Source organism: Phaethon aethereus (assembly GCF_964289735.1).
Source record: "Phaethon aethereus genome assembly, chromosome: 2".
Taxonomy (NCBI): Eukaryota; Metazoa; Chordata; class Aves; order Phaethontiformes; family Phaethontidae; genus Phaethon; species Phaethon aethereus.
Genome location: NC_138582.1, coordinates 37383250 through 37671607, shown reverse-complemented (window position 1 = coordinate 37671607; position 288358 = coordinate 37383250). Strand labels below are relative to the sequence as shown.

General features: G+C 40.5%; 1 protein-coding gene across 7 annotated transcripts; it reads right to left on the bottom strand.

The window, feature by feature from the left end:
* Positions 1–111870: 111870 nt before the first annotated feature.
* Positions 111871–265431, bottom strand: EYA1 (EYA transcriptional coactivator and phosphatase 1; the record flags this gene model as incomplete). Of its 7 annotated transcripts, XM_082015645.1 has the most annotated exons (19): positions 111871–112444; positions 120603–120703; positions 122702–122823; positions 123085–123199; positions 123408–123568; positions 123757–123815; positions 148489–148578; positions 154633–154716; positions 155865–156004; positions 166568–166754; positions 167178–167256; positions 173785–173926; positions 178199–178344; positions 178730–178799; positions 180648–180728; positions 191521–191583; positions 193432–193559; positions 194973–195022; positions 265399–265431. In XM_082015645.1, 19 exons carry the CDS (start codon positions 265429–265431, stop codon positions 112364–112366), a joined length of 1932 nt encoding a protein of 643 aa, XP_081871771.1. In that variant the 3' UTR covers positions 111871–112363. The 7 variants fall into 7 exon arrangements, with proteins under 7 accessions (XP_081871771.1, XP_081871772.1, XP_081871773.1 ...); XM_082015646.1 differs by lacking the exon at positions 191521–191583 and having other exon boundaries at positions 155865–156007; XM_082015647.1 differs by lacking the exon at positions 191521–191583.
* Between the last annotated feature and the right edge of the window lie 22927 nt (positions 265432–288358).

The following is a 288358-nucleotide window of genomic DNA, read 5'->3' as shown; positions in this document are numbered from 1 at the left end:
GTGTTATTAAAATCTTATTCCTTTTTTTTAGATTAGAAATCACCATGAATTAGAAAGAGGTACCTTAAGGAACAAAAAAACCCCATTTTACTTGTGCTGTAAGCTGTCTCTGGACTGGAAAGGCATAGTTCTGATGTCATATGTAGACTCCAAGTGCAGAAGTCTGCACATGCCATCTTGTGAAATCAACTACTATGTCTGAGTGAGCAAGAGTTTAGGGTTTTTTACAAGACTTTCTGGCATGTGTAAAAATCATGAAACGGACCAGTTTAGCGCTTTTATTTTCCTTTTAAGGCAAATAATTTTAATAGCTTTAAAATAAAAAATAACAATAATCATAACCATAATAATAATCATAACCATAATAATAATAATAATAATTATAGTCATCATCATCATCATCATCATCAGCAGCAGCAGCAGCAGCATTTCCAATGATTTTGTTACTGTTTTTATTTCTGTTTAACCTATAAGATGCTGGCCAGAGCCAGGGTTGTCTGAAAGACAACTGTTTTGCAATGGAGGTGGCCAAGAAAGTCAACCATGTGTTCAGAGTTTTGGGCTGTTTGTTTGAGGCACACATGGTTTAGAGAAATCAAGGATGCCACATGGAAAACTGAAGAATGTTCTCAATAAAAACATCAGAATTACAGTAATTAGAAAACAGCAAACTAGTATGGGAGTCTTTTTGTATTCCTGTATTTTATAATAAAATCAAATAATTTTTAATGTCTTTTTTCCTGATCTACTTTTTTTTGTGTGTATTTAAACAAAGCCCATATTTTAAAGGACATTACAAAGGATGTCATTTAAAGATCTCTCAAACCCCAAACAAATTCCTTTAGCATATACAGTATCACAACATCTAGCCCTTGGCCCTTAGGAATAAAATAGGCCAATAGGAAACTTCTATAGGGTTTTCTTTTTTTTAAAAAAATAATCATTTATATGCAACTGCCGCTGATCGTTACCTAAAGTAATTATTTTACCAACATTAGTAAAGTAAGTGGGTCACAGAAATGGGACAGACATTAACTGAAGTACATGCTCAGATTACATAGATAAAGTGACATGTAAGAAGGCCTCAGTCTATTGGGCCATAGTTCTAGGAAATATTTTTTTACAATTTAGAAAGATGAACCCACTATTAGTGTATAAAGAATTCCCTTTATGCCATGCCACAGGTAAAACAGAAACAAAATGCACTATCCAAGTTGAAGTACGTTTATTTGTACGTTAAGTGTTGGACCAGAATCTGGGCCACTAGCTTTCATACAGGTAAAATTAGTGGTTGAGTCAATGACTTTAAAGAGGTTTAAAAGAATAAAAGCTTGCATGGCAGTCTAGCTAGCTGTCCAAAATTAAAACTGTATATATAATTTTTGTGTATATGTATTTTTATTGCATATATATATATATATAAAAGATAGTGGAAAGTGGATGACCCTTCCTCACAGAGAAATGCATGTACAGTGTCAGAGAAAGGAAAACATTAATAGTCTCCCTTACAAATGTGTCCTACAGAACATTTTCTTACAGTGATAGGGGAAGGGAATAATGCAGATCTGACAAGAACAAAATTTTTTTAAAGAGCTGATGTGGACAGTTTAGCAGATCAAAGTATTTGCAGTGCAAAAAGCATTTATTGGTCCTTTATATTCAGAAATTATATGTAATTCACTACATTATTATTAATAATTAGCAGAATCAAGATCTTGTCCATTAATTTACTTTTTGAGGCAAAACAGGAGGTACCACACCACGTTGGCAAACTGGTATGGCTCATCCGTGCAGCTAATAGCTAAAGCATAATCTAACAGGATCGCATAAAACCTAGCAGAAAGGGAAAAGAAAATCACGAAACACAAATATTTTGTGAGATCTGTGCAAGAGACCCTGGGGTTCAAGGGCTCACACAAATCCTGGGTAAGTTCTTACCTTTCATTACACGGGGTAGGAGGGAGTCCCGAAGTTTAGCTATGTGTTGTGCATGACTCCAATATACCTTTTGTCTGCTTTAAACCTGCCACCTCCTAATTTCATGTGATGCCTCTTAGACTGTGGTTAAGAAGAGACGAGCGGTTGATCCATATCTTGTTGTGCCACTCCTCGTTTTGCAGACCTGTATCACAGCCTCCCTCAGATGTCTTTTCCAGGCTGAAAAGTCCTTGTCGTTTCCTGCCTGAGCACTTTCCTGTCCCTTTGATCATCCCTGTTGCTTTTCTCTGCATCTTTTTCCGTTCCACTCTATCTGTTGTGAGAAGGGGGATCTGAGCTTCACGACGTCGAAGACGTGGGCGGACTCTCCATGCAGCTGTATGATGGCGAGCAGACTTCGCTGCCGCTCGTCTATGAGTACACCGACTGACACCTGCCTCTCTACAGAGCCCTGGGAACTCCCCTGGTGACCTTCTTTGCTGTGAAAGTGACTTTTTAGTCCTAAATTCTGCTTCTATTACTCACGCTTGCGTATGCGAATGTTTGGTCAACTCATTCGAAATACTGTAATGGTTTTCTCAGCCATGACTTCCCTTTACGCAAGCTGTGCTCACTCTTCTCTGCTACCTCTCATCCCAGGGTTTTCTGATGCTGACTGAGCACAGAAAGCGGTAGGTCACACCACCCAGGAACGTGCCGAAAAGCATCCTGGCACAGATGCAGAATATTGGCGTCTTAAACAGGCAAAGCTGGAGATGGGTTTTAGCTCTCCACAGAAGGTAAGACTTGCAAGATGTGTAAAAAGACAAATTTTCCAGAAATGGCTGTTGCCAAATTTACTGTATAAAGACATTTAGTTCCTATAAATTACACTTTGGATATATAGCGGTTGTAACACTCACAAACATTTGTTTAAATATGCGCACTATCTAAAGAATATTTGAAAAAAAAGTCAAGCAGGTCTAGAAAACACCTGTGTTACAAGTAGTTGTGGAAGTGTAGCTGAAACCACGGCCCTGCAAAATCTGTACTTTCCTTTTGAACACCCAAACCCTTGGACTTTGTATTTGTTTCCATTCATTTTCTGTAAGTTTTCTAAAACGAGATCTGGACTACATGAAGGAAGTTTCCCTTGCTATACCTGGGTGTCTCTTCCATACATGGGGAACTGAGGCGGAAAAAGAGCAAACGAATTACTGAAGGTCGCACAGGCCATGCAGAGCAGGAGGCGTGGAAGAGGGTTCACATTTTCAGGCTCAGGTTAATGCTAAGCGCAGGACCATGCCACTTCCCCAAGATAGGGCTAATTTCATCTACAGTATCGGTAACAAAGGGGACAAAGACATGTCAAAAGGGTGGTTATTTCTCTCCAGTCCTATTCAAACTAGCTTTGTGAGTACAATCTCGTGATTGTGAACATTCACAGTGCTTCACTGCTTCTGAGGAAAAAATTGTTGGTTGCCTCAGGGCTATTTGAGCATAAAGAGAAATGTCTCACACTGGTAGGAAACGGTCTATCTTAGTCAAATGAATCACTCATATATGGCCATAAGCACTACAGATGTGTTGTAATCAGTGCTTAACAATTGCTTTCAGATCAAATAATGTTCAAGAGATTACCACATCTGTAAGATGCTCTAAATAAAAGTACAGGACATTTTGTACAGACTGATTTAGAAAAGCAGGCTGTTATTTATAGGGACAGCAACTTTGTGTTATATTATTGATGCACAGCGAGGCAGAATCTACATTTTAAGCACAAGAGATATATAAATCATCTCAGTGCTCTCATGATTGTGATCTTATTAGCTAAGCCTTCCTTCGACATGGTCTTTGATTTAGAAAGCACCTGTAAAGCTGTTTGTGCCTTTTGTGGATCCTCCCCACTTCCTCATGGATGTTGTTTGTCATTCTACACGTGTGCTGTGAGCATCAGTTGAATTATTTCCCCTGATTGTCTGAAAGCATCTCATCGTAGTCCAGAACCAAATTAAGCATACTGCATATGCTCATTTCTAGGAGACTCATGTTGAGTTTGAGGACTAACCACCTACAAAAGCATCCACACAATAACCAGAGGATCGGCAGGTTTCATCTCTGTGGCCATTAGATTAGATTAGGTTAGGTTATCACAGAATCACAGAATCACTAGGTTGGAAAGGACCTTTAAGATCATCAAGTCCAACCATTAATCCAGCGCCACCATGTCCCCTAAACCATGTCCTGAAGCACCACATCCACACGTTTTTTGAACACTTCCAGAGATGGCGACTCCACCACCTCCCTGGGCAGCCTCTTCCAATGCCTGACCACCCTCTCAGTGAAGAAATTTTTCCTAATATCCAATCTAAACCTCCCCTGGCGCAACTTGAGGCCATAAGTTAGGTTAGGTTAGGTTTGGTTTTCTTCCCCTCTCTCCCCCTGCTCTCTAGAAACAGGTGGTATTTATCTAAGCACCCTGCACTGGGCAGCTGGCTGATGGGTCTCTCCAGCTGGACATCTCTACATTTGGTTCAACCACACCTGCTTCAGATAGCAAACAAGAAGTGTTTTTATCTTCTATATCTGGAGGAAAAGGGGGGGCTATGTGAAATGAGATGGAGGGTTGGGGGAGGAAGAGGAGTATGAAAACTCCTGGACCAATCACGCCTCTTTCAGCTGTAATATTTCGTGATGTTTGCAGAGCCCATCTGGTCTTGTACCACAGAAAAAAAGAGTGAAGTTCAAGGGCTTTTCCTTTTGCTCTGTTACACTACTCTCTTTAACACAGTTACTTCATTATCTCTTGCTATCATTTGATCAGATTTATCTTCCATTAAAACTTCCTTTCCCTTGAAGTAGACAGTGACATGAGAATGCATGCCTTTCCAAGCTTTTATTGTTCTGAATTAAGAAATGGTAGAATAGTCTCATGAAAGATTAATGACTTCCCGTAAGCATCTTTGTACCTGAGGACAAGCAATTACAAAAATATGTCCAAAAGAAAACAAGAAAGAATATTAGACTGTATTGGCCAGGTATTTCTTGGCAGACAGCAAGCTTAACTTGTTACACTGCCAGCATATTTAGAGCTAAGGCAACTTCTGTCTTGACCACATGTATCGTATTTTATTTTGTACATTGGTAGCAATGTTGTCCTTGCAAGAAAAACTGACACTCTACAGGTATTTTCCTTGATGCTTCATTGTAGTTAAGTTCCCGTTTATGGATGAGTACCTGTTTCTGAGAGGTAGCTGTCTGCTCAAAACTAACACTTAAGGACTGAGAGCAAAATATATATATTTTCAGAAGCTTTCATGCTTAGCTGTTCTTGTTTTCTTTCCTATCTTTTTCTATTTTTTTTTTCTTGTGCGGGGATTTTTCATAAAGTTTGCTTTGGGCAAACTAGTACAGTCTGTTTTGATATCAAACCAGTTTTAGTCGTGAGTAGACCAGATGTGAAAGGGTTGTTACTGACCAGAGAATAAAGGTGTGTTGACGATCACTTTTGTAATATCAGCATAACAAACCGAGATGACCAAAAGCAGTACAAGTGAAAGTGCATTATTCATTTTTATTCAACTAGAGTTCCTTAAGTAAAAACATAACCTGCACTTAATGTACTCTGGAGGAACAAGCAACATTGGTAGTAAAACTATCTTTTGTTTCAACGGATGAGTTTTTTGTTTCAGCCAATTGTCCTGCAGTTGCACTGCTAAATCTGAGACTGAAGGGTACATATCTCTGAAAATACAGCAGGCGCATGGGGATACACCAGCTTCTTAAATCCAAAGGAAGTAATAGCTGCTCTGCTATGGTCACAAGAGGATACTTACACTTCTTCAAGAATTTCTCATGGGATTTTCTCCTGACCTGTGAAGGCTACAGTGGACGGGCTCACTGCATGTTAGAAAAGAAAGAGAGAAAGAAAGAGAGAAGGAAAGAAAGAGAGAAAGAAAGAGAGAAAGAGAGAAAGAAAGAAAGAGAGAAAGAAAGAGAGAAAGAGAGAAAGAAAGAGAAAGAGAAAGAGAGAAAGAGAGAAAGAGAGAAAGGAAGGAAGAAAGAGAGAAAGGAAGGAAGGAAGGAAGGAAGGAAGGAAGGAAGGAAGGAAGGAAGGAAGGAAGGAAGGAAGGAAGGAAAGAAAGAAAAGAAAGAAAGAAAGAAAGAAAGAAAAAGAGAGAGAAAGAAAGAGAGAAAGAGAGAAAGAAAGAGAGAAAGAGAGAAAGAGAGAAAGAGAAAGAAAGAAAGAAAGAAAGAAAGGAAGAAAGAAAGGAAGGAAGAAAGAAAGGAAGGAAGAAAGGAAGGAAGGAAGAAAGAAAGGAAGAAAGGAAGGAAGAAAGGAAAGAAGAAAGAAAGTAAGAAAGAAAGAAAGAAAAAGAAAGAAAGAAAAAGAAAGAAAGAAAAAGAAAGAAAGGAAGGAAGGAAGGAAGAAGCATAAATCTATTTTTACAAGTAAGTGGAACCTTAACTTGCACTATTAAACCAGCCTAAAGCAGAACAACTGGGTTAACCAGAGGGGCTATTGTACACTGCTGAAAGTGACGGACCTAAACGAGGCAAAAAGAATAAATGATAATGAAATTAAAATAATGTGGAAAGGGTGAAAAAAGTTCTTATAAATGTTGAAATATGTGAAAATTAAACTACCATTTTGGCTCTAGTTATGGACCAATTATTTTGACCAATAATAATTCATACATAGGATGGCCTTATAAAAAACCTGCCATTGTTCCTATCTGGGTTGGTTAGCCATTTTTCAGGAAAACTGCCAATTTTTCGCAAGGAAATTATGTGACTAGGAACTTTTTTTCTTTAGAATGAGATCACGCAGTCATCACCCACACGAGTCAGCACAGTAAGGCAGACATGCAGGAGACTACAAAATTTAGACTGATGAGCAGAAGATGGCATAGTCAAGGCAGAAGCAACCCATGCAGTCAAACGTTTGGGTGGGAGAGAAATTGCAGGATATGAGACCTTGACTAGCTTGGAGAATACACCCTTACACAACAGTATCTTGACTTCAGCTGGATTTGCAGTTGGTGGTCTCTAGCCTTATCTTGGTGGTCTGTGAAATATGCTGAGAGCTCATGGAGTGTCAGCTGCCTCAAAAGAGTGGGAGTGCTGCTGAAAGAAATTCCTGCTTTAACTTTGTATTGTGTCTTTGTAAAATACGCATGGACTTGGTTCCCACTAATCCCAATTTTTGAAGCAAAAAGGCAAACATTACTAAATGTTACTGTAGGTGAAGATCCCAGTTTTCAGGACTCTGAAGAAACTTACAGATAATCTGTTCTTATATAGTGCTTTTCTTTTTATGTGATCTTATTGCCTTCTGTATTATTCTTAACTCCAGATAACTTGCTTACCATATTTTGTTTGGCAGTGTCAAATCTGTTTTTTTACTGCTACCTGTTCCTTGTTGAAGTTATAATTTTCACAACTGTTTTTTTGGGGTGTGTTTTTTTTTTTTTTTAGTATCTGTTACTGGCAGGAAAAACTGTAAGCCAAATCAATTCTCTTCCTCCTGAGTTCAAATCCCATTTCCTGAAGAACTATAATGATACTGGATAGGATAACTTTCCATACAGCTTTTGGTATATCAAAAATCTTCTGTGAAAGTGAATGCAGAAGTGAACTGCAGTATACACAGCAAACACAAGGAACTGCTCGTCTTTATATGAGATCAACCCAAGAAAGCTGGGACAAGCCTGAACCAGTTATTATCTATCTTATCCATTTTGATGTCAGGTGAAAGGAAGATTAGCATGAACATAAATACATTAAAAATGTGAATGTTTAAAGTTACTGTTTGCAGAGAACACATGAAAGTGTGTTCAGCTTCTAATTTCTACATGCATCGTTCCTGCTGTGGAAGCGTGGCACAATCCAGCCAGTAGCCCTGATTGACTGAAATACTCATATTGAGCCTTGACTGACTTCATGTAGGTCTTTCAACAATGGGATTTAACATTCTGACCTAGCATTTAATGTATTAATCCTAATTTTATGCTGATACTAAGACTCTCCGCTGTATTAAATCAACCTAGGTTAATTCCGAATTACGTCTCTCCCACCCACTATCAATAGGTCCACTGTTTGGTTCCCCAGAACTGACCACCCACTTTTATGAGAATCTGCAGCGAATTAGAAAATCTGTCATTGCTGGAGGAGCCGGACAGCTAGGATATGGCCTGTCATTCCTTCCATACAATACACACTCTTTGTCTGCTATCTCTTAAACTAACCTGACATAACTTAGCCTCACGGTCAATGGTATCTTTATTCTCTCCCAAGGAATGCTTCGTTCACCAACGTTATTAAGAAATTTCTGGACAATGTTTAGTGGCTGCGCAATCATCCAAGGTTCTATTAAAAAGCCATCTGGGTAATTAATAGCACATTTGTTCTCAGCCTCCTCCCAATTTGTCCATTAGTGGAATAAAAGCACAGGACAAAGGGTAATGTGGTTCAGTTATATTTTACAAGAATTCTTTGGGAAGTTGAAAACACATGATAGTTTTCCAAAGATACATATGTTTATAGGCACTCTACGAGAGTAGCAAAGCTGCACAAGCCAAGGGCTCTTAATCAGACTTCTCCCCTGTCGATAGAGGATTGACTATTGACTGTGTGCTGTCTTGTGTTGATGCTCTCCAGCCCGAGATGGGGAGGGTGTGTGAATGGTCTCCTTCATCTCAATTCAATTACAGCTGATAAAACCGATTCCAAGATCCACGTCAGGACACCACATCAAAAACAGCATGAATGACTTTTATACTCTTTCACCTGATATTTGAAGGCTTTTCTGAGGTTTCTTTTTAATGTCTCCTCTTGAAAGCAGGATTACTGCCTCAGGCTGCACTCTCTGAGGTTGTTTTATTCTTTCCCTTTCATTTGCTCTTTCTTCTCCTTCTCCCTTGAAAGCACCTGAAGAAGAAACACTTTAAGATTTCAGAAGTTTGTTGTTAAATTTAAGAAATACTTCACTTCTGAGCTTGGATTTTTAGCCCTTTTATTCTTTTTTTAACTCCTGTAAGGAAAATAGTTACTATTATTTTGTGCCTGTTGGCATAGAGAAAAGCCCAGTCTGCATCTTTCAAACTACTGTGAAATGAACTATTGCTAAATAGCTACCCTTCATCAGCAGGGATCTCTCTTGTACCACAGACAATTAAAACTAATGTTTGTGTGTACTCGGTTATAATTGGGTGTAGGGCCAGAGCTGGTGTAAACGCAGTGATGAGCTCAATAGGACTGTGATGATTTACGCCATGAGTGGATCTGGCCTCTCGAGAAAATGAGCATGAAATTCATCAGCCAGTCAGATTTTTCATATAAAGTAGGTTGATGAAAAGTTGGATTGTGGATGAAATGTAATTTTTCATTAAAAAAACATCTGCTTTCTGCAGAAATTTTTGTTTCTTGGGGTTGAAAAATGAAATTTCTGAAAACCAAGACTTATTTATTTGCCTATATTGCCTCATAGACTCATGGGGATTATGTTTCTGTTGTTTTATTTGTCTTAGTGGGCTGTGCACTGCAGGGAAAAATGCAACTCCCCAATGAATCATGATATGACATTGTCATGGGTCACCATCTCATGGAGATTGCAGCGCAGATTCAGAGAGCCTGTCTAGACAGCATCTTTTGTTCATGCTTTACACATGCAGTCCGGCGTACAGAGCACTGTGACAATGTTTCAGAAACCACAAGCCTCCACTTTTCTTGATTTTATTTTAATTTTCTTGAGGTGAGGATTCTGGTTTGGGTTTTTGGGGGTTTTATTTTGGCAGATTCCCTGGTAGGTACAGCCACTTAGTGTCATTTGAGCTTTCTTGGATCATGTTTTCCTTTCTTACTGGTTCTTTGTTTTCCACACTGACATCAACTCTCCTTTGTCTTGTATTTTAGTGGATAATTATGGATCAATAACAAGCAGTGTGTGAAATTACCATTTTCACCATAGCTGGTGAATTGTTACAGCTAATGAGATTTCCACCCAGGTGACAAGGAGTCATTCTTTACAATCCTTTTCTCCAAACAGCAAATGGAGCTTTTTATTAATATGATTTTGCATTATTAACTGTTTGCAAAACAGTTTTCCATTGAAAAATTGAAAAAATTTCCTGTTTTCTATTCAGCTGTAGTCTAGGAGATAAAGGACTAATTCCCATAGGCAGCTTTTTCCCACCTTCATGGAGAGTGTTGGGATTTCAGCCAAAGCAAAGAGAGCGTCGATCACAGAAGCAACACAACACACACAGAGTGGGTTTTTAATTTACTTTGCACTCCGAAGCTTCCCCCCACACTTGTGTGAAGGAGCTCTTTCCACAGCAGTATAAATATTTGTTGACACTTCACAGCCTCAAGTGCCTGTAAGAACATTGTGTTTATAAAGTAAGTGCTCTGTAAATACTTGAAGGACGTAAGGTCGGTGTTTCTAGCTGTGCAGCACCCATATTTAAATGTTGTTTTCATGCTGTAGACCTACCAAATTAAGTAGTGCTCTCAGTAAAGGTTGCCAAAGCCCTTCAAGTTTAACCTTCATTCCAAGAGTAATCTCATTAAAATTAACAATGCGCTTGTAATTCCGCAGATTCCGATGAACTTGCAGCTGCCTTGCTATTGCCACACCAGCCAGCAGGCTTGCCAATCTTTTTTGGCATGGCACGGCTTCTCTTACACAAAATGTTCCTTAGTGTGTCAGTTCTGTACATCACACTGATGATTTGTTAGTGCCATGCCGGGTAACAGTGCCTCTCTGGGTAATACTTCTCTTGCCTGTGCTCTAGAAAGCTGAACAACTCACCCCATACTGGGGGTTGTTGAACAACTATGAGTTGTTCCCAGGGGTGGCCCTGGGAACCTGAGCATATTTTCTGACTTCCTTGCATGACAGCACAGAAATTGGGGAGCACACACATGCTTCTTCATGCCTCCAAAATGAAAAGGGGCAGGAAGGAAGGACAACGGTACCAATGAATTGGGTTAAAAGTCTAAAATCACTGAGGTGGAAGGCACGTGTGGTAGAAAAACAGTTCAGAAAAATTTCCACCACAGTCCCCCGGCTCACAGCTTCCACAGATCGCAGCCATCATGTTCACAGCCTCAGGAGCCTTCTGGGCAGTCCCTCCAGAGTTGCCAATGGCACTCAACCATCAATTACACATGCCCCTCTTTATGTCTAAGTTAGCCTGTACAGGAGAACACCACCACCTTAGAACAGTATTTAGGTCTAGGTTCATGTATGCTGTTGGTGTAAAAATCCCCTGAATTTCTGAATCTGTACCTCTTGCTGGTTGTACCTGGTGCTTACACAAAACGATTGAATCTTTTTGGCTAAAGTTTTTACATGTTATTATTTTTGTTCACACTTGCCCTTTGGGTTTTGCTTCTTCACTGGTTTTCATATGAAGGCCTCCCTCCAAGGAATTTACAGAAAAGTTTTGTCATAGGGCTCAAATGAGCTGCAAAAAATAATTTTAAGACTTGTTTTAGACCCTTGTTCAAAGTGTACTGGTGTTTCAGCGTTAGGTAACTTCTCTGGCTTGCTCTACAAGCTCAGACGGAAGACTTTTTAGAAAAGCTGGAATTCCTCTGGGTCAGAAGCGAGGTACGCTGTGTTTCAGTGAGGAGAGTGGGGCATTTCTTGTATGTCTTGGCTGAGCTGCCTTGAAGAAATTGGATGACTTGCACCTGAGGTTTTTAACTTAGGAACTTCTGATTGCATAAGTGCATTAGGTACAAGACAAAAATGACTGATTTTGCAGGTCACGTAGCAGGAAGATTTCATTCTGTGCCTGCTGTGTTTTAGTCGTACCATCCTTTTTCACAATAATACAGAATTCTGTGTTTGCTTTTGCTGGTGAGACTATCTGTGTGCTGGAAGAAAACTGGCTGACCCTAAGCTACTTACATAGGATATTTTTGTCCCATTGACTTTCTGACAAATGAAGGGTGCCTTCTATAAAACTTAAAAGCCATGCAAGCTGAACTGTTTCTGACCTGTACATGACCTATTCAGCTTCATCTGCTCCTGACAGGCTTTTCAACAGTGAGCTCACAAAACTCTCTTTTTTTGCATTACTCTCGGATAAGCCGTTAGGCTATTTTTTTTCCTCCACTCTTTTAGTTTCATTGAGCTTTGTGTTTCAGTATTTCTGCTCACTCTTTCCTCCCCAGGTTCAACTCATAAGAAAAGCACAGAGAACATTTTATTTACTACTGGTAGCAGAGTGCATTTCCAAATGGTGCGAGTGTGCTGAGAACTTTCTGCACATGGAAGAGGACGATTTAGGAAAAAGCCTCCCAGTCTCTTCATGGAAACATACATTCTAGCTGAATATATGCACAGAAATCTGCATATGGTGAGCTTAAAATGCTTCCTGGGGTTCTCAGACATGTGTTAGAGGTGGTTGAACTGAGAAGGAAAAATATCCCACAGTTTCCTCTCTTATGCTTTTCTCTTCATGTCTCTCAAAACAAAGTGTTTCATAGTCAACGTAATTTCATTTTAAGTAGTTCCATTTTTAGTATTTTGAGTCCAGTTTTCTGACATATTAAGTATACCCTGTGAGGTGCTGAATATGTACTGAAAGCAGTAGGAGTAGGAGTTGAACACTAAGCATTTCCTGGAAAGCTTTTCAGTGACAGAAGTATAAGCAAAGTTAAAGCCTTCTTTTTCTTCACTGTCCTTTTCACCAAAAAAGAACCATGTTAGATGAGATGATTGAGCTTTGGTTTACTTTCCATTGATTTTCAGTTCATGGGGTGGATAATAATTAATTTTTCTCGAGAAGATATGTCTTTTGTGTAGAAAAATATGAATGGAAATTTATCTCTTTTCTGCTTTATACAGCTAATTAGAAATTAGGCCAAATAGATTATATGAAGTCACTGAAGGAAATGCTGTACACTTCAGAAGACTTTTACTTGCACAATAAGATAGCAGCAAAAATCTCCATGCTGTACCAGACCACTGTAATAACTTATTCCAATGATTAAAGACAAAAATCTGCTATATAGAAATCAACATGGTTTGCCCCTATTAAGGTAAGCTCATTAGAAAGCCCAGAATAGAAACATATGGACTACATTCAAACAAACAGATTATGGACTAAATTAACTTTAGAGATCTACATAGCCTTGTTCTATACTCATGAACTTTCAATGTTTGAATGTGATACACAAAGAAATCAAGAGGTCTATGCATCTACTGCTTCGAGGAATTTCACCTATTTTGATGAAGTCCATTGCCCTGTAGTTCCTGCTTGTGCTTTATATGCTTTTCCTACCCTCTGTGGAAGAGATGGTCTCATCATAGGCACTGAAATGACATCAGACTAACGTTTCTAAATAATTCCATGCAAATGAGAGAGGAAAAAGGAAGGCTGATGCCTGCCTTGCTCTTCTTTTGTGCTGCCCGAGACAATAAAATATGCACTAGTGGGTCATGAAGTCTCTGTCCAGAGAAAGACTGTGAATCCATTCTAGGCACAAAGCCATTTTTTCCCTTTAGGATAAATGGTAAATTTGATAATATATTTTTCTAATCCATCCTCAGTAGGTTTCCTGTAGATACAATATTTCCCTTACACAGTGATTCTAGAGCCACTAGTGCAATGAATATTATACTGAAACACAGCATAAGCACAGTCATCATCAAGCTGCTCTCAGTAGGCACAATGTGGGATTTTCAGTTGTGTGTGGAAACAAAAGATATTATGTTTATGTCCTGTTCACTGACCAAAGCTTTCAATTTTTTTCCCTATGTTTCATAGATTGTTGGCAGAAGAGGAAGGAGTACAGGGAGACCTGGATTTCTGGATTCTGAGATGATAACTGACTTAGATTTGTAAATAGCAAACAGATGATGATGAAGAAATTTTTCTTGACTGATAATGAAAGCCAACTGAAAAGTGCAAAGATTAAATAATAATGTGTCCGGAAGTCATACATCGTAATTAATCTTCTTGTCCTCTTCATTCAGACTCTTTCTACTGAAGGGCTTTTGCCAGAGCGTAGTAATCAAGAAGGGGACATAGCTAATTCCCCATATCCCTACAGGTTGATTTCCTGATTAAAAGTTTACATTTTCAACATGACCTCTTCTTCAGCCAGGTCATTAAAAACACATTACAGCACTAGTTAATTCTGGTTTACAACGCACTAAAGTTTATAATGTTACTGGTTCAACTGTTAAAAAAATCAAGTATGTTGTATCCAAATGAGTTACATGAAAAGCATTAAAAATATTCAGTTTTTTCTGTTTTTGAGCTTCTCTTTATGGTCTTATCTTTGTTTTTGTTTTTCTAGGTCTGAAAAATTCAGATGTTAGTGCATATATCAAAATATGCGCCTCCAATTTGGCTGTTGCACACTTCATTTTCCTACCCTAGCACTCTGGGATGAGATATGTTGCTCCCATGCCCTATCAATTTGCCTTTTTCTTAGAATCATAGAATCATAGAATCTTTGGGTTGGAAGGGACCTTTAAAGGTCATCTAGTCCAACCCCCCCTGCAGTGAGCAGGGACATCTTCAACTAGATCAGGTTGCTCAGAGCCCCATCCAACCTGACCTGGAATGTTTCCAGGGATGGGGCATCTGCCACCTCTCCGGGCAACCTTTGTTTCACCACTCTCATTGTGAAAAATTACTTCCTTATACCTAATCTAAATCTTCCCTCTTTTAGTTTAAAGCCATTAACCCTTGTCCTATCACTACAGGCCCTGCTAAAAAGTGTGTCTCCATCTTTCTTATAAGCCCCCTTTAAGTACTGGAAGGTTGCAATTAGGTCCCCCTGGAGCTTTCTCTTCTCCAGGATGAACAAGCCCAGCTCTCAAAAGCCTGTCCTCATAGGAGTGGTGTTCCAGTCCTTGGATCATTTTTGTGTTCCTCCTCTGGACCCACTCCAACAGGTCCCTGTCTTTACTGTGCTGAGGGCTCCAGAGCTGGATGCAGGACTCCAGGTGGGGTCTCACCAGAGCAGAGTAGAGGGGCAGAATCACCTCCCTGAGGTGACCTGCTGGCCACGCTGCTTTGGATAGCCCAGGATACAGTTGTCCCTCTGGGCTGCGAGTGCACATTGCCGGGTCATGTCCAGCTTTTCATCCACCAGTAACCCCAAATCCTTCTTGTCAGGGCTGCCCTCAATCCCTTCATGCCCCAGTGTGTATTGATACTGGTGGTTGCCTTGACTCAGGTGCAGGACCCTGCACTGCGCCTTGTTGAACCTCGTAAAGTTCACACAGGCCCATTCCTCGAGCTTGTCCACATCCCTCTGGATGGCATCCCGTATCTCAGGTGTGTCAACCGCACCACTCAGCTTGGTGTCATCTGCAAACTTGCTGAGAGTGCACTCAATCCTACTGTCTATGTCATTGATGAAGATATTAAAGAGTGGACCCCTGAGGGGCACCGCTCATCACTGATCTCCATCTGGACATTGAGCCATTGACCACTACCCTCTGGATGCAACCATCCAACCTCATCCACTGCATAGTCCACCCATCAAATCCATATCTCTCCAATTTAGAGAGAAGGACGTTGTAAGAGACTCTGTCAAAGACCTTACAGAAGTCCAGATAAACAACATGTGGGGTCACTCGGTTGGTCAGGCAGGACTTGCCCTTGGTGAGGCCATGCTGGCTGTCTTGAATTACCTCCCCGCCCTCCATGTGTCTTAGCATAGGTTCTAGGAGGATCTTTTCCATGATTTTCGCAGGCACAGTGGTGAGGCTGACAGGTAGGTAGTTCCCAGGGTCCTCCTTGTTACCTTTTTTAAAATGGGTGCAAAGTTTCCCTTTTTCCAGACTTCACCTGAATGCCATGACTTTTCAAATATCATGGAGAGTGGCTTGGCAACTACATCAGCCAATGCCCTGAGGACTCTGGGATGCATCTCACCACGTCCCAAAGACTTGTGCGTGTTCAGGTTCAGGTTCCTCAGGTGGTCTTAAACCTGATCTTCTCTTACAGTGGGAGAGACTTTGCTTCTCCAGCTCCAGTCCCCATCTTGCAGTCCATACCCTCAAGAGGTATGGGAAGAGAAGTGAAAACTGCCAGTGAAGACTGAGGCAAAGAAGCCATAGAGTACCTCAGCCTTCTCCTCATCCGTTGTTACCAGTTTGCCAGTCTTGCTCATCAGTGGGGGTACGCTTTCTTTGACCTTCCTTTTCTGGCTGACATACACCTGTAGAAGCCCTACTTATTATTCTTTGCATCCCTTGCCAAGTTCAGATCCAACCATGCCTTGGCCCTCCTGACCCCATCCCTACACAACCGGGCAGTGTTCCTGTACTCATCCCAGGATACCTGTCCCTGCTTCCACTGCCTTTGCATTTCCTTCTTGCCCTTTAGTTTGCCCACCAGGTCTCCACTGAGCCACTCCAGTCTCTTGCCTTCCTTTCCTGATTTCCTACACCTGGGGATCAAGCACTCTTGCACTCTATCGGAAACATCCTTAAAGAACTGCCAGCTCTGTTCTGCTCCCTTGTCCCTGAGGGCAGTTTCCCAGGGGGTCCTATTGAGTAACTCCCTGAAGAGCTGGAATTTTTCTTTCCTGAAATTCGGTGTCCTGATGTTACTCTTTGCCTGCCCCATATCCCTCAGGACTGCGAACTCCACCAGTGCATGGTCACTGCAGCCCAGGCCTCCAATCTTGATGTCACTGATTAGCTCATATGCATTGGTGACCAACAGGTCCGGTATGGCATCCCCTCTGGTAGGACTGTCTATTACCTGGCACGGGAAGTTATCCTGCATACACTCCTCAAGTCTCCTGGATTGCCTACAGCTCACTGTGCTGCTTTTCCAGCAGACGTCGGGTGGTTGAAGTCTCTTCCTCTGCTTCTCTTCACATCCTTCCTTGCTATCACCCCTGCCTCCTGCTCCCACCTGATCTCTGTTTGACCCAGCCCTCACATTTCCTTGCACCACCTCCTAGCCTCTCTCGCTCTCACGGTTTGCCTCCTCAGTGTCCCTGGGATTTCCCCTGGTTGTATGCTTACATCCCCTTCAGCAATTTTCTCACTCTAGGCAGTTTTGTACCTCATACAAATGTTTTTATATTAAGAAATTCAATATACTTGAAGGTAAAAAAAATCCCTTTCCTATTGCTGTAAATACAAGGTTACAGGTCTAGGTGTGATTTTAATGATTTTCAATTTATCTTTTGTCTCTCAGGATTCTTATTAGCTCAAAGGTATAACATGGGTTATACATGGCTTCTGTATGAGTGACATTCACGCCTTCTGCCACAGTTTCTAAGTATTTCAGACGAATTGTCATAGGAGAAACTATTTACACATCCAGAAAAAACCAAGAATCAGAAATTTGTTCCTATGCATATAACTACTGTGGAAAAGGTTGCCTGATGGGGAAGTCTGCAGTCCACCTCAGGTGTGCAGTTCATTGAAGCAACTCCAATGTTCCATATGTCTTGCTGGAAAAAGGTAAATTCTTGCTTACATTTGGTTTATTAGGTTGGGGCTCTCATGCAGCCATTTCTTCACATACTTTACATACTCCTCCTTTTCTTTATCCTGAAGTATCCTGGAGGTTGAATTGCTATTTTCCTCGTTCTTTTTTTAACTCATGATGTGCTGGAGTATACATAGCTTTTCTGGCAATGTAGGTGGAAGATTTAGCGGTGGTGTGAATGAGGAACCTCTGGAAGAACTGTGCTTTCTGATCTACCATAAAATCCTTCCTGATTGCCTTGAGAGGACTAAACAAAAAAGGACTAGGTAATCTGAAAGATACGTTTTCCATTGGCTTCCTCATAATCTACTTTCATACAATTCCTTCAAGATTATCTGTTTCCACAGATTTATTTGGAAAGGCAGAGGGAGGGGATGGGTAAGGTTAAATGCTAGGATATTTCAAGAAGTGTGATTATGGTTTTGGATGCTAGTATTGTGTGTAAGTTTTCCCTTAATAGTAAGAAAAAGTAAGTTGGATTTTGGGAACTGAAATGCAGAAGCTAGACACAGCTCTGTGTATGTGCAATTTAACAGCAGTTTCAAAGAAAAGAGCATGACTGCAGCCAGAAAAGTAAAAGGATATTTTGCATAGCTGAGCAAGTTTATCTTCTGTAGCTAAAGGCCTTCAGAAAACCTGTTATAGCTGGGACATGGAATTGAGTAGTCTCAAAATGAAAGAGGTTATAAATCTTGGGGTAGAAATCTCCATTTTCTTGTGTGTCCTGAAAAGTATACCTGTTTGAAGCATCAGCATGGATTACCATCATATATTGGACTGCTTTTAACATAACTCACTAATGTAGCATAAATCACAGAAGTAATGTCTCTGGTTGTGCATATCATTGTCATTCAGCCAGAAAGATTTCACTGGACTAAATGGACGCTTTATGTATGACATTCCGGAGAATTATGAATCAGTCAAGCTTAACCTTAGGGCCCCAGGAAGATACAGAAACACTCTCTTACACAAAACAAAATTGTAAGCAATAAAATAATGAGAAACATTAATAAAAAATAATAAATAATAAAACGATGAGAAGCAGTCAGAACAGATTGCCAAAAGCGGATTGAGCCAAAGCTAGCTCCAAATCTAATTTTCTTCCTTGCTGAATAAGAAGTGTGATGGATAGGCAGGAAACAATAATAGTGACATATTTTGCCTCTAGGAAAGTTTTAAAAAATATAGTCTCCAAGTGCCATATTCATAAAGAATAGGAAAATAGTATTTTGACTATACTAGGTCAAAGCTAGGTCAAGATCAGAAGATGCAGAGTTGCTTGAAAAGTGTACCCAAACAGTAGTTATTTCTGATTTTCTGTTATGCATATAAGTAGGGTTCTGCAAGCATGTCTTCAGCCAGTGTCATTCAACACTTTCAGTATAGACTTGGCTGGTTACAAAATATGCAAATAACAAAAGTCTGTGAAGGGTTACTAACAGACTAGCAGAAAGGATCAGCATTTAAAATGTCTTTGAAAAGTTGAGAAAGTTAGAAACAAATTGACTGAACTTATTAATTCCATAGAGAAAAATGCAAAGAAAATAAAAAATAAGACCTTTTCAAGGTGTGGAATAATTGGTTGAGGTAGTAATAAAGAGAGCCAAAGGGAAATGTGCTTCTGGTTTTTAGTGTCAAAAACATTCTACCTAAAACTCAAGAAAAAAATTTTATTTGGCTTTTGTTAGACTTTCTCTGGACCAATATTTCCATATTGGCATACCTCCTTTCAAAAAAAGGTGCAGATCAATTAGAGACAGTCTGAAATGGCAATAGCAAAAGAACTTTACAAAACATAACCCACAGGAGACATTAAGTTAATTAGTAAAGATGCATCAGGGAGATATGAAAAGATTAATTACGTCTACAGAAGCCAAGTGTTACCTGCTGGGATGGACTAGATGTAAACTTGAACCTGCCTCAGAGTAGTAGTTGGCCTAGACGATATTTGGGGGCCCTCCATTTCTCTGTTACGCTGTTATGGAGGTGGACTCAGTTCAATTTAAAGCAGCATTTCTCACATTTTCCTTCTTCATGCTCTCCGAGCTGGCGATTCAGGAACCTGGGGCAGGTCTAGGCGTGCATTAGAGTTAATGGATGTTTACACAAAGAGCAATGTCTTTGCACTTGAGGTATTTGAAAACAGATGAAATCAGAAAAAGGGCCTCGGTGGTGCTAAGGGAATTTGGATGCATGTCTGTGTCCTGTAAAAGCAGCCGGATCTTCCTTAATAAGCCAAAGCCATAAGCTAGGGCTGCTATTTAGCCATATACTGGTCCATTAAGTGCCGAAAGTGTTACCTTGCCCACATTGCTGCAGGTTTTGGCACACTTTCAGAACACAAGAACATCGTTCTCAGTGAATGGCCAGATCCGCGGAGAGTCTAGCAGTGGGTCAAGTTGTTGCAAGTGTCATCTTTGCCTCTGTGGAGGAGAGATGGACTGAGATCTCTGCTTACGGTTCCTATAGGTGCCAGAAACACGGCTGCTGTTTAGATGTGCAGACACTGCGGTATGGGCTGCCGGACAGGTGGATAAGTCATGGGCCACATAAAATTAGTTCGGTCAGAATTGCCCGAAGGGCGAGTTGAGAGGAAGCGCAGAAGCATGCGAAGCGCAGCGTTTCCCGCCTGCGCTCGTGCATATGGACCTCTAGTACAATGAACGTGATTTTTTTCGAGGATGAAGGAAGGTAGTTGTTGGATACTGGGTCTGACATTTGGCTTGGAGTCCTCAGGGCAGTCTTGGGAGAGACTTTTCTGAATTATGGGTTATGTGATGAAGACCATGTGACTTCTTAATAAGTCATTTGTGATGGTGGAGAGCACAGGGTAACTAACACAAAAGGAACACAGGACTGTGACCTGATTCTTAAACTGATCTTCGTGCCTGTTGTCACTGCATATCTTGATGGATGAACAAAAGCAGCTTTGTCCAGTTTGGTCCTCATAAAGGAAATACACAATACAGCATCTGTGTGGCTGCAGGAAAACTGGGCTTTGATTTCTAATTTTAGTTAGTTTGATACCTTTTTTTTTAATTAAAAGAACTGGGGGCAACAACCAAAAAGATAAGCATGTGGCATTTTCTTCTAGTGGTGCTAAAGTTTTTTTCAGTGAAGTTAGTCATTTCACTAATGATGAAAGTACTCACCAGTTCTCGTTAGATCAGTATTCAGATGAAAGTATTAATTGAATAATTGATTGCCAGAGAATGCACATTCATTTTCAAGCAAAACATTATGCCTCTCCTCTACCTTATTCAGAGTGTAAAGTAATAAAATGTATGGACAAAAAGTTTGTTTGTGGTGGTTACTTGTCACTCAAGTAATTTTGATTCAAAAATGAAAATTGCAATGTCACTTCATTAATTTACAGTTTGTGCTGGGATAACCTAATGCAACTACCTGTGTGATCTTGTATTCATGTGTCACTGAAGAGTACAAATAGGACAGACCAGGTCTTTTGCAGTGTCTTAAAGGGTTTATATCCCTTCAACTCTATTCCTTTCTTTTTTTCATGCTGAAGTCCAGGTGTCCTTGTCCCAGGCACCCAGAAATAGCTGTTCTGTGCAGGCATATCTGGCTCACACTCTCCCTGCTGTCTACATGTCTCTGCCACAACCCCTTCTCCTCCCACACACCGTCCCTCCACACTCTACAGTGAATGCAAAACCTCTAGTACAAAAAATCTCAAAGCTTTAAAAACTACCATGCACCCTTGAAAGAGATCAGGAGCCACGGGGATTTTTGTCAACACACCAGGCTGTTCTTACTGGAAAGGAATTTGTTCAATGAAGTTATCTGTGAAGATCATTTCCTAGGAAAATTCCTCAGAGCTGCCCCTGTTCCCAGCAAAATACAAACTCCCTTTCCCCCTGCAGGATCCTCAGGAGCCTCTGCCAATTTTATTTGGGCAAAAAGTCTTTAAAATTTAGTCACAGGGCCTAACTTGGTCCCTTTCCCAAAGATTTTGTGTTCAGGTACCAAGTAGTGTCTCTGCTATTAGTGATTAATTTTATCAACATAATACTGGCACAGTTGTATCTTCAAGTCTTGTGTCACTCCACATACCTGATTAAGCATTTAACCATATGTGGTAATTGCTCACATTAAGGCACTAGGTAGAATCCTTAATGAAGTGTTAAATAGATTCCCATGACACATTACACTTTACTGTCATAAAAAAGATAAAGTAATAAAGATTTGTGAACAAAATAATGAGTAATTTGGGGGAGAGAAGATACTACGGTGTACAGAGGCCTGATTTATAAATCATCTTTGGATATCTGAGAGTAATCTTGGCTTTCAGTATTTCAAGATTTACCTTGAGTTTTTTGATTTAACTTAGAGTTTTTCAACTTTTACTGTTTACTTACAATTTCTGAAGTTTTATCTTTTACTTACAATTTCCAGATGGGTCCCTACAGTCATTCCAAATCTTCAAAATCATGCTTCTTATGTCCTCCACATCCCAACCCCTTTAAAATGGTAAGCGTGTTTTTGCATAAAACAGATGCTTCCCTTTAAAAAAAAGTTTGTTACAAGAGAATAGACTTCAGGATCAAGGGAATTAGGTAAGCTGTGCAATTACCAGAAAATACATGCTCCAGTGCAACTGGAAAGCACCATCTGGGACATTTCAGACTGTAACAGTTCTGTAAAAATCCACTTGTTGAAAGAAACAGACACTGCAAGGGCATTTAATCATCTCACTTTCTTATATAAAAGGAAATCCCTGAACTGCTTTAGAATATCAGCTTTGGGTATAATTAGCCTGGTGATGATAACGTGCTTCACAAAGAGTCGTGGTTTTTTTGAAAGATTTCAAGTATCTGAGACATTTATCAGCTGATGTTATCTCTTGCCACCATCACCCAGTGATTTCAGCAAAATGGACTTGCAGAGACAGTTTCACCTTAGCTACCCTGAAAGCTATCAACAGAAAAGCACAAGACTGATCAGAGTGTCTTTAAGATGCATCAGAAAGTTTAGTTGGAGCCACATTTTTGATTTTTGACTCTGATGCCTACCTGCAGAGTCCTCCTGATCACCTAGCATAGCCATGTAATGTTCCGTGCTAGCACATGGAACAAACTTTAGCAGAGATATTTTCAGCAGCTAGTGGACACAGGAAAAGATACACTTGTATCTTCACAGTGAAAATGGCATCTCATCACACACTGATCAGGTGTCAGCCCAGTTCCTCCCTGCATTGTTTTAAAGGAAAATTCATTATCTTATGAATACTTTTTTTAGTTGAAAAACCAGTCAATCAGTTTGCATCACAAGCTACTGGTGCTGGGCTTTACTTAGCTGGGTGTATCTGTGTCCAACTTGGCTTTTCTTCTGGTGCAAACGGAAGGAACCAGTAAAATCTCTGAGTTTGATACTGTGTCAGGGACTTAATATATTTGTTTTCACAGAATCACAGAATCACAGAATGATTAAGGTTGGAAAAGACATTTAAGATCATCAAGTCCAACCATCAACACATCACCACCATGCCCACTAAACCATGTCCCAAAGTGCCACATCTACACATTTTTTGAACACTTCCAGGGATGGTGACTCCACCACCTCCCTGGGCAACCTGTTCCAATGCTTGACCACTCTCTCCATAAAGAAGGTTTTCCTAATATGCAATCTAAACCTCCCCTGGCGCAACTTGAGGCCGTTTCCTCTCGTCCTATCACTAGTTACTTGGGAGAAGAGACCAACACCCACCTCACCACAACCCCCTTTCAGGTGGTTGTAGAGAGCGATAAGGTCTCCTCTCAGCCTCCTCTTCTCCAGACTAAACAACCCCAGTTCCCTCAGCCGGTCCTCGTAAGATTTGTTCTCCAGACCGTTTTAGCCTTAGCATTTCTTTCTCACTTAGGTAGAAAACAGTGGGTCTTGAACTTATTTACCAGTGAGGTCTGCTTCTCCATATTGCTACTAGAAGACCCTCTTTCACACGGGCCAGTTGTTCCTAAGCCCTGGAGCCCCACCAGAGCCTTAAATGCTATGACGGTGCCATTTACTTTAATTGCCATGTAGTGCATAACGGGCTGAGTATACACAGATGTTTGAGAGTCTGGCTATAGCACTGGGGCTATACTGAAACCAGTGAAGCTGATATAACATATGTCCTTACATTGTACTGAAGGCAGACATGATCTAATGCTGATTCAAAAGTTATATGACTGTTGGGCTCTCCTAGTATGTCCCACACACAGCTGATTATGGCACTGTACTAACATGCCCCTGTGGAAAGCTTTTTTTGCCCACTGTACCCTGTAGACATCTATATTTCTATGGTGGCAAAGCTCCTGAGCGCAGACGCATTAGCCAACCTAATTTTTTATTCACAGGTTATCAATATCCTTCCAGAAAAGTTTCCACAGATGTCAAAAAGAGTTCATGGAATAAGTTGTGATCCTTCCACCCACATGTCTTTCTTTTGGACATCCAGATGCTGTGCAGGTTGGCCTTGTTTGAAGTTGTGTTTGTTCTAAGAGCCTTCAAAACTTGAACTGTGGTGGTACAAGTTAACCAACGACAAAACTAACCTAACTGATCCACAACTAGTGCCAGAGGAAGCCCCTACTGCAGGCACAAGCTTGCTGACAAGAATATTGTCTTGCTTCTCAGAGCAAGCTTCTAGACCAGTCTTTGAAGACATGAGATCCTATTTGAAATGTGTGGAGGGTATCTATATATACCCCGTGCTCTCTGACATCTCTGCTTTAACACCTCCTTTGGTACAAAATTTGCTCTAACGTGACTGCGGTCATTTGCGACGCAGTTACCAGCACAATTACATCCACATTAAGAATGGCTTAAATACCAGCAAAGAAATCCCAGTGTACTCATTGCCTAAATCTCACTCACCCCATATAAACTGAAGTCTAAAATTTCTATTGCGTTATTGCGTTGTAAGGACAGTAGCTGGCAATATCTTTTAGTGGTTGAACATAAAAGGGAATTTACACAACCAGTTCAGGCAGCCTGGGTCCCCCTTTTCAGGTGTGAAATGCGAATCTAAAGCATATGAGCAGTTACAGCAAAGGCAGCTTGTTACACAATGTCTGTCTTTGTTACAAGCGCCAGCCAGTCTTTCTGGAACCTGAAATTTTGCCATCTATATGACTTTAATCAAACCAACAGATGTTAATCAGCTGGCATTGCTTTGTTCACGTGGAGTGTTATGTGCTGCTTCTGTGGAAAAGGACTTAAAAGAGAAAGCAAAGCACAGATGTCCTAAACTCTAAGCCCTGGGACCAGATGATGAACTACACTGGAGCTACTTGTATGCATGTCCCTTACAAAATGTTCAGAAATTAATGTGTCTCCCTTCTGCTTATCGTACAAGCCATGCTGTTGTATGTTTACTCTCACAGCACCATCCCACCGAAACTCAAGTCCTAGCTGAAAATGTATTCTTCTGTTTCTAAGCAGGGCTTGTTTTACTGGTGTGTGTAAAACTGCACAGTTCCTTGGAAGCCAATAAATGTTGAGTATTTTAAGTAAAAGGAGTAATGTTGCCTGGCCTCTCTTATTCATTAGGATTCTCTTCCTGCAATGGGACTTTTGAAAAACAGAACTTTAGCTACTCAACATCACTGAAACAGAAAGAAATTTTCATGAATATTTTTGGAAAAAAAGGAACCTGTGTGTCAGAGTAGTAGGTTACAGAAGAGTCCTTCTTTCTGGCAATAGTGATAATTTTCTTTGGCAAAATAGTATTTTGTTTTTCTGCTACTTCTTTGTTTCTGGTTTTGAATTTTGTATACCACTAGTTATTGCTATATAAGAGACAGAAGAGTGAAGTTTGACATGATCAAAGCGTCCTGACTCAGCACAGCGCATGCAAGCCATTTCAGTTCAAGTGTTCAATCATTAATTATCACAAGACTAGACTAGTCCATTACTTGCTCGCAAACAAGAGAAAAAATAGGAGGAATCATGGATAAAAAGGAGACATAGATTAAAAATGTACTTACAGCACAACTGAAAGGGAGATCACTCATTTGACAGTTCACATGGGAGAAGGGGAATGGTTGAGGGTATAGATTGAGATCATCAGTTAGGGCAAGGTTTCCTTGGCTTTTTCCTGTTTCAGCTGTAGTGATGATATCTGACAGATTCGACATTAACAGTTCTGTTGTCTTAGCATCCAGCCTTAAAGTGCTCCTTCTTAGTGAAATCTGGAATTGATTCTCACCAGGAAACACTGCATGATCTCCAGAGAAAAGGATCTTGTCTTGGGGTATTCCAGGCTCCTTTGCACAAGGAGGGTAAGTGAGAAGCAAATATCCACAAAACAGGATACAGTGAGCAAAAATAAGTTTGCTGTGCATGTGACGGAACCCACAGGGCCATGCTATCACAGTGCCAAAATCAATCTAAAAGGCTGTATGAAGATGAGAGAAATATTGGGAGAGTCCAATAGTAACTGGAATCAACATTAGGTCATGTCTACCTTCCGTGTATTGTAAGGACCTATTCTGTATCAGCTTCAGTATTTGATCCACTAAAAATAGACAAGGTATGTTTGTTCTCTTTAGCAAGGATGATCAGAAGGTAGTTTAGTGCTAGCGATGTCTAATGTTTCAGATTTAACGTAAGAGCTCAGAGTTTGCAGGAATTCAGGTGAACCTGCGGTGGAAGGTGTCTTGCCAGAAGGACAAGTCTCAAACAGAAGTTTCATGGAGGTGGCTATGAGACACTCCCAAGATGCTGCCCCCAGTCTGTGCTGATCATTGCGCCATATACTGATTTTGGCTAGAATAGAGTTAATTTTTTTCAGAGTAGCTAGTATGGGGCTATGTTTTGGATTTGTTCTACATGGAGATGTTTTATCTATGGCTGAGCAGCCAAGGCCTTTTCTGCTCCTCACACTGCCTCACCAGCGAATAGGCTGCGGGTGGGCAAGAAGTTGGGAGGCGACACAACCAGAAGAGCTGACCCCAACTGACCAAAGGGATATTCCATACCATATGATGTTGTGCTCAGCAATAAAAGATAGGGAAAAATGAGGAAAGGGGGAAGTTCAGAGTTATGGTCCTCTCAAGTAACCGTTAGATGTGATGGAGCCCTGCTTTCTTGGAAACGACTAAACACCTGCTTGCTGATGGGAATTAGTGAATTCGTTATTTTGCTTTGCTTGCATGCACTGCTTTTGCTTTACGTATTAAACTGTCTTTATCTCAACTCATGAATTTTTGCACTTTTACCCTTTCAATTCTCTCCCCCAACCCAGTGGGGCAGGATGAATGAGCGGCTGGGTGGGCTGAGCTGCCCACCTGCCTTAGCCCACATCACCCCATGGGCTTCAGCACATTATATTCAAACATGAATCAGCCTGGTTGGGTGGATTCAGGTATACTGACTCTTGAAGTTTCCTGATCAATAATCAAAATAGCTGATACAATTGATCAGCAAACCCTGTATATCATCTTTGCTTAGGAGCATTGGACCAGATGTGACTAAAACCCTATAGCTGTTGTCATCTGTGTAACTAGAAAATTTCACAAAAGCACCCCATTTCTAGCATTCTAGATGAAGTGTCTTTACAAGGCTGATTGGGTTGTCCGGAGGTAACATCCTACACACTGATAGGAAAGCCCAACACAAGAAAAGGGAACTTGAAAGTAGTCTGTGTGGACAGAGTGTCAATCCTTACTTATGTCCAGGAGTATTTTACCTCTGTCTAAATTGAAGTACTTAACTAGTAAATCTAAATTAGGATCCTGTTTGCCTAACCCTTGCTATATAACCACTGGGGAAAGATTTCCAGCATCTACCCTCCATTCACCCTATGGGCAACCTAATACTTTAGATGCCTGATGTCAGGTAGCTTAAACCTCCCCTTTTATATCCCAGTAGTATCTGGTACTTGTTTAATTGTTCTTTTCTTAGGAGCAGAGAAAGCAGAAGTATGGACAAATATTATTGTCAAACTCTGAACACAATCATCTTGAATATCATGAATGGTGATTCTGGAACAGAGCTAGTCTAGCAAAAGGGAGTCTTACAAAACGTGCCAAAGTGGGAGTTTCTGAGCTTTGCGTGGTTTTTGCAGAAAACAAAATGGTAGCCCACCTGTCAGGCCAGGTTTGCCTCTCTGGGTGCAATATCCTGCGCGTTGCTGCGAAGCACCACTGGTTAACAAACACGCTCGGCGTTGCTGGCATGTCTGATGCCGACATTCCACCACGTGATTCCTAATTAGACCAGCAGAATTAAAGGATGGCATGTTGCCGGGGGGGGAGGGCGGCGGGCATTCTTTAGATCCAGGTTTGAGACAATAAAGTTTTGGCTATGCAGGCACAGTTTGTGGCTATACAGGCACAGTTATTTTTGGAAGTTGCCATTCTTAGTAAATTATCCAACAACCACAAAAGCACATGAATCAAGTTCTTTTGTTTGCGTATTTACGGTTTAATATCATTTATGGTATCAAAGTATTTGACTTGTCAAACTAACTTAATGGAAAATTAACAGGGGTTCCAGCCCTTGCTGTGGCTCTGCCTGTACAATATGAACAACTTGGTGCAAACCACAGCAAACAACCACTAGTCACTTCTTATTATAGAGAGCAGACATTTAAGTTTCAGAAATCCTACATCTTGTGGTGCTGTCTGGAAAGCGGAGACCATGATTTGTGGGACAATCCTGACAAAAACTGAAGATTGTGGGATCTACAACTGTGCATATTATTTGAGAGTTAGTTCAGGAGAAGAATGAAAAACTGAGAAGATTACAACCCTCCAACCCCTAAGTCTGGCTCTTCTTCTCTGTCACATATCTCAAAAGAAAAAAAACCCAAGAAAAAAGAGAATATGAGGAAACAGCTTCCTAGGCAGTCCCATCTTGGATTCTGCCATGTTGTATTTTGAATTTTATATTGGGTTCTGTGCTAGGAGACCGTGTCTGTTATTTGTATTCTAATTAATATTTTTGTTCCTTCCTGAGCATATGTTTTAATATTCTCATTTCCCTCCCATTTATATGCGTTCATTTTATCAGTTTAAAAATAAAACCCCAATTATTAAAAATATAATAAACTTCTGAAATGAAATATAATGTATAGATAGATACAGATTGATTTCTTTCTGTCACCTTTGTGATATGCAGAGGAGGCCTGAAGATTTTGCCAGAAATACTTTTTCCTCCATTATTTTTTACATCAGTAGCTTAGATCTAGTCCTATTTTTCCTGAAAGTCTGCAAGAAACCTGACAGTCATTTTGACATTTTTAAACAGACCTGGACAATGGAATTAACTGAAAGCATAGTGTATTTTTATTAAGTTGACACAAACAAAATTCTGAATTTTTAATTAATAATTTGAATCAGAGTAAAAAAAGCACACTTGCAAGAAAAAATCCTCTTTTAAAAAAATCCTTACTCCTTCAGTTTAGGACTGAAATGGTTAACTAGAATAGTAATAAGCACATTTCAGTGAATTAGAAATTAGTTTTGATTCATGGTACTTGAATGTCTTTTTCTACTCACTTTTCATATTCACTCTTGTAACCATTCTAGTTCACACTAAAGTCCACAGAAAATTAATTTTTAATCCCTGCCAAAATTAGTGAAGTAAATCAAGCACAACAATCTCTGGAGCAGTGAATTTTTGTCCAAATGTCTCATTAGTGTTAAGATGCCTATCAACTGATTCTGGCAATTGAAGGCATTACCAAGATAGTGTAGGTCACTTGCTTGAATTGCCTTCAGTCCAGATGTATTTTTTTAATAGATCTTGTCCCTGGTTTTTAATAGATTTTTTTTTTTAATAGGTCTTCTTTTCTCTTCATTATGTGGACTGGTGCCTAGAGACTCAGCGTGAAAGATCCTACAGAGGTCTGACCCTGCTTTCGCACAAAGACCATGCACATTCATATATACTACAGTAGCAATTTCTCTTTCACAATGAATCCTGCTGAAGGACAAATGAACACAAAAAGAAAAATTTAAACTAAAATCCCATATAGTAACCACAAGAATGAATCACCAGGGGCATTAGATGCCGACATATCTCGCAGAATCAACCTAGATATTGGAAATCTGAAAAAGCGACTGCAATATTCACATGCAGAGTAGGGAAGGCTCCAGTGCAGCCAGGCTTTAAGAAGGTTGCAGGGGTGTAATCCAGAGCTGTTCCTATGGAAATATTGAATATGCAACAAATCTTTGCAGCCAGTTGCACTGTGAATCAACAGCTGGTGATGGATTAATGGAGTATTTTCTCAATGGTTATTTCAAGCCATTTATCTTCTTCCTGTGTAGATTGAAAACTGAAACATTCAGATAGCCCATATACTGAACTCCTTCACACACAGACATAATACTGGCTTTTCCTCCTATGGTGAAAAAAGCACCCTACATCCTATGCATTAGGCAAAACCACTAGCAAAAAGTGCTGGCAATTTTATAGCCTGCCTCCAAATGGCAATGTAAGTGCATGTAGGGTGACGGTAAACCTACCTTTGAAGGGAATGTAGTTCCTCAGTAATTTCCTCACTTACTTACTACTCAGCTTACTATTTTGAAACCTGACATATCATGGATCTAGAAGTAGAGCTTTATTTCTCTGTATCGAGACTCGCTGTTATTTTAGAGCTATCCTGGAGGCAACCTGCTTCATGCTGGAGTAGCTTTCTTAACCAGTATTAGGAACTGTCTCAATTTTCCACCATGAAGGTGGAATATCTCAGCCCTGAGATGATTAATTGTCTCCTTTTTGAGGAAAGTGGGACTTGGGAGACAAGAGGAGATGCTGGGTAGCCTTCTTCCTTTACATCTACCTAGTGCCGAACGTGTGTGTCAGTTCTAGATGTACAGTGGTGGGTATGTGGGCTGGGAAAGATGAGGGGGGAAGTGTTTTTTCTAACCACATCTAAGCCAGCTGTGCCAAAATTAAATTGAGAAGGAAAAAAGCATCTGGAAAATTGCAGCAATTTAAAGCACAGTATTTTAGTGCAAGTCCAGGGGGATAGCAGGAGTGTAGTGACATTTACCAATAGCTACAACATAGAGTTCCAACAAAAAGAAAAGGAACAATCTGCTCTCTGCCCTTGGCATGATAATTTGCCTTTTACCTTCTGCATTTTCATATATTAGTTTGAAAAGCAGAGAACCAAAACAATCAGCAACAGATGTTCCATACAATCAGCATGGTACATGAATTCAGTTAGCATGCAAATTGTCATCCCTGGGCTATTCATGTGGACTGCGGGGAAAACAGGCAGCCTGCTTTGCAAAAATAGATAGAAGGGGTATGATTAAAATGTCTGGATTCAATCACATGTTTAATCACCATCCCCTTTTTTATCCGAGCTACAATGACTGGTAGCTATTATGACAAAAATTTGAAAATGTGCATGACACACAGTGGCACCCAGGAGCCTGATAGGTGGTCTGTGCTTGATCAGAGTGATCAAAGCTTTGTCCCGTGTTTCCCTCTGTTCCACCTCACTACAACAACTTTACATGCACAAAATATGATTTATAGGAGGGAGTGCTATACTTTCATTCTTAAGCTAGAGTGTTACAAACTGAATCTAATTTTTTTGGTGAGGCCAATAAATTATGTTTCTCTCCCCTTAGAAGTAACAACAGATGACTCTGTTGTCTACTCAGAAATGGGTTCTCAAGGGTAATACAGGGGAATGGAGACTTCTAACCTGCCTACACATAAATGGTGAGCGAATCCTAAGAAAAATTTTGTTTTGCCCCCAAGAGATCTTATTCAAACTATTCTGAAATTTAAGGTTCAGATAACAGTCATCCTTGCCCTATTTTGGCACTTTCTCTGTAGTTGTGGATGGGTGCCAGAAGGGCAGGGAGAAGTGGTAGAAAAAATTATAATCTCGATTTATTTTTTTTTAAAAAAACTAAGAAGTGGGTTAGTTAGAAATTTTGGCAAGGATATATATTGTTTATTCAATGAATGAGATGCCAAAAAAAAGAGGAGCCTCTGTGGGATAGACTGTGGAAATTTTACTCACTCTGGTAAGTGCTTGCTCATGTGAAGAGTTCTGCTGATCTCAAAGAGACTATTTTGGTGAGTTGCATAATATAGCTGAAAATTAACTCAAATTGGCTTGAAAAGGAAAATTGTCAAATGGACTGAAGGCTGTTTACATGACACTGTAAGTTAGGGATCACCCTAAATGGCAAAATATCAAGTAAGGGGAAATTCTCTAATGGGTTAATCTGAGGCTCAGATACAGTACAGTACTGTAATGATGAAGAAATAAAAGCAAGACTCACTTTAAAGGAAACTCCAGGACGCTAACAAACTTAGAAGATTTAAAAATATGGGCAAGATAAGCAGAATTTCTCTAAGTCTAGAGAAATTAGCTACTTGACCCAAAAGGGTAAAACAGGATCTGATTTGGGAATATGCATGCTATGAAAGCAGAGGAGAGAATAATCTGAAATACACAATTAGCAGGAGAAACTTGGGCAGCAGAAATGCCAAGCAACAGAACTGAAGTGAGAGGACGCGGCTTTACATCTGCTGAAGCCTGCACAAGTGAACATGAGGTCATGACACTGGTTATGCTCAGACCATGTTTAGAAATTTGCACAAATGGGAAGATGCGCAATGATCCATAGTTTTGAGAAACAAATGGTGTCTGATGATGATCTTTCACTGGGGTTGTATGCTGGCCTTAATCAATTGCCTATAACCTTCGCTGAAAGTCTCTTTCATATGTGAAGGGGCAGGAGACTACAGTGAATTTAACTTTCAGAAGATGAAGCTGGGTTGATGATTTTGGAGAATTAAGCCTTTCAGCCCAAGACAAATAGAACATCCAATAATTCCTGTGTCCTTTCAATGTGCCTCAAGCTACGACAACCCAGCCTCTCCCTGGAGTACAAAAACAATACCCAGGCGTCTTTCATTACAGAACATAAATGACAGAAAATTTCAAATACAGGGTAAAGAAGAGAGATGACAAGTAAATAAAGAAAGAATCATGATACTGGCCGCTAGATGTGCTATTACACAGCTGATGTGCTATAAAGACAACATTCGCTCTGGTCTTTAACAGCTCTGTTGGCAATGGAAAGCTCAGGTTGTTACTTAGAAATGAAAGTCTGTAGCTGACCCATTTAGATGAAGAAGAAAGACTGAGTGCCATAACAAGAAAGGCAGCATATGTCAGTGGGTCAGATGTAATTTCTATATTTTAAGATTGAAACATTCTGTCCTGATTAAAGATTAATTGGCCAAAACACTGACTCCGCAGACTTCTTGGCTACAATGAACTCAAATATTTAAAATGCACAGTTTTTGATTAAAACAATGACTGTGCACCATGGCTAACAGCCCTAATATTTAAGCAAAAAGTAAAGGAATGAAAATGTAAGATGTTCCCAAGTTACCCAAATAGATCTGCAGTGGTAATGATTCTAAGGTTGGTCACTTTAAGTTATAAAATGATTTTTTTTCCTTTATTAAAACAATGAGAAATTAAGCATTCATTCTTTTTGGCCTCAAATTGGTTGGTCAGCTGGCCTTGTTGCTTTTGAAAACTACCTCTAAACTTATTTTTCATCCTTTGTATTTGTCAGGCAATTTCTGTAACTGCCTGTGTCCTCCAATATTAGAGGATACTTTGCTGGAGAATAAAACTGAAGACAGAAATCTCAGTTAGCTGCTGGCAAAATGGTCTGGAGGAGAAGTTTCAATAAATGGCTTTTACTTCCTCTAAACATAGCTTTAAAAGCCTTTTATTGTTCATTTACTCACATGAGCAACCTTTTACTAGTCCTGCCTTTGGACAGAGCATTTTGGACAGCACGGTGGAAGATGGAGACAGGAGGCTAACAGAGAAGCCAACAGCTGTTACTCACAAAAGCTGATGCATTTTTCGTCTTTCCATCCATTTCCCTCAAGGAGTGTGTTAGCAGCCTTTTCCCCCCCAAGTCTCGTGGCGGGACTTAGCAGTTCCTCCCACAGGCACAGAAAATGATGCAATCTACATTCTAATTTCAGGCTTACTCACAAGACTGAATGGTGGTACTAATTTCAGACGATGTGTGAAATTTCCCATCCTCCTGTTTCCAGAATTGCTCACTTTGCAGGAGCACGTCTCATGTTCTGGCAGGTCCCTGAAGTAGAGATGTGTATGGCAGTTGACCTGAAGTGTTGAAGCCACTGGACTAGCTCTCTTAGCACTAGAATAGAAAGCGAGCCTGCCTAGTCACATATCTAACAGGTGAAAACCAAAAGTTTTTGCCTAGATATTTCATGAAAAAGACCTAGTAGCGGGGAAGCATTGCAGCCTACCGAGCATTGCAGCATGCCGAGTCAAAGGCATTAGGTCTTCGTTACAGTTATTAATCCTTTGATTTTGTTACATCTGAATTGCAGGTAGAACCCAAGCCACATAAAAGAGCAATCAAGCTGCAGGAATAGAAAATTATTCCTCTCACTGCTGGGTCAAGAAATCTTGCTGGACAGTCATATATTATTGTAAGTAGTGTTTTCTAGTTTGGGTAGAAGAAAAGAAGAAAGTAAATACTCATTTATACAAATAGAAGATTGGAAAGTAGGAAAAAACCTACACAGACCAGGAATTTGCAAATGAGTTTCAAAATGCGTTAAAAAAAAGAAATAAAATCTTCCTCCAAAGCCTAATTCTGCCATTTTCATTGTTCAGAAGAATTTAAAATAAAAGATGTTAACACACACTCCATTGTTACATAAAAATGGCAACAACCCATTTTCAAAGCAGTAAGTTTCTAACGGGACCCCATGGCTTGTAAAGCTTCTTGAGCAACCATTTCATTTACAAAAATAGAACCCCCCAAAACCAAACCTTTGTAGACAGGAACTTTCTGTAAAAGTCATATTTGACAACTACTGAACAAAAATGCTTTGCCATGAGACACTACCATCTGTTTACTGTATTAAATGTACAGTTCTTTGTGGTTTTATTAGATTTTTCCTTTAACAGGGCAGATGGAGGAGCTTACATATACAGCAAACCCTTTTACTGCAAAAAAGTGTACAAGATGCAGTGTAGAAATAGCATGATATTTTATGATATGATTTTATGATATCTCTCTGTGTGCTGCTCAGAGACAAGCAATACAGTTATATTTGATTCACTCTTGTGGCAGTGGATATAAAACTCACTTGTCAGAGAGGACAAGAGATTTTCATGTCAGGTCTGATACTTTAATTCTGCTAGCAGAGCCTTCCAGTTTGAGAAATTAAAAAGAAAGTCCGTAGCTAGAGATTATTTCTAACGTACATAAATATCTCTGTGTGAAATCTCCTAGAGGTGTTGATGCCTGTGCTATGGAAAATCCTTCCTTATGGGCCTGACCAGCTGATGGACCACAGCTGGACTGGAAGTGAACTTCTGGACCATCTTGCTTACTCAGTCATGCATTTCAACACATCCTTAAACAAGTGGCATTTTAATGAACGTCTGATATCAGAGATTTGTAAACTGCAACCAAATCCAATTACTAATAACCCCAACTCTTCTTCTTGAACAATATTCTTTAAAGTTATATTATGCAAATAGTATATTTCAGCCACAGAAACTTTAAATTATTTATATCGATAATTTCCCTTAGTAACAGTACATGCTATAACAATAATATAATAAAATGTCTTTTCCAAAGACATTTTTTGAAAATGCAATGTATTGTGTAGGAAGTTTCTTATTATTTATATGATTTCTTGTGGATTTTTGAATGTTGTAATACATCTATGAAACCTGTACCAAGAAGAAAAAGTCTGGAATTTTGGAAAAGAAAAGGAAATGAAAAGAAGGAAGAAGGAAGAAGGAAGAAGGAAGGAGGAAGGAGGAAGGAGGAAGGAGGAAGAAGGAAGGAGGAAGGAGGAAGGAGGAAGAAGGAAGAAGGGGGAAGGGAAGGGAAGGGAAGGGAAGGGAAGGGAAGGGAAGGGAAGGGAAGGGAAGGGAAGGGAAAGGAAATTGCTACACATCATTAGTCTGCTAAGGATAATTTTGGACTGACTGGTAACAGAGTATATTGAATGTGGATTTAAGGTCAAATTCTGTGTTGAAGGAAATGGACAAAACTTCACTGATGCCACTAGAGTGGCACTTCAGTCAGCAGAGGGAATAGGCCTTTATCTGATGTCATTCTTTTAACAGTTCACATGTGACATGGATTGTTAAAAGGAATTAAAACTTTAAAGACAGCAGCCATTTTAATTCGTGTCCTCCTAACATTTAAGAATGTGTAAAAGTTGTCCTATAGAGAAATAGGACTATCACGATGTCCCTATTTAATATTGTTTGCTAAGAGATGTTCAAGGAGGATGTGTGATTTATATACTAGAAGGCATATATTTCCACTATGACTTTTGCAAAGACCCTCTTGCCAATGAATCTGTACACTGTTCAGAGGTTCTTAACATGTTGTGTTACTTTTCAGAGCCATTTCACATCCTCTTCTCTTTTCTTGCTTTAGGCCACCAAATCCCAAGTAGTGAGGTGTGTTTTACTGGAGAAGCATAATAACGTTAGGGATGAGGCATGGCAGTCAGCCCGAGCTAATATGCTTTGCTGTGTTTATTAGTATGGCTCTGCTGAGGTGGGTGGAGTGGGAGGAATGCGGAAGGAGAATGGAAACAAATTGGTGTTGGTTATGGTGTGGGAATGGGGCAAGAAGAGAGATGTATGGGTCCAGGGGAGACCAAACAGATGAGAAGATCAGCTTCAATGACATGGTGGGGTCAACATTATGGCCCTGAATAATGGGACAGAGGAGGATGGAGTGTTACTGTGCAAATCAGAGGATATTGTTCCTATATGAGCAATTGTGAAGCAACTCTGGAAACAAAGATGCTCTTCCCCTTACAAAGTAGACAGTTATCTATAGTCATTTTGGCATCTGAATTAAAGAGGCAAGAAAATGAAACAATGCAATACCACTTTGAAATTTCTCCCAGTAGATGATCATTTACATTTTAAAATTAGAGCAGATTACTGTTCTTTGGCAAAAACCTGTATCACGACCACTGATAATTATAACAGATCTGAATTGCTCTACTTCTGTCCTTGAAGTCATGTCAGGTGAAAAATACAGAGTACCTAACATATCTGTTAAATAACACACCATTTCTGGATATGAGATAGAAAATCGTAAACATAAAAAACTAACTAATAAAGTAACAGACATGCTGAAGAAACATATCTGGAAGAGAGAGGGGAGGCCAAAGCAAAAGGCTGGCTTATGTCACTAGAAGTGGCAAAGAGTTAGTTATGGTCATGGAAGTGATGTGGATCCTAATTGCAGAGGCCCGTGGTGCCAGTAGAAGGGTCTTGCTCCTAGGGGTTGGCTGTGCTTGCTTCCAGTAAGTTCTTACACTTCTGGCATGGCATGAGACCATCTGTCCAGCTACAACAGATCACCTAGCAGCCCAGAGCCAGCAGAGTAGATGTCTGGAGGCTGTACAGGGCTTTTCCTCCACAGCGCTAGTTCCCTTTGTGCTGTCAGTAGGTGGTAGAAACTACAGCAGATCAGGTTCTGTGCTGGGGAAAAAGGCTGGCACACAGTAATAGAGAGAATACGAAAGGTATTACTGAAACCTCCTTGAAGCCTTCTTAAAGTGCAATTTTCAGCTGCAGATGCTGGCTTGGGCCTTGACTTTTATTGGTGCCTATTCTGCAGCTACTCTTGTATCCAATAGCTGGAGCAGCCATAAGCAAACACACAGCATAGGGTCAGAGCTCATGGCAGCTGACGAAAACCATTGCTGGGAATCAGTTCAGCTGACAGCATCATAGAATCATAGGATCACAGGACCATCAGCCCTGCTCTTCTCAGCAGTTGCCCCATCACTACTTGCAGGAGCAAGTCTGCCATATCCTCAAAGACCCAGCTACACACTGGCTCTTTACTCTCCACCACAATGTGCAAGGACCCCTTGACATTCTCATCGGCTCAGTACAGACCACATTATTTTAATTCTTTGCTTAGTAGTAGAAGGGGAACAGAAAATTCACATTTCCCTTTCCTTGTGCTGTCCAGCAGAATCATTAGAGAATCACTGCACTTAATAAGTTAAAGGTAAGAGGCTTTTACTTTCACCTGCTGTCACGGTATCAAACGTTATCTTTATATTTGCACAAGTCTGATTTACTCTTTGAAGCCTCTCTCAAATATGTCTCGTTACTATCATGTCTGCTGCATTGCTCTTGTAGTGCATCATGTGTATGTCATATTTCTCTTTTGCTTCCGACATGTGTTGGAGACACTTGGGAGGGCTTCTTTCAGCACAGGTAATATGTTAACACCACAGAAACGCTGTTTGGAAACAGAGCTCCCCGTCAAGCTGTCTATTATACCAAATCCAGAAACATCAAGTTTCTTCCCGGTCTCTCTCATCCTCCTGGCTGGACTCTCCTATAAGTTATACCTGGAACAAACCCCACCTTCTATCATCAGCTTTAAATCCTACTAGTATATAAGATCTTTGACCAATATATTTCTCAGGTAACATGAAGCCCTCTGAACCCAGCACAAGTTTCTTCAGCATCCACTGCACAATGTTATCATTACCCAAACATTACCTATACCAGTGGCTGGTATTCTAGACTGGCTATCTCTGTTTTAGAAGTACTTGTAAGAAAGTTATCAACTCCAAAATGTTGGAAAATCCTGGCTTCCTTCAGAGTCAAATGGATTTCAAGGCAAAAGTTCACAATTTATGATGCAAAACCCCAAGACATTTATAAATAAATAACTTAAGATTCTTTCTTCTGTTTGTTCCTGATACTTTGGGGATATGCTTGGAGTACATCTCCGAGGCAGTCTTCAAAACCAGAAAGTTTAAAAGTCACTGTTTCTTTTAAATGAAATTTGGGAGTCTCAATCATCTGACCTAGGAGCAGGGCACTGTAAAAAGGAAAAAGTTGTCAAGAAGGTTAAAAAAAGAAAAAAAATTGACAACTGAATAGTGAATTAAAACATTAGCTTAATTACTTTTGAATGGGGAAGAAGTTGATTAATCTGATTATCAGTTTTCACTCATTAGGAATTGATTATTTATGCACTTAGACTATCCTTAGTGTAAGTAACGGTAGTTTAAATAATGATAAATGCTATTCATTTAATTGGAAACTGTGACTAAATGTTTCTTCCAGTACACAAAGCCTGTGTTTTCTGATTTTTTTAATATTAGGGAGCTCTTTCCTCTTTTGTCATACACTGAAACAAATGCTGAAAGCTTGTATCATCCATTTTTAATTTTCTGCAAAATAAGATCTTTCAACTACAGGTCCTCAAAAACTGCAAAGAAAAAATCATTTACTGGTGTTGACTTTCTGTATCTCAAGTAAGTAGTAAAACACTGTTCAAGGGAACAATGTGATACCATTTCCTCTGGTTGCTTGTGGCATTTCTGTAGCTGGCCATCTCTTTCTTCACATTGTACCTCCTTGATCCCTTATCTTTTTTGTGGTGCAGTCAGAACTACACTGCTGCTTTTTGAATGTTTTAAAATGTGTGATGGTATGCTCCAAACAAGGTTTTAGGTGGAAAACATTCACTAATTGACCTGTCACAAGCTTCCTCCTCAGCTCCCCTTAGTCTGGAGACTGAAGGACAGAGATGCACTTTCATGATGTGCTAAATCGGCGTTTGGGAAATGGGGTTCTTACTCTGTACCTGCAGCATGGAAAGATCCCAGTACAGCACTGGTGCTGATTTACATCACAACTGTATGGACAGCAACAACTTCTTACCACAAAGCAGGAATGTGATCTCTGCTTGATATTCCAAAATCTGTCTCACCTGGATGTCCATGGGATGTCAGTCTCCCTTTTGCTTGTCCTTCTGAACCTTTATTTGCACAGTTTGTGAATGTAGCAGAAGGATAATTTACAGTAAACTCGATCTGCTAGTAGGACTAGGCCAATGAGCAAATAGATATAGAAATACAGATTCGCACAGCTACACGCTTCTCAGCAGATCCTTTCAGTTCGTCATGACTTGTCAGAGGCACCCAGAGAGACCTGTGGGGAAATGGCTAAGCATACACGTGCACTTCTCCAGCAAAGCAACAAATTCACTGAGCAACGACCAGAAAACAGCAGTTGTACAATCACACAGTATGTTAGAAATGGAAACAGACCCATGTGGGCCTGTGCAGGGCTCAGGTAACTGTAGCTGATGCACCATTTGTGAAGTGCAGTGATATTTGCTTAGTGATGGACCCACTTTGGTTATTAGGCTGGAAAACCAGCTACTTCCAACATCCCAGTCCTTTTGTTTCAGGTTTTAATAAGGCCTCTTGCATGGAAGGCAGGCTGGCCACCAGCTTCCCCAGTAGCGTGTTCTCAGCACCAGCGCGTATGACCGCGGCTTGGACAGAAGAGAAGATGGTGGCATACCAGCAGCTTTCAGCATCTTGGGTGTTTTCTCTGCTAGGAATGTCTTGCTGATATCCATACTGGTATAACCTTTGAGTGTGGACATGATTGTGCTGGGATAAATGCAAGTGTACAGGTATAACCCTGCTACCTGGAGAAGATATCACGGGACCAGATCAAACTCCTAATCAAATGGCCAGCAAAAATTTGGTGTGCAGGGAACCTAATCATTGTGCTACTTTAAAAATAATCTTCTACAAAAGGCTGCACTCTCACTTATAATTGTGCCAAAATAAAAGTTTCTGTGTAGCTTCTTACACGAGATTAACAATATCTTTTTAAAAAAATAACTTAAGCTCAGCTGGTGGAAGATCTAAGTTTTAGCTGTTACAAGTGCTGGGACATAGAAGATACCTCCTCAGAACTCAAAAAGTTGGGGATTTTTTATTTCCTACTTCACATCATGGTTACTTGCTTTGCATAGACTCCCCTTCTATCAACTTTTTTTGAGCAAATAATTTTCATTCTGTTCATATTTAGGTAAGTTTATTCAGAGCACAAGAAAAATTTCTGCCTAGATCCAAGCTTTCTAAATTTGAGGATGCTCAGATCTAGGGATTTGACTTTGTGCCCACTTCAAGGTATAAGGTGGTATTTATCCCCAAAAGACTTTTTGCAAAACTTCTTTCTAGTATTTTATCCATAAAGCCAAATTTCTATAATTTAAAAATAATATTTTCCATTTTTTTTTCATCTGGGAGGCATAAAAGATTGTGACCAAATAAGAAGTGTCACAACAAGGTATATAACAGAGGAAACTGCTTTCTTTAGAGAAAGAACTGTTGTATACAAGGCTGCTCTGAGAGTCAAAAATTATAATCTCCTACATACAATACATAGAGGTTCCCCCTTTCTTACCTTATGTTCTGTCATTCCCACTGTTGTCTCTACAATGCTACTGGAAAGACCTCTCTGAGCTCTGTGACTGTTACACAATGGCCTCCTCTTCCTACAATACATCCCAGAACACTCTGAAGTGCATCATGCAATCAAAAATAGATGTACTAACTCTGTGCTTGCAGATTTTTCCATTTAAAAGGAAAAATGTTGCTGTACGTATGCATGCTCAAAGTCAGAGACCAAAAAGCCTGGCTCATGTTTTGAAAACCCTTAAGGTAAATAGTTGTTATTTTTAAACAGACCTGGCCTTCATCGAGACTGCTGAATTCCAAAAGAAAACTCATTAAAACCTCTGCCAAAGCTTTTCAGTGACCTCTAGCTGCTTCTTGAATCACCTCAGACTCTGCTAACACACAGGGTATTATCTGCCTCTCCAGCAGATTTGTAAAAAGTGTCACTCGTTTGCTTATTCATTGCTGATCACAAGATTGAGTACCAAAAATGAGAGACTACTCCAACAGTCATCAGCTCTGCGTGCTGATGTCTAAACACTTAAAAAGTGAATTTGACTTTCACATAGCTGGAAACCTTAGAAATCTCTGAGTTAAGCCATTTAAAAATACTGTGAGCTTGGCTAGCCAGAATTCACTAGCCACACATAAAAACCATAACTAGTAAAATTCCTCTTTTTTCTCTCCACACATACTGCCCTCTCCATCCCATAGATCCACATTTCCAGTGGACCACCATAGAAGTCTTTGGTCAAGTTGGTAGTATGGACTTAAGAAAAAACATCAAAACTTGTATTAATAGTATTACTTGTGTCAGCTCTTTTCCTTTGAGGTCGGAAGTTAGTAACAGGTCCAAGGAGCTGGCTTAGACATCCTTTAAAGGTTTAAAGGTTCCCCAAATTTCTTTAATTGGGTCAACTTCAGTCTGTTTTCAGTCAGGAAAAAAACAAACAAAACCCAAAGACCAGAACACTGGGATGACTAGAGACTAATGTAAGGACAATTGGCTGAGGATGACAGAAGCACGAATTTCAAAATAGAGATGGTGAAAGACTTAACTCTTTTTTTTCCTTTTTTTTTTCTTTTTTTTCCTTTCTTTTTTCTTTTTTTTTTCCCCCCAGAAAAAACTAAAAGCAGCTACCGGAATAACAAAAGAGTGAGGTAAGTTGCTGGTCAGTTTTTAGGTTCAAATTTTCTCCTTATATGGCTAAAGCTTATTAAACCACACATCTGTCTTTGGGTAATGGGGGACATCAAGTGTACACTGAATGCTGACAAAGCCAAGTTAGTTTATTTTCACAAAATATTATTTGAGACTGCTCTTGTTTATATGGAAATGTCAGTGAGCACCCTCCCTGCAAGTTTTACCCTTTCTTCATTTTCTCCTTAAAATGAAAGCACTTTAAGGGTCTGCCTTGCAAATTCTTTAATATTATCACATCAAAAAAACATGCCAAGAAATTTATATTTTCCACTATCCTGAATAGATTATGGTAACATTTATCAGTCTGATATATTTGCTATTCTGTCCATCTGCTCTTGCATGTATAAACTAACCATAAAAATCAAGTAAATTCTCTAAGGTGATTGAAAGATTTTAAAGCCTGCTTACTCTCATACACACTTTAAAAATTTATTTACTTCCAAAGTTCCAAATATGAAAATCCTACTTAAAATATAGTTTCCAAAAACACAACTGGCAAGGTGGCAATGACAAGCAGAACGGGGTGGGAATAAAAGTTACAATGAGATTAAATATTGCACAAGAAAAAGGCAGGAGAAAAGTATTTGTAAGTGCCAAAATACCTGCCAAATAGCAGAGTATCCTTCAGCTGTGTTGAATTTGAACAATTTCCCATTGTATCACATCATCCATTTCTAGGCCACCTATAATTTTTGAGTTGGCTTGTTAAGTAAAGCACACAACAACAACTCAGTAAAATTGAGTAATTCCCTGGAAACATTTTCGGTTCCTTCCCTCTTTCCCCTCGCTGCTCTCCTTTAGAAAATGGGGAAACAAAATAAATTGAGAGCCATGATTTCCAGGAGAACGGTTAGCAATGGATATCGGGTTTTAAATACCTGTCACCTGCATTTCTTTTTCTAGGGTCACAGAATTATATTTACTGCAGTAGTTGCAATAGTTGCCATTAGAACCCCCCAAAATCACGGTAGAATCAGATTGCAGAGTATTAAACACATAGGCTTTTAAAGGTGGTCTGCATAGAGAGCTGAATGCTGAAATATTTATTAGCAGGAAGACTTCATCTCTACTAAACTATTTTTGTTTGATGATTGAAATAACATTCATGGAGGACAAAAGGATTATTTCTATGGATTGTTCCTGCTATTCCTTTCACCTTTGTTTGGGTCTTTATGTATTACCGTAGTAATGACACTGGAGGGTGAACTACTTCCAATGGCGGTGGGCTGCAGGTAGTCCACTGAAAGCACTGGAAGATGTTAAATGCTGAGAACCACGCAAGTGGGCAAAGAAAGAAAAAAAAAACCAAACCCTTTGGGAGCTTGTGATTAGCTCTCCTTTAATAGATGCTCACCTGACTGTTACTCTATACTGATGCAGTGCTTTCCGAGAGGTTTGGCACCGCTGTGCTGGAAGCTACAGGGGAGCATCGTTCTTTAGCTTGGTGTGGCGAGGCGTCAGCCTGGAAAGCAGCGAGTATACCGGGGTGGCGAGGTGAGCGAGGGCAGGGGAAGCCTTGGGGGCAGCGGGCTCTTACACTAACACCATGGCGCAGGGCTTTCCAGCTCCCGAGGGCTGGTCGTGCTCTTTTCTGGAAGGACGTCTCTGTGGCAGAGGCTCAGCTCGGAGCCATAAAAGCCTTCGCGTGCGTTTGGGGTATGCGTTGAAGAGGGAACTGATGCGCAGGGCTGCTGCTGTGATCTGCTAGCTGGACGGCCCCGATGCACGCCGTGCCTAGACAGCGCTCAGCCTGCCGGGCTATTATCCGCCTATAATTTAATACAGGCGCTGCTGAGACATGAGTTTTCAGGAGGGACTTGAGGGAGGGGAAAGGTTACAGGCGTAAGGTCTGGCACCAGCCCTCTGGTCCATTGCTCTTCGTACCAGCGGCACATACGCACACAGCCTGGGAAAAAAGAGGAGGAGAGCTTTTTTGTCGGATAAAGCAAAGATGTAGGTCAGCGAATTGCAGTGGCTGTCTTTTTGACAGCAGCTCCTGGCTGCTCTTCCACCAAGCGCTGTACTGAAATTGCTTACAGCCTCTGCACCTCCGCACCGGGTGGCATTTCTCGAGTACGACAGCAGCTCAATGGATCTACCCTTCCAACATGCAGGTACCAGCAGAATGGTACGTAAGGGAAAAATAAGTAGCATCAGGCAAAGAGGGACAATTGTCCACTCTAGGAAAGACTTACCTTTGGGACTGCCGATCATTGCAAGGTGTTGCAAACCCAGCGGCACATCTCAGCTTTACTACTGCGATCTCAACTGGGCCAGTGCCTTCAGGGGAAAAACCCCCAAACACTCCCAATCTTTTGTAACTTTTTCCAGCTGAATAATTGCTATTTGTTTGGACCAAGAGCAATCATTATTCATAATGGAGCAACTGGCTGGTTACTATTAGTTTTCCCCCCTTTTTTTTTTTTTGACTAGAAAAGTACACACTGCATGGCAAGTGGCATGTGTTAAAGTAGAGGATACCAACCAGAGGGAGTAAAGAAAAGGTGTACCTATGCAATTCTTCACAGCACTGAAGTGGAAATATCTAAGCACAGCTTTTTTTGTTAAAGGTATAACTGTCATACAGCTTCATAGGTGTAACCAGTCTGAATGAAGGACCTAAGTCTTCTACTGCTTGCTCTGCCACCACCATTTATATGGTTTCTCTTAAATAACCCCAACTTCTTTCTTCCCCCAACATTTGGTGCAGCTTATAAACACATTCAAAGCCTGGAAGAGCAGAAAAACACCACGCAAAGCATAATTGTCCCATTAGCAGAAGCAATGTAGTAAGGATGCCACATGTTTTGGAAAGGGTGAATTTGACATCCTATGCTCTTATTTTCCTGCTTCAGAAAAGAATCTCTAAAGATTACACCCAAATCTTTGGCAGTTCACTGGGTTTTTGTATGTGCATTAACATCAAAAAAAAAAAGGTAAATAAATACTTGAATTCTGTATTTGCTCCACTTCTTGGTTCATTGATGAGATGTTTACAGTCTCAAATGATACTTGTCTTCTGGAGTGTTGTATTCTGTTGCCCTTTGTTAACTGACTATTTTTGGAAAAAAATATCCTACTCAAAAAGAGAAAGCTTCAAGCTGTTGAAAAAAAGTTTTTTTTTTTTTAAATTATCAGAAGATATTTTGCTGTACTCTTTCTCATTTCACAGAAGTGTAATGTACTAATGACAGAATTTTGTCAATTATTTTTCTTAAATACAGTAATTTTATGAATAATATGCAATTATTTTGGAAAAAAAGAAACAAAACGTAAGTTTTTTACTAAAAACATGAAACATAATCTAGTTCCTCTATTTCATTTAAAGTTACTGTGTAAATTGAAACATTTTGGGAAATGCTTATTAATAATTCTTTAAATGCCTACTAATGACCTTTCTACACAACACTAGGGTGGAGGCCAGGTAGTTTCAATATTCTTCACATTTGAATACTGCTACTGCTGTGAAGGGTGAGCTCTTAATACATGGATCTTTATGGAGAAAGGCAATTTTCCAAAATATGAATAAAAATGCCATTATAACAACTGGTGACTGAGCAATTCAGGCTGTGTTAGTAATATGCAAAACACAGCAATCTGAGGAAAAATTTATTAGACTTTAAATTGCCAATTCTTGTCAAGGCAGTGTAAGCTTTATACTAAAACAAAAATAGCACTCTTGCATTTTAGGTAGTGAATATCAATTTATTTACTTTTACTTGGATGCATCTTTCAAACGTACTATCACTTGCACTGGTTCAGGATAAGATTAGTATCCATGCAGCTATTTGATTTCAAAACTTTACTATAAGCATATATCTATTTAATATTAAATTAAATGGGATTATTTTGGGAATATGAATTATTGCATGTGGTGTCAGGAGCAAGGCAATCTGAATCTGAACTCTGCTTCTGGAGTTAAAAGTCAGGAAGAAAATGGAATCGGGAGTTTTAATACAAAGCACTAATGCCTCAATAGTTTTTAAAATGGCAAATGCAATTTTTAATTCTTGGATGGACTTTGCATGTTATGTTAAAGCAATTTACCCCCACGCACCATGCTCTATATTGTCACTTGATGCATCCTTATTACTTCTCCAGGTATTAAAGGGGTACGATATATTTTCATTTCATTAATCTTCTCTCAGGGGGCAGTGATGAGTTCATCCAACTCTCTACTCTCAAGACTGAAAATTCTTTTCAATTAAAAAATCATCTCCACAGATGGTACTGGCATTAGCAGGAGCCCATTCTGTCTACAACAACAAATATTGAGATATTTCAGGAATTACCCTATAAATCACTGGACATGGAATGATCTGCAGGATTGAAAAAGAAAAAGGGCTACCAGAAGTTAAGATGATGAGAATCTGGCCCATATGGTTTATCGTCTCTTCGATGTATCAGTTTCATCACTGTGTCTGGACAGTTTAATTGCATGTTAAGGTGAAATATAGTGAAAAATTTAACAAAGCCATTAACTGCAAATATGTTATCCAAAACATTAGGATCACAAAGGTGATAATAGAAACAGTTTAAACTCAGGGAAAATTCTCTGTTAAAGGGGATTAAAGAGACCATTTATTGAATAGGATGGATTTCTTCCAACCCCCTATGTGCAGAAAGCATGCAATGCGTGAATAATTCATCCAGAAATTCTATCGTGAAGTTGTATCAGTTTCCACAGTAAAACCTGGCTGTGGAGGAGGAAAATACATCAACATCTGTGACAGACCCTATGAAGAGACAGTTGCAAAGCCTTTCAGGCACCAGGAGCAAACCAAAATATAATAAATTCACCAAGTGTCAAATTTGTGTCGGCTGAATAATGACACCATATGTCTGGGTTGCCGTGTCACTGCAGGCTGCCCCGCAAAAGCAGCCTCCCGTTCTCACCAGCCCCCTCCCCAACCTCCCCCCCCATGGCTTTATAGAGCGTGCGTCGGCCGGGGAAGTGCTTCAGCTACTGTTTTCCACCCAGAAGATGGATAGAGATCTACTCGATAAATACGACTCTTGGCCGTTCTTTCAAATCATTCAAATCTTTCACATCTTTTTATCCCCGTCTCAAGCTAGGTGAAATGGTCACTTCCAGTCCAACACAAGCCTCTAATTTATTGTCCGATGAAACAGAGGCATCCGGCCCCAAAAGGTTGGTTAGCATTCCAGAAGAGGCAGGCTTTTCTCAGCCCGAGGGGCATGAAACGGAGCTTAAAACTGCAGTCCGAGCTGGCTGACTGGGCTGGTGGCAAACCATCGCTGCCCCGCAGGAAAGGCTCTTTCTTGGATGTAGTGCTCTTCCCTGCAGCGAATAAAGCCAATAAATTCTGGTCCGGTGCTTGTGCCCCAGAAAAAGGTGCTGACTGCACTGTTCCTACTGTCTGATCCCTGCTGGCAACTGCTAGACAAATAAAACAGGGGAAAGGAAAGGGGCAGGGGGTGGACGGAACAGCAAGTTTTATTCTGTTCAATCGGGTTTGCTCTTCATTGAAAAACAGGGACAAAGAGAGAGGACTCAGCATTTCCCTGAACTGTCCATGCTGACAGGTGAAATCACTCCAGATGACATACTTGACTCAAATCCTTGGAAAAGCACCTGAACTTCTCTCCAAGTTCTGCTTCAAACCTCAGTTCTTCTACAAACTGCCTCATAAGCTGCCAACTTGCATTTTGTTTTAGAAAGCGCTAGTTTTTCACCAAGAGCTTCCCCACTCTAACGCTGTGATTGCTTTCCTCTTCCCACAACCAGCTTGCCCTTGCTGGTAGCTTTTAGAAGTTTGTGTTTCATAAAACTCAATTTAAAAACTGGAAGTAAAAGATTTTTCAAGCGTTGTGAAGATGATCCAGAGAAAATAAATAGATAACTAGTTATTATGGACCAGCTAGCATATTACATCGGCTGGTGACGGAGGTGGTTATGAGGTCTTAAGAGGATATCAACAAGCTATTAGCCTTACAAAACAGGAGAATATTAAACAAACAAAAATGTGAGATCAGTTAGTATCAAACTATTTAATTTCAGCAAACTCAAACAAGTGTAAAACTATGCAGAAGGGAAGAAAAAGCTAATAGGAAATTTTGCTGCCTAGCAAAATACTATGTTTTTGACATCTGGTCAGTGAAAATAATCCATAAATCCCTGAATACACTTGCTCTGGAAAAAAGAAAACAAAGTAAGTAGAAAAAAAAGCAAAAAAGAAACACTTAGTACAACAAAAGAACTCCACTGTGGGTTGTTCAGTTACAGACATCTATCTGTCATCATTGCTTTTATGAACATCAGAATCAATGACAAGTCTGTCAATAAAAGGAGGGGAAAATGAAACCACGTCTTTAAAATAGAGGGGAAATATATCGTATATGTATATCTGCAATTGTATATGTATATCTGCAGGCTGTCAAGCTAACATACACATGGAAAATGAAAACCAGAATGCCCTCTAAGGAGGTCATTGAAAGAGGGAGGACAAAGTCAAACTAAAATTGTCCTTGTTTGTGCTTTTTGCTCAAGTAATAAAGAACTATCGATGTCAGAAAAAACCTTCTGTTCCAAAAAAACCCAAAAGTAGTTTGATATTTGATTCAATATGAACTTGTAATTTGCAATAAATAACATTTTGGATAGGAGTAGACTCTTGCTGGTCATTGAAGGCCTGGCTGATTGTTTCTTACTTTTGTTGACTGATTTTTTTTGTGACTAATCAGAGAGTAATAAACTATCTTACTAACAAACTATTGGACTGATTTTTTAGAATTAAATAAATGGAGTTCTTGTCAAGATCTTCTGGAATGTCCAGTGGAAAAGGTGCTAAGCTTAGGAGTCGGGACACAGAGAGGTATGGTTACTGAATTTTAGCAAGTTAAAAACCCTTCTGCTCTGTACCAAGTGACTCATTCCAAGGACATACCTCTTAGAAATGTAAGTAAATGTCAGACTGAATAGTGAAAGAGTAAAAAGACGTCTTTTATAATCTCGTTTTCACAGAGCAGTTGTGCGAGTGTGGGTATTTAAAAAAGGGAGGTCAGATTTTGTCATACTGATTTGAATTATTCCAGGTGAAGCATCAGGGATCTCTATACACTTGAAACGTTGATGAATTTGATCTATGCAAACTTTATTATAGGCAGGGCTTACAGCGTGATTTCTCTAAGTTCTTGGGTCCCTGAGACTTGACTGTGAAAATGGACATAGTAGCAGCTTTGAATACAAATAATTATTTTTTCAGCTTGAACTCATTTAACACTTGATAATTTTAGGCTTGACAGCAGAAGTCGTAATTCCTTCTCAGACTCTTCATCTGCAAGCCTCACTCAGATCTACCTGGTCCTTTCCTGCCCCCTTGATCTGCTGCTTTCTTGTCCTTAGCTCCCACCTCAGTTTCTACAAAAACTTTCTCATTTTCTCTCCCAGTGCTTCTGCTCACGCTGAGATGATAGAGGTTAGCTAGCTGCTCCCAGACCACCTCAGTCTCTTCTCTCTCCTCCTTGGCTTGGCCTCCAGGCAAGGTAAAACCTCAACTGCAAAGACAGCATCATGGTTCCTTTGGTGCCTATAGCACAGGGTCCTGAACACAGCAGCAGCCTTTAGAGTAGCAGAGATAAGTAGCAGATGCCGAAGAAAAAGCAATACTATCATCCATCTATAAAAACTCTCAAAAGAGCCAAACGGAGTGAGCGTCTCTTCTAAACTTTGAACAAAGTCATGAAAGTGGAGCTGGGATGAGGGAGCCCACTGCTCTCTGGAAGAGTAGAAACAGTTGGAGATATATGGGGAAACGTATCTGTGAAAATGACCTTTACCCCTGGAGCAGAGTGCTCTTTGATGCATAAATCTTAAGGAGAGAGGAGCAGAAGGGTCTTTAGCTGCTGATTAAACTCTCTTTTTCAGCAACTGTGGGATCAGGCAGTAAAAAAAGCCTGAGAGATGGTTACTTAAGGGGTACTAAAAAGTCCTTTGAAGGACAGTCCCCCAAAAAGGCTGCAAAAATCTCAGGTTAATGACTGACAGGCTCACTATGCTATATTTAGCTGAGGAAAATGGCTAACAGATCCACTACAGTTGTATATTTATTTATTTTTTTAGAACAGATGTAGCCTAAACTCCCCCCATTTCAACAGCAGGCTGATCTGTATCCTTCTCAACTGTTTCAGGGTTTCATACCGTCACAGAGTATTCAGAGAAACCATGGGAATTTTACAGTGTTGAGATAAAGCTGTGTGAAAGTGCCTATACATCTCCACAAATATTTCAAAACGCAGAATCTCAGGAGACTCGTTTTGCACTTAAAACCGACACATGAAATTTTGTGTGCATGAGACTTTGAGCAAAAGCGATCCATTTTCTTCAGTGGGCTACATAGAAAGAAAAGCCACTGCACACATCCTAGTGGCTCTGCTAGCTGATTATCCAATTTAGGAAGGCTCTTAACTACTGCATCCCCAAACCTTGTGTAACAAATCAGATGCAGCAACAGCTTTCTGGGAACTATATCATTCCCTTTACTCCCTGTCAAATTCCCCCCAGACTTTCAAAGCTGATGCCATCAGTCTTACGCATTTGGGCTGCATTGAGACTTTATTTTTGTGCATGCAAATGTGTTTGCAAGTACAGAGTTAATGGTAGGACTAGAAACCATGACATTATCTTCAGTTCACTGCTGTCTTGCCTGGATGTCTGTTGTGAGGTAGAGACATAAACACTCAAGAAAACAAATGAAAACACCAGTAAGCTGAATGCCAGCATTTTTCTTTGCTTGGCACTAAATAAAATGCACATGGAAATATGATTGTAATGGAAGGTATTATGCAGTCATCTCAAGTAAAATACAAGAGTTCCCTGGCTATATAAGCCAAAGGAATTAAAGAAGTTAGCCTGGAGCAAAGAAGAGCTTATTTCAGCCAGAGAGGTTTTAGACCCTTGATGCCACAGATGATTTTCTGGATTCTATCTTCCACCTTAAAAATTTATGTAAATGTAATGTGAAAATATTGTAGAATGCAATAAAATTTAAATCTCTAAAATAATTATAAGTACCCAGACCAAATTTGTCTTTTTAGAACACTTATATCCCCCTTCTAATAACACGAGGCAAAAGGACAAATGAAATTCATAATGTCACTCAGACAACCAAGATGCCCAGACTGGGCATTGCAACACATGACATCAGCTGTATCATGGGCTGAAATATTTCCAGTAAAAAGAGACTGAAACTTTCCCGGTATTCAGATATGACATACTGAAGCCACTAGTGTTTCTCTTTGACTGCAATTCCAAATCTGAAGAACATTTTCTAGAGGGGTAATATGTTTTTGTGGAAACTGTGCACTTGGAGAAACAGGAAAGGGAAAAGGAAAGAGGAATGCAAAAGAAAAGAAAAAGGGGAAGGGAAAGAGGAAACATTTTCTATTAACAGAGTTTTTTCTACTATCTTGAGCTGTTACTTTGATGAATGCACTGATTATTTGTTATGACTGCTGCCCCATCTCCAAAAGTCTTCTTAGTACAAGGTCTATCACTTTCACAGTTGTGTTACAAACCAGATTTCCATTCCCTAAGCAGAGACAGAGATGCAAAACAGAAAGTTCAAATTCCTATGTAGTCATCCAGTCTATTTTGCCAGAGTGCATTGGATTTTTATTATATTTAAACAACTTCAATTTCACACTCAGTGTAACAAAAATGAAAAGAAGAAAGGCTATAGGTTATATATAGCAGCACTGCTGCTTACAGCAGTTCTGATGGCTTGGTAGGCTACTACGGTGAGAAGTGCAATGGACCGATTTGAACAGACTGCTCCTGCCAATTTTCAGTAAATCAAATGTTGAGCTCTGAATGAATAAACTGCCGTGTATACCCTTGCCTATTCAGAAGTTCTCCCTGATATTTTGTTAGAATATTTCCTGGTTGTGTTTCTGTACATTTTTCTGAGGGTTGTGTTTCTCACTTTGCCATAAATTGCAATTCTCTTCCTGTTTATTCCCTTTTCAGTCTAGATTGTTAAATGTCACCCTCTTGTCCCCAGATTAATGGATTACTCATAGGAAGTGTCAATGAACAATTACAGACTTTATAATTGGTCATTCAGGATAAACAATACAAAATCAGTTTTTTAAATCTATTCTCATAGATCTTACCAGCTCCAAGATTATGTTTACTAGAATATATAACAGTATTATAACAAAATAAACAAACAGAGTATATGCATATTGAACTTACAGCTGCCGTGTTAGGGAATCTAAAACATTTAAAATAAATATCCAAAGCACTAGTAAGCTGAACACCTCCCCCACTGTATTTCTTACCTATAAGTTATTGTTTGCACTGTCAAAGAAATCTAAATATCTTTCAAGGATATTCTAAAAATTAGACTTTACTTTTTGGTTTTAAATAGATGTTTTAAGTCTTTGATGCAGAGTTGCCCTCTGTTTTACCTGTAGCAAGAGCAGAAGACTTGTGTGGACCAGAAATCACCTCTAGGCATCAAACCTGCAGCCTCAAAAACCACTAAATGAGTTTCTTTTTCTTTCACACATCCCCTCTACACAGCAAAATATTTAAAGTGATGCCAGAAGCATAAAGAAGATGAGCTACCTCGTAAACTCTTGGCTACCAGTGCTCACCCTGGAGTCACAAGACCATTGTTTACCTTTTCTTTTGAAGCCTGGGAAAAAAATATATCAAAGTATTTCAGGCTGCCAGATCTTTGCACACACAGACACTGGCATTGTGACAGGAAACCCAGATGAGAAAAGATGTCTAGGCTTAAATATCACACTCTCCCTTGAGCTTTTCTTGGGAACTTGAAAGCCAGCCTGCTTCAAGGTAATGATAATAAAATCTTGCACAGAAATGGAAGCACTGTACAACTGACCTACTCTTCCTTCCGTGAACCTGCTGGGCATGACATCACCTGGAATTTCTTCACCCAGTGCAGTGGGAAAAGACCTGAAATTGGCCATTTTTTTTTCCTGCCCATGTCTGATTGTTCCATATGGTTTGCCATTGTCCAGTGGAGGAGGGAGTGCCACTTTGCAGCATGTACTTTGCTGTATAGCAGACGAAGTGAGTAATTTTCTAGGGTCACACATTGATTAACCAAATGGCCGTAGATCCATTCTTTATCGAAAGGTGTGGCACAACTCATCATAAACTGCATGGTTCTATTAGCAGTAATCCTAGCTATAAAAACATCATTTTTTCAGGAATATCTTCTCTTTTCCTCTGACCTTCCAAGTACTGCTTTTTGCTCTCTACACAATTTTCACCTATTTCTTGCCTGTCCCCAGGTAAATATTCCACTTTACCAGGGGAAACCCTCTGCTTCAAATCAGTACTTCTGACCACATTGAACTAGTGTCTTTCAGATACTACATGCAGTGCCTTCAGGTAGCCATGAGTATAATAGTCCTATACTCCAGCCATTCTGCAGCATTAGAAAAGCTAGTTATGCAAAAGCTAGTGAGGCAACTCCTCTTTCTCAGTAAATAATGGCCGAAGAAACCAAGCTCCCTGAAACAAAGACACTATATTTCCTATACCAGTTCTGTGTATGAGAAGTTTTGCCCTAGATCACAACCCTGAGATGTCTGAAACTAAAACTAATAGCATGATCTTAATCCTTCCTGTGTTCCAAGTATATGTGGTATGCATCAGGCTGAATGGAGCAACAGTTCTGGTTTATTAAAAAAAATTATTCTACCACAACTTAGAAATACCCTTATACCGAAGGAGAAGGAAAAAGGCATCCTACCAACACACATATTTCTCTCTTCCAAAATACAGGTCCCTCTCAGCAGGTTCCTTCACAAACACAAAAATTGGGAAATGGCTCTAGCTTCCTCAGGTCAGCTTCCGCGCATATTCTATTCATTCATCCCCAACCCTACCATAATATTCCTTCAGGAGACCACCCTGTAACACCATATAATAAGGTGATATTTTCCCCATCATTCCATGGGATTTCTCTTTACTTAAACAACGTAACATCTTTGTATTCCAGATGTTCCCACTAAAAATAATTTCAATAGTATATTGAAGATTAAACTGTTCCAAGATGTTGGCAACTATCAACTGAAATTCCAGTAACATAATTTTAACATCAAGATCCTCTGTTTGAGCAATCTCTTTGCTCTGGGCTATATTCCAGCAACACCCTTCTCCATTGTCCTAGCAGCAGAAATAGGAACTGTGAACATGTAAAAAACTTTGGGGACCAAATCCCTCTGAGCAACCAGTTCCCTGTTCTATGAGGGGACAGTGTTTGCAGATGTTGTTCCTATGAGGCACCTGTACAAATCCTATGTCTGCCCAAGAATGCAGGTCTGCCTGTGAAGGTGTAGCCCCACCACAAATAAGGGTTTAATTTATTATGAAGAACCCTTGTAAAATAGTATGTTACCCTTTAACTAGAATTTTGTTTGATACACGTAAATTAAAAATAAGTCTAGTAGTTCAGTATTTTTTTTTTGTCAGGGACTGAGTCATCCCACTCTTCACTATTCTCATTTCCAGCATCCCTTCACCTCTGCACAGAATATGGACAGTTTCAAAATGCAGCTCAAGAGACTGTAAGGCCACTTGAGAACCATTTTTACTTTTACAGGTTCCCAACAGTTAGGAAGTCCTGTTTTCCTCTTCTATCCCAAACCACGTAATAGTTTTGGTACCATGGAAATAGACCTCTGTACTACTAGTGTAACCCTGTGAAACTTTTAACTCTGAGTATGACTGGGGAGTTAGTTACCCAGATCTATACTGCTCACATTTTCTCTTGTCACTGGAAAGTCCCTCCATGTTAAGCACGCACCTGAGGTAGATGACCTCTTTCTGAAAGAGCTCATGTTTCTTTGGATCCTATTTCCAACTGACTTGCTTAATCTTATGACAACTATCTGTGAGTTCATCAGCTCATTATGGAAATAGTTGGTGTGTACCAAATTCTCAGCCAGACACAGCAGGAGGCACATCAATAAATAACTTCTCCAGTAATGCTGTAGAGGTCCTAGGAGAATCACACAAGCTAAACCCTGATATATGTAGATGAAGCTGCTGGCTTTCAGCCCAACTTGCCTAGGTGACAAAAGGTAGGAACTTTAAGATACACTGAATTATTTAAAAGCCAATGGATCTGGTCTTGATTTGGCATTTTTTCTTTGAATTACTGTAACTGTGGGTGTGTGGTGGGTTGACTTACGCTAAATGCCAGGTGCCCACCAAAGCTGCTCTATCACTCCACTTCCTCAGCTGGACAGGGGAGACAAAACTATAATGAGAAGCTTGTGAGTTGAGATAAGGGCAGGAAGAAATCATTCATCAGTTATCGTCATGGGCAAAACAGACTTGACTTGGGGAAATCAGTTTAATTTATTGCCAATCAAAATCAGAGTAGGGTAATGAGAACTAAAACCGAATCTTAAAACACCTTCCCCCCACCCCTCCCTTCTTCCTGAGCTCAGCTTTGCTCCTGATCTCTCTACCACCTCCCTGCTGAGCGGCACAGCGGGAATGGGGGTTGTGATTCATCAGTTCATCTCACATTGTCTCTGCTGCTCCTTCCTCCTCAGGGGGAGGACTCCTCAAACCCTTCCCTTGCTCCAGCCTCCTTCCCATGGCAGTCAATTCTCCATGAACTTCTCCACCGTGAGTCCTTCCCACAGGCTGCCGTTCTTCACGAGCTGCTCCAGCCTGGGTCCCTCCACGGGTGCCATCCTTCAGGAACAGGCTGCTCCAACGTGGTCTCCACGGGGCCACAGGTCCTGCTAGGACCCTGCTCCAGCACAGACCTCCCAGGGGGTCACAGCCTCCTTTGGGCACCCCCCTGCTCCGGTGTGGGGTCCTCCCCGGGTGCAGGTGGAGATCTGCTCCCCTGTGGAGCTCCATGGCTGCAGGGGCACAGCCGGCCTCACCATGGGCTTCCCCAGGGGCTGCCGGGGAACCTCTGCTCCGGCACCTGGAGCACCTCCTGCCCCTCCTGTTGCTCTGACCTGGGGGTCTGCAGGGCTGTTCCTCTCACATATTCTCACTCCTCTCTCCGGCTGCAATTGCTGTTGCCATTTTTTTCCCCTTCTTAACTCTGTTATCCCAGAGGCGCTGCCACCATCGCTGATGGGCTCAGCCTTGGCCAGCGGTGGGTCCGTCTTGGAGCCAGCTGGCATTGGCTCTATGGGACACAGGGGAAGCTTCTGGCAGCTTCTCACGGAAGCCACCCCTGTGACCCGCCTGCTACCAAAACCTGGCCATGCAAACCCAATACAGAGTGAGATCCCACAACTGATTGAAAGCATAGTTATGCTTGTTTAATACCATAAAAATCTTCTTCAAAATGGTAACCACAAAGATGTCTGTATGATTGTACCTGAACTTGCTTTACCCCAGTACATAAAACCCACATCTCTGTTGTGTTTAGAGAACAGTTTCCTTTTCCTCATGCTTTCAAATATTTTTATTGCACTCCATTTAAATGTACAGCAATGCCTGAAACTGCTCCAATAAAAACTCAAGAGTCTACAATCTCTCCTTATCCTTTAACATTTTCCTGGAGCCAACAATTACTGGAATTACACATCTTGCCACCGTGGAGCCCTTCTTTATCTGTTGCTGTTTTTTAAGAAATCTTTAGTCACTAAGCACAAACTAGATCCTACTACAAGCCCATAGCAATGCTAGCTGCTAGAAATTCTGTCTACATTTGTTTTTCTCAAGCCGTTACTCTGCTGCGGTGGTAAGGATGACATTCAACATAGATCAGACAAGCTCCTGTCTGCAATTCAGCTTCAGCAAAGTGGTAGTTCCAACCAAACCGCATGGTTTTTGGGTTCTCATAATGCTTTTATCAGCAAATACTACAAAATTACATGTGTGATGTTTAAGAGAGTTTTGTAATGCATTTAAGATTTAAATTACCAATATGCCTAAGCCCTGACTGAATTTTAATATATGGTTTTGTAATAGCATTGCCAAAATCAACATTTTATTATTTGCATATTTACCTATTCTAGTTATTATTAGGAAAAACATGTTCCAATTTATCCCAAGCCACTACAACTTTCTTTCTTCACTTGTTCCCACTTTATCTTGGTATATCTTTTAACTAACTTTTTCCATCATGGAAACAATATAGACAAAGTTGAAACTATATTACCAGACTTATTGTTAGATTTAGACACTTATTTTTTTCAATCCAGAAGTATTTAGCAAAACCAACGAAAGAATCTCTGGACAAAAATGGCTAAAGGTCCCTTTCTGGGCTCAGGAATTTGTTTGAGCTTGCTAAGTTAATGGTTCTCAATGACTGAGCTATAAGAAAACCACTTCATCCCTGAGACAACAGAAATTGTGAGATAAACTCTGGAAACAAATCAAGGATTTTTGTGGGGGAACTCATGTGGTCCTGTGGAGCAAGAAGACTTGTAAGAAATGTCTTTGAAATCAAAGTTTATGAATCACTAGTGTCTATAAAAATTGCATGCAGATGTTATAAAGTGCCCTTTCTGTTTTGATTGCCAAGAAGGTAAACTGGAAACACAGTAGCTGTAAAATGAAGTCATGAAAGGCTGATCAGTGTTATATGTGTAGAGGAGAAAAACCTCTTATTTTTATTATTTGCATCACCTGTTGATGTAACTTTTGCAGCGGATAACAAAATACAGCTGATACCAAAATAACAAGTTGCCTCTTGATTCAGGTTAGCCCTTCTGCATATGTACTATGCTCTACCTTTTGCTCGTATATACAATTTAAAAGAGTTCCCATCAGAATCTCTGATCCTCCTGAAAACTGCAGTCTACTTTTTTAGAACAGCATTCAAACCTCCTCTCAGATCTTTGCACTGCTTCATGACTTTCTCTGATTGTTGGGGGGTTTTTGTCTCCTTAGTTTTATTTACTTCCCTATGTTTGGGAAAGACTGTGCCACATCCTTTTAGCCTTCTTTTCCTGGAAACAATAGCCAAGTGGTAAAAATTTCAAAAAGGTATTACAGAAGCCAGGGATCATGCCTGTTTTCCAGCCATGCTCCTACCACTTAAACAGAGATTCAAACACTCTGGAAAAGTCCTTATCTAGATGTAGTAATACTTTAAAACCCTGAGTTAGCTGGCAACACTAGCCTTGGAAGTGCAGAAGCAGTGCAAAGCGTCTGTAATGCGGCACCAGGATTTCCCTCTGTTGCCATTTGTTAGCCTAGATGGCTGTTACTGAGTGTCAGGTACGCAGATACTGTCCACAAAAGTTAGAAAATGTCTTCCCATAAAGCCTAATTTTGCAGAGCTAGTCTAGCATCCCTGCCTGATCCTTTTCAGCAAGCCTAAAGATATTTCTTCAGTTGGCTATAACGTCTTCATTTTTCTCAGTTTTCTGGGTCACATATTTAGGAGACAGGAATCATCCTGAGATCTCAACTTTTAATTTGTGTTAAAGAAACTTCATGGGAATATATTTAATGACAACAGCACCTAGAACAAGGGTATTTTGGTTTAATAGTTATGAAACTATTTTTTTCTGTGGCAGAAAGGAGGAAGGGAAAGAGACACGTTTCCTTTGCTTTGTCCCTCACACGGATGGTTGGGTACATCTGAAAATAAAATCTGGCTGGGAAATAATTCACCGAGTTTAAGTAAGTGATGAAACAGCATGATGTATAGACTTAAACAAATTGTTCAGGCATGTGCACATAATGCTTCAGATATGTAACAGGACATTAAGAAATCTGGACTTCTTACCAAATAAAAAATATGGTATGTATTACTAAACCACTCCCCTGAGCATCTCTGTCAAAGATATTGCTTTAAGACTCTCGTTTTCACTTATGCCACTGAAGGTTGTGCTGTACAGAGGGGAAGAAGTTAAGCTCAGCATTTCCTGTCCTTGGTTATTTTTAGAAAATTGAGGTACTGTATATATCTGTGAAACTGCTGCATCTATACAAAGCACTTTGTGCCAGGCTGCTGCAATATTGTGCTCAGAGGGGAGGTGAAGGCAAGGGTCAAAGCAGGTGATGATCTCAGAGAGACCTCCATCTGGCTTTAAGCGTGAGTGAAGAGGCACAGGGTGATGGCCGAGATGGCGGTCATGCAGAGCCCAGGAGCACAGACCCTTTTTCATTTTTTTCTTTTCTTTGTTGACCTCCATTTCCACTGACTGAAAAGGCAGAGTTTGGAACAGCCTGGGCTGTTTTCCAAGGTGGTTTTAGTGATGTGTTTGAAACAATAACAGTTTCAGATTTTCTTCGCTTGCACTCTCTACTTCAGCTTCCCAATGTTGAAACATCATGCTCAGCTTGAATATGAGATGCAGGCCATAAGAAGAAGTACTACAGCATGAGTCAAATTAGAACAAATTGCCTCAGCTTTAAAAAAAGGACACCTTCTATCTGAAGTTGATTATTATTTTAGGACGAAATAATTTACAGAGCTGCGAGACAAAGGTTTCTGAGCCTTGATGTCTAAAGAAGGAGATGCCTCTCACAGTGAGGGACAGCAGCTCCTCTACAGCTCTTTTTAGTGCCCTAAAATATACAGGCTGAAATACCCATGGGTTTAGTTCTCATCTCACTGAGTATGTTTCCACCCGTGTTCTCCAAGATCACTGTCCAAAACTCCACATGACTCAGAGAGCTTTTCCATCCCTGTGACCCTTTATGGCTGAGTTTGTGAGGCTTCTGATTCCTTTCACCTGCACCCCATCACCAAGTTGTCATAAACTACCTAAAATGAAGTTATCCCAGTCAGCTCTCATCCATACCCTCAGGCATGATGCTTTTCCCACTCCCAGACAGTCAGATTTTCCGCTTGTGATGGAAGACAATGACTGCTAACACAACCAACCTAACGATCCCTACACTAAACACCTACTTAAACGACTCGTGTTTTACTCTTCAGTTTACAATGGTTCACCATTTCTTTCCAAAGGGTCTGTCAAAATAGTCCTGTACTCCTATTCATTTTGCATAGCAGAGCTTTTAATTTCCTTGTTTCACTCAATATGGTTGCTTCTGCTTGTTCAAATCTCCCTGCTATGGTCCAAACACTACCTGTACATTCTTAACATGTCCCCCTTTTTTTTCTGAATCCTGATTACATGAGTGTGTGTTGAAAATTAGCCCTTCTGAACACTTATATCTTTCTGCTAATTCTTTTGATTTCTTCATGTTGTGGCCAAATTGCAAGAATTAAGTTCTGCTATTATCAGGTGTCACCTTCAGCTACAGTTTGAATCCAATGAAAGGCTCTACAAAATGTATTGCAAAGTGATTTTCCTTCCACAGAGGAAAAAGGTAAGCCATTCCTATACTCCAACCATGGCTAAATTGTCTGATGTTGGCAGTGGTTCAGAGACAATCTACAAACAAAATTATAATCACTACCCATTCAGTTTCCATAGGCCTGGCCAGAAAGGATTTTTCTCCCAGACCTTATCCCATCTAATCTTGTTTCCTTTGCCTTCATCCTTTCACTCTCTTCTTCATACTTAATTTCTCACGCTCCGCTCAGTCACTTTCTCACTCTCCACTTTGGTTTCCCATTCCAATTATCATCCATCTGTTAATAACACTAGGTGCAAGAAAATTCTAAATTAATCAGATTTGACTCAGGTTTTAGGATTTTTTTTCTCTTCTAAATAAAATTTAAATAGGAATTGGAGTCTGAAGGACAGATACTAAAACCTGAGTGAATGAATTTTGGCTCCTACATCTGTATTTTATCATCTAAATAAAAGTGGTTATTCAGTTATTTTGAATATCTGCAGCTGAGATGTTAGGTGTTGCATTTAGACATTCACTTATAAGATGTATTCAACTGCAAAATTTAATAATTTATGGTGGCTACAATCTTCTGTAAGTGAACCACTAATCTTGTCTAGAAATAAATGCTTCATACCAGTAAAATTTAAAGTGCCTCATTCCAGTTCTGGGAAGGCTTTTATTCCACTCCTTGAGTGGATTACAGGAGCAAAGAAGAGACACAGTACATTTTCAATTATTTATATTCTAGTCTGATCTTTTTTTCCTTTATGCCAACGTAATAAAGAATTTTGGAAATAATTCCACTGATTTTTAGAAATTCCAATGCAGGTATCTGAGGTTAAAATGGGGCTGTATCTTCAGCAAAGAATCAGATACTCTTTGAAGAAACCCCTGTGACAGTCTGAATCATAGACTGCCAACATAGACATACTCCAGAGCAAGGCTACAGCAGCCTCCTAGGGTGTCGGACCCATCCCTGCCCGGTCATGGTATGGGACCAAAGGCCTGAGAAAGCTGATCCAAATCAGGGTGCAGAGAAAGGTGACCAAACTCCAAATATGTTTGAGAGTTTGGCTCTCTTCCATACAGCTTTACCTCTCTCTATCCTTTATTAATTTTTGTTTGCTTTGTTTAAGAATGGAGGAAGGAGAAGTGAAGACCATGGCCACTTACCAGAGGCCAGAGGCACTGCACAGGTTGACACCGTGAGTTACTAGCAGATTAACACAGATCGAGACCTACTGTGCCCAGGATGAGAGGAATTTAAGCAGAAACAATGGAATTCTAATGATTTAGGGGAAAGGTTACAATAAGTGTTCATTTATTTGGCATTTTTAACGTTTCTTAAGGACTTCAGCGTAGGTACACATGTGAAGCCGTAGCCTGAGAAATAATCTCAATAATGCCACGTTTCTCATATTATGTTTAAGTAAGGTGTTTCTTAGCCAAGATAATGACAAAAGTCTTCAAAAGGAGCTGCAAGATCCTAGTTAATAATAATCCCCATTCCAAATAGTGTACAGAAATTTGGGAAATTAATATGAAGATAACTATCGGTCTTTCTAATCCATCCTTTTTCTTTGGACTGCTATTCATTAAGCATGCCACAAAGTGCTCTCCACTCACTGCTGTTCAACTCCATGCTGTTTGAGTCTTCATCTTTTGTTAGACTTTTCAATATCCTAATTATGTTTTTAAGTGAAAAATCTCTCACTAAACCCCAACCTAAACCTCCTTCTCATTTCTCATTTCAAGTCACAGTGGAAACAAGACAATGGCCATTACAGACTTAGCCTTTTTATATGACATTTGTTACATTTAAGTTTTTCTGTCAGCACCATTTTTCATACTACAGACATTCAAGCTCTGCAAAACAAGCAATGGCTGTAATATAGCCAAAGGCAATGGCAGCAAGGGAGATTCAGTAAGCATCATTAGGGAAGTTTTTATATTTGGAATTTTCTTTAGCTTAATGCTAATTTTCTAATTATTAATGACTTTACTTTTTTATGCCAGTCTGAGGAATATGGACATCAAAAACATATCTAGTACCATCGGCTATGTGGGTTTTATAGTGCTATTTGTACACATGGAGTTTTGGTTCCTAGATCCAATCTCTCTCTCTGAACTTGGGGTCAAGATATGAGTGGGGGAAAAAGTAGGCAAATAGCTTTTTTCCCCATTAAGAGTGATGAAGAACTTCCTTATACAATTTAAATTACATGTCCACGGTGGTATGTGAAAGATTGTCTCCCCACAATGTGTTTTTCTTTGTAAACATCCTGTCAGTGTGCTTCAAAGAGTTCTGAATTGTCTTATCTCTGCCTCAAGGGGGAAAAGTCAGTTGTCTTTATAATCCTGTGTTTTAGGATGTTTTAAAGACTGATCTAGTCTATGAGGAAGAGGCACTCTGTGGCACATTCCTTAATCTGGGCCCCCGTGATGGCTGCATTCACAGCAGAGCACATGTTGGAAATTGTGGAAGTCCCTTCTGGGCTCAGCACCTGTGAAAAGTAGGGCATGGGAAGAAGGCTAATATCTGCACAGGTCTTCTCCTGAAATGGATTTGCAACATGCAGCTCAAAATATTCAGACCATGGAAGTGCTCTTGGGGTCCCCCAAAGCAGTCATAATAGAAGCATAGCATGTAAAATTTTAATGGCTGCAAGCAGGAACGTTAAACACTTCCAAAGACTATGTTTCATTTGAAACAAGGAACTGCCTCTCCACAGCCCTGCTGGCAAATGACTAAACCTTTAGAACTTTTCTTTTGTGTGTATACCATCAGATGCAAAGGGTACACAAGGGATTAGTAGGTTACGGCCTCAGGAACTTTGTAGGGAGTAGGGAAAGAGCAAACTAAATTCCCAAATGCTATGAGCTACCAATTTAATCAGTTTTCTTAGAACATCACAACATGAAATGCTACAACCAAATCCATTGTTTATCAGTACTATCAGTATTTTTACAGTGGTAACCCACTTGATTCTCAGGACATATTAGGTGCGGGGGTCTGGCTAACACGGTCCCTACTCTTAATGAAGTAAATATATTACCATGTGTTGTGAAAGCCTCATCATTCTGCATACTTACACAGACCTCTTGTCCATGTAGTCAGTCTGTGTTACATTTTGTGCACTTACATAGGCCCTTGACTAGGATTATGGTTATATTATATTTTGGTTTTATAGAAGCCATGATTTCTGTTACAACAGATGTAAGCTGACAGGTCTGTTCCCCAACTGATATGCCTAGATGAAGTTCCATCTCACAAGTTCATGTTGGGACCAGCACTAATAACTAACAGCATGAAAATCTTACAATATCATAGAAAGTTGGATGACAAATGCTTGGCCTTCCTCCACAAGTGGGTAAAGGGAAAGATACAGCTTTCACAGAATCACAGAATCATTAAGGTTGGAAAAGACCTTTAAGATCATCAGGTTCAACCATCAACACACCACCATACCCACTAAACCATGTCCTGAAGTGACACGTCCACACGTTTTTTGAACACGTCCAGAGATGGCGACTCCACCACGACCCTGGGCAGCCTGTTCCAATGCTTGACCACTCTCTCAGGAAAGAATTTTTTCCTAATATCTAGTCTAAACCCCCCCGGCACAACTTGAGACCATTTCCTCTCGTCCTATTCCTAGTTACTTGGGAGAAGAGACTAACAGCCTCCTCACCACAACCCCCTTTCAGGTAGTTGCAGAGAGTGATAAGGTCTCCCCTCAGCATCCTCTTCTCCAGACTAAACAACCCCAGTTCTCTCAGCTGCTCCTCATAAGACTTGCGCTCCAGACCCCTCACTAGCTTCGTTTCCCTTCTCTGGACACGCTCCAGCACCTCAACATCCTTCGTGTAGTGAGGGGCCCAAAACTGAACACAAGATTTGAGGTGTGGCCTCACCAGTGCCGAGTACAGGGGCACAATCACTTCCCTACTCCTGCTGGCCACACTATTTCTGATACAGGCCAGGACGCTGTTGGCCTTCTTGGTCACCTGGGCACACTGCTGGCTCATGTTCAGCCGGCTGTCAACCAGCACCCCCAGGTCCCTTTCCGCCGGGCAGCTCTCCAGCTACTCCTCCCCAAGCCTGTAACATTACATGGGGTTGTTGTGACTGAAGTGCAGGACCCGGCACTTGGCCTTATTAAACCTCATACAGTTGACCTCTGCCCATCAATCCAGCCTGTCCAGATCCCTCTGCAGAGCCCTCCTGCCCTCCAGCAGATCAACACTCCCACCCAACTTGGTGTCATCTGCAAACTTTCTGAGGAAATATTCCATGACCCCATCCAGATCATTGATAAAGATATTAAACAAGACCAGCTCCAAAACTGAGCCCTGGGGAACACCGCTTGTGACCAGCTGCCAGGTGGATTTAGCTCCGTTCATCACAACTCTCTGGGCTCAGCCATCCAGCCAGTTCTTTACCCAGCAAAGAATGCACCTGTCTAAGCCATGAGCCACTAGATTCAAGTGGTCTTTATTTGATATCTTGCCAGTCTGGACATTCCCCAAACATTTGATCTGGGCTAAAAACATTTGTTCTTTCCTTTATTCTGATCCCTGTAACATAGTCATATCATGGCCCTCTGACTAGATCCCAGGAGAGAAACTCTTTCCATTTCCCAAAACCAGGATAGGAGTGTTTCTTTAAAGAGCAGCCAGCAGGCAAACCACATGGGACTTGAGAAGGTGACTGTTCATGTGCTTTGGCAAATACAGCCTCCCAGCATCCTTCCCCATACAGGGCTAAAAGCTCTTAGGATTGTTAACTATCTTAAAAGATATATCTGTGACTTTCTCTGACTTAACAATACTAAGCTGATAAGACAGGAGCCTGGTGTAAGTAAACTAACAGAAAGTTTTCACAGTTGCCCAAGAAAATGCTGTGTGGATTCAGAAGTCTGGGACAAGAATTGCAGTGAGACTTAAGTAAATCTGACTGACTTAAGATGACTCACTTTGATGAATGGCATCCTTAGTAACTTTCGTCTTTTCTTCTTGTGGATTGCTATTAAAAAGAGTGATAGGAAATGATAATAATAATAAATATTTGTTTCTTAATATTTAAAATAAGAAATGTTTTTACTCTTTGCTGTCTTTGGAGCATGGAATTATAAGTGTTCACAGGCAACACAACCCTTTTGAACAATGCCCAAATGGATAGGTCCAATACGTCCCAATTCTTATTTTGGGACACAAACCACTGAACTCAACAGTCATTCTCAAAAGTGATCTTTACACCTCTCCTTGATACCACAAAAAGAACCAAACTGCCAGTGGGGCCCCAGAAAAAAAATTAATGTTGGCTCAGTTTGTATGGGCAAAGACGGTGTAACCCTGACATGACCCACAACCCAAAGTGACCTGGGAGGGTGATGGGAGAAGGCAGAAGTGGAATGGCTGCCTTGTACAGCAGGACAGCTGCAGTTTTCTCACATGGCACAGGTACAATTATGCCTGCCACTCTGGGTCACAAGAAACAGGCAAGCTGCCCCACATCAGCTCAGGTGCTCAGCCATGGCTGAAAAGACATGCATGGTCCTGGGCTACAGCCGAGCACTGCCTCCTGCTCCTGAAGCCCACACACTAGATGCAGCTGGTGGAAATAAGGGCCAGATGTGTGAGCCAGATGCATAAAATGTGTCATGTCTGCCAAGGTCCCATTCCCATTAATCCACACTATGTAAATCCCTCAGTAAATCCACCCCAACCATGGCAGCTCAAGCCTACTTCCATCACCTTTGACTGCCCCTGAGCTTGGCTGCCCTGGCAATGTCGGCAAACCTTTGAGTCCTGACCACACGGCACACCTGTGTCCTCCACCCTGCATGTAAATCACGAGCAGATCCTGGGGAGGGCAAAGCAAAGAGTACAGTCACCACGTCCTCAGACCATGGAGCTGCCTCTGTATACAGCCCTAGCTGAACTTGTTCTGTACCTGTGGACATAGTTGGCTCACTCTGATCAAGCACTTAGAGGACCCATTCATGGTCTTAGAAAACAGGGATCACCTATACATCTCTTGAGGACAGTATGGAGTTGCGTGTCTTTAAACAAAAAACACAAGCATAACTTCTGCCCATCTATATGTCTTGATAGTTACCCTAAACAAAAATAGTATTCTAACAGTAGTGTGAGTGTTGGCTTATGAACCAGCAAGTCCTGTCCTTTGTTCGTAATATCTTATTGATTTGTTATGTGACTCTGATACACTCCATTCATAAAATACAGAAAACACATTTTTTAGTTTCCTAACTGGTAAAATCACAAGGACTATTTTGTAACATTTATAAATTGATTTGAACATATTGTATACTAGTGATTAAGCACTTATGTTTATACCTCTCTTGGAATTCAGTTTTGTTGCTAACTCAGATGAAGGATCAGACTGTAATGAAACTTTATTTTCTGTATTTATATTATCACCAGACATACAACTGTGTCTGTTTGGACTTTTTATATATTTTACTATTTTAAAATATTAAAATATGCAGGTTAGAAAATGGTCTTTCTTTTGAAATCTTCACTCTATGTTGTCATAGGTGTTTCGACATTATTTATGTAGCAATAGCTATGCTGTCACATAAAATCACACCTATAGAATGCACAATATAGATTTTTCTTTCTGCTACTGTATATTGTATTCTCTTTGTTATAACAAAACATCTTTTCCTCAGATGACTTTCAAGAGAATGTGAACTCTGTGTTGTGATCTGAAGGGCTTGAATTATACATTTGCCTGGAGCTTTCATTATTAATAGACCCTCCTTGAGCACCTCTTAGCTAACTGACATTCATTTGAGACCACTGGATTCCTAAACTTCCCTGACCTTGCAGTATTAACTCAAGATTATGGTCTCAAGTAAGAACTGATAAATCAAATAATAAATTTTTGCTATGAGGTCTCAAAGGTTGCTAAGTTGACAGCAAAATAGACACAATAAAATTATATTGAAAAATGTTTCTCTAGAACAATATTCTTTTATTCCTCAGTTTACAATATTTTCCTATTAATTCAATTAAAGCAAAACAACCATTTATTCACTTCTAGGATGGTGCCAGTATTTTACAGTAAAAAATAGTATTAACTTAATTATATTGTGTTTATAGTCAACTTTGCACAGAAAGTTTTTTAAACATTTTTTGCTGAGTATTTGAACAGTCGAACTAACATCACAGTTTTTTTACACTGGCATTAGCCTTTGCCAGCTATAATGTGTCAGTCAGTACCACCGTAATACGAGACCCTGGTAGGATAGGTATTGGATTTGTTTTATGTCAAGGCTTCCTTCAGATTTTTCCATAGACTCCCTGCTGAATGTTTTTTCTTTTTAACCGGTCTTGAACCTCTCCTGTGTTTTGAGTCACTTACTCTAAGCGCTTTGTTCCTTTGTTCCTGGCACTGGAAAAGCAGAACCCAAGAGGAGAGGACACTCACAGAAAAATCCCAGGCCCACTGCAGACAATGCCATAACCCTCTTTGTTTTTGGGAGTCCAGAATGTGACCCTCAGCGACGTGCAGCAGGCAGCTGGCAGCAACTGTGGAAACTTGCCCTTTGGTGTTCTTTCCACAAAACATGCTAGTAAGGGGGCTTTTCTTGAACCCTCATGTGATACCTGCGTACCTGTAGCACACAATATGTACCAGAGTCACCAGGGTTCATTCCTCCTAGCATAGCTGAATTTCCAAGGGTCTGCTCATCCCCTTGCATTGATGAGCAATTTGTTCCTCACAGAGTTTCTGCTAATTCAAGAGAGCATGAAGTCCCACTCGGAGCCCCAGGAGGATTTCACTAGTGGAAGTTCAATATGTGTGTGATAAATTAGAACAGCTGATTAATAGCATAGATGTCTTTGCCATGTAGTTAAGAAGAGATCTGCAGAAATAGGTGGGGAGAACAGAGCCCTTAGGCAAATGTAGTCTTCTGTCTAGGTGGACATACTGTTTCACAGGTGCTCTTTTTAAAAGCTGTGCAAGCAGAAGACACATAAACACTAGACCATGTCCCAGCTACATGGCTAGTCCTGAAATCCTCAGAGCTGTGTCATATTACCCTCTCTGGAGTATGTATTTCTGTTTGAGGGATGTGATGTAGCATGTTTTCAGAAATACAAGTCCATAATTTTATTTTCAATACACTGTTTTTTAATAGATTAGGCAAAGGGTACTGTGTTTAAACATATTTATCAAGGCACTGTAAAAAGAGAGATGATAAACTATGCACAAGGATATTTGTGTACATAAGCTCTCTGAATTTCCCTTTGAAAGCAAATCATCCCCTCCACAATGCAAATACAACGGTTGCATCTGATGTGCCAATTTAGGAACCTAATTTAAGTGATTTGAATATATGCCTGGAAGTATCTTTTTTCCACTGACTGCAGAAAAAGTCCAGGGTAATTGTCTGGGATAAATTATTCACTAAAGTTAGGTTCCTGAACTTAGACTGTATGAGTCTCTATTGTTCACCTTTTTTAGCTTAGTTAGACCACTAAAGTTGGGCTGCCAGCAGCTGGGGATGCAAAAACATAGGCAACTACATCTGGTAAAACAGCAAAAAAACCCAAAATATTTGCAAGGGGACATGTGCCTATTTTTGATAAAAATTCTTTTGGAAATGTTTTGAAGTTTTGCCCTACTGGGAACAATTTCTTCACACTCCCTAGAGAAGGACATAGCTTCTGGAAATTGTGCCTATTTTGCCTTACTCGGGGCGTGAAAATGGCTTGGGATTAACCCAAGGCAGGATGACACCTCAGAAGGTTTCACAGTTTTTTGAATGCCTGGAAACCCTTCAAAGGGCACACGAACTCACAGAGAGTTAGGGTAATATTAAAGAAACACAGAAATACTGAGCAAGAACAATACCGGCTGCTTCCCAGAGGTGTTTGTGGCGAACGACACGACTGTGTGTGGTCACTGGTGGCCCCTCTCCCACGGAGGGTGAGACGCCATGGCGGAAGTTCAGGCTGAGGAGTGAGGGCTCAGAGCAAACATGAAGCACCATCCACAGGCCTGTGCACACAGCCCCTGCAAACTGCAGGCCATGGGACAGAGCCAAGGGTGCCGACCCGGACAGGAGGAAAAGGGCTTTGCTCTGTTCTTGTTCCAGTGGAGAATAAACTACCGAGCCTGTTTGCCCGACTTTGGAGAAAAGCCAAGGATTTATCCCATGGGGAATAAATTATACGCATAAAATATGAGGCATCAGGTAATGTAATTAGCTCAATTTAGATGCACTATTGACATGACGCTGGCGCTTATTACTAATGAATACCCTGTTAGTGAATCATTAACAACGGGAGTATCTAGCTACCGTGCTTATGAATGCTTTATTGTGGAAAGGTGGAAAGTTCATTTAAGCTGTTGGATTTTCTGGGCCAGCTGTTTGCTTCACTTTGACCTTTTTTGATCAGCCATTCTGAATTGGTTTTGTGAACAAAAGGAAAGAATACGAGTCGGGTTTTGAAGGAAATCGGGTGTCAAGGGTAATGGGCATGTCTTGAATACCCTCACCGCGTTTTTTTTCGCACCACACTTCCAGTTAAGTGCCAGGGAAGGTGGGCAGAGGGCACAGAGATCTAGAAATAACTGTGAGTAAGACACAAATCAGCAATGAGCAGACCTAGCAGAGCATATGCTGGAAGAAGAACTTTTAAAGAGTCAGAGGAGAAGGAGACATTTTCAGAAGGGATTTGCAAAGGTGTGGTTCTGTGATTCCGTGAAGTGTGGAATAAAATGGCCGCAGGGGTCTGCCTCTCTGCACGGACCGTATCCCGAGCCCCACTAAGGAGCTCATCCTAAAAACGGGATCTACTCAAACAGCTGCGCTTGTGGGAACAGGGGCTTTGAGCGGGGACACTCCGCAGGTGTGCTGCATGGATTAGGGTGTAAGGAAGGCCTCAGGTTTTGCCCAAGCCTTGTGCGAGTTCATTAAATTTTGGCTGCAGCTTCTGGCACCGGAGGGTTAATAAAAATCCCTGTCCTGGCAAACCGGTGGCTTCGGGGCAGCTCTGGTTTTTAAGGCAGGACTGAGGGGGGGCAGGAAGCCTTTGCAGCGGAGGCTGGTGTTGGGCAGACAAAATAGCTCCAGCTTTTCTCAGGAGGGCACCGGCACAGAATCAAACACGGTCCATTGTAGCCTGACGTTTTGCTGCTCACCAGAGATCAGAGAGACCCGCAGGGCTGGATTTGGGGAGCGCTCTGAGTTTCAGGCCTCTCTCAGGACTTGCTGTTATAACCCGGGACAGCTGCTATTTAGTGAAATAAATCAGGGGAATCCAGGTGCATCAAAACTGCACGGATTACGAGCTTTCTGTTGGACACCCTAGCTGGAGCCTCACCAAACCAGAATATTTTACAGCCTATTTGGAATATGAGTAGCAGGATGCAGAGATGTGGGGTCTTGTGACAAGCTGGCTCAGCTTCTGGTTTTGAAGCAATTCCACTGATGAGATTACACAAGCCCAGAAACACCCCTTGGTATGCCCTTGCTAATTGACTGAAGCTTTGCTAATACCAACGTTTTCCCATGGAAACAGGAACATCTTTTTGAAAAAGATGTCTGCCTTATAGGAAATAAAGTTTTCAACTGAAAAATTAGAAGTATATTTTCTCTAAATTTTGGGGTACTCAAAGTTACTTTATCAGTTCAGAGCCCAGGCCGCTGAACAAGCAGCCACAGAGACTCTCCCCATGTGACCACAGGGCAACCTCCATCTGCGATTTCACATTTCCAAACCAGCCCCAAAATCTATCCTGGATTTCCCAGTTCTATTCTCCCAGGTACTTCCACAAACTTTCCCATGAATAGGTTGCATGTAGTATATCAGATGAATAGAAATTGTATAAATACTGTCTTAAAAAGAAGAGTTGTGTTCAGCAGCTACTTAATGGAAAATCTCCCTTTGAAGGGGATGCTGCAGGCACAAAATGAATAGCTCTGAGCAAGATGATTTGTAGAAGCTTTTGTTTTACATAGCCCCACATCTTTTGTTAAATTTCCAGCTGAAAAGCAAACAACTCTGTCATGAAGGCAAAATTTACTGTTATTGTACATTGTTTTTTCCCCTGAGATTCACCAGTTGAAAATCAAATTCCATTTGTTTGGGGGGTAAACTTCTTACGAGTTTACAGTCACATTTTGTTCTGAATTCCTAAGTATGGATCTGATTTGTGTGAGCAGGATTGTATCTTCTTTGCAAACTCACTACCCAAAAGGACAAACTGGTCAGGGTGTTTCATGACCTTGACCTTCACTTCTGAACTTGCTTTATTAGTCTTCAGAACCAAACCTAAAATAAATGTACTCAGACTTGCTTGGCCTTTTCAGCTCCACCCTGCACCGTCCCTTTTGCCTCAGCTTTTGTCCTCTTTCTTAATCCAGATTAGTCATGTGAGCCATAGGTATCCACTAACCCTTGATGTACCAGGTTGTATCAAACTCTTTTGACAAAGGTGTCAAGTTTTTAAACACAGTGGACCCCAAAATCACACAGTGTTTATGATTTATGAACTGAAGCAGTTCCTTTTGTAGAAATCATTTGCTTATGAGTAAAAGAACAACTTGTAGAAAAACTATCCTCTGAAAAAAAAAGTGGAACCAGAAGTGAACATGTGGTGCATTGTTTTTCATAGATTATGTATTAGTTTAGCGCAATATGTGAATTTGTAAAGCAAAATAAACAGATTCTAGGAAGCAAGCATTACATGTAAGTTAGATGATTTCTGTGTGTGCTCTCCTGGGTTCTCTCTCTTTCTTGAATTACAGTATTTTGGAGGAGATTGCAAGTGGTTCCCAGTTCAAAAGGCAGCCACAGAGGGTACAATAATTCTCCTGGAAGCCAGGCTTTCAGTTTTTTCTGGCGTGTTGTACATCAAGTAGAGCGTTACAGTCTGGACTGCAGCTGATAAAAATGGGAGTCTTCCTCTCCTTATAAACCACATGAGTATTTGCTAGCACTTGCTATGGTTTTCCTCCTATTCCTGTGTGAACATGTTATAAAAGGTCCCCAAATCAGATATGGCGGTATGGAGCCTGAAACCCCACAAGGCTCTGCACAAACTACATCCCTGTATCCACCCCACGATGGCTCAGATTTCAGGATCAATGCTCTAATTATCCCAAACTTGAAAAGTATGCTAAAAAAATGGGTTTTGCCAAATAAAGGAGAAGGAAATGGAAAAGCCATTTCCAGTGTGAACAGACATGTCTATGCCATAAAGACAATTGGGGTTAGTTTCAACAGAGTTGTCAACTGTCACTGTCAACCCTGGGAGTGTTTAATCATTGTGGTAGTGATATATCCTTCAGTATGGGAGGTGCTATTAAGGTGTTGTATTTCCTTCTAAAAGCTTCTAACAATCTCCTTTCTTAGAATGACTGCCCTGGTGTTACACAGTCTGTAGTTAGGAGCAAGCAGAGTACTTACCATCCAGTATTCAGATTTTCAGTGGGTATTTTGTGCCACTTGTGTCATGGAAAGGTTTGACACATAAGGAGGGCTGTGTGTCCCCAGTTTGGCCTGTGCTTTTCTTCCAGACTTCTTGCCTTTCTTGCCTCTTGTTTATCCAAATTCTGCTCCCCAAATGCCAAATATTTCCACTGCATGCACGGAGATGAGCTTTACAGCATGTGCGCAGTAAACCAAATACTTCTGTGTCACATTAGACCTACTGCACATGTGCACATACTATGTATACAGTAGACGTGCGGAGGGTTGGATGCTTATTTAAAACAGTTTGCTCCTGCATGCACCACTTCACAGCCCAGCCACACTTATTTCTTCAGGCCCAATTCTTGACTACAGTATGCCTTCCTCTTTTATCCCAACCTGCTACCCACAGAGGGACAATTTTCATAAAAGCTGTTTCCATTCTGGAGCCCCGTGGAGGATGGTGTGCTGTACGCTGAGCTGCTGTGACAGCCCAGAAGCAAACACAGAACGGCAGGGCTGTAGGCTATTTTGAGCTTTTATAAAAACTTGGGTGTCTGAAAATGAGCTTCAGAAAAATCTGGGCCCAGCAACAGATCCTGAAATATTTGAAAATCTGGATTGCGGTATGCGTTCTTCCATCTGCCCAGCAACATGCTTTGAACAGAAAATTAAATAACAATATTGGAAAGAAGATTGATTCCAGCTCTTCAGTAGCCCCAGCTGAGCGGGCGGCTGGCACGGCCAGGATCTGCCCCCGGGGAGGCGACTGCCCTCCGCTCCCACCCCGCTCTGCCGCAGCTGCTCGGGCAGGTGATGCTGCATAACCGGAGATCCTCTGGCACACCCCAGCCCGCCGCGGCCGGCGCCGGTTGCATGGCATCGGCGGCTTCGTAGAAAGCCCTACGGTAGCGCTTGACTCAGCTTTGCGGACCTGCTTATCTCTGCCAATTTATCTGTAATGCTTCAAAAAACTATGTATTTAAATAATTTGTCTATGCATTACTGACTCTGTTCAGTAGCTATGTAGAGGATCTGAGAAATATCCACCAAACTGGCAAGTGCAGCAAACCTTAAATCTCAGTTTAATAAATTTGGAAAAGAATCGACTACAGGGTGATTTCAGAGCTGCGTTCACCATGTTACATTTCAGCATGAGGCATATAAAGGTTCACACTTCTGCATAAAATACTTCGGGTTTTGTTGTCGCATACTGAAATGTGTGCCAGGCTACTGACAGCAGAGTTTGGCCGCAGCCGTAAATAGTCCTATATGGTTTCTTATAGGAGACAGTTTACTACCCACAACAACTGCACAAATCACGAACATGCATATTTTTCAATCATTCTCTAAATCTCTCACATACTACAGAAACCAATGTCTGTATTGAGCATACTGTAAATTATAAATTAGTACTTAATAATCTTGTGAAAAGAGAAAGACTTCTCCCCCTCCCCCATCTTTGGCTTTTTTTTTTTGTAGCTACTTACTGTCGTGGTGATAATATAAAATTCTGTGTATGAATATGAATACGTTCATCTATTTTGAAGGACATATGCGATTATTCAGTAGCTTTCTCATTTAGATTTTCATTGGTAAATATTCTTAATATTAATTTCTGTGCGTGTGAAAGGTGAGTATTAAGGTAAGTCAAGTGTCTTGGATTTTTATATTTGAGAACTTTTATATATTTCTTCATAACTTCCAAAAGCCAGAGAGTTTTATGAACCTTCCATCCTCTCACTGTCCTGCAGATTTGCCAATGTCTTGTGCTGCTCGTTACTCATGGTAATTCACTTCCCATAAAGAAGATGGATTTCTAACTAAGAGGAAGATTATGCCATGGTTTTGTGATAGAATAACATTCTTCCAACCTTCAAAAAAACACAGGTGAGCTCACACAAATTGGTGAGCTCTGCTTCTGTAGCGGCTGTTTAATGATGCAAGGGCTTTCCAGCTCTTTTGTCTTGTGGTATACCTTAGCTCCATTGGAAGAACACTTTTCAGTCAGATGAAGCTGATTTACAGCCTCATTTATTTTTATTTTATTTACTTTCATTTAGTTAATATTCCCTCTCTTCTTCTTTGTCCCTCTCTTCTTCTTTTAATCACTCCTCAGCAACAGAAAAATGGATAATATTTGTGTTTAAGCTTAACTCTCAAACCCATCATGTTCAAACTGGTTTGAATTTGGGGAAAACGAGTTGGTATAGGCCAGCAAACATGGCTGCCTTGCAGAAGTGCCTGAAATTACCCATGGTAATTGTTTTCATATTATCTCTACTGTAACTCTACAGTGATATATTTACTGCCTGTTCTGGCAGAGATACAGCAGCGTTATGTGGGCAAGTACATGTCAGACATTCCTGTGTTTGTAATTATGGTTCCTTGCACATACCAGATGAAGTGAAGCATGGCACAAGTGCCTGTGTGTTTCTTCAGTCTAAATCTGTACACTTGCTCTAAGCTTTCACCAGTCTGGCAGAAGAATCTCTTGCATTCAGCCTTTCCTCTTCAGCATATAGAAATTTTTATTAAATTACAACAGCGATGAACTGTTGAGACCATCTTCTGCACATCTGATACAAATCAAAAGGACAAATTTTTACTCATATGAGCAGTTCAATTAATTTCAGTGAGGTCATTTTTATGGGCATAGTGGATAAATATTAGCAAAAATTGGGACTTGAGTTTTTTATTACATTTGTTATGAATGAATGTGACGTAGCTGCAAAACCGGGAAGTGAACTCAGTGAAACTGTTAAGTACCACAAAGGGTACCACTACCAGGCAAATCCTGGTTCCAATGAAATTAATGGGAAACCTGATGTATAGGACAAGCATCAGAAATATGGTGTATAACCACAAGAATTCTCAGACATATGCTCTTAGTTAAACAGTTTAGAAATTTTACTTCTTACATAAAATCTAATATTAAGAATATTTGTGTTAGTTTAGAACTCAAATAATATGAAGAGCTCTTCATTTCAACAGATCACCTTTCACATGGTGGATTTTCTTATTTGTGGTAGACTAAAATTTGTTTCCACTGCATAAAATAATTGTGTTCTGTGTGAAGTATTGTAGGTGAATTGGGAGTATGTGAAATTTTTTTTAATTAAAGCCAGGCTTTTGCCTAATTACATCTGAGTAAGGATTTCAAAACTTGGGTCTGAAAGATTTTGTGTGTGTGATAATTTTACTGTAGCAAATAAATTAGATTCAGTCTTATGATGCTACATTCATTGCAAGACAGGAAAACAGGACCAGACCAAGACTTCATCTTTGCAACTGCTGGAAACTCCTTGTGAAACTTAGTCTCAGGAATATTTTGAAATAACCATTGAGTGCCTGTGTCCGGGATGAGCTAGAAGCTGGATTGGTGGATCAGAGTTGCTCCCAGATTTTCCAGCTATATCCCTTGTCTTCAACTGAGGCTTCTGTAGAAAAGCCCTTGGGGGTTGGGTTTAGGAAAAACACACGATATTCATATATGTTGAATCTAGAGCATGCTTTTTATGTATCAATGCATTCTGAAAAGTATTGGAGTTCTCGTTTCAATAACCATCCAGAAAATATTTACAATTATTTTAAGTTCCCCGTAGTCTAAACAAATTTACTCATTAAAAACAACTGAGTAATAAAAATGAACATACCCAACCATGTAAACCAAATGCAAAAATCTACCAGTTATTTGTGAAAATGGTTTTGATTTGACTATATATAAATTGGTAGGGATATTTTTTTCGGTCAGTACCACTGATGTGGTTTTACATAAAGGGTTTAATAAAATAAGTGGCACTAGTGAAATGCAAAAAAATGTGTCAGGGAAGTTATTTTCACCTAACAACATCAAGAGGAAAAACCAATAAACACCATGGATTTTTTTGAATCAAATATACTCTTTTTTTTAATCAAATATACTCTTTTTTGAGAGGAAATCCAGAGCTACAGTGATGAATGCTCAGTGATAAATACTCAGTTACTTACAGAAGTAAGTAACAGAAATTGTGCTGTAATATTGTACTTTTCCTATAGCACACATGCAGCTTTCTCTGAGTCTGAGCACACCATGACCAAACCATGAGGGTTTTCAGTGATCTTGATTCTGTAAAGCACAAATGTTATCAGCAATAGAAAATACATCTCCCACAGGAATCTCTGCAGGAATAAATACCCATGGTTTTTTCTTACAGCTTTATTAGTAATTTTATCTGTGTGTGAATTGCAATACAGTTCTCTGATTCATGGCAGAGAGAGAATTTGGTTGTTACAACCACTTCATTAAGGAATATCTCATTATTTGTTGCTGGACCGAAAGTAAGAATAGCTGAAGTATTTAATGGTATGAAAAGTGATGGACAATTTGGGCTCCTGACTGTTTTGTCCACCAAGAAAGTGGACATTTTTATCAGAAGATTGATATGTTTCCTAAACACAAATACCACATCTCCAACTTATATCAAGACCTCATTTTGGGTAACATAAATTCAAAATGTTGCTATTCAAACCTTTAGTTCAAAACGAAACATATTGTCTCCAATTTGCTCAACAAAAATACCATTTAGACATAATAAGATTCAATATTTCCTAGCAAATATTTTTCATTTCAGCAAAACACCTTATTCTCTGGAGCAAATGTATTGGCCAAAATCTTTGCATTCAGCACATTTCCCACAAAATGAAATGTTAATTTGGGCTTATTCTGTACCTAGTAACTTCATTTCTATAACTTTGTGGCTAGCTTTCATTATACTTTTCCAGCACGGTATGTTACTCAGAACAATATTTAATTAAATATACTAACAAACATAATGGGACAAGCCTGCACAAATCTGCCACAAGATTCACTGACTTCCAGGGAGTTCAGAAGGATTTACACTCTTACTACTAGAAAGCAATGTTTGGCCCTGTGTCTTTGCTACATCTGCATATATAATCAATATATATAATAAAGTTTGGATTATCTCAGCCTCTCCACACATTAATTTCTTTATCTGATTGCATAACAGTCTTTAAACCCCCTCGCTTTGGACCCAGGGAGACCTCCGATGCCCGAGGTTCAAGACCCCATTGGGCTGTGCTTACGCCTGCACCCTTCAGAGGCCGGGGAGGAGCCTCGCTGCCCCTTCACAGCAGCGCTGCTTCTGTCACAGGCCGGAAAAATGGCGTCTTCTCCGCTCTGCGGGCCCTTTGCGTAACCACCGCTGTCCTCGGACAAAATCTTCACCTCCCCTTCCCCGCCGCCGTCCCCGTGGGGTGGCTGCGCAAGCAGCCCGCAGCCTGCTCAGCAGCTTCCCTGCACTTCCAGTGTCGTGGCGAGGTAGTTGCATGTGGATCCCACGGCACTTTGTTCTCCTAATTTGTTCATTTTTCCGGCCATTTCCAGTGCCCAATTATTAACTGCAGGTAAGGGACCGCTCTTCTTCCCTGCACCCCCCCAGGGCAGAGCGGTGCGGGGAACCTCGTAAGGAATTGGTTGTGGCAACGCTGAAACTTTGGCACAACTTCATAGAGGTAGAGAAGAGCTGCCAGCCCATTCATGGGCTTTTTCCCTCCCTGGCCAAGCGCATGGCCTCCCCTTCCAGAGCAGCTTCTCTCCCAGGGACAGCGGGGAAAGCACCAGTGTGCAGGATTTGCTCTGATTCTGCCATCTTGATCCAAATTAAAATCACAGGTGAGAGGATAGCCTCTAACTGCCCCTTTTTAGGCTAAAATGGATGTAGCTGCAATTATATTTGCCGTGTTTTTAAGGAGATTTACATATGGTTTTCCGCTATGAAAAAGTACGTTGGAAAACATGTAAAATACCACAGCCTGTGAGACAAGCAAATCCTTTCCCCTTCAATAGCACCAGTGACTTCCAGCCAAGTTAATGCCCAGTTGCATATGTCTGCAGTAAATCTTCACCTTCTTCAACACCTTTGCATTATTTGCTGTCTCTAGGTATACTGACACGTTCTCTCAAGTGAGAACTTTATGGCTTGATAACCATAAAGGGACAGCTGGCTCAGTGAGTGCTTACTACTTACTCTCACCTCCTAGTTAGCAGGAATTTAAATATATAGAAATGCATGTACAATTCTCGCTTGTTACCTGATATACGGGAAATGTTCCTTTATGTATAAACATATTAAGGGGGGGGATACGTGTCTTATATCAGCAGTGGCTTTGTAAGTCCCTCTGTAATAACAGAGCTATTAGCAACGGGCTCAGTCTGAACACCCCTGAAAGAGGCTGGATCCAGCCCTCAACCCAAGCCAAGGGGTCAGGTATGTTCCCAGTTTCGACTGCCTCTGTGCGTGCTGTACAGGAAAATCAAAGGCGTAGGTAGGTGTTATTTTAAAAAAATACCTAAATTGCCTGCGCCAAAAGTAGTTTTGTGACTGCTTTTTAAAAATAAGGAGAAGATGAAGGCACTAAAAAGGTTCTCTTCATTTCTCCCTCTTCCTTTCTCAGTGCTGTGCTGATGATGTTTTAATTTGGAGGTGATGCGTTAAGAGCCGCATTTGCGTGTGGCTGGGATTCCCTGCGATTTCCCATCTGCAGGAGCAGCAGACTGTCTCGTACGTTACAGACCAAGCAGACCTGCAAGGACAGTGACTAATTACCTTCATTTATCATGCCTCCAGGCACCCTTTCAGGTAATCTGATTGAAATCTCCTACTTCTCATTGGCCATCAGTCACAGGACCACCACAGAAAAGTACTGAGTTTTTGGTATCCATTGTTGCTCTGGCTGCTGAGGCACTTAATTACAATAACACACAGGGAATAAATTGCACATATATCAGTTGCTAATAAAACTTAAGTCTTCAGTATTGCCTTTAGAAATCCTAAATTCAACAATAATTTTAGCTTTGCGGTTCCTGTTCCCTGATCTCATTGGGGTGGGAAAGAATAGACGGAACAGGAGAACTGTTGTTTCCAGGTGCCCAGGAAGGAAGGATAAGGGAGCAAGGAGGAGCACTGCCATGTCTGACCTGGGCAACCTGTTGCTTTTGAACTGTTTTCCATTAGCTTCCCGGCAGTATTAAGGCACCCCATGTATCGCCTTTCCCACAGGGAAGAGGTGGGGTCCAGGCACTGCCTCTCGCCCGTGAGCCGCTGCCAGAGCTTCTCCTCCCCTCGCGTCGCTGAAGGGAGGACCTGGCCACAAGAAGGTGTTTAGTAGGGCCATAAAAATTGCCCTTCCTCTCCCGGGTGAGGAAAGGCACATGCACAGGACGGGGGCAGCGGCTGGAGTGCGTCCACCACAGCTTCCTCGTCACGAGAAAGGCTTTTCACTGTCGCTACCTTTCAGCTGGCTGAACCCTGGAGAATCCTTTAGGAAAAAAAGAGTTGGAGGCAACGAGATGGAACAGCCAGGAGCAGCAGCTGTTGCATTTCTCACATGTCAGAAAGCCCACCACCTCTCCCAGCAACTGCAAGGACACCCCATGGTATGATAACAAAAAGCTGTCTTTGCTTGACGGTTTCTATGATAAAAATTTCCACAGCTGGACTGCCCCAACTTGGTTTTGAGCAGTTTCTTAAAAATTACCTTTTTCTGCCAAATTAGTGGTACCTCTTTTCAAAGCTGTTCACTTGCCCGTGTATTTTCTTTTCAGTTCAAGATGTGAAAAATATCATCCTTTACTTTTACACACCTCTCTTAAATTCTTCCCAGTTCATGGGATATGCCTTAAGTTCTGTAATATGAACTTCCCAGTTATTTCATTAAAATTTTAAGCCTCATTTTCCTCCTTTGGTAAAAGTCACAATGCTCTTTCCCAGACCCCAGGACTCCTTATCAGTTTTTTTTCCCTAACTGAACAAAATGTTACCTTGCAATCCCAAGCATTTAAGAAATGTGTTTGTGCGCTTTGGAGGAGACTAGGTTCATTTGTGCAGAAGGCACCTTCCCTTCTTCTGTTCCTAATTCTTTTGTTACCTTGTTCAAAATTCACCCAAGACAAGAGCTATTCTTTAGTTAGGGAGAGTTGTATTTTGTTGTGCTCATTCTCTATACAATTGATATGAAATTTTCCCCTTGAAATCCCATGACTTGGGCACAAAACTCTTATGCATGGAAAGATGTCAGTTTTCAGGCATGAAAATGAAACAGTAAAATAATATATTATTTCCAATTGCAATATTCCACAAGAGAAAAAAAAATCAATAAAATTAATTATTGTTTAGACAGAGATTTTATTTTCCTCTTTGGCACATTCTTGGAATGGAAAATGTTGAATTGGTCCATTGACTTAAGTTCCAAAATTTCCTTTATTTAATGTTACAGAGCTCTGCTAAATATATTTTCAGCCAGATCAGTAGCAGTGTAAGTCTACAGTTTTGCTAGTCATATGCTGTGTGGTGTTGTGTTACCTCAATGGTATATTTTGAATCCCACACACATCCATTACTGTACAGTGGGCAAGCATTTTTGGCTATGGTCTCCTGCATATTTCCTTACACTTATGACTGACATCCTCAAATACTTATTCTGTTTGTTAAATACATATTTATAATTTAATAATACATTCCAAGAATGATCACTTAAAGCATCAGGTACTTGGAAAGTTTACAGAGCAAAGCCAGTGCGTACTTGTACACATTTCATGACCATTTGCCAATGTATACTATATTTTCCTTGGCCCATTCTGCTTTTACAGCTTAAAGCAATGCTTTCCTGAAATAAATGTTTGTTTTTAGCGTCACCTCATAATTTGGAATGTAATCACTTGGACTACTTATATCGGTTCTGTCTTACTTGAGTTCTGCACCTACAATCAGAACCTGAGTCCAGTCGAGTATCAGAGCTCATGACTGTGTCCCAAACTCTTTGGGTCTCACACCTTGCTGATTTTCCATTCACTGAGTAGGTAGGAAGTGTTTGTGTCAATACTGTCCTACATTCCCTAGGAGTTATTCTAATGCAATACAATTTATATTAAGGCTCTATAGTTTCTAAGCTTTTATATAGGAAAGAAAAATTACAACATTATTCACACTACTGATATGCCTCAGAATGGTGACAGGAATATAACATCAGCAGAAACCAATGAAAAAACTCCCCTTCCTGGGCAGAGGGAGGAAAAAAGTCTATGGTATGTGATTATTTCTGCAGTTCATTTAGAAAAATATTTTACTATGATCTGACCTGTTTTCTCTTTGATACAGATGAAACTCCTAAAAAAGACTGAAGTGAGATTACCAGTGACAAGGAAAAAAAACCCAAACAATGTGCAACATGAGACTGTAGTAAAAGTCTGTTTCCAAACCTGTATTTTCCCTAACTTAATGAACTTTTCTTGAATGTCACTGGAATGTCTACAGTCACTGGACTGTACATTCATAATTGTTTGCACTAAGGAACAGCAGGTAGAAGGTTTTTTGTGTGATTTTATGGACTAGTCAAAGTTTCACCAATTTTGGAAGGCACTTACATCCTGCTACCCTCCTTGCCTTTCCGGAAACTGTCCCATACAATTGTGTGACATCTCATGCACAGTGTTGTGCCAGATGTTCAGTGGGGCAGGAGGGCTTTTGCCTACCCGGCTATGCTGGGAAGTTCAGCTCTGAAGAGGAAGGGAGTGATGACTCTTTTGGCCGCTTAATCATTCCTGTACATGAAAAAGGTTGGTTGAAATTTCTCAGAGAAGTTCCTGTTGTAGGCGGACTTTTAGGAAAGATGGATTAGTGGATATAACCAAGGTAATAACTGATCAAAACTGTACTTTATCCCTGAGGTAGGTCTACAGTTTATTAAATCAAGTGTATGTTTACAGATGGTAACACCTTAAAACTCAATCCCTTCTTCTGCACGTAGCCACAATTCTTAAAGCAAATACATTTGGCCTGATTCCAGAGTCCCAACAGGCAGAAAGGGAATGCAAACTCGTGGCCTTCACATAAATAAATGCCTGTAGTAGCACTACTCAGGGTTTGGGACAGGGTTGGGGGAGTGCGGGGCTGGGGTTTTATTTTTATTTTTGTATTGGAGGCCCAGGCCAGAAGGATGCTTAGCAGGAAGAAGTGCGTCCATTTTCCAGCCAGGCGGGCGCTGCATTTTGTGCTCCTGGCGAGAAGCGGTGGTGGGTCGCCACATCTGCTGCCCCAGGAAGGGTAAGAGACGCCGGCCGTGCTGCAGAAGGCGGGAGGCAGCATGTGCTGGGGACAGGGATGCAGCCGGGGCATCTCACCCAGGGACCACCGACTACGCGGCTCCGGCCGGCAGCAAGGTCAAAGATCCTGGAGACACAGACTGTCACTGATGGTTTGATTTAAATTCACCCGGCTGGGCAACTTCTTAGGCAATTAGCTGTGCCTCATGGGCAATCCACAGATATATTCCTATACCCCGGAGGGCTGAGTTTAAAAACTATAAAATGATTTCTTAAGGCTGGAAAATAAGAGCCTGAAGCCATATGAATATTTGCAGAAACTGCGTTTCGGGGCACAGACTATGTCAGTAATCATTAATGTGGTACCTTTAGGTATTGCAAGAAAATTTTTCCACTGTAGAAAAGAATTCGATAGATAGATTAACTTTTTGGTTTCTGGAAATTATCAAGAAAAAAATAAATCAGCAAATACCTGTAAACACTCATGGTCTGCAGGTGAGATATCACAAAACCACCTGTTGGATGAAAAAAAAGCACAGCTATGAGACAGTTCTGCTCAGATTACTGTGTAAAAAAAATAAAGAATGAGTCTGTGTGACTGACTGTACCTTTTTAACATTGCCAAACAGCCCCAGAAAAAAAACCTCACCTTAAAAAGTCTTTAATGACTTTTTAAAGTCATTTAAAGTCTTTTCACCTGAAAAAAGTCATTTGCCTTTGCTGTCCCTTTCTGTAAATATCTACTTGGAGGTGCTTTGAATTAAATCATACAGAAGAAATCCACAAAAGCTGTTCACATCAGCCAAAGCTGTTAAATATCTGCTTTGAGATGCTTTGGTTCACCAGCTGAACAGCTCACCGGCTGGAAACAAGTGACACTTCAATAAACATTTGGGGAACTTGGGACGATCTGAATGGCTTCACTTTTGGCTTGTGCAGGCATGAAGAATGTATTTACTCAAAAAGGGGGAAGACTGGCTTTTCTCGCGGAAGAAGGTCATTGAGGCCTGAGGCAAAGCTACATCAAAGCATGGGCGGGACGTCAAGTACACGTGCGCTGCCGTTGACTTCAGCGGGACTTCTCCCGAGCTGCGGGTGAAACCAACAGTTAAATGCTTTCCTGAGTTTGTGCTTTACCTCGCGCAGATTTTAAAGGCATGATTTCGGCGATACGGTTCATATTTTTAAGCATTAAACAATACTTCATGCTGTTGCAAGCTAATGTAACAAGACAGGTTCACTTTTTAGACTAAGTGAAAAAATAAATCTGTCCTCAGTTTTCACCTGAAGTTGACATTTCCCTTGCTCTCTTTGTGTATAAATGGCAAAGTGGTAGCCTAAGGGAAGGCGTTTGATGAATTCTGTGTTTATAAATGGTCTATATTATATTTTATATATGTAGGCAGCAGCTATAGCCTCCACTTTTAGGCCTGAGGGGAAGGCAATGGTTTCCTGCGTCACAGTGCTGCAGCTCCTGTGTGTAAGCAGGTACACAAAGCTCCCTTTAACGGGCTCAAAAGGAGCGGTGAGATGAAACATGCCCACTGATGGTTAACAGATCTGTCCCTCAAGACGGCTTCTCTCCGAACATGGCATTTGTTTACACTCAGCTAAAGCTTTTAGCATTTTCGGGCCTATAAGAGGATTTGGCTCGTAGCCCTGCTGTTGATTGCCATATTCCCTGGCTAGAAATGCCGGTTACCACTTCTCTTTCTTCTTCCGTTCATTAAACTTTTTGTATATTTTCTCTGTCGTTCCCAGGAATTAGTGATGACATGTGCCATTTGCATATCCCTGGAGCGCACACAGAGCTTTGCAGCTTTTAACCCACTAGGGATTGGGGGGAAATGGGAGCTACATAATATCATCTGAATATTATTTGTAGCATCTTGTCTATAGAAAATCCTGGTGAACATGTAAGAGCTGTGCAGCTGGAACTGAATATGCACACTTAATGTGTTTTTCTTACCTGACCTACCACTGAGCATTTTCTCTGCAGATGACAGAAAGGTATTTCTGGAAAACTATCACAGTATAATTTACTGGAAGGATCTCGCAGCTCAAATTGTTTAACCCAGCCTTGCATCACTGTGTGGCACTGAGTCTTCAGCGTGGCCACACAGCTGATTTCTCAGATTTGCCATTGAAGGACCCTTGCGGGGTCATTGCTTCACACCGCCTTGCCTGAGAAGCTACCATAGGCTTTCTCTGCTTCTCTCCTGTGCTAATGTACAGGGCATAAACACTCTTCCCCTTTCCTTTAGGAAGAAAGACCTTCACAATATGCAGAATACTCTGCCACGCAGCGCCAAGGCTCAAGCCCAGAGAATTAAAGCTTCAGTCATGGACAGATGATGTAGCCCAGCTGCTGCAGATTCGTGTTTGGTGGTTTCCACACCAGATCGCTCTGTATGGCCGTTTCCACCCCCTGGTCCATTCACAAAGCCAAAGTAAAGTGCACTGAGAAGTAGTTACACCAGAAGAACTGAGAGGCAATAACCCAGGGGAGGAGGGTAGGAGCAAGCAGGTGGGCATCAGTCGCAGTTGACTTAATTTGCCTAACAGAGCTTCTTTATCTTGTTGCAACAATGAACTGGAGGGTCTTAATTGCACTGGCGTCGTTTCACATACATGTACCTAGCTAAAAGCTATGAGCTTGTCCTAGCTCATGAGCTAAAGTCCCTTTGCTGTCTAGAAAAGACAAGCACCGCCAGAAGGAAGTTCATCTGTCTTTAGGTGTTTTCTGAGCAACTCATCTGACTGTCTCCCTGGGTGATGGTGAAAGCACAGATTAGGGCAACCAGGCTATATGTGGATTGGTCTGGGACATACAGGGATCCAAGAAGGTCTTCAAGACATTATCTTGTCCAGATTTTAGTAACACCAGTGAATACCCTGCAAGGGTTTCATCTGGAAGGTGTCTTCCTCCTTAATATGAGTCTTAGACCCCTATATTAATTTAAAACCTGCGGTGGGACAGGAGACTTCCCTTCATGCTCCCTGACATGTTTGCTATTCCCATTATAGCCATTAATTTCATGTTTAGAGTCAAGCTGCCCTATCCCAGATGGCTAGATTAGACCATCTTTTTAACCTCAGATGGTTAAAATCTGGGGAAATTAATTGCATTTTTAAAGGATAAATATGGCTATACTGGCTTTAAACTATTTAGCTCAGGGAATCTTAACAAGTAGCTACAGCAGCAGGGAGCTCAGGCCAGGTTGCAAAAACTGCTTTTATAAAAAATTTTATCACATACTCAAGCCAGCGCTCCATTAAATCAGGGCTGCATCCACAGCAGTATCCAGTAGCTACTTAAAACCTAAGGCTCTATCACACAAGTTAACTATGTAGTAATGAAATGTGCATGATCTTACTTCCTGTCAGCCCCAAATGAGACTCCAGATAGTCTTTGACAAAGACTCTGCCTTAGAAAGGCTGTTGTTTATTAAAAGACCCACAGTAATCCCAGCTCAATTTGTGACTGGCGCTTGGCTTTTATGTATGATGAATTAGAAAGTAGATGGTTCCTCCTAACACTAGAGGTTTCATTTTACTCTTCTTTGTGAGAAATTCCTCCCTTTCAATCTACAGACCTGCAAAGCATTTCAAAGCCTGTCCTGTTCATGTGATAATTTGGTAACTCCTCAAGAACTAGTGAATTTAAAAAGTGACCCTGTTCCCCACTTTCAATTCCTGAAACACATCTCAGGACCACTCAGGTTGTTTCCATTTTATACCACTGGAATTTCAGAGATAACTTATTTGATCTTAGCTGGTAAAACAGTATAACTACATTTCTAATAATTCAGCTGAACCAGCTGAACATCTTCTATGTCAGCATGAATACTGCAAAGGGAAAACCTTCTGACAAAATCTTATTGAAAATGCCCTGCAGGAGTTTGCACAAATTGCAGGTAGATGCTTACTTTTTTCAAACACACCTGGTTTATTTTGTTGTTGGTTTGGTTTTTTTTTTTTTCAGTGATGTAGTCCCTTTAAAAAAAGTTCTGTAACTATTTTTTAATTGCAAACTGTAACGTACATGCCAGGCTGTACATCCTCCTGTTATCCTCTGGACAGTCCAGTGAAATCTCTGCTAGACACCGTATGCAACACAGCACAGCTGCTGTCGGATTCGGTTTCATTAACCACTTCCTGCGGCTCTGTGCTGTTGCTGGGACTCTCAGCTATCCTCCTTCCCTTCCTTCAGTTCACTCCCCCCTCATTTATTCTCAGTAGAGTCATATACTGTAAGGTACATCAGCTCCGGTGTCTTTTCTGAACGGTCTTCAAAAGAACTGGTACTCTTAAAGCATGCACAGATGAATGTATCTAGTTTCACAAAAGTATACATAAATTGATTGGAAAGAGAGAAGATTCAGGCAACAGCCTCAGGGCCAGCAGGTAGCAGGGCTGCATTTGTAGCCTGCATATCAGCAAAACCCCAAATATTTTTTGAATAGTTGTACCTTCTAGGTATTTCTTGGAGAAAGATTTGAATTTGGCACACAAACTGTTCCATGTTCCAGCATTTCAACAGCCTGGTGAAAGTCCATTTTCTTTTGTCTAGTTTATCACAGTTAAGTATATGCAGCTTTTGCAGAAAGCACGAAGTGATTGTTTTCCTAACTATCTGCCTCTCAGTTTTCTCCTGCCTCTGTGCAAGCTTGTGTTAAGTAACTTGAGATGAGTGTTCAGTCTCTGAGGCTACAACTATTCTAGTAAATTAAAAAGTGGCAGGAATGTTCCCAGGCACTGCGCTTCAATTGCCTGTACTCCTACATTTTTAAAAAGGTCCCAGAGATGGTTTTGGCCCACATCAAATAGCACTGTCCCGGACAACACCCAGGCATGGTCTGAGGGCAAGCAAGGGACTGAAAGGCTGCCCAGTGGGCAACCTGAATGCAGGGACCCTGTTTTGGAGGGCAAGACTGTGGCAATGTGAACCCAAGTGCCAGTTGCACTCGCTGCCAGAAAGTGGTTCCAAGCACGATTAGTTTATTAGTTCAGACACAATTTGAGTGGTATTAGAAGATCTCTACCTCTTTGATATTTGAAGGACATATAAAACACCCTTCTCATTTCAAAGGAACTGTTAATGGATCCACAGAAACTTTGATGTACCAAGACACTTAACCAAGTAAGTAGTTCTGTGACAGTAACTCATATGCTTGAGGTCAGCTCCATCCTCATCACATCTCTGGGTTGGAGCCTGAAGTATATAAGCATGGAGGTGTCTGGCCTCACCAGATTTGGATCTTCACAGGATGGTCTCTTGTTAAATCATGAAAAGTATCTGAGGAGAAACAAGGCAAATTCAGCCCAAATTCAGAAATGAGATCTTTTTTAGCACAACCACTCTCTTTTTAGCTGTGATGGAATATTCAATTTCTGACCACTTGTATAGTTACTCTAGATCTAACTTGCATAGTGTAGAAACAGAAAAAGACATCAGGTGATGACTCCAGTCACCTGTCTCAGCAGACTGATGACAGGACCCATGTTGTCAGCCAAATTAGCATCTTCAAAATTGCACAACTTAGGCCCATATAAATGAAGGCTAACATAGATGACTCAAAACTGGCAGGTATCATTCACATCTTAAATGATAAAACAGAAAAGTTAGTATATTTGTCACTGATGAAAAGAGAGAAAGTTTGTTTCACTTAATTTTAACCATCTGAAAGCTAGATCTCTGGTCTAACCTAGCTTAGTTTCCTTTAAGAGTGATACTACACTAAAGGGAAATGATAGTAGCTCAAAGAGTGGTCTTAAAATAAAAGGCTTCTGAATGTACCTTGATGTTGTTGTACGCTAAAGACCTGACTTTTACGGAGTCAGAAGTGCACCCTACTTTAAATCCTTGCATGAGGGTTTGGATACCTTTCTGAAAAATAAATGCCATTTCAGTTAGATATAATAGGCCTGGAATTATTCAGTGAAATTGTGTGGTCTGTGTTCATATTAGTGGAACTTAACAGTACCTCTGGGTTTAAAAGCTGCTGGTCAATGAAATTTTGTAGAGAGATGACACTCAGTGAATGAAACAAGACAGACGTGTAAGTAGGCATACTACACACACAGATGGCTTTGCATGCTTGTGCCTACCAGAATCCAAAGCCACATATTCAACATCAGTATTTGACATGGCATGACTTGGTACTGAATAACTTTTGTGCCAAACAAATGTTTGTTTTGAATGTGGGTCTTGGTTGCCCTTGTTGCTGCCTGTAAGAAGTGTTAGCAGAAACTTTGCCATAACACAAAGGGATTCCCAGGTAGATAACTAAGCTTTGATGATCATTTATTCACAAGAAACTCTGGATGTGGTGACAACTCTGGCAGACTCAGGGTAGCCAAGCACCCACTGCAATAACTAAGCAATACAACTCTGATCAACAACTAGGCATCTTCTGCTAGAATGAATTAGAAGAGCATCTGAGAAAGCTGACAGGAGATTAGAAAAGATAAATACTTATTTACCACCTTTACCATCATTTATCAACAATGACAAACCTCCAAAAAGTGACCTGTAAATCCTGAGTCCCAAGAAGTGGAGAAACGAAATCCAGGGAAATAAAACCTGTGTAACCTATGGGGAAGTCTGTTGTACAGGGCCAAAGGCGAAAGGCTGCTATGAAAGGAGGTCAGACAGAACACCCAATGTCAAGAAAAAGCAGCAAAGTCAAGAAGAGTCTGGCTATTTGTTCAGACCAGAGAAAGCCTGGAATGTTGTGGGCTAACATAGCATCCTTCTGAGGACCAGGCTAGCAGCCAGCCTCAGCACCATGCGACTTGTCTGGTGGTGTTCTTCCATGGTGTGTGCCTGCAACAGTTCCCATAACACCAGTTGCAATGGGAATGGAGCAGGTGGGATGCACAAAGTTGCTGGGAGTACCTATCAGAGTAACAGGACAATGAGTCCAGCCTGATGTAGTAACAAGTAGACATCAAATAGCCTGGGTGCGGAAGAACAGTCCTGTCAGAGCTGTATAGCTTGGTTATAAAGCTGGGCACATGGACTTCTAGTATTTATTAAAGACATTTTATAACTGCTTCTGCTTTGGATTAAAAATCAGCAAATTTTTAGAAAAAATGGTCAACAACTCAGTCGGACAAGGATTTTGTAAGTCCAGAGAGCACAGCAGCCTCTAAGTGGGAAACACGAAAGTTAATTGCTGCTTCTCTTCTCCTACTCTTTCCCCTTGAACAATTTGTCATATCTGATTGAGGCTGGCTGATTTTATAGTGCAGATGACAGGTCTAGGCAGGCAGCGCTGCTTGTACAGTAGGACTAGGAGGAAAGCCCAGGCAAATCCGTGCCAGCTCATGAAGTTAAAACAATTTTGCATATAAAAAGGAAATCATAACTAATTAACACCAGGCAGGTGGTCTAGCTGGAAAACTAAAATCCAAACTAGGTCACAAGGGAATATGGGACTTGGCAGATGAAACTGTAACTGAAATCATCTCCCAAGACCAGCCAAGTAAGAGCAGAGCCAACTACCCTTATGAAAAAATATGTCTGTGCCAGTCATTTCTGGGAAAAACAAGCCAAGGACAAATGACTTGCAGCTCTCAGAATGAGCATGATTGCATTTAGTCTTCAGGGCTTTGTTTCTAAAGGAGTTTTTTGTTAAATGCCAATCTTATTTGGTCAGATTCACAGCGAGATCAAAATCAGCCTTCATGGTGCTTTAAGAAAATCAGCAGGGAAGATGATTGGGGTAGTATCAAATATTAAAACAAAGAGGAGGGTGTGAAAATTTATGTTAAATTTAGGTGGAGCTTGGAGGAAGCAATAGATCCTGCTGAGTTACAAAAGCAAAACCAGATACCAGCAAAGTACAGAGCTGGCTATATATCAACTACAGTATCGGGGATTGTTACCAGAAGGAGAGGAGGAGTTTTTCTTTGGAGGAAAGAAATGGAGAAAGTGAGATTTGTGAGGTGAAAGGCTCTGCTCTTATACTGAAAATAGGGACTTATCAAATACAAGTACAGTGTCTTAAAACCTACCATGAGTAACGTATGGGCTTTGGGAAACAGAACACCCAGATCACACATTCAACTGGTGGCCCTTAGGGATACAGAAATTATTCCCTCCCCTCAAACACCTGAAATGCAATCCTGTGACATACCTAAATGCGAGAGAAGGCTGATGGGGACTTACCCGCAAGCTAGAGAAATAGTTGATAGATTTTGATTTTTAAAAGCTTATGAAAGCCTGCAAATGTGTAATGTAGCAGTATATACAAAGCCCTAGCTTTTTCTTCTGTTGCAGGTAGATTGTTACACTCACCTCAATATACCCATGGTCAGAGTATGTGTAGTTCTCCATGTGAAAACTTCAGCTGTGCATTTAACACATTCTAAAAATACAGCCTGTACCATCAATTGACTGTAGTTTAATGGAGTCCTTTGGCAAGCAGTTCAGTGAAGAGATAATTGTAATCAGCGAGCAGGAAAAGTAGCTCTTTAGCTTTAATCAGCCTCATGGTACCATTTATACCTACTACTATAAACACTATTATGGTAATTCTATAACAATTCATGTTCATACTTTACTAAGGTTATGGTTGTTCTCCTTTACAGTGCAATGCTCACATGCAGTCGCTCACATATGTATAGCATTATACACATGCCTAAAATACAAAGAGCCAAGCTTTTATCTGGTCAATGTTGGTGTAACCTACTGTTGCCAGGTGGAGCCCATATACTTGCATGAAATCCCTGCCTTGCAAATATTTTTCAGCCCCATTTATATATGTACAAGGTGAGACATAAAATACTGAGAGATCAGGGTTTGCTTGTAAAGAAAGCTTGGGGTATGGAATGATGTCTTCTGCCAGACCAAACTGGAGTACTTGAAGACCTAACTGTCCCTCTTTCCCCACAGGCAGCTCACTGGACCTTCTCCCAGCCTTCAGCTCCACATTATGCAGGCTGCTCCGGGTAAATGTGACCAGATAAAGTTCAAAATTTATCAACATAGTCTAAGTTAATCCACTAACCCTGTGCTGAAGCAGATTAGAAAACATTCACCATGCTTACTGCTGGGGTTGTGTTGGCATAGGAAACATCTGTCAGGGTGAGTAACATCTTCTGGCACCACAAGGTTTGCAAGGTAAATGTGTCATGCATAAAAGAAATGTGTGCAACCATAACAACTAGTTCTTCCCTTAGGGAGACAGAAAGGAGAAGTGATTTGTCACAAAAGGTATAGGAAATTATTTAATCTAGAAAACAGCGGCATGGAGGGGAAAAAAACCTAAGATTGGGAGGACATGAAAAGGGTAAAATTAATGCCAGAAGTTGGAGTGGCAGCCTAAGAATACATTGTATAGTACTTAATGCGTGAGAAGAGCTGTCAAGTTTCTGCACCAGGCTGGGAATAGACCATGCAGGAGCTAGCATCCATTTCCTCAAGACAAAAGGAAAGTTTAATCCCCCTTTCATATCATGTTCTCACTAATTCACAGCTCCCAAGTCATTGCCCTGCTAACTGCTTGTGTCCCTCCACAAGTCCTCAGTTCTTAAAAAGTTACCTATTTTTTAAAAAAAGAGCGATCTGACAACTGTGCAGTCTGCAACTATTTTCTTTCCATGTTCTACTTTAACCAAAATACTGTCCTTTCAATAGGCAAAAATCCTCTCTGAATGGGACCTAAACCAGCTGAGTACCATTGTTTTACAGCTCCAAACCATCACTGACCTGCTGCAGGAAACTGTCTACTCAAATCATTTGGGAGATTTCTATAGTTTGTGCACAGAGGAATGATGGACTAATTTATACAGTCATCATAATCTCTATAGAAACACTTCTCATTGTCTTGAGGGAAACATATCTGAATCCATAAGAACATTTATTGCTTATATTAAAATTATTCTCTTGGACAATTATCATACCTGTTGACTTGGGCATTCAGTTGAAACCGAGCTATTAAAAAACCACCCTGAGGTGATCTTTGTAAAACTTTTAATTATTGAGTTAAATAAAACATCAGTTGTCTTTTAATGAAATGCTTCACTGCATTCAGCCTTTCCCTTGGGTTTACCAGGTGTGTTCAAATAAACACTTAGAGACAGCTCTGTTATTATCATTATTGTATTTATAGTGCCAGATAAGTGCCTGTTGTATTCTAGAGAGAGACAGATAGTAGTCTAAGCATGCTTGGTCTATTTAGCAATGTAAATGAAAATCACAGGAAAAGAGGCTTTAGGAGAATGAAATAGAAGAAGGTCAGTGTTTGGCTCCCACAGAGCAAAGCTAACAGTCTGTATCGCAAACTAACGTCACATGGCTACAGAAAAAGACAGGCGCTTTAATAAGAAGATTAATTAATGTGTTCAACACGGGTGACACAGCCAATTTCTATTCTCCGACCAATTTCATAGAGGTGCCAGACCTGAAATACTCCCAAAGTACAGGAAAGCAATGCCCAGGGCTGGACTGTTCTTCTGCCAGGATACAACTGCTGTTCATGTGGCACTGAGCCCAGACACACTGAGAATCCCATTATGGCTTTGTCGTGCACGAAGTCCAAGGGAAGAGAGTTGTCCAAAAGGGCCTGGGAATCACATTATGGAACTTCAATGAGGTTTGCCGGAGGCCTTAGATGCTCCCACCCCTGTGAGGGCATATGCCGGCTGCATACGTTCATGGCTGTGACCCCGGCAGGGGCAGAGGCAGCACCGGAGACGGCCCCTGCTTTGCAAAAGCAGGAGTGGTCCTTGGCGGGATGAAGTGCTTCACTGGCGCAAAGCATCTTTGTCTTCAACTGGCAGCACAGTGACAGGGCAATGTCGTTCCTATCAGAGTGCCGCTGTTTTGTAACCACTTAAAACAATGGTTACCCTCCAAGGGAAGAAATATACGCTTCGATGATACATATGCTACCGCTGGACTTGACCCAAAGCACATTTTGGGTGAAATCAGAGTCATCCCATTAGCCTCCCTGGGATTTGGATGATGCTGGTTTGGCTCCTGACCACCAGGCACAGTTTGTACTGTTCATGCACATTATATTGTTACCCTTCTCAACTTAATTAGCTATGCCAAAAAACTGGAGGCTTGAAGATTATTCTCTTTAAGAAGAGAAATTGATGATGTAGTCGAGTAGCTTGTATGCAGTTCTCTCTGGTTACAAGCCTTGTGTTCTTGAACCCAGATAGTATTAAGCAATGGGAGACAACTTTGATTTTAGCAGCAAAAGTTTTAGGGCAGCTTCCCCATAAAAGCTCTTTTTCCTCTGGATGACTCTGCTTGATCAGACCATTCTTCAACTTCCTTTCTGCTTTTGAGCTTTCTGCCACTGTATCTGCACAGCCGTTTCTACAAAGAGCAAAAAAGCACATGCGCACACAAATGCATATACACACATCCGACTATATCCCACTTAATGTAGGGCCAAAGCCGTTCTGCCCAAATTTTTTACATTTTTGAGCAGGATCTTACACCCCTTTCAGTGGAGGCACAGGCTTGCGTTCCGGTTTGGGAGGCTGCTATCATTTCAGCTACATACTTCAACAGAGGCACTTAATAGTTTTTTCCAGCATTTTTAAATGAAGGGTGGCAGCTTAGTCCACTTCTTTAGGTGAACTCATGCCCAGCCTGTTTCAGACTGCCTGTTTTGCTGTAGCAGTTACTCAGACTGCATCATTCTCTCTATACATTGCTCTTTCATTCGTATTGGATTTTCTGCACATTTTGTGTAATTTATGCACTATGAAAATCAATAAAACAGATCGAACAATGAAATGTTAATGAATAACAACTGAGAGACTGCAGCTGTTTCATTTTAAGATGCTTTTAATCTCCATTACCATAGCCAACAGCACGCTCTTGAACGACAATAGTTACCAAGACAGACGTAGTGCCCTCGTCACTAACGATAAATCGCTGAAAAACCTACTCAGCTGCAGTGTTGCTGTGAGAGATGCGAGTCTGTTCAGTGAAGCTCCTCCACCAAAATCAAGGAGTCTCTGTGCAGGATTGGTTTCAAACACCCAGATCAGTGGAATCGTTCCATGAAGTGACTGAAGCAGCGTAGCCCAGGCTCTTTCCATGTCTGCCTATCTGCCCAGGGACACACGGGAAAGTTAAGGCAAAGCAGCTCAAGGTGGGGAAGTCACTGCACATATATTACAGCATGCTAACACCTTCCACAGATGCTCTTATTTAGGTGTAAAATGGTTAAGGTTATTGAAGTCCCATGCCACCCTTGGCAGGATTTATTTACATTTCCTGTAGGAGGCTCTGGTTTGATGTTACAAAATGGTCAACAGTGATACCAGCTTAAGCTGGTAAGAGAAATTTCCCCAGTTAAAAACACAAAACAAAACATGGTCAAAAAGGTTTTTCTAACTGATTTTGCATCCAGATTGGTTCACCAGTCCTATTCACAATGAAGTCACACAAATAGCATGCTAGAAGCTCTCCTTTTTTCACATAAAGTTTGTTCGGGATACATTGAGATTTTGTGTCCATATTTTACTTTATGCAGTTAAGGCTAGTCCCATTGTAATCAACCTTGTTCAATTCTGCCCTACTTACTAGCATAGTAATGGCAAAAATTAATAACCTAATTAGCTAAATATGTACATGCATTGTTAAGGCAGAAACAAAAGAATGTCCATTCACACGTTTTCCTCATCAACCTGTAATTCTGCAAACCCTTTAAGTACTTGCACAGTTGCAGTGAAGCCTAACGCAGAACCAGTGAATAACGTGAAGGCAGTGGAGTCTCCCTGGGTAGTGAGGTATAGTTCAAGAAGTATAAAGCTCACCTTACTGAGACTGGTGTATTTGGTCAGTAGGTACCTTGGACTCATAGAACCTCAGAAAACACCTGGTTTCAAGTCTCTGTAATCAGTCTTCTAGCTCAGAGACCTACATGGAGGTAAAGTTAGGGACAGGAAGAGGAGAGTTGGAACCAGAGTGTGAGTGAGTGTGTATGAAGTGGAAGGAAGGTGTGTGAGAGACCAGTTTGGAGTGGTAGCACTTGAAACCCCTCTAGGAGCTCCAGGAAATGGGCCAGAGTTTGGCAATCTCAGGAAATAGACCTGAAGGTGATCCCTTGACATGGGAATGGACTGGAGCATCTTCCTGTATTAGGGAAAACATCATTAACTCTACAACAACACAGCAGGGACTACTGAGCTGGTACTGCCTGACCAAACAAGAGGCAATGACCTTTATTCTGCACTTTTCTGTAGTTGGACACACTGGATAAATACTGGGAGATCTGCTGCTAAGGTACGTGGGGCTGTTCAGGAGTATTAATCTCCATTGCTAAGGAATGAGTTGACACAATTCCAGTGCATTTGAAAATGTTTGAAACTAACTAAAAATTCCCTTTCACTAAAGTTATTATCTCTTTAGGATTATTTCAACATTAGTCAGTAACATTCTTTGAATAATAGACTAGGGTCCAGTTCCCTGGCAAAACTCACCTTGATCTGCATTATCATTTAGAATCCACCTGAAAACATCATTAATTTAAATAAGCAATAGAGACCGAAATAAAATTCCATTCATGCTTAACTCTCCAATGTGGTTTTGAAAAACCTTTCTTCTTTAGCCAGTCTTACGTTACATGCTAGATGGTCTTTGCTTTGACCACCTCATAAAAAAAGGCTCATAAATACTTTTCATGTGTTATTTAAACTAGCGGTACTCCCTGAGGCACCATGCTTTTATTTTTAAAAATCCTTTGTGTATTCCTAAAGCATTTCTAAACCAGTAGCAGAAGTAAATGTGTATTTTAACCCAGGAAAGCCATGTTCTGTCAATATCAGACCACAAATTTTCTTGCTCCATGCTGATAAGAATAAAACATTTCTAGCAACTTCCATCTGATTTATGTGCTTGCCTTCTAAAAATCATCAATTTCTGAATATGAATGAAAATACCTGAAATGACTTTGCTTGACTAGGCGCTTTCCAAAGACAAAAACTAACTCCTAGTATGCTACCAAGAGCCTCTCTCCTTGCTGCTGCTTGGGAATGCTCTGAAGGAAGGAAGGATGCATGAAAACATCACCTGGGATGGGTGAGAGCTTGTCTGAAGAAGAATGTGACTAGTACCTGTGTGGTGGGCAGTGACTGTAGGTGCCTAGAGCAGGTGGGTAGATGGGAATGCAAAATTTCACCTGGTATAAGAGGTGGTTTGTTTTCCCCAGCTGACAAGTATAGTTGTCAGTAGAATTAAGTTCTACTGCAAGCAGAAGAACCTGGACTCACAAAGTGTAGGAAACAAAAAATATACAGCAATGGAATATTACATGTACAAAATCAAATGTAAAGTAGGATTAGAACCAAAAAGATTAGAAGCTATATAGGCAGAATAAGCATTTGACAATTGGATAAACCCAGATGTTCCAGAAAACCTAGAGTGGTCCTTCCATGTTCCAGTTCTGCTCCCCATTTATCCTTCAACAGGGAAAGAAAACCCCAACAAAACTATTTTTGGCTCTCAGCCTGAGCATATTCTTCTGGGAAATATTTATAACGTGAGCTCCTTTCTATGATCATGAATTAGGGCAGAAATGACATCATCATTCCAGTCTCCTTGAAAGACCCAGGCTGTGGTGCCCACACAAATATGCTGACAATAAAACCGAGAGAGAGAAGGCAGGATTTCTAAGCTAAATCTTTCCCTTAGACACTGCTGTGGCAGATCTCCTTCGACACATGGAAGTCAGCTGGTAGAAGGGGTAATGTCTTCCCTTTTGCTCATGGAGTTTGTAATCTCTGCCAGCATCTGACAGGTCTTTAAAGGTTCACATTTCTTTAATGGATAGATCCCTATTAAACAATTTTGCATCCTTCAGAAGAACCTGCAAAGCACTAGCTCTTGCTGAGATAAATCACTAAGACTTACTTACATATTTAGAAGTAGCTAACTTGCTAGATACTATATTTTAGAACAAATGTTACAGAAAACTGTTTACACATTATTTTTAACAGTTGTTTAATCAAATGCTCATATTGTCAAGACTTCCTTTCCATTTATCCTCACAGCTTTTAAAAAACAAATACTGAGGGAAAAAAAAATCAACAACCATCAGCTGTTGATGACAACCCAGTAATTGGGATGGCTTGCCAATGGCTTGCCCAGCCATCCCAATTACCGGGTAGCCAATCAGGCATGAAAAATATGAGGAAGAAAAAGAGATTTATGAAGAGTTGAGAATTATATTTAGTAAAGGAGAGAGAAAAGTGGCATCAGAACTGGTCTAATAACACTGGAACTGAAGTAGCTTTTCCTGTACAACTATTTCTTCCTCCCTCCCACTCCGATCATTCCCTTCAGACAAAAGCAAACCTTTCACAACACTCTTACCATTTGTCTGGCACAGTAGATCTAGGATTCAATTCCAGTTCAAGTTTCATGAAATGTGAAAGGCTGCTGGGCTGTAATTCTCTGGCACACACCTTGGTGTTAGCCAACATGGGAGCCATGCCCAGGGTCAGAGGTGGAGTTATGAGCTTGCTTGTAGGCGGATTTCTTCTGCAGAGCCACCAGCCTTGAATTTAGAGGAGTGGGAGAGCAGGAAGTGTCATCTCCATATACTTTTGTTTTGCGGTCACAAAGGATGACCATTTTCTCTACCTCTTATTGCACCCTACACAACACATGGAAAGCCAGAGCCAGGCTGCAATGGCACCCTCTCAAGAGAAACAGAAATTCAGCAGGAGGAGGAAGAGGAGGAGAAGAAGAAGGTGGACTGTTTCACAAACATCAGGACATCTGGTTGATCCACTAGGATCTGTGAGGAGTAAAGAAAATAAAAAAATTGAAATAAAAATAACACTACAATTATAATGGAAAAGTACATACAATAGAATAATAGTATAGACAATAGAAATGTCACTGAAGACATTTGATCTTTTTGCATGTTGGAGAAGCACACAATGCTTTGCAACCATAATCATGCCAGTATCCCAACAGGTATTTTGTGTATGACATTTTCTTTACTAAGAGGTAAGAGACATCAGATAGAGTCGCTAAGTCACTTACTTAGCATGACATGGGGAATCAGAGGATACAACCCAGCCATCCTGGATACTGAAGCTGCATCAATCCTTGTTCTCCTTCTGGTACACTACTGCTGACTCACAAGATGTATCAGCTCAAACTGGAAAATGTATTTCCACCGTGTGTGTCTGTTGCAGGACAACAGTTGATAAGGATCGGGCTTTTTGCTGCTGGCCATATTCACGCTTTGCCTTCCTATGGGACCTAGGGCAGTGTCCGGGGGCTGCACATGCTGTGCAACTCTGCACAGCGTTCAGTATTTTTAGCTGTAGTTCTGAAGGGGTTCAGCTGGCGCTGCAAGTGCAGCAGAGGCACAAGCAAAGATCCCAGATATTCAGGAGAGGGTCATATCTGGCCCCACTGTGGTCAGATGAGACCAGCTACTCCTGCCGAGAGACACTGCCTGCTGTCCTTCCCACCAGGAGAGAGGTGGGTTAAGCCCCAGCCAAACAATTACAAGATATTTCAGCTAACACAGACTCTAAAATTGATCGCAGGTGCTGGCATGGCACGCAACATGCTCTCTAAGCCAAATTATTTCTCCTAGCCTGGCTGATCTTTTCTCCCAAACTGCTGCCTGTCTTTCAGTTTCTGTGAGGTAAGTAATGATTGCTGTCTTTCCATCAGTTATGTTATTCAGGCAAAAACATTTATTTATTTTGCTGCTTTTTATCCTCTCCTATCTTTTTAAAGACCTGGAGTGTTCATCATCTACCAAGTATCCTCAACAACTCTTAAATGAAGAAACAGCAGAATATTTGCAGACTGATGCAGTCAGTATCTGGCAAGCTGAAATGTTGTGGCAAAGTTGCAGAGACCACAAGCTAGGCTTGTGGGCAGAGGCTTTTACCATTATCCTATTTGGTTTTTTGGGTCTTTGGTCTTTTTCAGCAGCTGTGCCAATTAGCGTTACTAAAACACAGTTCTTTAGGATTTACTGTCTGTGCTACAGAGCTGAGGATTTGGGGAGTTCTGGCAGAGCAAAACATCAGTGCTGATGGATAAATAAAATGACACAGTTGCACAGGTTCAACTTTTGGCTGAGTAATTTCAAATCATAGCTGTGCCTTTCGATTTATATTTGTTTGCCTTCCTATTTGCAGCAAAGAAAATTGCAATCCACTGTAGGTCTACAAGAATATGTAAGGATCTTAGAATCATAGAGTCTTTGGGTTGGAATGGACCTTTTAAGGTCACCTAGTCCAACCTCCCTGCAATGAGCAGGGACATCTTCAGCTAGATCAGGTCAGAATTGGTTATAGTCTGACGACTACAGCTCCATAGTTTTTTTTTTTCATGGGCTGTATCATGGTCAGCATGCTTAATCTATGTTTTGGAGAACCAATCATTAATTTTATTTATACACTTAATGCAATTCTTTCCTCCTGGCATTGTTTAGACAGGCTTAAATTTTGCACACTGTTGTTAAGAATTATCGTAATAAGTTTGAATCAAAGTCTTTCTTTTAACCATAAACATAAATACATGGCATTTTGTTTATTTTACACAGGCCACCTTTGGAAAACATGAAGATGTTATCCAGTGAACATGGAGATGAAACTCTCACAAGTGGAGATATAAAATGAATGAGACAAGGATCTAACATGTGACTCTGACTTGACCTGAGTTCAATAAACAGGAATCCAACCTGTGTAGGAGAGCCAATATGTCATGACAACAAGCCACAGTTCTGCCATTTCACAGTTCACATTCTTGCAGCATTACTACATTCACTGTGAACATAGGGAATTAATATTATGTAATATCAAAAGACCAAGACCAAGGGAGCTAAGGAATGTACTCTGCAGATATATGAAATAGGGCTGTATGTAGAATAGCTTGAACCCAACCACGACAGAGCACTCCCTGCACAGATGGTGTTGAGGTGTATGGGGTTGCATGGCAAGGTTTTGGTAGCGGGGAGCTACAGGGGTGGCTTCCGCGACAAGTTACTAGAAGCTTCCCCTGTGTCTGATCGAGCCAATGCCAGCCGGCTCCAAGGTGGTCCCGCTGCTGGCCAAGGCCGAGCCCATCAGCGATGGTGGCAGCGCCTCTGGCATAACAGAGTTAAGAAGGGGGAAAAAAACCAGCACGCAGCATTTTGCATCCAGAGGGAGGAGTGAGAATATATGAAAACAGCCCTGCAGACCCCCAGGTCAGGGCAGCAGGAGGGGCAGGAGGGGTTCCAGGCGCCGGAGCAGAGGTTCCCCGGCAGCCCCTGGGGAAGCCCATGGTGAGGCCGGCTGTGCCCCTGCAGCCATGGAGCTCCACGGGGGAGCAGATCTCCACCCGCAGCCCGGGGAGGGCCCCACACCGGAGCAGGGGATTGCCCCAAGGAGGCTGTGACCCTGTGGGAAGCCTGTGCTGGAGCAGGGTCCTGGCAGGACCTGTGGCCCCGTGGAGAGGAGCCCAGGCTGGAGCAGGTTTGCTGGCAGGACTTGTGACCCCGTAGGGGACCCAGGCTGGAGCAGCCTGTTCCTGAAGGACGGCACCCGTGGGGGGACCCAGGCTGGAGCAGCTCGTGAAGAATGGCAGCCTGTGGGAAGGACTCATGGTGGAGAAGTTCATGGAGAATTGACTGCCATGGGAAGGAGGCTGGAGCAAGGGAAGGGTTTGAGGAGTCCTCCCCTTGAGGAGGAAGGAGCGGCAGAGACAACGTGTGATGAACTGACCACAACCCCCATTCCCCGTCCCCCTGCGCCGCTCGGGGGGAGGAGGGAGAGAAAATCGGGAGTGAAGCTGAGCTCAGGAAGGAGGGAGTGGTGGGGTGAATGTGTTTTAAGATTTAGCTTTTTTTTCTCATTATCCTACTCTGATTTTGATTGGGAATAAATGAAATTAGTTTTCCCAAGTCAAGTCTGTTTTGCCCGTGACGGCAATCGGTGAGTGATCTCTCCCTGCCCTTATCTCAAACCATGGGCTTTTCATTATATTTTCTCTCCCCTGCCCAGCTGAGGAGGGCAGTGACAGAGTGGCTTTGGTGGGCACCTGGCATCCAGCCAGGGTGAACCCACCACAGGCTGTTAGTGAGTAAGGTGAGCATGGACCCATATGTTGCTGCCTCTGCTTCCTGACTCGTCATGTCACACAACTGACATAACAGAAGAAGAAAACGATTAGTGACTAAAATACCGATTTCTGCATAAATGTAGGTTCACAACAGAGTCTATCTGAAGATGGGTGGGAAAGACAGGTGGTGGCTCTGGGTCTATTTGGGAGGTCCTCATACCCACACTGATACTAAATGTGCAACCGATGCTGGAAGTGAAATCAGAGTGACTGGGTATGGAAACATAAGGGTTAGAGATCTAAGGCGTACTTGTTACACACAGGTACACATGTACCCATTCAGCCACAAACATACTGCATCTTAGCTTTTCTCACTGGTTACCCTCTTACAGATTAAAAGCAATGTCATTTGGTTATTTAGGTGGATTAGTAAATCAAAGGGCCAAAATCCAAACCTCAATCTCTCTACAGAATTGTGGAAATAATTTGATGTAACTTCAGTCTGCAGCTGTCCCTCATTTTGATTCAAAATATGATTGAAAGGGGCCTACTTTCCATTTCCAGTTAGAAAGGAGTGGATTAAATTATTTTTTCCATCTATGAGAGCCAAAATCTCCCTATGCTTTATGCCTCTGAATGAACACAAACCCCTGAATCTCACCTACAAGTCTAATAAAGTCTAATTAACAGACTGATTTGAAAGCAGCATTCATAGCTCATCTCTAGATTTATGTTACACAATGAAGCATTTGCAATTGTCTATTCTTCCTGTACATAACAATTAGGTCATCATTTCAAATAAGATTTTTATTTCTACAAAATTATTGGCAATTAGTTTGTCATCTGGACAGTAAAACCATCTGTCCAGAACAATTCCCACCAGGAAACTGAGGGTTCAGAAATCCCATGTATTTCCACACTTTAGAAGGATACCACAAATATTCAGCAGAAAGACACTGTCTAAGAATTAAACCGGTGTCTTGTGGAACAGACTCCTTTTGCCAGCATGTTTTCAAAATTACTAGAATGGTTTTAGAAACCTGACCAGAGACAACATAACCGTTCTAAGTCCTGCCAGAGACCTACACAAGGTTTGAACATCAGTCTATATTTGGTACAGATGAAAGAGTAATTAGAAGCCTGTGGAAGATATTAGTATCTGAACTGTAACTTTTTCTGCACATTTCAGGTACAGTATTCTCCATCTCAGAACAGAAGGAAATGTATTATATACTATTATGGAAGTATTAAATACCTTCTGTCTCAGACATCAATGTTTAAAACATTGGGGTATCGTTAAATATGGGACGTTGCACCCAGTAGAAAGAATTTGAAATGGCAAGAACAGGACCATAGAAGGTCAGGTCTTCACAGACAAATGTGGGAGAAAAGGTGATTAAAAAAAAAAAGAAGCATGAGGTCATTATCTTCTCTCATCACCCAGCAGCCCAGCTCAGGACTTGGACTGCTCAGCAGGAAGGAGGAAATATCATCAAACCACATTCCCAAACAAAACAAGGTTCAAGAACCAAATGAAAGTCTTCAGAAGCAGCTCTCGCTCAAGGTTGGCATAACAATCATCAGGTTTGTCTCATTTCTATTCCTAGTAGGAAAAAAAAGAGCAAACATTAAGCAAAAATGCCAATAAGATTTCAGGATCTGCTACAGTTACAGACCTGCACAGATGCCCATAATTTTTATAGAAACCAACAGTTGTCCCAATGCCTGGGATTTGTAATAGTTTATGTTCAGATTTTGATGGAAATTTAGTCTTTGACTTCAGTGGAAGTAAATTTATAGCCACCGTAAATGAATTCCAATTGTGCTCATCTGTGAGAAAGAAAATTACAAAAAATAGTTCAGAAACTGAAATTCTCAGCTGTCATTTAACACAAAAATATATTAGCCTCTTTCCTCTGTTAAGCAAGAGCATACAAAAAGCACCTTCATTTTGGCTCTGTTACCTGCTCTGCCACCCATCTCCTGGTTTGGGTCTTCTGCAGGGAAATGCCCAAAGACCCTCAGCAAAATCCTGAAACCTGCTGGTTCACACAGCAACTGAATCAATGGGGAGAGGAATCAGGTGGCAGAGGAGCAAGTATTTGAGAAATGCTGGGCCAAACGATTATAGAAGAATGAATTTCAGCTGGACAAAAAAGGACTGCTAACATTCACAAGAATTTTTTTTCCACGCAATTGCCATTTAAAAGGGATATTGCAGCCTTGATTAGTTCTGTTTTCATTTTATTTTGCTGAGCTTTCCTTGTCTTCTAGAGAACTAAATATATAGTTTAGGGGTTTGTTTTCAATTCTTTTTCAAATACTTTGTCTTAAAACAAAAAAGCTCCAGGAAGGCTGTTACTGGGCATAAATCTGGGCCTTTTAAATTGCATTTCAAACTCTCATTTTATAAAAAGTTAGCAGGAGCAGTCCTAGAGGATTTACCTGCCATGTAGTGGAGATATTACTGGCCTAACCTCCTGTGACCCCAAGTTAATGACAAGTACCAAATGGCATGTAAGTAGACCTCTGATATCTACGACAGAGATGCTCTACTGAATGTTTAGTGAGTCACATATAAATAATGACTGCACAGATAGATTTAGGAGCTGGGACATGAATTTAATGCAAAGTTAATAATCCCTTTGGGAATTAATGTTTATTGAGGTAAAAGGGAATGTCATGATTTTGTTTCTATTCAGTTGTTCATCTTTGTACCTTTGTACTTTGTTTACTCTGGAGAGGAAGGAAAACCGGTATCGTCATTTCCTCCCGCTGAATCTGTTTCAGTCCACCCAATGGATTTTGCTGAGGAGAGCAAAGGGCATGACTGCAATTCGGTGGTGTGAGCCCACGCCTCCGAGGTAGGAGCCCCAAGCTAAGTGCCACCTCCCAGGACCTTCTGGGTTTTTTGCATTAAGCAGCTATTCAGAGACAAAACATTCTTGCTCTGCAAACACCATCCTCTTGTGCTTCTCTGAGAGCTTGCTCGCTCCCTCTCTCCTGTCTTCTGCCAGTCTCACAAAAATCCTCTCGCTCTCCAGGAATATTAACAGCAGGCAGCCTCCCAGGAGTACAACACCTAGATCTGGGTAGGGTTGAAAGCGGACTCGGGTTAAAGTCACCTGTATGCTCTGTGCGTGATCGTTCATCACTCAGCTTCTGCAGAGAGGGTGAGCAGCAGGAGCCGCGTAGGACACGGGGCAGCTCCCGCCACATGCCGCAGCATGGGCAGCCTCCGCTCCTGCACGGGAGAGGGCTCCCGGCCACCAGTCTGGGGGGCAGACGCGGTGCCCAGGCTCCTGGTGAAGGTGGGATTCCATGCACAACTCTGGCGCTGGTAGCTGGCTTCAGCAGCACCTCACCGAGGCTCCCAGCTCTCTCCGCGGAGAGCATGCATGACCAGCTGAAGCTCTGGGTGCCCCATTGGTGGCCAGCCACAGGGACACTCAGCTTTGCTGAGCCTGAGCCCTTTGTGGGCTGGAGCCCTAACATGCCTGGGTCATTCTGTGGCAGAACCAAGAAATGAAATTTGTTTTCCTAAATGTAAAGCTAATTCCCTCCATGCTGGACAACTCATCATTATTCCGCAGTCCTTGCTGTGGATTATTTTCTCCCAGATTTACTATCCCACATTTTTCAAATGAAATTATGTTTTGTCTTTCTCTTTCGAACCACTCTCCACCTCCGCTGTATTATACCTCCTGTCTCAGCAGTCCCAGCTACTCAGTTTAATGCAATCTCTAGATCTCACCCCACTTCCATGTCAAATCTGACATGAGTTGGCAATGAAGAAAATGAAGCAGACTTGGGCTTCCTTTGCAAATGCTTCAATTCCCACTTTGGAAAATAATGTTGCATCTATACATAAGACTGAAAATAGCACAGTGTCAAAGGCCAGCCCTTCAGGGAGAAGTAGACAGCAGTCCACACAAAATATTTCAAGGAGCAGGTGAGAAACAAAACCCAAGACACAAATGCCTCTTCAGAGCAAAAAAATTGCCAGTGGCGGTGAAGCAGTGGAAAGGGCAGATCGCTAATAACATACTTACTTGTGCCTTGGGCTGACTTCCACAAGGTGTTAGTTGGCAACATCATGTGGCTTCCATGAGAGCTGGCAGAGCTGTATTTTCCTTTGAATAAATCCAAATTTTTTGTTTTCCTTCTGCTGTTATTCTAACACCATTAGCAGGAACTAATAGCTACTTAAAAACCAGAAATGGCAATGTAGCATATTAGTACAAAATGAAAAATATATTTTTCCCCAGTGTATCAGAATGTGAAGGTTTATTTGCACTCACGCAAAATGAAATGCTGACAGTTATAAAGATGGATGATTTAAGTAGTCAAATGTAAGAGGTTTATTTATCTCTCATATCTCTGCTAGAGAATGAGAGTAAGGGGCATTTTCTATTGCAAATCATTTACTTTAAAGTCAGCTAGGCAACAGGCTCAGTGACACACCATTTTAATTCTGCTGTCATAACCGAGCTTGGCAATATATGTGTGTGTGTCTGTATATCTTACAGAGAGGGTCACACAGTTAATAGATTGTGGAGGGATTCCAGGACATGTACCCCACAGACTTCCATCTTCTGCTCTGGCCTTCCTGGCACATGGAGAGAGGCTGTGCCCCAGCTGTGCAGAGGTAATGGGGACAGCGCAAGAGGTTCAGGAGGAGCCAGAAAAGGGACCACAACCAGCCTTCTCTTGATTTACACCATCCTTGTCTGATGCCTATATTGAGTTACAGCACACTCTTGTCATCCTTGCTGTGGCCAAACTGGCCATCCACACCATGAAGCTGTGGGATAGGGTATCCAAGAGACTGTGGGACCTCTCACCAGTCCCTTGCCCCATCACATCCCTATGCAGAGCACTGGGCAGCTGCTGGGAGGATGTCTGGGAGTGCTGGGTGCTCTGCTCAGTGACCCTGCCAGGTTACCTAAAGTCCCTCTTCGGAGCCTTACGACCCTCACAGCTCTTTTTTTTTTTCAACCTGGGAGCTGACTGTTTTCCCCTGCATTTTCCCTTTTCCTTCTAGCCCTTTGCCTGCACAAGAGAGCTGGCTGGTTTTTTTAGATCCAGTCCCTGGCTAAAAGGAGAATGACAAATGTGGCAGCTGTGCAACCTTGCCATTGACAAAGAACAGAGGAAGATTGGTGCATGACTGTGCCTCTTCCTTGGCATATGACACAAAGAAATATGTCTCTTGACACCCATCTTCTACTCAAGTTGCAGGGCAGAATTCAAGAATCACAACACTGACAGAAGCAGAAATTTGAAGGAAAAGGCAAAAGAGAATTTCTAACAATATTTTATTGGCTTGCATTGCAAGCATTTTTGAGGCAAAGATACCACTTTGCTTTCCAAAGAAAGATCATGATTTCCAGTCATGAAAGATAAGTAAATAACAATAATTACTAATATTAATTTCACTTTCTTGGTGTTACCTCAAAGTTACATAGCTCTAATGATTTTGTTGTGTTTTATTCTTAGAACTAAAGCTACTACAGCTGAACATTGTTATCAGTGAGCATCTAAGTGGAAACTTCAAGCAGTACTGATGTTCCAAAAAGCAGACCCCAAGCTTATGAGCTACCTACATCATAACATGATGCCCTTCACTCTACAGGAATCCTTGCTTTCTTACAAGATTTTGATTTAAGTGGGGTGTTCATATGAAGTTCCTTAAAAATAATTAATCTTCTGATCATTGAGAGGCTCAGAAAAGAAAGCCACTGACTTCAGAGGGGATTTAAGTGCCTACTTCACTGGACTAATTCTCTGCATCATTAGTGCTGCACTGAAAACATATAGACATAATTTAACTCTGAGCATCCAACCTCCATGGTGGTGCCAAATACACAGAAGCAGTTCCTTGGTTGGTCTTGGTTCTGCTTCCCCATTTGTTAGGTTGCCAGCTTTAAAAGAAAAGGATGGAAATATAAACAAAAAACTCAATTTCATGGTCACATTATAAGCAAAAGTTTGTAAAGCTGTAATAGTGATTGCCACTGTAAACTCAATGCTCTAATGGACTACAGAAGAATAACATATTGCATCTGGCTTCTTTTGCCTCAAAAACATCAATAGTACTGTACATATAATAATTTTAAGATACCAAAGTTTAAAATAAAGAAGGGACCTGAGGCAACAGTTTTTAATCTGACTATGTGTATTCATGTATCAAAGGGGCTGATTCATAGTGCAGCATATTTAGGCTGCATACAGAGCCATCAGTAATGTCAGATAATGTTTAGCTACAGACCTGCCAGCATTTGGAAAGCAAATGCTTGGAGCTAAGCAACACTTGCAATTTCATGTTCCTGGTTTAAGACTCATCTGAGACCAGAAACAATGATGAAAGAGGATGTCTTTAAAACATTGTGATGATCCACCAGCCTAAACACCAAAACCTCCAAAATGAGTTCAACTGGACAGTCAGTGCATTTTCCTGGGCAGTGCAGGAGCACATCTGACCACCGCATTCAGGGCATCAAGGGGAGGACATAGATTTAGAGGTGGCTTTTTAAAGCATGGCCAGCTGGCAAGGGGGCTTCAGTCTCCAAAAGACCTCTATTCTAGTAATCACAAGAAACATCAAACTTCAGAGGCTTTGTTTATCTTTTGCAGAAGCAAATTGCAAAACCTCATGAAATTACAGCCACTATACTTTTTCCAGATTTCTACTGTTCAGAAGAATTTGTTAAATTTTTTGGTAACAGAGAAAACTCCACTTTGAGCCTTCTGAGGGTAAACCACTTCTAAGGGAAGACAATTTCTGGCACCTGACAGCATAATGGAACTGAGTCCTTCACACATAGTGGGACTGGAGATCTTGCAATAAGCACTGCCAAAGAACAAGCTACACTGCAGCAAAAACTCAAGAAAACATTTGTTGGAGGAAAGGCCAAGGTGTGGACGATACAAGAAAGGAAAGGTGTTTGGCACATGGAAGTTGATAATACCACAGCTGTCTTTTGCCCGTAATCTTTGATTCAGGTTATTTTCCTCTTCCACAGGACTGAGGGAGATGCTAAAGGCTAGATATGAAAAGAATTCAAGTTACCTGAAGTGAGACTTGGCCAGACTCTACAATGAAATTCTCATCCTGTTCCTTTACCTAAAATTATCAGTTACTGCGGTTTGTAAAGTTAAGAGTTATTTGCATTTAGTTTTTTCACCCCTTTACCTGCATCCAGTCTTGGTTCCTGGCTCACTATCAAGGCCATCAGACAGCTGGAAAGTAGACATTTCTTCTCCTAATTCTCTTAAGGATCTGACTTGCCAGGCACTTCCAGCACCTTAGAAATCATTAGGATCAAGTTTCTCAGAAAACATGGCAGACATCAGTTAATTCCACGCCATGCAGGGAATGGGTGCAATGCACTCCTTTTGGTCGCTACTGCTATAACAGGACAATTAGTTCAAAAACAAGTTATGCCGACTCAATTCCTTTTCTCTCTGAGAAGACACAAACCCATACTTGACTAAGCCATGCCTTTTTTGGCTTGCAACACTGTCCATCTCCCCCTTTGAAGGTGTACCACAATGAGGCAACAAAACTCAGGTGTCACTAGACCAAAAGTGAACATAAGTGCTCTCTAGCCAGCTCTCAAGGCTCTCACTCATGGGCAGAGGAGCAAAGAGGGCTCTTCACCAGCCACTGAAAAAAACATACATGGTTGATGGACATAGTTTCTCCTCCTGTCTGACCCTGCTTTTCCTGTCAGTGCAGCCATACTCACTCTTTCGCTCAATGACTTCTTTTCTGCGGCCTCTGGCTCAAGTAGTCTCTGTGCAGGGTAGCACACCAGTACCAGAAGTAGAAGATGTTTCTTGGGCAGATTAGTCTAAAAGTCATTAATTAGGATGAACTTGTGGAAAGTGAGATGTGGGTTTGGGCATGCCCCTCCCCTCCATAGAAGAGTGAATCAAACCCACACCCTGGACCAATACTTCATGGGTCTACAATAAAGCATCTGCTATAAAATGGTGGTCACTGCCACTCTTCCCTTAATTTAAAGTGTAGCCTTGCTCTGTGCTTGTAAAAGATAAAATACCAGTCCTGAATTCCCAGAGATGTTCAGGCCTGTAGATCCTCAGAGGATGGGAGATTTGCTGTAGCTCTGAGTGAGATGTCTGAATGATGGACTCATCCATTCAGCACGTGGATTACTTTGGAGGATGTTCAGAGGCACCACGGTACCTAACGTTCAGGCATTAACTTCTAAGAGTTACTTAGGCACACATTTCTAGGACACCATGCACCAAGTCCCTATTCTGCACTGACCTTCTCTACCTCCTGCTGATAAGCAAAACAACTGCTTCCCATCTAACTGAGCCTTCTGCAAACTAGATGCAAATATTTTTTATCCTATTTAACATCTCAGCTGGGCACAAGCAGATGAACAACTTCTGCCTTGGGACAGCAAAGAGATGAGAGCTGTCTCCTTGTTCCCGACCTAGAGGGCAGAAAAATCACAAAATTGCATATAAGACAATTGTTTAATACGTTCACAAATCAATTTTATTAATTTAAAACAAAATTAATGAAGAAAAATTCTGTACACAATTGTGGACACAACACACTTTTTGTACAAGGCCCAGATACACTGCTTGTTTTTTTTCAGTCCGTGAGTGAATAAAATTGAAAAGAGCCAAAAAAAAAAAAAAAAAAAAAAAGACAACCAACCCCCCATTACTGTCTACTTTGCTTGAGGAAAAAAAAGGCTAATTATAGTCCTAATTCTAAAAACTACCCACAATGTGCTTTATGTATGCATGTGAGTACTGTGTGAATTCCAGCACTCACACTGGATAAATTAAAGCACACGTGCAAGTCTTGGTAGGATAAAAACCTCTCTGTTGGTAATAAAGCAATCCACAAACATTGAATTCTAGCAGCAATATGATTCCTCCAATAGAGAAGCGTGTTGTTTTGTAGCTACATTGGTGCTTTGTAGCTTTGCAGATAGCTTTTTCAAGGCTGGTGTTTTTAGCAAAAGAAAACAAGAAGAAAAGCTGGAGAATGAACCAACAAAGCAGAGGCTTCTTTTTAATGAAGAGATTTAAATTGGGTAAAGGGAATTGGTACAATTCAAGCCAAAAAGTCAGACTGAACAGTTGATTTGACCAAGTAGCTCATGGCCTTCAAGATTAGAAAACTCATGAGTCACAGACAGACATAGTCTAGGTTTGCCTTGTAAATGGGTATAGACAAAAGCAAATTTTAACTCGTTGGCAATAACTATTACAGTATTTCCATTGCCGGCAATGGATGTTATATCTTAGGAAAATCTGACTCCTGGTGGAAGAGGATTAAAAAACTTAAAGATATATGAGTATTTGTGTTCAATTTCTCCAAAATATTCCCATTTCTAATGTCTAAATATAATGATGATATAGTTTCCTTCATTTTTGGATGAGGCAAGAACTATTTGGACCAAGATTCCAGTTTAAGTCATGTCTTAAAATATATTTGTGTTCTCTATTTTTTTATGGAATGAATCTGCTAATTCAGTTTTTCAATAGTCTAAAGAAGGGTTGATATGTTACCTTTAAAAGAGGAAACAGAAGTCAGTAAAGGACTCCTCTTCAGTTGTGTTTTATCTATATTTCCTTTGTGGGGGGAAAGGAATTTATCTTTTCATAATCAGGGTAGGTGAGAGAAGAAAAAGGTAGAGAAACAGCTGAGAAGAACAAAACCCAATTCCTATTGACACTTGACATCCATGCTTTTGGTCTTGACAAATTTATCTAAAAAAATCCATTATCTACATATTTATATCCAACGCATTGATAAGGCACTGCACAACAGTTTGTGCACACGTGGCCTCATTCTTCACCAACAAGGCATTACTATCTTTCAATAGCATTTACCTTAACAATATGTAAAAGAATCATTCATTATTACAAATTTACACAAAAAATTCTTCCTGTACATGATTGTCTCAGTGATGTACCTATTTGTTTAAATTAGACATATTTTAAACTACTCTGTAATGTGCTAAAATCAAAAGTAGTTGCTGTACCATAAGGCAAAGGCTTATAATAGCCTTTAATCCTATTATACATATCCTCAGTTATATGATGTCAAAATATAGTCTGTTCATAAATAAGTAAAGATGTACAGAGTACCCTGGGTATGAGAAACAAAAAAGTAAACCTTCTTTACAAGAAAATTACTCCACTGGTATTTTGAAAAATCTCAGTCTTCATTGTGCAATCAAGTTTACTGTGTTGAAGAAACGGTGTGTGTCACATTGAAGAGTCTAAAAACTACAAAGCATTTGCAGGTCCTTTTTTTTCTTCACAGGTATGAACCTTTTATTTCCTGTTTTTTTTTCCTTCTCTATTTTTTTTTTTTGGTAGCAAATATGATAAAGATGAGTTGTTCAAACATTCGCATGGCTTATTTTCGTTGGACTCGCAGTACCAGAGTCAACAGCTGTTCTGAAGAAAAAGACATGCTCCTCTGTTTACTGAAAGGGCAAGGGTTAAGACCAATTGCAGCTGTACGTCAACATGTTGAAATCACAAAGTTCTGTAGTCCAATGCTGACACAAGACACAGGCATCCTGTCCACGGGCAGAAGGAGGTTCTGGGGTTTCAAAGTGCTGCTGAGCTGCTACAAGTACTCCAGTTCCAAGGCATGGTGAAGGGCCATAAGGTCAGAGTGGCTCGAGATCCTCCAAAATGGCATAGCATGCTGTGAACAGCACAGACAACATGTAAAAATAACCCCAAGCATTCTGGTATTTAGACCCACCCATTGTCTTTCGCAAGGGTAAGGGAACACTGCGAGGAGAGAAGAAAGAGCTCTTAAAATCTCGAACCCTTCACATTTATCTCTGGTTTCTCTGACCCACCCCCTCAGCATACATTCTCAATAACAGCAAATCTATTTACCAACAGGAACAACAGCAAACATGTCAGGAGATCATAAGGAAGGGAGGGTTTTCTTATCTCCTGATAAGAAAAACATATTTCAGCACTTGCAGAAGAAAATATTATTTCTAGAAAAAAAATGGGAAAAATAACCTATACATGAACCACGTGGGTAGTTTGAGGAAGGGAACAAAGCTTGGTTAAAGAACAAAAAAGAATAAAGTGGAAGTATTATTTACTGTCAAAATGTGTTTATTCCGTCTGGAACTACTGCTGGCAGGTGAATTAATAACATAGCCATGGTGATTCAGAATAGCTCATGTGTTGCTCACATCATTTTGAAATGAATTTTATTCCAGTGGTTTGTATAACATTGCTTATTGTTAGCACTGATCCTAAAACATCTTTTCCATGTGGGACAAGTTTAAAATAAATAGGTTTTTTTTTTCCTATTAGTTGTAATAAAATCTGTCTGGAGCACAAATACGTTTGCAAAGAACCTGAATAAACCAAAAACACAAATACCAGGAAAAGCACACATTACCTCATCCATGAAGGGTAAAAATCTGATTAAGAACTATCTTTATACTCTAAACCAGGCATTATAGTGTCAGCAAGAACTTTTGCATAAATAAAAAAAAAAGATAACCATCAGTTTTCTTCAGGAAAATATTCTATAAATCCCATGGGAAAATAGTCTCAACTCATCGATATTCTGAAGGCTAACATGATCATGTTCACTTTTTCATTGGGTCAGCTTGTGCTCTGGCGTCTTTAGGAGGCAAATCACAAGCAATTTATTATCACAATAGCTTCTGAGTTCCCCAAGCATTTTATCTACAGCTTCTTAGAGAGGCTTTCTTCATCCTCCTTCAGCACTTCCTCAGTGAATTCCTAATTCTACTGAAAGCAGTGGCAAAACTTCATCTCTTCTGATTATCACTTCTACACTGACCTCCTTTCTTCATTCAGGTCTCCTCCTCAAATTCCAAGTTAGGTAACAATTTTGAAAACAATGTGAAACTCTCCGTTTCCAGCTGCATGTTTACTGTACGCCCTGTAATTTTACCTTATACCTATCTCAGAAGGCAAACACCTTAGCACAGAGCCTACCATAAATTTGTCATTAGAAGCTCAGGGAAACATCTTTCTGTCAGTATACAAATAATTATAATTTTTAGAAGAATGCTACTTCAATCCAGATAATGATGAATTGCGTTGAATTTATAGAATAAAGCAGAACTTTTTAAAAGAAACATAACCATATAAGTCACAGCAAGTCTCTCTTGTCAAATGGCAACTGTTAAGGAACAATCAACTGTTGCTCCTGTGAGAGTCAGAGAAGATAAAACTGAATTAATTAATATTAATAAACAAGACTAAAGAGTCCTACACGATCAGCACGGGAGCACTGTAAGGAATCACCCACTGAAGGACAAATGTTAGCAAGCAGTATATCGTTCTTCAGTTCTATCCAAAAGAAATCTGGTTCTGTTCTTTTTTTTTTTTTCTAAAACCAGTCCAGGATGTTAATGAAAGCATAGTGAGGGGGAATGACTGAAAGGTCCGCTTCAATATGATACGTCTCATCTGAATTAAAACATAATACGGATGCATCAACCGATGCCCACATTCAGAGTATGCCTAGCTTTTAAAGCAAAGAAACTTCTTCAGGAGGAAAATAAAATGACCCACAAGGAAGCACCATTGGAAGAGTTTCTGTTCTGCTTCGCCTTACTCTAGATTGTTAAAAAGTCTTGAGAAACAGCTGTCTAAATGTCAGCTTGAAGATAAATGCCTGAGCGATAGCTGCTTATGGAGAGACCAAAGCAAACAAACCAAAAAATAATTCAGAGACAATTGAGATGTTCAAAAAAACACTTACAATATTTCCAAAACACTTTTACAGATTAATCCTCCCCTTAGGAAGGATTTTTAAACACTATGACACCTACTATTTCTGCATGTTCAATCTAGATTTCCATTGTACCGTCTCTATGCTCCACCAGCAGCAGAAACTAGATGCAATTAGCTCACTCAGTTACAACTCCATGTCCCACTGTCTTCCCTGTTACGTTACTCAGACAGGCTATCCTCTGCGCTCTGTCAGGTCAGACACTGCCGCTTCCCATCTAAAATCTTTCCTTAAGATTAATTTCTTGCACCACGTTTAGGAAATGAACCAGTAAGAGCAAAAGAAATAAAAATTCCTAATCGTGCTGTTCCCCGGGCTCTCCAAAAGCTTCTGAGCACCTATCTCTTATTTAGGCCATGAGACCTTCCTGGCAGAATTTACGACATCTGATAGGGGTATTACATCAAGGACAAACGGGCACGGGCTCGTGCTTGCAGCAGGTCTGCGCCATGTTTGCCAACTGACTGCGCCCGGCCGGCGGCACTCAGCCGCGCTGCCTCCTTTGTGCGTGGGGCCGCAGCTTCCCTCTTCCCTCGCAAGCCCCTGCCAGGCAGGACCTGCCCGCTCTCCCTGCCAGCCAGGACCTGCCTGCTGTCCCTGCCAGCCAGCCACAGCTCCCCGCTTCTCCTGGTCAGCGCGGCACCGGCTCCGCCTCAACCACCGGGCCGGGGAGCCGCAAATAGCGCGCCTAAAACACGGCGTGGTGAAGGGTTTGGTGGACACCTGCCTTTGAGTAGTGTCTCTGCAGAAGCCAAGAGCCGATGCCATGGACGCCCTCCAAGGTCATACAGCAAACTAATGAATAGGAAGAACTGCGGTAATAGCTTCTTGGCCTCCAGCTCCTGCTTCACGCAGCTCCAGCATTACGCTGCTTCCCTAGTAACAGCCTCCGCATCACAGAGCGTACACACGCCAGGCAGTTAAAGACCCTGATTGATTTAGCAGAAGGTTTAGCTTCTGCTAAAGCAAATCACAGCGATTCTTGCTAGATGTCCACACACAATATCGAGTTTTGGATTACCCTCAGCTGTTTATGGTCACATTCTAAACCAAAACTTTAAGCGGTCATTATTTTAGCTGTATCTTTCTATTTCAAATTCATTTACGTGTCCTCTGCTTCGTTTACGCCTGTCTGTGGAAGGAGTATACCTCTGTTTACTCCATGTAGTTACAGGAGTGATGTGTGGAATGATTGTGCCTGGGGAGACCCAGGAAGACAAGGAGGTTGTGTAAACCTCAGGTTTCTAATTATTTTCAGTTCTCCTGCATATAGGTCAAAAGACCGGCAGCACACTCCCAAGAAATAAAGCACGCCAGGAACGCAGCGGCTGCACGGGGCTGGAATCTGCACTGGCACTCTGTGCACGGCCGAACGCGGCCGATGCAGATCCCTATCAGTCTGACCTTATGGCACAGCCTTCATAGCTAAGAGGAGGGGAAACAAACCCGATATAGATCTATATATATCTGTACGTATGCGCTTGGGTATGTATATACAGTCTCACACACGTATGTGTCCAAATACATGCACATGCATGTTGCGTTCACAGGGCATATACCGTAATTTTCACCTTATCTGAGATAACAAATGATTATACAAAACTAAAACATTTGGAGTAGCAAAGTCAGCACGCAAAACCTTATGCATTATTCCTGTATTAACACGCCCTGTTTATCCACAACTATTCAGCCCTGTCAAAAGTGGCAATACACCCATGAGTCAGAAGTACATATTTTCTTTCCAGATGACCAGGCAAGAGTTTCTTTGTATATGTATTTACTAAATATTGCCTTTAGAAAGCCATCCCTGCCAACACTTAGCACACGTGTCATGTACAACGCGTGTCTTCTGTTCTGAGCACACGGAAAAAGGCTAATGTCTCATTTACTGCTGTGGGAGAATGGATGACAAATGCTACCTGCTAATAAATGGTCAGTGTAACTGGATGTGAAACTACAAGAAAGCTTTTCTTACTGCATATTGGAGGAATATGCATCTAGACTGGTAGTAAAACAATGTGTACTATTTCCACAGCTTCCAAGTAAATATGAAGTTTTGTCTTTTAACAAACATGAATTGCTTTGTAGGTGTTTTATAACATGATACTCGGTTATAAACACATTAATGACCTTTTTAATGATTTAGTTCTGGTGACATTTTGAAATGAAATATGGTGGCAAAAGTTGGAATTTGTTTTTGCTGTAAAAATATTGAAAAGTGAATTATTAATCATGAAAAGTAAATTATTAATTTAGTAAATCTAATAATTACAATACTGTTAAATAGCCTATAAGATACGAAGGTATTTTATTTTGGAAATAGAAACAACATTCTTTTTCAGCGTGTATTTACTAAAAGAACAAAACTTAAACTATTTTATTCAACAAAATAAAGTGTATCTATTAATACACATGCAAAACAAAGCCATTTTTTGATGGCAACACCAAAAAGTGCAGACTGCCCTCCTTCCCTTAAACGAATGCATATTTATATGAAAGCCTTACTCCTGAGATTTGTGATGGATTTGAATAGAAAACTCATCAGTTTTTGTCATCTTTCACAGTATTTTTGTTGTGTTCCTGCCAGATTTGCTAAGCGGTTGTCTTTACTTCCTACCCCAAAGCTGACCAGCACAGTGTGACTGAGCTTGAAAGCAGTGGCATATTGGATACCCATTTATAGTCTATTTATTGCTCCACAAAGATTTATGATTTTTCCTCCCAATTTCCCTCCGAGGCAGCGCGGCCATTTTGGAGACACAGGGAGAAACCGATTTGCCCAGGCTCTCCCGAAGCACCTGATTTAAAATCCAGCTCCTCAGTGCAGAGAGCCTCCTCCTCTGTCTCCCCTTGCAAATTAGAAATCCTTTGGAGGATTATCCTAAGTAGAAAAACTCAGGAGTTTGGGGGTTTTTTCCTGCCTTACAAGTATTTCCCAACTGTGTCTCCAAATGCAAAAGCAAAAGACAAGCTCAAACCAACCAAACCAAAACAAAACACAGCAAAACAAAACAAAATGCCAAGACAATGGAGTCTCTGGCAGAAAACCCCAGAAATTTATTCTCTGAATAGCTGTGTCACTGCGGCGGCACTCAGCCGCCGCGGCTCTGACCCACATCGCACCCGCGCCGACGCCGGCAGCCGCCCCGAGCACCCCTTGGCTCTCACACCGCTTCCCTCTCCCTCCTCTCCCGGGGAAGCCGATCCGAAGGTAGCAACCTCCGCCTGAACCCTGGCGTTACAGCCACCCTGGCTGTGTGCTGAACCCATCCAGAAGGTTATGATCATTCCTCAGCCTGCAACGCAAACGTCCTGAGAATTTTAATTGTCTTATGAAATATTTTGCTGGAAGTGACAGCTAAACAAAGGTGTCGATACCGTGGCTTGTCCCGTGCTATGTGAAACGTAAGAGCGTGCCGTTTCCTCAGTGTATTGCATTTATTTTCATCAATCAAAAGAGGCATTTTATCAAAAACCAGTCTATCCTAAAAATGTTTCTCAAAAGAGCAATGATCTTTTAAACGGTATTAAAAAGTTTCTATTACTGAATTTTTACAGTAATGACAATAATAAAAAGATTTTAAATGTGTCTTTTATTTTGCCTATTGTTGTATTGACTCAGGATTTTCCATGAACGAAGGACATAAATAAATATCTTGTTTTATGATGAAGCAATTGATAAATTATTGGTAAATTATTTTTAGTAACAAACCTTAACTTTATTACCTTCTAAGCTGGAAGTTCAGCTCTTTTCACTAAATGAACACAGAATAAAAAAATCTCTCAAATTAAATAGGTTTGAATTTATAAGCTCACTTAAAAATACTCTTTATAGTTTACATGTAATCAATGAAGTGCTACTTAAAGAACGGTGTACTGTTTACGCTCCAAGTAGTGTAAAGAAACGTCCATAATACTAAGGGCTTCACTACAGGCCAAAACCCTTCAGCAAAGTGTTTACAGACAAGGACTTACAGACAAGCTGCCCCTGCCCTGAGCGTGCCACAAAACCCAACGTGCTGACGGGAAGGAAGGCGGGAAGGAACCAGCCAGCAAAGTTCAGGGGATAAGCAAGGCAACGGGGTACATCACGGGCCAGTTATGCCAGTTTGGACTGATGGGCTTTGGGTGGTTTTGTGGGGGTAAATCTTCTCCTGCTTGATGAAATCTTTCATCCTGCACGCTCTCCAGAGAAGGTCTAGGTTTTTACTGTTTTCTCAGGCAGCGATACCATTTATTCCTTAGACAGGGTGTACGTCTATAAATTGAAGCACAGTATACACTAGGGCGCATTCCCATTCTCACTCCTCCTGATAACCCTAAAAACACCCTGAGGAGAAGATAACCAAAAAGACATCATCTGAGTTGGGAGCAGCTCCTCATCCTGCAAGGCACTGTGTGGTTCTTGCTCTTGCAGGACGCGAGGGCCCAAACTTAAGAGGTAAATCCTGCTTTCACAGTGTGAAATGGTGACTTCTTTTTTGGTGGAGTAAGAAGCGGGACAAAGAATCACAGAAGTATTTTCGAATCACAGAAGCATTTTCCTTAATCAAATTAATAGTTTCTGCAGAAAGGCAGGGCTGCTGGTCTACTTATTGACTTCTCTGGCATTGCTGCAGTAGATAATTTAATCCAGAGCATCTAACATGCTTTGAATCTGAAAATTCCTTCCACCGAAAAAGAATACACAGAAGTAATGGCACAAAGGAACTTTCTACACTGCTACTCCTCTTAGCGACTGGAAAGGCTTTTTCTTATGCTTTTCTGAATCATGTTTCCTATTGAAAAATGCATGGAATTAGATAATGTTACTGAAAAGACTACTCCTGCCATTATCATATACAACACTAGTTCACTGAGCAGCAGAAAAGGAACAAAGAGAAGAAATTCCGCCCCCCCTCCCCGATCTTAAATGCAGCTTTTAAAATGTAATCATTTACAGCGGGAAAACATTTCTCCACAAAGATGAAAGGCATTTCTGAAGGAGAAAGGAGCAAACTGTTCCCGTCAGTCCGCCAAAGGGTTATATGAAACTGAGACTCTGCGAAGTGCTGGGACGAGCCGGGAATCTACGCGCAACACTTCGGGGGCACAAAACCCAGATTTCATGAAGCAAAACTGGTCAGTGGTTGTTAAAACGTCATGCAGACTAATTAGTTTCACTTCTCCAATTTAGAAAGCTACAGTGGAAACAGATATAGAAGTACCACAGAGAGCTTTGTGGTAAAATAGCAGCTGCTTAAAGGCGGTTTACCTGTAAAAGGAAGCAAGAACGGAGAACAGAAATGCCCATTTCCCTACTCTTTCTCCTATTGTTCAAAGAGCCAATATTATGTCCCATTCCTCCAAGTAAAGACTCTGTATCCGCTGTACTTGGGTAGAATGGAAAGGCTAGGAATACTGCCTATTATTTGTCAGTGGAAAGTATTGCTTTTTGCAAAGCTTACTCCACAGTTGGGGAAAAAAGAAGTGAATTTTTCCCTTCTTCCGAAAGGAAAGCAAAAAATAATAAAGACATAGTCAAATAGTATCCTCCGCTCAAGTTAACTGAGGTTATGAATGCAGGACAAGACACAAGTAGTTACCTGAATGCAGTATCCAAATTATGGACTCTCAAGAAAACTGAAATTTGTGTATACCTACTCCAGTCCTACATACCTTTTCAAGGTGTGACATACAAGTATTTCATATAGTCAAATAGCACACTGCCTTTGATCAGCAAGAATTGCCATTTTTTGCTTATATTCATAACATCCTATGTGGTATTTTGGGATGCCAATGAAAACAGAACTATTAGTTCTTGGCACAAAAGCTGGGGTCCATTTTCTGGCTCCTTTTTGAAATACATCAAACATACGTAGCTAGCTTAATATGTCTTTTGGAGAACAGCAGGGCACATTATTATCTACAGTTTTATGCAGCTTTCTACTAGATATGGTCAAAATATATTTCATAAAGAAAAGATACAAAACCCAAATGACAATGCATGCTGTCCCATGTCGAAGAAAAGACAATTTTGCTTTCAGACTCTTGAAATCAACCCACACTGACAAAGGGCCTTTACCTTTTTTGCGCCTTGTTCTTCTTCAACACCATCCCCTATAACAACATATACTACTTTTCTTCCAAATCTTTGAATTATTCGCTCAAAACAACTTTCCTTTCCTGAAAGAAAAAGATCAGACTATTCAGGGTAGGGAGTGATGGCATGACGTCAAATAGAACACTTTTTAGCCCAGATCTCCCCAACGCTTTGCATACATAATTAGAGCTATGGGGAGAGAAAAGCCTCTTTCGGCAGGATCAAGGCCGACTGCAGCTTTACGCCCGCCACAGCAGCTGACGGGTAACCCTAAGATCTGCTCCACGAGGTCCTTTAGTACACATGCCATAGCAGGCAGAGTGGGCTACAGGTCCGCACTATCACCCTTCTTGACTCCTTCCCTAATCGGAGACAGGTTTGGGGGGAATTTCCCTACCAGGAGAATTCTGTACCGGCCGTTTACAGCCAGTATCTTGAATTGAGCAAATTGATTGAAACTGAGTTGAAATTCTAGCTTTTTCTCCACAACTTATGAGAAGATTAATCACAGCTCCTGAAACAGTAGTATCCTGACTTAGAAGGTCACCCAAAAGATTTAGAATTAAATGCCTGTAATCCAATACATGGGCAAGGTCCTTGATCCTGCACTGGGATCCATTAACATGGCTCATTATTTCACTGCACAGACCTAGGGACATGATCCCAGTGCTCCAGTACTACATGTAGACACCCATGCTGGGAAGCTTCAGGTACTGGTACTGGGAAGTCAGAAAGAATGCTTACACACTTGAGTTTTCTCAAATTTCCCCATTCTGAAAGATCACTTCAGTCTAGTCATGGTACATGCTTACATGTGCATGTGTCTACAGCACATGATGGGAAAAATCGTGTTTTTCAAAATAGTTATTTCAGCTACAGAACAATACCAGCATAAGAACAAACAGGTTGGAAATTTAAAAAAGGTTTCTAGCCAGCAGAGAAGCCAAACTACCCAACGACACCCTTCTACTGTAGCGCCAGGCTTAAGAAACCTCCAACACTAACCAGGTTGAAACGGTGCTTGAAAATTATGAGTCGTGTCATGTTACAAAAATCTCATGATTTCCTGTGACAGTCAGTGACGGAATGCACTTTTCCAAAGATACCTTTCTGTCCTGTGTACGTGAAGTCACAAGTGAATATTTATTAAAATATGTTTTAATTGTGTATTTAAAGTATTATAATTCAAAGTTTTAATTTATTTTAAAGTTTTGACAGAAGGTACCGTAACATTACCAACCAGAAAACAGTTTTAAATCTTTAATGGTAATGTTTTCAAATTTCTACATAAAATTCTCAACCAAGTTGTTTTGTTTTTTTTTTTTAAAACAAAACCAAACAAAAATAACCCACCATTTTTTCTTGGCCATTTGAGCTTCCTGTATTATAGATACTTAAGAACACATGAAAAATGTTTTCATGTAGCCCACAATTTTGAGGGAATCTGAGACAGAACAGATATGTCATAATCACATTAAAAACTACAAGCACCATTGCCATCTGGTCCTATGTACTTCTACATCTGCAGAATAACATCTTTTATATTGAACCAGAAAACAGAAATAAACATTTGCCCGGCTGAAGCTTATTACAGTCAGTATGAATGAACTTAAATAATTACCTTCTGCAGCAAAACATTCTTGCTTCTGGTAAATTGTTTACCAAAATTTGCTCCAGAGCCCATGAAAACAAATGGAGCCAGGGTTTACCTTTATAGAATTTCTTCTGCTTAATCTGGGGAGACTTCAGCATTCTGTACTCACAGCCTACTAAAAAGCCTTCTCAACTGCTACATAGCCTCATAGTTTTGAGAAATGATGACAAAAAAAGCAATTTAATTCCTCTTAACAGAGGCTGTAGCAGCATTAATAGAGCTAAATGAAGCTTTCTGTGCTGGATCATGACAAACTTTTGAAAAGTGCTTTTAGGATGCTTTAGCACGAAAAGTGTTTCATAAGACCCGGTATTACTAATCTCTATATTTGTTACAGTGAATGCATGTATGAAATAAATAGACTACAACATCTTTTAATTTAGAATTATAGCTTCAGATGTATCACAACATTACAAAAATAGCTCACCTATTTTAGTTGCACTGTAAATATTCTCTATGGGAAATACAACGCCTAGTCCATACAGCAAGACTTTTGCCAGAGCTGGAATTAGCTGAGTAGTTGTTACGAGAATGTTCACACAGTTTGTCCTATGGAAGAGAAAACACAAACATCCTTTTTTAAAGAAAACAAAACAGAACAATGAAAACCTTATCCCTCCCATCAGAACCCCTCACCGTTATTATCGCCACTTACAAAGAAAGGGCTTTTTTTTTCCACCTTACAGGAGAGCAAGGTACAGAGTGGCATGGTCTGACCAGAACAAGGAATGAGAAGAAGGTCCTCCAAGTTCAGCACTTTGCCCAGACATCCTAAAGTTTCCCAGCTACCCCGAAACTCTTCATACTCACCTCGAATGAATAAGGGTGAGCGCTTTCAGTGCAAGTGTTAACCAAGAATCCGTCAAAGCTTCGATTTCTGCTCTTAGTTGTAACCAAGCCTCTCTTTTTGCTGGACCAAGAAGACCTGTGGAGTAGATAAGGGCATGTCTGCACCGAAATTAAGTAACGTTCTGTCATTTTCCTTTGCTTTCATTAGGTCAGAGACAATTTTCCACACACCTCAAACTAAACAGCTCACTAAGCACTACCATGTTAAAAGAGGAACAGAAACCAAAAGTTCTTCCTTTTTACTACTTCTTGTCTATATTCTTGTATACTTTAGAGTCACTTGCCTCCGACATTATTTTTGTAGGTATTGTATATTTCTTTTACTCGTCTGTAGCGGAAAGCCAATTTTCGCATCCAGTCTACTCCTCCGCGCACCCCTGTCGCGAGGCACAAATTCGCACTGGTGGCGGCCGCAGGAAAGCCGTCTGTTCCGAAGTTATAGGTGCTAGTCAGATAAGAAAAAAACCAGATTAACAAAAGGCAACAGGCTACATTCAACCACCAGCTTTGCTGGGTTGCAAAGGCTAAGACAGCTAAAAAGACGGCGGGCTACTGTAAGCATTACAGCAGCTCACTGCCTTCCTGGGAAGGAACTTGCAAAGCAATGTTTTATCTTGTTCAGTTCTCTTGTACCTTAAATCTTGACCGTTGTCGTCTGAAGACACGTCGTCAATGTGAACCTGGTCGCATTCCTAAGGCGACAGAAAGACTTTATAATTTTCTTTATCTTGCAAATCTCAAAAATAAAGCTATAAAAAGCTATGAACAATCTACTCATCAGGGATATTTTTAATTGTGGAAATCAGTAGATGGCAGTCTTGTTAAAACAACTATTTTACCTATTCCTTGCGCTCATTTCTTAGAATAAATGCACATCATCATTAGCTACTACTGTTAAATGGCTTTCCAAAAACACATTTTTGTGTTTAGAAAGGAAAGTGGTTAAAAACAATTAGCATATGTGTTCCATAAACGTTCTTGTAGCCTTTCAGGTACCTTAAAACATCATGCTGCTCAAAGCTGATTCAGTCAGTGCATAAGTGTAACTGAAACCAGACATTTTGGTAAATGTAACATATTAGAAAAATTAAACCTGATGCTAACCGCCAATGAAATTATGACCTCTGATTGCTGTTGAGCCACACACCAACACAGCCTGAGGCCAGTGTTTTAGAGGAGCGCAGACGAAAAATCTGTTCCTAGTTTGCCATTCATTTGAGAGTTGTGAGTTTCCTTCTCTCTCTTTGGTCTTAGTGCATGAAAGCAGCATGCAAAGATGAAGAAAATCTGAACAGAAATAGCCAAATCAAGCCACCTTTCTTCAGCGACTTGTATGCAAACTAACACGGCATATTCATAATTAGCTTTGTCCATCACTAAATTAAAAATCATAATGCATATCGTTTATCCAGTAAAAAAACATTAGAACATTACTATTAACAATTTAACTTTTGGCAGGAAAACAAATAAACCTCTGGCACTCTAGATCAATCTCAGTGCAATAATGGATTTCAATTATTTTAATAATTTCCTCTTCTCTCTCTCAAGGTGAAGTCCTATAACAAACATGATCTATTTTAGACATGAAAATATTGCAATCCTTTATTTTTGTGTTACTGCTTTCCTCTGAACAAATTTCTCTCTCTCCATGGATTTGTGAGGAAGGGAGGGAAGATAGAAGTGGAAAGAAACTCAAACCAGCTGTTCCCTAACAGAATTAAAATCATGACCCTCAACCCTTTTTCTAAAACATCTATTTTCCAGCCAACCCTCTCCCAGCAAGCAGCAAGCTCCAAGGAGGAAAAGACTTTGACCCTGTAACCTTCTCCTCCTCTCCTGAGGTCAACAACCTCAGATAAGAAAAAAGCTGAAGAAGTCTATTTGGCCTCACATGATGGCTGTGGATTCTAGATTTTTAAAAACATAGGTCCACGAAAAATACCTCAGAAACTTTTCAAACGTTTTGAAGAATAAGGTGTGGTCTTTTGCACTTGTACAATATAAACTTATTCTTACAGTAATATATACTCTTTTGTATTTTACACATAGGTAGCTTGTGCTAGAGAGAAAGGTAAGAGCAACAACCAGCACAAGAAAGACAATACTAAATTTGCTCATATTTATACACCATACAGTGAATTTCCTCCTCAGGCAGACAAAATGTATTAGATGTACGGACACAGCTGAAACTACAAGTGTGAACATATGTTGCCAGGCTTTGAAAATCACCTTGGCTAACAAAAAACTGGAAGCTTCTTCAGCAAGTCATTAAATTCACAGAAATTATGGGTTTTTTTAAAAACTGAAAGGAACTGTCCATCCAAATACCTACAAAGTTAACGATTCAAATATGAACTAAGTGTAAGCTAATGAAGGGACACCTCCTGAATCTGTGAGTTTTACCATTATAGTTACTCTTCCACTGCTCAGTGACTTCTCAAAGTCTCCATGAATAGAAAACTTAAGCCTGAGTTGTCAATGTAGTAGTGAAAATTATCAAGTCAATAGCCTCCTCTCCCAGCTTGAAAACTACGAATGACAATTGGAACAAGTTGCTGGAGAAGAGGATTCAAAATAGAATAGAAATAGAATATTCAAAATAGAAATCTGGGAAAAAGAAACAATTTTTTTTGTAACCACAAAACTAAAGGAAGAAGTAGAAGATCAGCTGCTCACAGGAGCGGTTGAAAGAAGGAGTAACTCAACAGACTTCCAAATTCAGCTCTCAGGTAAAAGATAGAGGCAGGAAAGATTACAACCTTTACATCTTGGATCCCACAGTTAGAGAGGACCTGAGGACTTCAAATTTTAATTTGCACTGCAAGGTCTTGGGACCATCACAAACCCTGGGACATCACAGACATTCTCCCCTTCTGTCTTACCATCTGGTAGGTAGAAAGTGAGAACTGAAATGATACATTAGAAATAGAAATCATAGTATCGAACGAAAGAGGGATTTTGGAGAGAAAAACACAGGAAAAGAAATCAGAGACTAAAAATTGGTCATGTAAAGGTATAGAAGCAGTGTCAGGAAAGCAAGGAAAGCCGAGAAAAGATCACAAACATCACAAATTTCAGGTGAAATACTGAATATAATGGAGAGAGATAGTGTCCTCTTTTGTCAGTAATAAAAAAAGAAAAAAAGTCAAGTCAGGAAGGGAATGAAGAAAAAATTAAAGCACAAGACATAGATGTTATAATTTGGAAAGGATTAAAGGCCACTGTGATCGACACTACATTACAACTGAAGGAAGGTCACAAACAGTGCATGACTGTTTTGTTCCTGTTGAGTGGCAGGACAAGGCTTTGAGGCTAAATGTGAGCTTTGAGTGCCAGCTATTTTTTCATGCTGTCTAGCTGACTCAGACTTTGGGCTAATGAATGATGGGTGCATTTTTCAACCCCTGAACATAGGAAGGAAAAACACTCATTTAGCAATTGGTCTTTTAGCAGTAAAGTTATTTAGGAATAACTCTTCAAAGAAGCCAATTACCTGCCCACCATTAATTGGTTTGATCCAACATTCCTTCAGAACATATTGTATTTGTTTTCACCTGCTTGCTTTGTGTAGAGCATTTTGTGCAGGAGCAAAGACTATCCGAGATGCTGTTCCATCCCCTGATTACTTTATAAGCAAGCACTCACACGTTCAACATTTTAAAACAGCAGTTTACTCAATATGCACCATAATCAGGGATATGCTAAAAAGAAGTTTGACACTGACCAACAAATAAAGCATGCACTTCCAACCAGTACATTTTTGCAAAGATACATTTTAATAAAAATCCAAAGACGCACAAAATCCTCAAGTACGTCCTAAAAAAACTTCTGTGATGGGAGCCAACTTAGAGCTAAACAGCCATCCACAGAAAAACGATATTGGTTTGTTTGCAGGCTTACCATTTCAAACATTTACAGATATATTTGACACTTCTGTAAAATTTTCGTAGGAAGTGCAGTACTAGTATTGTCCCACTAATTTCTCTGGCAAAGCCATACCTTAAATTAATATTGAAAGTCACTGTAGAAATACTATAAATACATGTTATTTATGCAGATGTATTTTATTATGATAGACTCAGTTTAGCAGTCAGCTCCAAAGCAGATCATTAAAATTGTTGGATTCTCTTTTAAAATAGGCTGAATTGGCAAGTAAGGAGCAAAATATCCCGTGGCTTATGTATAAAGATTATGCAGCAAGCTGTGTTTTGCTCCTAAAGGTGTTGACCTTGCAACTTCAGTGTATCCAGTTTGAAATCTTCATGAGGGACTACAAGTGATGACATGTTTGCACTGATGGTTTGGATTTCAGTCAGACAGGCTGAGATGCAGCTCTGCACTTTGGGATCAATCCCTGGAAAGCAAAACGCACTTGGTATAGTTCAGGGATAATACTTTCAGAAGGGCAAAGCACCTTAGATGTCTAAACCCTATTCTCACATAGGTCTACCTAAATTGCACTCATTTTAATGAAAACATTGCTAAAGTGCTTAATTAACATTTTAAAATGAGATTTGGGTTGCTAAAACATACAGAAATTTTAGAAGACCTTATTCATGGTGCCGCGTGCATGTTCTGTGTCAGAGGGGCAGAAACAGGACAGGACAGGTATTCGCAAAGGGTAATTTAGTCTAGGGAAGCGACGCTGCTCTGATACAGATCTCTGCTGCAGTTCCCTTGCAGCGATGGCCAACAATCATAGGGCAAGTTGGTTGGAAACCTGGATCAGTTCTTTTTTCGTGGTTGGTTTTCTCTGTGATCAGGACACTAGCTTGATGGCCGCTGTGGGAAATGGCAGGAGAGCGGGGCTGGGCAGTGGGAGTGGGACTGGCCCTCCTGGCAGCTGCCCATGGCGGCCCCCCAGAGCTACGTCAACTAAGTGCCGCCTGGAAGCTTTGTTCCAAAGGCTGCATGGAGAATTACGTTTTAAGAAAGAATTTGAGGTAGAGAGAAAATTTGTCTTCTGCAAAAGGAGAGAGCAAGGCTGTTTAGTTCAGGAAGGGCAGCATGAAAGAATGTGAAATGCCAGAGGATTTAAAAGCCTGTAGGAGGGAGACCCCAGCAAAGGGCTATTGCCAAGAGAAAGAAAGGAAACATTTCCTATATACCTTTACAGTGCAAGTTTGGATGAGGGAGGACACTAGATAGGCGATATAAAACATTGGTAACATGCTCAATGCATGCTCAAAGTATGATGCTAGTGGTGGTATTGGGGGTTGTCTGTGAATTTACTAATTAGCCTAAGGGAAAATGAGTGTCAGTATGTGTAATTTAGTAAATCTACTTCTAGTAGTTTAAGAAGTTGCTGTCCATGCTGTCCTTTGCTGTTCTCTCATGCAGCTGTCTTGCATGGATCCATGTGTTTGTGTCCCTCAGCCCTTTTAGTGCCATAGCTGGTAGTTTAGCTTGAAACAAATCTCCTGCAGCAGCTCGGTTAAGCCAACAGATGTTGCACAGAGTAACTGAGACTTGTTTCTACCATCCCTTCCATCAGGTCTGCTTTGGGCTTGAAGTAGCAGCAGATACGTGCTTGCAGGAGCTGTGTGAAACTGCTGCAATCATTTGCTAGGTGAAAATATGTCTCCAGTGAAATGCAGTAAGCCAAAGAAAAACAACAGCTGAAAATGAATGGCTAGATGAGTCTACCCTAAGACTTGTACATGGAAAGCTTGTGTCTTCTCCCTCCTCCATTCCCAAAGCATTTGCTAATTCCTTCCTGGTAACTCTTCCTCCTTCCCTTTTCTGTTTTTGTATGATGAGCCAAAAACTCCCAGAGATGCTCCACAGTCACCATTCACAGCTCTTAAAATGCCTGGACCTATGTAGTCTTCTGGAATCATTCCTGTAAACTAACTTAGGATCTTTATAAAGATTCATATGCAAAGCATTAAGTTATGGCAGAAATCTTCCGCAAATATTTATATTACTTTGCTCCTTTACTACCACCCGTCAAGTTGTGCACTTCTGCCATAATTATGTAAAATATGCCTCGCTACTCAATTTACTGTAGGAAAATTAATAATAATAAAAAAAGAGATTAAGGCTGTTACAAGAGTTCCTCTTATCTGTGCCAATACTACATGCCAAGTGGAGTGACGTAATGGCTAGCATGCTGATCCTCTACATTTCTGTGTTACAAAACTAACAAAAATAAATCTAATAATTCTGCTGTCTTTGAATAAACACTGAGTGTAAGATAACTTTGGACAAGTTTGCACATTATGAAAAGGGATAATGTGAATAATATTACGTATATAACCTCAGACGATGCCGAAATATTACAGTCCCAAATCTGCTGATTATAGCTAATATACATTTCCACATTTGGTTAATCTTCTTAATTTACCGTGAGAAAACTAACACCATGCTGTCAACTAATTGTTTCAATACCTTAGTCTGCAAAGACAAATGAGAGAGGGGAAGAAAAAAAAAAAACCCAACCACCACCCTTCAGAACAAGCTATTTTCATTTTGCCTTTACATCAGCATGCCCATTGAGACAGCCTGGAAGCTGGCCAACTCACAGGAAATGATTGCTGGGATTCTCTGTTCCTCTCATATCTGTCATTACGCAATTATATCCACTGCTTCATTTTCCCTACTGAACAGTAGAGAAATTTGGTCATGTACATGTGAGAACAGATCTGGCAAAACAAGTTAAAGCTGCAATCCTTTATAAATGTGATGTATCTGAAAAAACCTTAATTAAAAAAAAGTCCTCTAGTGTACACCGCTGTGTTTTTAATGCTTTTTACAACAGCAGTATCTCTGTTTATGTCTTTTCCAGATATAAGATATATACTCTTTAAGATATATAACCTTTCAGATTATTATCTGTTCCACAAATACTCATCACTTCTATAAGCCATCACAACATGCTGCTTTGGGAAACACAGGCTTGCAGATTGTCAAGGAATGTTTTTCCAAGCAATAATTGGATATTCCAAAGCTAGTTTCTGAATGACAAACTTTATAAATTTGTTGGTTTCTACACCTTTTTACTTACAGCTGTGATTATCTTCCTGCAAAATAAAAAGCAGATTGCTCCAACTAGTCTCTATTCTGATTTTAGAAAAATAACATGCAAGGATCCCAGCATTATTTAATAGTTGTCCTTAAAGTTGACAAGTAAATCTCTGCTTTTTACTTTACTAGAAGGGTAGCAAAATCTCTAGTATGCATGCAGGGTAGAAAATTGGCATTACGTAGAACAATGCACCTATATCCCATATATATGTGTATGGCCTGTGCCAAATGCTCCTCTACTGTACTTGCTAAATATACAAAAACCTCTGCACTTCCTTTCAAGATGAGGCAATAAAGGCTGAAGTGCTGAACTTCCTAACCCATCGTCGCGGAGTGCCTGTTAACATACAGCACAAATCCATGTGAAAAAGCAGAGACTACGGTTCGCAGGTTCTCAATACTGGCACTCAACTGGCAGGACCTGTCATCTCTGTCTAGCCTGCACTTTGTGACCCTAACATTTTCTCTTCTTTCCCACCACAATTATTCGTCGCTGAAGAAAAAAGGTGCAGATTACCTGTGGGTCAGGCACAGGATATGAAGAACAAAGAGAGTTCTTGAAATCCACTTCATTCTGTCTGACAATTTGTGGATGAACAGTCAAGGAATTAAATCAGGCTGTGAAGGCTTTCAAAACACTCCCATTTTAAATTTAAGACTATAAAGAGAAGCTTATAGTGTAAAAAAAAAAAAAAAATCACAACAAAACCCCAAACCCCTGCTTTTACTGTTAAAATAGCACATCAAAACAAAAAAATACATTTAAGGCTATTAGCTATATAAACTATTAGCTATTATAAATATTGAGGACTAAGAACTAAAATTATTAAAAAACCTCATTTTTGTAGCCAATGACTTAGGAGTACTCTCCCACACCAAACACATAACCCTTTTAGAATGCACAATGGATGCCATTCTTTTCTAATAGAAAAAGTGATTAAAATCCTATTTTGCTTGCTCACACGAACAAGTGCACTTGGATTAAATAAGATACTGCTAAAGCAAACAGTGTTTGTTCCAAAATAAATACAGATCTTATTCTGCAACTTGTGTTTACTGAAGTAGCTGCATTAAAATCAAGGTTTACATTTTCATTTCAGCTGCACCTTGTAACTGGAAGAATCCAATTTAAAATAAAACATGATCTAGAGAAGTATCTATATAGCAACTGTACCATGCCAGTTACATCCCCGCAGCAAAAGAAAACTCTATTTTGCTAGCTCTCTTTACTTCATAAGTGTCACGAAGCAGGTATTTCCAGAACTGATAGTGTCTCAGTATATATTACTCGATACATTGAAATCTTTCTATTGAAAAGGAGGACCAAAATGTAAAACCACACCTCTAGCACAGGGTCAGCAGCTCAGGACAATCACAGTAAGTGCAGCCCTCCAAACCCCAGAGCTTTCTCGCTTGCTTTAGGGTGTAGATTTGTTGTTCAGCCTCCAGTTCAGAGATATTCCCTATCGTTCCGAATATGCTCATTACATTCCAGTTGCTCAAACAAGACCAAACATAAAACTATTCTATTTCTGTAATGTATGATCTTACCCCAGGAAGTGTTTTGGAGTGCCTCTCTAACAACCAATTCTTGCTACAACTCTGACAAAATAATTTGTTATACTGTTTCTGTATGTTTTGTAGGAAAAGAGGAGGGAAGAGGAGGGTGTCAGAGAAAGAATTTTACCCGCAGATAGAAATGGCTAAATATGACTCAAGTTGATCTGTTTAAAGAGTCTGTGTCAATCCTGGAAAGGACAGTGTTAAGTTCAAAATGTCAAATTCACTTTATTTTAAAAGTTCAGCACTTCACATTGTAAATACCTTCTTTACGACATGATTCATGTTATCTGTGGGTATATACTTTTGTAAAAAGAAAAAAATTCTATGACTAATGAAAGCCAGTAAAAATAAAATATGAATGTGTTTAAAGAAGTAACAAAAGCCATGAACCTGGTCAGCATGTCATGAATTATTCCCAAATGTATTAACTTGAAAGTATACTTTTAGGAATATACACATTTTATTGAAACTGTATACTAAGGGTTGTTCAAATATATTTAAATTTTAAACAATTTCAAAATTAAACTTATGAAAAGAATGATTTTTCCATAAGAGCCTGAAAACAGTGTCTCATATCTCAGGAAACGAGAGTGCTCTTGTGGTTCACATGGAAATTTTCACAAAAAAATGTAAGGTCTCTCTTTCAGTCCTGCGCAACCAACTTATTTAAACTTGCTGTGCCTTGGTGCTGTTGATCATCTCCTAAATGCATGTGTTTGAATGGAAGCTACAATGCTTTGGGCTAGCAAGTATCCCATCCTTGTAATTATCTGCTAATGGGAGAAAGACCGGGATTAAAATTCTCTCTGCTAACCTTGCCAGTACAGACAGCTCAAACTTTGGCTCCTGTGAGCAGCCTGAAGGACCTTTGCACACCACTTTGCATTTTTCTCCTCCCTTTTATTTCCTCCCTCAACGTTGTGGGGCAGGCGTTGACCCCTATGCCGCTGCTCAGTGGCAGTAGTAGGGAGGGAGCCGGGGCACCGCTGCCTTACCCAGCTGGAGCAGAGGACGACTATCTGCGTCCCCAGAGCCCTAGGAGTGCCGGCGGGATAGGCAAGGGTTTTTGTGCCACCTTACATTTAGAGAAAGGGAGAAGCAACAAGAAGGCAAATAAAGCCATAAAGTGGTACTACGAGCTTGGTAGGCTCCTGTGTGTTTCAACTGAGCTGTATGTGTGCAAAGACCACTCGATCTGATCTTCTTGAGAAAGGAAATCACATAGGGTCTATTTTCAGTGGCACCTAGTATGAAGGTACTCATTGCTGGCCACATGAAAGAAGTTAAGTGGCTAATAAGTTGCATAAGCCTATAGGAATGATGTTCTCAAGTAAGCTAAGGAGGTATTTGTTATTCTTCATAGCTCTAACACTCACAAACCACAGCAGCACATTCCACAACAGCCAGGCATCATGCCTTTTGGAGGGGCTGAAGCTTTTAGCTGGATTTTGCGCACACCAGCAAAGCCACAATTCTGCCTATGAATAAAGACTTTGTTTTGCATTTCTTTTCATTTACCTACAGCTACATGTGCGGTGTAATTCAGTCCCACATTCATGAAGTGGAACTTCATGAGCTTTCTGCAAGTCACCCATGGTTGTAGTATCAGGTAGACAAGAAACTATTTCCAGTCATTCCCTCCTGTACATAGCAGGGAAAATTCCTCACCATGATTTGTATTTCCTTTCCTTTCTTTCCTTCCTTCCTGCAGCAAAACTGAGCCGTTCCTGGATTGCTACTGTGGAAACTAAATGTAAATAGATGGGTTTTGTGTGTCAGTCTGAGTGTGCTAAGATAACTGTCGCAATGTCTGCTGAAAGGGAGTCCACAATTATTGACGGGTTCATTAGAAAGTGAACTCTCCTGCTCTTCATAGGACTTAAAGTACTTTAAAAATTAGGTTTACATCTACAAATAAACGCAGTGCTGTAAAAAAAAAAAAAAAAAAAGCTCTACTGAAGCTTTTGGAATAATCACATTTGGCTTTCCCAGAACTCTCTGTTGCTGAAGGTGAACTATCAGTAGTTGAATCTTGGGCTCTTCATAAGGCATACCTAGCCACAGTCTGGTCGGGAGGCTCCCGCTACAGACATTACAAACGTCGGGAGGAGGTGCACTCTTATTTCAGCCGAAGGAGAAAAGGCATTTTTGAATAGATATTCCTCTGTAGGGCGCTGGATGACTCGACTCTGGGTGACCAGGGATTAGTTCAGCTGCCATCCTTATGGTATTTCAGGGTGGGAGGGAGATAATTCAGCCACCTCCGTCTGAAGTTTTCCTCTCCCTGTAACCAGCCCTTGCATCTCACCAGGAATAAGGCTTATTCAACAGCCTTTCCTGCAATTGCTTATTTTTTCGAGTTTGATGGCCCAGAAATCTATTTTCAGCATGTTCTACAGTACTTTCTACCTGTTTTTTTAATAAGTGACTACAGTTGTTTCTTATTCAACACCCAGCTAACCAATTAGGAAGTAAAAGGCCAAAGGTTTGCTAAGATTTTTCAGGATCCAAATCCACAGCCCAATCAGACTAACTCTGCCAAAATCAGATAGGTGCCTCAAGGAACACAGCTGTTTCTCACAGCTGTAGAACCAGACCTGGTGGTCTGAACATGAACTTCTCTCCATTGTTCATTGCTAAATGAAGGTCATCTGGCAAAACCCATCACTTCATGAAAAGCGGGACTGTTATATTCTCAATTTTTGTATTACCAGCAATAAATATTCACATGACTGACATGAATGATTACACTGAAACATAAAAACCCATTCAAAACTCACCAAGAGCTGATTCTGCTTTCAGCTGCACCTTTAACTATCATGCTTTTTTGAAAACTATTTTCAAACAAAAAAAATATTTATTTCACAGATTGTTTTTTACATATTTCTAATGAAGACATTTAGAATATTCAAGGATAAACATGCTATTTTTCTGGTTTGAGAGAATGGGAAAGAAGAACTTTATTTTCTCTGGCATCATCTTAGTCAATATTTACTTTTGGGTCAGTAAACCCACCTGCTTACCTCAGGAGAGGTTAAACTCCACATATCAACAGCACCATTGCTCTGTACCGGATAAATTATTTTTTTTCTGACACTGATGCAACCAGGTTGAGTTTCTTGCTCGCTGGTACATCATTGGTGATCTCAGCACAACAAAAGAAATTCATGCCATAATGCTACACTGAGGTCTTGCAATGCTCTGAGACATGTTCGCAAATGAAATATTTTAAATAGAACTGGGGTAACTGTGCATGAGAAAAACAAAGAGCAGGAAGCACTCAAAGCTGCTGTGATACCTCTTAAACAGCTTCTACCTATTGCTTTAAAAAAAAAATCCCAGCCAAAATAGTAACAAACCCCTCCATCCTCCATCAACTTTCTTTATGAATGATTGAGCAATTAAACCCTGTAAAGTTGCTGTATGGTTTTGGGAGAACCATTAAATTCTGTGTAACTTTACTTGTCATCTCAAATGTAAGATAATAGAACTTCTAACAGCAGTGCTGCAGACTTAATCAATGGTTTAATCTTTTGAGCATTCTGAAAGCTTATCACACACTGAACCTAAAGGCAGTAATATTTAGTACCAACAAAATTCATTAATGTATTAATGCATTCTCCATCACACTTTCCTTCTAGTAATATTATTTCAAAAAACATAAAGAGGTTAAAAAATAGAAAATGACATTAAGAAATAATAATAAAAATAGAAATAAATATAAATCATAATTATTAAAAATAATAAAAAGCTAACCAAAGGAGAAAATTTTTCTCCTTTCTCCTGAATTATTTTAATTCATACATACCAAAATTTTTTTTTCTCAAGGACAATGGCATAATTTTGCAGTGATTTTACTGATTTCTGAAGAATTATTTCACACCCCTGCACACACTTGCTTTACGGACAAGAGAAATGGAAGCTGTTAAATGATACACACACTCACAAGTAACTTGTTTTGGAACAGCAGTACTCAGAGGAGCAAGACTCTGATTTACTGTTGTTCTGACTTCTTCTTTTTCAATGGGTTACCCCATCATTTTGTAAACATAATTTGTCACCAACACCAGCCAGAGTTCTCTGTAACTACTTTTTGCCTTTCTTTCAGATCTGTTATCCCTGCTGAGAGAATCTACTAAAGAAGAATTTTTCATACTGACACCAACTGTAGTCTTGCTGTGAATAACCGCATTCCCATAAAAATCATTCCATTTATTGCAAAGTTGTTGGCAGACCATAGGAATAATAGGCAGCTCAGGAAACCTTTTATCCTGAAATCACATAGCTTAACCCTTTGCATGACCATATGAAGCTTATACATAAAAGCTATATTACCACACTGCTTACTTAATGCTTTAGTAAAAGCATTTTTGTTGCTGGCAAGTTTTTAAAATTATTTTTTTCACAGAACTTCTTTTTTAACTAAAAAGAAAAAGAGACTGAAGTAGAATCAGCCAAGCAGTATTCAGGGTTTTTTCATAATATACGATGTTGTATTTAAAATTATAGTTTCTTTCCCAGTACCTGAAATAATACATTAGCATAGGTGCTTGAGTTTTGATTATAATCTAAAACTTTACACTCATATGAAACTTTTTTCCCCCTGATTTTTCCTACCTTCCTATGGCAAGGAGAAATGCATGAATTTACAATATAAAGGAACAATTAGAATAAAAGCAGTTTGCTTTATGATTTTTCTGTGGAAGATACTTCTGTTAGTCATTATATTAACTTTGTTAAACACCAAGCTAGTGGAGATAAGATTCAGGAAAGATATTAGTTTTGTTAGTCAGTCCTCTTGATAGTTTGGGAATCAGAGGTTGCTTGTATTCAAATTTCTGTCTGAATTTATTAAAGTGATGGAACAAAAAAAGTCAGTATATGTTTACACTGTCTTTTTTGTTCTGTACGTCAGCCGTTATTTGTGGGTAATTATGCCTTGATTTATGCTTTATGCATTTGACCAGGTCCATAATGGGAGTTCTGGATTTGTAAACACACCTTTAAGAAAAACATCCACATTGTTTTTCTGATAAATCAACTGAAATATGTGAGTTGTATTTCTATACGTTTCAGCCAGAGAAAGTTCTTAGAAAACCTTGTACTTGAGCTGCAATTGCTGTTACTGTTGGCTCTCCCCCTTGCCTACCAATGTTAGGGAAGGCGTTATTCCCCTGTGTATCCGTACTTTACATTCACCATACGAGTTACACAAATTCACACAAGAAAAAGAGGAGATCCTTCAACGGATTGAAATGGTTTTCCACAGTTCAGAAAGGATCATTTGCTTAGATATAGCTGACCTTTTCTTGTGGCAAACATATTTCAGCTGAGCTCGGTACTCATGTCAGCAGCGTGCACTCTGCTGTCAGTGAACATGTAAGAACTATCATCTCCCAACTGCATATAGTGCCGCAGGTAATGTTCAGAAAGTGCCTGGATGGCCCAGTTCCGACTGGAAAAGGATTGTGGGGAAAAAAAAAATAAAACAAATACTCCATTCCTTCAATACCACATTGTTTCTTTCGTTCAGATATTCATTTCAAAAAATCCTCATTATATCCTCCTGCTTTAACAGCACACATTAAGATCGCTTTCGTCCACTACAGAATCACCCAGCTTCTTGACTATATCTAAAGACAAATTTAAAAAATACAATTAACAGCAGTCAAATTTTACTTTAAAACACAGAAAAATAAAAGTGATACTGCAACAAGTAAAGGGAATAATCCCCTCCCCCTTTCTTTAAAGTTTCATTAGACCATTGAACTGGATGAAATTCAGATAGAGGCCTTATTGTAACCACACTGAAACAGTAGAAATCTCCCGAGACCGTGAAACTCAAACATTTTGGGAACCAACTTCAAGCACTCCTTTCGTGCTTTTAAAACAAAACGAATGAAAGACACTTCTTAATTTTTCTCCCTGTAGCAACGTCTTAATATGATTCCTACAATAAACGCAGCACAAACAGATCTGTTTAAAATACATGTGCATGTTTTTTTTCTTAAAATTTAAACTACAGTCATAGCAGCCACACATAACCACTCCAGCACAAACTGCATGATGGATCTCAAGACAACTGCACTGATAACACTATAAATTCATGACAAAATTAAACCTGGGCTGAAGAGGTTGATAGAAACTACCTACCATGCATACTGCTAAGATCCTTACCCTGTGGTTTCAATTACGCTTTGTACTTACGTGTACTATTTCTACTTATGTGAGGATTGGCTAATGTGGTCTCATCCTGCAAAAGGGCATGTAAGCATGACACTTAGTTTTGCCTAGCTTTTCTAAAATAAAAGGTACATCATTTTCAGAGACCAATCCACTTAAAACACCAACCTGGATAATGCAAATCTGAGGTTTGTGGTTTAAGATGGTACCCAAATCACCAAGAAGAGAATTTTTTTGAAGGGGACTATTATGTTTTCTTCAGTTTATCTTCTGAGTTTTGCATTGGAAGAGTCCACTGAGGAAGAAAAAATGGTTTGCCTCAAAGTGGTGGAATCAGCACAAAGCAACTGCATTACATGAACAGAAAGGGTGGGCTGGGAAAGATATTTGAGTGTAAATTAATGTTGATCTTAGCTGGAATAACTTGCACTCTTCAGCACTTGCAGCTGCACCAGGGACTTGACTGACTGTATGAAATTTTACACATCTGTCAGCTTAATCAGAGACCAAAACACAAAATCTACTGTTCAGGAATGTTATTTGAATTTGTGAATCTTTTTCGATTTTTAGATTATGAACTAATAATGGATTACTTAAGAAACTTGGGAATGTGTTATGAATGAGTCATAACTACAGTATTGACACCTGTAGTAGTAGGTAGGCTTTCATTCAGTGGTATTCATAATATTGCAAGAAAACGTAAAAAGAATTTTTTCACATCAGAAGAGATGACAAAAAGAAGCCTCGCTACACAAGAATAAATGGAAAGCAATACTTTAATTAATAGCAACATTAACTGTTTTTACCATTGGTATCAACTATTTATTCATTCATTTGGCATCACTGTTCTATTATTCCAGACTTCTGGGATAATTTAAATAACCAAAAGAGCCTGTTCAAATCTGAAATGACAATTCTGGCACTAAGAGGCCTTCAGGATGAATCACATCATTACCTAGTTTTGGATCGAACGTATTGAACCATCAAGCAGCGTATCACATCTGCGCTTAGGGCACGATCTGCATTGGCAGAAGAGCTCTGCGGCACATACCAGGGACTTTGCAACTCCTCAGAAGTAAGAATTCATTAAGGACAGGTGTTTATGTGTCAGTAATATAATGTAAACAGTGTTTTGAAATCTGCCAACGAATTGACAGCAAAAGCATGAAAATAGACTGTAAACTTCTCAGTCTGTTAAATTTCTTACAGTGCGTTTTGCATCTCTTCATTTCCACCAAGCCTTTGACAGTTTTTTTTAAAACAACTATATTGCTTCATTATTGGTTGTAAGAGAATTTTCAAAGTGCTGCCTCACACCGTTCCTCATATAGCAATTTTTGTGTTACCATTCAGAGCCTGCCACTGCAGCACAACACTAAGGTTTCTGTTGCAGCTAAAGCCGCCATACCTGAGGTAGATCTGTGATTCCAGCAACAGACCCTGTCTACTTACTGCTGTGGTGCAGATACTACAATGACTTCCAGGTGCCTTACAGCTGCCCTTCAATACACTATCTCCCATCCCATACTGGCAGATCCTTAAATATGATATTCCAGGCTCTGCAGAACCTAGCTGTAATGGGCAGGGGCAATTGTCACCAAGTAAAGCATGTCAGCATTTGGTATTTTATTCCCTGGGAAGGGGACAAGAACTGTAATTCTCTCATTGGAAGGAACACCTTTGAACGTGCAATTTGGGAGAGTATGTAGACAAAACATGTTTTGTTATCTGATAGAAATTACTTTAGGGTACCATCTTGGAGATGGGTTTAACACCACTGCAGGTTAGCTTGCAGCCTATCACAAACCTTTTTTCACTAGCATGTATGCCACTGAGAAATGTCATGTCATCCAGAGGGACCCCAACAGGCTTGAGGGGTGGGCCATCGTGAACCTAATGAAGTTCAGTAAAGCCAAATGCAAGGTCCTTCACCTGGGTTGGGACAGTCACTTGTATTACTGCAGGCCTGCTGAACTGATTGAGAGCAGCCCTGCAGCAGAGAAGGACTTGGGGATACTGCTGGATAAAAAATTGGACATGAGCCAGCAATGTGCACTTGCAGCCCAGAAAGCCAATCATATCTTGGGCTGAAGAAAAAGCATGGCCAACAGGTTGAAGGAGATGATTCTCCCCATCTACTCTGCTCCCACAAGATCCTACCGGCAGTACTACATTCAGCTCTGGGGTCCCCAGCACAAGAAAGATATGGACCTGTTAGACTGGGTCAAGAGGAGGCCCACAAAAATCATCAGAGGTCTGGAACACCTCTCTTATGAAGAAAGGCTGGAACAGTTGGGGTTGCTCACCCTGAAGAAGAGAAGGCTCTGGGGAAACCTTATTGTGGCTTTTCAAGATATAAAGGGAGCTTATAAGAAAGACTTTTAACCAAGGCCTGTAGCAATAGGACAAGGGGTAAGAGGTAGCAGTTTTAAACTGACAGATTTAGATTAGATCTAAGGAAGAAATTCTTTACGATGAGGGTGGTGAGATCCTGGAACAGGTTGCCCAGAGAAGTTGTGGATGCCCCATCATCTGAAGTGTTCAAAGTCAGGTTAGATGGGGTTTTGAGCAACCTGATCTAGTGAAAGCTGTCCCTGCCCGTGGCGGGGAGGTTGGACTACATGATCTTTAAAGGCCCCTTCCAACCCAAACCATCTCTGATTCTATGAAATGCTCTTTACTATACTGGGCAATTTGCATGGCAATGTATTTCTTCACAAAGCATGCCCGCCTACTCTTTAGTTCATTTGTACTAGAGCAAAATCTAGGCATCCCAAACAGAAACCCCAGTACCAAACAGTACACTACATGGAGTTCATACTGGTTACTAGTTCACAAGTACAGACACCTGAAACACTGAAATGATTAGTGATGACTGATGCTCTTCTGCTCTAAATGTTGGGGTGCTTTTTTAACCTGTGGTTTTAAAAAACAGACTTTACTTGAAATATATGAACAACTCAAACTGGAACAATTACAACTTACAAAAATAATCCCAAATAAAAAACAACAGAAAACAAATTAACAAATACAATGGAAAACTGGAAAGTTTTCTTGGATTACTATTTGCAATGGTTTTTTGTCCTTTTTTTTTTAAAGTTGTTTGAATACACACATTTTCTAATTGTGTCAGCAGAGAGAGCATTCATGCCAGAATGTTCCTGAGGAGTGAGACATTAAAAAGACCAAGCTGAAGCATTGTTAGAAAGCCAACTACAACTGTACACAATGACAAATACTACAATCACCACTCAGCTGTCTCTTTTCCCTCTTGAGTAATTTATGACAGAATTATTATCTGTGTATCTGTAGATACCATCCTTATGACCATTATCATCCCTGTCTGTAGATGAGGACACTGAGGCACAGTTATCAGGAATTATGAAGTAGCGGCAACCACAAAAATGGACCTCATGTCACTTCACTCTACACAAACACGTATGTAAAATATGTGCACCAGACAACTGATTAGTACATAATGCCAGCAAAGGCTTACCCCGTAAAAGTTCAGAGCTTGGAGCATGGCTTCAGACACAAAATGATCTTGATCTGATTCTTCCTATCCCGAGAAGCTAAGCAAGCTTTTCTCTCTCGTGATCCTGTTCTCACAGTCCTCCTTCTCCACTTCCTTGGTCTGCCTGGCTGTGTCTCTGCAGCTCCCCCAGCTCCCGTCACCGACTGCGGACCTCTGTACAACTTAGTCACTTAAATCTAGGCAACATCATACCTATCACACCTGCCCAAAGCTGGCTCTATGACATTTCCAGAAGGTGTGAGAGAATAAATGATGGACTTCCACACTGCTAATAGTGGCCAACCTGCTCTCCCAGCTTGCTCTGGAGCTTGCTCAAAGCCTCACTTAAGGGCTGGCTTGCATCCAAGCAGTTCACTTGTTAGATTACTTGAGTCTAGGACCAGATGTGCTAAAATGCTTTCAGAAAGAGGAGCATTTTACCCTACAGTGGTCATGGTTCTTTGAGATGTGCAGTAACCTGCACACAATAAGTCTGCTGAATGTTATTATTCAATAACCTGTATTATCATAATGCCCACAATCCCGAATCATGCTTCAGAATGCTACCGTGCTAAAAGTTACCAGCCTGAGTCTGTGGCATATTAAAGTATCAAGGTCTGAGGGGAAATAGTTTCCCTTTCTCCTTCAGATTAAAGAAACAGAACATATGGCTGTATTGCTTCAAAGGCATTCCTACCGGGCACTGCGCGGTACGCTGGGGACAGAGCTGTGTGCGCGGTCACTGAAGGACCTGGGAGGAAAGTCACTTAGTCTCCTGCGGTGTTACGGAGACCTACAAAGGAGAAAATTCTCAGGCTGATGAAAAGAAGAATATATGTCCCTGTCATGAAGAAAAGGTCTCCTTGAGGCCTAGAAGTGATTTATATGGTGCATTTGCTTCCAGCAGCAGGGAGGCAGCCCAGTTTCACCTGTAAGAATTGAAGGCAAAGGCCAAAGAGGGCCTAACACTGGAGTTCTGCGCTGTGATCGGGCTTCACCGTTGCTGTGCTGGGGTTTTGTTGTTCCCTTTCTTAGGCCTGAGCTCTCACTAAGATCTCCCTGGAGCACCTCTTCTTGGAGCAATCCCTTTAGTGCCCGGTGTTAGAACAGAAGGTATCACCACCTGCTTTAGTGCCATGGGAGTCTGCATTCCTTAGAGGACCTTTACATTTCTTTAGGGAACAGAACGGCTCTGCATGCTGCTGGGTGTCAGACGTCTGCTGGGTGTCAGACATCCCAGCCACATTTCAAGTAGAAAAGCTGCCCTCCACCCAGCCTTGAGCTTGCAGAGGAATACGAAGGAGAGGTAGTGTTCCTAACTACTGATAGTCCGATGACCAGGAGCTACAAATAAGGAGAGCAGGCACATCCACATCGCAAATTATGCGGGAGACAATCCACAAAGGGCAGTTTTCATAAAAAATACCCTGCATTTAATTTCCGCCTGTCAAATTCTAGATCTGAGTAAATCCAAGCTAGCAGCTACAGACTAGTAGGAGTCCTGGAAGGATTTATTGCCATCTGGGTGGAGGGAGGAGGTTTACAGGACAAACACAGCGTGTGAGAGTGCAGGGATGTAAATGCTGTTTATTCTTCGCTTTAAACTGTGAAGCGATGTATCTATGTAAGTCAGCGCATCTCGACGCTTCGTGAGAGCCAGGTATGTTCCCGCCTGTGCGAAGCGCAAGATTTGTAAAACGTTTCTGTATTAATCTAACGTCGTTTAGCAGAGTGAAGAGAGAGTTAGAGCCACGCGGATGGCTGCTCTCGAGCTGCTCCCCAGTGCGGGGGGACCAGCGGCGGCTGCCTGCGGCAGGCGAGCAGGGCGAATGCGCTGCCCGGTAGCCGGGGGTGGGAAGCGAGCACCGCGTCCCCCCGCGCCCGGGCTGCCGCGCCAGCCCGCCGTGGCTACAGGCAGAGCTGCGTCTTGGGGAAATGGCACGCAACTCCAACGCAGGAGGCTTTCCAGAGGGGTCTGTGCGTAGGAATATGCTAATGCGACGCCTTCGAGGTTCATTAATCTGAAGTAACACCATACGTGTAACCATAAAGCAGTTACGCAGCTCTTCTTGACACACAGAAGAGACAGCATTCTGAATTTTCACCAGGAACACATTAATATACATCCAGGTGGATTTTAAGTAAGAATCTGAGGAGAAATTAATCCATAGTCAGCATTCCTAATTGTTAGAACATAACTAAATATTTTTCTTTTTTTTTTCCCCCCAAAGAACCAAAGTTACTGCTTTACAGTAATACCTGATAGCACCCCCTCTTCTTTTATCGTTAAGAGAAATACATCAACTACTGTAGCTGAAAAACCCATACCATACTGCCATTCATTATAAATGACTCCCATACACATATCATCACTTTGCATCTAGAGACTCCACAAACAAAAGTGAATTGTGAAGCCATAAGCGTGCATCATACATCCTTCAGTGATGGCAGAAAAATGAACGCTAATCATCATTACTGTGCCCTTATGCATTATTGCATTTCTCAGAGGTGTCAAAATTAATTTTTTTAATAGTATCATAATACATATAACTGTATTCTGAACCCTCACACAAAAGCCCACACCAAAAACCTGAAACGAACAAAGAGAAATGAAAAGCCTAAAATAAAAAATAATAATAATGAAATAAAACTACAAATTATTTTTATTTTAATTACTTCAGTAGAATTCAGCACAGACCAAAAAAATCCTTATCTTATTCATAAAAAAGCGCTAGGTAAGATTAAAAAAAAGAGGGCTTCGTAAGCGACATTTTCAGCTTCGGTAAATATCTCTAAAGGAACAGATCTAATAAGATGGTACCATTTTAGAGTTTGCAAAAAAAAAAAATCTTTAAAATGAGATGTTCATAATCATTCACTACCAGGAATTATTCCTTTAACATACCTAGTTATAATATGTACCTGATATGCCAAAGAAATGAATAAACTAATCTTTTACGAGGGTCAGCATAAATCTGTAAATATATACAATCTTTAAAGATGCAGATAAGCAGATGTCACATGTCAGTCCTATCATCAAGTTGCTAATTTCCCTAAAACACTGGGGCATACATCCTAAAATACCGAATATGTGTAATTGCTCCATATAGACCATTAAAATATTATACCTTATTATCCCTATCACAACATAGTAAGCATGTAAAATCACACATTCTTTTCTGATGAGATAACTCTGGTTCTCTTGAGAGCACTAGATCAATGTAGTTATTCCCTCTTGCACGCAACTGAAATTCTACTATAGAACCGAGTATGAGAGATTTAAATGAAAATATTCAATACTGAAAACCTAAACGTCCTATTTTGAAGACCAAATGCAGATTTTGAATCTAAATTTTGAGAACAGTGCACTATTTGCTACTGTTTGGCCTAGTACAATTCTCTAATTTCATTATGAAGTTACTATTAATGCAAGGAAACATTGTTTATTATGGTACTTAGATCAAATTATGCATTAGTAAACATTAATACTTTCCTTTCGGTATATTAAAAAGCCTTGTCATACCCCTTTAACATGCTGTTTAAGAAATGTTTCTTCAAGATCTGAAATTATTTGCTATTGTATCAATTTGGAATTAATTACTCCAAATAAATCTGTGCAAAGTGAAGGAAATAAGCCATCTCTTTCACTTTTTCTCAAAGCAATAAACTAAAAACTAGTACAAAATGAGGGTGCAGTTACTAGTTAATTAATTAAATAACTAATTCCAAATCTAAGTGCAGCTCACCCATTCATAAACAGAATACTGACTTCAGAGCTAGACAATGAGATTTGACTGAATTTTTTATTGAGTTTGAAAGATGATAATAATAATAATATATTATTTATTTAAGAATATATAAACTATTATTAAAAATATAATAATAATAATAGTTATTATTATTATTATAGCAGCAACATATAGGGAATTAGATGATTCATTTACCTGGCTGTATCCCCAACTAAGTTAAGGATGGGTAAACTAGTTTGCAACTGATACGCATTGGCATTGATTCACTTTATACAGACTAAAAAATGACTGCTGAAGTTTAGAATCTAACCTAATAACATTAAATAAATCTCTAGGTTAAGCTTTGAAACGCCAGTTAGGTTATACGCAAATCAAGCAGTCCTTTGCAGATCGCTGCTGCAACTCTGCCTTTCGCATTCAAAATATTAAATCAGTCTTCAGCAGTTTATAAGAAGACAAAATACTTCCCCCCTAACTTGGATAACAAGAGATCTGTTCTGATTAGAGCTTTCTGGAACGCGTCAAGATGAAAAGAAGATTTTTATTAAGAAACATTAACTTGTGGTATCTGGAAAAATGTGCACCATAGGCCAAAGTTATGACAGATGATTGCCTGCCCGTAAACCCAGCCTCTCTATATGCCAGGAAGGGTTCCCTCTGAGCCTGGGTGAGCCAGGGAGCATCAGCTTTCAGGTTCCCGCTTTGAGTTATGCCTAGACCCAAAGACATGTCTACACTGTGGGTTAGACATGTTCCAAATCCAGCTTTGCCTGTCTTCATACTATTTCTGGGCAAGGATGCCCAAGCTCTGTGGCTCGCTGGCAATCTTGCCTATAAACATCTCTATTCCTAACAGTCCAGATGCTTGTGCACAGGAACTGGAAAGCTTAGCCCTGAGCAGGGTCACCACTAGATCTTCCAGACTCAGTCCTTCATCAACAGGAACAGATGCTTTAGGCCTGAGGCACAGCCAAGCCAAATTGCCCGCAGTTTTCATGGAAGCCTGTCAAGCTGTAGGGCAGCCTGAACTTCCAAACCACCAAGCAAGGACTTTGTGTTTCTGAGATGGATGCAAGGAATCTGCCCCGAGGTCGCAGGCCTTGGGAACCAGGCAGGCCCTGCTAACAACAGTGACGCTCACAAGAACGACAAACTGCAGCTCCAGGAGGACAAGTTCCTTCAAACACACCACGTGTCTGTGACATGCTTCACAAAACCTGACATTTCTGGTGAACTGAAAGCTTCAGTCTGTGGTCAGGTCTAGTCCTTATGTGCTGCTTCCCACAAAGTACAGGCTTCTTTATGCCCCTTCCCCGTGTACTTCTCTGAAGACTTCTCTGTGGCAACCCACAAGCACAAACCCACTCCTCTGCATGCTGAACATACTCGTCACTCCCTTGGACAGGGCATGATCTTTCAGATTGGAGGTCACGTTCTGCAGAAATAAGGACTTAGAGGCCATGTACAAGGACATGAGCGCAACTGCTCACTCCTAGTTGCCTCTGTGTATGAAGAAGACAGACTAGGCTATAGACACAGACTCTTACACTTGAGCTTGGAGATGCAAGATAAGCTGGCTTGTTATGGGGGGCATGCAAAGACCCAAGCTCATCCAGTGAGCTCCTCTGCTTCCATGAGCCACCTGGATCAGTATTTTTTTCATACACGGCTTCAAAATTCTTCAGTGAATAAACTGCTATGTTGTTAAGGCCGTAACATGCCAATTAGCAGAAGATAATCTACTATCCCTACGATGCAGTTGATTAACTTCCATTAAAGTCAGTGACGCTGACAATCATGTATGAAGAAGTAGCTGAAAGTCCACTGGCTATGCACAGCAAATGAAAACACACTGATCTTTATTGAATATGCTGGTAAGATACAGTAGTACTTTCTCTTTCTGCTCTGGATAAAATGAATTCTAACCAGAAATCAGAAACAGATTTGGAAAATAACTAGCATTGTTATCCTTTTCTACAAATCTGAAAAATCAGTCCTAAACATGCAACTCACTCAGGGTGCTTCTTATATCCAAATCAATCGTATCTCTACATATAGCTACCTTGATGAAAGAAAACATTACTTTATAATATAGAGAAATAATCTATTTTATTTTAAGCATAAAAAAGAAATACTCCACTAAGGAATGGAAGAAAAAATAAAGCACATTTAAATAATTTCATTACATTCTAAGATGCCAAATCATCTGTGAGTGGTTTCTTTTTAGATGAAAAGAAATCAAAATATAGGACAGATGTTGGACAAACCACATTTGAGGTCTATCACACACTAGCATTTTTCAAATGATTTTGGCTCATCTGTTAAATAAGGTGTATTTTGCTTGATTTTGAAAAGGGAAACATCAGGAAATATTTAAAGGCCAATTGCTGCCAATTAACTTTGATCAGCAAAAGTTGCATTTGAATCTTTTAGATTCTTTTGCCTGTCTGGAATAACACACTATTCTAAAATCTAGCAAAACAACAACTTGATGATTAATGTGTGTTGGCAGCCCCACCACAAGCTTGCTTAACAGTTGGATTTTAAATAAACAGCTGTCTTCATTATGATGGGAAAGAAATCTGACTGTTTTCATGTTTTCATGTTATTAAAATATGATCAGAAATTGCTTTTTTCCCTTTTAAGATGAAACAGCCAGGCATTATGGTGACAGTCTCTTTCAGCAGTTCGGATAGTTTTAGAACGGTCTCACAAGCGTCGCCAAACCATAGCCTACGTAGACCGAAAAAGCCCTTGGCACGCCGACACCAGGTCCTCGCCGCACGCCACAGGGGAGAGGCATTCGCGGCAGAGAAACTCTAGCGCGTAACAAATCGTACCTGCCGCCGGGGAAGGCAGAAGACCCCCAGTAATAAGCCACTGAGACGGACAGCATACACAACATTAATGATTTCCCTCGGGTTTAAGGTAACACTTGCCCACAGTGGGATGTGAGAAATCCGTACCCAGCCATTAACTGTTTATACAAGCTGAAGTTTAATATTTAATGGCCTGTGCAGACTTTTGAATTCTGATTTTTATAGATGCTTTTGGTGTATCCGCTTCTAAAACTTGTCTACTGTGCTCATAAACACTAAGACCTGTGAAGACAAAACCCTACCATTTAAACTATTATAATCCTTGAATGCCAAAGCAGACATTTAGCGTAGATATTAGTATATATCCTAATGACTAAATTATACAGATATTTTCTAAAAGTTTCCATTTTAAAACTGTGAAACCAAAAATAATTGTCAAATCATCTAACAACGCATAAAAGGAGACAAATATTAAATCACCTCTATGAGTTTTAAAAGAATGAACACTTACTTCTAAATCGTTAAAGAACAGATGCGTGTCCGCCAAATTGAAAATCATCTCTTCCATTCGGAGTCCAAGAGACACAGAAGTGGGTGGATCCTTAAAGAAGAAGTTAAGCGAGTACACCATCAATACCATGCCTAACATACATACCAGAATACAAACTGCAAGACCTGCTTTTCAAGAATGATTATTTGATGTATTAAACACAACATCCGCTTCTTCAGTTTAACTTCAGTAACTCCCTAATCTTCTACTATAACACTGAACAGTAACGCTCAAAAATATGACTTTGACTCAACTGATTCCGTGATTCTGCAGCGGGACCTCTGTGGTCACCCTCATGCATCCCTGGCACGGGCTCTCTGCCCTCCATGCAGAAAGGGCAAATCTATTTCACCTAAAACTTCTCCAGATTTTACAACTGTTTACAAGTTCCATGATCAACCAGGGGCATGATAATGCTATTGTTACTCAAAATAAACTCTCACTGGTCACAAGTGAAAGGATTCAGTCCTGGGAATACCTAGTGACTTTAAAGCAAATCACCATTAATGTTTTATTTGCAAATGGCAATTATATTTAAAACCACTCCTTGATTCTCCATAAAACCATGCTTTAATTATGCTTTCAGTTTGGCCCACCCATACAGAGTGAACAAATCTATTGTTTGTTATTAATACATAACACACTTCAACTTCTCTACAGAAATTACCATAACAAGTTATTCCTTACTGAGCTAATAAACTCAAAAAGCATGTTCAGCATTGTGGTTACCAAACACATTACAGATGTTTGTCTTGTTTTGATTTTTTTTGTGTTTTATATATTTTCAATCTGAAAAATCAAAAAGAAAGCCTAATATATACATTTGATACAGCATTTCTCTTTTATAATGCCAAGTATATCCAAGCGCACAGAAGCATGAGTTTGAAAGAACATGTTATATTATCTCATGACACCCTCTATTAATAACGTTAGTTTGTTAGGAATTATATTTTAAATAGAACTGCAGAAGTGACAACACACATTTTATTTTAAAAAAGTTAATATTCTAAACCTGCTGACAACTCAAAGTTAAAAACCAAGAGGTGCAGTCCCTAGTTTCTTTTTCCACCTCTCAATCAAATTAATAGGTGTTTCAACATGATCTCTGAACTTTCAAACATTTTTCTGTAACTACTGGTTAAAAGGCAAAATGTGTCAGTAGCAAAGAGTTGGAAAAGAATGGTGATTTGGCAGCCTGTTTGCCTTCTGGAAATGCCAAAACCCAAGTAAAACTAACCAGAAAAAGAATTTTGGAAAGAAGCATTTAGAAACAAAGCTACATAGAACAGACAAAACATCTATTCTTGAACTCGCATACATTAAGAGCAAATAAGTTTTCTTGTATCAAAAAAAAAGCCCTTATAAATGGGAAAGAAAAATTGCATCATGCTATTTTGATGAACTTTGCCCTTAAAAATAAGCCTTCTGTTTAAACTGGCACCACCAAAAAAAGAATATTTGACTTCTTAATTCAAATGGAAAGACTTCAAAATATGAACAAAAGTATTCTGTCTCTCTGTTTTAATATTGCTGTATTTGTAGACCTACGTCTTCCTTTATTTTACTTTGTAGGCATGTGAGGTGGAAAGCAGGTGATATTTTCCCTCTAGCTAGGCCTGAGGCTACTTTTCCCTCTGACATTCCTGCTTATCTTTGTGCCCAGTTACCACCCCACCATCCTTCATAGCTCATTAGCCTGTTCTTTTTTAAGCCAGACAAGGATTTCCGTTGTGCCTGAGCACTAACAGAAGTCACCCCACGCAACTCTCCGCTCCAGTTATTAAAAGGAGTTAGATGGACTAAGTGTCTAAGATACAAAATCACATCTTGATTATCAACTGCTAATGTAACAGTGTAAAACTAATCCCATTCTGAGCTTCCATCTGTCTGTAAACAGGAATATAATTTTGAAAAGCAGAATAAATTGGCAGACAGAGCATGATGTTGCTTATGAACCAGCATGGTTAATTTTAAACAAATGACTGTGAATATATATTTTAAGTTTCAGTGTACGTATGACTTAAATCAAACATTTTTATTAAACTTTTTATCACACTTCTGCGTCTGAAAAAATGACTTTTTGTAAATCTTTCTGTGAACCATTTCACTCCAAGGTATTTTTAAATGGCAGACAAAATAGAATGGGGTTTTCTCTAAAGTAATATTAAAATAATGTCATTTATTAAGTTAATTTAATTAGGAGGAAAACAAATAAGAAAATCATTAGCACCTACTGAAAATGTCAGATTAAATACCGTAAAAGCTAAGAGAAGAAACAAAACAGGTTGCTTTTTAAAGAAACCTCAATTCCTTGATTAAACACAATCTTTTTCTATAGGAAGTTCCACTTCGCATAAAAACTGTGTTAAGCTGCAGCTTGGGCTACCCACATATTTAACAGAAGCAAAGGCCTTATCTGCATTAGGGTTTTAAGTATCTGGGTAGTAAGAATCTTGCAACTGCTCTAGTAAAAAGCACAAGAGCCTTGGTTTAAGGCACTGCAGTAGATTAAACTCTCATGTCAGACATTACAGTGGGGGCTGAAACTTTCAAAAAAGACAAGGCTAGAATAAGGTCTTAAAAAAAATAATCCTGTACCAAACCTTCTTTTGCAATTTTAAGCCACTAATTGCTAACTAATTATCGTGAGGTGTCACACAATGAGTAGGAAAGCTAACAATCTCTTCTTGTTGATTGGGATTTGCAGGTTCAGTCGGAGTGTCTTTTCAGGTATGGTCAAAATCAGGTACAAATCTCTGAGGGAGGTACAGTTTAGCTTAAGAAAAGAAATACCAATGTCAAACTGCTTCAGCAGGCCTCTTGTTTTGAATACTGGTATTGGAGCCAAAACATTGTCTGTACGTCATTTCTAAATTCTACCTACTTGATTTCTTTGTTTTGTGGAGAAACAAGAAGCTGAAAAACAGGAAAGTTCACTTTGGGTACAAGGCTTATTTTCCACTTAAGCCTACAGGTCACAAATGAAGGGTTAAGTGAAACCAGGCTTTGTTTTTCTCAATCTCTAAAATATATTAAACCACATTAAAATAGCTTATAATTTAAAGGAAAATTCCTTTAAAGCGTCTGAATATAAATGCTTTCACGGAGAATGGAAATGTACGTAAAGAGCACAGTATTCTAATGCCAATACTGAGACGTATTTCCACCTGCTCCGAGATATAAGTAAGGGCTCCAATTTTTTCCATATTCCAAAACTTGATCAGTTGACATCTGGCTCAAAACAGAAGGTTTGGGGCATTAGAAGCCCTAATGTCAATTAAAGTAACTGATAACTTTATATTTGATCAAGAGTTCCGTACATATTAAAAAAAATAATACAAAAGCAAACGTTTTGTTTCTTTTTTTTTTTTTTTCTTCTGGAAGGACAAATCATATTCCTATACCAGTTGCACACATTTCCATGAAAGTCACAAAATTCAAGTCACCTTTCAATAAAAATGTAGCAGTTTATACCATGACTGTGCAAACTGAAAAACAAAGGTACTATTTTGTTCCAACAAAGCTGAAGGACAAAAAGCAGGGAGAAAGCTGAGCACAATAGCAGCAAAAGGAGAGCAGGTGATAAAAACAGATGAGAAAGTAAGAATATACAGAAAAGGGTGGCACAAGCAAGAAAGTTATGAGGAACGAGGTAGAGAATAAGGAAAAGAAAATCAATCTTTTCAGCAGCAGGGCTGCTCATCATTCATAGTCATTCACCATGAAACTCACTCAGGCATTATGAAAAGAGCTGAATGCCAAGTTACCAAATCCCCTATTACTTAATTAGGATATTTTTGTATGTTTGAAGATCCAGCTTTTGTATTTTAATGATTATGTGAGCAGCTTAGATTTAATTTTTTAAAAGGGCATTTCTAGCCTTCACCACAGTGCAGAAACAGATGAGAGCATGATGTTAGATTGCTCAAAAAGCAGAATACAGGTGAAAAGAACAAAAACTCCCCTCAACAATTTTTTTTTTTTTTTCCAGATTGCCATGATCTGGATTTCTGATTTTAAAGTCCAGAAAACATTAGGAAACACTCTTTAAAAAAAAAAAGTGCACCTCCCATTGCTGCAAATAAACCCTACAATTCCCAAATGACAGATATATGTTTTAGCACGTTTACTTTGAACATTTGACACTATTTTCCTCTAATGTCTATAGAAATTGCTGACTGTTGTCCGAAGCTGTCAATAAGCCAAGAGAAACCCTGATAGGAATGAAAATTTAAGAAAACAAAGCAAGAATGGCACACTTTTGTGACTGCATCTGAGAGCCGAGGACATGCACATTGCTACCCCTCACCAAAAAGATCTAATATTTATCCACAGCATAAGCACTGACGCCGTCATCCCGCTTAACATCCGCAGACGGCTGTCGTTCAGCGGTGCGGACGTATTCTGCCACTTGCCACGCAGCCAGAGCCGGCCGGGGAAAAACACATCTCGAGTAAACAGTGCCAACAGCGACGGCGCTGCCATCGGGAGTCACCCACCTCCTTGCAGCATACGTATTTATGTCTCTTCACAGCTGAATACCAGCCACTTTCCTCAGCCTCAAGCATCCAGCAAGAAAAGTGTTTGTTTTCAGGCCCCAATTAATGAAACCGCTACAGCGAACGGGTAACAAACGGAGAAAAATACACTCGCACAATTACTTCTACGGCAATGACTAATTAGGTTTTTCCTGCACTACTCTGCTGCCCAAAAGCAAGTGGTGAGATTCTGTTGGCACTCGTTTTTTTTGTGAGCACCGGGATTTGTTCTCCTCATTCTGAACTGAACTGTCACAGATTTGGTGATTTTGGGGTGCCATGCAAAAGCTGGCTTCAGCCTGAGAAATGGAAAATAACTTCTTGTATATGTTTAATACTCTATAAAGCTGTTGTCTATATGTATCCATACAGTAATTGTTGAAACATTTAACGTTCTAGTGCCTTTTTACTACCTAATTATAAACTAGTAACACCTAGGAAACCAAGGCTGCTGAATTAACTTGCTTTTCTGACACATAATGAAAAAAACTAGTTCTATTCCTCAAACAGGTAATCTGCTATTACAGCAAACACTTCTGAAAATACACCACACCTGAACAACCAAGAAAGGTTGCAAAGCAGTACTTCGTTAAGTTTTTTTTATAGTGCAAAAAGTTATTAGGAGGAATTCAGAACCTGATTTGGGCACGGACTGAATCAGTAGCAGCTTTGGCCTTCGCTCAACGGGGTGTAGGCTAAAACATTTTGGTGATAAATATAAGCTTTACAAGAAGACAGAGTGATTACATGAAGCCAGACAAAACAATCTGGTTGTTCTTTATATGTAGAATTTTTTAAGGTTACCAAAAAATCACATTCTAGTTATACCTCATGAGGTGAACATGAAATAGTATAACAGATTTTAGCACCAGCTGAGACATTAGCTTTCAAATACAATCCTGGAAAAACAAAGTTTGACCTCACAAGGGCATTCGATTCATAAACTGTTCTTATTCACCTAAGACCGCGTTCCTCTTCTGAGAATTACCGAGGAAACCCACAGTCTGCAGACATATGCATCAGTTCAGTTATGATTTATAGACTGTGCATAATAGAAAGATTTGACTCATAAGCAGACTTTCAAAAACATCAATCAATATGTAGATTAAAAAAAAGTTAAGGTAAAAAATTTTAGATTAATCTGTCTGTGTCCAAAAGTATTCTTCCTCTTGCCTTCTCAATACAGAGCACAGTCCACTGTCGATCGCTCAGAAGTAAAATGTTATTTTAGCAATCACTCCTGGAAGTTCTTCACTCTCTGAGCGGAGGTAAACCTTTGCAGGTTGTCATTATATCAACAGGTTTCAGACACTCTGTACCTACCAACCAAACCTTAAGTGGTCAGAGTACTAACTCCCAACGCTATTTAATTATTTACTGAATATAAGAGCTGAGTAAGTGCAAGGAATGGACATGTGAAACAGCTTTACTCTCTGATTTTTTATGTCTTGAAACACCAGTACCAGTTTGCATCTAGAAAAATCAACTAACATTCAGGTCTTCCTTGTGTATCAACTATGAAACAGCAAATATTACTGAAAATTTCCATCAGTTTCTTGACACTTACCCTTCCATATCTGTTAGCATAGGACCCTGTAAGCAAGGAATGGAAAATGATGATTGTCTCATCCAAATCCCAAATGAATACTCTCTGTAAAAAGAGAATCAAATCAATGTGTTCCTCTGTGAAGCTGATACTTGAAATGGAAAGTTAAAATTTGAATCAGTAAGCGCACAAATGAGAAAATTGTATTGAAATGGTTATATATTAAAACCATAGTTTCCTTGCCATTTATTTTCAGAACTAACGAGTTTTTTCCAGAATAGGGTAATACAATCTGGTTTACTACAATTGCTATTATATCAAATTATTCTGTTAGAATAGAATTATAGTTATTGTCAAATACACACAGAAAATGCGATTGTACAATGTGTATTATTTTAAAGCCAGATGTGAGATAGAAACTGAAATAAATTAAGAGAAGCCTCTGAAAATTAAATCTTTGGGGTTTGAATTCTGTATTTATGCAAGTCTTACAAAACAAAGTTCATATAATTGCTCTTGAAAATTACCTCTGAAAACAAAATAAAGCAAATTGCTGCTAAGCACTTAAATCTCCTTAATCTATGTTCATTTTTAGTGGATTTTAGGCACCTGAAGAATGAAAATTATGAACTTAGATGCTGCATGTGTAAGAACTTATGGCATCAGTAAATAATTCTTTCGCTTAGAGCCAATGGAAAATATGTGTTTTAAATTTGTCCTCTGACCACACACAAAATGATATTTTAATGAAAAATAAAGTGTTCAAATACAAGTATTTTAAATCCTGGTGAGATTGTATTTCCTATGATGACAAATGGGCTAAGCTTTTGGAAAGGAAAAGTAATGCAGTGTGGACACTCATAGCTGTGGTGTGTCACTGGAGCTGTGTTCTCAACAGCAAGCATGGGCCACTGAGGGGAATGTGAACATAGCATGAAAGAACAAAAACCACTATTGTGCTAGAAGTGTCTCCTGTCCAAATGCAAACCTTTCTTTGACTTGGGAAAAGCCTTTTTTTTTTTTTTTTTTTTTTTTTAATCAAGAGAAAGAAACCCCAGTATTTTTGAGAGAAATTAGATGCTTTTCATGAATAAAGTTCTTTAGAAAAAAAAATTTCTCTGAAAATACTGTTAGAAAGAAAAAGAAAGGGAGTTCCAATGCCACTTCATTTTTGATGTGTAAATAGTATTTCTCTCTGCAAAATAACGATTAAAATAGTCGGTAACAGGTCAAAGACATCTAATACAATGTACCTCTAGATCAGAGTCAGGTGGTGGTGAAGGATTATTGTTTCTTCTGCCACGTCCACGTGATTTCCCATCTGAACTACGACGCAATCTATCTGAATCTGAATCTTTAATAGGTGTTGATGGACTGTGGATTGTACTGTATTCTGCTATAGTAAAGAAATGACATTTTTACCTTTCAGTTTAAACTTCAAAATGTTCAGCTTGCATTTTACATGTGACACTAAAACCAGGATGTTCACTGAAGAGTCCTAACTAAAATAATTGAATCTCAATGATAAGAGGCAATACTGATACATCAATGATTTCAATGAAGTTCAAGTTATACGTAAAAACAGAGATATAAATTATTTCAGTAAACAAATAAAAAAGAGGTAAGTAAAAAAAAATTATTCCTTCAAATCATAGAGAAGGTCATATAACTTCATAGACAAGATTAAACTCTATGTGAACAATTTTAATGGATACCAGCTTTTTTTTAAAGAATAATGGTTTACTGCTAAGTTTTCAAACACACTTTAAGATAACCATTATGTTACTGCTAAGAAAAAAAAAACATCCAGGTGTGAAAAAAAAAACATCTAGAAATTGAAAACTTTTCCAAATTGCCTGTTTGCAGACACTTTTAGATGACTACATTTGAGCCAGATTAATAGAATTCTTCCTAAATATGGCATAAAATAGAATCCTTTTTTTCCCAGGTTAAGTTCAATTACTAAGTTTTAAATATGCATCAACTATAAAGATTAAATTTATAGTATCATTCAAAGGTCTACTCAGCAATGAACTTTTCCAATAAGTACCTTCAAGACAGGATACAATTCTTTATAAATAGGATTGTATGTTAATTATTATGCTTCAGCAAAATTGATTTACAAAAATATTTACTGTTGTTGAACACGTAAAAAAGAATGATGATTTACATATGTAAGAAGAACAAAGTTTTCCTGAAAACATGCTGGTTGGAAGATGTTTTGCTATTCTTAACATCCATTGACTCAGTAACAGTGAAGTGCTTGAACATTAACAAAGCAAACACCCAGTATAAATTATCCTTCCTAACTCATTTAACTAGAAGTACCATACTCTTCAGAAATGCAGCAACACATTTTTAAATCTCTTTTCAAGACTTCCTCTCATAATCTTAAGTTCACAGAGAAAAGACTTTTGTTTTCATGGTTATCATTAATTTTTTTTCCAAAAAAACCCTATTTTCATAAAGGCAGATGGAATTTTCAGCACACGATATATTTATCAATTTTACTTCTCAGTTAACATTAATTACTCTTTAGAGTTCAGTAGATGTGGATATTTGTATCAATAATGATTTTCTTTTTAATCAGCCTATACCATGGTATTCCAGTTTGAACAGACAGGTATACTTCTCACACAAATGATTCTTTTTCCTAAAAAAACATCCTGTTGAGGTCAAAGGTTAGATTAAGGAGGAGATTCTGAACATCTGTGTAACACCACATATTCACAATTACTCAAAATAATAACGGTTGCTTGTGTTGCACTGAATGACAGGAAAAGGTCTTGAAATTCTCATGCTCAGCCTTCAAATCTACACTTAATGGCAATTAGTGTATATTATTTATTTCATATTATACTTTTACCTACATATCTCAGGCTACATTAAGCAAAGGAGAATAACAAGTTAAGATGTAACTCAAGGTAAAACAAAGAATCTTCCAAAGAAACTCAACCTCTACCTGAAAGAGTGATTCTGTGTATGTGCCAAACAACAAAAATCATCCAGCCACACCAGTCTACATAACTGAAGACAGAGGTTTAAATGCTGGTGATCATGTAGATTGCAATAATATATATTTTTTCCTACGACAATGTACATTTCAGAATATTTATTTAAGCTATTTAAACTTTGAATGGTGATTGCTCTTTCACCTACAGTACTTACTTAAATAAGAAATCATAACTCAACTAGTAAAAAATTTCTCAACCTTTTAAAATTAAATTAGTTTATCTGTTATATATTATTTTTATTTTTAAAATCCGCAATAAGAAAGAAAAATAAAAGAAAGAAAACAATACACAAAAGCCTTGAAATAAATTATAACCCAGTAAAAGAAACAGATCAGAGTTTCTTCAACAGGTATATTGGCCAATGATGTTCTAAATATGTGCTCTAAAATTCAGATGTAATGAAAAATTGTATTGCCTATTGCCTAATTGAAATTGTGGTTGCTCTTCATCTCTGACAATATTTTTAGGCGTTTGGCTTTAGATCCCAGTTTTTTCAATTCTTCTCACAGATGTGCTATGCCTAAAAATGTGAAGTATTAAACTTGGGGTAGTAATTATATCACTAAATAAAATAGGGAACAGATATAATGGAAAAAATACAAACAAAGCTTCATGAGAAATAAAAACAAGTAAACCTAAAAGAGGGAGCATATAGAACAGAGCGTTGGTGAGGGTAGGGAAGAAAGTCTGTCTGTAAGAGCCATCCAGCTTTCCATTTTTGCAAACACCTTCATTTAAGTATACTGCATTCAAAATCTCAAACACGGGGCTGCAAGTTTGGGTAGAGGCTCAATTCCATCTCCCCTTCACAGGTGCAAGTCATCTGTCTGGGTGGGCCAGGTCCTCAGCTGACAGAAAGACTCCTAACCCTACCTCGGGACCCCAAGGTTGGCTGGGCACACCTTAGCCCACCCTTCTTGGGACCATGGTACCTGCAGCATTCCCAAGAGAGATTTGTCTGTCTTGATCTTACAGATCTCTCCAGGAAATCTACTCTGCTGCTTTAACAGCTGTGCCATTAGAAACAGAACATACTACTTCAGCATTCATTACAGCAATATAAATTCAATCTGTGAAAGCAGGGGAAAAGATTATTCCCGTCGTTGGATTTGCATGCATTTGAAGACTGTTCTCAAATCCCCTTTGTTGTTAGGTTAACCCTTCCCTGATGATCTTCTTTATTAGGTTCTGATTATCGCTCTCTATAGTGTCTCTGAACCGGACACAGTAACCCAAAGCAAAGTTGAGCAATGCTTTAATTCCCATGTCTCACAGGCTACTCTCCTGTGGACACCACTTGGCAGAGGACAATTTGCATTTTCTATAATATTTTCAATGAATGTTAGTTTCAGGATCCCTAGATCATCTTCCGAGGACAAATCGACACCTAACTGGTCATTTCTCAAAGACCTGGCCAAATATTGCCCATGAGCTGAATACACAACATTGCTAATACCTGGAGCTTCTGAGCCTACTCAGGAGACCGGTCTGTTATGAACAGTGTGACAGACGGCAGTAGCCAATGGGAGGGAACGTGACGTCAAGCGCAAGAAACTTATTCCACGTACGTAAAGGGAAACCATAGCATGTAGTCTTTGGATTAAGGCTGCTGGACAGGGCAGCCTCCATGTGCATGGCTGGGTTACCAGCTCGCCGTCCAATGGTCACTCTCAGGTCCTCATAAGGAAACACAATTAAAGAATCCAGTATCCAGCTGAGCCCTGAGCCTCAACAAGCCCAAGCCCTGACAAATTCTGGAGCAAGAAAAACAACAGCGGCCGAGGGTACTCGGTGTGCCACTGATATCTGGAGTACTAAGAGCAGTCTGCAGGGCAAGGTAGAGCCTGGAAGGAGCTGCCAACATTCCCCATCCCACATTTGTGCAGTTCATCATTCCTGCCTAAATGTATACCTCACACCTGCTCCTATTCAGATCACATCTCCATTTTTTGAGTTCTCATCCTGTCTCCAAAGAACTCGCAGCCCCTCTCAGCATGGTGTCATCTACATATTTAATAGGCAAACACATTCTGTTCCGTCATCTACATGATTAATGAAAACACCGGGCCCAAGGCAGACACTGAGGAATGCTGCTGTAGCCATCCTTCTATTTTAACAGCAAGCTCTCACTGACTTCTTTCTGGACACGGTTTCCTAAACAGCTTTATATCATTCTGCTGTAGTTTCTGCTAGACTGCTTTAGCCTAGTTTGCTTATAAGATTGTTAAGTGAAAAGATTTAACTGTCAAGTCAGCAAAATCCTTGTTGAAATCAAGCTATATAGTCACAAAACATGTTGTCATTATACCTGTTATTCTACATTCATTGTTAGGAAGACGTTAATTGTTCAGCCTCAGCTGACTTCATAGTACCAGACATATTGTAATATTAGCTGAGGAAATGATTATCTTTCTAAAGCAATGAATTTAATTTTATCCTGTTCTTGAGCATCATAAACACAGGGAGGTGCAGGAGAAAACCCAGCCCTCCACAAAATCATGAGCAGAAAAGGGGGTGAGGATCAGCTCTCCACTGCCTGTCCCAATACTAAAGTAAGATCACCAAAGCAAGCCCGCAGTAGCCAGGTTAAACACAAGAAGGAGGAGTTCAGATAAAAGCTAGAAGATTTGTGGCACATTTTGCCAAAAAATGCCAGGCTCCCAAAAGATTACAAGGGTTCAAGAGGAGCCTGAAGACACCCCTGAAAGAGAAGCCTTCAGGGGTGCTACTGCCATGTCACATTAGGAGGTTGGGTCTGTGGGACCAAAAAAGTGGTGGCAACAACCCCAGGCTTCACTGCCTGTTTCTGGGAGGCGATTTCAGTACAGGTACAGCCTGATCTAGTCTCCTGAGCATCCTCAATAGGGGATGGAGAAGTTAGGTGCTGTCCTGGAGGATACCTTCCAGGTTAGTTTTGTCTGGAAGGACTCCAGCCGGGTGCTCTAGGACCACTCTGCTGAGTCAAAGCTCCGCATCAAAACAAGACTCCTGCTCCAAATTAAAATGCTAATGTAGGCACACCCTAAACATACAAACAACAGCAGCTTTGGAAATCCCCTGAGATGAAAACATCTGGAAGCTGGAAAAGTGCTTAGGGCAAGTCTTATACAAGCTTAGCCCATCCTCGTCCTCGCTGCTCCCAGGGTGTCTGCTGACGGCCACTGCCGCAGGCAGGGTACGGGGCCAGTTGAGCTGTGGTTTGGGCCACTAGAGCCATTTCTGTGTCTTGCACATGCCTTCAAATTATATTAATACATATTCTGCATCCATTAAGAGACACATAATTTTAGATCTCTCTGCTATGGCACCTCACAGCACTCTGCCCTAGGCTGTGTGACACTGAATGTTACGGCTTGTTTCTGCTTCTCATGCTCAGAGTTCCCTCTTCCAAACCTTGACCAAGTGTAATAGATCCAGTGTTGACTTCTCTAGTCAGTCAGAAAAACATTTCAAGCCCAGATTCTATAAATGTATGCCTCCTTTTCCAGATGTGACTAGTACCCCCTGCTTCTGACCCCTGGTAGTCGCTCCTGTAGTGTAGGGTGACACCAAGCCAGCTAAAAACTACACATAACTGTGAGGAATAAAATATGTTTACTTTCTAATTTACCTAAAATACATGAATCATACTGTAGCAGACTTTCCCCTACGCTTCCAGGTACCACATTATTGCAACTTGACATAAAATATCGTAAGTATATACTGCCCTGTCACACATCATTGTGGGCAGCTTTGATGGTTTTGTCACACAGGAAAACTTTCCATCATCAAATAAATAAGAATACTTTGATTACTTATGACTAGACAATACAGCCACAGAGAAACCATTTGCAACACCATGTTCTGTAATTCCTTTCCGTTTGTTATGGAAATCCCCCCTAAGTAATTGCTGTATTCGCTTACTATTGATTTCAATGCACTATGCTGGAATAGTATCAAATGACAAATTTGGAGAAAACTAGCTGTCCCAGAAATCCCAAAATCAAGTCTAACTGTACGTAAATCTGACTGGCGAGCGTGTGGGTAGAGCTCTTGCTGTTGACAAAAGCATTGCAAATTTCATCAGATTTTTTCCCTACTACACTGAAAGGCTATGCAAAAAGGAGTAAATGCACATTACCAAAGTAATCATATCTCATGTCATAATGTAAATCACATTGATGAGATGGGTCTAGGATAGCTAGTATAGTCAAATGTCTCTGCAAATAGGTATGTCCAAATATTTACCATTTAGATTGTGCCCAGGTTAATGGTTTCCCCCCAAATGTTACACTTAATTTCAAGTAAAGACCTTAAATCCGAAGGCCAGTGTTATTTCCACTCCTGTATACCAAAATAAAAATATAAGGTACAGGTAGTTTGAATATGTTGGTGTCAGCTATGATTTTCTTACTTTTGCATAAAGAAAGCTAAGCACAAAATTTCACGAGTACTATACAAACTTTTTCCTTTACCGCTTACATAAAACTGGTCCAGGATTAAACAATGCAGCAGAATCACATAGGTATTTGAGGATTTTTACTACTTCTCTATGAAAAAAAAATACTACTACTATAACAGTAAGTAAGTAAAGTACTAAATAAGTATTGCAGAAAATACAAAATGCTGCTGACAGCATCATAGAATGAAGTCTTTAGTGCTGTTTGGACAAATGTCAAAATCTTCTCCCTCTGAAAAACAAAACCAGTGTTTGCCTCTTCAGGACTACTAGCATACTACTATGAACTTGACAGAAACCCTCAATAATCTGCTAAAAATATTGGCAAAAACACCTGTTTATTTCAAGTGACTTTTTGATTCAGGATTGTATATTCAAAATAATTACAAAATATAATATTAACAGTACATATTATGTAAACCAGTATATATTAGGTATGTATGACAACAACTATATTAATAAGGCCTGCAGTGGTCCAGAACTGTTAACATAAGAACAAGAGAACAACCATTACCAGAAAAGAGAAAGAAGAAACACTGAGAATGGAAAATCTCAGGTTCTTCTGCAAGAATACCTGGATTGCATGGCAAGAAGTTGCATAGTTAACTAGAAATTGTGAGAAACCAGAAGAGGATCATTTTATATTTGGAGAAGGAATTAAACATATTTAAGTGAAATTAGTTGAGCTTTCTGAGTCTGCAAAACTCTACTAAAAATGTCACAAGAACACATAATTACTTTCTCTCTTTTCACATGTTTCTTACCAGACTCTTCTGTTTCACTTACTGGCCCAAATTCACAGGAACCACCTATGTCTGTCAAATTATTCTGGTGCCTCTGTAAAGTCTGAAGGCTGTTCTGTGCTTGTCCTGGCATAGTTCAGAACCACACGGATTACATGGGTTTTTTAAATATAGAAGATGTCTAGGGATATCAACATCCATCAAGAACAGCTGCAATTCAGCAGCTGGAGCCCATCCTACTAAAGAGGTAGAGCAGCTCAATGTGATGGCTCTGCACTGCTCCCCACCATACCTCATATGCAGCATTCCATTCGTGGTAGAGAATCAGCCTAACTTGGTCAGATGGGGTAAAACATTCTACAGAAATCTGACTAACTGTAATTAAAATTGGCTTAGTTTGCTGCTTTGTTCTGTGTTTTTGATCCAACTGGGAATTTCCTTTGCTCTAATATGCCTTTCGCTTGTCCCCACTCCACTAGAATTCCCTTCCTTTATGCTGATCTCTCTTTTCTTTGACCCCAACCTTGCCTTATCTCCCAAGCATACTGTGTATGATCTCAACTGAGGTTTGTGAGAAAAAAGTAAAAAAAAAACAAAACAAAACATTGCACAAGGGGAAATGGCGGGCACAGTGCTGGATTCGCTAACTGGTTCTCACTTCCCTTCTACCATGGCTCAAGCTTTGTGAGGCATTGAAAGGTTCTCACCTAATTTTAACCTAGGAACCCAACACTGGTATATCAACCACCTTAAACTGCTCATACCAGTGGAGAGACTTTGACACCTCTGGATTAAGATTGTAGTTAGACAGAACTCTAATTACTGCTCTAGAGGTACTCATCTCTCTCCACTGAATACAGAAAGAGACTAAATGGGCTTGATCCTAACTTAAATGCATAAAGACAAGTAAAGTGCATAAAGATAAATGGAGAAATCTGGATCTAGCCCTATACCTTCTGGCGACTGCGACTCTGTTAGTGAAGGGGAACAGAAAGAACCTCATGACCTTCAACAAGGCCAAGTGCAAGGTCCTGCACCTGGATTGGAGCAGTCCCCAAAATCAATACAGGCTGGGGGATGAAGGGATTGAGAGCAGCTCTGCCAAGAAGGACTGGGGGTACTGGTGGATGAAAAACTGGACATGAGCCAGCAACGTTCGCTTACAGCCCAGAAAGCCAACCATATCCTGGGCTGCATCCAAAGCAGCGTGGCCAGCAGGTCGAGGGAGGTGATTCTGCCCCTCTACTCCGCTCTGGTGATACCCCACCTGGAGTCCTGTGTCCAGCTCTGGAGCCCTTGGCACAGGAAAGACAGGGACCTGTTGGAGTGGGTTGGTGTAGAAGAGGGCCACAAAAATGATCTGAGGGCTGGAACACCTCTCCTACGAGGACAGGCTGAGACAGTTGGGGTTGTTCAGCCTGGAGAAGAGAAGGCTCCGGGGAGACCTTCTTGCAGCCTTCCAGTACTAAAAGGGAGGTTACAGGAAAGATGTTGACAGACTTTTTAGTAGGGCCTGTAGTGATAGAACAAGGGGTAATGATTTTAAACTAAAAGAGGGCAGATTTAGACTAAATGTTAAGGAAGAAATTTTTTTATAATGAGGATGGTGAAACACTGGCACAGGTTGCCTGGAGAGGTGGTAGATGCCCCATCCCTGGAAACATTCAAGGTCAGGTCGGACAGGGCTCTGAGCAACCTGATATAGTTGCAGATGTCCCTGCTCCTTGCAAAGGAGTTGGACTAGGTGACCTTTAAAGGTCCCTCTCAACTCAAACTATTCTATGATTCTAGGATTCCATTAGCTCCTGCTAATAGAGAGTGGCCCACAGCAGCCCTTCCTAAATGTGTCCCTGTCTATGATACAGGCAGCCACCCCAAGCTAACCCTATAGCTACATTAAGACTCGTTATTTGTAAACTACTAGAAAAAACTTTTTCAGAATTGTTAAATCAGTAACATAAATATCTCAAGGAAAAAGAGAGCAGTCCCAGCAATTTCAGAGGAGGTGTACAAGTGTCCAAGGAACAGCTATGTCTAAGTGAGCAGTGGTAAGGCACCCACGGGTATACAACTTTCAATACATGAAAGCATAAACTCGAAGAGGGCTTAGGTGCAGGACCCATCCATAAGAAAACCCATCAACATCTTCAAATTTTTAGACAAAACTTTCTTAACAAGAATGTGAAAGATGAGGGAGAAAAGAAAGACTTCTTAAAAATGAACTGATAAAGAAGTTCTATTCAGACTGACAGGGCACAGAAAGCTATTTAAATAGGAAGCCAGACTTTAAGCCATTAAGTCTGAGCTTGGCAGAAATACACCTCCTCTCTCCACGTATGTGTTTACTGTTGCTTTTAGGAAGTATCAACTACTTGAAAAAAGTATGCAAAGATTTTGCAAAAAATCAAGACCCATATGATGCAATGATTCAATTTTAGTATCTTGATAAAAGCTAAAACTTGATCACATTTCTTTTTTGAGGCAAGAAGAACTTACTGCTTCACACCTAAGAAGAAAAGCAAACTCACAAGAAAACAAAACCAAAAATTAAAAAGTGAAAAGCATAGTAGAATCATAGAATCATTAAGGTTGGAAAAGACCTCTAAGATCAAGCCCAATCATCAACCCAACACCACCATGCCCACTAAACTATGTCCGGAAGTGCCATGAGTAATTATGCAGACTCCAATATGCATTCGTATATTTAGAAAGATTCCTTTCTCAAATACATTGCACACAGATGTGATCTCTTGTATATAAACACACACACCAGCTGTACCTTCCCTAGGTACTTTCAGCAAATGTACCAAAAGAGGCAACACTGCATACATTTTCTTCAGGTACACAGTCATGCAGAAAAGCAAAAGAGTCCTGGTAAATTATATTAAAGCTCACATTGCACATGCAAGATCAGTCCTATCAAGTACTTCGAGAAAACTAAAAACAACCTCCCCCAACAAAACTCCAAAACAAAACTTCCTGATAACATTGCCAAATCATAGCTGCTTCTTACTGCATTACTGAGAAACATATCTGCAACCTTGGACTTTCTCTGACAGATTGCAAACTTCTGCCACCGACTAACTACTGACATGCTTGAACTGTATTTTTTTTATTTTTAATAATGGGAAAACTATTTTTCACCCTTCATTTCCAAAAACAGCTGGAGCAGTTTGGCATAAATGTTCAAAAAATGTCTCAACTAGTACAGGACTGCCAAATTCCAGCAAGAAAGGTAAAACGACTGGGAAGAAGGACACGCCACTGAAAATCTTTTCTTAAAATGGAAACACTTGTGCAATTTCAACTCCCCATTACAAGCATTATTATATCTTATGAAAGTGAAAAATACAAAAGCTCTCTTTCAAGTGGACAGTTGGGCTATGGTCTGAAGGCCTCTTGATTTCCGTCTTCCTTCGGAAAAATCAAAGGATTTTATCTTAATGAAGACAGAGCTTAAAAGCATCAGGTTCTGGTTTAGTGTAAAGGCCATCCCATATCTTGTAATTTTTAACACAAGCATTTTACATATAAATACAAAAAAACTTGTATTTCGCAGAAGCTTTAAAACTTTTACTGATCCTGGTTTTTCTTTAGTCTATTTTCTGTTAGAATCTGTACAAGACGTGCCACAGGCTCAGGATTAAGAAATAATAAAAAAAATAATCAAAGACTACACCAAAAAGAAAAAAAATCCAATTCAACCTCCTTTCAACTTACAAAAACATGCCTCATAGGGACCATAAAATCCATGTAATTACCTGCTGCAGGATCTGTAACCGCTTGACTCGTGATGCCAGATGGTGGTTCTTGAAGCTGGTATGTTGCATTTGTGGAGGGTGTCGTTGGGCTGGTGTTGCTGTTTGTCATGTAATGTGAAGGGTATGGTGAGCTATTATAATACTGTGCATATTGGCCCTGGCCAAAACTGGGATAAGAGGGATATTCCTGCAAGACAAAAAAGCAACTGAATAGTCCATCAAAGTTTTGCTACTTTTCAGTATAAATTCCAAAATATAACTACAACCACATGTCAGACTTTCAGCACGTATGCTTCCTGGATGGGATGCTGTAGGAACTAAAACTGTGAGGCAGTAAAACGAAATCTAAATTAGACATCATTTAGTATGTCTTCTCATACAAAGCATTTATTAGACACACTGCTGAAGAGGTGTGAATAAGAACATCAACACCAGACAACTAGTTCTACTATTGGAAGATGATAAATTGAAGAAAAAAACATTTATAAACATCAGTTTAATGTGAAAGGATGCTATTTTCTTTCAAAAAGCTATTTAAGGGCTACATTTTTTCAGCAGATGAGAATTCTAAGTTTGACAAAGTTTCCTCAACTCGTATTTACAAATTTACCTGCTGTGAACTATTAAATCCAGTAGAATTTGTGAGTGAATTATTTCCTGCATATATTCCTGATGACGTTGTAAAACTGCTGCCTGAAATGAAAAGAAAAATTATGTGAATTACTAAAACACAGTATCAAAAAATAACTTCTATCATGTGATTATATCGTAAGGATATGGCATATTTGTAATATTTCCCATATGTCGACAGATTTGGTTGTCATCAGCTCTATAACATGTTAATATATGGAAAGTGATAATTCATCTTTCCTACACTTTGTGTTTCATTATTGCAATAAAAACTCGAAATTTAGACAGAAATTTGGAGCCACCTCAGGTCTGATTGAACGTTAGGCTATCCCGCCCCGCTGAAAAATCCCCAGTGTTGTGGAAGTACTGAAGGCTTCATTTTTTTTTTTTTTGTTGTTGAACAATAACTGTGAGCCTTGTCCCGGGAGACGCCATCTCCCCTCACTGAAGCCCACTGGCTGCGTTTCTCCTACCACCTTCAAGAACCAGGTCCTCCCCCCTCCCTGAGCCTCAGCCCCTCGCAGGAGCAGCAAAAGCCATAACTCCCGGCTCCGAAGAGCTCAGCCCAACTGCAAAGCCATTAGGATTCACTGATCGATCACAGACAGCCTTGGGCTGCAAACCTTTTTCTTTTTTGATAGAGTCTACCGGGCATGACACAAGGGGAAAAAGTACCTCTCTGAGAAGGGAGACCCGAGATTGAATTTAGCCGGGAGACTGAATTACCGCCTTCACCTCCCTCCTCCCCCCCTCACGGGCCACCAAAAATAGACAGATGGGGCTCTTGTTTAATACCTAACCTGAGAAGCTGTTCCACTAAAAGGGCAGCAACCCCCTTTCAGCTGTTTTGCCCTTGCTGGTTATAACCCGGGAGTGACACAGCCACCAGCTGAGACATATGGATGCACAGGGTGAAGCTACATAAGCCACCAGAAAGTCTGTAATGAGGCAACCTATTGAACTCGTCCAGCGGGAGAGCACCAGCCAGCGAGGAGCTCGCATTAAAGCTCACGGGTTGTTTACAGCCTCCCTCGCCCCCAAAAACCTGCCTTAGTGCAAAGATATGCCGAGACCTTGGGAGCAAAAGCTTGCAGGTGAGCAAAGGAGGCAAGGAGGGATGGAAATCAACAGGGAGCCAGGCGCACAGATGCACCGATCCTCTGATGTACCCGACACAACTCAATTAACAACCAAATCCTACGCAGCGGTTACTCATTGCGAAAAGTGACATTTCTTGCGACTCCAAACAGCGAGGAATGCAGGCAGGGCTGCATGCTTGGTACAACCCCTGAAGGGCATTTGTGAGCTATTTACTTTTTTTTAAACAAAAAAACCCCAAACCAATAGGTATCTTAGCTCTAAGAAGTCAGAAGGAAAAAATATTTAAATGCTTTGATTGCAAAAGTTACTAAAACCAGGTACAAGTTAAGCCTCAAAGTAGGAGATGTGAAGTCCAACAGCAGTGGGACTAAAAGATGAAGCTTAAACTTAACGTGCGATAATGACTGTAAGCATTTCTCTTGTATTTGCTATTAGTGCAAAAGCTCTGTGGTTGTTTATAGATGCTACCAATCCTGTGAACTAAAATCAGATTACTTCAGCAGAAGAGTTGACATCCAAGTTTAGCAGATAGTACAGATAAACAGTACTAATGAGAAAAACATGTTGTTTTAAATTTAATTTAAAATTGGAAAACAGATGTTATTTTTTATTATAACAAACCCCAGAGCCAAAATACAGCTGAAAAATATTTTAAATTGCAAAACTTTGAAATGCTATTTTATTTCTAAGACTGCTTTGGTTGGAAGAATGTAAGTCACTGTGTCTCTTTTTATTTCTGTAGTTATTTCTGAGTGATGCAGTAATACATTCAAACACAGGTTTTATAGGTGCATGGTTTGAGCCATTCTAAAAAGATATAAAAGGCCTCTCATAGTTATAACAAGAAAAACAAAAACAACAACTTTTTTTGAGGAATACATTATCTTTCCACAGAAAGTTTGGCAAATAATTTGCAACAGCAAATGAGGAAAGTAATTACATGCCAGCCAGCATCTCTCCCTCTCAGACAAAGACACACACATACTAACACGCAGATCTCTCTCTTTCATCTCATGGTCAGCACTGGCTCCTATGGAGGAGGGGTGGGGGTCTCCGAGACCGTAACAAACATGAAGCAGGTTTCTCAGAAACGGCTCTGTGGGCCACCCAGAACTACTGGCCTAAAGTTGTTTTTAAAATACTCCAATTTTGCCATTTGTTTTTTAAATACTCAGCCACGGCATGGCCTAGAGCTGCCGTTCCTGCCTTAGCTGAACAAACACAAAAATAAGAAACTCTACGAAACGCACGAGATTTACTGCCACGAGTAAGGCCAGCTACATAGCTTTAAAATGTGATAAAAGCTGTAAATTGCAGGTCAAAGGTCTATTTTGCAAAGAGCACGGACCCACATTAAAGCTGGGAATCTCAGTCAGCGTCGGAAGACGGCCGGACCCTGCTGGGACCAGGGCGCGGGCTCCAGGCGCGGGGCTCGCCCCCGTACCGCTGCGATGCGCAGGATGACGTCCTCCCCTGTGTATTTGCCACAGAAGCCCATTTGCTTTCCCAGCTCAGTCTCCTTGCCATGGGCTATGTCTATCATCAGGGTACACCGTATGTGGCAGAAGTTTAGCGCAGCTCTCCTGGGGAAGCCTAAGACGGCCAGATGGGTTATTTAAACCCAAGGTTTCTTCCGTTTGCTTACAGTGTTTAAAAATCCTTGGCAAACTCCCCTTTGTCGTCCTAGTAACTGCTTAGCCATCCAGCACAATATTTTTATACTGTATAATAATAACCGAATACTTTAACTTTACTTTTTTATGGATGAATTCCCAAACCAATTGGTTAGTATATTCTCAAACATCGCAGCCTTGGTAACTAAAACAATGCTGGTGCTCATCGCAGGTCTAGTACCCTTCCAGCAGTAGGACACTCGGGTGCAGGGTAAAAGCCACCCTTGTATCACAACCGAAAGGATACTCAAGAGGACAGCTGGAAATGGAGCTCCTTCCTTGGTGTTTCCCCTAGCCATTTCTCCTCACTGCGCAATCCGTGTAATGATGCCAATATAGGAACAACGGCCCATTCCCTCAGCCATTAGTCATGTAAGTGGTCTTTCAACATCTATGACGCAATTTACATGCTTAAGGAACATACTCATTAAAGTAAGGGCAGGGGGTAGCAGGGAGACAAGGCGGCAGAACCGCCTAGGTTCTCTGCCCACCCTCTCCCCTCCTTGCCCCCCGTTGTAGGGACGATAAATTTGTAACAAACAAAAATCCAATTACCAGAGTAACCTTAGCAAGGAGTCACAGGCAGCAATTTTTCTCATCATTTTGAAAAGTTGGCAGTCTCTCGTCCGCTATTGTTCGGCGACTAATCACGCTGTAATTTTAGCAGGGTCAGGAAAAGCACTGGGTTTAATTGGCTGCGCGCGCACCGCGAGGCAGCGCCTTTACGTCGCAGGGAGACGTTCGCCCCAGGGAGAGGAACCAGAATAACTCCAAAGCTTTCGAGCGCGAGGTAACCCCAAGTCAGGGAGCACGAGCACGGCAACTGCAAGGCCGTGAGGAAATCCCCTTTACTGCAGGCAGGAAGGGCAGCGGGGCCCTGAGCACGCTGTCGTGTCACGCTTGGTTGTGAGGTGGGTTATGGGGTCCATTATCTCCATTTAGCGGCTCAGCAGCCGCACACAGGAGATGAAGAACGGCTATCGCAGGCTATGACAAGGCTGAGGCTGCAGCCTGCCCATATACTGCTAGAGGGAAAAGGGAGAATAAACTCATTTTCCTCTCTGGAGGTTTCTGCACAAACAACTGAACAGCAGCAACACTACCCCCGTCTTCTGTCAAGAGAATCAATTTTGTCCTTAAATAACAGAAACTGAAACTATGAATAGGTTCTCCTTCCAAAATTAAATGAGGAAAGGGAAACAAATGTTCCTGTTTACTTTTAGCATCTGTTCAATCAAAAGGAAGAATTAAGTCAATTTAAAGTTGTTTCAAATGCAAAAGTTAGCCTAATGAAAACATTAAAAAGACATATATTCTCATGTATAGTATAGAAATAAACTGTCAAAATTTAACTGCAAGAAAGACCTGTTCAGCAACGCGGTTCTTTTCTACTTAGCTTCTAACAACTCCACCAGTATTTTAATTTGAAATATTCTCTTTATTCCCATTCTTATGGTCTGTAAGGTTTCTGTAGGAGACCAGGCCTTCCCTCATCCACACGCTGTGGTGTTCAGGAGCACAACAGAGATGACACAAACACTACGGGGACCCCCAGACTCTCCCGCTCTGACCTGTGGCTCTTCCACCCAAGCCAGACTGTCAGCGATCTGCTGCCTGCCACGGGCGCGCAGCTCTCAGCCCAAGCACGGCACAGCTGGAGCAGAACCCAGGCTCAGATCCCCCTCCTCCCTCAGCCCTGCAGACGGTACGGTCATGAAATCAATGCCTCTGACCCTCCTCTCGTTAGAGCTTCACAACTGGTCATCTTTAACACGTTTCTTTTGCAGATTATTTTTAGGTCCTTGCCTTTCAATGTGTATGGCTGAAATGCTTTCCAAGATCTTACCGTTCCACCTCTTGACAACCAGCACCGTTGCATGACCTTGACAATTCTGATCTTACACACATTTTGCATGTTGCAGAAAACAAAGCGATACCCTTTATGACAGACGTCTATGTAGTCCCTTGACTGAGTCCTAGCTTTGCTCTACTAATGCCAGAATTCACTTACTCTTAAAATTTTCCAAAAAGCACTCTCTCACATCATCCCATGCTGCACCCCCTTTCCTCCCTCCATCGAATGAGTTTCCCATAGACATCTGCAAAACTACTTCATCGTCCTCCCTAAAATCCCTTTTTATTGACATCCTTCTGCTCTGTATCTTAAAAAAAACCCCACCTTTAGAGCTGTGAGATAACCAATATGGGGTGACGACTGTTTATTATACCTAAACTGTGACAGCTTTATTGTTATATTAGGCACTAATAAGCCTGTGTGTTTTATTTTACCCTCCAACTTCTACGGGGACTATATTTTCATTTGGCTGTATAAGTTAGCACAACAGGATCCCAATACACGACTGTGGCATGAAGGCACTACTGCAATAGAAATTATAGGCAATGCAGACATGATTTTTCAATAACTCTATTTCCTAGCGACCATGAATTATCAGTTCCTTAAAAGCTGGAATGTCGATCCAGGAGTTCCTCATAGCTGGTGCTGGCAAGCATTTTGAGCTCTCTCCTACAGAGAGGTGTTTTGGGTTTTTTTTTTCTTTCCGAGAGGGCTATATGTGTTTGGTGTTTTTAGCGTGGCTACCTGCAGAAAGCAAAACCAATAACCTGTTATGGTTATGTTTACTCCGCTGAGTAGGAGATCACCGCTACTCAGCAAGTAGATGAAAGTTTGCACACTACTCTCATGCTACCTTCCTCTTACTTGTCAGAGCACACTACAAGTAAGCAACACTTCAGATGTCAGATGGTCGCTTCTGCCCTATGGAGCTACTCAACACACAGTTCAAAAGAGGATTTAAAAAAAATCCCCAAAAACACCTCTCGTGTCTGAGCGAAGGACTGGATCAATACACCCTTAAAGCCGTGGAACAAAAGCAAAACCTCATTCACTTGGTCTCTGAAAGCACTTCTGCCTCGAGACATTTCATGGAGCGTTTACATGATGGCGCAAAGTTTAAGTGGAACATGATAATAACAGAGAGAGGTGCTAAACTTATAAAAAATGTGGTCCAATTCTGTGAGTGATCACTTATTCCAACAATTCTAAAATCTGAAACACACCTGCTTTCAGCTGTCAAATTCAGGGGTATAAAGTCCTGCAGCAGATATCCAAATTAGCTATATGTAGTAAACAAAGATATTTAAAAATATCCCTTAAAATGGTGAAAATCCAGAATCAGGCACACCCGGTGACTTCCCGATAGAGAAAGGGAAAAAGGAATTGGGAGAACAAGGTGGAAAGATATTAAGTAAATTAAACAGACATGTAAGGCTACAAAATATAATTGATAATAATAGCCCACACATACAAAGACTTACAGCTTTTAAATAGACTTCAAAGAAACAGACTTCAATCATTACTTAGCTACCTCCACAGCTGCAGTAGGTATTTTTATCTTGTTCTCCCTCCCTAAACACACTCAGGTGTCAAATTATATTTGGCACTTCCTAAATACATAATCCTGACACGTTTTCCAGGACTCGTTTTTCACGTTCACTATTTGTTAAACCATTGCTATTCGGAGATACGTTTTTACTGTAATAATACTACAGCACTTCACTATTTAAAAATTAATGAAGTCACTGAGCAAGGGATCTTCCAAACTGCTGAGAGCTGGCCCGTCACTGCTCTCAGCAAAGGCAATCATCATTTCAGCTCCAACTGCAACCACACCAGAGGTAAGCGCTCGAGCGAACATTCATTTTTATCCTAGGAATGTAAAGAAATATGGGGGAAAAAAACCCCAAACCCATAAGCATTAGCTATTTCTAATTAATGGTAATATCTGTTTATACAGACCTTGCATCTGGTAGCTATAGGGAGCCTGTCCAGGTTGAGGTGTGCTAAAGCTGGCACCGTAGCTTAGAAATCCTGTCTGTCCAGGTGACTGTGACTGTGCCAATCCACCTTCTGTCTTGATGCCTGCCCACAATGTACCTAAATCAGTTAGTGACAGCAAATCTATTTGTTCATATTCAAACAGGGATGGAAAATAAAATCACTCAATTAACAGCATTTTTAACATATACCTACTATTGCATGCATGAAAGAACGAATACCGAGAGCATGCACAAATGAACGGGGTAAGGGCAGTCTAAAAGCACACATGAAACTGAAGTTCACCAGGGAGAGGTTAAATTCAAAACTGTGTTTCCAATAACTGCAAAAGAAATTTATACATGAACAGGAAGTTGCATTATTCCTTTTTTCCTTTCCTGCCAGAGGCTAACTTTTCCATATATTCATGACATTTCACAGAGGTAGATTAGCAATTTTATCTGATTTTAATGAAGCACAGCATAGCCAAGCTCTCCTGCCATCCACCCATTAATGACATAACTGAGATTTGCATTGTATAATATTCCTATACAAACATTACATGGTTCCAAGTGCAATGGCTTTCTGAGGAATTAGAAGTGGTGTCCTGGTTTCAGCGGGGATAAAGAGAACTAGCAGCATTAAGTGTAATGATGATTTTCAAAGCTAATTAAATGCTATAGGAGGCAGTCTTTTAACAAATAAACACCTAGTAGACAGGAACTATTCCTGAAGCAATCTCCCAAACTGGGAGAAACACGGCAGAGAGTCACTAATCCCCACTGACAGGGAAATCCATTACACATCACATTATCTTCTCATTTCCAAATTTAGTAATAAAAGAATCCAAAGTCCAATTAAATGAATGACTTGCCTCCCAACTTCAGTGGTTCTTCCCCCAATTTGTAAGGCAACAAGCAAATAAATAGCAGCAAGTGAAACACTGAGGAAATGCACACAATTCAGCCTCTGTCTCTTAGTTTTAATTATAAGGTTGTCCCAACATGAACTATCATTTAAAAATAATTACAGGCAAAGCAATGGAAAAGTAATACAATACTCTTAGGTTTCACTGTGGCATTCAGTGATACCTCATTGTTTAGAAACCATCGTTATTTGAACTGAATTAACTAAGTGTGAATTAGTAACATTCCTTTGAAAATGACTGTTAATTCAAGTCCATTTCCTGGTTGGATTTTTTTTTTAAAAAAACAATATTGAACACCATTTGAAGGTAGGAGAGGCCTGAGAAGTTACTGTGTTTGCAAAACTTCAATATCTCCCTATATACAAACGGAAGCATATTTTCTTCTGCCATTTAAATCATTATTTTTCAACTGCTGTCATTAATTACCCTTAATTCCTTCTGCCAGACCTGCTAACTGCCGGACTAACCCTGTTTGCTTGTTTTTCCCTGATGCTTGCTCACTTTTTCTGTTTCGTGTTACAATTAAACCAACCCCATTGATGAAGCTGACACCTCCTTTCCAAGGGGAAACTCCTGCTATGGATGTTTTGGTATCAACGATCTCGATTTGTTGTCTGTTTAAGGACTTCTGAAATGCTGAATAAATATTGCTTAGAGAAAGTTTAACTAAATCAGGCATTACACGTCTAGTCCAGCTTTAACAGCCTGATTCAACTCTCCATCTCAGACGAAGCAGGAGGAGACAATCAAAGGCAGCGGCAGGAGGATGCCACTTGGGTGAAGACAACTCGGCACTGACGTGCCCTTTTTGCAAACCTCCATGCTATGAAGAGCCTTTCATCTCCTGGAACTTACTCTTCCCACCTGCTCTCATCCAGAAGGCCTTCACTCATCGAACTTTGATGCTCCCTTCTCCTTCTCCCAAGTCTAATGTATGCAAGGAAGTGGGAAGGGACAGTGAGAAAACATAAGGGGACTGCCAGCATCTGGAAAGAAAAGCAAAGAAGCTGGCACGTGAGGCCTCTGCTAGATGCTGGTACCAGAGCAGGCAGGAGGAGCGAGCTTCAGGAAATTCTCCAGCCTCCTCGAGGGCTTTGCAGATGAACCAGAGCCAGGAGCCCCTGGGAGGCAGCTGCCAGTGGCATTCCCTTCCACCCCCCTTCCTGCCGGCGCGGCTGCAGCTCGCTGGAGGTGGGGGAGTGGAAAAAGGAAGAGGCTAGAGGTGCATTCAAGACAGCACCTTCCCAAACTCTACCCTAGGGAGAAAACTTGAGGGAGGTTGATATGCGAATTCATGAATACTTTTCCCCCCACTAAGTCCCAGAGTAAAGAAATGAAAAGAAAGCAGCCCCCCACTCCACCTCAGTTTCTCCTTTCACATATGTCATAACTCTCCTCTCTTTATACCTGCTGGAAGCTCTGTGCCGGGACGAGAGAAAGGCAAGGCAGACGGTACATGGGGTCTAAGCTGCAGACCCAAGAGAAGAATTTTGGCTCTAAGCAAGGCTTCAGTTCTTGCCTGTTGCAAATCAGCATCCCAGTGTTCCCCATGTAATTTATTTTGGGAGCACGGATTACATGCTGCGCCTTAAATATGCGAAAATATATATGGTGTTAGGTCCCACAACCTTTTTCACGGTTATTTGTTTTTAAATATTACTGCTATAAATACATCATCCAGAAGCACCTTAGCCCCAGTCACAAGGCACTGTCTGAAAAGAACAAAACGTGTTAAAATCCACTCGGCTTAGGAGCCGGGGGGGTGAGTGGCCAAAAGCAGCTGTGCAATGTAGAACGTTAGGCAAAATTATCCAAAGTCCTAGGCACGGGGGATGGACTGGGCAAAAAAACAAAACAAAACAAAAGAGCAGGCAGGCACGTTAACCCCCAGTGAGCAGTTGCCAAGTAAAGCAACTCTCAATTACAGCTCCGATGACAGCGAGACAGCTAAACTCAAGTAGTGAATTCAAGGCCTTGCTGAAGTCAGTGGGAGTTTTATAGTTGACTTCAGTGAGGTCAGGATTTCGTCCAGAGGAACCAAGCAAAAAACACAAAAAAGTCACTGTTTGGGCTGCCCAAGCCACCGCAGCCAGCCAAGTACGAACACGAGGTGCCCGCAGGAGCAATGGGTCAAGAAGAACGCAGCGGGGAAAGGGGTTGTCTGTTATCACACCACCTGATCCAGCTGGAAATAGCAGACAAGGCTCTCATCGGCAACACGAGCTTGAGGAGGGAAGAACCCCCATCTCCGTAGTCTTGAAAATGTAGTTTAAATGTCCACAAAGTATTTTGTTTGTGTAAGTTTAAAATATGTGGAATGGAACTGAAATTGAAACATTCAATAATCCATTGGACCCAAATGGATCCAATATAACCATATTTTTGGCGGTAAGCAATCAAGGCTGTAGCCACAGGAAGAACGCTTCCTTGGATCATAATTATTGATGATATATTAATGAAACATAATTTCTTAAAGTAAAGAGAAATAATCATCTACTTCTTGTACCTGTTGCCCAGAGTAACCTGATGTAGGATACATTTGAGACCCAGTGGATTTCAACTTGCAGATTTCTGAATGAAAGGTTCACCAGTTTTGCACTTAGAAGTTTTAATGATTTTAAGGAGCACAGCTTGTAATGTGAGTTCTGTCCTTTTGGTATAAAACTTACATTATCTGAATGTATCTTTACAAAATATACTGCTAAAAGTATGTGGATTGTATATTTTCAATATATTCCCCGAGAGGAATGTAAGACCTATTTTCTAATAATGCATCCTCGCTGCTGAACTGCTATGTGGTCTGCCAGCAGACAGTCTGGCAGCAAAATGGTCTCACCCACAGCAGCTTGTTTTTAAATTAATTTTTTTTTTAAATATTTGCTACTTAGTGCTATCTCCTTCATCAGGCAGACAGAAATTCAGTGGCAATTTACCTCAATTTTCACCTCCAGAGAATTTTAAAAGATTGAAAGTGAGACTTTTTTTGGGGGGTGGGGGTCTTTTTGAATCAGTTTTTCACCTACTGAAGATCAGCACAGCTTCACTGATGCACTTGGGTTCCAATAATCTGGATCAGCTGAAATTCAGTCCTTTATGTACCCACTTACCCTGCTGCATTGCTGGAGAGCAGAGCTTCTCAGCAAGTCATCAGGAGCTGTGCCTGTGTAATGGAAGTCCCTCGATCTCTTTTCCCATTTCAGTGCTGAGGTGGAAGGTTTTTTTATATCACCAATAAAAACCTAGTGAATCTCTCTCCTTGATCCCAAAACAGCGTCACCCTCTTGAGTAGCTTCTTAGCTCTTTAATACACAAATTAAGCATCGCTCCAAAGGGGAAATTACCAGCCTTCCACAAGAAATGCTTGAGAGCACGGCTGTCCCACTAAGCACTAACATGAGAGTCAATGGTGATCTTCTAAAAAATATTTACCTCTGGAATAAAATCACACGCATGTGCTTTCTTACCATATGAAGGGATTCCATAGGGTTGGCCGGGCTGGGGGTAGGTGGCATAAGCTGTAGCTTGTTGCATCCCCGTTGTAAACTGTGTCTGCCCATACGCAGCCATCGTTTGCGAAGAGGGGGTAGGAAGGATGTGTGGGTATGGCCTGCTATTGATTACAAATGACAGAGAATAGGACAGACGCTGCGTTAGACAGACATGCACGTACTTATTTTTAGCCTTATTATAACCCAGCTACTTCCTTAACACATAATCATAGGCTGTGCTAACCAACAGAAACCGTAAGACAAAGGCAAAACAACAGTAAGAAATCAATAATAAAAGAATAAGTAAAATGAGAACTTTCCAAATATTTTTCAAATACATTCTTAGCATTTAAAAAAATAAATATTTTTTTTCCCTAGAAGCTGCTGCAGTCTAAATTATGATTTAACAGATGGACCCAATTATTATTTTAAATGAGGTTAAAATCTGCCTATTTCAGTTATTATTATTATTACTACTACTATTATTATTTTTAAAAGATATCATACTTGGAAGGGTAAATCTGTGGTGGGGAGAACTGGTGTGTTTGTCTTGGGCTGAAACCACTGCTTCCAATTGCTGCACCAAGGAGAAAAGAAAGCACACAGAAGTGTAAATACACACACCAAAGATAAATATTATTTTTCCTAATAGAATTTCAGAGTATTAACAAGATTTTAATTAAATTCAAATATCATTGATACCTTAGATAGAAAATAATATTTTATCAGGAACCATACAAGAATGCTTAACATTAAAATCTTGATTACAAATTTCAAATACCTAAATTGCGCCTTTGTACAACTCCTGAGCAATAGTTTATTCTTTGCTCGCACACAGACAACATTTTCAATGCAAACAACCTATTTCCTAATGGAAACATTTCCCTTCATATTTTCAAAGGATTATTGATATCTCAAGTGCAACATTTTATTAACTTTTAGAATTTTTAAGACCTACATTTTATGAAGGAGCTTTATGCGTGCCTTGATCGAAAACATATGGCCAGCTTCAGAGCACGTGCCCCTTTTTTTAAAAAAATAATTCCATAATGCAGACGACGTATCCCTGTATTACGCTTCCTTCTCTTTTCCCCCACCTTATCTGCTTTCAGACCTTTTCACACCTCAGCCCAGGCGGCTAAAGGGTGCGCTCCCCGCCGGCGGCCCAGCCGCTGCTGACACGGGGCTTTACGCCAACACACCCCAACTTCTTTCAGTATTTTTGGGTGCTGCCGAGAGCGCGGCCGATGTGCCGGCGCGCTCTGCTCTGGGCGTTATTTTCGGGAGCCCTTCCCTCTCTGGTTACCCTTTGGGGGCCATTTCTTCTCTAGGTCCCCAGGTGGGTTTTGAAGCCTTTGCCAGAAAGGGGTCAGTGGCAGGTTATGAGGCTACTGTAAAATCAGACAGCCGGAGAAACAACAGGCCCTATTGCTAAGTACTTGGAAATAAACAAGGCACGGATAATTACCCTTCGCCAGCTACCCCTTTCCTGGCCAGCTACAGGGAAAATCCATCATCCTTACACGCCGGCAGTGCTCGCGAAGCACGGAGGGAAGCAGGGAATCACTTTCCGTGCCGTCCGCACCTGATAGTTCCCTTTTCTGTGGCCTGGGAGGCTGCAGATACCTCAAATGTTACAGTCCGACCTCCACTCAGGCCACGACAGATGGACGTAGGTACTCTTAAACACACTACCCTTTCTTCTTTGAGAGATATAAAATACTCTAGAAACCCGGGGTTTTTTTTTTTGCCTTTCAAGTTTGATACTTTCACACTCAACAGCATGCGCAGAAAGTGGGGGCTGTGACAAGACCAGAAAGGGGTTGGCTACTTGGAGCCTGACCGGTAGCGAGATGTCAAATTTTGCTACTCTGGAAATATAATCCTTTTTTTAATTTGATTTGCACCATAAAAACAATGTGCTAGAAATACCACAGTTAATCCATAGGTATGCAAAACTGTGCAAACATCTTAGGATTTTCTCACAGTGTTCGTCTCCTGTGTGTTAGCAGCTAAGACGTGTTCGGCTTCCAGGAATTAAAAAAAAGCCTGACAAAAGAATGAATACCTTGATAATAATAAATTACAATAAATGAGGAAGACCTACCCCTCAATGACAGCACTAATCACAGAGGCAGGTATGTTTTCTCACAGAAAACAAGAGAGTAATTACTCTGGGCCAGAATACTCCCTAGTGAGACTCCCACGGAAGACACCCATGGACATCAATAAGCCTGATGCTGTAATGCTCCTTACTCGGGGAAAACTATTGACTTACACTGTCTGAGTAAGACAAACAGAAATAGGCAAAAGCTGCAAAGTGCACGAGAGTTTTTAACGGCTGTGCACAGGCTTAGACCACATGGGATAAGAAAACAATAAATAAAAAAAAATGCTGAGCTTAAAACCTTTGTTTATTCCTTACCTGATCCTGAGAAATTGTCTAAAGACCCGTCTGTGGTAGTAGTAGTAGCAATCTCACTGCTGCTCATTGGCTCTGTTTTAACTATAGAAATATAAATAAAATATATTCTATATGCACCTAATATTCTTGCACACACATGCACACACACTCACTGCAGCCACAAATTCAATAAAACAAAAATCTGCCAAAATTGTTTTAAATCATGGCTATGGATATTTTGCATTTTATGTATTTGTGTATACAAACAATGCAAAGTACCGGCAGCTATGATTTACACATACATATAAAATGATCAAGAGGGTTATTTCTGTCCCCCAAGGAATAAGAGCCACTGTAACAAACCAGAAGTCCCCATGCAACTCTCTGCACCTGTCCTGATTCCTCTTAATCCTGCAGACCCAACAATAAGGGTCCACATTTAGATCAGGTCACACAGACATTTACAGGCTTGAAAGACAGCAATTTGAATAAGGCAAAGAAGGAAATAATTTTTAAATGGGTTTCTCTCAGGGATGTTCAATTTTTTTTTTTTCTATTCAAATAACTTTTCAGAGGAAAAGTGAGAATTTGTGATGAAGTAAAACACTTTCCTCGTGGTGGCTTTCTCCTCTCAAAATGAAACCTAGCTTTATACTCAGCAACCCTGAATAAACAAAGGGGACACAGTCCTCACCAGATACTTCAAAGAATGATTTTACGGTTTATTCCCTATGCACCCGTGACCCAACGTGGCTGTCAGAGAGTAAAAAAGAATGAGGGTTAGAGGGATTCTCTCCTGGTTCATGCTCCTTCATAATTAAATTTAATTAATGGCTTCATTAAAAGTCTCAAGTAAATAAACAAATTTCCCTTCCTGTTACTCCAGCGCAACCTCAGTAACAAGTCTTCTGATCCATGGAGGAAGGATGGGGCTGACCTGGCATGGATGCAAAGAGGCACAACACCTAGTCCCAGGTCAGCACGGCAATCTCTCAAATCCATTTCTACATACCTAGCTTTTGGAGTTACACCACACCAAAAGCAACCAAGGATGATGTTTCAGAAAACAACAGAGCTGATCTTACTATCAATGTCCCACCACTTTTGCTCTTGTTGACATACACAGTCATCGCTTCCCACGCACCAGAGCTGGTGCGTACCTGACCTTTCAGCGAGGCTGTTCAGTTCAGTAACGCTGCAGAAAGTGAATTTGAGAAAACCAAGATAAACCGCACCCCATTTGGCACGCAAAGCCTTAGTGTCATCTTGACATAGGGGGGTGTGTGTACGCATGAATGTTTGTCTATACATATGTGTTCAGGAATCGCAACCATCACCAGCAGAAACCCTTTTGGTGCCAGGTTTGGAAAGGATGAGGGAGGGGCACTTTCCCCTTTTGACAAAGGACCTTTCCTCTCCTTGCCAGTCCAAATTCTTATTTCTGCTTGCCTATTTCCTTCACCCGACCTCATCCAAGGGATTTATATGCAATCTTTCAAGGTTTTACTAATCGCCTGCTGTTTTCTTTTGGTTCTCACGCAGGATGTTCTGTTTGCACACACTAACTCGGGAGATCAATACTAGCTCCACAAAAAACCTCTGCTACATCTGCATTAGCAAGCAGCGCAACACAGTAAGAAAAGTTTCATGGAGGGAAATAGTTGGTGCAGAAGGGACGGTATCCACAGTTTAGGCACTTTGGGGGGGGTTATTCACACGAGGTTTAGCTTTGTCCCAAGGAGTGAGCACCCATCGGCAGCTGGAGAACATTAGCTGCACTTCTGCAGAGCACCTTTTCTGAAAGAAGTGAAGTCCAAGAGACTCCACAAGGTGAATTAACATATGGTAAGAAAGGGTGGCCAAGAGGTTCACTTCAAGAGTGCGCTCATGAGCTGAACTACAACTCTAATACAAATGTATTTCTTAAAAACACAGCATGTAGCATATCCAGCATCCATTTCATAACTAAACACTGAAAGTCTAACACACAGATGCAACAAAATATTTGTTGCAAAGTGTCTATCCCACATAATTTTCCAGAAACTACCAGATTTCTACAGCAAGTTCTGTGCAGTTTGTTAATCAAGACAGCAAGAATTATAGCATCTACATTATCTTTGGGTTTTTCTTAGAAGTTTATCACAGCTACATATTACAGTCAGACTAATAATTTCCTCACAGATTACTCCAGCCTTCCCCCAAATTTGCAAGTCTTCTGAACCTAATTTCCATAATGCAATTATACTTTTGGAAATAACAATGAAAGATTCTTTTCTCTATAGTTGACAACTGTGGGGGAGGAAAGAGAGGAAGATGAGACAGATCAACCTAACTTGGGGTAAAGGGTGGAAGATTTCAGTCTATGCTTTCTCCAAACTCTTCCCCTCTTCTCTACCGGAGAAACAATTCTTCTATATCCCTTATAAAATAAAATATCATTGTTTGGATCACTGCAAAATAGCAGTCCAAGGACTATGCTGAGCCACCTCACACAATATAGAGACCTACAGCATCATTTGTTCTAGATAAAGATTTTTGGGATAATTTCTTTCCAAGTGGATTTAAATGCTTCTCTTGTCGTTGGTTTAAAAGGTTACTTCACATGCCTTTGCACCTATCTGGATCTCAGATCCTTGTTCAAGACACCATTTGGGGAAAAACTCATCAAAATGGAATTTCTGACTCTATGACTCATGAGCAATACTTGTGAGCAACAGTGTTTATAACTGAATGCTGTTTACTAGACATACTACTTTTGAAGATATAGGGTAACATACATGAAATATAATGCAGTGCCTTCTTCATAGAAGTGAATTCTAGTTGCTGACTGAGGTGCTCACAAATTTTTCATAGCAACTGTTCCTTATGTCTCCTCTCTCAGCTGTTGTATTTCCTGAATATACAAAAAACAGGATAAGAAAGGCTGTTCTCATTATTCCTGGTCTGGATACCTGTTAGTAGGGTGATAATAAATAAGCCCTACCATGCCTTCTTTAGGAAAAACCATGACCTTAATGGACCTTTGTGCTGCAGCTATTTGGGAATTTAATAAAGATGGATAGGATCTGAAAAGCCCTCCATTCCCCAAGCATTTTAATCAAAATGCCAGAAAATGACTGCATATTTCCTTCCATCTGAGCCTAAACGTATTTCAAGAGGCTGAAAGCTTGCCGTACAAAGAAATAAACTGAGAGGAACAGCCATGGTTTTACTGGCTGGAAATATTTACCATGTGTATTCTCACTGCAAAGGAAGATCTCTCATTTGCCCAAGGCAAAAACTGACCCTCAGTGGAGCATATTTCACCCCAGAATCACGGGAAAAGAGAGCTGCGAAGGGATTTCCCAAGGTTACAAGTCTGCCAGTCTATCACAGTAGCGCGTGAATGATCCATGTCTATCTCGTCAGAGAGGTATGGAGCGCTCCAAGGGAGCAAGGCTTCGGACAGGCACGGACCTGGCCCTGCCACATGCCCCTTAAGCATGCTCTGGATTTCAGCTCTCCACATTTTCCATGACAATTAACATTTCTGCAACGTGTCCTAAGCTTTCTCAGGATGGCACTGGGTAGCGAGTGGGAATATTGCCACATCTACACAGAACACCTTGCAAGCTTGCCAGCAACTGCCAACAGCATGCTCAGTCGTGGCAGAGACCGCACAAAGTGAGAGAGGACAGTTCCTATTTCTGCTGCTCCTTTATCAAAACAGACCTTTACAGAGGTGCAGAGTTATCAGACTTGCATTAGAGACAGACTCTGATTTAGCAATATGCTACTAAGTTTTAGTGCTGGCAAAATCACTCATAAAACAGATTATCAATACGAAGTTCAAGAAGAAAGCTAACTTATTCCTAATCTGCGGCAATAATTCAACAGCTCTTTAGAATTATTAATACAAGTTTGGTTTATATACCAAGGAGCTTAAGACGCTGTGTCAACAGAGACACATTTTTCCTCCTTATTTTTATTTTCTAGTCATTTATGAGATTCTAAAAACAAGATTAAAAAAAACCTGTGTAAGAAAACCACACAACAGAATAATAGAAAAAATAGGAGTAGCAGATAATAACACACATGCTAGCTCTGAGAAAAAAAGCACAAAAATTCTGAGATAGCAGAACTGCTGATCAATGTTGTATCAACTGTCAAGACATTTCTTAAGACTCTCAGAGATCGCAAGTGCAACGTGCCCCGTTTTGTCAACTATATTACAGAAGGTGGTTAAAAATGACTTACATGGCAGTTTCTGAACTCCACTGAGAGAGAGAACTTCGAACCAGAACCCACAAGTTCATGTGGTTCATTGGCCAAGTAACAACTTTCTGAGTTCATGGTTTGTCATACAGTCATTGGTGTATATAGCAGTAAAGAATGCTATGAGAAATGAGGTACTGGCTGTCTTTAACATGGATTTAGAGACCTAACATTTGGCTATTCCTAACACAAAAGTCATACGAATATATCATAAAGATTGCACCTTCAAGCATGCAAAAAGTGAAGTTTTTAAATATCTTTTTAAAATTACTTTGACTGTCTAAAATACATCCAAGGCTTGCTCTACTGAACTAGTTTTTGCTAACAGCTATGCCATATACATTAAACCTGAATAGAAATATTGTAAACATGGCTGACATTAAATTGGTTTTAATTTTGCAGTTTTGAGACTGAATTAATACTATAATGTTACATTATTTGTATTACATAAGTAGGTGGGCAAAATTAAATCATTCCTGGCTGACAACTCAGTGTTCATGGGGCACAAAAGGTCTCAACAAGGTAAGCAAGGCTGTCAGTTTGTTTACAGACATACATGTAAGTACAATTTCTAGCCCCATTTTGGTTTGTCTCAAGGTGACATCTTCAAATAATGTTAGCAGCTAAACACCAGGTAGATATCTTGATGAGGTATTTTATGTATCCATTACTATTCATACACTGTTTTGCTTGATACCATCCTCTTTCTGTACCCGCTAGAAGCCCAAAGCTCACCTGAAAGCTCAAAGATAAATTGTCACTAAAAATGGGACAAAAATTCTACCTTAAATCTCTGAGCTGATGATATTTTCCATTATTTTATTCAAATCCTCCTCTGTACTGAAGAATCTTGTAATTATAAACAGGTTACTAACGGTTACAGGTTACTTATAAACAGGTTACTCAATTATACTAATTCCTATCGAGGACATTATTCTCTCCCTTTACCACAGACTGTCAAATCATCACCTCCTGACCATGAAGCCCGATACACTTATTTGCTCCTGCTTCTCAAAGCAGAGGACTCTTCCTTGAATCTCATTGTCTGGAAATTACCAGATGGTAATTACTACAAGGTAATTTCCAGCTTAAATTTATGTTTAGTTTTCAAAGAAAGTCCCTGCTCAAAGCAGCACATTCTGGTTCAAGCCCAGACTGTTTTCCTGCTCTCCCCTCCTCCGATGTGAGAAGGCTTCAAAACTTCTGCAGCATTTGGGCTGCAGCTAAAACTTAACTTTCACTGCATGCACGGTTCCCCCACGACCCTCATCTTCCTCTTACGTTATGCATTACAACTGAAAGAACTTTTACATCATTGTACCTGGTCAACTAGCAGTAAAAACCTTAAATTTACGAAGAAATGGTGTCGCCGCTACGGTGCAAAATCAGAAATAAAATTCAACACCACCTGGGTGGAGACACGTTTTGATAGTATTTGTGGCTGCTCATCAAGATTTCACCTGGATATTCAGCTGACAAATACAGTCATGGGACAAAATAGTCTCATTCACTGTAGTTAGGAGATGAGACCATCTGAGTCAAACTCATGTTCTTACCCCTTCACACTCCTCAATTTATACCAAATGATTGTATCTCTCCTGTCCAAACAGAAGCAGCATATATCCAGAGACAATCCTTTTAGAAGCGTTATGGCCTATTTCCTTTTTTTTCTTTTTTCCCTCCTTCTTAAATCCTCAGTAGGGAATCTGACCATGGCAACTCCCCTGCACATGTGTAACAGTTTGCACAGCGTCCGTGTAAAATATCAGTACTCTTTAGCCAAAGCCAGACAGGATGACCACACAGCGTCACAGCCCCAGCCATGAATGGCAAAGAGGGTTGCGTTCAGCTACCTTCTGGGAACACAGAGGGCTTCAAGTGAACGGAGAGCTCCACGGAGAAGTCAAGCCCACTCTGCCACTTCGGTGTACAAGATGCAAGACTAAGACACGAAGACAGAAGCACAATGACAAAGCGGGTGGAACCTTTCATAAGTGGGAAATAATATCCTCTACTTTTGCCATGGTCTGAACTCCAGGACTGCCAGACTTAAAGCCAAATTCAGCTGGACAAAGAGGGGTAGCACCAGCTTGCACTCCCCTCCACCCAACAGCAGCAGCAAACTCCCCGGCTTGTGGCATCAAACCAGGTACTTCCCTCCCTGACCAGGGGTCAGATGACACGGCTACCCCTGAAATGTAGCCACGTTTCAGGTTTTTTATCCACCTGTGGTATGCAAAACCCCTCAGAAGTTTACAAGATGCAAATGGAAGTGATAAATCATCAAGTCACAAGTCTCTGAAGTTGCTAAGGCTCTTCAGATATCAGCCTATTGTCTATCAGGGTGTGATCTTAGACTAAGATGTTCTCCTCCTGTTCCCTGGAGTTTCTGCTGGTGCACACTAATAGCAAGGGCTGGATTTCCTTCTCATCTGTATTACTGGCCAGGTGTATGATATTTCGATCTTACGCTGTGCAATCACGTCACTGCACACACACAGACTGGGCATAACAGGCCGGTCGCACTGGAGAGGCGCCGCACCTAGCGCGATGTGTCGCAGTGACAGTTTTCAGTGAAGCAGTGAGTATTTTACAGGTTCTTGACATCCCGCAGCCTGTGCAAAGCCACTGTGCCAGCAGGGCTCTGGGACCCTCAGACACACTCTGAGGGTGCTCTCACACCACCACGCTCCATCCACAGTCTGGAACAGCATGTGTTGTGAACACGTTTATGAGAAGCTTGCAAAAGGAAATTATATTAAAATAACGGTGCTTCCAAGATGTTCCTTTTTTTTTTTTTTAAAGTCATTTGTCATGTGGAATATTTTCTTTCCCTCAATTGTCTGTGGGAACCAGTACCGCTATTAACTTTTCACTTAAATGAGGTCCTTTCTTTCAGGAAAATGTTATGGGGGAAAACAAAATGGCGAAGCTTTCACAAACAGGTGCACATACATACAGAAAAGACAATAAATACGTAAGTATTTATTAGCCAGTCTCCTCCTCAAGATCTTGCAACAGGAGTTATGGGACTGAGCCAACAGAGGAGTAGACAAGTTATTTCACTGGCCAAAAACCTATGAAAGGGGAATAATAGAGCATTATGCTACATGTGCTCAGAACAGACGGAAGGACTCTTGGGAAAGCAGGAGAATAAAAGCACAGATAAGACAAAGAGTCTGGAAGGAAGCCAATGTAATACAGCAAGAAGAAAAAGGTAAAGAGCAGGAAGAAAAGACAATCCAAGTCAGCCCCTTGCCTTCACATAAATGGGCAGTGGTGTGATCTGATTTTTATTCTCCACAAGTGGCAGCAGGTTGAGGATTATTACTAGCCCCTTACAGGCCCCCAGGTTGCTTTTGCCAGTCTGGGTCCTTGGACCACTGCAGTCTTTGCCTCTGGCCACACAACTGTCCTCTTGCACTCTTCTGGGGCTGAGTAAAGAAGTTAGCATCAATAGTTCTTGCTACTAACACCCTACTGTAATGAAAATATTAGATTTACCTTTACTGCACTATTATTTCAGGATGTCTAAATATGGAGGTATCCCTGCATCCATTACAAGTTCTTAATCAAGTTCTTAATCACAAACACAAGTCTAGAAACTTCAGCATACATAATTGGCAGAAACTCCAGAAATGAGCAATTAAAAGGTACCAGAACCCAAGCATCTCCCAAAGGAGGATCATTTTGTCTGTTTGCCATCACCTATCACAGCTTTGCATCCCAAAGTACACAAAATTATGACTAAGTATTAAAAACTATGAATAACTTATACGAAATTAAAAATAATTCACTGACAACATCCAGGCTTGATTGCAATACTGAAAGACTACTTTGAGTGCCACAAAGTATTGCTAGAATTACAACTAGTACTCAACATATAGTTTACTTACAGAAACCTACATCATGTGCCATAACAACGACCAGCTCATACCCTCTATGGATTTCAAAATCTTACTCCACCATTACTACTGAAGATGCTGAAAACAATTTTTCTCCATTCTCTAATACTGCAACTCAACAGAAAACATACTACATGGCGCTGCCTTTTGAAACCCTGAAGATGGATTTTTATTCACCAGACTTAAAACAACCTTTCTAATGGCCACCCATCAGATAGTCATGTAGTGGGGAGCTTTGACTGCCTTTGTGTGGGATCTCATTCTCATGTTGCAGCAGGTACTTAAAGAGCGAGAACCCTTTTTTCTCCAAAAGAATTTTCATGTCCAACTACCTTTGAAGCCTACCTTCCTGTGTATCTTTGAAAATCTGATCTTCAATTTGTTATCCATTTTCCCTTCCTGTTTGATATGAAAATGCCTTCTCTTCTTCCTTCTGAACACTCAAAAATGAGGGCAGAAGCAGCTCCGTACTCCTAACATGGATCAAGTGTAGTTGCTTGTAAAACCATGGCTCCTTCTCCCAGTCTTTATCTATTCTTTTCCATTCCACTTGCATAAAACGTCATCATGGTGGGCCACAGGCTTTCACTCTATGTCATCCATCAGAACTGATTTACATTCTTTAGATAAAAGTGAAAATCATTGTAGGCAAAAACTGGATGGAGTCATCTGCTGTGGAAAACGGCTTTGCTATTCCTTTCAAATTTATTGATTACTCACAGCCTTTCCCCTCTAAAGTATATCTACCAAAGTGGGCACTATTGTTGGAAAAGCCACTAGCTGTCTGAAAAAAACTTAACGAACGGCAATTTTATTAGCTTCTGTTGTTACTGTTTCTTTAACTCCTTCAGTATCAACCCATCACAGCAATTCGCTGACAAAGGAACAACTTATTTGCTGATAAGGCACAACTATGAACATTTTGTTCCCTACATCAATTATCTTTTTTTTTTTTTAAACAGATTTTCTTAGGCAAGTCATACAGGGCCAAACTTCCCTGGACAGACAATGGTGTCCAGTGTCTGCTGTTCCCTATGACAGAGTGGAAAAACACTTAAAGAGAACATGGAAAATTCAAAACCTGCAGTATTTATATCACCAGCACCACCTTGGCATGCCAGGACTGATTTTTCTGAGAGACTTTAGCCAGACATTTTAGTGTTACTCCTCTGCATTTGATCCTGTGAAATTTCTGACTGGTCAAGGTCTATTATTTCCTTGTTACTTCCCCATCACTGGTTTGAAGATCATGCTGCCCAGCCCAGAGAAAAGGAAGAAAAATCCGAACACTAGCTAAGTAATTACTTCTTATTAGCTATGACTTTTTTAAATCAAGATGTTAAGGAAATGCTTCTTTTCTGTCACCACACGCACATCCAGAGCTATAAAGACTGTCTCATGATCTGCTACAAACATAAAAGGATAGTGTTTGTTCTACAGAAATCACCATGCTCTAAAAGAATCCCGAAGAGCAATTGCTGTCTGAGGCAAGTAGTAAATCTGACTTGTTTAAAAATGTTTAGATAGAAGGAAATAAATAGCAGTCACTCAAAACTCCCTGGATTTCTTCATCTGTGGTCCTCGGCCAGCACTACCTGGTCAGTTCTGCATTACAGTAATGTTGCTCTACCAAAGTGAAATTAAGCACACAAAGAGTTATTATACAAAAGCTGCATGCAAAGATTAAACTGAGATTCAATCACACAACTAAATCCCCATTCACTGCTTTGAAAGTTTACCACTAAGTGTGAAGCTAACATTAGCTAATAACAGTGAGCTATCTTCCAACCACATCCTCTTGTAGAACAACATCAATAAGAGACAAGTCTGAAAATATGCCTTAGAGGAATTAATGAACATTTGTTTGAAACAGGGCCATTTCACTTTGGGACAGGGTTTGTTTGGAGTTTTTTTCTTTTTTTTTTTTCCTCTCCCTCATCCAGTGAACATATCCTGCACTTCAGGGTATGGAAACCTGCCGAAATCACACCCATAGTCAAATCAAATTTAACATATCTTTACACGATATTTATAACATGCAAATACCTAGAGGCCCTGTTTCTCATTCACATGAAGGTCCCTCATGCCAGAAAAGGAGGGCTTTTTCATGTTAGTGAGAATGAGTGCGTAGTAGATTAGAAGCTGGTTTCACATATTATATTTAACATGTGAAGGTTCAGCAACCCTCATCTCCACTCCACGTGCAACAAGCAAGCAAACCACACTGCAGCATTTTAAGAAAGGTGTTTGGCGAGCCCTTACAGCTGCATCCTTACAATCTGCCACTTGTGTCTCAGCAGGATTCTGCTTCAAGAATCTCAGAAAAAATAATTTTACTTCACCCTTCATTAAAAAAAAATAACAATCCCTTGCTTCATTCACTCCATTTTCTCTTAAGCCTGCTTAGCAGCTCAAGAAACCCAAACTAAACATTTTCTCAAGATAAAACAGATTAACATTAAAAATTCCACCTTCAGATTCTTAGACATCTGCTTCGCTCACAAATTTTGTCTCTTGGCACACATCTAATTTGGAAATAAATTATTCAATTATGTTTCTTTTGCAAACTTTTCCTTATTTGTCAGTTAAGAGCAATCAGAGACAGGAATTTTCAATTTAACAAGTTTAGACCAGAATCGCCAAGCACAAGCTATTTCTCGGGACGCTTTCTGGACAACATCTGAAAACGCATGCTGAGTGCCCACGCCTGCTGCGCCCACCGCGGCCACCCAAACCTGCGGGGGTCTGTGTGCTAGGGCTTAGCAACCAGTCTGCAGTGCTGAGGAGGGTCATGTCACCTGAGGGAAAATTGCAAACACAAGAAAATCGTTTGGCTTCGTCTCAGAAGGTAAACACGTATTGCAAGTTACAGCTTTCTGGGTAGAATTCACCCAAAATGAGTAAGCCTGAACTTTAAAAATTCTAGTGTCAGATAAATATGTTACCATGATTTAATTTACTTTCTTCGATAAATTGTGACACCTACTGAGAAGTTGGGATATTATTTCCAAAATTATTTGCTACCTGAGGTCAGTGCATGAATAGATACAATATATAGGTAATTTCCTGAGGAGGTAATATTAAACACCCCATTTTTCAGAGTGTATGCCTGCACAAAACAACTACTTCGAACAAGAAGTCGAGCCAGATGGCGAGTGTCTTTCAGCGTTTCAAGGAACTCTCCCTGTTTTTGTGTTACTAAAGAACCTCCAAGTTACATAGAAGGTACAGAAACTGATTAATTTTACAGCAAAAGCCTCTGTGAACAAGAGGAATTTTAATTTGAAAGGGTCAAGCAATTTTATCCTATACCAAAACTGGTATACACCTGATCATATGATATAAAATTATAGCAACATACTTGGGTATTAAAGAGGAAGAAGGCTCATCTGTGAACATGAAATATTTTTCTTCTTAAACTACATTAACACATAAACACTTTATTTATTCTTTAAAAAGCTACTTTTTTTTCTTTTTCAAATGGCTTAAAATTTGATTGCAGCAACACTCGTACAGCAATAGCAAAAAGTAAATTATACGCAACTCTGGCACAAATGCCTGTTAATCTGATAACCCATAAACCCGCCCCATTACAGAGGACTCCAATTAGAATGAATAACAGAGATGTTTGGGGAATTGAGGGAGGATGACATCTGTTTGATTGACATGTGCCTTTCCTGGAAGAATGCAATGCACGGCCATAATCCTAAACAGTCTGACAGCACTAATATGACCCAGTTATTTGGGAAAAAAGGCATATCTTTTCTACAACAGTTGTTTAACGACACATTTACATTGAAAAGTAATATTTGAAGCTGCATGAGTCTTTTTTCTAGTAATACATTAAAACCTCTGTTCACATAGCTAGCCAAACGTCATGTACGATCTTTCCCACTATTGCTATAGAAATGCTACAGGAAAGAGTATTTTTTGCTGCTTGTTATATAAACCCTTCTGTGTTTCATTATATGTATTATTATAAGTATTATAGATGTATTATATTACCGGCAAAGCTGTTAGGTTGTTCTGCTGTTAGCATTCTACCGAGAACAAACATAACTTATCAACTGCCTGACTGCTTCTTGAAAAATAGGTATCGGTTTACCCCATTGAACTACTACACCTGTTCGAATTCTGGCCACTCCATCAGAGCAGCAAGCTAGCCCGAGGAAATTTCAACACTCAGTTTTATGAGTCTACTTGACAAAACTTTCACAGCCTTAAGAGCTTGCAAAATAGTGAGAACATAAAGAAATACTGAAATAGTGAAAAAGACTGAAAGATTGCGTTTTGCAGTACGACAATTGTAAACACTTCCTTTTTTTCCCATCACTAAACTACCCTGTCAGGTTTTGTGGATTTTTTTCTTAAGCTGTGCATGTACTGTCTGCTCAGGCCACTCAAACTCCATGAAAGGAACATAAACCTGGAATGAAAGCTATTGTTGAAACTTGATAATAGTAACTACTGATAAACATTGAGTATCAGCCCTATATACCACATTACATAAACAAAGAACACCTAAAATAGTAAAACATTTCTTCTATATGGCTTACTGACTGTAAGAACACTGGTGCAGTGTTCTTACAGTGTTCTTTTCAAATAGAAAAAACAAACTATGAAACACTAAAAAAACGGTGGCTCACCTTCTGTGCCATTGGGTGTCATGGAATTATTATTTATATGAGAGTTATCAAGTTTTGGACCACTGGGGGATTCACTACTACCACTTAGTCGGCTATGTGGGCTGGCTAGATCCTGCATTTCCATAGACCTGAAAACAAGATGCAACTAGTTTTAGTGACATATTCAACATGGATTACAGAGGAATTACCTATACGAGGTGCAGCCCGCTATTAATCAACATCCCCAAAACACTTAGTAAAAAATGAACAGCTTCTCCCAACTTGATCTTTTCTAGTGCTAAACTCACTTTGTAGCCCCCCGACATGGCTGACCAGCTACTGCAATTATTTTTGCAGCTTCTAACAAAATAAAATATAGATATGAAGTACAGTACTTTAAACATTTGTGTCACCTTGTATTTTTAAGATACGTACAAAGACGAAATCACCAATATATGACGACATATATTCGCTTAACAACAAATTAACACTCTGCTTTTTCAAGATTTACCACTCAGTGGCAATATAATGGGCCTCCAAACCAAATAAAAGACTTGAAGCAATTGTGGAAACCTATCATCTACTGACAGGGAATGAGATATTCCTGATGTATGTGTTTACTCTGGCAAACTACTTAATTGTTCCTCTGTTTCCGTTGAAACAAATGCAGCATTAAAACATTATTATGTCTGCTCACTTGTTTGCTTTGTGGATTACATAAAGCGTGCCCAATTGAAAAGGGATATGACCAACCTATAGTTAACCCGTATAGGCGTTAGTACGCCTTAGCACTCTGCTGTATCTCAGCAGCTGTCGCTTAGTCAAAATAAGAAAGGAGCAATTCCCATTCAAAGCGAAAATTGAACACTTATATGGCACACAAGCAGCTGAATAGTTCCAATCTGCGTTTTTAATAGCCTTACATAAAAAAGCAAATAGCCGTCACCACCATGACATTTCCTTTAGCTTATGTTGGGGAAGCTTGTGATTGAAGTGTCCCATCCTTCTGTTTCTTTATACATAAAACTTTTGATAATGTTTTTTGATGTACTCAGAGTAATTGCTCCCATTAGAAATTTCATAAGTTACTGTGCCTCCAAGGCATTTGAACCAGTAATTTTTCTGTTTAAAAGAAATGCTTAGGGTCTTTTAAAGACTATTCAAATCATATTAAAAATTCCACACACGGTAATGGTAGAAACATCCTTCAATGTGTCATTTCAGCCATGAAGTTTTCACATTTTAATTGAGATTTTATCACAAGTTCTGAACACAAATCCTTCATTTTATATTTCATACCTAAACCAATCTACATATAAAAAAGGATGATACTGCAATGAGTTTGAAAAGCCAGTATCTAATATAAAGTCAAACAATGTAGTGAAAAAGTGTACGTGCTGGTGGTTTATAGACTTGGTCGCACGCACGTAAAAGCGACGCTCCAGCACTTACTCATCTGCTTAATGCAGAAAAGAAGAATAAAAATTTACTTATCACCTAACATTAAAAAAAAAATAATAAAAGGCTTGCAGAAAAATAGCAATTTTCAATCAAATCCTTACCTGCAGCTTGAGGAAACAGCAACATCTGAACTGGTTTGGGACTTCTGCACCTGTAAACCAGGGAAACAAACAGAAGCCTCTATTACTCCGCTTTACTACGAGGCCTTAATTTAAAGAAAGTATATCACTGCGGATGACAATTCTGTCCTTTAAACCCAAAAGGAGAGGAGGAGGGTGCGGTGCCTGTGAAAGGCATATTGTCTTTAAATTGAAGGCTCAACTGTTGTTTCCTCGGCAGGTCTCTCTCCCTCCTCCCCGCGCCGGGGGACGGCGGCCAAGTGACGGGATAGTGATTCATCAGGGGCCCGTGACAGCTGCAGAGGGGCTCACTCCTCCCACGGCACGGCACGGCACGGCCGCGCACCCCCACGAAGGAAACCCCGCCGTGCCGCCCCGCCAAGGGCAGCGGGAGCTGCGGCAGCCGCTCCGGCCCCGAGCCCCCCAGCATCCTCCACCCCTCTTCCCCCTTGTTATCGCCGGCCGGGTTCTCTCTCCCTCCTGTCCCCTCAACTCTTGACACCTTCTTGCCCTCATCACGTTGGCTTTCCTCTTCCTCCGCTCTTCGCCATCCTTCCCCCGTGCCTGGGCAGCGGGGAACCCGCAAGTCAGCTCACCCCAAAGGCAAGGGGCAAGGCAAGCCGGAGAGGCTGACGCTATTTTTTTTGAGGGGGGGACAAAAAGGGGCAGGTCTACCCAGGGTAGAGATCTTCAATATATGACCAACAGTATTACACAAGCCCATCTCCAACTGGGGCAAATTAAAATAAAACCCCCATACGTTATTGCACAAGGTCTTACTCGTAAAAATTCCGGTCACTAATGAGGCTTCTGATAAAATTACTTAAAAGAACACTTCTTTCTAAATAAATAGGAGGAAGTGTAGCATTTACCTCTGAGGCCGCTCATCAAGAAAAAGAATCTGGTTCCACTGGGAAGGCCAGAAATAATCTTCCAGTTTAATAAAACGATTCCTTTTATAACTCAGGTGAGTAATAGAGCTTCCTACCCTATCAGAAAAACACCGTTGCTTTGCTAACAGACCCTTCTCTGTAGCCAGTAACAATTGTCAGCAGGTGATAAAATTCAGGTGAAGATACGCTGCTATAGACAGCGTTAGCTTAAAAGCACACAAAAGCTTCTCCGAGCAAGGTATATATCCTCTTAATGTCTGCACTGAGAATCCTTCATGTGCGTTCCCAGTCAACCTGAACTGACATCTCTTAAATGATCACAGAGCAAAGACAAGAGAGATGAGGCATTTTAAGTGCCATAAAAATCATCCAAGCAAATCCTACTTATGTGTCTGTAGGGGTTTTTTTTTGTTATTTTTAATCACAGACAGAATTACTACTAGCAAGAGTAAACAAGTGCTAGGGGCAGCCAGGCAATGCAGAACATTACAAATGATGTCAAGAAGCATGCAATAATGCACGCTGAAAAACATCAATCTTTTCATAACTGGGTACTTAAAGTACTGCATAACGTGCTTTTCGATACATCGTCGCATGCCAAATCAAACTAGATGAGCAGATACATTCAAAACTGTGCATTTTGTTTTAAAGATATTTTTTTTTTCAGTTCTTTACCCCAGAAACTGCAGCAGAGTGCCTTAGGATATGTTTCTGCTGTTACTTCTAAACACCTGGAAAAAATTATAGGTGAGAACTAAGTTTGCTTACAGAGCTATCTTCACTCCCTCTTGCACAGGATCCTTTAAAACATATCTTTTATAATAGAAAAAAACTTCCTTTTTCAAGTAGATGCTTTAATTAACTGTTATTTTCCGAAGTGCCCTACAGTACTATTCATACTTCACTAAACTCTAAAATACATTTAGTCCTCACTATTTTATTTACCCAAATAAAAAAAATAATAAATTCCATGCATTTACAAATATATATATATACACACACGTGCACGTGTGTGTATGTGAGCAAGATTTCATTTACAGATTCATGGGAAAGGGAAAAAAAAATACTACAGCTCATTCAAAGTGAATTAAATATATACCTTATATGTCCTCTAACACTCTATGATTTGTGAAAGTTCATATCCACAATCTTCATTTTCATTAGACATACTTTAGATATATTCCTTTGTGTCTCAAGGATTATTTAAACCATGTGTTGCACGTTACCATATTTAAAAATGACTCTTTAATCAAAATAACTTTAAAACAACTAATCCTCACTTAGGCTGGTCAGCTGAATCCACAGAGTGGTCCAGGAAAAATAAATCTACTCTCAAGAATGCGAATGCAGACAACAATTAGACACAGATGTGAGTGAAATTAGTTACAGTTTACAAAATGCTACACTTCACATGCTTTCAGTTTTTTATGTGTAGTACAAAATTACAACGTAGTAAGGAACCACACTTATGACGACCAGCTCATAGAATAAAAACATTTCTGGGTGGCGTGTGCTTGCTCTCATACATTCTCCCTTTTTGCCAACAGATTTCTGGATAATTGAAGTTCTGCAACGTAACTCGCATATCAAACAGAAAGTGGGGGAGAAAAAAAAAAAAAAAAGCAACAGCCTTACCCAGCCAGCCAAAGGGGCATATTTAAAAAAAAAAAAAAATCAAAAAGATTTTGATCACTTCAAAAAGTGATTTGTCACTCACCCTTCATACTCTGCGCTCTGCTTAAACTAAAAATGCCTTATATGCTAAATGACATACACATTCTCCTTAACACCTCAAAAATATCACTGTGCATAATTTGATTGTTGTAAGTAACGTTCACATCTTTCTCCTTAATTTGGATTGCAGATCTGGGTACTACATAGTACATGGTGAGAAAAAAAGGACAATGATAGCAAAGCTACTTAAAATTCATCCATTTAAGAATCTTAAATCAGTAACATCAAATTCTGATTAGTTAATGAGGTCTTTTAAGTTTGCCTTTTTTCTAATTAAATTTATAATTCTTCACAGATGTAGGTTTTGTTGATGTTCAATTTGTCTCTCTCATTTTGTTAAACCTCACATAGTACTCCACCAATCCATTGAATAGCCACATTAAATCTGTTAATACCATGCTCTTCAACCCCAGAAATTATTTCCAGAAGGCAAACTTGCTTTGAGAGATCATCAAACAAGACTTAAGGTACACATTTTATCACATTTTCCCTACCACAGAGCTCAGGATGCGGAGGAAAATTCATGACTTTTGCACTGTTTATTATACTTTGCTAAATTACAAATCAAAAGCATCTGACAGAAGATCATGTATGAAGCCAAGAAGTTAATAATGTTCTGTGAAAAGTAAACTGTAAATGGGAAGGGATTCTAAATTTCAGCAGCACAGAGCAAATAAAATGTAGGTACTTGTCTAAATTACAGGTTTTCCACAGTATTTTTGCTTGCTAGGAGCAATTCTTTTTTTAAATGGCTATAATTTAAAACATTTTTCCAGCTGAAAAGAAATTTTCTAAGTGAAAATAAGAAGTTAACCCAGAAAACTATAGCCAGCACACGCGCTTGTTCTTAAAACACAGTTCTACTTTAGAGAAGCAAATTTCAAATACAATGGCAGTTTTCAAATCAAAGTGTTCCTCCATAGGAAAAAAAAAAAAAAATCTGTCATTTTTAGCAAGGGATGGAGGGAGGGAGAGAGGACTTTTCCCCCAACAGCACTCTTTGCCTCCTTAAAAGCGCTATGCAATCAGTATCAACAGACCTAATGACTTCAACAGCCAAAATGTTACAAAACTGAAATGCAAATTGGCTACAAAAAGGCACCTTGCTGGCAACACATGAAACTTGGTTATACTTTCACTCTTCCAATAATCATTATCACTGAGCTCTAAGTGAAGAGGTAAGGCTTTTTCACTAGATACATCAAAGACAAATTGCACTTATTAAACCAGAAGCAGGTAATTACAGTTATTTCATTTTTAATTACTAGTTTAAATTCCTCTAAAAGTGCTATCCTGCGTGCTCGCTTCATACGCTTATGAATGAAACGTTTTGAAACCCTGACGCTTTCTTCCCTTTAAGAAAGAAGCACCACAATGCGACAATGCTCCTATTATGACCAGCCATTTAAGAATGTCTTTCTGCTTTTCCAAGATTTCTTTGGCTCCCGAGAAATATTTCATACTTATTGCAATTCAAACAAAATGATTACTCATTCTTTTTTCTCCGCTCTCCAAAGGCGAAGCGTGACTCAAGCCGTCTGTCACTGCGCAGAACCGCTGAGAGGGGATGGCTGCTCAGTTCCAGACCCTACCAGGCCTTGGGAAAACTCCGACAGCAGTGAGGTGCTTGGTTAAATGTTGCGTGTCATGCGTTCGCGAGCAACATGTAAAACGCTGTGCGCATATGTGTTCCTATACGTAAAAGTATATGATGCGTATACACAGACACATGTACATACTTACAGATCATACTCATTATTAATTTGGTTTACGCACAAAACCAGCAGCCCGTGTTCTGGCAGATGCTTTGTGAACCGTCTCAGTATGGGATGGAAAATAAAAGATTCTTTATACGTGGTATCTAACATTAAAAATTTCTAATGATACACTGCACAACATTTCCACTTCTTATCCCAAATTTCTCTCTGTGATAATTTTTACATTTAAACAAACTACATGAAATATACTATACTCTTTTTTTTTTTTCTGACAGCTTTTATCTTTTGTGCTTGCCTCGTTTTTAAATATTTACTTACCAAAAAAAAAAAGCCCACCAAAATCCAACCACGTTCAAAGAAACACTTTCAAATGCACCAACACCTTTACTTTTGCAGAATAAACCTTTCACTGCAAAGGGCAGCCCTTCCTCTTGCTGTTTGTCAAAAATGCTGAGAGAAATACATACTTGGGAATGTTTTGTGGGTCTCGGTTGCTCAAAAGTGAGATGTAAATTTAATGAGACTTCAAGAGGTCTTTAACTTCCTCGTTCTAAGATCGTCGTTCTAAATAAGCCACCTAAAATGTCAATAAACGTCAAATATTTCAGTTGTGTAGATGTTTATTCTGTCATCTTGAAAAGTTCTCCTGTGGGGATCTGTGTGTTTTCCTTGGTGCTTGGAAAATTTAAACATATTAAGCAAAAGGATTTCCTGCTTCAGAAGGCGCTGTCAAAATCTCTGTCAGGCATTCTTCCTTCCAATTTTTTTATCATTTTTCTCACGCTCTCATGTCTCTTTCAGAAAGGTCTACAGGTTTCCTACATTACGTGCCTATTTTTTACCGCCCCCCCCCCCCATTTCACATCCCACCACCGCGTTATTGCTATCTGCCGAATCATTAGCACTCGAGGAAATCAAACAGGAGAATCCCCAAACCTGGCTGATCACAATAAACAGGACCGCCTAACATCTGCTTTGTGGGAAGGCTACAAACCCCAGCCTGAAACACGGCCAAAATTAACCGCCGCACCTAGTGATTTATAATTGAGCGCTGCCCTTCTCCGGGACGGCAGAAAGTACCCCTGCAACTCCGCGCACGCTTAACCCCCGCCGCTGCACACCTCCGGGCTGCTCAGCGATTCGGTTGTTGCGATCGCCCTTTTTCTTTTTCTGGTCGGTTTTTTTTTTTTTCTCTCTCTCTCCCCTTTCCCCCTTTTCGCTTCTCCCGCTGCCCCGCGCTGCCCGCGCCTCACCGCCGCCCGCCCGCCCGCTACTCACGCTGCCGGGGCGCGCCGTCTCCGCGGCGCGCAGCCTCCGCGCTCCCGGGCTCAGAGCTCCCGGGCGGCGGCGGCGGCGCCTCCCATGGCGCGGCGGAGGGGCGCGGGCCGGGGCCGGGGCCGGGGTCGGGCAGACAAAGCCGCGGCGGGGGCTGCCTCCAGCCCCGCCGCCTGCCTGCTCAGCCGTGCGGGTCTGCCCGGCACGCCTGGGGGCACGCCGCCGCGCCCGCTCGCCGCCTCACTCCCCTTTTTCGTCCCTTTTTTTTTTTTTTTTTCCTCTTCCCCCTCTTTTTTTTTTTTTTTTCTTTTCCCCTTTGGGTTTTGTTTTTGTTTTTGTAATGCAAACCGCAGCTATTCTCTTGTCCCAAACCTTATTGGTTTAAAAAGCAACAAATGCAAGGAGGCTTGCGCGGTCTGAAGGCAACCTCCCGGCTTTGGGCGAAACGCAGCCGGCGCTGCCGCACTCCGCCGGCGCGGAACCGGCGCGGGGGCTGCGCGCCCCTGGCCGGCGGCCGCTCCCTCCGCGCCCAGCCCGCAGGCTGGGAGCCCCTCTTTTTTGCACCTTCTTCAGCCCAGAATAACTAATGAATCCCTCGGGTCCCTCCTGGTTTAAAAAGTTTAATTGTGTGTCGATGCCTGTGTCCCCCCCTCGCCGCCCCCAGTAAGCTGGGTTTAAACAAAAGCCGTAGTAACAGAACCACTGGAATTGAACCAACATTATATCAATGAGAGAAGCTAAATAAGGATACTCACGGAGGCTCTTAAGCATACAACCAGCATGCACGTCCGGACATGCCGTTTTGATTGGATATGTAACAGATTTGTTCTCAAATATCTGAGATTCTTGCAACCTTGTAAAGAAAGGGTCTGCTAAAACTATTTAAGCCAGCCTTCTCCAATTTAAAGGTATTTATTAAATAAGGTATCTGGAACTTTTTAAATGGTTTAAACCATGCAGATATGTGAAATATCTGTACCCCTAAAAACAATTGCAAACATAGTCACATCTGTACTTTAAATTATTACAACTCACCTACTCCAGTTTTAAAATTTAAAACTGTGTAAAGGCCCTTTCCATAGATCCTACAAATATTTCTGAAGAAGAGGGAGATGGTTGCATTCAGTTAAATTTGTGCATTAAGTAATACTAACTCTTTAAAGCTTAGCTTTTACCAATCAATAAGTAATCAAGTAATTTAATTAGTAAGCCATTAAACTGAAATGGGTTTATGATACATTTCTATTACAGCACTTTTAGTTGCTCATAATTCAAAAAAACTCCTTTAAAAATATATACATCATGTTAAAAAACATTATAACATACACAATAACTAAATTTGACCAGGGTTCTTCAGAGCATTTCCACTTTGTAGACAGTATATTTCAATCGATGTAACACTTATTTTTCTACACGTTTCCAGTACACGTAATCCGTATACGATGAAGAAAACAGCGTAACGATTTGCAGTACCAAAAAAAAGAAGTCTTAATATTATGCCAGTTCTACAGTACTAAATAAAAAAAGCCCCAACTTTATACTGTATAAATAGACTGAAACAAGACTTTTTTTTCCTTACAAAAATCTGTGGTTATTCACTGCTAATATGTCCTTACCTTCAATTAACTAATCTGTGAATGCAAGCAATACTTCTAGAGGAGAAATGTCTTCTGGCTACTACATCCCAGTAAGCGAGACATTATTTTGTAGCAAGTACTTTGGGAATACTTCAGGAAAAGCAGATCGGTTTGCAAAGCTACAAGTCAACCTCGAGCTGAAAAGGCACCTAGGATTTCATTTTGTTTCGCGGAGAAAAGGGATCTCGGGACAGTCACACACCATATATGGGAACCCAGGTCAAAATAAGCAGCTTTCGATTGGGCCCGTCTGCGTAGCCAGCGCAAACACAATCCCTTCACTTCTTTAGAGTCACAAACCAGATCTCGCGCCAACAAAACTATTTATGATGTTCTATATTAAACTGAGAAGGAAAGACAGATGGCTTCTTAGGGAGACGTGAGGTTTCGTCAGGTAAAATTCACTGAAATCCTGAAATACAAGGCTGTGCAATCGTTCTCAACTATGTGCTTTTTGGAACAGCCATAATCCTCCGGAAAATGCTTACCACTGAAGTCTTTACCAATGTTAGCAAGATCATTTTTAAAAAACCCTACCCAATCCTATATATAGAGAGAGTTAAAGACACATGCCTTGCTTCACTCTCCCTAGGAACTCCATCTCTTACATGAAAAAGATCAGGCACATACTTTCAGGAAGCAGAGGCGCTTTTTTTTTTCTGGAAAAAAACCTCAAAAAATATCATATTGTTGTTGTGGGGTACCAATCTGACACTGGAAAATGTAACTCAAAACCCTTTCTCAAAAATAGTGATACTTAAATGATGCTATGGAAAAAAAAATATTTAAAAAAAATATGGTGACTTCTGGTGATACATGTGAATTTTTGCATAAATCGGTTTTGTTCCATGTTTGAAAAAATAGCACAAATATATGAATAAATTTTTGTTTATGAATGTAAAGCTTGCTGAAATAGGTTTACTGTTGGTTAGAGTTTGTAGTCCCTAATGGGAGTTTTGTCTAAGTAATAACTAGGAGTGTGCCCAGTCTCTGTATTTAATTAAACTAAGACAGATCCCCCCACACACATGCAGAGCTTGATGATGTGATGATAAACACGGGATAAATTACATAGAGGCTAAGGGTGTTGACGATGCATTGCAAGAAAAGAATCGTCTTTGAATTTTTAATCTCTTCTGTAGTATGGCATTTAGGCAGTATGGGAACTGAAGCCATATAAATGATCTAGATGGGGGATATAAGATAAAGTGGGGTCCTCTGTGTTTATACAGCCATTAAACAGTGCCTTAAAGTTCTTTATCTGATGTCTGAAGATTTGACTTCAGATTAGTGTATATCATTACCCCACGGTATGGTCTAACCTATGAACTTATCCTACAGCTGATACCATGAACCAGACCCTCATTTGGTTTAAGTGAGTGCAGTTTTTTTTATTTCGATAGTTAATCTAATTATGCCAGCTGAGCACCGCACCTATTTGAAACCTATCTGAAAGAGGTTTGTTTACTTGGATTTTTGCTTTTGTCCTTCCAACTAACTGCATACCAAATTAGTGCAGGCTGAGTTGTTGATCACTGGCACCCAACATCAATTTTAAACCACAATTGCACTAACACTGGGTTTGGAACAGAGAATTCAGTGGGATTTTTATATGTTTACATCATGCCTGAATTTGCCCTGATTCTGCATTCCTGCTGATGCAGCTGGCATCTCAAGAGTCATCAGAAGTAAGGGACCAGGCCTATTACATAACATTGAATCCACACAAGCGATTGGGTATATTTTTACAACTATTGCTCATGCAATACGGTTTTAACTCCATAAGCAATGTCACACACGTATTTTAACATGAGTAAAGCCGGTCTGTCCTGAAGACAGTATTTACTGGGCGCTTAGGTGCCACAATTACAGATGTGCTGGTAATGAAGAAAAACTAGATAGAAGATGGATATGGAACAGTGGGATGTTTGCATGTTTGTCTCTAAGTTGGAAACGCTACTGAAATATTTAACACTAGGAATAGGCCCAGGAAGAGCACACTTCACTGAAGCAAAAGCTGCGCATCCCACCGCTCCCAAAAGCCGCTGCCTGGCTCTTCGCATGACGACTGCAGTGCACCGTCAGAACCCTCTGAAGCAGGCAATATCCCTCCTATGTCTCCATACAAGTTTTATCTTACACATAGCAGCTGTTGCCTAGAGACGTCCCTGGCTGGAGCAGAAGTTTGCAGCGTTTGACAGGAGCCCTTATTGTCTCATGCTACTCACGTCAGCAAAAAGTAGAAAGACCTTGGTAAATACAAACAAAAAAAGTGACAGAAATCAACCGTTTTAACTGTTCTGTCCAAAACTCTAAGTGTGATTGAGGAGGACAATTTCATTATATTCTTTCAAGATACACTGGATAAAATAAACCATTAATTAAGGTCTATATGTAACGTGTTCTAAGAAAAGGTGTGTGCTGCTAACCATCGTCCTTAGTCAAAATGTATATAAACTGCTGGCCCCAATGACATCTTTGCTAGTTTGCATGAAATTGTACTTGTTTTTAACCAGCAACTTCAGTATGAAGCGCAGGATCATTTCGTATAATTTAAAATAAGAAATAGTAGTCTTTATTAATCTTAAGTAGATACTGCTTTAGCTTTTTGAATGAAAGCACGACTTTATACGATTCTGAAATGGTTCTAGACAATGACATAAACGAATGCAGACATTTTCCACAGAAGAAGTCAACATCTAGTTTGATAGCAGATACCTTAGTGTTTCACAGGTTTTCACTTTCCAAAATCAAGGTATGCATGTTTTTTCAATAGATCCGTTGCATCTTAAAAGCACTATGTAACGAGGGAAAAAAAATATATAGCATATGTATATTTATAGACACAAACAGTGTAACTATAAATATGGTCAGTACTCTAACTGCAAAATGAGTAAGTAGTCTGGCAGGGAAGGTTTCCTACGTGAGGCTAAGTTTTAAATATATCTACTATTGTCATCTCTCTTTTGGTACTTTGTGACACCCAGATGAAAACTTCCTACATCACTTTTCTCTTCTAGAAATCTCATGAATTACACTTACGATCGCCACAGAAAAACACTGGTAAGCTCTGGTCTCCATATCATCTGAAGTAGATGCTCTACCCAAAAGTGATGGCACCGCTTTTCCCTAAAGACTGAGACACCAGGTCTGTGACACTCTGAGGGCAGAGCTCTGAGATCTATTCCTGATTTAAGAGTAATATTGTAGATTTCCTGACTATAACAGCCTTCATTTAAGCAATGTTTTATCTATTAAACTGAACTACTGAAAATTATTTTCTGTTTTCCAATAAAGTTCAATGGTTATACAGGGAAGGGGTGTGGATAATACTGTCTATGGTACCTAAGAATCACTGAGAATGTCACTTTCTTTCGCAAACAAAACCCTCAGCTCAAAAGAGCTCTTGCTCAAAAGCAACCTGTGAGCATCCTTGAGCAAGAGCTAATTTTTCTAATTTACATTGAAGCTTTTACTCCAGCTCAGCATGGAAACATAACTGCCTACAAAATGGAAAATAATCATCCTTCACTGTGATGTGTCAATAATAATAACTTGCTTACAAAAATGTACAAGTCAAATCAAATGCACCAGTGATGATGAGGAGCAGCTTGCTAGCACTCTAACGGGTGATAAAAGCTATACTCAGTAGTTCCTCAGAAGACTCAGTTGCACGGAGAACGCAGTACAAATGAGAGATTACCAGTGAGCTGACAAAATAATCAAGTCCCATTGTTCTGTAAAGACTATAAAACACATCATTTCACACACATGCCATTTTTCCGTTGTTCGTCCTCCCACAACTATTTAAGCCTTCCTCATCTTTCGTTTAGTGCTACTAGAAAAAAGTTAGAATTTACAGAACATTGTCATTTTTTTCACAGCAATAACTTACATTTTTACCAGTGATATAAATACAGCACACTGTATAACACGAGTCAGCTCAGTCATGCTAGACTGTCTGTACTCCAACTATTTTCCATTAACATGAACAAAACCAGTTTTGTCAGCACCTCCTATAAGGTGAAAAGGGAGATGGAAAGTTCCTCTTTGTTTTTCAGCTCTGAATTAAAGTCGTACTCAGAATTCTTAATTCTGCAAGAAAAATATGTTTGTTCACTAACCACAGAAACAATAGGTTTATTTGTTGCAAATTCCATTTTGTTATTATTTCCTAAATGCGTTCCGTATTTTTTTCCTGAAGCATTATTCATGTCACTGTTCAACAGCAGATGGAGCAGTGGATCATTACTGTATTTTAGTTATTTGTGTCAATTATTGCATAATTTTTCAGCTGCTGACATGTAAGACTGGAAAAGCAAATAAAAAAAATATATAAAGAAAATAATTTTTAATTAAAGCATTTAGAATTATGAAGAAAACTGGAAGAACAGCAATCCAAGCTCACTTTGACGAATTATTAAGACAAGCCCGTATTTATGACTAATATAAGTGATTCATAAACACACATTCAAATCACAAACCTTGCATTAGTTGAATACAGTAAATATGTATGTCCTTAACCTTGAAACATTCAGTCACACATATTTTTCTTACGACGATCAGGAAGGGTGAAGTATCTTCTAAGAGTGAAGTTCAGAAATATTCCACATTTTGGGCCTTGTAATGAAAAGGAAAAAGTGGAAATCTAAGTTAAAATAATCCTTACAAGGGCAAATTATTTTACACTCGCATCAATTGCTTTTCCTGTAAACTGTTTTTAAGAAATTTACCACAATAAATTCTTTTGAACCTTACAGTAATTATACCATGACCCTCAGTTGTTCATCAGGGGTTAGATTCTCACCTAATTATAACTATCTAAAATTAAGCATTTAGTTTAAGATGATCATCCCAACCCTCATCTGCAGTGGAGAGAGACAGACACTTCCAGCTGATGTATCTAGGGGGGACTCAATTTTGAGGTTTCCCCTCCCCATAGACACAGATGCTGGGCTTACGCTAAGTCTCAGGTTTTGATGGCTATGGCTGCCCCAAGAATCCAGATTTTGTTGAACCCAAATTCCCTTAAAATCAATTGGGTCTCAATAGTAATTGTATTCACAGAAATTTCAATTGCCGTATGCTCTATTTTGAAACTTCGTGTAATTACTCAGTCAGACTGCCAATATTTGTTGTTACAAATCAAGGCCAGAGGAAAACTTCTCAGATGGCTTCAAAGTCCCAGTTCTCATCTCCAAGCCCGGCTCCCTCCCCCGCTTCCTTCCAGCAGCATTAACTTTTTCTCTGCAATCTCACAAATCGGAAAAAGAGTAACCTCTAAAGCTGTTTTAGACTGAAGGTCAGAATTCAAAGGATTGGTAACTTTATCCACAGAGCCTTGCAATCACATTGCTATTGGAAACACACCCAGAAGCACCAGCACTCGAGATGTTTTTATTAAGCAATGTCAATAGGTACGAAATTTGAAGGTTGGTTGGGTTTTTTTTCCATACTGTAAGGTTTATCAAGACTCATATTTGCAAGAGATCAAATTGCTTTCTGCCACCGAATTTTAGTTCAACGTTCTCGGCGGTAAGGAAACTGGGCTCTGTGTTACATGCTAATGAAAACAGCAGCTTTGGTTTGTTTATCTAAATACTTAAAGAGAGGCACCTCTTGCAGCCAAAATGTAAACAAAGCCTAAACTCTTTTTACTGCTTGGATACTTCCAGGCTACTAATACGGATTTTTTTTAATTAAGTGCATTATACAGATTTTCTACATCTATTTCCTGCTTGACAATCTACCTTTCCAGAGGAATATTTAATTCCTAAACCAATTATCCATAATTACACATATATTTTCAGCCCACGAACATAAGATGACAGATCCCTTTCAAACATAGGCTCAAGGGAAAAAAAAATTAGAGGGCAGTCAGTACTTTTGTCCCTGCAAACCTGTCATTAATTTAGAGGAAAATCGGTTAAAATAAGGATTTCAAGAGAGTTTCACAAGAATTAAGAACAGGCAAACGTTTGATTTCAATATCTAAAAAACCAAATCATATACCTTGCCCCTCTGCCTTGTATCACATTTGCATACGCAAAAGACTGAAGCATTCATATCCAGCCGAGTGAGTCACCTGATGAAGTTCTGAAAATGTGTCTTTAAGGATACCTTGCCGTTTGTAACACAGGAATCTCTACACACGACAACCTCCATTAAATAATGTTGCCAAACTAGACGCAGACAAATGAAAACACACCTTGCCCTGGGTGCCAAGTTATATGCTGAAAGATGCAGCACGGGTACCGCACACCGAGAAGAGGCGGCACGCTCTTCGTGCAGCGATACCAGAGGAATGCAATAACATAAGGAGAAGAGGACACACAGATACACACAACAAACAAAACGGTATGAAGGACTTGAGGAAAAGGTGGATGAGCAGAGGTAAACAGTTTTTAACTCTTATAATTTGATTTTAAAAAATCATAATTTGGCAGCTATCAGTATAAGGAATATGTTGGGTGCAACTCAAAAATGCTTATTTATCTTTGGTGCATCTGGTGCCACTTTCCTTATATCCGTAAGCAGGGTACCTTTGTGTACCTAGGCTGATTTTTAGTATTTATCTCTTCTGGAAAGCAGCAAATCCTAAATTAGAGACATCTAGGAAAATTTAGTAGATTTAATAGCCTAGAAATGCACTAGCTTGAAAAATACTCCACCAATGTACCCCACGGCAGATGACTGCTTACTGAAATGAAGTCAGAATTATGCTGCTGGCGACTGAATGCTTCAGGTGATGCCTTGTGGTGCCTCGGGCACAAAAAAGGGCTCCATTGCCCTGGCTGAGGACACCGGTGGGACTGCCGCCTGCTCCACCGAGGCCCAGCAGGCTGTGGCCTTACGGGAAAGCACCTCTGGCCCCCGTAGCCACCGATGAGTTGCTTCCCCACCCCTTGCTGCAAAGGAAAACAAGCATCCAGAATGAAGGTGTCCTGGTTTCAGCCAGGGTAGAGTTAATTTTCTTCATAGAAGCTAGTGTGAGGCTATGTTTTGGATTTGGGATGAGAAAATGTTGATAACGTGCTGATGTTTTGAGTTGTTGCTAAGTACTCAAGGACAGTCCAGCTTCTCGTGCTGGCCTGCAGCGAGCAGGCTGGGGGTGCACAGGAAGCTGGGAGGGGACACAGCTGGGACAGGTGACCCAGGCTGGCCAAGGAGATATTCCCTACCATCCGACGTCATGCTCAGTATATAAAGCTGGGACGAAGAAGAAGGAAGGGGTGGAGGACGTTCGGAGTGATGGCGTCTGTCTTCCCAAGAAACCATTACGGATGATGGAGCCCTGCTTCCCTGGAGATGGCTGAACCCCTGCCTGCCCATGGGGAGTGGTGAATGAATTCCTTGTTTTGCTTTGCTTGTGTCCGTGGCTTTTGCTTTACTTATTAAACTGTCTTTATCTCAAACCATGAGTTTCCTCACTTCTACTCTTCCGATTCTCTCCCCCGTCCCACTGTGGAGGAGTGAGTGAGAGGCTGCGTGGGGCTTAGTTATCAGCTGGGGCTAAACCACAACAGAAGGCTTCCCCTCCCAAACCTTAATCCACACCTAGAAAGGGTTTTGAATTCAGAGAGAGTCTGAGGAACTGCGTGGTGCCTTCCGTTGGGAAGGGGGAAATCCAAGGGATGGAGAGCGGCTGCCCTTCAGCTGGGGACAGCTCAGGCGCCATAAGGCTCTAGTTCCTCTCCGAGACCCAAAAAAGCTGCCCCAAACCAGCAATAATACCCCTACAATGCATTTCTCTTTCCCTCCTGTCTCCCCTCTCATAATATCCTTATTATTTTTAGCTCTAAACCTTTTTTAAAAAAATAAGAAAACGCTATTAATATTTTCACTTCTAAACTACTACGAAATATTGTGTATGCATCTTAAAGCCTGAATTAAAACAGCACCAACTTCGTGTTAAGTTTCTTTTTATGGAATTGGCCTCAGACATATGTGGTATATCAAGCACAGCAGGAGCTTTATACAAATATTTCTCTATTAGTTGATGAATTCCAGGATTTGGCTCTTGTTTTTCTGGTCAGTAAGTAAATAACAGTTATGCAGTATGCATCATAAAGTAACAACTGGTAGGTCAAATATTTTTTACAGCAATCTAATATGGGGATGCCTAAAATTGTTTTTACCATCTGATGAATGTGCAGGATGAAATAGGTTTCAGCGGGTCCTACGTCACGAGGCTCTTGTCAGCCAGTGTTGGGGTCTGCTTCAGCCCAGGCCACCATCCTGCAGTGAAGTCCAAAGGTGGACTGTCGTACCCATCAACAGTCCTTCTTACCTCAAACGGGCTGTGTACCGGTGTCGGAGTCTACCCTCACAGCCCAGGTTGCAGGATCCAGGCTTAGTATTCTCTTCATGTTTGGATGCACTGAAGTCCTCCAAAACACCAGTTTCTCAAAATTTGAATAGGTACCACAAAATGACTTGAAGTGAATGGCAATGAAAAAATAGCTGTAAGTTAATAGGCAGTAAAAAATGTTTCCTATTACTTTAGTAAGAGAAGTGGACTTTAGAGACTCTGAATAAGAGGTTTGAAGACTGCTGTTTACATTTGGTTTAGAAATTCATGACTATGAATAAAAAAAGCATAAATCACAGTGATTTAAGAGGTTGGTTGGAGACACTGATTTGCTAAATCTTTACACATACCTAAGCTTGCTTGTAACTTTGCAAGACATAGGTTTCTTTGTTTTAATAAAACTGCACTGCACAGCTTAAAAATACATGACCAGTTTTCAACTTTAGCTCTCTTGAAGCACATACATGGCTCTTCATAGAAAGATCCATGTATAATACCAATAAATTCTCAAATAGCTAAGAACTAATAGTAATGAGAACTATTAGCAGCTAGAAAGCAGTGATGTCATTTAACAGCCAACAAACATGAAAGTACATGTGCAGACATCAGTGGAAACATGATAACCTAATAAATAATAAAAATGGTGACATTCAGACTTTATATGATTGCCACATATCAACGTGACATAAGCACATAGGTGTCATTTGCTCAAGGGAATGACTAATTCATTTAATATCTCCTTTAGCATATGAAAATGTGCTTCCTTCCACCCATCCTAGAAGAATTATTAATCCACTGCATCCTTCCCTGCCTAAGACCAAATGCAAATGTGTCCAAATTAACATCTCTGCAGGATGGATTCTACTGAAAGAAGAAGTAAATCAAATAAATTTAGTTCACTTGAATGCGTTTTGGATTAGCTCCATGACTTGAATGTCCCAAATATACCCTTACTCCGCTTGCATTCTGAAATGTGCAGATTCAAAAAGAACAACTAAAAAAATAGTGAATTTTGAAACATCCTTTTATGAAAGCTTGACAGAAACAGGTATGGTTTGAAATGTTCAAACTGATGTTGAACTTTTAAAACCGATTTATAGAACTCTGGGGTTCCAGTCACAGATGGAATACCAAGTAAAGGTTAGCATCTTATTAATGACTGTTGTCTGACAATTACAATGAAAAATAAATTTTATGACAAGATATTAATATTATGAGTAAGTATACTGGATAATGATGAATTGGATCAAGAAAGTGAAATGAACATTCTTCTTGTTTGCCAGAAAAAAACCCAAACACCCCCAAACCGTTCCCAGCTCCAGCAGTGGCCTTAGCTTTCACCCTAACTTACGATGTAACCCAAATACCGGACATCATCTAAGAAAAATGACGTAGTAATGATGTCGGACCGGAACCGGTGCTTCAGTCATGCTACTGAGCGTACCGAGCGCCATTCCGCCCCATGCGGAGCTGAGCACTGCGCTCAGGCGACCGTCCCCTCCTGCCCCGGCGCTGCCGGGATTCAGAGCGCGTCACAGCAGCCGCAGCCGCGGGCAGACGCAATTCCTTAGGGCCAGGCGCTGCACCTCTCTGTAGGACAGCAAAGCGGCTCGGCCAGGAGAGGTGGAGAAGACCTCTTGACAGAGAGTAGGACAGCATGGTGGTCCGTCCTGCAACTCAGGACCTACCTGCAGGATCAAACAGCTGCCTTCACACCGCAGCTCTCGTGACCAAAGTCGTATCCTTCCCCTCCTGGATGGTACTTGAGTGAATCAGTTTTGGGAGAAGCAGCAGCCGCAGTGTGCAGGCACCTACATGAGGGACTCGGGTTCAAATCCGAAAGCTACCCCACGAGGGGGTGCAGCTGCAGCTCTCATAAGCACGTGGCAGGAGAAACCTGCAAGAGAATGGCACAGTATCTCCACAGGGCAGGTGGCCTTCTGGGATGGGATGGGGGGGAGGAGAGGCACAGATTCAGGCCGAATGAGAATTTCTGCATCTTCCCTACAACTGGCAAAACCTGCTTTTAATCTAGCTTTCAATAAACATGGCTTATCTATTGCCACAAAGGAAGCATCTCCTGAAGACGCTGAATCTCTCATGAAATCATCGTTTTCCTCACCTGCCGTTTTCAGAAATGTTTCTGCAATTCAGTACAAATGTTATCAATGTGTTTACTAGAACGTTTATCATGTTTGTCAGGTGTTTATCAGAGTTACTGGATATGATGATAATGAAAATAAAACTATTTTTATAAAAAAAAAAAACACACCACAAGAAAGAGTTCCTAAAAAGAACATTTTCAAAATTTCCTGTAATCATTTTTTTTCAACAATTTGGGCTCAAACAAATGAAACCCTGATTTCCTGCAAGTCTAGGATATATAAGTACTGATTTGCCATTTAAATTTGTTCCTTTTCCTCACCTGCCTGCAATCACAACTCTGACTTCATTAGCTGAAATCTGCTGAATGCATCCCAATCATCTTTTCATAACTGCACCCTGAAAGAGCGTTTCATTCCTTCAGTCTCCATCACTTTATCTGATTATCTCTCCATTTACATAATTCCTTGTCCACTCTGGAAGTCACTTTTCAGAAAGTGTTTATCAGAGAAGTCAATGCATTGTCCAACACACCAGTTATAACCACTCCTAACCACGTTATAAATACTTTCTGAGGAGTCCGTTCTCCCACGCAGGGGTGACTGCCTTATTGCGTGTCGGAAGTTTATTTCCCTCTCTTGACTTTGAAGATGAGAGAAGGGAGTGGGCATATTTATTAGATCTCTGGTGTTGACTCTATCAGCTCTCTTGATCTGAGCCACTGAAGTATGAATTACAGATATTCTGAATTATACTGGCAGTGGGTACAGTCCCATGGCAACACGAGCTGGCTGGCTATGACAGTTTTTTCATAGCAGGTTCCGCTATCCAGCTGTTCATGAGCCACTGTCAACAGCTGGAGATGCCCACATTCACCTAGCACGATTTTCCAGCCGTCTTGCAATTTACCCTTTGGTTAACCAACTTACACAATTTGTCTTTCTTTACACAAGGTAGTTAAACTCTCCTTTGGGGAAGAAACACATGTATTTCCCAGTGGAAACTATTCTCTTGGAACAGACTTCCTAGAGGTGGTTGATGACCCAAGCCTGTCAGTGTTTAAGAGGCATTTGGACAATGCCCTTAACGACAGGCTCCAACTTTTGATCAGCCCTGAAGTGGTCAGGCAGTTGGACTAGATGATCATTGCAGGTTCCTTCCAACGGAAATATTCTATTCTATTCTATTCTATTCTATTCTATTCTATTCTATTCTATTCTATTCTATTCTATTCTATTCTATTCTATTCTATTCTATTCTATTCTATTCTATCCTATCCTATCCTATCCTATCCTATTCTATCCTATCCTATCCTATTCTATCCTATTCTATCCTATTCTTAGATGTTCCATAGGATAGGGAGGTTGCTTATATTTTGCTTGAGACATGTAAGGGATCACTCTCTCTGATACTGATCCATTTGTTATATATTTCTTCTCATCTCTTCAACCGTTCCTACACTGGGTCTCACTAGGAAGCGTGTGAGCGGCTTGGTCCTACTGGAGATGTGACTGTTTCCTTGGTCCTACTGGAGATGTGACTGTTTCCTTTTTCAGCTTGGGTTCCTGGGGAGGAATTTCACTGCTTCACAACTTCAGGGAAGGAGGATGTTTGGGTTAAGGCAGTGTCATACAGAGAGAAAGCATAACATTTCTTTTCTCTTGATCTTTGTTTGGTATCCAGTATTCAGTCCATAGGGCAGAGAAGTTAAGATAAACTGACAAAGCCTATGACAGACTAATTGGTGATGGAATTATTTGGCAGGAGATTGCTGCTCGGTTTGACAAGACTTCAAAATGTAGAAACCACTTGGCAAACAGGGAAGCACAGAGAAAGCTGCAGAATATCAACTTTTTCTGACAGGTTTCTTAAAGGTTATATTTATTCAGAATTATTCTCATTTTGCAGCATTGCCATTTTTTGACCTGCTGCATTCATCTTGGGAAAGCAAAGGTGACAGAATAATACTAACAGCTGAAATTAGTTCTGGGGGTCTTGAGTTTTGCATGGGGTGCAGACATATAATACTGTGTGATAATTTTTTTTCCAGAAATAACTGTTTCATCTTTCATTCTCTCCTTGAATTGAACTGATGATCAGGAACCAGGAACCTTGCTAGTTACCTTGCTTTGGATTTATGCTGTTGAATAAAAGATCAGTGGATAATAAAATTAACACCATTTATGACTTAATTAAAGATAAGCACCCTATTTTAGTAACTCATTAGTAACTGGTCAGAGGACACTGTAGGTAGGTGGGTTCTTAAGCAAATGCAGACCCCTTCCTTTTTATCTCCTGCACCTTTCTCATATCATCCTTCAGTGCAGGTACAGTCTTCAGAATAGAAAGAACTAGTTTAACCCAATGTTGAGATCAAATTAAGACTCTTGGTACATTACCAGAAGGCTGTTTGATATCTGGGGATCCAATTGACATAAACCTCTCCTCTTGAGTGATGCAATCATCTGTCTTTTTTTTTTAAAAACATATACTGGACTGTAGATTTTAAATACCTTTGTTAAAAGTAAAGCAGATTTAGTGACTTCTTTAGAAACTAAATCAGAAAAGTATTTCCTTTTTAAATAATTGCTGAAACTCTTTTCTTTTGTGTTTAACTACTTTCTTCATTCATATGCATTTTTTATTACCAGACAAAAGTGGAGTTTATGTCAATAATTAAAAACATGTAAATTACACGATCATTTTGTATTTACACTGGCTTTTGCTTCGTTGTCTGCATTTTATTTCTGATTGCATAAATATTCATAGAGAAACACCCAGGGAAATTTTCAAAGTGGTGCATAGAGACTAAACTATGCAGTTCCTATTAATTTTAATGAGTCACATGGTTACGTTCTCACACTCTAATTTGAAAATTTCCCTTCTGCTTTCCACCATCTAAAATAACTGCCTAACTACAAGTGTGCAGTGTCTGCATCTCCCACTCTACAGTCTATAAATACACAAGGGACATGCAGTCTTTTCATACAGATACTTCAGGATGCTCTAGTAGCATTTTATACTCAAGGGAAAAATCCCCAGTCTAATCAGAGTTACTAAACTCCTCATGCTGTTCCTAATCCTCATCTCTGAAGACATTTCCATTAATTCCTTTGCTGAAATGCCTGTTTAGATACATAGAAAATTAATATCCTGGGAACCTCTGACATAATTAAAAGTACAATTACCAAAAAAGTAGGATCAAAAGCACCGCTAAAACCAGAATAAGACATAATCAACCTGGTAACCCACCAAACAGTCCCAGAAACCGTGCTTTGACATTCCTCCCCAAGAAGCTAATGACGGCAAGTTATAAATGAAAGATTTTTGCCATTTGACTATATTTGAACTTTCCCCGCAATGTGCCAGGAAGGTCAGCCAGGGTATTTTAGAGCAAGGCTGTGAGTAGACAGAATTACAGGCTTAGAGTTACTTACAGCGTCTTGCCAGAGATTCCCCCTGTTTTATAGCTCGTAGGCTTCACTTTTCACAGTTGCTGCTTCTAACCAGCTTTTTTACATCTCCTGAAAACCAACAGTGGGGGAAGGGAGGATTTTCTTCCCTGCACAAATAACCTCGAGAGGGTCAGCGGCCACGGAGGCAGGGACAGTAAGCATGTGCAGCTAGCAGGAGCACAGCCTGCTCAAAGCAGCACCCCAAACCAGGCTGAAATCTGGTGGTGCAGCAGCTGCAATGGGTTTGAAGGCTCCGTGTTGGGAAACTTAAAGAGGGGATCATGAAGAAAACTTAAGTGAAGGGAAAGAGACAGGGAAGAAGGGGAGGTTTGCTGATGAGGATGCGGTAGCTCCTAAGAGGAAAGAGTCCAGCTTCTGGGATGCAAGTTGCGTAGAAATGGAGTCTCTGGGCTTGGTGGCACTGAGGGTGTATGGCTTAGGGTTGACACAGACCAACTCTACATGCACGTCTTACAAAACCCCAGTCTGGGGAGAGGGACACACAACGAGCTGCACCCCCAGGGTCAAAAGGCAGCTAGCCTGTACTGAAGACCCGCATGCCTCCAACCTTGCCATCGTCAGTACAGGGCAGCCCTGTCTTACAGATTAGCAGATATCTACTGAAAGATACGTTTGTCTTTGGCCTGTCATCAGCCAAGGCTAAAGTCTACACATGTTGTGCAAAACCCTTCTGCCTGTTTTCATAAAACTTGAAGGAGTGTGGTATTTTTGAGGCTGCTAGCTCTCCGTCAGACTGTACTGAGATTTCCCAACAAATTGAAAAGTTATTATTAGGAGACATACAGCTAGACAGACATATACAAAGAATGTGGTTGCAAAAGTCTTTTTTCTTTAGAGAACGAGGTTTTAACAAGAAACCGCCCGATCTCCATTTACAGCTCTCTTCAGTGATTTTAACAAACTTTTTCATTTTACTGACATTCACTCTGCTGACAGAGCAACTTCATTTTATGTAGAAAGACAGTTCCCCAGAGGGTAAGATCTATCAGTTGTCACAGGAAATCCTTTCAGTCCCTACCTATACAAGCAAAGCTGTACCTCACAAAATCAGGTTCATCCCATAGAGCTGCTAAAGGAGGGAAAACAATACTAGAGGCACAAAAACCTTCCTCAGTTTGGTTGTGCGTTCCCTGCTACCAGGGCCCAGCTATGGCTGCAATCAAGAAGTCAATTCTTCCATATTATGGATCATTTGAATTTTATTTTTTTTTAGCCAGCATCTCAGATCTGATGCTGTACACAGCTGGACCGTCCTGTCCAATATGTGGGCCATATTGACTTTCTCTTCCTCACCACACAGCAGCAGGTCATGACTAAGAGTGACATCAGGGAAGAGGATCTTCCTTTTTCACCCATTTGTTCGGTCTACTTTGATGAGTACCACAAAATAAAATCAAAGGCAGCATAGGAATGTAGTGATGGATGAGACCACTAGAAAAGAAGTAAGAGCCACAAGAACTGACACCACATATGAGCTCATGGTGAACCTGATTCTACATCAAGTAGGTCTTGCAAGGGCTTTGTTACACAGCCTGCTGGAAAGCCTTAGTCTGTCAGCTTGTTTCAAGGAAAATGGGAGGAGTGTTGGCAACCTGAGGGCCTGAAATGATGGGAAAAAAGTTTTGCATCAGGGATAGGGGAAGCAAGACACTTTCTCCCTTGCTTAATGACCTGATGCCTTGACGATTTCAAGCTACAGTTATCTGTATTGGGAAAATTATCAATGTTCTGTTGAGAAGGAATCTTTTCCTGAAACAATCAAATCTCAAATCAGAAGTCTTTTCACCCAAACTAAAAAAATCTCACTTGTCTAAAAATATTTTAAAAGCTCTAAGAATTAAAAAAAGCTGAAAGCTCTTTGAAGTGTCCTAAAAATTGTACTGCATCCTGTAATTTTCTGAAAACCCACATTTCCCTCCATTTTTAACAACTTTTTAGCATAGTTTCCCTGATACAACATTATTTTTATTCCTATCTTAACCCCTCTGCAGAAACCTGTTTCTAGTTAAAGAGTTATGGAAGGGGAAAGCAATAAACAAGCAACAAAGGTGGAAACTCCATGTCTGTTAGTAATATTATTATTAAAGTTGACATTTTAAAATAATATTAATTCAGAACCATACTAAGTTCATGCTGTTCTTTATTAATAAAGACAGGAGACCAAAGATTATAACAAGCAAGGTTGGGCCACATCGTGAGTTTTCACCATCAGTGTTAAAAATAAAGCTTGAAAAGGTACACAGCTGAAATCAGTAGCTTTTTAACATATTGATACCTATGCACTATCCTAGGAATTGTTGTCTTTATGAAATACAAAAGCAAAAGGATGTTAATGAAAGTTGACAAGCTGCTAGCAAGCTGTAAATGAAAAGCCCACCTGTGAGTTTTTGATACCAATGACCAAATCAACACTGTCATTCTATTCTTCCTCATAGATGTCTTTGCCCAGGTGATACTGTCAAAACTTGTATCCAAAGTATTGAAAAGCTGTATCCAAAAAACTCGCTCCACAATATACGCTGGATGTGCGGTTTCTTTACTGTTTCAGCATCTGAAGCTCTTAGAAGTCTTGCCTTTCTTTTACCTCTTGAAAAAAAAAGATATTATGACATGTAAAAGGAAGAGAGGAGTATATGGGGACTTACAACCACAGCCAATTTGCAAACACTGAAACCTGCACGTAACATAGGTGTGAAAATTGAGTACACCTACCAATGCATCTAGCCTGACTGAATAGCTATAATTTAAGCAGGTGGTTGACAGATGCCGTGTCTCAAGTATGCATTTTCATATTTTTTTCATTTTCATCTCATTTTTATGTCTCAAATATGCATTTTAAATGATTTGCTAACATACTGTAGTGTGTAGCCTACATGATCCTTAAATGAAGTTTCAAAATAGAATTCAAAGCTGCTAACTAATTATACAACGTGAAAAATGAGAATAACCATTGCCAACTTACCAGCCCCCAACACGACTAAGATGGGCTGTTCCACAGCCAACTGCAGCACCGAGGTTTCAGAATGCAAAACACAGCAATCATCACATCTTTGCCAAAGTTAAAATGAAGAGGGTTTTGCTGTAACTTACTGGAAAATATACCAAAATACTACTTCAAGGCCGAGAAGATGTCAAATGTAACTAACTTATCCTTTCACCATACAGGAGTTTGCAGATGGCAATCTCATTGCAGTGTAACGTTGCAACGGTTTTGGTCTAGATACTGTTTTTTAGCTTCACTCAGAGGTTTGATTCTGCGGAGAAAGTGTCAGAGACCAAAATTACTCGTTATGGTACCACCGCTCGCTTCATAGATGATCTTGGCACTTTGACAGAAGAAACATGTTTGTGACTGACTAGGTACCAATCTTACATATGGGGCTGCATATGTAAGTGCATCTATCCAAGTGGAAGATGGGTGGCTATTCTGGAAAATGAGAGATAGATCCTTGGCTGGCAAAAGCTGCATACCAAAAAGTAAACTTCAATTCTGAATATCAACTGGAGAGCTGTCCTAATGAATGTAATCTCCCTCACAGGAATAAAACCATCCTAGCAAGCCCACTAGGGTACACTGAGATTTAATTAAGAGTCCCGACTTTCAGAAAGAAAGTACCAAGTAATAACAACCAGTGACGTTGATAAAGTCGTAAGTACAAGATATGACTGTTTCACCGAATGCAGGCAGTACTCCTTTGTTTTTATTAACAGATGCATCATGTCTCATTCTTTCAAGATGAGGATTGAAATGCTCTATAGTAATTTCTGTGAACTTTGGGGCACATTTACTTAAATCCTCTAAAATATGCAGTCTATTTGGCCAGTGAATTTCAAAGTTAATGAAGCAAACATCCTCTTATATGCATAAGTGAGAAAAAAAGGGCATAAATCTTTCTGTTTGACCCCCACTCACATCTGAACATGAAACACAAGCACTTTTAAAGAAAGGCAGAATTTTTGTAAAGCATCTGCTAAAGTCTACTGCTCCTCACTTTGTCACTGCACTGCACATGCCACCTCGCAGGTAGCTCTGAGTTTTTATACACATGCAATTTCTAAACGTGAAAAAAAGGAAAGGAAAAATGTAAAAGCAATCTTATGATGACTTTGCAATTTGTAAAAGAAAGCTCTTTGAAATGCTGCCCTGAGCTACACAGAACTCCAGTTGAATAATTAATTACATATTGACAAGGTCTTATAAAAGAAAAGCTCAGAGCTGTATTGACATTTATATCTTCTTAACATTCATCAGAAAATGTCATTCTGCTTGAAACAATTATTGGTAGCTTATATGTTTTTGACTTCATATCCAAATTCTTATCAAGAAGATATGTGACTGATGATGTTTTATGGTTATAGGCATTAACAATTTACCTAAAATGTAATCCTTATGATCAACTAATATGTATTAAGAGAATATTAGTATCTTCTGTAAATTAAGAAGAAATTCTTGTATGTACATAGCTACAAGCCACAGTATGCTACAAATATTTCTTTGAACTATTCTAATTAGGCAGTACATTTGAATTTTTGTGCAATTAGGAACCATTAACACACAAAATACAACGAAAAAACATGAATTAAAATGACTGTCCATGAATTTTACTAGGTAGGATGTAAAAAGAAGATGCACCAAATAATTGCAAAATGTGCAATTCTGTCAGCGTGCTGTATTTCAAAGGGAGAGAGAACACATTTTCATATTTCTGTTTTCCTATTACATTTGCAGTTAATTGTACTAGGATGGCATGCACGTTTCTGCTGGAGCTCCTCTGTTACAGTACTTCAGATGCACTTAATAAATTGCACCTTCCATGAAAAGAAAAGGTGATGGATTGAAAAATGTTTAGCACAACCATGCATAATTGATAGGTTCCCTAGTGCAAATAAGTGTCTAATAAATAATTAAATTTAATCTCATTATAAGAGTTTTCATAATGGGATAATTTAATTAAATGAAAGCCAAAGGGTTTCTAGGGGTTGAAAGATGCTGCTGTTGCTATATTTGGCTAATGGTCTGGGGATAGTATAGTGAAGAAGGGTAATTCACATGGGTGCATGCATTATTTAATGAATCCCTCTGAGATGGAGGAAAGGACAGATCAATGATAACTTGTCATTTTATCATTGCTTACAATGCACATTTAAACAACCTGGGAAATGTTAAAAACAGAGACAGAATCTTGCAACGCTTTGCAATGCATCAGGACTCTCTCTGCTGGGCACACAGTGAGCGTTGTCTTTTGCAATACACAATTTCACTTTCATCTAACACTGTTAATTTTTTCCCTTCTTTCAGATCAAAAATAAGAGCAAAGCCTTACAAGCTTCTATACAGTTAGGGCAAGCCTGCCCCTAAGTGAAAGTTATAATGGATACAGCATGTATATCTGATACTAAAAAATTGATAGCTGTGTCATGTGGGACCCATTAACAAGCTTTTTGCGTGGGCTGAGTTTTGAGCTTTAAGTCTCCAGAAGCACTTAGCTAGGCTAGGATGCTAAAACCATACAAGTCTAAGTAGTTAGCTCACTTGCAGGTGATCAGTTATGAATTAATACGAATAGTGAAGGTTATATCTTTTCAGATAAGACAAAAGTGTCATCTTGCAGACAGTAAATGTGCAGGACCCAAAAGCTAAATGGAGCGGGTGTGCAACCTGAACTTCCATTTTCTAACGACCTGTACACGCACAAGCATTTCCTCGTTTAGAAACTTTTATCTTTATCAGTGAACTCCGGACGCAATGACTGCTGTATTGCCGTGTGCAGCCTTGTGCTTTGTCCCTTCCAGAGCGTCCCACCCATCTGATGGTACCAGACACTTTTGTCAGAGAGATGCCAATTGCTCTTCTAGAACAACGACAGAAGGATACAATTGCCCATATTTTTGCCTTCGGAAGCATAAGAGTTATGTAACACTAAAAAAAAGAAATCTTTCAATGATTGCTTTTGTTACCTGTATTATCCTTAATATCCTTTTAAATCTTTCTGAACTTTAAACAGTAATTTTTCTCCTATGGGTAACACAGGTGTGTTACTTGTACAAAGAAAACATTTTCTATTACCAGTGAAACCATTTTTATTTTTGATTGTTGCCGTGCTCTGAGCAGAAGTGGCAATGAACTACACGAAAGGATGCTCAAATCTCTCTAGAGCTCAGGCTACAGCAGTTCACAGAGTCCTTCCTAATAGTTTGCATCATCTTTGCCAGTTATATCAGATCTTCAGCCCTTCTTAATCTCCTTCACCTAAATTATCTTGTCTTAAACTTGCCATCTCTTCACTCATCCTATCTTTAGTTGATTAATAAGTGTATTTATCAAAGTACTTTCAGTATAGATGCTGAAGGTTTTGCATGATGAATATCAATCTCCTATTTCTATTTGTTCTTTATTCTCCCGGCCACTTTTCAATCCACACGGAAGTTTAGCAGTAACATGTTTCTTGAATTACTTCTTGCGAGAATCTAAAGCTTTTTTGAAAACCCAAATATATCATATCTGCCTGGTTTTTGTTCACTTTCTCAGTGACCCACATGAAGAACGCAGAAGCCTCATTGTGTCTCACATATGTTCTCCAAGGGATTTACACCTCCTCACTCACTGGTTACCTCATACAAAAATGTGTCTCAGTACTTTCCACTATTACTCATTTTTTTAACCAACCCCTTTTTAAGCTGAACAATTACAATGCCATTTGGCTTTCTTGCTGCTGTTCTGTTATTTGGTTTAGCACCTCTTTCAGCATTGTAAACACAAACAGCTCCTCAACTTTCTATAAAAAGTAGGTGTTTAATTTTACACTAACGTAAATGAATCATTCATGAGTCATAGAAATGTAGTGCCTCTTCCCTTCTCAACTATTAGTTTCTTACAGTTTAATAGCCTGACTACAAAATTACAAAATTAAAAACAGAATATTTTTTATTCTAGTGGGGATTAGCAAAAGGAAGGATCCTAACAAAAATTATCACAAAATATTTGTTGTTATTTATAAGATAACCTCTTCCACCTATTTCTCTACAAACAAGCAATCAAAAATATAAATGTCTTGGGGAAAATACAAGGGGATATTTATTCTGACTTGGGTGCCCAGAATTCAGTAGCCTGATTTCTATGAGAGTTAAATATTCTCAGTGCCTATGAAATAAGTTTCAGAGACAATGGACTGAAATTAAGATGTTCTTTTTCTATAATTCAACTTCCTCAGGCCCAGTCATCTACTTAAATCTCTGGGAGGATCTGTACACATTTTATTACAGCTTATTTAATTCAAAGAGCTGGAAGGTAAGATCTCTGCTGATTATTCAATAATCTGTTCTGCCCTTCAAGAACTAATGAAGTTCTCCATCCACTTCTCTGCTTCTCTAAGGAGACCTCTGGTAAACGAAGCTAAAATATACATGAGGCCTTATAAAATGAAGACTTTCCCTGCTTCATATAAAATACAGAACAAATCTAAAAGAAGCTTATTTCTTGCTTTTACAGGTTGCATTTCCACAATGGCTTGTTGGAGTATAACTTTAGTTCTGAGTAACTTTGAATGGTGTCCAAACTTTAAGGGGTGAGGGGCAGAGGGGTTTTGTTTGTTTAAGAGTGGGACCTATTTATTTTTCCTATTAAGTTACAAACTCCATTTCCCCCCAAGAAACCAGTATTCTTATAGCAAAACCTCAGCAGACAGCTACATCCAACATTGCAATAGCGATCATACCATAGATTTAAATCATAATCTGTGATTTCTACTCCCCGTTACAATGCCTTCACAGACTGTAAGACAAAATTCCAATAAGTCGTAAAAGGGAAAAAAGACTTAAATGAGAAAATAAAAAGGAGATATTTTAGTGGGAATCGAAAGTATATCTAAGTAGTATAATTCCCTTTTTCATGCTTTCTTTTCTTTATGAAAATTCCCGTCAGCCACCTTAAACTCCAAACTTTGGCAGTCAGAGTTTTCATGCAATACTCCAGCATATGCAAAATCTAACACTGCCGTGTGGCCGAGTAATAGCTCCATGTATTCTAAAACAGGAAAATCACCTCAGTACAGTATGGAAATATTGTATCTTCAGCTTGCAAATCCAGGGCTTTTTTCTAACTAGTGATTCTACACATCAATGTCTTCTAGTAAAGAGTCAGTACCTGGCACTAATGAGTTCACCAGTTAAAGCTTTCATAGAGCTCTGCTTTTTGCATGCGTACATTACTGAATCTCAATGCACAGGACCTAGGAGGACACGGAAGAAATACATGTAATATTTGCCCTGTTAACTGTATCCCAAAACTAATTTTTAAAACTGCATTTGTACCTAAGTTATTGTGCATTTGGGGCTTATTTGGTTTATCTAATATTTCTTTGGAAATCTACTTCTGTAAACGTAACTTCATTGCTCTACTATCACTTAAAGCAGGAGTGAATATATTTTATGATGATATTGAGATAAACTTTGCAAGACCTATTCAAACTATATAAATTAAACCTGAGAATGACTTCCCAAATAAGTATATATTTTACTGTTTTTACAGATCACATGAATCAGTATCCAGCCTGGCTTTTATATAAAACAACAATCAATAGCACATGAATTTACACTTTTAATTGCTAAAGCTTGAAATACATCGAAATACAAAAAGATTTTTTTTTCTCAGTGTACCAATTCATATCTCATAAGTTTGTTTACTTAAACATAAATTTAATAGGCCTTAATAACCAAATGAAAAAACACGGTTTTACTGCCATTTCTGGACTCCTTCCTGCTGCTGTGAAGTCCTCCCCCAGCCGATTTCCATGACCTCAGTTCTCCATGAGACATACTAGTTGGCATAATGAACAACAAAACTTCAGTTACACTGGAGAAAAAGTCTACTTAAAATAGAAAGAAACCAAAACATTAATATTTTTCCTGCTTGCAGCATGGGAGGGATGGTCTGATAGAACTGGTCAAAATCTGTAGAACTTGAACTGGGTACATGTGGCTAACTAAAGCCTTCCCAAGGCACTGCAGGGATGCTATCAAACAAAAGTCAGCAAATCTCCTCAAAGAGAAAACTATCCATCTATCTGCACATCAGTAGCTTTTCCAAATCTAAATGATCACAGTTTCTGATATTCAGAAGGACCCGCTGATCTGCTCCCCTCCCTTCTCATGCTTTTCTGTCTCTCCGTCAAGTACATCTCTCCACAGTCTCACATGGCACTAAATCTCCAAGTTTTCCGAGGATGAGAATAAAATGCTAAACTACCACTCATTTCCATAAATTCAGAAATCAAAAATAAAAAGTCTTCCACCTCTCATCTAGCCAAAATAAATTGAGTCTTTACAGTAGAAATACTACATATTGTGGAAAAAAATCTCCAAATACCAAGTATAAAACTATCAGACAATCCCAAGGAATTCCTCATGTTTCCTGGCAACAGTTTGTGCTTGAAATGATCCACTGGATATACTTCACTGAGGCTTTATGAAAGCTTCAGCTTCATGCAACCCAGCTACAAGTCCACAGCTCCCCTGTAAGGACAGAAACATTGGAGCCAAGCATAAAGTTGTGACAGATGAGCAAGGCTCTGAAAATATCTATGAATCTGGTCTTTCCAACATCTTACACACAGGAATTTCTGGTGTGCTGTAACTGCCGTATGCAAACTCGTTAATACAGCTGTACAAGTCAGTTCTGTATTCTTAAACTACTGGCCAGTAAGTAACAGATTTTCACTTTTATCTCTAGGCATACACAGGATCTCTTCTTTCAAATGGAAAATGTAAAAAAATAGGATTGATACAGACAACACTTACTTTTGGTCAATTTTGGCATTTTACTTTGAAATAAATGTAAGACACACCCTTGAATTCCCTTTGAGGACGTATGGGAATGCCCCCACCTACTCCCTCCAGTCTAGTCTCAACCCAGCCACAGGAACAAAACTATTTTTAATGCAAAGTAATGAAGACAGCTAATGGCAACTTTGAAACACATTCTCAGGAAGCTGAGATTCATTCATTTGTAAAAAACAGAAACTGTTCATAAAACCAGACAAACCACTTTTCATAGTATGATCATTTTCAGACATCTCGTGTTGAAAATTAAATGTGCTAAAGAAATGCAGAGCAAACCAGGTAACAGTCACAGAAAAGGAGCAGATGTTCTAAGAGTTTTATGAAATACTAAGTAGTAGGATAAATGGTATAATCTGGTGGAGACGAGCTAAACAGAAGTTCTCTGAAGATGAACTGGTGTTCCCAGTAGTTTTGTGGATCTGACTTTCATTTTAGAGTTTAAAATCCTCCGCAAAAATGATGCAAAGAGGGTATGTCCTCCTGAACAGATTAGGTGGAAACAACGCAAGAGAGGAGAGATCCACTGACCTTTGGAGGAACCTTGTGTGACTAATGTAAATAGCAGATTACTCCTATTATATGCAGAGGCACTCGAAACCAAAACCCTTCTGCAGCCAACAGCGAACACTGAGTATCCACAACCTAAACATCCCACCCAGCATTTTAGTACTCCCCACACTGAACCTCTGGGCACAACACTCACAACCGCTCACTGATGTCTGACCAACACTCATACAGCGCAGAGAGGCACGGTACTAGCAAAGGAGAGAGGGGCAAAAAGTCTGAAGGACCTAAACATGTGCCAACAGTGAGCTGTTGGGAGTTGTTTAAAGGTTAAATCCTGGCCTTTATTCATCAAAATAACATGTGGCTTGGCCAGTGGATTAAATGAGGCAACCTCTACCAAGTTTAGCAGGCTTAAGGGGAACCTCATAGCAGCCTTCCAGTACTTGCAAGGAGGTCATCAAGAAGACAAGAGCCAGGCTCTTTACAGTGATGCATCGTGAGGGGGCGAGGGACAACGGGCATAAGCTGAAACATGAGAGTTTCAGAGTGGATAATAGGAAAACCTTTTTCACCCTGAGGTGAACAAACTGGAGGTTTTTCAAGACTGGACTAGATAAAGCTCTGAGCAACCTGGTCTGACCTTACAGGTGATCTTTCTTTGAGCAGGAGGTTGAACTCCTAAGAACCTCCTAGCTTGCCCTCCAAACTGAATTTTTCTATTATCTTAATATCCTAAGCTATTAACTATCTAAACAGTTAAATGGCTAAATAATTAAATTTTAATTATGGAAGAATTAATGCACAAAGAAAGAAGAACTCATAGCTGTAGTATATTGTTTAGCATTAGCCACTGCATGCTAGTCTTTCAGATCTCCTACATCACTTATTATAGAACAAGTGCCTTCATAAACCCTTATGCAGCATATATTAGAAGCTCAGAAGAAAATGGTCACAAATTTTAGTCAGTAAGCCATAAATTAAATTGTCACCAAGTAGATCTTGGCATGATACATTACATTTCCATTCAGTAGGCCTTGATGTGGCAGATTGTAATGATTCATATTACATTAGTAATTCATGAAATAATACAATATACATAATTCTAAAACTATGTTGAGACATAGTAGAGAGGGACAGCTACAAGAAGCTGGTCATTCCTCCCCATTCCTTACCTCCAGCTCCAACAACCAGGAGCCCACCTGTACTTCCACTAACACAGTCCAACAAGTGATGAAGCACAGAGCAGTTAGCCCCACCACGACCTGTCTCTGCCTCCAGCTCCACTTCTCCTAATGGGAAAGGGGACGATGGTACAGGAAAATTACCTTTATCCTTTCCAGGGCAGAGACAGGATTTGTACTACCCACCAGGAATTCAGCCAGCCACACACCATGTGCTGCAGAACAACCTGATGACCTGGAGAAATCAGTGCTAAACCTATAAAATGCTGTAGATTTCCAGAACTAGCTCTGAATATCTCTGATTAAACACCTTCCTTAAAGTCTGAAGAGACAGTTTACTATTATTATGCTCCAGTAGCATCCATGAAGGTGTACTTGCAGTAGGACTGCAGGTCTACAGGGATAACTGGAGCGCCTAATACCTGACTTAGCTGCTGTAGGTGTTCTACGGGCCAATGTGTTTTTAAGGTCTAGAGTTAATATACAATGCTATATATCTCTGAATGTCTAGGTACGTATTGATATAGATACACACATGCACATAAATACTGCGACTAATTCTCCCAAGAATTTTCAGTTTCCTGTCAGTGGTTGATTTGCCAGACCTAGGCAGTCCCACTAGAACTTGGAGAATGGATAGCTAAAAAATGGTATTTACGATCTATTAAATCAAAACTATGCTGAAAATCAAACTCTATTTACAGCATCGTTTTATTTGCAGTATTCCTTCTGGTGCAGTGAAATGGTAAGGAAATAGTTCTTTTTGGAGTTTTTCAGCAGTTATTTTGCAGAAATATTTTCCATTTGCTAAGCAAATTGTGTGGCAGAGCTTTCTTAAATAAAGAACTGTACTGTTCAAATCATAAAATTACGGCGCCATGGGTTTTTATTTATATCAGTGATGTTAAATATGCCATAAAGGTTCAGAAAGGTAGATAAACATACCTCTGCAGTATTATCTATTAAAAATACAAAAAATATGCATTGTTGTTGGAAAGAGCTCTCCTTCTTCTCTGTCCTTGATGAAGGTACAGTTTCCTCAATCGGAACAGAAGGCTTACTGCTGAAGTTAACAAAGAACATCTGGTTTTCATTTGAGGTGCATTCAAGTGTTCATTAAAGTGTCCTTGCTGGTCATTTTCAGCCTTTTTTTCCCTGCTTCACAATGGTTTGTGTCTTAACACTGTGGCAATTACAGCGTGTTACTGAAGACAGTCACTGTCACTGTGCCATTTTCTTTGAAAAATCACAAGAGAAACATGAGAGAGAACCAAATGTGGATCTCATCTGATTTCAGTGTAGGAGCAGCTCCTATAGCTCACCTTGCTCATACTTCCTAGGGGTGTTTATTTTCTGCAATTATTCATCTAGGCTTCACTGAACTTGAATACTAATAAATTTTAAGAAGTGAAACAAGAAGCCTTCATACTGTCTGCAGGGAGGCCCCGGAAAACTCCGCATTAGGTTGTGAGTTGTTAGTATTAGCACCAGAGGTGCTAATACTCTGTCACTTGGCACAGAAAGCCAGCTCAGGTAAAAAATATCTGAAAAAGAAAACAAAACCTTTGTATGTTTTCTCTGAATACAGGATTATCCTTACATGACCAATTTAAGGCGTTCATTATAATGTGTATTTTCTTTAGTTTTGTGTTGTGGTGCTCTATAAAGTTATTAGATTAATTTTATAGGAATCTGAACTTAAAAAAAATAAATATTAACTTTAGTAGTTTATAACTAAATTTGGGGAAAATGAATTATTTCATTACACAAAAGTGTGTGCATTATTTATAGTCACAGCTTAAATTTAAGGTAACTACTTCTGTGCTTGAAGTTAAGTTTCTGTTCTCAGTACTCGAGGTCAAGAAAATTCATCAGTGTGCTGTAACTGCATCCTAAGTAAGTTAACATTGGTACGGATAACAAAACTATAACCATCATGACACTAGACAGGCAAGTAAAAAGACAAGACTGCCTTTAAACACGCATATGTCTGGACTTAGTCTGAAACCTCTCTGAAATGCGCAGCAAAAATTCAGAGGATGTAAATGTGGGCTTTAAACACATAGGATGAACATTATTACTGCTTTTTCTGAAACTAAGAGTATTTTAATAGTTACATAGGTTATACAGAGGTGGTTCTGATAGGCAGTAGGTGTAATCTAAGCATTCTCCAAGTGACCAGGACTATAAAAACACTTCCAAGCCTTGCAGCCTGACAGCGAAAGGCAAGGCAAGTTGCAGAAGAAATGGCTTTTCAGTGTGGCTGGCAGAGAAAACTTAAATGTACACATGCCTTAACTAGTAGGGGAACAAGTTCCACTGTAATTTTACAGCTTCCCCCATATCAAGCTGATGGAGATGAAATGTTGATCAAAATTATTGAGCTGTTTCTGAGAATGAGAAAAAAGAAAACAATTCCACCCACATTCAAAAGAATTTGATTTTTAGCTTCTTTTTAATGAACTCTTCCTTCCCTTCATTCTCTGCATTGTGTCCAGGAACAACAAAGTTGATACAGATGCAGGGAAAGAAGAGCAGATGAGAGAGAAAATGAGCTCAAGGGCGGAGAAAAGCATGAAGAATAGGCAGAGAGCTGAGCAGAGGGAGGATAAAGAAAGCTAGGACTGGTGAGACGGGAGCTGGGGATGCAGGGATGTAAGGGGCAGTGCAGGACCTGGGGTTGGAGGATGGAAGGAAAGGGAGGTGGGAATGCCCCAGGAACAAACACTAGAACTGACCATGAGAAAGAAAAGCGACCAGGAGGACCCACCAAGGAAGAAACATCAGTATTGGTGGACGGACAGTGCTGAGACTGCTTGCTGGAGCATGAAACACAGGGGGTGCCCAGGGGAACAGCTTGGGGGTCAACCACAGCCTTCCCAAACAGAAGATGCCAGCAGATGGCCTATATGCCATCGTGTTCAAGTGTTTCCCTGGCCAGCCCAGCCCAGCCCGATAATACAGTTATATATGCTAAGGACAGGCAGGGAGTAACTCTTTGATAAGCTTTTACTAAAGCAAATAAACATAGCCCAACAGTCAAGGAAGAAAAGCAAACAAACAAATGCATAAGGAAGGGATAGGAAATTATATGGGCATGCTTCTGAAGGAAGAAAGAACGATGCGCAGAAGCCCTATTTACAGATTCTGCATGTGATCACTACAGTCATATTTACAGATTCTGCACGTGATCACTGAAGTCAGAATAACAGGTATTTATTTAAGGTGGAAGCACTTCCTAGGAAAAAATGGCTTCTGCATGAGCACAAGCCAATTTTATCAATAATTTTGCCAAGTGCAGAAGGTGGTTCATTCTAAGCAAAATTTTTCCTAATAGTTCACATTCATGCCACCTCCAGTCTTCTTTTTGCCTTCTTACTGTTTACTTCAATTAACATCACCTTTAATATCCAAACAATATTACCTAACAGGGACCATCCAGAAATCTCCATTATTCTCAAGTCTTTGACAGCCCTTACCTACAACAATACTCCTATGTTTGTTGAACGTACCACTTACTTAGGGTCTCTTTATGCAGCAAAGATTAGCATATAATAATTCAGTATCGTTCACTGCAATTACTTTAACTAAGTCAAGTATCCAAGAAAATGTCACTATTAAAGGAGACCCTGAACAAGCTGAGTTTTCTGCTCCCCTAATAATGAAAGCCACGGTAGCTATGGACACTAAGCACGTCACAGGACCAAGCTTGTGATTAAACAAACATCTCTAAATACCATCATTCACATTTCTATGTGATTTTTTTTAATAAACCAAACTTAAGTATATTTTTATATTAGCTTTTAGCTTTTACAAATTCTACGTAATCCAAATATTCCTACCATATATGCGATCCATGTAATATGCCACAGTACTGTCTGCCTAAACACATGAATTTACTACAAACAGAAGAATAATTTGTTTAGCTATATAATCAGCAGAGAGGCAGCACACAACGAAAGAAAGCATTCTAGCTTTAAAATGAATAAAAATTGATTGTGTCCCTATAAAAACTAAATTGGCAGAGTGTTAATTGCATTTCACATAAACATCTGTAGCAGTCGGTGGCTCGTTACTGTGCTGTAATGCAATACAAGACACTTAGGAATAAATGCATCCTCTAGATGAGTTCATAGAGATTTTCTAAAAGCGCCTGATGAGATTGTAAAAATCTGATTAGTCAGAACTGCTAATGACACTTAAAACAAAGGGAAATCTTTAAATAAAATTATTTTGTTTTTCTTTTCTCTTGATAAATTATATGTAAATTACTGTTGATTGAAAAATGCCTGCCTTGAAGGGAAATTCATACTAATGAAGAAAAGGTCACCAGACAACAAAAGTATTTGCTAAAGAAATCTTCATGCACTTGAAAATTTGGAAGAACCTAGTTTTATTTGTGTACAGTAGTATGCTGGAATAAGACAATATACCTATTCTTCATATTATTTGTTATTATAATGCATGAAACACTCTCCAGAGAGGAAAGCCAACTGAGTTTCTTCCCTGAAGACCTCAAAGACTCAGTAGCCAAAAGATGTACACACATTTAAATATACGCCCTGCAAGCAGTCCCATCAACTTCAACCACATTAGTTACACGCAAATGCATGTCTGCAAGAACATGGTCTAGGAAAGCTGTGCCATGGGACAGAATCAAAACCAACAGTTTATGTCTGAGCATCTGACAAAAAAAAAATTAATTTACAGAGGTTACCAGTAAAAATAAATGTCTTTCCAAGACTTCCACTATAAATTCAAGAAAAAGGGACTGATAATATTATAGTTACAGGATCCTGACAATAGAAAAATACGTAAGAGTTTTAACCATTTAAAATGTAGACTGAGTGATTTCACTCTAGCTGTGGTATAGCTCTAATTTAACGTGTACTGAACGTTTGTTTCAAGAACAGTGAGGATAAAATATAAAAATCAGTGAAATAAAAGCAAAAGTTGGAATTAAAAGTGCTCACCGAAAGCTTCTAGAATTCCCTTCACTGTCAGGTCAGAAAATTTAGCCTGTAATTTGTGTTTCTTTTAATTATCATAAACTAAAATTTTACTTAATATGTAGAACAACATCTAAACAGGCAGCTGCACAGATATGAGAAAGAAACTACCGGATAAGTAGCAGCTCTGGATAAATGGCTTTGGAGCAGATCACAAATTGGGTCTAAGCAATCTGTGTGAAAAAAAGCATTCATCCTATTGTGACAGATAAACTGCAGTGTCAAATGCAAGACATGCAAAGTAATTCTCCCACCCACCTCTACTCCAACACAGCCTCAGCTTCTTTTAGGTAACACACCCCAATAAAAATGTGAACCATCAGGTGATCTTGCAAGGAGCCACAGAAACAATCAGGTCGAAGAAACATGAGTTATCAGGAATGACTTAAAGAACTGAGCTTGGTGGATCTACAGTTGGTAGATCTAGCAACGAGAACATTGAGAAGAGGTATGATAAATCCCTACCAATTCCTAAAAGTCTCTCAGAAAGAGAGCAGTGAATTACTCTCTGTGAACTGGGAACGGAGGGAACTCCAGCATTACAGGTTTCAAAGAGCATGTTAGACTAAGCGTCTGCTGGTACAACGGTAATTAAGGTGTTTGATCCTGCTTCAGAGATGGTGACAGATTAAATGATCTGTTGAAGTAAGTTCTCCCTCATTTATGTTTCTATTAATATTGTTCAATTTACAGTCAGCATATTTAAAATTTTATGGTGATATGTAATGTAGAAAAATGTCATTAGGAAAGAAGTCCATTAAAAGTTTACAAAGGCTGGTTTTATTCTTATTTACAGATCAGTGAAAGTTAGTTTCAAATGGGCCTCATAGGCATGTGAGAAATGTCCTTTATAGATAAATGGTAAAGCAACTATTGAAAACAAGAATAGGAGTTACCTTGTCTTGTCATTTTTAGTATTACCATTTAGACTACGGTATTAGCCAAGAATGTACTTTATCCTCCTTGGATTTCTACAAAATGGAGTAGCCTCACTCCTGACAAATGTCTCTAAAAAACACTCTTATATACCCCTAAAAATAGTAACTCCCAGCTTCAAGCACTGGTTTTAATAGAATAAACTCCCAGAAATTTAGCAACAGATATAAGCTGCGATCCTTGAATGGAGCACACGGGAATTTCAAACGGAATAAAGATGTTTTCACTTCACCATTATAGGGACTGCATGTTTTCAAATGAACAAGGCTGGTGTCTAACCTCACTACATACTGTATATTCCTATCTCCAATAGTTTATAATAATACGTTGTAAAGCAGCATGGTCTGAACTGTGGCTGGTGCAGTACCTTTCAATAAATGAAAAATGAGTGGACATATGGAACCACTAGAATCCACTCTATTCATCTATTAATGGAGGGTCCTAAATCATGAACCATAAGTTTAGCCTGTTGGTAGCTGCACTGATTATAATGAGACCATTTACTCCTGAGGTTAATGCTTAAGCTGATTCAGATTCTTAAAGCAATCAGATAAGGCTGGCCATGATGTGGGGCTAGACAGAAGTGGATGTTCAAAGGGACTTCCCTACAGTGAAGTTGGCCAGCAGCAAGTTTTTAGTTGGTCTGCCAGGTAATCTGTATTGACAGCAAGGTTCAGCTTGCTGCAGATGACATCCCTCAGCTGCTTTGGGACTGAGAAGCAAGACAGATCAGCCCTACAGAGCAGAAGGACTTTTCTGTCACCTCTTATTGTGAAATCACATTCCTGCTATCCTTGATTCTCCTAAGTATGCAATGTACCCCATGCAGCTTTTATCCACAAGTATTTTAGGATGGTGCTCCTCAGTGAAGAGGTTTGTCCACCTCTGGTTTAAAATTTGCATCTCTGTGGAATGAAATGAACCAAAGTATTCACAGTTCACCTGCTTCTAATTCCTCCCCAGCCTAACTACAAGGGATTCAACTTGGTTGCTTCCTCAAAGACATCAAGAAGTACAGGACATACATACTGAATTTGTGCTGTCTTCCCTCACTGAAATTGCCCTACCTGCTGTGGCATACAGCCGAGAAGAAACGGAGCAATCACTGAAGCATTCTCACATCGTAAAGTTCTTCCCAGAAATCTTAGCACAATATCTCTGATTTTATTTAAATCACTGATTAGAAAGCATGCCAGGAAATAAAACGGACTCACAGAATCACAGAATCATTAAGGTTGGAAAAGACCTCTAAGATCATCAAGTCCAACCACCAACCCAACACCAACATGCCCACTAAACCATGTCCTGAAGTGCCACGTCCACACGTTTTATGAACACTTCCAGTGACAGTGACTCCACCACCTCCCTGAGCAGCCTGTCCCAATGCTCGACCATTCGCTCTGTACAGAAATTTTTCCTAATATCTAGTCTAAACTTCCCCTGGTGCAACTTGAGGCCATTTCCTCTTATCCTATTGCTGGTTACTTGGGAGAAGAGACCAACGCCCGCCTCACCACAACCCCCTTTCAGGTAGTTGTGAAGAAAAAAAAACCAGGGGAGAGCGTGAACGCAGTCCCCCACTACCACAAATTATGCAGTCGAGTTTCCCACATTTGGGGAGATCGCAGGGGTCAGCACACCCGGAGCGCAAGGGATGAGCCTCGCCCTGGGAAACCACCTGCCTGATCATGGTGTCTCCCCTGCCAGAAGTCTTTCCAATTAATGTTAGTTTCCTGTGCATTTCTCCTAAAAAAATAAACATAGTTGAAATAATTTTTCCAGCAAAAGTTGTATACATTATACAGTTAGCAACTGTGTGCATCTTGATGAGGGAATTCACTCTTTTTCCAGGATGCATGAGTGGACAGTCCCTTGAACTGGTAAGCTCTAGGTGCAACAAAAAAATACTAATGCTTTTACCATATGAATATAGGGGATTGGCTATACGTTTATGTTTCTTCCTCTGACAAAGTAAAAGCTAATGTTTTCATAGCAGCTACAAAAGGAAGATCACTAAAAGGCAGCTCTGCCTTTCTGAAAAAGGAACAGAAGAGAGGAAACGGGTTGGTTCTCCAAGCACTAACTGCAGTATTTTGGTCTCATACATGGCGAAGTATTTTTCAAACTCAATTCTTTAAAAACCAGTAATGGTACCCTTTTGACAGATCAGAAATGTTTCTATATTTACTGACAACAGATAATTTCTGTTCTTTAAAATCTTTTATACAGACGACTTGTAAAATACCCTTCTCAGTTTGTGTGTTGTAGCAGTCTGGTATGACTACTTACTTAAATACTTTCAGTGCATCATAAAATTAAATTATGTGTTCCAGCTCATTGGCTCCTAATTTAGATAAAACAGTAAGATCTGGATTCATAAGGCTGACTGGTCTGTAAGGGGTCCCCTGTAAGGGACTGTATATTAGGCTATTAAGACTTTAATTTTAGTTGGGCTGTAGTTACGTCATGCACTTGAAGTGAAAACATGATTGAACATTTGGGGAAAAAAATGGCCACGAGGTACTTATATGAGCATTTATGGGGAAAGCATTTAGACCTGGTGTTTTTGCAGACTGTAAACAATTTCTAATTACATCCACAATGTCTTCTCTATGAATAGATCATGCTTTCTTTCTTCCTTTCGTAGATGAGCATTTAGATAAGAGGGACAGAATTGGTTTGGGGTTAAACATCGTTTCAAATAAGCATCAGATATAAACTGAAAGATACAGTTAATTGCTTCTCCCTTGTATGTAACTGAATCATAATCTTCTCCTCTGGATGGAATAAACCTGAACATATCTCTTCCATGGCAGCAATTTTCCATTTTGTACAACCATTCACTCCTCTCTGTTACATTTTAAATAAGTTCAGTAAGTGAAGAGTCTGCCACAGAGAGTTCATTTTTACAGAGTGTTAGTTCAGCTGCAACTTCTCCTGAATGATTTAATACATATAGCTATTATGTAACTCAGATTGTCTTCGCATGTTTTAATTTATTCAGTCATTTCCTTTTTAAAACATGCGCTATAGGGTACAGCATACCTCCTGGTTGTGATTTTGAAAGCTTTCAATTTATTAGTTACGTTTCTGACACTAAAATACTTAGTTATAAAAATGTAAAGATTTGGAACAGTTGGAAACCATTGTTTTCATATTCTACCCCTGTCTTGCATTAAGGTCTTTTGTCCCAAGGTGAATGTGGTAATGAAGTAGATGTGATTTGGATAAGCCCTAGATAAGGTATTTTTTTCCAGAAACACACAGTAAGAAGTTTGTCCGGAGAAAAAGTTATGAGAATAAGAGCGACCCACCAAGGATTAAAGAAAGGAAACTTGGAGCTACCTCTCTTCTGGTGTTCAAGTATGAAGTCGTCCAACTCATTAGTTATCTTATTCAACCTTGACATTCATTTATATGGAGGACAAGGCTACAAATGACTTTAGCAGGCATGCAGAGTCTCTTCCTGAAAGGAATATAGTTAGGAAGAAAACACAGCAGTCATTTTACAGTAACTTGCAAGAGGAATGTGTCTATGTTAGGAGCTTATCTCAAGACATGAATTATTTGTTTCCCCTAATAAACATCCTATTAACTGGCTACTATGTTTAGGCTCAAGATTGACAAGGAGGTCTTGCATAGCAAAGGTTTAGCTACTGTCTTATGGTGCTGCAGACCAGATGCTGAAAAAACTTGTCTCACAGAGAGTTGTTTTAATATTTGTGTAGCAGGCAGGCAGGCGAGTTTCCTGTATAAAAAGAACATTTGAACTTTAGGCGTCAACACTAGAAGAATTCATGTTCTTTAATTAGGTCACTGATCCCTCTAAATTTCTATGTCTTGACTAGACATAAAAACTTTTTCTGGTCCTCAAGACAGTCAGCCTGTCCCCTCTGGTTCATTTGAAATAGGATGATTAAAACTATCTTCCAGGCACATTCATCTAAGTCCCCTGGACTTTGCATTGTCATTTACATACATACAGACTGTTTATAAAGGAGTATCAAATACTATCAAATAAAATCAATTCGGTTGTATACTCCTTTTCAGGGATGTACATGATGAAACATGGCATCTAGCAAGTGAGAATATGACCCACAAATATCTGGATAAGGTACGATCAGTTTTAATTATCTGAGAGTTACAGATGCAGATGACTTTTAAAAGTCTGTTGTTATACTGTTTAGTATAACAAAACTGGAAATAGATATTAAAACATAGCAAAATTTTTATGCTTCTGTATCATTTTTGTGTTGGTCAGGAATTGTTGTTTGGGTTTCTTGGGTTTTTTTTCATTATGAATAATTCTGCTTTTAGTCACTTTTCAGACAGTAAACATTAAGAAATTTCATCTACTATTAAAGCTATTAAAGGCACCAGTACTGTTTAATACCTTCATCAGCGACATAGACTGTAGGATCGAGTGCACCCACAGCAAGTTTGCAGATGACACCAAGCTGAGGGGTGCAGTTGACATGCCTGAGGGACAGGGTGCCATCCAGAGGGACATGGACAAACTCAAGAAATGGGCCTGTGTGAACCTCATGAGGTTCAACAAGGACAAGTGCAGGGTCCTGCACCTGAGTCAGGACAACCCCTGGTATCAGTACAGGCTGGGGGATGAAGGGATTGAGAGCAGCCCTGCCAAGAAGGACTTGGGGGTACTGGTGGATGAAAAGCTGGACATGAGCCAGCAATGTGTGCTCATAGCCCAGAAGGCCAACCATATCCTTGCCAGCAGGTTGAGGGAGGTGACTCTGCCCCTCTACTTCGCTCTGGTGAGACCCCACCTGGAGTCCTACGTCCAGCTCTGGAGCCCTCAGCACAGGAAAGACATGCATCTGTTGGAGCAGGTCCAGAGGAGGGACACCAAAATGTTCAGAGGGATGGAACACCTCTCCTATGAAGAAAGGATGAGAGAGTTGGGGTTGTTCAGCCTGGAGAAGAGAAGGCTCCCAGGAGATCTTATTACAGCTTTCCAGTACTTAAAGGGGGCTTATAAGAAAGGTGGGGACAGACTTTTGAGCAGGGCCTATAAGTGATAGGACAAGGGGTAACAGTTTTAAACTAAAAGAGGGTAGATTTAGGCTAGGTATAAGGAAGAAATTTTTCACAATGAGCATGGTGAAACACTGGCATAGGTTGCCCAGAGAGGTGGTAGATGCCTGGAAACCTTCAAGGTCAGGTTGCATGGGGCTCTGAGGAACCTGATCTAGTTGAAGATGTCCCTGCTCATTGCAGGGGGGTTGGACTAGATGACCTTTAAAGGTCCCTTCCAACCCAAACTATTCTACAATTACATAGGTAATTCACCTCCAGGGAATGGTGTGGCACCCTTAAGAGAACTACATGAGTTCCTACTAAACATGTAGAACACAGAAGTCAAACAGTAGAGGTTACACTTTCTGGTTAAGCTTCCCCATACTCCCCATCTCACGTCTTCTAGGATCTTAAATAACTACCTACTGCTTCCCTGAGACGCGTTACCCAGGTTATCAATTTTATAATCAAACTGTGTAAAAGATCTGAAATATTATTTTAACATGTGATCTGACTTTTAAAAAAATCCTGTGGAATACTACTTGGCATCTAATTTCATTTACTAGAAAGCATATTTTCAACACAGTATGAAGCTCAGGTATTTACCTTGCACAATGACATACCAGTTACTTATATTTAATATTTATGTCAGAGAAAGGTGAAGATATGTTTAAGACTTACTTTTTTTTTATTTTGCTTTTTTTTAATTACACGGCAAACAAAAATTCGATTTCACATCAAAAGAAAAAACACCAAGTATTTTACTGTCATGCAGGCCATGTGTCTCCCATTCTTTGCTTGGTAACATTCAAACCAGGCAGACAGAGGGCAGCTTCTACAGTGCTAAGGGACAGAGAAGCCTAACTAGAAGAGAGATCCTGATTAGCTCTTCCCCATAAAGGAACAGGCTGCCTCATAACCTCAGTCAGATTGTAGATAATAGAAAATCCACACAGGAGACGGCTAGTGAAAACTGAGCTTCATAAATTTCACCAAAGGTCTACTTTGAACCTGATATAATTCAAAATAATAGTCTTTGAAATTCATGGTAGACTAATAGACTAATGCACTACAGACTAATTATCAACTGGTATAAACTGACACTATAAAAAGGGAGGAATTTGGGCCATGGAATTACCTCAAGTAAGAAAAAATTACACTTGCAAAAAAAATGGGATTGCTAGTCCCTCTGAAATCACTGATAATCCCCGTGCTGATTTCAACGTGGTCGTAGTTTCTCTCATGACCTTTGCATTACGTCCAATCATTAAAAATCATTACGTGTTTCACCATTCACCTAGGAATACATAGTCTGTGATTAGGCCCCTAGACACTACAGTGAACTATTTCTATGTTGTTTGTATTATGACAAACTAATAATAGTTCATAAATATAGAAAGAGAATGTCTGCAAAAGCACTGTTTGTTGGTAGCACTAATTATAGTAACACTGAAATGTTCCACTTACTTACACTTGGTTCATACTCAAGATCTTCCCAGTAAACTTGAAAGCTCACAATCAAAAATCAACCAACAATGGAAAATTAAGTGGGGTGATAAATGCCTGCCATCACCTTGGCTGTGGTTCAGAAATGTCAGTCACCTTAAAAATGAGTCTTGGCACTAGCAGAGTTTTCTCAATAATTTTCTTTCAATCAGATACCTAGAAAAGTTAAGTATAATATTCCCTCTCTCAAGTTCCCTTCTGGGAGATGTGAACTACTAAATCAAGACTTTGAGATTTTTAGTGATTGTAATACTTTGCTTCTGCAAAGATTAAAAGAAAAATACAGAAGGAATGAAAGCAAGGGATGCAGTATAAACATTTCAAAAATTCAATTAGCATTTAGAACAAAATTAACTTTAATAGATCATTTTTCATGTACACAAACTTGAGATCCATTCATGACAGTTATGCTTGCAGTACTACTGAGAAGCTTTCTACACATCTTCCCAGCTGACTTAGCACATATATAATGTACATACATATATTTATATAACATAATTATATACATTTTTATATGATATGTGTGTTTTACAGAAAAAGACATGTCACTGGCATGAAAAGTTTAAAATTAACCACATTATCACAAATACTACTGAACTGTGTTCATCGCAGCTGAAAACAACTGTACTAATATTCAACTATGATGTACCTCATTTTCCCCTTTGCGAACACTTGTATAAATCTCATTAATAAGAAAGTCACAGCTGTAATTAATGCAAAAATGGTTTTGGCATTAAAAATATTGAATTAAAAAAACACAGTAACACCCTTTTGTATCTTAAGAAGTCTTTTAAGACCAGCCCATTTATTAAGGTCTTTGAGTTGCTCGGTGGAGTTTCAACTACTGTGAGTATTCCAGAAACCACTGGGGAAGTCTAGCTCCTACCACTAAAGGATCAAGAAAAGATGAAACTTCAGGCCTTTTTTATTATTTTTTTGTGTACATTTTAAAAAAATAAGAAAAAGTTATTTTGATACTTAACATCTAGGTTCAACAAATATGGGACCTTAAGGGAAGCATCTGTGATAATCCCAGTTTAGTTCCTAGACAACGCAAGCTACATTATAAAACTAAGATTTCATAATTCAGCACAAATAGCATTTTGTGTTAAGGATATCCTCAGGCTTAGGGTCAGCAGGGCAGCAGTTTCCTTGCCGGAAACCTGACTGCAAGTCAGAAGGGACTACAGAATTTAAACTAGTTTTTGGTAATTGTTCTTGAAGTCTCCTTAGCAATTTCAAAATTAACTGTGTTGCCTTTAGCATTCAGTAACATAAACTGGGTAAGGTGGAAAATGCAGAGGAACTGCTAACATTTTAACATCTGTATGTATATAACTCAATCTCTTCAACATTCAACTTCTTCATGTCTCAATCATGAACTCAATATTGTATTCCTCATCGTACCTTATCTCACAATGTCTGCACACGTAAGTCCACTGACAGTGACTGAAGAGTTACTGCTCTTTGTCAATTTATTAGTAAATTTACTCATTTAGTGATTATTGTCCTCCTCTGCAGACAAGGGCAACAAATGGAGTACTTATAACAATCTTCAAAACAAAAGGCAGAGAACTGTAAGCATCCTAGGAAGTAGGGAAAAGCATTGTTTTAATGCTGCGGGTATTGAATTTGTTTTCTACATTACATAATGGCAAAATATTTGGGCCCTGGCATTTAGCTGCATTAAATAGTTTTTGTGGTTATCAAATTCTGTAGCCTAGCTTCAGCTTTTAAAAGTTGCCACAAAAGCGGTTTTCTGTTTTATACACTTTACAGGCATAAACATTATCAATTAGATAAACTGACATAAAATTACTGGTCATTCAACAGCGAGAACTTCCCCCCAGGAATTGATAAAATTCTACCAGGCTTTCAGAAGTCAAGGGCTCTGTTTATGCCATAAGCATTACACAGAAACAATAGTCATTCAAAATATCATAATTACTTTGCATTCTTCTGTAAGTGGAGGGAGGGAGCACACTTAAATCAATTTCCTTTCAACCTAACCAGCCATGGTTTACATCCACAATCTGCACTCATGTTTTACTGTTTGATTTCTTTTTTATTTCAATGGGCATTCAGCCAGCTTTAAATATTGCCAATTTCTAGGCAAATGCCCACTTATTTAAAGCCATTTCCTTCGAAGCTTAGGGATTAAAATGGCCTTGAAAAATTGTTCTCATCTTGAGAGAAAAGAGTCCGTCTCAAATCCACTAGCGGGGCAGGGATAAGGCTGCCGTAGGGAGAATCCTTCTGGTTTGAACGCAGCGCAGCCTTGGAAGAGTTAGCCATGGGTACCGCACAGTTATGGACGAGATCAAAACCACAGCAAAGCCCCAGCACTGCTGCTATGACTGTTCAGATGATCTGTAGCTCACTGCTCCGCCACCGACCCCTCAGGGACCCCCAAACTGCATTGCCCATCCAAACTGCAGTGCCACCCAGCTGCTCCCTCCCAGCCGCACCTCTCCGGCCGACCAGCGCAGGCTGCTCTCTGGAGCGGCTCCCATTTGCTTTGTCACCTCGAACAGCACCCCAGTTACTTTATTTTCTAATAAAAGCCTTTGGATTCCAGTAAGTCTTCATTCACCCTAACACTGAGCAGGTTTGATTGCTTATTACAAGCCCTACTTGTAGACTGCCTTTTTCTTCCTCAGCTGGTGAGCTGCTCAGGTAGCTGCACGTTCAGAAATGCTGTCAGAATCAAGCCTTACATGTGCAGTAAACCAGCAAATTAGGCAGTGTATAAAAACTGAATACGGAGATTTTTCACACTGCATAATGTTATCGTGAAATCATAAGTAGTGCTCGAAGATACTTTTTTCTTTTTCTTTCTGATTTAATAATTCAACGGCAGTAACTAAAACAAAAACTCTACCATTTTTTCTTTTCTTGTCATCAAGTCTCTTGTGCGATGTTTTTCTAGATAGTTTACATTCAAATAAACTGATTTTCATGGAAAACTGAGAGAAACAAATCAGTTACTTTCTAAGACTTAGAATATCTCCTGGCTCAAGCAGTAAAGTAAAACTAATGTGAGGTCCTGTTTCTTTGGAAGACCCAGAGCTTTCCATCCTACCGTGGCTCTGTAGAAAACAGGCACATGCATTTGGATTCAGCATCACATTTAAAGTGAGGAAAAATCATATATGTTTTATTCCAGAAACACTGATAGAACAAGCATAATAGTATCCACACACTCTTCTGTTGTTCTGGGTTTTTTTAAGGGACTTTGTAATGTCAATGAAGTATTGCTATATTAGAAATATTAATTGATGTTGGGATCTAGTAAGTCACCAGTGTGTGAGGAAGTTAACAGTGATAACACAGGCTACCATTATATAATATGCAATTACCTCTTAGTTACATAGAGTTTAATAATAACCCTATACATACAATCAGTTATTCTGAAGAAAAGAGAAAAGGGGAGGAAACATTTTTGGCTGATCTTGTTTCATGGTTGTTTTTTTTAGATTTGATCTATAAGTCTGTGGATTCTGGTGCTAAAGGACTTTTCCAAAACGTTACAAATCCCATGGGCTCTTTGAAGCAACCATCTTCTCCATGATTAGATTGTCTAAATCACAGTTCTAAAATTTATCTTGATAATTCCATTAGTTAGTACCAGCAGCAGCTCTGTTATCACCAATAATAGTCTTCAATGGGAGTCAGGTACCTCCATTTCTTCCTCCCCACATTCCCTCACACTGCTGCCAACTTGGAGACCAGACCTACATCTTCTCCCTTCTCTTCTGATCTCTCCCACAGAGGGAAGCCAATCCCACATTACTTATCCTACAGACTATGACTGAGTCCCACTCTCTCACCTATCCAAATCTTATCATTCAGAAGAGCAAATAGGACCTGCTTGGCAAGATCCCATGGGGGTAGAGGGGCTCAGGAAAGCTGGTTGACCCTCGCTGGTTGACCCTCACTGACAATCTCTCCAGAGCATTTTCCTTTCCAATGTGTAGGAATCTGAACAGGAAGGGCAGAAGGCCGATATGGCTGAACAAGACACTCCTAATTGAGCTCAACCACAAAACCGAAGTACATAGAGGGTGGAGGCAGGGACAGGCTACTCATGAGGGAGCACGGACACGTGGCCTGTGTGTAAGAATAGAGTTAGAAAAGCTACACCACTAACCATCTTGAGAGGTCATAATGATCAGAGGAGATTCATGAAGACTGGAAAAGGGGAAATGTCACGCCATCTTCAAGAATAGCAAGGAGATTGTGGGAAAATACAGTCAGGTTAGGCCAGTCAGCCTAACCTCAGCCTCCAGGATGACTATAGAACAAATAATTTCAGAAGACATTTCCAGGCACATGACAGACAAGAAGAAAATTGGCAACAGCCAGCATGGATTTAGCAAGGGCAACCAGTGCTTAACTGACCTGATTGCCTTCACGACGAAAGGACTGGCTCTGGGGACCAGAGTCCACAAGTCTCCCACAATATCCTCCCAGAAAAATAAGTAGAATATAAGGCAGGTGGAAAATTGGCTGAACCTTTGGGCTCAAAGGTTTGTTGATCAGCCATATAAAGGCCAGCTGGCAGCTAGTTTCCAGTGGCATCTCTCAGGCATTGATAATAAAGCCAATACCACTTAGTATGTTTACTAATAAACAGGGAGATGGATGGTGTGTACTATCAAGTCTGTAGATTGCAAAGTTTGCAAGATTGCAAACCCAAACCGGTAGGGCAGGGCTGCTATTCATCAGACGGACCTTGCTTGATATGGGCCTACATGAACATCATGAAGTTAAACAAATGCCCATGCCAAGTCCCATGCTTGGACAGAATAGCCCCATCCAACAGTGCAGGTAGAAAGGAGATTTACAGAAAAGGATGGGGGTAGCTGGTGGAGCATTTGAACATGAGCTAGCAGAAGCGAAGAATGCCAAAGCATATGGGGCTGTATTAGAAAAAGCGCAACAGATCAGAGAAAGTTATTTCCCCCTCTATTTGGCACTTGAGAAACTGCATGTGGAATACTGTGTCTAGTTTTGGGCTTCCCAGTATAACAGAGACATTGCTGTACTGGCATGAGCCCGGCAGAAGGCTATCAAGGTCAGGAGGCACATAGCATACGAGAAGAAGCTGAGGGCTGTTTGATCAGCCTGGAGAAGGCCAACAGGAAACGTTACTGCTCTCTACAACTACCTAGCGGGAAGATAAGCAGAAGATGAAGCCTGATTGTTCTTGGAGGGTTGCAGCAACAGGATAAGAGACAACAAACAGCAGGTTCAACATGGGAAATTACACACAAAGGGAAAAAAAACCAGCATGAGAGTAGTGCAGCACCAGTGTTATGTGCTATCATAACACAGAATGAAGAACTGAGGTTTAAGCTGTTAATGCAAGTGCTAATTTATGGTTAGATGAAACCACTGGAAAGCTGGAAGGCCCATTTGGAAAAGGTAGAACTTATGGAAACTCCGAGCATCCAAGTAAGATACTTCTACTGACTGTCACTTTGTTTTTTTGACAAACTGAACACAATTTATCGGGGATACAAATGAATTTGTCAACACCAATTTTCTTCTTCGTAGCAGATTTGCCATTCTTTATTGTTTCACACTGGAATTTGCTGTGACTGAATGGCAAGTGCTCTCAGGAGTACCTGACACTATGTACAGCAAGACTGGCATAGTGAACATTGGTCTCATCCTACAAATGTTTTTACGTGCATGAAGATCACTGTTCCAACAAAATGTCTCTTTCCTCATAGCTTAATTACTGAACATAAATTATACAGTAAAAGGAATAACTTTCAGTAGGTACCTCAAAATATGACACTGGCTACACAACCAGACATGTTTCTATTTAACACATCTGATGTAAGGAAGCTATTAATTTTCTAAATGCATGGCCAAACTTCTTCGTAACACCTGACACAGCATTTTGCTAGGGTAATAAAAGAAAGCCTGACAGCTGCAATTTTCTAGAAATATGGATTAAGCCTTTCACTATGCTCTTGGGAAAGTTTTCTCTTCCATAAGCTTCTATAATTTGTTTTAAAATGGCTTGCTTCTGATCATTCAGACCCAGAGTTCTCCTGCATCCACTCCAGCTACAAGTTATTTTTTGTCATGCACATATCAAAGCATTGAAAAACAAACATATATTCTTCTGCACATTCTCTCTGACACTGCTTTTAAAATTATTTTGTTTAAAACATTTCTTTCAGGTACTCATAACACTTGCAGATTACAGTAAAAATCATGCTGATAGACTTGATTAACACTTTCCTCAAAAAAAAACCCCAAATGATCTTAACTGAAGGGGAACATCGCAGTGAAAGTAGCTGGCTTCCCCCGCCTGAGAACGAGACGCACTGGTGCCTCATGCTGTCTGACAGGAACTAAATATATTATCTGCATTCTCCATGACATTCCACTTTGAACTTAACATGCCAGTAGTCATGGTACGAGTGAATGGACAGCTGCCATGAGGAAGGCATTTAACGTTTGAAACAAAGATTAATAGAGGAACCACAGCTAAATATAAAATAAATGTAAGAAATACATGCGGCAACTACCTTTATATTTATAGTTTAAACACATTTGTTCTAAAATTTGCATTGTTTAAAAACCCATCAAGTTACAAGATAATAGATCCTTGCTACTATTAAAATTTCATCGCATACCCTCTGTTCATGTAGTATCATTTGTGCACAGTAGCAACAGCAGATGTCTGAAAGTAAGTCTACTAACTTTGTCCTGCTTTAGAAAGAACAAGTCTAAAATTTGCTTTATTTATCCTGGCATTTCCTTCATTTGCTTCTCCATACCACTTTGCATTAATAAATTAAACTACTCAATATACTAAAAAATTATTAAACATATTCTACAATTGGGGTTACCACACTATATTCTGACCAGATGAGAACAAAGAAATGGGAAAGCATTGAACAGTGTCTTTTAAATATGTGCTTAGTATTTAAAAATGTCTGCCTGCTATAGAAAATATTTGCTCTAGAATTTAAATAGTTCAAAAGCATACGATTTTTTGTCAACTGTATAACAGTCTTATGATAAAATGTGTGTGCACTCACAAAGAGGCAGAAACCATACACAAGAATATGCTTTAAGAGAAATTACTGCATTTACAGAGTATAGGAGAAAATTCTGGATCAAATTCACGGCTTTAGCTGTGTACACATAACTCCCACTCCCCCCACAGGGACAGATTATAAGGTGTTCAAATCTAGACTTCAGATCTTTATCACTGCAAAAGCGTAGGGATCAGTCCCTGTATGTTTTGGATTTGTCCACTGGAATATAGCTGCTATGAGCTTTTACACAGAGATGTTCATAGGAATACTTCGAGCTTCATCATTTTCGTTACTGAAAGCAAAAGCTTAGAGTAGTTAACCTTTCATGTCTGGCACTCTCACTCGACTTTCAACAGGAAACACAAATTCAATACTCAGGACTGCAAGACACAGTGCCTAGTGCACCTTCTGTACATAACACAAGTTTACTACAACTAGCTCAAATTAATTAGACTAATATGATGAGAGGGAAAGCATTACTATCCCATTTTGCAGAGAAAGAATAGGCAGTGACAGACTACATGGCATCCCTACAAACATGCAAGAAGTTTGCAGCACAGCCATGGAGAGGATTCATATATCCCAATGTCAAGCCACTGTCTTAATGACAAAACCCTCCTTTGCCACCTCAACATTACATCCAATTAGACAAGGACATCTCAAAGCAGAGAAACTGAATTTCTTCCTCACTGAAGTCTTAGACCTTTAAAAAGTGTCAGAGCAATCATGAAACCTCTGGTGACAGTTTGGGCACATTGGACTAAAACAAAGATTTTGGATAAAACACATCGGATGTTACAGCCAGTTAACCTAGTCCTTCAGTTTTGACAGATTCAGGGCTGTTAAAAATAATAAAGTTTTAAAACCCCTTTATGAACATTAAGCCGAAAGGCTGTGCCGAATGAAGACAAACCCTGGTGCAGAAGCCCAGCACCTCACTCTCCATGGGCTGCCTGTTTGTCATCCTAACGGTAGTTGTTTAGCGTCCCTTCAAGAGCCCTTACAGCTCTGCTACCACCACCGCCACACACTTCATCACAGCTATATTTATTTTTGTTGGCAGACCTACACAGGTGCTGTGTAACACTTCTTAGCTCTTAATTCACTCAAGTGTTACTTTTATACCTACTAATAACTTGCAGAAAACAAATGTTAAAGCACAAAATACATCGTGTTTGTCGGCACCTCTTGTTTCTGACAATTAGCTTTGACTTATAAATGTAACTCTCACAATTTCTCAGTGGGGATTTGGGGTTAAAGATACTTAAGCGTGAAACATTTGCCAAGTAACCCTGTAAAAAGAAAAAATACTAAGGCAAGCAGTGACAGTAAATGCCATTTGTAATAAAAAGCACGGCAAAAGTTTATAATCCTCACTAGGTAACAGCAGTAACAACTATATAAAGTCTCCCACCAAGGAGTCAGCTTGACACGCACTGTCCACAACTTCCCAGCAAAACCAAGAAGGACGCGACTTGTATTTCTAGCAGCTGTCTCTAATGCTGAATGCCCTGTGCACACTTTGGAGGGAATAATGTTTTCCTACTTAACCGTTGACAATTAGAAACCAGAGTGACACAAAACATCAGTGGTTGAATGAGTGCAGGAAAAAAAAAAATATCCCAAAAGAGCATTGGCCTTTTGACAAAAACAGCTGAGATCCACAGATTATTATTAGCACAAGCTGACAGTGAATGGGAAGTAAGCCAAAGGTGTACTAGAGCTTAAGGAAAAGGACTCTGGACGACCTAAAAAGCATCAGTGTAAAACTGGCATTAGTGTGAAGTAAGCAAACAGTCACAACGCTCATCAGCAGAAGGTAGCTATATAACTGATACCTCCCAAAGTCATTCTGGAAAAATGTTTAACATGCATTTTTGATTTTATGGCAGGTCACATAAGACTTGAAAGCTCAGAGGCACAAGTAAATTTTCAGGCATGAGCTGGTATGATCCTTGGTCATGTGTTAACATCAGCTGGAAAAAATGACTGTTTTGTGCCAGTATATGTGAAAACAAAGATGAGAGGTCAAAGGTTAACTTAGGAAAGGCAGAGGAGCGCTTCCACCTGGAGGTTAAAGGAGTGAGCAAATGACTTGTCCTTCTTTCTTCCAAACTTCCTTGTCTCTCTTACAGTACAGAGTCATCATCCACAGCATTTTACTACCCACTCATGCATTACACCCCACAGCGCAGTTTCCCACCTTCCTCCTCACTTGCTCACCATAGCCGCCTCCTGCACAACAAGTCCGAAGGCCATAACATGCTCTGTCTGGGAGGTTTCTTGAAATTCTGTTAGATACGATAAATCTGATGGACGAAGAGGCCCAGGGAGTCAAAGGCATTACCGAGACCCTTCTCACTACACGCTGACAAGCAGTCAACACATCTTGGCCCTCCAAGTACACAGAAGCCACCACACCCCCACCACGACAACGATCCCCACACAGACTGTCTAAACCTTTAATACAGAAGAGCAGTTACTGCTTTCAAAACATTAAGGTATTACATACTGCTTTCCTTTTGCTAACACTTTTCACTCTCTTCCCACCTATATGCCAAAACATTTCATGGGGAAGGTCAAGAGGGGGATAAAAACTTTTTGTGGTGTCATTATAATCAAATTGTCATTGGATTAATTCTTCTCTGGAAGAAGTCAGAGTTCAAGGAATGCCTGGATGATGCTCCTAGTCATATGATTTAGTTTTAGGTAGTCCTGCAAGGAACAAGGAGTTGGACTCAATGATCCTTATGGATCCCTTCCAACTTGAGATATTCTATGATTCTATAAGTCTAGGCAGAGGCAGAAAAAGGATTTGGAGCTGCCATATTGCTGGTGTCTAGTCTTCCATTCTTGAAGATAAAACAAAGAAAATACACACAAAAGGAGAGGGAAGCAGAATTAAAATAAGAAACAGCTTTTGTGTCCCCTGCACACTTTTAATTGTAATATGTTGACCAAGTTGAGCTCATGATCTTATCAGCCGTTCTCAGATCTACCAAACTATGCTAGCACCAGAAGGCTTAGTTTTTAGCAGCTTTGCCAGTTGAGGATTCACAACTGACTTGCTAAAGGAATCATGTTGGTTACTTAGGACTTTCTTGAACAGAAGGCAACAGAGATGGGAAAGATGAGGAATAAAGTGGAGGAAGGAAAGTAGTGCTCAAATGAAGAACAGAACCCCACATTTTGCACTCCAACTGACTTGCTTAGGATTTAGGCACAGCAGATAGGAGCAGTCTCTCTTTTCTTTCCCAAGCTCCACGATTTATCCAGCAACATTGCAGCAGCCACTGGCTCCAAGTGCGCACTGAAGTGAGGGTGGACAGAACTACCTGAGGCCTGAGGGTGAGTAGATCTCACTGGCTACTGATATTTAACAACAGGAATAAAGCCCTGTATTACAGCCAACCTTCAATTAGTGCATCTGTTCAACTAAAATGGAAGAAAAATAGTCACTGGCTTACTTATTAAGGGTATTGATTATATTTATTTTTCATAAAAAACATTAATAGAATCTTTTTTCAAAAGATAAGTAATTCAGCTCTTAGAAGCTGCTTTTAGAACAGACAGGCTTACAACTGAAACATTTACTCTTCCATCATGTCCTGCTATAAACTAAACTTGCAAGTTATTTAAGCGACAGCTTGCTTTTCTCTTTCCTCTCTCTGTGCCACCTACCAGATATAATCTCTGATCTTCTTCTAGATATAAAAGATAATAATATATATTTTTTAAAAATCACAGAGCTACTAATTGACCTCAAAATAATATTACATAAATAATGGAATGTTTCCAAACATTGTCTTTTCTTGGTCAGTGAGATACAGATTCCAAAAATTATGAGAAATACACAGCTGCAAATACTGAGTTTTGCTGGAAGGCTATGTCCCCACTCTCCCAAAACCTATCTAACTCTTCTGAGTCAGACCAAAAAGCAGAACTTTCCAGAATTTTCACTAGGAAGGGGGGAAGAAAGCTTTGGAGAAAGAACTTTTAGCGAAAAGATCAGATGAGACAAGGAGGAAGGGCAGGTGGCTGGAGACAGCTTTTCTTGCCACCCTGACTATCCTACAACCCAAAGAATGCAAAATAGAGCTTAAACTGGAATTCCAATGTCTCCCCCCAGAAAGCATCTTCCCTCTCACTTTTCTGGAACAAGTTGCTCTTAAACCTCTCCCTTTGAATATCCAGCATCAAGTAGGTAGGACACTCGCTCGCGACCCTGCGGTGTTCGTTCTCCTCTCTGCTCTGACGCAAGCCATCAGTCATGACCACATGTCCCAAAGCACCGTCACTGGAGAACAGAGTGCAGAAGGGGTGGAAACACTTCTTCCCAACTTGCAACTGACGCCCAACGTCCCCAGTTTCTATTTTTTTGGTCAAAACTATTAACCCCAATTCAACACAAATTCACAAAGAGTTTCAGTTTCAAAGCTATTTTTTTTTAAACTGAATACATTCAGTGAGAAAGGTCCTGAATAGTTTTGCACCTAAAATTGATTGTCTTTTTCCAACCTCTTATTCCATCATTTTGATCTTCTAGAAAGACACAATTTTTTCCTGCACATTTGACCTCATTTGCTTCTTTGGTTCATAACAGCTATATGAACACTTCTACTACTCACTGTAGTGAGCTCTGGTATTCAGCTTATGCATCAGATGTGTTGCATACCATGTGAAAAGCAAAATTTTGTCACCTCAATTCTCAGCTGGAGAAGGGAGCTCTTTCTAGTGACAATCTGTTTGGCTTAACCGTTCAAACAACTCTTTCTATCAATAACCAACAGCTTTACTCAGATCTCACCCTAGTGCTGCACTGTCACATCTGCACAGACTATAAAACCTCCCACTGTAAAAGTTACCATGGGATAGTAAGTTCTGTTCTCGGTCATTGGCACATAATACAAAAGCTTTACACATCATCACGGGGCGCTCTGGTCTCATGTGGAACCCTTCTGAGAAACAACCCAAAGAAAAATCCCACACTGGAAAATCTCACACAGATAAAGAAGATTAATAAAGTAAACCTGTTGCTTCAAATAACAACAAAGAGTATATTTTGCTTGTTTTGAAGCTTCATTTCCATGGTTATTTATGCTGTAAGGAAATGACCTCAAAAATGCTGTCTACGTACCAGAGTTTTGTGACCTAACTCTCCCTGAAGTAGTTTGGAAAGCTCACCTTCAACAAAACGGGCAGAAGGATACAATCCAAAAATTATTCAGCCTGGGTGTTTAAAAATGCTTCAGGGATGTTGAAATATCCTGTTGTCATTGTTTTAGCTTTGAGAGAAAGAGAAGTCCCGTTGCCTGTGTAGGTGTTTTCCGTTTCGAAGAGGCGGCCGTATCCAGCGGTGTCAGCAGTGAGAAGGCGGTAGAAGCATCTGCCTGGGCAGGAGACACCACTACCCTCTCTGCCATAGACGTGTGCAATTCTATGGCTGCCCACCTACAGGAACCAAATCTCCAAAATCTTTCAAGGGCACATTAGACAAACTAAAGAGGTTTCTAGGCTTACTAATTTTTTTGTAAGACCGTGTACAAGATGCCTTTCTGAAACATGCAATTAAACAAAAAAGAATTGGACCATTATTCACATTAGGAGGGCTTCGAATACCAGGACTCCCATAGCATATAACCCAGGAAAAGTTAAGAAGCAAATATTATATTCCAATACCAGGAATATTTTTTCATTTCCTAAGAAATAAGAAGAGGTTTCAAAGGTGCAAGCATGCATTCATGCTGGCAGACATGTTTACACTACTGACAACTGGCACGGTAGGTACACTTCAAATGCATAATTTCTTGGAAGTTATAAAGCTTGTGCTTTATAACTGTATTGCCTGGAAGCCAAGATGCAATTAATTGCCTACATTTTCTGGATTTGTATTTTTATACATAATACATGTGATTCATAGAGCTCACTAAACCAAAGATTTATGTATACAAAATCGTGATCAACACTTGGGAGAGAGGAATGATCTGCAACAGTACGTTTACTCTATACTCTGAAAAGATAACTAGAGTAGAAAAAGACAAAATTACTAAATAGGTGGATAAAAGACTAATGAAATAAAAAAAACTCTGGGAGCAATTCTGATGCCCAGCCAAGGCCTCTAGTGATATATTAGATGTCCTAGACACCTGCACAGAACCAGGTGACCTGTGCAGAGCTGCAGAAGACTCAGGTTTCACTGGAAAAGACACTGAGGGTCCAGAGACGTTACACGGGCTGAGCACCATACATTACAGCTAAATACCCGAAACCGGAGAAAAGCTTAAGTTCTACAGATTCAAACGCAAACCCAGGAGAACACAGGACAAAAAAACGCTGAAGAACCATTTACTATTGGCTCAGACTAATGTAAAAACTTCATGAAAAACATGTGAAAAGCCAACATTTGCCTGTGGTAATAAAGGAATGCTCAGTCAAGACGAGACCATTACAGTAAAGCTAAATGAATTATTTGCATGATACTCGCTATGCAAAAAGAGAAGCTCTAAACCAAAGGAATAGCAGATGAAGCTTTGGGTCGGATTAACAAAATGAAGAGGCACAAAACACCCAGACCCAAGAGTTCACCCAAGAGCTCTAAAACAATGGAAGCATGATCAAATCAGCTGCTATAATAAACAAGAAAATTGGTAGGCACACGGGAATATGATGTAATGGGGAAGAGAAAGCATAGCTTTTTAAAGAGAAGTCATAACTTCAAGATTACTAGCATTTCTGTAAGGAGTTAATGATTATTTGGATAAGGATGATTTGGTTAATGTAGTGTATTTAGATATCTGAAAAGCTCTCACAAGTCAAAAGCTCTTAAACAATTTGTCACAAGGTAAAATAAAAGATCTGTCATGAATTACTATTTAAAGGATGGAACAGAATAAGTTAGCAGTTTTCATAATGTTACTAGTGGAATTCCAAAATGACCTGCTCTATTAAACATAAATGCTCCGCAAAAGATGGCAAACAGCAAGGTTATAAATTTGCTAAACTGCTCAAGACCAGCTCAAAGTAACGCTGCCTACGGGAGAACTGCCATCATGGTGATGACATGCTACAACAGCCAGTGAAATTCTGTGTCAATAAATGCAAAGTAAAAGACAATTCAAACTGAAGATGAGCACGGATAAGTGCTGAATTAACTACTGTTCCCAAGAGAGTTCTTAGAGTTGTTGCCGATAAATTTCTGAAAAAAACTGCTCAGTGGCCAATAGCAATCAAAAGGGTGGCTATAGTGTTAAAAATTATTAGGAAGGAAACACAGAGTAAAACAGAAAACATCATAAAGCCAGAGTGCTCACATCCTGAATTTCTCACACAAAGCGCATCACCAGCTCGAAAAAAACAGGCTCTTCAGCTTGGAAGAGGCACGTTGGTGTCGTGAAAACAACAGAAGTCTACAGAATCAGGAATGACACTGCAGGAAGTGAACAGAGATTGACAATTCGTTATTTCTCATGTCAGGAAAACTTACAAACACCCCCATGTTTTTGCTGCAGTTATTAGGCAGCAAGCATAAAAAATCAAAAAGACTTTCTTAGAAAACATATAATTAACTTGTGGAACTCATCACTACAGAGGCTCAAAGCATAAACATGCCCAAATAAAAGCAAGTTCGTGAAGGACAGCATTAAACACAATGGTTTGGATGAATATTCCATCTTATCAAAAGCAGGATTTGCTCTATTTCTCCTACTCTCTTTAAATGCCTGCTGCCAGTCCTTGTTAGATGCAAAACAGCAAGCTAAGTTACGTTGTTTAACCCAAGGTAGTGGCACTTACATACCTCCTGCTCTCCTCTGCCTGTCCAAATCTGAATGTTCTTCAAGCTGTAATACACGGCTCCCGTTTTCCTGTCCAGCCTCAAAGGTGTTTGCTTGTGAGTAGCTTATAGTCTTTAAGTCTCCTTAGTCAGCCCAAAATACTGTCAAATTAATTACACTCATTGGAGGCAATTATTTTATTAAAAATTGCAGATGGAGAAGAAATTGAGAAGATGGAGAGTCCAGCTACCAAGAACTGCAAGATACTCTTGGCTTCTGATGATCAAAAGCGGATGCAATGCTGGCGAATAAAGGACAGTCGTTGAGCAACAATAAACAAGACAAGCTAAGAACAGAAAGAACTGGTGTCCAGTGCTGCAAGGATTTGGCAGCATCTTTGTCTTCTGTTTATAGAAAGCATAATAGCAGCACACAGCCCTTTCCAGGGACTGAGCAGAGGATTTATGCAGTGTCTGCACTATACAAACCTGCTTGATGTGCCACTTTGCTTTTACAATGCCTTACTAAAATCAGAGAAAAATAAAACATAGATCTTACACCTCCTCCTTTTCCAAAATATTGTTGCAAATGCCACAATCTGATGCACCGATCAGCCTCCCGCTAAATATACCTTGTTCCCAAAAAACCTACTGCTTCAAACTAGAGTAGAAAAATAGAAGTGAAACAGGCCATCCCTAAATTTAGATTCTTTTTTTCATATACAAATAACCGAAGACGAAAGCAAGGCATACAAGCATTTAACTAGTTGATTCCGAATACAGAGATACTTTTAGATCTTTTAAATTATTTACAGGCCTAAAAGGGTGGTCAAACATGAAAAATGTGTCCAATTATTAAGAATAAAAATAAAATAAAAAATAGATCATTCTTACTTTCCTAAAAATATCTAAGGTAGTAAACACCCATTCAGTAAGAGCAAATGCCTGAATCTACAAGCACCCAAGCAGTGCTTACTCTAAAAGCTATCTCTTCTTTTAGTCCCCATTCATTCTGCCCAAATGTAACATTTAGTTTATATTTAAAAATTACTCCACTGCATGAGGACATTGGGAAAGTGTGCCTGCAAAGACTTACTCTCCTACTTGCTCCTTTTAAAACAGATTGAGAAAAAAATAAGCAATTTTTTATCTTCAAGCAAATTCATTCATTGACTTATGACCATTAACAACATTTATAGCTCTGTAAATTATAATCAGGATAATCAAATCCTGTGCTTCAGGGTATGAGCTGATCACCACAGGAGCTGGGAAGAAATTTTCTCCCATCTGCTGCACTGCACAGTTGTATAGGTGCATTGTTGGTACGATGGAAAGTTCACCCTATGTGAATGCTGGTGGCAAAATATAAGGTTTTGAATGCCAAAATGTCAGAATGACCAATTCTATGTGATTGATGAGAAATCCCTACAAAGCCTCCCCCCTCGCTGCCAGACTCTGCTGCTGTGCTGTGCAAACGGACTGCCAGACCAGTGAGTCTACGACTTCCAGGACAGTCTAGACAACACAGCTAAAGCAAGGCAGACAGAAACAGAGAAGCATCTCTTTCCTACAAACTCTGAATTTTAACTTCTCCTGTTGTAAACAGGTCCTTGACTGACTAATCTTACCCCCAGCAAATGTAATTTGATTTTACTGTAGCCATATATGTAAACATAATATGAGAAAATCTTGGCATTAACATTATTAACTACTAACAAAATTATATTCCTCAAGTAAAAGCTGGAACATAACTTAATTTAATCTAATACATTCCATGCACACAGACACACAGACACACACATATACACTCACACCAAAATAACATTAATTTAAACATCATGTTTCTGAAATCAACTAATCTGAGGTCAGTATATATAAGACTGAAAACTGCATTTAAACAAGAGTTCTCTGGTTTTCTATCATATTTGTCTACTAACATAGGACAATACTAAGCAGAAATATTTCAGAGAAATCTGGAATCAGGAGGGACTTCTATTTCAATATTCCATGTAAAATAACAAACTAAAACTAGGAGTTTGTTGTGTACGTAGGAGCGATACCAGCAACAGCTATATCCCAACCAAGCACCATAAAGCTTTAAGTGCCAGCTTTAAACCGCCAGCTGAAAATTGCTATCCATAAAGTTACCAGGACACACACACGTGAGCCCCACAGCAATGTTCTGCAGAACCCTGAGCCCGTAATCTCCCTGTGAGTGCGCAGGAGATGGCATTTACCCTCTCCCTTAACCTTGGGTGTAATATCTGTACAGCTCCCAAGAACCACCGAAGATGTCAGAAGGAAAAGGGTGAGTTGGTGACCAACATCCTTGCCAAAATACTGTTTTAAGGAAACATACTTCTGTTAAGCATGAGTATAGAAGCTTCACCAATGGCTTAGTGATTCCTCCTTAGAGACAACACTCTTTCTGCTAAGAAGCTGCATCTTATCTTATCTGTGAGTCAATGTCATGGGGACAAAGCTTAGAGCTGGAGTTGGTCTGTGTCATTAGTGATGCTAAATACAGGTTGGACCCATCACATAAATCTGCATGGTAAATTTGAGAAAAAATTTACAAGAACACATCTCTAAAGAACTTGCTGAAATCCGTGAGATTGCTCCATACTGTCTTTAACATACATATTTAAGCAGTTGAACATGAAGTACCTGATCTGTAATATTTTAATTTTGTTCCTAAATATTCACATTCTCCCTCTCTCCCTAGAAGTGTTCATAGAAAAATTGTAAGGTTTAGGTTTGCATCAAAATACTTCAGCTTTGTGTCTGCAAGATTACTTTAGTCTAGAAATCTTAATTAAAAATTATATTAATTTCCACATTTATTTGAATGGCACCAGGACAGGGGGTGTGAGAAAACAGGCATGGCATGGAAGTCTCGGCATCTGAGTGAGTATCCCAGCTTTTGAAGCAGCAACAGGAACACGTCCTTCTAATTAAAAATGATTGTTTCAAGAAAAACTGTATGTACTTAAGAACAGTGTTTCAGGTAGCTCACTTAATATTGCATAGATATACTCTCTACTAAGGTTTTGTTAGAAAAGTGAAATTAAAAAAAAGTTTGGGTATGTGCATGTATAAGTAAAGCAGTGTGTGTTTGTGTGGGTGTATATATACTATACATCCAGACGCAAACCCTCGATGCATTGAGTAAACTTCAGCTCTATACCTTAGTACTCAATTCTGAGTCTGGTTACCTTCCGGATTGCTAAGTCTTTCTAAATTAGAACAAGCAATTTCTCTTTGTTTTACCTAATATTTGAAAATGGCAAAAAAGTCCCATGGGTCACTGAAAATTATCCCTTCATTCCTGCCGCCTGTTTCAAGTCAGTCAAAACATTCCAGACTTCAAAAGGGGGCTTTGCCTGCTTAGGCCATTTTGGTGTCCTTCTATGGTTGGCCTATGAGGGATTGGTTATTTGGATAAATTAGTTTGTGGAGCCTGCTGGCCTTCTAGAAGACCTCAGTGTCTGACTGCAAATTAGTTCTACCGAACATGTAGAAATCCCTGGGCAGACAAGAAGAAATAAATGGTGATAAAATCTAATACTGTGATGTCTGTAATGTGATTTTATTCTGCTCTGTAGCTTGTAAGCAAAGCTAATGTTGAATTAAAAATTTTGAAATATAAAAATGTCCATGAAAGCACAAAATCAGATCAGTATCCGAGTCACAGCAAAGAAGGCTGGATGCCAACTTTAAAGTTAAGCTTCCAGCAGGAATCCTTTACAAGAACAAACACAAAACGTCCTGATTTTCCACAAAATCAAGTAGGTATTTACATTACGGATGCACCCCTGCTTAAGCCAGGAAGTCACACAGTTGAATTCCGCTGGAGCTTGGGCTGCGAATAAACTGCTACGCAGTCTTTTGGTGCATAGTTGTACAACTGCCTAAGGAGAGTTTATCCTTAAGGAAGAAACGTCAGAGAGCCAAAACTAACAAACATGGCTCCTCGAGCGGAACAATGGTCCAGAAAACCTAGTAAAAAAGAAAATAAACTTCACTGGCAGTTTACTTTTTACTGTTAAGGGCTAAGCTACAACTTCATCAAGACTTTCAGGAAGAGACTTCACACAGACGGTATGTATACAGCGCACGCATATAGCATCTGGAAGGACTCAGATGAATCGCGTACTTTTTATATACCCATTTTTTATAAGGTGATGTAAAAATGCCTCACACCATAATAAAGACAAAGATCCACCTCTCTGAGGAAAAGAGGGTTTGTACCTAAGATCAGTGGTGGTATCTGCTGACGGACCCCAACCAAATCCCTGCGAGGTCTCTGCCCTGCTCCTAAAGCTGGGACCGTCAGTTTGTGTGCGGAAAACACACCAAGAGTCATGCTGGTGGTGGGATTAGTTTCCGGTATCATTGGCAGAAAATTACAAATGCTCATTAAAAATTTGAGCTACAATGAATGCTGCGTTTAGGCTCTGGTTCTGCAAAGACTTATAAATGTGCCCAACACTATGAGCTGTGAGTAGATGTACTTCTGTCAGTGCTACCAGCATCGTTGCCTAGGGCACTGCAGGGTTTCCGCCACCAGTTGGGAAAAGTACATTTTAAGTAACAAGAATTCTGCCGTGGTGTTATTGCAAACTCAGTTGCATGAATAGTTTGTAGGGAATAAGGTATGCTCTTCAAACTGTCCACGAACAGCTTACAATTTTTAGGAGTATTTTCACTAAAATGTTTTATAAGAAAAAAATTCTACTAATAGTTACTGATTGAGCTGTTGCCATAGACCACCTAGCAGCCCCTCATTTCAATTTGGGGAATTTAAATACATCAGCTAGTTCCAGCTGTTCATTATTTTTGACACTTATCAAGTGTTATAAGTGGGTTTTGTGGCTTATGTTTCCAATGTCCTACCAATTGCAGATAGAGAGAAGAAGGGGAGTGGGAAGGGTGCGGGTACATTTTACAGGCTCAGTTACAGATTGCAATTGCATGGTGCTTCTTGGTTATTGCTTTGCAGAGCTTTCTAAAAAGGAAGCGTGCTACACATTTCTTCAGAATAGCAAGGGAACGTGGAAGGGAGCACAGTGCTGTGCCTTTGAGAGGAACCGAGGTAGCGCCAATGTATGTGATTTTCACAGGTGACAACGCTATGAGTTTTCAACCAAAGGTAAAATACTTGTTTTTTCACCCATTTTCCTCACAGACTTTCTTCCCTAACGTGACACACAGTAAGGTGACAGCACGCCAAACGTGCGGTCAATGGCATTGTTCAAACCCAGAGGTCGTGTCTGGCTGTCACCAGCCATGCCCGCAGGCACGGCCGTGCCACCACCACGGCAGTGGCCTCTGAAACCGCTCCTGGGCTGGAGAGCCACACCGCCGGATCCCAGCTCCCCTCGAAACAAAATGAACTTTCTAGCCCTTCTGGTAGCAAAGATAACCTTGAAATTGTGAAGAGAGTGTAATCTGATGCCTCAGCAAGACTGCAAGGAGCTTGAAACAAAGACGGAGAGATGTGAACTGCCCCAGCCATCTCTCTCTGGGCCCCATGGACTCAGCATTTCTGTGGTCGTGGAGTCTGGCGTCTTTCCAAGATTCCACAGAATCTCGCATGTTTGCTGCAAAATTCATTATTTTGCTGCAGCCAGGTGCTGGATGTTTTTTGGTTTGGTGGGTAGTTTTTTTTTTTCCCCCCCTCCCCTTTTCTTGCTGAAACTGGCTACTCATTCTGCATCTTCCCATTAGCGGAGGTACGGGGTGAATTTTCAGTGCAAGCGCCGCTCTCCGATACATGGCGTGGGGTAAGCAGGAGAGCAGTGTCCGGCGAGCAGCGGGGAGGAGCAAGAAACTGGAAGCATGCAGCCAGGCTGCCCAGAGCGCCGATCGAAAGCTGAGGTTTGGGGGCTGCAGGGGGAATCGGAGAAGATTAACTGCTGAAGCAGACTACGAGCACCGACTTTCTTGGCTCATTGGGTACACGCTGTTTGGATCTAACTTGACTGCCGAGGGCCTCAGAGTCTTCGCTCTGTTTTCCAGATGGGCAAAGTCCATCATCAAAAATAGTCGATGCTGAAAATACTTCTTGGTCTACAATTTTGCAATGAGAATTTTCAGCTATGAACCTGGACGGGGTAGGAATGAAAGATATCTAATGCTATATAATAACCTAACATCGCAACCAAAGAGAGACTGATGAGGAAGAAAAACCCTCCAAAATATCCCCAGTAGGTATAGTAATTGCTGAAAACATACTAATACCTACTCGTGAAAACTTCCTTTTGCTGAATCTTGCAAATTAGCAAAAAATATGCATTATTTCAAAAATCAATAGACAAATCAAATGAAATAAAATGCCCGGTCACCTCTACAATGAGGGTTTGGAGGTTTTCTAAAAGTTGTCATCAGGGTACTTCTATCCTAAGTGCATATGTATGTATATCTACGTATACCAAACATGTCAAGCCAGAATCTTCTGATTATCAGTGTTTGTCATGTTTCTAGGCCTTCTAGAGGGTTTCTAGGACAACACATTCATGCCAATGCCAAGTTTGGGACTGATAGAGATTTAGCCTACCACAAATGTAAGCCACAATAATTTTACATCAATTTTTTTAAATCAATTTGGTATAAGATGTACCGTGACCCATTCTCAGTTTCCTTACAATCAGAATTTCTCTAACATCCCAACTGACATTTTCATCTCAAAAATACTTAAAACAAGATGTGTTTTTTTCTTCTCAGGTAGGTGTGAGCAGTAGAACTCACTGCAAATGACTGACAGGCAGAAAAGCCCCCTCAGGATGGCAAAGGACAGGGCTTACAACACAGATTGGAGCATGAGTACATCAAATCTGGAATGAGATGCAACCCTGTGCATGGCACTTCAAAGTCTAAATATGTTGGCTATGTATCAGACTTGCAGATTTCAGTAGTGAGCCAAATAATATTACTTTGTTGTAAGTCAAATCAAAGTCAATCAAGTGAAAAGGTACATCCACAGAAAGATCAGTGAGGTGAGCAGCACAGTGTTTTTGAGTCTTTGAGAAGAAAAATCCCAGTCATTGAGGCAGTCCAGTTGTAGGAATTTACAAGATCTTGGTTGCCATTGGGATCTCTGCTTTACTGACAAATTGGGTTGAAATCAACAACCAATTAAATTATTAATACAGAGATGCAAATTAAAAATAACCCACCGCTTACAAAGATTCAAGAACTCTTGTTTTAGCTTGATAAAGCACGAGTGGACCATCTTTAATAGGTGCATGTATCAATAGCAAACAAGCTTCAAAGCCTTTTTTGGACTTGGAAAGAAAGAAACTGAACATCACTGACTTTTTCAGGCAGGATAATACACTGATATCCTCTGTCTAGCCAGCCTCAGATTTGTGTTATGCTTCTTTCTCAGGCACCTAGAAAAGAAAGGCAGGGGCAGATGTACCATTCACGTTTGCAAGCCTGTTCCTATAGGATGTGAACCAAACGTATGGTACCATTAGGACCATTCCTGCAGGTGATGAAAGTGCTGCTTAGATGCTAAACACCCCTCTTAGCTGTATGAATGTACTAGAGAGGAGAAGTTAGCTTACTGGGCTTACTAGGTGTCCTGGTTTCAGCTGGGATAGTTAATTTTCTTCACAGAAGCCAGTGTGAGGCTGTGTTTTGGATTTGGGATGCGAAATTGTTGATAACGTGCTGATGTTTTGGGTTGGTGCTAAGCGTTCAAGGACTGTCCAGCTTTTCATGCTGGCCTGACAGTGAGTTGGCTGGGGTTCACGGGAAGCTGGGACATCATGCTCGGTATATAAAACTGGGACGAAGAAGAAAGAAGATTCCTGGAGATGCCTGAACACCTGCTCGCTCATGGGAAGTGATGAATTAGTTCCTTGTTTTGTTCTGCTTGCATGCGCAGCTTTTGCTCTGCCTATTAAACCGTCTTTTATCTCAAACCACGAGTTTTCTCACTTTTACTCTTCTGATTCTCTCCCCTCTCCCACCGTGGGGAAGTGAGCGAGCGGTTGCTGGCTGGGGTTGAATCACGACACTACAGTATCCTCTTGTGCACATTAACACTGACAGGCTGCATCCTCGTGTAAAACACCATCCTCTTTCTCATCCGGGAGAGAAACCTTGGCCAAAGACAGTCGGAAAGTACCTACTCCTCTACTGTCTCATAGAGTTGTCAAATTTTTTTCATTTTCCTTTCCTTTCTCCTTTTCCTGGTACCTCCTCCATTGTCCGTCTAGCTCTATCTTCCTAAAACATTCTATACCTTCAGTTCTCAGTTGCTGAATAAAGTTTCTCCCTTACCCACGTGTACCTGAAATAAATTGCTTACACAGCATAGTTTGCGTTGGCCAGTTACAAAATTAAAGTACCTTTAAACTGGCACTTCTCTTTTCCTATGGACTACCACCAGGTTTTAGGAGTTCCTACACACGTTTGGGATCTTATATCCCAAACAGGTTTTGGTTTCTGTGTTGGAATAGCAGAGTGCTAATCTATCCCTCGCCCTCTCTTTCTTTCTTGTACGCACACACACAGAGCAGAATAAACAAAAACAGTGTTGATGCCACCTTCTTTATTTTCACTGAGACTATTTTGCCTTCTGACTACTGCTTTTAAGAAATCTCCATGTCAGTCAACTGACTGTTTGAAAGGCAGCAGCCTGTCCAATTATGAATGAATTAAAGTGAGGCCTAATTGTGGGGTTTGATTCACCAGTTTAATACTCCAATTTTCACCCCACAGTGGTATTTCTGCCCTGTGTCACACACCTTTGGGCTGTCCAGCCCTGGCCGTTACAGAAGCCCGAGTGCTTGTTGGTGCAGCAAGTCTATTCAGCACTTACTGGTTTAGATTTTGATAATCCTGATAGCATCCATGACTCCCACCCACTTGGGTAATGTGAAGGGAAATTCTGAGCAGATGAAGTGTTTTACAGGCTTTCTGGACGCAGCGGTGAAAAGAAGGAATGGAATGAATAACCCCAACAGGAGTGCTGGTAGTGCCAAACCATGAACAAATATTTCCTTTAATACTCCTGTTATGTTATGTGACAGTTACATTTGTCATTCCACACAGCTCCAGCGTATGATTACCCGACCCAAGCCCACTGCGGCACGCGAAGCCCGGGCTATGCCGGGCACAGGGACAGGCAGTATCGCAGTGGAAGCCACAGAAAATCCCAACAGCTTCGGGGAAAGGCTTCTCATGCATAAAGCCTGATCCGGAATCGGACAAGGACTGGGCTTGGGCGGTGCTGAAAGCTCTGGGACTGCAACCGCAAAGAGGACCATCCCTGTTTAGCACCAGCCGGTAACCATGGCCACCCCTTTCTCCAGGAGTGAGTTGGTCCTTTTCACACATTGCTGTAGCAGTGATGGATAAATACCCAAACATACACATAGAGACAGACTGTGGAACAAATGAACATTGGAAAATAATCAAAGCCATATTGCTTCAGACAGAAAAATGACACTAGGCGAGAAGCGTAACAAAAACACACAACACAACAGGCTTATTATTAGGGGGCTTAGTTCCTTCTACTCTGTTGCTATGTGAAAAACTAACACAAGCATCAGGGAAACTGGACATACAAGGGGAAGAGTGAGAGATGATGCAGAATTCTGTCAAATGTAGAAAATAAATAAACCAGAAAAAAATGCAGGAAATCAATCAAATTTACTAAATAGTAGTTTCTGGAGTTATTTTACAACCGGTAAAAATAAAGCAATTTTAATGTGCACCATTTCTGTTAAAACAATCCAGAATAAAAACATATATGTAGCATTTTGATGTTCACTGAGTGCCAAGAATGATATCACAAACTAAACTAACAAATCTGTAACACACACTAATCATTTCACCGTGCATGAAATATTATTTTAAAACATTATTAACCCCGTCTGATAGTTTGCAAAATTTCTTACTATTGTGACTTTATAAACAGGCATTTACAAGAAACAACAATGCAGCTAAAGACTTTTTTTTTTTAAGAAACATAAATATTTCCACTGTTCATAAGACTTTGCAGGCTAGGAGTTGCACTCGCTTCTCCCAGAAGCAATACTTGCATATACCCACACAGGCAAAGAGAAATAACTTCACATAACAGGATGAGAACTCTCTAACAGATCAAAATGTTAACAATGTAAATGCAGCAAGTCGCGTATTTCTTAAAGAAATCAACAACCATCATTTTGTAATATGAATCATTGAAGACAAATATTTGTAAATCTATACTTATTTTCTGTAGCTTTAGCATAAGCCTCCACCTCTCAATGAATTCCATCATTCACTGCTTCCAAACACTAAAAGCGCACGTAGCTTTCTAAAACTTTCCAGCCACTTGGTTGCCACAAAAATAATTAGCGCTTTAAAAGCCATAACTCTTTTTTTCTCAGGACTGACAAGTTGTTTACTTACAGACTTCCCATTTATTCCCTGGGGGTCTTCCATTGAAGATTTCTTCTTCCAAATTATACACGGGCTATTAGTTACAGTGAGGTTCAGACAGTCCTAGTACACACACACACCTGTGGAAAAGACAGTACCACATCGCCGTATTAATTTGCTGGCGTGAAATGAAGAGCTGACCATTACATCTGCAACGTTCCGTTAACTAACAAGCATCCACAAGTTGGGAGCAGTTATCTTCGACGAATTGAATTCATCTTGAAAATAAATATATACTTGAGCTGTTTATTGCAAATCCACACAAGCCAAAAGCAGGCAGCGAGAGCCCCGTTGTGCTCGCTGTCAGCAGACGAATAAAAGGCAGCCAGGAACTCTTCACGCCACTATTTCTGTGCCAGCAACACATCTTTTCTTTTTTTTTTCTTTTCTTTTTTTCTTTTTTTTTTTTTGGGGGGTGAAGTTCAGCCTCTCCCTGATATTTATCAATGTCAATTGTACTTTAATGCTAAGAGGAAATAATACCAAAGAAATATGACTGTAGATTGAGCCAGGATAAAAAAGAAAATCCACAAAGTTTTCAAAACGTTGCCCTCAAGCTGAGGATATTTTTGTAGTAAATCTCCTCAAGTTTACATTAGGTCACAGTCCTAGCCCCTATAATTTATAAATATGGGATGCTTTGTGTACTCTCACCTTTGGAAACAGTGTTCTTTGCGGTAAAAATAACAGTGAAGTGCTGAGATGAATTAACAAAGGCTTACCCCACCCAAGCAGACATCAGTTCAAAATATGCCAATTTTGAAAAAAAAAAGTGCCAATTTTCTTTAGAATAAAATGCTATGACCTTCTTAAAATTTAGAATTAATAATTTGAATAATTCAAACAAACCCAACTAAAATCCTCATTAGAAAAATTTGCTTTTTTTTTAAAGACATGGGGCAAGTGCAGTCTGCTAAGGAATAATAAAAATGTAAATCTGATTGTTTTAAGTGTGTGTGTATATATATTACATACACAGAAATGTGAATAGCACTTTGCTTATCTATGATAAGTGAAGATCCAATGGCCTGAAGATATTCAACTTGTCCTAAAACCACTCTCTATATGAAACATGGTTATTTTAGGATCAGGATTCAAAAATCTGATTCTGCATCTTTCTACCTGAATGGGATTCTTGCAAGACAAAAATATCCATTCAAGCCCAGTTGTTCTGTGCACAATAAATCCATACTGGACACTACTCATTGCACACATCTGGCTACTTCTATAAAATCTAAACATTAAGAAAGTGTTAACAGGTCCACTCCACACCCTAAGGAAGATGATAATATGAACCATGCTTCTGTAATGCATCCACTCCCTTCTTTCTGGGTTATAATTGAGAGATCGAATCCAGTCCCGCTCCTGCTGAGAACAATGGCCAATCTGAAATATTTCTATGAAATCAGGGCGTCATGCTCATATTTGTTCTGACACCAGATTATAGGTTAGAAAATGATTCAAGGATATAAAAAATGACAATTAAAGTTAGGGAAGGAAAGGACAAGAATATCTCCTAACTTAAAAAAAAAAAACAGTAACAGCAAAGAGCAGAAGAACACAGTTCTCTAACAATGCCCCACTCCTAAGCCATGACTGACATCTGTTTCAAAAACTCTTTTATTGCAAAATTCAATAAATGGAAAAACCACACAAGCTGAAAGTCTGCCACTTCAGCGAGGGAATAAAATGGAGCCTTTTCTAATGGAAAAATATTCCAAAGTCAGTCAATTGATGTAATGTTGGTATGTGGATGACCTGACAGCTTTTCAGATCAGCAGTGTTCCCTTTACTAATGGAAAGAAAACTTTACCAAGACTGGTAATCGTCTGCATTTTAACAGAATTTTCTATTAAAGCCCATAAGGAAAAAGCATATATGTTTTAGTGTATATCGTAGTTCAACTGTAATTAGGTGACCTAGCTCACAGAAGCTGCTGTAGCGAACATTTTCTCTCTCTCTGGGAGAGGTTCCTATAACACACCAGCCTCAAAAGAGCCCACTACTGCATATTCTGCTCTGACATATTCTGCCCTCCAAGTGACTGCAAAAGACATTTAAGAAAAGGTCCTATATACACCCACACACACCCTTAGGGGCAAAGACTTGTCTTTCTCAGCAGACACCAGAGACCTCTGGCAGCAGAATCAAGCTAGCAGTAACGTGAGGGCTTAGATGTTAACACAGAACAGCTGATTTACAATGTAATTAAGTAACTGTAATTTCGAGAAATTCAACTTTTAAACAAGAGCAACCTAGTTCTCCTTATTTTAATTGTCATCTTAGGTTATTTTTAACTTTTAGTAAAGCTTTACGAAAACTAATTAAATTCCCTTGAGTTGTTAATGTATCAAAAATCACATGTAAATTACATCAGGTATCTATTACAGAGAAGTTGTTATATGCAAAATATGCCATCAAATATGAGGGAAAATACCTCAAATTATTGAAAAAGACAAGATCTAAATTGAAGCGAAGTCATGAAAGTACATATCTCCTTTTATTTTTCTCTACTACTTTGGAAGTAATTTTCTTGGTTAAATATTATTATTATTAAATACACGATGGTAGCTGTTAAGAGTCCCACCAGCTAAAGAAGTACTATTGTACCAGGCACGATAAGCGGCAGCCCCCTTTTCCAAACAGCTACTACCATTTTAAAGGGAATTAAAAAAAAAAAACCACCACCAACAACAAAAAAACCCCAAACCCAAAGAGCAAAGAAGTACAGAAAGTGGTTTACGGGGAATTTCATTCCCTTCTTTCCGGAACGTTATCCAACGCCGTGCAATGTTCCCTGCACACAGGGACCTGAACACGCGCCCGTCCAGCCAGGCGCGGGGCGGTCGCCAACCGCTCCCCGGCCAGGCTGCCGAGGTGGCCAGGAGCTTCAATAAGGTCCTTATTGTGCCAGGGCCGTCCCCATCTGAGCACCCACCTGAAAACCTGACAAAAGCGAGTGGCCGATTTCACGGGAAGCAGATGTTAAATGCGGCCTGGGACGCTGTGAAATAATCTCTTAGGGCTGGAAGGTACCGGCGGAGGGTGATCTCTTGCAGAGACACCGCCGAACGCAAGGGTGACCAAAGGATAACTGGCCACGGTTGACTCCCAGCACTCACAGGCACCGACGTTTAAGGCCAATGAACCTGATGTCTTACTCTTGCTGAGCTGTTCTCCATAAAAGCTTTTCATTTCCCACACAAGCCCTCCTCGGCCACTAACACCCGTAACTCAGAGCCGTCCCAGGGCTGCTGTAACGTACATCCAGCTGCAGCCAGTCCCTGCCGAAGCCCGCTGTGATCCCCAACAGCAGGAACACACAATATCTCGGGCTACCTTCCCCTTTCCATCACCAAGGAGAAGGGATTAAACTTTTTTTCCTGTTTATGTGCCACCAGCAAAACCGCTCCTGCCTTAGAACCTCCCAGCTGATTATGCTATTGCAAAGTCTCCAAGATGAGCTCACTTTTAGTGTCATCAGTGGATACTGCTTTGTTCTTATTTTCTTATTAAAAAAAAAAAAAGTTTGCCAGACTCATCATGCTTTCTCATGAACTGGTAGGGTTTTCTAATAACAGCTAGATAAAATTGTTATCTCCCCAAATTCTATCTCCCTCATTCTCTAGAAGAAAAATAACATAAAAGCCGCACATGCTTTATCATTTGGTAGAGAAAGAAAGAAAGAGGTTACGATGCTGGGCAAAATTGTCTTTTTTTTTACCATTTACATGATAGCATGTGGTATTTTACAGTTAACATTAGGGAACTTGATGGTTTTGATTTTAGGTGCTATATTTGGGAAGTTTCCTTTTTAGCACTTGGTAAAGGCTCACTACGTTCATTCCATCCCCAGGTAGGTCTCTCGCCCCCCAGCCCTGTTTCCTTTTAAGGTGTTACATTTGGCAGATAACCCGGGTAGCATTTAGAAAACAATTATTTCCAAATGCTAGGAAAGAAACTTGCCAAGTGTAACAGCTAAAAACCCAAAAAAAAAAAAAAAAAAAAGAGGAAGGAAATAAAATGGAAGAGGGAAAGATATTTTTTAAAAATAAAATTTAGTAGGGACCTTTCAGCAGCTTTATAAACAATTAACTCCAGCGCTGCGACTGAAGACCACCTCTGATTCAGCCTGGAACGCCTGCAGATGCAATACAACATCCTGCCTTCCAGCAAGCCTCAGGGGTGCCCGTAAAACAGATAGGTGCCCAGATGTGCAGGACCTAACATGCACATCTGCTGGAAAACACCCCACACCCACTGCCGTGCTGACACTGACTTAAACACGGACTCTGGGCCAGCCCCAGACCTCTCGGTGGGCGCGGAGCCTGCTGGTAACACACTCGGCACAGCAGCGCGGGAGGTAGGTCACCGCTTTTGCATCCCCGTAAACATCCATCTCCATCCCAACTGACCTTTTTTCCCAATACCACTGAGCAGAAATGGATGGAGTCTTAGGACTTGTGGCTGGAGCAAACCTGCAGGAGAGAGGGCTGAAAAACTTCAGTTTTATTGGTTTATTGGTAAGCTTTTCTTTTTAAATATAGAACAAGCACTCCAGTGTACTGGACAGGCACGTATAAAACCAATGGCACTTACGTTCACTGGGATGTCTAGGTCTGCACCAAAGTAATGTCATTCTTTTAAAGTCAGTAATACAAATTAAGTATCTAGTGGTTTTCTTTACTTTCGGGGTGCTTACTTTTAACTTTAAAATAAAGAGAAAACAAATCAATCACAAACTAAAATTATGTTGTTTCCTTAATATTTTTAATCTCATTGAAAACTAACATTTCTGGTAAAGAAACATGAGGTTTCATCTACCTATACAGAAATCTCACTGGGTGCTGGACCAGATTAAGAGAGGAGACACAAGAGCACAAGGAAGAAAAACAGACAGAAGAAACAACTGTTTCAAAGACAAAGAACATACCACAAGGAAATTATGTTAATGGCAGGCCAGGTAATATATCTGTACTACATTTTGAATCCCGATAATATTTATAAAATTGCTACAACACTGTAAGCCTAAGTATGTCTTGAAGAAGCCATTTGACAATGGAGTTTGTGCCACATTTCTCCCCTATACCATTAAGTCTAACAAAAAAAAGGGGGTGTTGAGAACAGAAGAACCACAACACTGGTTCAGGCCAACAATCCTCCTGGTGCTGCCTCCAACGATGGCCATAGATGGACACAGAAGAGCAAGAACAGAACAAGCACATGCCATTTCCCCAGTATTTTCCCAGCTTCCTGCTATTTCTGTGCAGAGGATTTCCTGAGCCCGGTGGAGTTCCTCTGTCTAGCAACCCTCACTACAGCTCTCTGAAGAACGTGTCCACCCTCCTCTCGAACCCGTGTAAACTTTTTGGATTCCCAACAATGCTGAACATTCATTGGGGGTGAGGGGGGTGTATGTGTATTACTGAGCACTGAACAAATTTTCTTGAAATCGTTGATGCCAAGATCCCATTTCTGAGATGAGTCAGCTCAGTGCCCATCACTTTCCACATATAGCTACAACTATCTTGCCCAGGGTCTGGCAGTTTACGTTTATCTCTGCAGAATTTCATTTGTCATGTTATTGTCTAGTGACTTGCCTCATAAGGTCCTTGTGCAGTTCTTCACAGCGTGCTCTCATTGCTATTCACCTCATTCTCCAAGTCGTTTATGAATAATTTGCTAATTTAAATTGCTAACCTGGAATATCTTCCATTCAAGTGGAAGCAACCTAGAAAAATGATAGTGCCTGATTAGCACAATTATTCTAACTAAGCTATTGGAAGAAAGTGGAGTGAGAATAACAGAAAATTCTCACCTGAAGAAATAAACAAAGGCAAAAGATGTTGGCATGTTTATCAAGGAATGGGAATCTGAGGGCTGCTAATTCCAGCAAGCTCAAAAGTGCTCTCTAGTCCCCCAGTGTTGGAAAGGACTTGGTAAAATACAAAAATACAAAACTTCTGCCAAGGTGGAGAAAGAAACCCAACAACGTAGTGACCAAAATTCCCAGAGCACTGGGGAAAGGCAAAAGTTTAAGATCGGAGAACTGCAAAAATGAGGTTAATAATTTGCCGTTGCTTTTACAAGTTCTAAAACTGAAATATAACTGGTTCAGAAATCAACTTGATAAAGTCTTTGTGTTGCTTCCTTCATCTACCATGGTCAGGAACAGTTTAAACCGCGAACAGGAATGAGGCCCTGCTGAGTATGTGCATTGGGTACCAAATCTGGTCCCAGCGATGGACGGATTTCCAAGTGCATCTCCCTGGCAGAGGCACCCAACAGGATGCCTCTGTTAGGAAGCTCCACAGCAGGCCATACATATATATATATATATATATATATATATATATATATATATATAAAATATATATATATATATAAACACATACATGTATAATTTTAAAGCAATAACATTATTCTAAAAGCAGAGCTCTCCAAATATAGCAAAAGATCATATTTGTCATTGAATACTAAAATGCACATGAAAGTCAAACTGTAGAACAATGTTAAAATTATACTGGCAAGTTGCTTGCCAGAATTTTTTTTTCAAATTACTTACAAAATTAATATGATCTTTAAATTACCCAGTGGGATCAACCTTATTTGTATCTGAAGTGTGGGTTGAAACCGTTCAGCAAAGAAACATGCTAACAGTTTAGGACAGCAAACAAAGAATATTTTTAAGGTGAAAACATAAGGCAAACTTATGCTTTTAAAAATTAATAAAATTATAATTTACAACATTAATTCTGTGCCTCAAACAAGAATTAAACAACTTTGCACTTAGCATTCTATGGGATCTTTATTATCAGAAAGTTACAAGAATCCCTAATTTCCCTGGTTTTATTTACGTGTCATTACCAAAGAGAACAAAACAGGAATGCCACAGCCAATTCCTTTGATGTGAGTTTTTTGAGTAATACATCCATTTTCTGCTTTTTATGTGTCAAACACACTACAAAAGGTGAGGAGATCCACAGATTAACACTGACTATTAGACTGTCATGGTTAATAAAGAATATGAAATACATACACGAAAAATGTTGAGCTGCGAATCATAAAATGCAACTGGAACACTTACCTAGCTCAAGAAAGAAGTGTAAGATGCTTTACAAAGATGACTTTAAACCTGTGTGGTTCTGTACAAAGTTTCTAATGAGTAATAATTATATGCATGCTCTAGGAAGCCTGTCTACCCCTATTATAAATTTAGATTAAAGGTAAGGCATTGCTTATGATTTTACATGGGCTTTTAAATTAGTTTGTAAAATACATGCAGCCTATAAAAGTTTGTGGCCTAACAACAAACAACTGTAGTGCTTCTGCACAATTCAGTGCACACAAGTACAGGTTTGCTAATTATAATTAATGCAAGTCACATGTAAAGGTTTTAAGGTTTACACAGAGCAATTAAAAGTAATTTTCCTCTAGGTGAAATTATGTTTTATTTTAATCAGTTTTTTTAGCTTTTATTCATTTTTTTAAATAAATCAGACACATTTGAGTCTGAAATTGTAACAACCTTCATTAAAACCTAGGTTTCCGCAAGCTAGTAAAAGCATTCAAGTGAGAAACACTACCAGCAGTATTTTCAGCAGGGGAAGCCACAGTATCCCAGACGGCAGAAAAATACACCCAAATAGGACAGGCTAGAGAAAGCATGGTAGTAAGTGAGTCACCCCGGCTATGGAAAGCTAACGCTCAACTGGGAAACTCACAAGCCAAAGTCACGGCACCTCCCCAAGTGCAGGGAGACCCGAGCGTTGGGTCCACGCTCTGCGAGAACCACCATTGCCCCCGGACTCGGGCTGATCATGGGAGCAGCATTGCTGACCTTGTGTGGCACAGAGCCACAGCTCTGCTGTCCCTGTGTGAGTGGCATTTCCAGTACCCACACTGGATCAACCACCAACTGGGGTTCAACTGAGTGTGCGTACCAATGACCTTCCTGATATCTTCATCAGTAAGGCTTTCTTATTTACCTGCCATACGATGAGAAAACATCCCTGTCCCTTGAGGTCAACCAAAATTTTCATTGGTAAGTCACAACATTCACATACTGCAAGAAGTATCTTATTCAGAAGGACATGGACCTGTTAGAGTGAGTCTGGAGGAGAGCCACAAAGATGGTCGGGGGCTGGAGCACCTCTCTTACAAAGACAGGCTCAGAGAACTGGGTTTATTCAGCCTGGAGAAGAGAAGGCTCCGGGGAGACCTTATTGCAGCCTTCCAGTACCTGAAGGGGGCCTACAAGAAATCTGGAGAGGGATTTACAAGGACATAAAGTGATAGGACAAGGGGTAATGGCTTTAAACTGAAAGGGGGTAAATTTAGATTAGATATAAGACAGAAATTCTATGAGGTTAACGATGCACTGGAACAGGGTGCCCAGAGAAGTTGTGGATGCCCCATCCCTGAAGTGTTCAAGGCATGGCAGGGGAATTGGAACTAGATGATCTTTAAGGTCCCTTTCAACCCAAACCATTCTGTGATTCTATGATTCTAAGATTTTCAATCTTTACAACAGATCAGATGCCAGAATTCACATTTTCCAATGACAAATGCTTCTGCTTCTCATCATACAGTAAAGGTGTGAGTTTCTCTAGTAGGTGCAAGAAGTCACTTTGCTTCATTTGGACTCATCTATGAGGCTGAAAGAAGGAAGACAGTCCTTTTTGGTTTCCTCTTTCAACCTCTGTTGAAAGCCCAAGTGAGAGAGCATGAATGAACCTAAGCCCGAGAGAACCAGAAGGCTGTATCACCGAACTGTCAAAGTTGTCAATGTGAGGTCCAATGGGATATTTAAAGGCACCACATCAGCTTAAGCATCTATAGCCATTTACATGTCCATGTTTGTTTGTTTATATAAGCGCCCTTATGAATGACAGTAAGCACCCAGCTGCACCTTTAGTCACCTAAATACCTTGGAAGTCTAACACACGGTGACCAGCAATACCAACAATTCACTAACTAAATGTTAATTTTAAAACAGCAGTGATACTCTAGTTACCTAACAACGATGCCAGCTTTCCTTCACCTTTCTGTGCCACGTCCTTGCCTCTCAGGGTGGGGGGCTAATCCCAGGGACGGTGCTGCCCGGCTCCCCACAGGGCCATCCCTGCTCCAGGTGGGTCAAGGGAGGAGGGACTGGCTAGGACCTGTCTTCTCCAGCCAGCAGTCACTTCTCACCAAACTAAAACCCCACCGATAAATCTTTGCCAAATTTGGACAACTGGTGTGAGTATTACAGGGGAGAAGAAGGAAATTATTGTAAGGGTATTTATAGGACTCTCAGTTCCTTGGAAAACAGTGCTAAAAGACATTTTCAAATGCTGGTTTGTTCAACTTTGTCGTATCTCTTCCTTGACAGATGACATTCTTTTCCTCTGATTTCTGCCAGAATTTTCATGAAAATTAATTCAGTAGCTCATCATTTTTAACACAATAAAAACTGAAAACTTCAGGATTGGGAACCTTGATAAATAGGTTCTGCTTACACAGCTACACAAAGATGCATTATGTGTTCTTTGTCAGAAAAAAATGCACCGAGTTCAGTCAAACTGCAGTATTCCGTTTCAGTTCTCCATGTCTCCAAACTGTATCCACTAATGAGAATGAACTTCATATACATTTATGAAAAAACAAAACACACAAGGGCAAAACACAATCAAAGTTAAGCCATTAAAGCAACCTGTCCTCTAGCAACAGCCACACTTCTTACAAGTTTGCTTATCCTAATAATCTTGCAATCTTTTTCACCATCACAGCTCAAGATAAAACTGTAATCACTGTTACATATTACTGGCTATAGTAATATATAACGTGAAAAACAGACAATAGTTGTTATCCATATAACATTATTTTTACAATTTGTTATGAAAGATGAATTATTGTTTCATTTATCAAATAATGTTATAGCTAAGTTATAATAAATAATATTTCATAATAAAGGAGAAAATAAAGAATGCACTACACATATTCTGAACATGTTTCACTTTCCTTTGAGAACTGTATAACCTAAAAGCTAAAAAAGAAATTTTTATTCACACAAAACCATGCAATCCCCTTCAATATTCAGATGACAAAGATTCAAAGCTATTGAGTTGAGAAATTAAAATTCAGAAATTTCAGGAATTAGGCCAATTGCCTAAAGTGGCAGTAGGTGTGACTCGCTGTGGAAACAGCATAGGAAGGACAGAGAAACAACTTTGAGTTGGAAAAGCTTTTAAAAGCACATGAAGTACCCAGCTGTGGCCTCCTTGATTTTAAGGACTTTACACACAATTTCCGTTCTTATAAATAAAAAAAGCTTTCTCCTAGCTCGCTTCATTATAAGGGGAGCTGCAAAAATGCAGACCCACCTCACAGGGTGACAGTTCGCCTCTGTGATTTTTCTGGCCAGCCCGGCACGGCGGGGACCCTGGGCGGGCTGGGGGCGTGCGCTGCCTGTGCTGCCTGCGCTGCCCGCGCTGCCCACGCATCCACCCACTGCCTGGGGCTTGCCCTGGGTCCGGGCAGCAGCTGCCCCCCAGGCTCCCCCAGGTAGCACCCTGCGGGTGCCTCTCCCCAGCAGCCACAGCTCACTGTCACACCATCAAATCTGGGTGAATCTTTCTTGGTCCAACTACCAAAGTCTTTTCACGGTGGCTTGACCGGTATCATAGAACTCGGTGGTAAATTTACATTTTGCTTCCTATGGCCATGCAGTAGGATTAGGACTCTGAGACAGAGTAAGAAGAGATGCTGTGTCACAAATAAGTTTAAAAAAAAAAAAGTAAAAGAGCATTAAAAGTGTCCAGACATTGGAGAAATCGTTGTTTTATGATGTTTGATATATCATATTAAACATTCTAAGGTAAAAAGAGTAAAAATGAAAGGAAGGAAAAACCTCAAGCCTCTTAATTCAATCTCTTAATTTTGCATCACTCTCCCTCTCTTTCTCCAAATCTAGAAGGAAAGGTTATTTTGAGTAACAATATTTATGGATTCTATAATTAAGTAATTGAATGAAACTGAGAAAATAACCTGAAATTCTCTAAATGCACATGAAGCAGGAGGCCCTCAGTTTCCAGCTGACTTGGAGAAACTGTTCAAACAACCTTAGAAGATTTTAAAATCCTCCTGCCAGAGAAGTCCTTCCCTCACCTTGCCCACAGGGACAGGATTTGTGGTGCAAGACGACGACTGACTTCCTCCTTTTTCTTCCTACCCTTTTTATGATTCAGTTTACATGGGAAGATGTGTCTAATGAAGAAAATTGGGAATGAAGCATCAGGCCTGGAACAAATAACACAGCTGTCAGGAAACAGTTGACCCAGTTTCTACTTAGGTTATAAACATATCAATGGTATTACAAATTCTGCAATTCTCAAGATTGCTGAACCATTCATAAAGACTAATCTATACACTTTAAAATTTTGTTCAAGGACGCAGATACTTGCCGTTTGCCTTACACTGAAATCTATGGTAGAATAAGATGTTTGCGAGCTAGGACAACGGCCTGCGGGGAAGATATGCCCGCTATCTACGTGTGCTGCAGTCCTCAGTTAGGGGCATTTCCATACATATTGCCCTTCTGTCTCTTATTTTCTGGTACAGAGAGACTACCTGTTCCATGACTACTCTGTGATCCTACAACTACCCTCATTATGGTTCATGCTTACACAGCTTTTGGCAGAGAATGAACAGCTCTGATCTGGAAATTGTTTCATAGGGACTTTCCACACACCACATTCTCTTTTTAAAGAGCCTCTCACAGCACTGAATGACGATTTCTCTTCTTATAACCATATTTTTATTTAAAAAGACTGTGGAAAGTGTGAGTCTTCAAACGTAGTGATTGTCCAGCACTACTGTTCAGATTGCATTTTGCTAGAGCATTTCTAACCATGAAAGGGTTTTGCTACTAAAAGTCAATGTGAACTACTCTTCTCTTTGCAATTTAAATGCAGCACTATGTTCCTTAGAGCCTGAAAGAAAAGGATAAAAAAAAAAAGCCTAATGATGTATTTTAATAATTGAAGAAAACTCTAATCTTTGACTTTGTGATAGGAAAAAAAATGCCCATTTAATTACAATTTTAGAGAACTGAGCATTTCCAGGAAAAAAATAAGCTTTGCCTCCAAGACCAACACCACAGACAAAAAACGTCTCATAACCAGCCATACCCAACAATCCCTTCGAAGGGCTCAGGTGACGGCGCGCAAAATGAAGACCCCCAGAAAGAGAGCTGAGGAGAGGGACACCGGTGGGGTGTACCCCTTCCCCGCCGCCAGTGCTCGGCGGTCTCCTCGTCCCGAATGAGGTGCTAGGATGTGCGGAGAGGGGATAAGCGAGCATCCCCCCTTTCCTCCTGCCTCCCCCCAGCCCCTGGAGCCGGGCAGGCAGCGGGGCTCCCGGCGGGGCGGCAGCCGCCCCAGCGGGGCCGTGCCCGGGACACCAGGCAGCGCGGGGTGCGGTGCGGGCAGTGGGATCGCCGTCGCTGCCCCGGCACCGGACGCCTTTCCCCGTCCGTCGGAGGAGGAGCTGCCCGCTCCTCGCTGGGGGCCTGGCCGCCTCCCCTGGCGCTCGCCGTGCTCCCAGCCGGCCGGGCCCGCGGAGGGCGAAAGTACACACGCTCATCACGGCGAGGCACGCGCAGATTTTCACTCCCTGCCACAAAATCACGCGTTTAGCGGAGCCGCCGCGGCGCCCGGCGCCCCCGGGCTAGCTCCGGCGGCGCCGGTCGAGCAGAGCTCTGCCGCCCCTTCCCCTCCCACCCCCGGGGCTCCCGCGGCCTCGCCCCTCCCTCTCTCCCCCCCCACCGCAAGCCCCTCGGCGCTGCGCGCCCGCGTAACCATCCCTCGGCGGCGCAACGCCCGTCCTCCGCCGCACCCACGTGTCCGGCGCCCCACGCCGCGCCGGCTCCCGGGGGCGGGCAGTGCCGGCTCGGCTCGGCTCGGCTCGGCACGGCTGGGCTCGGCGCGCACTTACTCCGCGGAGCTTCCGGGGCGGCGGCGCGGGCCCGGCGGCTTCCCAGGCGCGGCGCCCGGCGGTAAGTTGCGAGGGGTGCGGAGCCGCGCCGGGCGGGGAGGGGTTTCGGGGAGGCGGCGGCGAGGAAACTTCCCCGCGGCGGCTCGACCGCCCTCCCGCCTCCTCCGCCTCCCGCCGCCTCGCCCGGCGGCAGCACCGCGCCTGCCCGGCCGCGCTCGCCGAGCACACCGAGAGCGCCGCTGGCCTCCCCTCCTCCGCTTTTTTTTTAGTTTTAAGAAGGAAGGTGTTATTACAGAGGGGAGGGATGGGCCCTAGGGGATCGCGCGCTCCCGCAGCGCTGCAGGTCTGAACACCGCCAAAGCCAGCTGGCCGCTCCGCCGCCGCCTTGGCAGCGCGGGGGTGCGGGGCGGGCGGTGCACCGTGTCCCCCGTTACCCGGTACCGGTCTCCACCGCGCTGGGGAATCCATCGCTGCCCTTGATGGAGAAGGCAAAGATGAGTCAAGGTACGAAGGACAGCGTGGGAACACGGCTCTGGAAGAAGCTGTGCTACGCATATGGCACCTGACCCCATAGACCTCGGATTATCCCTAAAATCGGAGTTTGTGCACATCATCCCCTCCTCATTACCTGTGAAGACAGAAAGAATGGCTTTCATGCCTTCTGTCCTATACTTCAGGTACGGAGTCAGTGCACAGCAGTGGTAGAACATTCTCTTTGCTTGTGCATCCTGGAGGTGTGAATTTAGAGCCAGCATGAGGCGAGAAGCACTGGCATCTCAGTCTAATGCAGATCAACGCCCCCCTCAATTTGGCAGGCTGGTTCACATGGAAGCAGCACGGCCGCTGATTTTTTTTTTTTTTACCTGTACTGTAAAGATGAACTTTGCGGTCCAGACCTCCTCCTCCCTTTCTTCTTTCTTAAACCAGAAGATGTGCTCCCCTAGACCGGCAAAGCAAAAAAGTTGCCATTGCTTCGAGCTCTTCTATTTGTTTCAGACACTTCTTCGTCTTAAGTATGTACTTTCCTTTTCCTTCTCTTCACAGTCTGCCTATATGCCATTTTCAGAAAGTACCAAACATATCTCTACCTTTAGAGAAATTGAAATTATGTTCCCGCAAGCATTTATGATCTTCCTTCACTGTAGATACACAAGCAATGCCATTTAAATCCTGAGAATATCTAGATGTTTGTCCCAAAGGGCCCCAATCACTTGGAATCCATTCTTACTTCTTAACAATTTTAATGTTTTTTTCACCCACGTGTTTCTTCTCCGGTATAACAGTCCTGTAAATTAAAGGGTGAGAGCTAATTAAAATGTCAAGCATGGGGGCCATGTACAAACATACTGACAAACTGAGGTGGAGTTCACATTGTTCTGAAGTTAAAATAATCCATTAGGCCATATTTTGACTTGCAAAGTATGGGATATTTGTGTGGGTTTTTTTTTAATTTTCATTAAACTATTTCTAGTTCAAAACAATGTTACAATTATTAAACAGCTTACTCTCCCATTAAATTCAGTAGCCAAACTCACCTTGATCCACAACGATGGGAAATAATGGATGATACTACCTCAGCTGAGCATTTTTATACTGCAGGGAAGCAGATTAAATTGACCTAACATACCTGAGGCGAGAATGTGATCTATGGGTTGTAAAAATTGGGGTCCACAGATTATAAGAAGGACTCAAGAGAGGTGAAGTCACAGGTCCACTTGCTCCCTTCTAGTGGAATATGAAATGGAGGAGAGCACATGTGGATCCAGAAAAATCTCTGAAAGCAAAGAGGAAAGCAGGATCTCTGCAACATACTTTCTCCTGGACTCATGGAATAGACATGTGCAGCCGAAATTCTACATTGTACAGAGCGGTTTCTTCAGAAATTCACAATCTTTGACTGAACAGGTGGTTGACTATCCACTCTGTGATGAAGCCTTTCTTCGAAGTCAAGTGTAGGGCTAAGCATATGTCCAATTCTGTCCTTTTCACCTAGAAATAAGATTCATATTTCTGAGGTATTTACTAATTTTGAGCAAGTTCTAGAGTATTCAAAAACCATACACATATCCAAAGTATTTAAGAAGGTCTCTGCCGGAGCACATCTAGGGCCCCAAGGATGCTCTTATTTTTCTGTGGGATACCTCAGAATAAAATACGAATGTCAGCTCCAACATGAGGGTTAATGTTGCATAAACGTGTGAGGATGCTGGTAACACAGCCCCAAGGAGGACCGTGCTCTCATGAGAGTCCTGGACTTTATCAAGGTAAAAGAGTGGACTTCCTTTCTGCAGCTCTGAACACTACAGTGGTGAGCAATTTGGATTTTCTTCGATTTGACTTTGTAAGGTTTCTGTTGACTTTCCCCTTCTGCAGGTTTTTAAGCTGTTGATGTCATGAGAAGAATCAAGTGAAGCCTATGTAATAGTTAGGCACTGAGTAAAAAACCAACATGATTACCGTTCACAAGAGGTGATTGATAAACTTGACTTATAGATCAAAATCTTTGAAGTAGCACTCAGATTGCCATCCTGCTTCCTACAGTCCATTCTCCTGAATTGTCAAGCATCTGCTGTTGCCACTGGAGTAAAAGCAAGTTGTGGAAGCTCCCTCCCACCTCAAGAGCTGTCAGATCACCTGCTGCCATTATCCCCTTCTCTAACTGCCGTAGAAACCTCTGAAATCTTAAGTGCCTTATACGACGTACAGTGCTATCTAAAAACAATTTGGGTCTTCCTTATATAGTTAATGAATTTCAGTAGGAATAGTAAGAAAACGTATTAGGACTGACAACTAGGAGCCCTGAAATTTGGAAGACCAGTGCCTTTGAGAACTGACACTAGCTCCAAGGTAAACGGTTTCTCTTCTGTTATTCTTTCACTTTTCAAAACAAGCACCTCTCCAGACCAGAGAGCTCCTGGCACGTGTGATGAATGGCAAATCCTAATGACGGCTATGGTTTGGCCAGAAGTGTTAGGACTTAGCACACTGTACAAATTCTCATCTGAAATAGGAGTGTCAGGAACCAATTTCTTGAGCATAATTTATTCCAGACACTAGCTGGAATAAACAGCATTCTGTAACCTCCTCAGATATTTTGCCAGTAGGGAGCTGTCTTTACACTTCTTTCAGTTAAGTTAGTGATCCAAATACAAAATTCATCACTCAAGAATACAATGTGGTTTTACAGACTCGAGGATTTTGAGTTCATTACGTTCTTGTGCCCTACCAGTATGTTTTTTCCTTCTGTGTCAGGTCTACTGCAGCATGCTGCTTGCCTTGCCCAGCACTCGGTCTATACTGCAGTTCAACTTGCTAGAAGCAACTCAAGCACATGTTTCGTTTCTAAAATATTGATTGTTTTAGATAAGTGAAGTTTCATACTAGAAAGGGAGCATAAAACGGGACCTCGTTAGTCAGTAAGTGTCCTCTTGTCTGCCTCAACCTTTTTGGTTTCCTTCAGTAACAGACAGACATTTTCAATGCCGTTGCCCCTAGTCCCCTGCACGATGTACGCAGCTGTGACAGATGGGCTGGATGTTGCTCTGGCACGGGCATTATGAACAAAAGCACTGCCGTGAGTATAAACCTGACTTACCTCTGCAAAGAAGGACTAGTAAAACTGAGCTTTTCAGTTCCAGAGTTAGATGCCGTCCTCAGCTACACCTAGATGCAATTAAAAGCAAAATTTTTCTTACTAGAAAAAAACATAAGATTCAAAGGGAACGTTTCCAGTAATGGTTTCTAATGGTACCTGGAAATATTTCTGTGGCAGATCCTACTGGAATCCAGTAGGAACTGGCACCTCTCATGCCATGTTGGTGAGCCACATGTGACAACAGAGCTTCACTTACTCCTTTAGTAGATCCCACGAGAAGACAAATTACAGGTAGTCCATGCAAAAGTAAATCCATTTAATCTTCTAACTCTTGGTTATGTTTTCTTTGACTCCCTAAAAGAAACGATTTTCATCTGTAGTGCTTAGGTTTTCAGTACCCCCAATGTTTGTTGCTATCCTCCACGTGATATGCTCATGTAGAAAATAAAACTTTAAATATTTCTCCCTCTGCTATGCTGCTCATGTCCTCCCAGATACTCCGTTAGTTTGTCAGTATCTTTTTGACAGGGAGTTGTCTAAAACTGATGAAGATGGAGGTGGGAAGAGCAGCAACTGAACATGGTGTGGAGCAGATAAAAAGATCATCTTCCAGATTCATAATCTGGTAATTGTGTGGCTGCAGACAGAAACTTCCCACAGCTCCCCAGGTCAGTGGTAGAAGTCTCCCTGACTTCCAATAAGTTTCAAGCACTTTTTTCAGTATCTGTAAATTCATCTCTAATGCTTTCTAAGATCTAACACTATAAACACTTGTGTTGGTAATTTTAATTTTAATTTTAATGAAACTACTCACGGAGCTATTTATGAATACATGGATTTACAGAAGTTCCTCCATGAAATAACTGGCTAAAACCAGATTTTAAAGTAGATTATCAATGAAATAGTATTTTATATTTTAAACTCTCTGGTAATTTTTATTATGCCTGTGTTCATTAAGATATTCAAACTGAATAGTCCATGTGAAATGGAATAATATCCTTTGCTTTGGTCTCTCCACAATCATAGATGAGGTTCTTCAGCAGTAAAGGCCTGAAGTCAGAAGCCTGTGTATATAACACGGGTATTAACGGGAGGCTGAACCATTCAGAGTGACAATCCATTTGTTTGAGATCATATTCTGCAAACGTGGACTTGTGCATCAGTTTTGCATGAGACCACTTGTAGAAGTAGTTAAGTACAGAGTCACTATTGCAAATTTGGAACTGCAGTTTATCAGATATAGGAGTTTAATCAAAGGTGTCTTATTTCGGGATCTTCGGAAACTTGTATATGTTTAACGTTCCTCATTTTCCTTAGAACATCGTGGCAGCTCCATTTAATTCCTAGGAGTCCGAGAGGCTGGTCCATGTAATTTAATCATTTTGTTGACAAAGTACGTCTTGCTCATCTGGCATTACTATATCCTCATGAAGATCAATAAAGAAAATTATTCGGTATATTTGAGAAAATTGTGTTTGTAACAGGGTGTTCAAATGCCTTCCCAAGAAAATACTAACTCACAAGGCAAATACTTATTATAATGATGAGAAAACAAAAAAATCTCATTCCTTTAATGAACAAAAGGATATGAATGCGTTGCAACACATTTCTGATTGGTTAATAGGGCAAAAAAAAAATCCTTAGATATCTGGGGGAAAATGCTTGAATTTAAGATTACCTTCTCCGAGTTTGTTCAGGCCTCTTCTGAGCACACATCTGGAAATGTTCCAGAAAGCGAATTTATAGTCAAGAAAGACGAATTTTAAGTAAATACTACCCAGTGCACGGAGCCAGGCTGAGCGTGCAGAGCTCAAAGCCGCTCCCCTGACTTTTGAACGCCTCCTCCCTGACTGCTTTGACGGGACTTCCCAGGCCGGAGGTCCCACGGGGGCACGGGACCGGAGTGATGCTCCGAGGGACGTGGCAGGGACCTACCACCACAGCGAGGTTTTGGGGAAGCGGGCTGGTGGGCAGAGAACAGGGTGCAAACCCGGGTACACGCCTGAAACGTTCCCTTTCACGCACCGTGGGCCGACCCCTGTCCCCAGGGGACCTCCTGTAGCACCTTGGGGGTGCTCCTTCCACACTACAAATCAAATGGGAAACGCTCACCCAAAACCTATTCGGCTGAGGACTGAGTCTCTGCTCCTGCTTAATAACGCCCTGAGCACGCGGCCGCTAGCATGAGCGCAGCCAGCGCCCAGAGCCGCGCAAAGGGCTTTGAAGCTGTGGGAATCGTCCTCGCAGGCGTCAGTCGGTATTTTAACAGGTCTCATCCTGGCTCTCGCTTGCTAAAAGATGTAAGCAAGCCAAAGATTCAACACTCTTCCGGGGCATCTAAAATATTAGGTCCCTCCTCCGAAAGGGATTTCGATGTGAGGCCAAGCGCGAAGAGACGGATGAGTGCCTGTGTGCAAAATTACATTTTCGACAGAAATTCAGATCTACCGGGTCGCGTTTACATGCGAAGTGGGACAGCAGTGGGGGCGGAAGGGGCTCAGTGTGCAGGAAACATCACGGGGAAACCTGGAATGTAAGAGCAGGGATCAAAAGTTAATGGCCTGTTTGATGTGAGAAGTGAGCTGGGGATGCCGGGGAGCGGAAGCGAAAAGAGCCGGCGAGACGCACGCAGGGCGCCCGCACCGCGCAAATAGTTCAGCTAAAAATACAGCGCAGGTAGGAGCGCTCCTCTGTCGGTTTAGCCTTTAATCCGGCGGATTTAACCTGCTGAGTCGGCCCCGGCTCCGCGGGAGATGCTCTCTGCGCCTCTCCGTGCTTGGAATCGGCTGTCCCCTGCAAACTCGCGTAAAGTCCCGCCGCCGCCTGCCGCGCAGAGCCTGGAGAGGCGGCGGCGGGGAGCGCAGGGTGCAGCGGCTCCCGCCTGGCGCTGCGCGGGGAGTGCAAGGGCCGGAGCTGTTACCCCTGCCCGCAGACACCCGCCCCGTGCTCCACCGCCTGCGCCAGCCGCTGCCGGCGCCGAGGAAAAGCGGAGGGTTAGACCTGCGCCTAACTTAGCCCTAAAAGGGAAACGCTGCGGAGGAGACGGTGTGCTTCCCCCGCCTTGGCAGGCCGCCGGCGTCAGCTCGGTAAAACTATGGGCCGTCCTTACACACCGTATGGAGCCATATCATTGCCGATAAAGCTAAGAAAAAATAGTAGCCTCTAGCACGATCAAAATATTGCAGCCGTGACGACGTGTTTAATATTTTTTTTTCTAAAAGTAACGCTCTCCCTTGTAGCGCTTAATTTCTCCGGCTTTAGCATACGCTTTGAATTAAAACTGTTGACAAGATTGTAACGAAAATACTGATTGATGTAAACGTGGCCTGAAACAAATCCACACCTGATCCTGGTTCTCTGACAGCGCTGATTAAAGCCGACCCCCGCGCCCGGACAGCGTCTGCCGCTTCCACAGAAACTCTCCCTCGGGGCAGAATGGTGGCAGGGAGCGAGCGCCCAGGGGTGCACAGAAATACGTGATTTGAGCCTCTTGGGGCTCACCACGTAGCTTTCAAGAGGCACCGGGACGAGCACATTGAAAGCAGTTATTTTTCTCCCGCCTTGGTCTCAATCCCAACCCCCAGGTATAGCCAACTGTCGAGGGAAGTCTGAAGTCAGCCCGTCGCCAGAAAAGGCTAAGGGAAGCCAAAAATGTCTGTGGTCTCCGTAAACTGCGTTAAATCACGGGGCGTTTATATTCAGGTGGCTAATGAAGCGCGTAAAACGGTAGATAAAAATCGGTTGCTATGGACTGTCTAGGATTTCGTGTGTTTTTATTAATTTTCAGAGGAGATTTGAAGATTTACGTGATCTCCGTGTTAGGAGCGGAGCCCGCCCTACGGACGGGGCGCCCGGCGGGAAGCGCCGGAGGAGACTTTTGCAGCCTCCCTGCCTGCCGCAGCCTCCCTGAGGACAAGTACATGCGGGCTTCCCACTGGGATTTGCATTCTGTCTTTCTAGTGGCGACAGTTTGCGTGGTTTTACAATTTATTTTATTTTCAGCGAAATCACTGTCACTGGAAATACGTGACGGCAGAGCCGGGGAAGGCCCTGAAAAGCCGCTTGCGCGCGGCGGGGGCGGGGAGTGAGGTTGCAGCGGGGCACATTACCAAACACCGTTAGCCTAAATCATGAACCAAAACTTCAAGGCCCTCAGCGACCCCATCCCCTCGCCTCGCCGGCGGTGCTCAGATAACCTGGCTGCACCCAGGGGCTCCGCTGCAGGCTGCGCGGAACCAGCTGCGCAGGGCGGGTCCGGCGGGGCGAGCAGGTGCTGCCGTGCCGGCGTGCCTCTGCGGACTTCACCGACCGTGTTTCTTCTTTCTTTTTAATTCCGCTCCCCCCCGTCCCCGTTTTTGGCTGGTTTATCCGTGCAGCGCAGGCAGCGGTGCTGCGCCTCACGCTCTGCGCGACTTTAGCTACGTGCCGGTGGCAGCGCGAGCTCCTCTGCGCTAGTCTGCGTGCCGCTTCTTCCTTATATTCCTTTTTTTTTTCCCCACAGGAATATATACACAAAAATATACAAGGTTATTTCCAGGTGGCCAAATGGACTTCAAACCGGTTAGCCTCCTTTGTTTGGCGAAGTGGCATTATTAGCTCCCCACTAACTGGGTTAGCGTCACGGCGCACGTCATCAGCCTAAATCGCAGCATTCTCCCTGTCGTAGTTACCCTGCGCTTCTCCCCGCCGAGGGGAGAGGTGACAGCACGCCCAGGCCTTCCCTGCCGCCTGCGGATTCGGAGCGGCGCCGCTGGCCAGTACCGGAGGTACCTGCCAGATCAGCAAACCCTGTTTTGGATCCAAACCTGCCCCTCCCAAAATGCCACGACACGAGCTGCCTGTACCACCCCGCGGGGTGTGAACGGCAGCCCCGCGTCCCTCCGTCCGCCCGCGCCTTGGTTGCGGCTGCATTCTGCTCCGCGCAGAGGGGGAGCAGGAAAGAGGCTTTTCTGTGTCAGGCTGTAAGAACGGTATCAAGTTCTCCTGTGGGGCAGGGAAAAGGTGTAAGTTCAGGGACGGGAGTTTTGTTTGCCAGGCACTCGGAAGCGTGCAATAAAAACCCCCAAACAAACCCAAAACCAAAAAACCAACAAAAAACCCAAACCCAACCCCCCGAACAAATGACAGTAAACCCCAGATACCGATAAGCCTTGGAAAAAAAAAAAAAAAGCGCAACACTGTTTAAGATCTATCTCGAACACAGAAGCGCTGCTCCGGCAGACAGGAAGCAGAACTGTCCTTGCCGCCGAGCCACCGACAAACGTTTCTTTCTGGATCGTGCTGAAACGGGCGCAGCTGATACCCACTTCTCCGCTCCTACGGCTACTTCCCCGTCCCGTCCCGGCTTCCCGGGGCAACACATATCCACCTCAGAGCTGCCAAACGGCACTCCTGAGTATTCTAGCTACGCAGGTAAAAACTTTTAATCGCTGTAGTTTATTCCTAGGTTAGCATCACTGAAGAGAGAGGACCGGTCCCACAGCCCGAAGCGGCAAAGCGGCAGATTTCTCCCTTCCCGACTCCCGTCTGACACCCACGGGTGACTTCAGTGCGTGCGTGTGCACCCTAGAATACGACAGCGTGGAAAATGCATTATTTCCTGAAATAATAAACAATCAGCTTGTTCAAATAATCCGGCTTTTGCTGTGTTTTGTGTGTGGAGGAGCGCTTACCTCAAGTCTACTCAGGTTTCCCAAGCATAAAAAGTCTTGTAAACATTGCAAATCATCTAGGAGAATTGTTGGGTTGAATTCTACGAATCTAGAAACAGACACGTACTGCGTTTTTAAAGGAAAAAAAAAGTTAGCAGGATACGCTGTTAAAGAAAAAAATATAGTGAAGGGGAAAATAAAGGAAGAGAAACTGAAATGGTATTGGAAAAGCCTTGGCTCTGGTAAGCAAGGAAACACTCTGTCTTCTTCCAGCGTCACTTGAAGAGACCATAAAGAGACACATAGTGTGCATTTTCTCAGCGTTTTTCAATATCCCCCCCCATAATACTGGCAAGTTTCGCCGGCTATTGCCAGGGCTCGAGTTGGTTTCCCTCAAGTGAAGAAATGCATCTTCAAGTGGGAAATCTGCCAGTGGCTAACCACAGTCAGAGCCGGCTGCTGGGATGAACAGCATTGTTAATTCTTTCAAGCTCCATCTGTGGAAATGATAAAGTACAGCCATTATGGAAGACTGCAAGGTTAAATTAATTAGGTTCTTCCATTAGGCTGCAGTCTTCTGAAGGTGATTGCTATTTCCCTCTTAAATGCCATTATTCCTAGGTCTATCTAGCAGCTGATGCAATTAAAGCGAAGATAATGTAAATTTAAATTTACACTTTCCTCCACGAATGTTTGAATGGGGCAT